This window comes from Bufo gargarizans, chromosome 1, assembly GCF_014858855.1.
Source record: "Bufo gargarizans isolate SCDJY-AF-19 chromosome 1, ASM1485885v1, whole genome shotgun sequence".
Lineage (NCBI taxonomy): Eukaryota > Metazoa > Chordata > Amphibia > Anura > Bufonidae > Bufo > Bufo gargarizans.
In genome coordinates this window covers 663,295,226-663,583,583 of record NC_058080.1, presented here as the reverse complement: position 1 = coordinate 663,583,583, position 288,358 = coordinate 663,295,226, and the positions used below count along the sequence as shown (strand labels likewise).

The 288,358-nt window shown below is 43.9% G+C and overlaps 1 protein-coding gene across 1 annotated transcript; it reads left to right on the top strand.

Annotated features, from left to right (window-relative positions):
* The first annotated feature begins 29,462 nt into the window (after nucleotides 1-29,462).
* ENC1 (ectodermal-neural cortex 1) lies at nucleotides 29,463-47,065 on the top strand. Its single transcript, XM_044276063.1, has 3 exons — nucleotides 29,463-29,662; nucleotides 38,672-40,468; nucleotides 44,212-47,065. The coding sequence occupies exon 2, from the start codon at nucleotides 38,674-38,676 to the stop codon at nucleotides 40,450-40,452; it is 1,779 nt and encodes a 592-aa protein (XP_044131998.1). The 5' UTR covers nucleotides 29,463-29,662; nucleotides 38,672-38,673; the 3' UTR covers nucleotides 40,453-40,468; nucleotides 44,212-47,065.
* The last annotated feature ends 241,293 nt before the right edge of the window (nucleotides 47,066-288,358 follow it).

Genomic DNA, 288,358 nt, shown 5'->3' with positions numbered 1-288,358 from the left:
GAAACATCAATTGCGGATTCTTCTAAATGTACCTCGAAATAATTTCCCCCAAAAGAATAACCTTTTCTCCTGGAAATAGAGAGCTAATATAAGCAAAAATCCCTCTTCGTGTCAGCTAATAAATCGAGGGTTCTAACTTTTCCTAAATCATACCCTCCTGCATGATAATTACATCGGGGCGAGGGGGGGATTGTATTTCAACTCTAAGAATAAAGGGCCATCTGCTTTCACTGTAAACCATAGACACCCAATCAATACACAGAAAAGGATATCGCTGTGAATAGTTATAGACAGCCGCCTTCTTCTCAGCCTAAAATACAAATAAATGGCCCAAAATCCACAACTATTTACAACCTGAAAAATAATTAAAATCAATGTAACACTAAATTAGGCCGGATATGCATTTTATATTCCATCTACCAATACGTGTAATTATAGCATTACCCAAACCCAACCTCGCCACCTCTGTCGCTTCACCACTGTGGAAAGAATGGTAAGAATATTGCTCATTTTCCAATCCCAAAAATAAAAGATACCTCTAAAAAAACTGTTATTGAACTGATATTTCGACACCGAATAGTCATCCTCATGGACCAAAAAGGAGCCAACTGGCATAATCCAAACAAATTTGACAACTATAAACAAAGGGCACACTGGAGAAGCCAAAAACAGGCCGATTTTCAACCATTTATCTTTATCCATGTGATCTGCCTTAGACTTCCTAATAACTAGAAAAAACGGGAATCAGTTCTTATATCAGAAAACAACTGAGACAAAGCTCACAAATTAGGCCTCATTCACACATACGTGGATCACGGTCCGTGAAAACCCATCCTGCCGCCCTGCACGAGCGCATGGCGTCATTGTTTGCTATGACGCTGTGCGCTTCGTACCACCGCTGCTGTACAGTAATACACTCGCATGATCTATATGAGTGTATTACTGTACAGCGGCGGCGGCAGGAAGCGGACGGCATCATAGCAACCAAGAACGCCATGCGCTCGTGCACTCAACAGGACGGCAGGACGGGTTTTCATGGACTATGGTCCACATATGTGTGAATGAGGCCTTAGTCGCAACAAGCGCACTAATACTCACAGCACGAAGGAACGCCCAAAAAAATAAAAATAAAGAAGAGAGATAAGGACTACATAGCCATCAGATGATGATTCAAAGTGAAAAAGAAAATAAGATGCTCCCAGCTAGCCTAAAACGTAACCCTTTATGACAAAAAACATGGACTTTTTTTTGTAAAGACCAATTGAAAATTATTATTTTTTATCTAAATGAGTAAATGAGTAAAGGGGAATCATAAAAAGTTGCCCCGAAAGTGTTCATGGCCTTTAAACCAGGCATAACTCCTTTGAGGGCTAGCTCAACAGAATGTAAGGCTCGGGCTACACAACGATATTGTTGCACCAATGTCGCGCGACAATTTTTGTAATGATAGTCTATGGCAGGCATCCTCAAACTGCGGCCCTCCAGCTGTTGCAAAACTACAACTCCCAGCATGCCTGAACAGTCTACAGGTATCAGCCTACAGCAGGGCATTGTTGTATAAATATATATATTTATAATGGTGTTCAGCCATTTTGTTTTTTGTCATTATGTTTGCTTCATGGATATGCACCTGTGATTTTGAAGGTTTTTAGTCTAAATTTTCTTGCAATATATTGGGGGTGGCACGCCTTTTAGACTGGACACGCCCATCTACCTGGGACTTCTGAGCAGAGTACTTTTGTAGCTGGTTCCTACACTGCCCTGAATATTGTAGACTTAAGTAAGTCCAAAGTGAGGCAGTATTTTTAGTGATAGGGACCCATCTGCGGAAGCCACCTTGACGCCTGGTAGATGGGCCCGACACGTATGTGCGCTAAGAGCTTCCATTACTCATTTATACTTATTTATAGTCGGTATTGTACCACTTTTATCTAGAATGACCCCCATTTCTTAGCTCTATTGTTTATATATATATATATATAATAGTGTGCAGCCATTTTGTTTATGTAATTATGCCCATGCAGTGCCAGATGAAAACACTGTGGGGACCGAAACATGGACACAGCGGAGGCATCGCAGAGGGCAGGAGCGGATAAGTATGAGTTTTCTGTTCACGGAGTGTCGCAAATGAGGTATAGGAGGAAACACCAAACTGACAACCAGGAGGGAAAGGGAAAGCCACTAGGCCTCAATGCTAGGGAAAAGAAAAGGTCACCTTCTAGCAACACTACTCCTGGCCCTGACTCCTAACCGTATGGGCACCCCTTGAAGGTAGAAATGCCTATAACCTGGAACCTGGAGACCCTAGAGAGCCCTTAGAATATTGTCAGGGCTGAGGCAACCTGTTCCTTCCCCGATGAAGGAACAGGCGTCTCCCTGAGGCCTAGTAACAACAAGCAAAGAAGGGAAAACAAAACACAAACAAACGCGACACTTAACTTCTGTAGTGATGGACGAGCAGGAACAGCAGAGATGACCTCACACCAGGTCTGCCAAACCCAAATCAAGCTATCTACCGCACAGTCAGAATGGTGGGGCAACACTAAATAGGGTAGCTTAATGAGTAGTAAGCTAGAAACAGGGGATGAGGTCACAAACAAACACTGAATAAAGAGTAATCAAAGAGGGTGTTAGATTCCTCAACGTTCCGCCAGTCTCCTTGATCTCCTGACAGAAGGGTCCATCATAGCTCCATCAAAGGGTTAGCAGTGCTTGCGAAATGGATATTTATACTACCCTCGGCGCTTGCGCACTGGGACGTAATTTTTCCCTACCCCCACACTGCTCAGGCACGGAGATCGGATGGATTTTTCAGGAGTTATCCGCGCTTGTGCAATGGGCCGTAATATTTCCCTACTTTGGGTCTCCGGGGCATGCGCAGTGTCCCGATGTGCTGCTGAACTCCGCAGTGAGATTTTCCCTAAACTGTCCTTTTGCGCATGCTCAGATTGTCAAAACTAAGGACCGCCTCCATTTGTAATTTCCGGTGCGACAGGAAGTTAGGAGTTAGGGAAATCTCATTAAGTAGAGTAATGTAACGTTACACCCAGCTAGTTTATAGCTCCTCCCACCAGCTAGTTATATAGACACTCCCCTATCACTGCCCCTAACAATGCCCAGCTAGTTTATAGCTCCTCCCACCAGCTAGTTAGATAGACACTCCCCTATCACTGCCGCTAACAACTCCCAGCTAGTTTATAGCTCTTCCCACCCAGCCAGCTAGTTACATAGACACTCCCCTATTACTACCCCGCCGATGGACACAACATCACAGGAAATAAGAAAGAACTGCATGGACATGGTCATGTGACCACAGTCAAGAATAAGAGCAATAAAGGTAAGGGCTCATGCACACGACCGTTGTTGTTTTGCGGTCCGTTTTTCACGGATCCGATATTCTGTATCTGAGGTTTTTTTTCCTCTCTGATTTAAGTCTTCTACTGTTCCGTTAATGCACAAAACATATCCATATGGGTTCTGTATTTGATCCTTTTTTGCGGATCGTATACGGAAACAGTAACTTATTAATCACCAAACACATTAGCAATATGGACTGGGCATAGCATTTCTACAGTATGGATATGCAAAATACGGATGACATACGGATGTGTTCTGTGTGCGTTCCATATTTTTTGCGGACCCATTGACTTGAATGGGGCCTCGGATCGTGATTTGCGGATAATAATAGGACATGCACTACTTTTTGTGGAACGGAAATATGGAAATACGGAAACAGAATGCACACGGAGTACCTTCCATTGTTTTTGCTGACCCATTGAAGTGAATGGTTCCGCATACGGTCCGCAAAAAAACCCTGGAGGGGAAGCGTAAAGAAAATATGTTCGTGTGCATGAGCCCTAAAAGAAATTATTGCAAAATTACAGCGACCTTCATAAATGATTATTTTAAATTATGTTCATGCATCCAGAGACCTCTTACATCTTCTTAACCTGTTTTATATCATGTGTATTGCTGTGGCTTATCTCAGTGACGTATCACTCCCTATAGAAATGTCTGTAGTATCTGTAAATGTGCTTTTCTCATTTGTAAACCTGCGTAATAAAGGAGCCTCTGTGCTCAGAAAACTTCCAAATAGAAGTTTTCTGTTGATTTTTATAACTTTTATCTTTTTTTATACAAACATAACATCACATAGCTATGAGTACAGTAGATTATATTGTGGAGATTGAGCTATTGAGTAAAATGTCCAGCAGAGGGCAGTGCTAGCTAACACTTTACTTACTTTTCATTTTCTACATATTACATTACTAGTAGATAGTCTGTCCCAGGACGGTGACTGCAATAGAAAATACATCCGCTTACGGGCAGAGTTCATGTTCCAGGACAATGATTGCAATTAGTCGCTTCACTCAAAACTTCGGATGTATTAGAATGTATGTTATTATCTCCATTCACTATACTTTAGGATCTTTCATCATGGAGTTAGCTGTGTTCCTCTCCAAGATAACGCACCCTCCTACAGATCATGCAGATCGGTGTCGGCAGAGGCTCACCTCTCTCATTGATCCGGCAGAGCATTGCATGAGCACTCCGCCAGATCATTAAAGGAGTTTTCCAGGATATTAATATTGATGACCTATATTGATCCTCAGGATAGTTCATCAATATAAGATTAGCGGGGGTCCGACACCCGGCACCCCCACCGATCAGCTAATTAAAGAGAAGGCCGCGCTCCATGCGAGCACAGGCTTCCCTTCATTGTTCACCTGCTCGCCGAGTAATTACAGCTCCTCCGTCCCATTCACTTCTATGGGATGGCTCCTTTCTATACACTTGAATACTACAGAGCACTCCCATAGAAGTGATGGGACGGCATCTTGTTTGTAATTACACTTTAATTACACTGCTCACCGCTGCGATGTCGACGGCAAGCAGGTAAATTGTTACGGACGTGGCGATACCAAATATGTCTATTTTTTATTTATTTTTTTACATTTTACACAATAAGAGCATTTTTCATAGAGCCATATTTTTTTTTTTTTCTGGCTATGATCTTGTGTGGGGTGAGGTGACGTTTTTTTTGCTACCATTTTGGAGAACATACGACTTTTTGATTGATTAACATTATGTTTTTTTTTTTTTTTTTCAAAACACTTTATTTTTTATTTTGCACTTTGTGGCCCCCATAAGGTCACACAAGACCTCTGGAGGACATTTAACTTTATATCTATTTTTTTTTTACTATTGATTTCTCATGTAACTGGGGCTGACATAGTAGCCTCAGTTACAGGGGAAATACACTCCCCAGAGAGGCTGTACAGCAGTATACTGCGCTGTACAGCCTCAGTGCAGGGCTGATCCTGGTCTATGGAAGTCCCAGCAGCTCCTGCACTCTCCCGACCCCGGCGGTCACATGACCACTGGGCCAGGACAGGATGCGGCATAGTGATCTCATTCAGCGCTGTGTATACAGCGATCTAGAAGGCAGGGACACCTAGGAACGGTCCCTGCCTTCTCTCTGTGGTACCCTGCTGTCACTCACGTCCGATCAGAGATAAACCGACCGCCCAAGGACGTTTATAGTCAATGGGTGGTCGGGAAGTGGTTAAGGAAGCAGTTTGGAGGGTAAATGCTTTAGCATGCCATGTGGTCATCCAACCACATGGTGGCAGAATCTCTGTTACAAACTGACACAGGTCAACACTACAGAATATCTATTAGATAGTTATATAGTTATTACTTACATACACACCAAGCTAACACAGCTGCCACCTCATGGTAGCAGACCCGCAGGCAATGTAAGCTAGGGAACAGTTTCTTTAGGGTTCTTGTTAGCCGCCTTCATTGTGAAACACCTTACATACCGCAGTTGCTATTGATTGTGGAGTTTAAACTGCAGGGAACGGAATAATCTCTTATCCCAGCAGTTGCATCAGGAACCCTGTTGTGTATAACAGCTCCGTTCCTGCCATCATCTCATAGGTACACTGGAGATACCCACAAGATCCCAGTGATGAACATATCCAAGGCTGTAATGATACTCGCCATCCATTGCTTGTTGTTAAAAGGTTAAGATGGATACCACTGTTTATTGCAAAATGCATGGCAGCCATGTAAGGAAGAATACAGTAAGTCAAGGAATTTACCACACTTATCATGCCCCACCTGTCATTGTGATAAATCTGGTGGGATTTGCACCATTTTTTGCTATCATGTTGATGCCTTGTACCACAGTATTCATTGATCTTTCCCATAACTGGTACCCGCCAAGTGCACCGGTTATGGCTGTATGGTGCCAATTTGTTTTTAGTTCCGTATTACCAAAAATTCCAGAACCACGTTCACCTATTTTCCAAGGGATCAGCTGTGACTCTCTTAAAACCTGTCCTGGCACCAGCCACCACCTGGCTATGCTCCATCATCATGTCCCTCATCCTTGTTGCATCGTGTATACTGCCTTTACATGTATTATGCTTCCATTTCACAAGTCTCTGCAGTCACCGTGTGCTAGGAAGATTATCTGCACTGCACCCCTAACTAGCTGTACACTGTGGACTTACAGATATCAGATTGCATCCCTGGGGACTCACTTACAATTGACAGAAAGATGGGCCAATGCAGGAAATACCAGCATCTCCAGGGACCTCTCCATCTATGTTGCTGTGCAGTTAATGAGACTCATTTAATCTGTCAAATTATAGTACAAATTAGATCTGAATGGAGCAGAGATATTTCTCAGACTGGGTAATTCAATTAATCCCATGCAGTTCACATATCAGGATCTCCGAATCACATTGAGCAAAAGATTCTCTTCCTTAGGCCTCATGCACATGACCATTCTGTATTTTGCGGTCCGCAAACCGCAATTTGCAGAACAGGCGGCCCATTGTAGACATGCCTATTCTTGTCCACAAAATGGACAAGAATAGGACATGCTATATTTTTTTTGCAGGGCCTCGGAACGGAGCAACGGAGAGCTGTCCGCATCTTTTGCGGCCCTATTGAAGTGAATGAGTCCGCACCCGAGCCGCAAAAACTGCGGCTCGGATGCGGACCCGAAAAACGGTCGTGTGTATGAGGCCTTAGGCCTCTTTCACACGACCGTTAGGCTTTTTCAGGGTTTTGCAATCTGTTTTTCACAGATCCGTTGTTCCGTTTGTTTACGTTGTGTTTCCGTTTCTGTTCTGTTTTTCTGTTCCGTTTTTCCGTATGGCATATACAGTATACAGTAATTACATAGAAAAAAATTGGGCTGGGCATAAAATTTTCAATAGCTGGTTCCTGCAAAAATGGAACGGATACGGAAGACATACGGATGCATTTCCGTATGTGTTCAGTTTTTTTATGCGGACCCATTGACTTGAATGGAGCCACGGAACGGGATTTGTGGGCAATAATATAACATGTTCTCTCTTTCAACGGAACGGAAAAATGGAAACGGAATGTATACAGAGTAGATTCCGTCTCTTTTGCAGAACCATTTAAATTAATGGTTCCGTATACGGAACGCAAAAAACGGCCCGTAAACGGAAAAAAAAAAACTGCCGTGTGAAAGAGGCCTTAAAGCGGCTCTGTCACCAGATCACCCCTAGGCACATAGCATGGTAGGGGTGATCCTGCAGTTTAAAATAATACGGTCCTCCTCACTGACGGCGCTACGGTTGTTGATAAAATTGTACTTCGCATAGCGGTGCTCATACTGAAAAAGCCAGCATCCTGGTGCTCAAAATCACATGCCAGCAAAGGAATAAAAGTACGATTTTATCAACATCAGTAGCTCCGACAGTGAGGAGGCCATGGCTATTCAGCATCCATTCCATTTTTAATGGCTAATTTAGATTTTTCTAAATATTTTATTCTATCTTTTCCTGGGACAACACTGAAGATCTGACACTTTGATACAATATAAAGTAGGCAGTGTACAGCTTGTACACTGTAAATTTGGTGTGCCCTCAAAATAACTCAACACGCAGCCATTAATGTCTAAATTGCTAGGTACAAAGGTGAGTACACTCCTAAGGCCCTTTCAGACGAGTGGGTGTCACGCTCCAGACTCGCAGTGCACCTGGCCTCCCAGCACTGCCGGGGTCGCATAGCATTATATTGATTTATGATGCTATGTATCCCTTAGGCCCCTTTCACATGGGCGTTGCGGGAAAATGTGCGGGTGCGTTGCGGGAACACCGCGCGAGTACAAAACATTGTAATGCGTTTTGCACTCGCATGACAAAAATCGCGTATGTTTGGTAGCCAAACCCGAACTTCTTCACAAAATTTCGAGCTTGGGATCAATGTTCTGTAGATTGTATTATTTTCCCTTATAACATGGTTATAAGGGAAAATAATAGCATTCTGAATACAGAATGCATAGTAAAATAGCGCTGGAGGGGTTAAAAAGAAATAAAAAAATATTTAACTCACCTTAGTCCACTTGTTCGCGCTGCCTGGCATCTCCTTCTGTCTTCATCTTAGCTTTGTGTAGCAACAGGACCTGTGGTGACGTCACTCCAGTCATCACATGATCCATCACCATGGTAAAAGATTATGTGATGGATCATGTGATGACTGTGACGTCACCAAAGGTCCTTGTTGCTACACAATGCTAAGATGAAGACAGAAGGAGATGCATGCTACGCGAGCAAGTGGACTAAGGTGAGTTAAATTTTTATTTATTTTTTTAACCCCTCCAGCGCTATTTTACTATGCATTCTGTATTCAGAATGCTATTATTTTCCCTTATAACCATGTTCTAAGGGAAAACAATACAATCTACAGAACATTGATCCTAAGCCTGAACTTCTGTGAAGAAGTTCAGTTTTGGGTACCAAACACGCGCGATTTTTCTCACGCGAGTGCAAAACGCATCACAATGTTTTGCACTCGCGCAGAAAAATCGCGGGTGTTCCCGCAACGCACCCGCACATTTTCCCGCAACGCCCGTGTGAAAGGGGCCTTAGAGTTTTGGAAACTATTGGATAAGACTGACATAATGCTGTCAGTGTTATCCAATACATTCCAGTACTGTAAGGGTTACACAGCATCATAAATGAATATAATGCTATGTGACTCTGGCAGTGCTGGGAGGCCAGGACGAGAGCTGCGCTGCGAGTCCGGAGCATGACACCCACTCATCCGAAAGCGGCTTAAGTAAAAATGGCCAAATTGTGTCCAATTATTTATTTTCCTTGCCATGTGACTCATTAGTGTTACAAGGTCTCAGGCGTGAATGGGGAGCAGTATGATAAATTTGGTCTTATCGCTCTCACACTCGTCACTGGAAGTTCAACATGGCACCTCATGGCTAAGAACTCTCTGAGGATCTGAAAATAAGAATTGTTGCTCTACAAAAAGATGTCCCAGGCTATAAGAAGATTTCTAACACCCTGAAACTGAGCTGCAGCATGGTGGCCAAGACCATACAGCGGTTTAACAAGACAGGTTCCACTCAGAACAGGCCTCACCAAGGTCGACCAAAGAAGTTGACTGCATGTGCTCAGCGTCATATCAAAATAGACGTATGAGTGCTGCCAGCATTGTTGCAGAGGTTACAGGGGTGGGGGGGTTAGCCTGTCAGTGCTCAGACCATAAGCCAAATTGGTCTACATGACTATCGTCCAAGAAGGAAGCCTCTTCAAGAGATGATGCACATAATAGTCCGCAGTTTTGTGAAGACAAGCAGACTAAGGACATGGATTACTGGAACCATGTCCTGTGGGCTGATGAGACCAAGATAAACTTATTTGGTTCAGATGGTCCCAAGCGTATGTGGTGGCAACCAGGTGAGGAGTACAAAGTGTCTTGCCTACAGTCAAGCATGGTGGTGGGAGTGTCATGGTTTGGGGCTACATAAGGGCTGCCGGCTGTGGAGAGCTACAGTTCATTGAGGGAACCATGAATGCCAGCATGTACTGTGACATACTGAAGCAGAGCATGATCCCCTCTGTCACTGTGCGGTTCACTATGACAGTTGTGGCCACGTAGGCTGGCTGCATTCTCTCTCGCGTACTGGCTGCAGGCTGACAACTGTGTATGCTGGTTGCTTGGGGCTGTGTGCTGGCTGCGGTTTTGTGTGTGAACTGTGGCCTGTGTTTGTGGCTTCTGTGTCTGTATCTCTGTGGTTCCTGTTACTGGTGCCGTGCAGGCTAGCTGCATGCACTTTGTGTAGTGGCTGTGGGTGTTCTCATAAATGCTGGTTCTATAATGTGTGCTGGCCTTATGTGTGAACAGGGTCTGAGTATTAAATATAATAAAAATATAACTCAGATACGTTGCCTAAGTCAATAGCGCTGCAGGTCCAAGTGTGAAGTGGGTCAAGTTCACATTAAGTAATCCATGCGTTTCTATGCTGGATCGCGCTGCTTTTTCCTCAATGAAAAATACTTTCTTCCAGCATAAAGCCTTTCACGTCCCTGGACATAGAAGAAAACACTAAACATCCACGTGTGGGCTCCTCTCATTCGACACACTCCTGTGGAATAGCAAGAGGACGCACCGATGGTGAAGTCTTGAGGACTCAGGTCTACTCAATGTGATTTAGTATACTCATAAACAGATTCTTGGTAAAAGCATATCACAATTAAGAAGACACTACTCGTCCTCCTACCCGACCTGGTTTCGCTTTCGCGCTTCATCAGGGACGGATGTCCAACCCCTTACGGGAATGTTTTAAATTAGGTAAAAGTGTCCCACCTTTTTTTTCCCCTTTTCCACCAATAAAAACTTGCACATGCATTAATATACAGCCAAGAAAAATAACACATACACAAAATGCCAATATACCATGAATTAAAAACATTAAATTAAAACAAAAGCTCCCATAATGGGGCTAATGAGGCATAAGGGCTGATAATGGGGGCTAATGAGGCATAAGGGCTGATAATGGGGGCTAATGAGCCATAAGGGCTGATAATGGGGGCTAATGAGGCATAAGGGCTATATATATATATATATATATATATATATATATACACACACATGCATACATACACGCCTATGGAGCGTAGCTAAGTTAAACATCCACTCCACCTCTTTTTTTATTAATATGCGCAATAGAGTCCCCACCTCGCCAATGTGCCTTCACTGATTCAATACCAGTGAAGGATGATCCTTTCGGGTTCTTCTGATGAACATTATTGAAATGTAAAGAGATGCTATGTATCTCTAAACCCTTCTTGATGTTTCTAATATGTCCCTGAACCCTAGTTTTTAACTTTCTTTCTTTTTTTTTTTTTTTTTATTATATAATTTTTTATTAAGAATATGCATATAAAGTACATGCCATTAAAATAACATAACTTGTACAAATTTCCTCAGATACGACAGATGTGCTTTGGGAGTGATACACTGCCTAATTTGATTACAGAATTGTGTTATACTACACATGAGGGACGACTCACATTCCCCGTGAACCAGAAGTCTGATCCGCATAGATACATTGATGCATTGATGTAAAGCCACTTATAAAGGGACCTGGTAACCTGGTAATTTTATAATGCTGAGACCAACCATAATTAGTCAAACTTCCTGAATTCGGCCCAGCTTTTCCATGTAGACCTGAATGCGGGAATCTTCCTATTCTCCCAGGCCGAGATCTCTTCAAATCTATAGATTTGATCTAATTTCTCCGTCCATTGGGTTATAGAAGGAATGTCTGACGATAGCCAGAATTTCGGGATAAGGAGGCGAGCTGCACTCAGCATGAGATAAAACAAACGGGAGGGGGTCCCGTTGCAGAGGGAGGGATAATATCCCAATAATGCCAGTAGGGGCGAGACCGAAATTTTCAGCATGCATATCTTATTAGCTAGACCGAATATCTCGCTCCACCACCTCTGTATTACTGGGCATGTCCACCAGATATGGCAAAAAGAGCCTCTTTGGACTCCGCATCTCCAGCATTGGTCTGACCCACTTAAGCTATACAAAGAGGTAATGTCCGGTGTCCTGTACCACCGGGTCAAGACTTTGTAGCCATTTTCCTGAGTTCGAACACATCTGGAGGATTTGTGGGGGAGGATTAGTAGCTCGTCTTGGGAGAATGATACCTCCAAATCCCTCTCCCAGTGACCCACAAAGGCTGGTTTGACCATATTCAACGGTGTGATCAATAGTTTGTATAATCTGGAGATCAATTTGGTGTGTCTCGAGTTGTCTATTAGTAAACTCTCAAACCAAGTTAATGGTCTCAATAAAGCTGCCAAAGGTATATTTTTCATGACAAAGGAGCGGAGGAAATTAAGCAAATGAGGGAAGGACCTACATTCAGGTAAGACCTGGAGGATCTCTTCGTTACTCATTATTGTGCCCTCCTCCCTATATAGGGAGAGAATTCGGATTGTGGAGTGTTTTACCGGTGAAGGCAAACAGTCCCTGAGAACGGGGGATGCATGCGCCATGACATCTTTTATTTGCAATAAAGGTGATGGGAGAGGGATTGCAAATTGTGATGCCTGCAGCCATTTCCATGCCGAAAGTGTCGATTTTACAATTGGGTTAGGAGGTCTATTCAGGGTAGGGAAATCAGGTATGCCCACTAAAAGACCGGAGAGACATGATCCCATGTCGTTCTGCTCCATGCAGACCCAAGACTTATATATAGGACCCGTCATCCACTCAACTGCTCTTGACAGCAATATCGCTTTTCCATAAACCTCAGGGTCAGGAAGACCTATCCCACCCCTAGCCTTTGGTCTGCAGAGAACAGAACGAGCGAGTCGAGCCCTCTTACCATCCCAGACAAATGAGTTGATTTCACGTTTAACTTTGGTATAGTAAGTTTTGGGAATCGGAACAGGCAAAACCTGTTGGAGGTAAGTAAGTCTGGGCAAGACCAATGATGTCACAATATTTTTCCTGCCAAACCATGAAAGAGAAGGGTTTTTCAGCAATACTAATTGGTCAGTAATTGATTTAAGTAAGGGGGTATAGTTCATGTGGAATAACGTGTCGGGGTTTGGGCCAATTTTAACTCCAAGATATGTTATATTGGGGGCGTCCCAGTTAAAGGGGGAGCTGGATCTCAATTGGTTCCTAACTGAGGTAGGTATGTTTATGCTTAAAACTTGGGACTTGCCCATATTGATTTTGAAATTGGAGTGAATTCCAAACTGTTCCAGAATTCTATATATCAGGGGAAGGGCTGTAGTCGGATTAGTAATTAAAATCAAGAGGTCATCCGCAAATGCCGCTACTTTGTGTTCCTGTTGGCCCATTCTTACTCCTTCGATCCCTGGTTCTCTCCTAATTGCCTGCAATAGCGTTTCCATAACTAATACAAAGATTAGTGGGGAAAGTGGGCATCCCTGTCTGGTGCCGTTCCGAATAATGAAGGGTGGGGATAGGGTATCATTTATGATGATAGAGGCAGATGCATGGGTGTATAATGAGAAAATGGCCTTGATATATGGGTCTGGAAATTTAAATGCTTGGAGAACCTCACCTATATATTCCCAACTGACCCTATCAAAAGCCTTTTCTGCGTCCGTGCTAAGGAGGACCAGAGGACGACCTGACCGTTTGGTGTAGTATATAGCGTTCAAAACTTTAGCCGTATTGTCTCTGCCCTCCCTACCACGGACGAACCCCACCTGATCTCCCTTGACCAGGGCCGGAAGAAGGCTGGACAGGCGAGAAGCTAGTATTTTAGCTAGGATTTTTAAATCGATATTTAACAGTGATATAGGGCGGTAACTAGCACAAAGAGAAGCATCTTTCCCTTCTTTTGGGATAATTGTGATATGCGCCCTAGTCATGTCTTGGGAAAGCGGTACACCAGACAGGGAGCTATTAAAAATTTTCAGGAGGTACGGACCCAGAGTGTTACGGAATGTGAGATAGTACAGAGCGGGATAGCCATCTGGGCCAGGGCTCTTACCATTTGGCAATTGTTTGATTGCGGCCAAGACTTCTTCTAATGAAATTGGGGCTTGGAGTGTTTGGGATTGACTCTCAGATAGAGTTGGCAGTGAAAGTAATTTCAGAAAGGCTAAGGCGGATTGTCCCGATGATGGGAATGGGGGACTATGGTCCTTACTTTCAGTTTCTTTTAGGTTATATAGGGAATAGTAAAATTTTTGAAACTGAGTAGCAATTTCTGGGGTAGAAAACACCTCACCTACATCTGGTGTTTTAATCCTGTGAATATAATTATGTGATTTCCTCTGTTTTATTCGTTGCATCATAAATTTTGATGCTTTATCCCCGTGTGCATAGTATTTAAACTGCGTGTGCAGGTAATATTTTGCAGAGGAAGTGTTAAGTAAGTTTTTTAATTTAGCTCTCGTTTCCGTGAGTTCGTCCAGATGGGCTTGGGTTAAGGTCTTTTTGTGCAGGGTTTCTAGGGTTTGAATCTGGGACAGTAAGGCATCCATTTGTTTCTTTCTCTGTCTTTTTAATCTTGCCCCCAAATTAATAAATTGCCCCCTCATATATGCCTTGTGGGTGTCCCACAAGATATGTGGGGAGGTTTCAGGAAGAGAATTGAGAGAGAAAAACTCCTCCAACAATGGTTGAACATATTTTAGGTTCTCCTCAGTCGTGATGAGCTGCTCATTTAGCCGCCATCTAAATGCGCGTGGTGCCAATGACGGGGCCACGAGACTCAAAAAGATAGGCGCATGATCGGATAGGAACATATTGCCAATGTGTGCTAGAGTACACAAACCAAGATGCTCCTTAGAGACCATTAGGTAATCTAAACGATGGTAAGAATGGTGGGGAGAAGAGAAGAACGTATAGTCACGGCCTGATGGGTTAAATAGGCGCCAGACGTCTAATAGAGCACATTGCTGAAGTTTGTTCTTAAGGTACCTGAGTGCTCTCAAGGAGATAGCAGACTTCTTAGAAGACGAGTCCAACATTGGCTCTATTGCTGTATTTAAGTCACCTCCGAACAGCACTATACCTTCCTTAAAAGATTCTAAAAGAGACAGAACCTCTATGATCCATGAAACCTGGTTGGTGTTAGGCGCATAAATATTGGCGAAGGTATAATGCTGGTTGGCAATAGTTCCCTTTAAAAGTATGTATCTACCTTCTGCGTCTTGAATGTGTGATAGATAGGAAAAGGGAAGGCCCCTCCGGAACCCAATGCTCATGCCTCTAGATGCGGCTGAATTAGATCCACAGTGGAACCAAAGAGGGAACAGGGACCTAGAAAGGTTGGGGTATTTATCAAATTTAAAGTGTGTTTCCTGTAGCATCAATACAGAGCAGTTCTCCCTCTTCATTTGTGAAAATATTTGGCAGCGTTTGGATGGGGCATGGAATCCTTTAACATTAAATGAAGCAACCTGTAAATCAGCCATTGTTCCAAATAATGTCAAATCCAAGTAAGCTCTGTGGAATCTCATGTGGGAGCAACATAAGGGTACTTAGCCTTTCACGGCGGAGCACCCGGGTTCCAGAAACGCCCCCCCTCTCTGTGGGAATGTATCTTCGGCAGTAGGAATAATCTGTCGTCATAATAGAAAAAACAACATGAACATAAAAACAATTGAAACATATAAATGTCATCAAATTGGAAGTTGGAACTGTTAAGCTCCAATTAAGAACTAGGGGGGGAAAGGTACACAACATATTGTGTCCATATGTACCGCCTTCTAATAGACTAGTTAGTTGGACCACTATTATAAGCAAAGTTCAGATGAGAGGATTAGGTGGTATGCTACATAGCCCTAAAACATATAAAATACTCAAGGTATAAAGCAACCCGTAAAATACTTAGCGAATACAGATCTGGTAGTCCATAGTGAGTGAGACGCCTGATCCAGAAGTGGGAGGGTAAACCTCAGTCTGCGTTAAGAGGAAGGCGTCTTGGTGTGGAGGAATTACGACCTCTTCTTGAGCGTTGATGCTTAGCCAGACGAGGAGTTTCCCACGGGACTGCTGCAGGGAGATTGGATGAGGAGATGTCTCCTTGAATAGTGTCCCAGTTCTCAACCTGGATGTGATCAATTTGCAGGATGTCAAAGGCTTTTTTCAGATCTTGAAAAGTGGAGATGGAGAATCTCTGACCATTGAAAACAAAGGACAGTCCAAACGGAAACAGCCATTTATACATCACTTTGTTGTCACGTAACCATTCAGTTAGTGGTTTTAGAGCTCTTCTCTTCTTTAAGGTAGTTTGGGCTAAGTCCTGGAAGATAGAGATAGGGCAATCATCGACACTAACTTGTGGGGCATTCCTTGCTTTGGTCAGGATCGCGTCCTTGACAGGATAGTGCAAAAATTTACAAATCACGTCCCTTGGTGGTTCTGTAGGTAAAGGCTTAGGGCGCAGCGCTCTGTGTGCTCTCTCTATGCTGATCTCATGAGAGGAATCTGGGCCCAGCAGCTGCATGCAGATATTCATCACTGCTTCCTGTATTTCTCCTGCTCCCACCGATTCAGGTATGCCTCTAAATCGCAAATTATTGCGTCTCCCTCTGTTCTCCTGATCTTCCAGGAGAGTGTATAAGGAGTTGAGGTGTCTTTGATGCAAGGACAGAGCGGAGGCAGTTTCTTTCTGGTGAGTGACGATCGCTATTTGTGCTTCTTCTAACACTTCAACCCTCCTCCCAATGTGCCTCATGTCTTCCTTTATAGAAGTGAGGTCCGACTTCAGAGGAACCAGGGCTTCACTTAGAGCTTCTTTCAAGAAAGATCTTGATATAGGCAGGGAGTCGGCCCCAGGGGAAGTCTCCCTTACCTTGTCAGAGGACGCTGCAGCTTTCACATTGCTCCCCGCCACTCTCGGCGTTCCGGGCGCCATCTTTGATTCTTTGGCAACATGTGCCTGTGCAGCTTTCTTCAAGAATTTGTCCATTTCCTCCGTCGGAATCCTTTCTTTACTGGTCCCCTGTGTGTCCACGGGTCTTTGGCCACCTATTTTGACCATTCTGGGTCCGAAAAGCTTAATTGAAAAGGCTGTGAAGGCTACACATACAGCAGAGCTGCACTTCAAGCTGCCATCTCGCTCCGGTGCAGGCTCCGCCCCCGTTTTTAACTTTCTTGTAGTCCTGCCCACGTATTGGAGGCCACACGGGCACTCCAATACATAGACAACTCCTGCGCTCTCACATGTGATATTACCTTTTATTTTAAACATCTTATCTTTCTTATTGGAACGCACTGAGGGTCTGAGTATGGATGCATGTCAGTTTGTTGCTGGTTGTAGGCCCTTGCTGCTGACCCAGGGGGTGTTTGCCATCTGCCCTTTTGTGTGTTCTCGCCTGCTAATGCATTGATGTTATTCCCTTGTCTGTTCTTCTGTTCCTGTTCCCTGTCTGGATCCACTCTGTTCCATGTATTGCCTAGCAGTGCCTATAACTGTGTCTGATAGATTGGCAGTGCTAAACTGCTTCTGATCCTGTCCTATGTCCAGCCTGGCAGTGCTAAACTGCTTCTGATCCTGTCCTGTGTCCAGCCTGGCAGTGCCTACTGCTTCTGATCCTGTCCTATGTCCAGCCTGGCAGTGCTAAACTGCTTCTGATCCTGTCCTGTGTCCAGTCTGACAGTGCTAAACTGCTTCTGATCCTGTCCTATGTCCAGTCTGGCAGTGCTAAACTGCTTCTGATCCTGTCCTGTGTCCAGTCTGACAGTGCTACTGCTTCTGATCCTGTCCTATGTCCAGCATGGCAGTGCTAAACTGCTTCTGATCCTGTGCTGGTTCCCATTCATCTTGTTGTCTGATCTATGTCCTGTGTTTGCTTGGGTTCCAGTCCTGTTGTCTGCGGTTTTCTTGCAGGTAGGGGCCAAGTGTACAACTGCCTTGCTAAAGAGACTGAAGGTAAAGGTGCTGGACTGGCCAAGCATGTCTCCAGACCTAAACCTTGAGCATCTGTGGGGCATCCTCAAATGGAAGGTGGAGGAGCGCAAGGTCTCTAACATCCACCAGCTCTGTGATGTCATCATGGAGGAGTGGAAGAGGATTCCAGTGGCAACCTATGAAGCTCTAGTGAACTCCATGCCTAAGAAAGCTAAGGCAGTGCTGGAAAATAATGGTGGTCAAACAAAATATTGACACTTTGGGCACAATTTGGCCATTTTCACCTTTGTTGCCAGCGGTTTAGACATTAATGGCTGTGTGTTGAGTTATTTTAATTACATTGTACCAAGATGAATGGGAGCCTGCACAGAAGCAGATGCCTGGACCCTAAGCGGAATGGAAACATGGCAGTCTCAGGCAGAGCTGCACACAGACTAGAGATCCTCCCTCCGGAGAACCCAGGGGCCCTTTAACGAAGGACGGACAAACACAGGAACAGAAGCAGTAACTGCAGAACAGACAAGGTAGTGTCCTTCCATTTGAGGATGCCCAATAGATGCTCAAGGTTTAGGTTTGGAGACAGTGCACACCAAATTTACACTGTTATACACGCTGTACACGGACTACTTTACATTGTATCAAAGTGTCATATCTTCACTGTTGTCCCATGAAAAGATATGATAAAATATTTTCAAAAATGTGAGGGGTGTACTCACTTTTGTGAGATATGTTATATGGAGACAGGTCCTCTTTAAAGGGCTTTATATATTGATGACCTATCCTCAGGATACAGTAGGTAATCAATATCAGATTGGCAGGGGTTATTCCTGCTCGCTGCTGCTATGTCTATGGCAAAGCAGCAGCGAGCAGGAAGAGAGGAGGGAGATGGCACTTGCACACTGCATGCACCTTCCCTTCATACAGCTGATCAGTGCGGGTATCGGACCCACGATCTGATCTTGATGACCTATCCTGAGGATAGGTCATCAATATTAAAATCCCGGAGGACCCCTTTAAGTCTCTAATTTGCTACTATAATCAATTATAAGAGTGGGGCCCCAAATCTTGTAATAATGTACTAACAACACAGTTACATTCTGTCGATTCCGGCCCTCCCTCACAGATTAACACAAGCCCCTCACACAGATCTGCACCCTCATGGCCCCAGAATAAGCTGCATGGCCCCTCCCCTCACAGCAATGAGTTCCCCTCACTCACGGCAACTTAGAGTGTTAAAAACCGGAAGCGTGGGCTTCCTGTACAGGCGCACTTTCCACCAGCGGAGATCAGGGAAAGCACCCTGTTCTAACGATGATATGCAGCCTGTAGACTAGGCTTCCAGGCTCATTGTTAGTATATCCCAGTTCAGGCCACTAGATGGCAGCACTGAACTGTGGTATGGTGATTTCTATACAGAATAAGGGTCCATTCACACATCCGTATGTGTTTTGCGGATCCTCAAAACACGGACACCGGCAATGTGTGGTCCGCATTTTGCGGACAGCACATCGCCGGCACTCTGACAGAAAATGCCTTGTCCACAATTGCGGACAAGAATAGAACATGTTCTATTTTTTTTGCAGAACGGAAGTGTGGATCCGGAAGTGCGGATCCGCAAATGCGGATGCGGACAGCACATTCCGGCCCCATTGAAAAGGAATGGGTCCGCACCTGTTCTGCTAAACTGGTGTGAACGAGCCCTAAGGCTTACACTGAGGCTGAGCTTGCAGCAGCGAGTGGGCCTATAGAGGTCCTGCGGAGGGGGGGGGGGGGGGAGGTGCTGCTAGGGTTGCCACCTTTCACAACAAAAAATACTGATCAAAATGAAAAAGATTGACATGGGTGTTATTTGATAATATTTTACGTTTTGTTCCACTTTTTTTAAAAATCAAACTTTTCACTGTTGGGGACACCCTGAGAATTACATTTTTATTTAGCCTCTATTTTTTAAATGCTTCTGTGGGGATTTGAACTACTGTAACTATATTATGGCTAAAAACCCTCATAGTAGTTTCCCACGCATTATGCATTCATATGTATCAGAAGTATCATTTTATATATATTTTTTTCAGTAAGTATGTATCAGCTTTCTGGTATAGAAAAGTTGCACATTTTACTGCAAAGTGCAATTTTTTCCCCAAATTTTCCCCAAAATTCGGAGTAGGACCCATTCCTGCCACTTCTGTTTGCTGGGAGAGAAAGTATTATGGGAGCAACTGCTGGATAAATAGAGTAATTCTAATTCTTTACCACTGCTTCACTTATTAGGTCACAGTAACATAATATTTTGGCGGCCTGAAGCCACACCACTAGGTGGCGCAACCTGCACATGAATCCATTTAGTTATCAGGAGGTGATAAATCTGTATTCAGTGAGCAGCCCCTAATGGCAGCTAATGGAGTGGATTACCTTGGTTAACGCTCATCCCTGATGGCACTGGAGCAGCAGTTTTGCAGATGTTCTGTACATTCCTCGTGCAAAGGAAAACGGAACTCTTTTTGGTGACTGTGAAGGGGATTGTGGAGTGATTAAAGGGGTTGTCTAGGTTTGTCCAGCATAGGTACGCCATGTTGTACGTCATGCATATTAAAAAAACTGACCAGTCTCAGCAATGGTTATTAAGGGTACGGCCACATGGCATGACCATGATGCAACCACCTTGCGACTGAGTACCACTCGACTGTATGAGCCATATTGGTATCAAGTTAAATAACTGGGGCCGCGTTATCAATTTGGTTGTCATTGTTAAAACTGTGCAGCCATTAACGATGAACACCAAATAATGTGGTCCTAATTAGTTAATTTGATCTAGTTGTGGCTCATATATTCATGCAGTACTCAGTTGCATGGCAGTTGCTTCAAACCGTGGCATGGGTGTGTCGTGTGGCCAGTGTCGGACTGGGGTGCCTAGGGACCATCAGTAAAATTTATTTTGGGGGACCACCATACTCATACATTCAAATATAATCATCTAACAAGTTTTTTTTATATGAACATAGGCTGGTTGAGGTGCTGTACATTGAATATATGTATGTAGTGCTGTAAGTCTACTGTGTTATGTGCCACTTGTGCAGATGGTGGGAGACTACGGGCCCACCTTGCTAAGGGGCCCACAGGGGCATTCATATGAGCCTGCGTGTGGCCATACCCTCAACAATTTTTTTGCCACCTGCATAAAAAACTGCCTAGTTATGGCATAATTGATGTCGTACTTTTATTCCGGCCGCCTCTCGGCATGGTTGCCGTGCTGACGCCGGAACTCTGGCCCGCCCGCATTATAGTCAATTGGGCTGGAGCGGTAGTCCAGGGGCACGCGTGCACTAGTGGCAGCACGGCTCCGACAGGCTGTTCACCCGCTGGAACAGCCTGCCAGAGTTCCTTGCCGCTAGTAAGAAACTAGCCTTAGAAACCTCAAATTCAAAAACCAGAGTGGAGAGAGAATACTCTACAAAGCGTTTCTCTCGCTCTGGAGTGCCTGGCCTGTGTTTGCATTATATGCACAGTCATTTATTTTGGTGAGGAGGAATGTAATGCTTCATTTACCTGGTGGTGGAGCTCCAGGAGTACTAACCACCCATCGAGTTTCACCAATGCAAGTCCACAGCAGACAACCTCTTTTGTGAAGGTGCTGGGGTCACATATTGCTGCCTAAGTTGGTAGATTTGACATTGAGGAGTCTGGAATACTTGGTGGCTACCCTTGAGGAACATGTTATCGCATTTTCCAGAAAGAAATCTAGAGAATCTTGACAACAAGTACACATCAAAGACATGTATTGACTGATAATTTTCTTTATTTAAGTTGGAAATGCCCTTCAACCACTGATGTTGGTGTTGGGACGTAGTCATCAGGTCTGTTGACTTCCATCCAATGTTTTTGCTAGTAGACTCTAGAACATTTTAGACATTTACCCCCCCAGTGTCTCCTTTTTAGACAAATAAAGTGGCAGGGGTATGTGGTTTGGAGCAGCTAGGTAAGTGTTATATACAGTATATGGGTGTTGAACTGCCAGAGAGTCGAGCCGACTTTTCTGATGTTAAGCAATAAATGGAATGCAGAAATCCAGGGCAGGCATTAGACATGGACTGGCATCTCTGCCAAGTAGTCATTTGGGTAAATAACAAACTGGGTAGACTGGGCTGCCAATTTGCTCTTATAATAAGTTTCTTTGTGCTGGACTCTGCCTTGTTCTCTATATTAACGTGATAAAGATGCCCATAAATTACATGTACGTAAGACAAGAATGTGTAGATATGCAGGTCTATGGAGCAATAGGCCCTTTCACAGCCGGGCTCCAGTCTTATGATAATCCGTTCATTATGCTTCTGTCATTTTATTGTTGATTGAACTTCTTACAAAAATGTGAAACATCCAGCATTAAATAATTGAGAGAATGCCACATAGCCCCAGGTAAATACCAATGGAGAGAGCTGTCAGTCAGGTCTGTTTGCTCTTCATAAATCTTTTCCGGTTACATAAGTTAAAGTTATCACAGTGTTCTCCGGCTATCTGCCTCCCGGCTCTGTTGTCACCGTGAACACATTGCTCAATCAGGCCTATAGGTGTGAATCTATTGACCTGCGCATTGACGTTAATGTCTTCTCCACTGGCATGACCTGAGTCCTACAGAAATGCATTGTTGGTTGCATGGCACGAGTGACATTTATAGCTATGAGATGCTGAAAGCTCTGAGAGTACACGGGGCTCTGGTATGCAGAACAGCATGCTTCCTTTTGTTATGTACGTTTTAATAGCACTCCAACTGTCCTTTCTGTTCCACCTGTCTTCCTACTGAACATGTGTTGGACATTGATCCCTTGTTGTCCACCTCCACTCCCCCCACTTCTCCAATAGGTAATGCTCCACAACTTCCCTAGCAGGACAACAGCACCCAACTTCATCAGTAGTCACAGCAGGACTTCCCACTACTTCAGTAGTCACAGCAGGACCTCCTACTACTTCAGTAGTCACAGCAGGACCTCTTACTACTTCAGTAGTCACAGCAGGACCTCCTACTACTTCAGTAATCACAGCAGCCCCTCCTGCTTCTCCAGTATTCACAACAGCACCCTCCTCTACTTCCCCATTAGCCACAGTTGCCTCTCCTGTTCCCCAGTGGTCACAGCAGTCTCTCTTGATTCTCCAGTAGTCACAGCAGGACCCCTCCACTTACTCATTAACCACAGTTGCATCCCTGATTCACAGTATTCCCAGCAACACCTCCCATTACTCCAGCAATCACAACAGGCCCCCTCTACTTCTCTATTAGCCACAGTTGCCTCCACGCATCCCCAGTAGTCCCAGCAACACCTCCCATTACTTCAGCCGATACACCAGGCCCCCTCTACTTCTCTATTAGCCACAGTTGTCTCCACTCATCCCCAGTAGTTCCAGCAGCTCCTCCTATTACTCCAGCAGTCACAACAGGCCCCTCTACTTCTCTATTAGCCACAGCTGTCTCCACGCATCCCCAGTAGTCCCAGCAACACCTCCCATTACTCCAGCAGTCACAACAGGCCCCCTCTACTTCTCCATTCGCCACAGTTGTCTCCACTCATCCCCAGTAGTTCCAGCAGCACCCCCCACTACTCCTGTGGTCACATTAGGCACTCTACACAGGAACCCCTTCTACTTTTCCAGTTCAGTGAACTTTTAACTTACAATATTACATGGGTTGTCCTAGACCTAAACCCATAAAAAATTAGCACCTGGACAGTTTTTAAAAACAGCAAAAATAAGCACTTACCCTCTGACAGTCCGGTAGTTACCCGGCTGTGGCTCTGGTTCTCGTTGCTTCTAGTGGCCACTGCTGGCCAATCACTGCACATGTCACCATTAAGGCCATTGATTGACTGGCAGCAGTCAGGGAAGTTTATATGGAACATCATTAGTAAAGGTCTGGCGGAGACTAGAAGTGGTGAGGACTGGAACCATGCTGCTGAAATGGTGGGACTGTCAGAAGATGAGTCCTTTTCATTTTAAAACCTCTCCAGGCCATGTTTCATTTTTATTGATTATAGATAACCCCTTTAATGTTAAAACTGGAGGGTCACTGTATTGGAGAAGTAGAAGGAGTTTGTTTGGCTAGTAAGAAAGAAGGAGAATGCTGGCTGTCCCCAGTGGAGCTCACAATCTTAGTTCCCAATTAGTATGTCTTTGCAGTGTAGGAGCAAACCCACACAAACACGGGGAGAACATACAAACTCTTTTCAGATGATGTCCTTGGTCGCATTCAAACCCAGAACCCCAGCGCTGCAAGGCACCAGTGCTGCCACTATGCTTCCCTAGCATACTATTGCAGCCTATGAAATAAACAATCAGACAATTGCATGTTAGTCTCCTAATAGGAAAACCAAGTACAGTAAAAAAAAAAAAGTATTTTCAAAGATAAAAAACTAAAATTATAAAAATTTCAAATCACCAAATTGTACATATAAAAATAAACATACTGTAATTGTGTCTGAACTATGCCAGAACACTAAACTACAGTGAAACAAACAAAATAGCAAAATATGTACCATATGATTACGTATTACACTTCACAGAATACCCCCAAATATGAAGCCAATCGTGGCTATTCCCAGAAGGGAACAAAGGGAGCTAAAACTTAAAGTTTAACAAATATAAATTTAAAAAGCTACGTTACACACAAGGAATGATACATGCAACAAAAACTGATAGACAGCGACCCGAGTGAGGCCAAAACCCCCGTCGGTCGCTGTCTATCAGTTTTTGTTGCATGTATAATTCCTTGTTTGTAACGTAGCTTTTTAAATTGATATTTGTTAAATGTTAAGTTTTAGCTCCATTTGTTCCCTTCTGGGAATAGTTACGATTGACTAAACTACAGTGCCCTTATTGGGACCCTCGGGATAATAACAAATCGCAAACACGGTCAGTTGACCACCCAATCCCTTCAGGGGTCCTCACTTACATTTAATTTAAAACGACATCTTTTATTATATTCATTTAAAACTACAAATCGAAAAAAATTGGTTTCTTTTTTTCAGTTTGTAGTTTCAAATAAATATAATAAAAGATGTTGTTTTAAATTAAATGTAAGTGAGGACCCCTAAAGGGATTGGGTGGTCAACTGACTGTGTTTGCGATGAACTATGCCAGAACATAAAAAATAAAAAAAATGGCAGATTTTTCAGTTTTTTTTTAAATCACCTGATCAAAAAATCATATCTCCCCCAAAATGGTACCAAGAAAATACAGCTTTCCCCCAATAAAGAATGCTCACTAAAATAGGATGCATGCAATGTAGTTATAACACACTCCTGCCACTAGAGGGAGCACTGCTGTTAATTTTGGACCTTGCCAGTTATTTTCCTACAAGGATGAGAGGTGGATATTCAAGCCTCTTTCATGCGAGTGATACGGATTGTGTCCGAATCTGTTCAGGGAAGAACTGTTTTACACGTAAGTTCAATCAGTTTTTTCTGCGATTACGTTCAGTGCGTGCATTTTATCTGTCCGGACTGTATCCAGATTGCATGCGTTTTTTCATGTGCACGAAGAAAAACTGAAGAATAAGGGCTCATGCACATGGCCGTTGCTCGGCTATTCCGTGCATTGGGGACCGCAATTTGTGATTCCCAATGCACGGGCAACATCCGCAGATGGATCCAGACCCTCAGATGGATCCAGACCCATTCAACTTGAATGGGTCCATGATCCGTCCGCAACTGCCAAAAAATAGAAACCCCACGGAAGCACTGGTGTAAAGCTGAACTGGCTTAGCTGCCCATAGCAACCAATCAGATTCCACCTTTTATTTTTCAGAGCTCCCTTGGAAAATGAAAGGTGGAATCTGATTGGTTGATAGGGGCATCTAAGGGTACTTTCACACTAGCGTTTTTCTTTTCCGGCGCTGAGTTCCGTCCTAGGAGCTCAAATCTGGAAAATAACTGATCAGTTTTATCCTAATGTATTCTGAATGGAGAGCAATCCGTTCAGGATGCATCCAGTACAGTCTTTTTTACTGATCAGGCTTTTCAGAAAACCGTAGCATGTTGTATTTTTACCTCCGGCCAAAAATCCGGCCGTGTGTTCCGTCAAACCGGATCCGGCTTTTGCATGTTAAACCCGAAAAATGTGCAAAAAAAGTTAAAGTCCATAAATGGCGGATCCGTTTTTTCCAATGCATTTTTTCATTGTGATCAGAATCCTGATCAGGATTCAAATGTAATCCGTTTTCACACGTTTTTACGGATCCGACGGGCAGTTCCAGCGACGGAATTGCCCGCCGGATTCAAACAACGCTAGTGTGAAAGTACCCTTAGCCAACTTTCCTATATACCAGTTTTAATAAATTCCCCCCACGATGTCCCGTTGAAGTGCATTGTATCCCAGCTGCGGTTGTTATATGACGGACATAAAATTGTGCATCTGAATGCAATTTCTCCAGACCCATTGCAGTTGTTTTACAGCATTGCAACAGCACCTAGGCATCCTAGGACCCATCATGGGACTTCTGGTCCACACAGCAGATGCTGTAGGATTCAGGAGAGTGTGGTCCTGAGTGTATAATTCTGCAATAAAGTGTCTAAAAGGGTGGTAGCCTGCACTACCCTTCAGCTCATGTAGTTTTCAAACGCAAGCAAAGAAGAAGAAAAAATCCCAGAGTGCTTCTTTAATAAACGAGACAAGCAGTGGTTCTCCAGCTGGAGAAGGACTACATATCCCAGAATGTCAAGTCACTGGCATGTTAGGACTTGTCATTCTATCATAGTCCTTTTTAGTCTGCAGTATTTGAGCAGCCACTAGATGGCGACAAACTGCTGTCATCATCCTTGTTGTCTATCACAAGCCGCCTAAACATCCCAGTATAGGACACAAAGGCTACATGTGTACAGTTTACATGTATATAGCTGTATATAGGAATACACGGGATATAACGCACCGCACCAGATTGCTTCTATGCCTAGATGTCAATATACATTTGCAAATTCATAAAATACATGTCTGCACGGCTTGCTATGGATTATTACTAGCTGTCCAGGAATGATCTGATATTATCTGCCAATAATATCAGGCTTATTACCACAATACTAAATAATGAAATGAGATGACTTATCCTTTACCCCCTGTCAGCGGGGAACAATTACCATGCAGGGGAATAACTCCCAGAAGGCTATAATTTGTGAATCAATAGAAGGTCATTTAAAGCTACGGCAGTAAATAGTCTTCATCAGGAAAATGTGCATTTCAATGAGGTGCTCCTTTCAGTCTTCTCGTCTAGACCCTCCGAATTTCTGAGGCTATTCTGCCTCTGGGAGATACTGTTCTCCATGCACTATACATAGGTCTATATCCATGACTAGGACATGAAGGGGACCACAGTCCGCAGCAGGCTACAGATCACGCCTGGGCATTTACATACGTGTGCTAGAATATTACAATTGTTCCATCAACAGTATTTATTATGTAGGCTTCTACTTTTATAAATAAATAAATATGTGTGTACATATTGTTACAATGTAATGTGTGGTTTTCTTTGTGCATGAGCCTTTTGATTGTAATGAACTGTGAACTATGTTATTATTGAAACATTGATGTAAATGGTTAATGATATTATACAATATACTGTGTGTGTGTATATATATATATATATATATATATATGTGTGTAAAGGATAGGACTCTGTGAAGCAAGCAGCATATATTCTAGCGTATCTTGCAGTATATATTACAGAACAATGCTGTGTGACACACTTAGGGCTCATGCTGCCCCCTGTTCCCATGTTGCGGACGGCAAATAGCAGTCTGCAATACAGGGGCACCAGCTGTGTGCCCGTCATTTGAATGGGTCCGCGATCTTCAAGATTCAGTCGGCACCCCCCCCCCCCAAAAAAAAAGTTCTATTTCTTTGCGTTGCAGAAGAACTGAAGCTCCCCATAGTGCTTCCGCGCTATGCCTCCACAACGCGCCATATCTTGCAGATTGTAGACCCGTTGAAGTGAATGCGTCCGCATCCTTGATACGGTGTGCACGCGGCCGGTGCCCGTATATTGCGGACCTGCTGTTTGGGGGCTGAGCCCTAATGTGCACATAACTGAGGCACCTTATTAACTGGCACACACTGGGGGTCATTTATCATTACCAGTTTTTGGTGTAAAGAAGTTGCACACCCTCATTGTACTACTTTCTAAACACATCGCATTGTACTACTTTCTAAACACCACCCTCATTGGCGGGGGGGGCGTGGAGCCATCAGCCCTGGCAAATTCACTATCATTTACGCCAGTAAACATGGCATACGGTACATGAAGACTGAAATCTCCTCTGGCCAGCGGTGGAGTAGATTTCATTCCAGACTAATGCCTCATTCACAGGATGAAATGATGGTCAGTGATTCATCTATTAAGATGTCCGTGAAGTATCGGTGCTTGTTCAGTGTGTCCGTTTTTTGCTCTTCGTGCGTCATCTGTGTTTCGCTGACATTGCACAGCTCAAAATTTAATTTTCATAGCATCTCCTCCTAATGGTCCGTGAAACATGGATGAAACACGGATGGCATGCGCATTGCGTCTGTGTTTTTCATGGACCCATAGACTACAATGGACGTGATGGATCCGTGAACACGGAAAAAATAAAGCATGGTTCTGTGCTAAAACACAGATGTATGAATGCACGGGTCCATTCACACGTCCGCAAAATGGGTCCGCATCCGTTCCGCAATTTTGCGGAACAGGTGCGGACCCATTCATTTTCAATGGGGCTGGAATGTGCTGTCCGCATTTGCGGATCCGCAATTGCGGAAAAGAAAAGTTCTTTTCTATAAGAGTGCCGGCGATGTGCGGTCCGCAAAATGCGGAACACACATTGCCGGTGTCTGTGTTTTGCGTATCCGCAAAACACATACGGACGTGTGAATGGACCCTAAAACGAATAGGTATGTGTGCTGTCCGTGGAGAACACTTACTGCACACGTCCGTGAATCAATAACGTGTGAATGAAGCATAATGGAGGATGCGCCTAATTTATGACAAGACCTGTGCCTTTTCCTAAGGGATCATGCACACAAACGTATTTTTCTTTCGTTCCGTTTTTTTACAGGTCTGTACACGGAACCATTCATTTCAATGGCACTTGAAAAAAATGGAAATGACTCAGTGTGCATTCCGTGTTTGTATGTCCTATTCTATTAAGGACAGGCATTGTTACAACGGATTCGCAAAAAAAAAAACAGCAGCAACACGGACGTCACCTGTTTTTTTTTTTGCGGATCTGTTTTTTGTGGACCGCAAAATACATACGGTCGTGTGCATAAGCCCTTACTGAGTTGCATCCTCTGGCAGTGCAAGAAATAGCAAAGACGGGCGTAAAACGCTGGTGTTTGATAAATGACCCCCACGGTGGTGCACTTATTGGGGAGCTGCATTCAGGCTCAGTAGGTGAGGGCGCCCTGGGTGATTGTGACATGTGAGGCCTTCACAGTCCTCACAGGGACCTGCAGACTGGGATAGTCCCAGGTTCTGCGCGTTACAATGGATGAGGTAAATTTAGGTGAAATTAGTAATTTTTATACTAATATGAGTGGTGACAGTCTCTGAATATGTTGGAGCACCAGCACATAGACATGTGTGAGGGGGTCTGACTGCCCAGCACACTGCTGGCAATGCCTTTGTCAGGAAGCCTTTGGGGTGTATTAGCATATCCCCAGCCCCTCCTGCAGAAGGTAGTCGCGCACTGTGGGAGTGCTCCTCCTGCCTCCCCTCCTCCCTCTCACACCTCGGTGTGAATGAAGCCAGGCTGCAGTCAGCTCCGGGGCTCAGACCGGCTGCTCCTCGCTTCCTGCTGTGGCCGTCCGTCCCCAGTCCATGTGTCGTCCAGGGACTGTCGCCCGTGAGGCCGGGACTGCTGGAAGACGCTTCATCACGTGGAGACGGGAGCACGTCCGAGCTGCTACATCAGGAATAGCAGTAAGCACACAGTGACATGAGCTGAGGTAAGTGTATGCTGGGGACATTGTGGAGGAACCCTGATGTCAGGACACATGGCAGGAAAAGCACATTTGGTCCTTGCAGTCTGTTCATACTACACCTATGTCATCGGAATATGTGGAAGGCTAATGGGCTATCGTGCTCAGTCAATGGTGTAGCAGTGCTGGGTCTGTATACCACAATGTGCTTGAAAGGAACAGGCAGATAGTAAAGTCAGCTCTGCTACATATAACCATGCCTAAATGGTGCTATTTATTAGATTTATTTTTTCAAGTCTCTGCTGGAAAAAATCCCCACGTCTGTTTTTTGGGATTGTTATGGTAACAGGGGTGCACTTTAAGATTGTCCTTTTTGCTGGGTTTCCAATCTGGGGAGGAGCGATATTTGAATGGGAAGCGCTGTGTGTCCTGCCTGAACGCTTGTGTTCCCATGCTCCGCTTTCTAGGACTATGTGTGTGCGCGATCCTAGACAGCATGGCCAGAGATCCGGGCGCCCTACGTTAACCCACCGCCCAGCATCCTTGTACCCCACTCATGTAAACCGCCATTGCTACGACTTTATTAGGTGGTAAAACTACGACTCCCAAGATGTACGCTTGCTTGGCTGTGCTCAGAACTCCATAGAAATGAATGGAAAATGCTGGGAGTTGTATTTTCACCACAGCTGGAGAGCCGGAGGTTAGCCATCACCGTGGTTCTGTTCTTAATAGATATGTCTTTATATGTTAGTACATTATGTAACAATGTATTTCTCCATGATTCTTGAGAAATGGCGCAACGTGGTCCCCCATGGCAACATACGTGGTACATACATAGAACAGACAGACGTGGGGGCTTTTGTATTGTGTTTGGCTGTATGACATCTATTGGACATGAATGGCTATCGGTAAATACTTGGCAGTGTGCGGACCTGTGCGCTTTAGGGCTCGGCATTCAATAATTTGGTAGACAGGGCTTTGGCTACACCTAATGCTCCTTACACGTGCTGCATATTCAGCTGTCATGTTCGCTTAGGCTAAACGCTTGTTCGCATTATGAGCCCAGGCTCCGAGGGCTACGTGTTGCAGAGGCACATTGGTGATCAATCCATTATGATGTCGTGCCATGTGCGCTGGAGAATGGCGCTTTGTTTGCACGAGGCATATTGATGTTTTATATGACAAGTCAAGAAAAACTGAATTGGCCCTGGTCTCTTGGCACTAAACGGTTCTAGTGGATGGTACTCAACTAGTAGTCATTGTATCGGATCACAGTTTGTATCCTTCAAAGACTCGTACTGTCATATACTGGGGGTATGGCCCTTTAAGGTGAAGGATCAAGTTCTTAGGTTATCAGCAGATGTAGCAGAGTTGAATTTGTTATCCAAATGACATCAAAATAACGGAATAGGTTGGAGGGGTTGTCTCACTTCAGGAAGTGGCCTTTATCATGTAGATAAAGTTAATACCAGGCACTTACTAATGTATTATTATCCATATTGCTTCCCTTGCTGGCTGGATTCATTTTTCCATCACATCATACACTTGTGGTCGTGCTTGCACACTATAGGAAAAAGCACAAGCCTCCCTGGTGGCCGGGGCTGTGTGATCGCACATAGGCTAGTGCTTTTTCCTATAGTGTGCAAGCACGACCACCGCTGCTGGATTGCAGGGCGGTCATAACCATGGAAACGAGCAGTGTATAATGTGATGGAAAAATGAATCCAGACAGCAAAGGAGACAATATGGACAATCACAATACATTAGTAAGTGCCTTGTATTAACTTTCTCTGCCCAAAGGGATTCTGTCACCTCATTTTACCCTATAGAGAAGCGGATATGCACGGCTAGATCGCCGCTAGCATGTCCGCAAAATTCCTGTCCCATATCTCTGAGTGGTTTTATTGAGTCTGATGTAAATCCGCCTGGTAAGGAGCCCAAGGGGCTGCACTAACCGTTCTGGAGCCCAGCCACGGTCCCCTGTGAAGGAGCCCAGCACCGCCTGTATCCACGAATCTCCTCCTTGCTCAGAAAGTCAGATCGCCATAATCTCGCAATGCGTGAGCTTGCACGTGCGCAGTGCCGGCATAGTGTTCCTTCCCTGTGCTGGCATCAGCCTCAGGGAAGGAACTGCGCATGCGCGAGCTCGTGCATCACGTGAGCAAGGAGGAGATTCCTGGTTACAGGCAGTGCTGGGCTCCAGAACGTTTAGTACAGCCCCTTGGGCTCCTTACCATGCTGATCTATCTATCTATCTATCTATCTATCCTCATTTTTTACACTCAATAAAAGGACACAGCTTTAAGGGACAAGTATATTGTGGACATGCTAGCGGCGATCTAGCCGTGCATGTCCGCATCTCTATAGGGTAAAAAAAAAAAAGTGACAGAATCCCTTTTAATAAATTCAATTTGCTGATGTGAGACAGCACCTTTTAACATACTTAGATTTATGATATCCTGATGAGTAGTAACAAATAGCAAACTCAGCTCTGCTGCATCGGACCAATTCTATCTTTTGTTCAGTCCATTCTCTAAAGCCATTAAAGGGGTTGTCTCACCTCGGACAATGGGGGCATATATCTAGAGATATGCCCCCATTGTCTGAGATGAGAAAAGCCCTTTAACAATGCTGTTTGTCATGTCGATGTGGGTGCTGGTGTCATGGGATTTGCAATGCAATTTTCCATTATTTTTCATGATTGGGTGTCAGTATGAAACCCAAACCTAGGTTCTGCTTGCTTTCTGATGGTAGGACTATGGGTTGGGTTGATGGACCTGTCTTCTCCCAGCGTTACCAACTACAGTATGTAACTACACGTAATAATACCGCTCTATAGGACAGTGTGTGTCTGGTTTATAATGAGACACTTTTGCGTCTTGTATTGTAACTTTTTGTAAAGACATTATATCAGCATACATTACATTACAAGCCTCGACCCTGTCAAGGAAAGCCTTTCATCAGAGATTAGAGGACACCTAGTCAGTCCATTTCTCTTTTTAACACCGAGGGGGTGACTGATTTGTGTACTTCACAGGTTTGATCGGTCTTGACAACCTTTCAAAGAGAGCCTTGAAGTCAGATACATGTACATTCCTTCCAGCCGGCAAGGACTATACATTCTGTCACATCTATTCCTTCAGTTTCCTGCAGATACTCTTTATATATTTTTTCCTTCTTGTAATGAGATCACCTTTACGCACCGTCATCCACTGTCGTCTCTTTCATGGACTCCGGTGGTAAATGACATGTTGGCAACACAATGGAAGCGCAAATTTCCGTGCTTTTCCTTTAGAATTGCCGTCTGGCTGTAAGTGCAATGGAATAAACGTGCAGCGTGGAGTCTTTATAAATGGTAGGCATTGCCTTTTGGTTCCTCTGCATTCCCCCTTTGTGTGTCTATCACCCCCTGGTTCAGACAGCTGTGTGTGGTGTCCGTTATTGGCGTAGAGTGAGTGACACATTGGATGAAGCACGGGTATTCCCACGTTACACATTTATGGCATATCCACAGGGTATGCTATAAATACATGATGGGGGTGTGGATCCTGCATCTGGGAGCCCCACCTAATCTGAAGAATGGGGGGGGGGAACCCAGTTCACTAATTCTCTCAACACTATTGACTTCTATGGGATTTTTGGAAGGGGCTAAACATCCGTTTATATACTGTAACCTGTAAAATGGGAATATTCCTTTAAATATAAGTCACATTGTTTCCCCCTTTCCTCACCATTATCACATTCTGTGTACTCTGAAGTCTTCATGATGGATACGGCAAGCTGCGGTATCAAGAGCTATAGCATACTATGAAGATCATGTGGTTTTTGACTACATTGTACAAGTATGTGCCTTCAAAGCATGTCTGTCAGTGAAGAATATAAGCAGGTTTAGTATCCTGAAGCTAAGGGTCTGGTTCGTGTCCTTTTAAAGGGATTGTCTCCCTTTAGAAAATGGCATTTATCATGTAGAGAAAGTTAGTACAAGACACTTCCTAATGTATTGTGATTATCCATATTGCTTCCTTTGCTGGCTGGATTCATTTTCCAGCACATTATAGACTGCTCGTTTCCAGGGGTTATGACCACCGTGAAATCCATCAGTGGTGGTCGTGCTTGCACACTATAGGAAAAAGAGCCGGCCCCTCTGGTGGCCAAGACTGTGGGAGCATGAATAGACATGCATGCGCAGCGGCTCCCGTCCCAGCTCTGCTGTAGTGGTGGTTGTAACCCCTAGAAACGAGCAATGTATAATGTGATGTAAAAATGAATCCACCCAGCAAAGGAAGCAATATGGACAATCACAATACATTAGTAAGTGCCTTGTATTAACTTCCTCTACATGATACCTGCCATTTGCTAAGTGAGACAACCCCTTTAACATCCCACTACCTTTAGCTACCAATATATCGGTGATCTCTGGTACTTGTCTAGTACTGCAACGAAGCAAGCAAGTTCTGAATAATCCACATTCAGGTCCAAATGGCCTGCTGAAGAGCCTAGACCTGTGATGGCTAACCTCCGGCACTACTGCTATGGTAAAACTACAACTCCCAAGATGTACACTTGCTTGGCTGTTCCTAGAACTCCATAGAAATGCATGAAGCATGCTGGGAGTCGTAGTTTCATCACAGCTGGAGTGCCAGAGGTTAGCCATCACTGGCCTAGACTCTAAATATTTGGCCTCAAAGATGGAGCAGAACACCACTCCATTTGGAGCTGACATTGGAGCCACTAGGATTCCTAGTGGCTCCAACGTCATAGGATCCACTTCTTAAATCATTCACAAATAACCTATTCGCTCTTACGGATGAGATATCCCCTGTGTGCAGTGATAGTAAATATTACAATGCTATTAAAAGTGATCGTGTTCTGTACAGATGGAGCATGGCCTTCAGAAGCATGTCCTCTAGTGGTCCTAATGGACCTTAAGAAGGTGATTTTTCTACAATGTTGTTTTAGTCTTCATTGAGACAAGCGATAAAACAGACCTCTATTCAGTAAGTAGAATGCAGGAAGTCCAGCTCCGAGGATGTTCAATTAGTTAGGGACAGTAAACGTCCAATCACAGAAGTATTTCCTGCCCAATGTTTGGTGCAGCTGTTGACCTGTCACATTTCGGCGCTTGGCCTTTCTCAACACAGTGGTCTCCAGTAATTTACGCTGAACAGGTCTGTGATCAATGCTGTCACATTTCAACACATGTCAATGTCTGGACTGCCTGTTCCTCCTATCCCATGCATCCGCGCTATCTGATATGTTTTCTGCTATCGTTGTGCTATTTGCATGCTGACATGTGTAATGTGAATGTCACCCATGGAGGTGTGAGGATGGGATAAGCAGCGTCTACCCTCTGGTGAACTCAGGTCTTCTATATATCTGAAAGATGCTGGGTAACAGGTTTTACAAGACAAGTAGAAAATGATTTGTTTAAGCGTGTCACCCATATACCAAGTTGGGGAAAGTACAAAACGTAACATATAAACAGCGGAAAAATCTCAAAATTGCAGAATTCACTACTATTTGTGTGTCAAAGTTCATTGTTAACTTACAGGAAAAAAACTTGCAGAACGCAGTTTGCTAAAATAAGATAACAGTTGTAGATGTTAAAAGGACACTAAAACTTAAAGCAGGCATCCTCAAACTGCGGCCCTCCAGCTGTTGCAAAACTACAACTCCCAGCATGCCTGAACAGCCTACAGGTATCAGCCTACAGCAGGGCATTGTGGGAGTTGTAGTTTTACAACAGCTGGAGGGCCACAGTTTGAGGATGCCTGCCTTAAAGGGTGTTCCCACTTTGAACAATCCCCTTTGTTAGAAAGGTCCGACCTCCTGAAGTGGAGTGGATGGAGGCTGAGCTGCACTAACCCAGCACAGCCACTATACTGTGCTTGCGGCTCCCTTCAAAGTGCTCGCCCCGGTGCATGCAGTTAACAGCTGATCGTTGGGAGTGCGGGGCATCAGACCCCACTGATCAGATATTGATGATCTATCCAGGGGCGTAGCTAGAAATGACTGGGCCCCATAGCAACATTTTTTTATGGGCCCCCCTCTCCCGGATCTCCCACCCCCACATACCTCTCAGACCCCCACCCCTTCCAGAGCTCCCACCCAAACACTCTTCCAGGACTTCCCACCCCAACATCCCCACACCCCTCCTAGACCTCCCACCCTAAATCTTCCACTGATAGTCCCCAGATATAATGGTCCAGACATCAAGTGTCCTGCTCCCCCTGCTGCCTATATAATGGTCCAGACATCCAGGTTCATGCTTCCCCCTACTCCCCATATATAATGGTCTAGACCTCCAGGATCCTGCTTCCCCCTACTCCAAATATATAATGGTCCAGACCTCCAGGGTCCTGCTCCTCCCTATATAATGGTCCAGACCTCCAGGGCCCTGCTTTCCCCCCCCTCCCTAAATATAATGGTCCAGACCTCCAGGGTCCTGCTCCCTCCTAAATAGAATGGTCCAGACCTCCAGTGTCCTGTTCCCCCCTATATAATGGTCCAGACCTCCAGGATCCTGCTCCCCCCTTCTCCTTAAATATAATGGTCCAGACCTCCAGGGTCCTGCTCCCCTCTTCTTAAATATAATGGTCCAGACCTCCAGGATCCTGCTTCCCCCTACTCTCAATATATAATGGTCCAGACCTCCAGGGTCCTGCTCCCCCCTCCTCCCTATATAATGGTCCAGACCTCCAGGGTCCTGCTCCCAACTAAATAGAATGGTCCATACCTCCAGTGTCCTGCTTCCCCCTCCTCCCTAAATATAATGGTCCAGACCTCCAGTGTCCTGTTTTCCCCTATATAATGGTCTAGACCTCCAGGATCCTGCTCCCCCTTCTCCTTAAATATAATGGTCCAGACCTCCAGGGTCCTGCTCCCCCTTCTTAAATATAATGGTCCAGACCTCCAGGATCCTGCTTCCCCCTACTCTCAATATATAATGGTCCAGACCTCCAGGGTCCTGCTCCCAACTAAATAGAATGGTCCATACCTCCAGTGTCCTGCTTCCCCCTCCTCCCTAAATATAATGGTTCAGACCTCCAGGGTCCTGCTCCCCCTAAATGGAATGGTCCAGACCTCCAGTGTCCTGTTTTCCCCTATATAATGGTCTAGACCTCCAGGATCCTGCTCCCCCTTCTCCTTAAATATAATGGTCCAGACCTCCAGGGTCCTGCTCCCCCCTTCTTAAATATAATGGTCCAGACCTCCAGGGTCCTGATTCCCCCCCCCCTTCTCCTTAAATATAATGGTCCAGACCTCCAGGGTCCTGCTCCCCCCTCCTACCCAGATATAATGGTCCAGACCTCGGGGATCCCACTCCCCCCTCCTCCCCAGATATAATGGTCCAGACCTCCAGTGTCCTTTTCCCCCCCTATAAAATGGTCCAGACCAGACCTCCAGGCTCCTGCTCCCCCCTTCTCCTTAAATGTACTGGTCCAGACCTCCAGGGTCCTGCTCCTCCCTTCTCCTTAAATGTACTGGTCCAGACCTCCAGGGGGGTGCTGCTTCCCCCTCCTCCCCAGATATAATGGTCCAGGACTCCACAGTAAGTTTTACCAGTCCCAGAGTCAGCCAGGCCTCACCTCACAGCCACTTGAACGTCTGCGCGCCCACACTCCAGCAGAGCTGCCATGCCCAGCAGCACGCAGCTTCGCTGTACTCTCCGCCTCCTCCACTTCCGGCCAGTTGGACTGCCGCCGAGACTGGGAGCGGGACCACTCCATCTCCTCATTGCAGGTAGGCCTCTCTGCCTCCGGCTGCGCCTTATTGCACCGCCCACAGCCTGCAGGCCCTGCAGATAGCACTTTCTCTGTCTGTCCCAGAGGGGCCTGCGACCCCTGTAGCTACGCCACATGAATTTAAAAAAAATAATAATCCTATGGCTGCTATGGTGATCCCTACGCCCATGGATCTATCCTATAGTAGGTCATCAGTATCAGATGCCTTTTAAAACGGGTTGCTGGGCTCCTGTCAGCAGATTTGTACCTATGAAACTGGCTGACCTGTTGCATGTGCGCTTGGCAGCTGAAAGCATCTGTGTTGGTTCAATGGTCATATGTGCCCCCCTTGCTGAGAAAGAAAAAGATTTTTTACTATATGCAAATGACCCTCTACGAGCAACTAGTGCATTGCCGTTACACCTAGAGACTCTGCTCTCTCTGCAACTGCCCTTTGATTTATAGGGACAGGCAGTGTAAACATCAACACACCTGGCCATGACTTCTAAAGTCCAAGTGCAGAGGGTGCGGCAATTGCAGAGAGGGCAGAGCTTCTGGGTGTAACGGCATGCCCTCATTGCTCCTAGAGGCTCATTTGCATATGTTAAAACATAGGGGACCAACAAAGAAGCCTTCAGCTGCCAAGCTCGCATGGAACAGGTCCACTAGTTTCATAGGAACAAATCTGCTGATAGATGCCCTTTAATTCTTTGTTGTGGCAAGTAATATTATTGAGGCTTGGATGCTAGTAATCCTTTGTGAATGGATGGGCTCTTGTACAAAGTGGCTGGAATCATACTAGGGTAAGGCCTCATGCACACGACCGTTGTGTGCACCCGTGGCCGTTGTGTCGTTTTCCGTTTTTTTTCGCAGACCCATTGACTTTCAATGGGTCCGTGGAAAAATCGGAAAATGCACCGTTTGGCAGCCGCATCCGTGATCCGTGTTTCCTGGCCGTGAAAAAAATATGACCTGTCCTATTTTTCTCACAGCCAACGGTTCACGGACCCATTCAAGTCAATGGGTCCGTGAAAAATCACGGATGCACACAAGATTGTCGTCCGTGATCCGTGTCCGTTTTTTCCTATCATTTCAATGGCAAACTTGACTTAGATTTTTTTATTCATTTTTCATGTCCGTGGTCACGGATCACGGACCTACGGACCCTGTTTTTGCAGACCTTAAAAAAAAACGGTCGTGTGCATGAGGCCTAAGGATGAGTATGAATTCAAGTAAGCAGAAAAATGAGGTTAGATGATTTGCAGTTTCATCTGAATAATTAATTATACATTGGTTGTTTTGTCTCTTACAGGAATGAAGAAAATGTCGGTCAGCATACATGAGAACCGCAAGTCCAGAGCCAGTACTGGCTCTATGAACATCTACCTGTTCCACAAGTCGTCTTATGCTGACAATGTGCTAACACATCTTAACCTATTAAGACAGCAGTGCCTCTTCACCGATGTCTTATTACTGGCGGGAAACCGGTCTTTTCCCTGCCATCGTGCTGTCCTTGCTGCTTGCAGTCGCTACTTTGAAGCAATGTTTAGTGGAGGTCTTAAAGAAAGCCAAGCCAATGAGGTGAACTTTCACAATGCAATCCACCCAGAAGTTTTAGAACTCCTTTTGGATTACGCATATTCTTCCAGAGTCATAATAAATGAAGAAAATGCTGAATCCCTTCTGGAAGCTGGAGATATGTTGGAGTTTGAGGACATTAGAGATGCATGCGCTGAGTTCTTAGAGAAGAACCTTCATCCAACCAACTGTCTAGGTATGCTTCTCCTGTCCGATGCTCATCAATGTACCAAACTGTACGAACTGTCTTGGAGAATGTGCCTTACCAACTTCCAAACCATCTGCAAAACGGAAGACTTTCTACAGTTACCCAAAGAGTTTGTTGTCAAATTGTTATCACATGAAGAACTGGAAACTGAAGATGAGAGGATGGTGTACGAGTCTGCAATGAACTGGATTAATTATGATCTAAATAAACGTCACTGTTACTTAAGTGAGCTGCTCCAGACTGTACGATTAGCCCTGTTACCAGCCATATATCTCATGGAGAATGTAGCTATGGAGGAACTGGTCATTAAGCAGAAAAAAAGCAAAGAACTTGTAGAAGAAGCAATTAGGTGTAAGTTAAAAATATTGCAAAATGATGGAGTGGTGACAAGTATGTGTGCGAAGCCTCGCAAAACCGGCCATGCTTTGTTTCTCCTGGGCGGACAGACTTTCATGTGTGATAAATTATACCTGGTTGACCAGAAGGCAAAAGAAATTATACCCAAAGCAGACATTCCAAGTCCGCGCAAAGAATTCAGTGCATGTGCAATTGGCTGCAAAGTATATATCACTGGTGGAAGGGGTTCAGAGAATGGGGTTTCAAAGGATGTGTGGGTCTATGACACACTTCATGAGGAGTGGTCAAAGGCTGCACCAATGCTGGTAGCACGGTTTGGCCATGGGTCTGCTGAACTAAAACATTGTTTGTATGTAGTGGGTGGGCACACAGCAGCAACTGGCTCACTCCCTGCATCTCCATCAGTGTCCTTAAAACAAGTGGAACAATATGACCCATCAACCAACAAGTGGACCATGGTAGCTCCTCTCCGAGAAGGTGCTAGCAATGCTGCTGTAGTTAGTGCGAAGCTTAAATTATTTGCCTTTGGTGGGACTAGTGTTAGTCACGATAAGTTGCCCAAGGTTCAATGTTATGATCCTTCTGAAAACAGATGGAGTGTACCAGCCACTTGTCCACAGCCATGGCGCTACACGGCTGCAGCTGTTCTCGGAACCCAGATCTTTATCATGGGAGGGGATACTGAATTCTCTGCGTGTTCAGCTTATAAATTCAACAGTGAAACCTATCAGTGGACTAAAGCTGGAGATGTGACAGCCAAGAGAATGAGCTGTCATGCAGTAGCATCTGGCAATAAACTGTTCGTAGTTGGAGGCTACTTTGGAATTCAGAGGTGCAAAACATTGGACTGTTATGACCCAACAATTGACGCTTGGAACAGCATAACTACAGTACCTTACTCCCTTATCCCCACGGCATTTGTGAGCACATGGAAACATCTGCCATCTTAAAGCACTGACTGGCATGGTAAGTTTCATGTGATAAGTTTGTGGGGCACATTATAGCAACTCTGAATATTTGGGAACATGGTGCAATATTTAGGGTCAATCTTCATGGTCACGATACTGTGCAAAAAACACAAACGTTTTTGAAAATACATGGTTAATAATTATAGTGTTAAAGAACCTGTAGACCACAACCCTCATCCAAAGGTTCCTCTGTTTAGCTGACCAATTAGCTCTTATTCTGGTGGACTCAACTTGGCTATGTATTACATGGTCGTCCATTGATTGGAATGGGCAACGTGCCATGCTACATTTCCCCTGAAGCTCCCACTGCGGGGAAATGCATGGCCAGCAGCAACTTTAGCATTTCATGAGCTGGAACAAGGGCTTAGTATCAACTGACTTTCCTTCTTGACCTTTTTAGAACCTAAAATAGGATGGGACAGTTTGCAACAGATCGGATTTACATGTGCTTGGAAAACTTAAAGGGAGCCTGTCATCAACTTTATGCTAACCTCACTGAGGGCAGCATAAAATAGTGACAGAAATGCTGATTTCATCGGTGTGTCAGTCATGAGCTAAAAGTAAATGGTTGCTGAGAACCAGCATCATAACCATTGCAGCCCAGGCCTTCAAAGGAGTCAAATCTACTTGAGAAGAGTCATGGTTATTCCTTATCTCCTGCTCTCACCCCTCTGCTGATGATTGGCAGTTCTCTCCTAGAGAGAAAGGGAGACAACTAGGTAGAAGCCTGTCAGTCATCAGCAGGTGGGTAGGAGAGCAGGAATTCATGAATAACCAGGACTCTTCTCAGGTGGTCGTGACTCTTTTCCAGGCCCAGTCTGCAATGATTGTGATGTTGGTTCTCGGCAACCACTTACTTTTAACTTATAAATGACAAACCACTGAAATCAACTCGCCTGTCTCTACTTTATTCTGCCGTTAGTATGGGCAGCATAAAGTTGATGACAGGTTCCATTTAAGTACAATCAGGATAGGTCATCAATATCAGGTTGTGGGGGTCTGACACCCAGAACCCCATGATCAGCTGTTTGTCAGCTGTGGCCCCAAAAACTGTACTGTGTTTGGAGTCGTCTGCTTCCACTCCACACAGCATACTTTTAGCACTGCAGGTGCCCAAAACAGCTGATTGGTGGGGTTGCTGGGTGTCAGACCCCCAAGATCTGATATTAATGACCTATCCTTAAGATAAGCCATCGGTATCTGTAGTCTGGACAACCCCTTTAATTACACATACATTCTATGGAAATGAAATATAGTTTGAGATGCAGCCAATTTGGTTAGGTACGTGAGAAGAGTAGGGTTTTAATAATTTTAAATATCCTGAGCTTTCCATGGACTTCATCCTGTTTGTGAATTCTGCAGCTATTAGTAGTAAAAGTCTTTGATATTTGGGTGGTTTGAGCATTGACAGACAAACATGTTCAAGGTCATATGGCGAGAGCTCCTGGCCTGGGCGTAGGACCTTGTTTGCCCTCCTCCCAGTATTGCTTTTACAGTACATACCGGTAACTCTTGAGAGGGAGCATGCTCTGTTATTTCAGCAAACCTCTTTATCACAAGGTATGCAAAGTGTTTCAGCCAGCCGCGCACATTTCCGACTTCTTGTAGGTGTGTAAATAAAATCATGCATTCCTCATTCTTTCCAAGCCATTACTCGGGTGAAGGTCTTCTCTTTCTGTTGTTCCTCTCTCTCTCTGCTGTTACGTGAAACTTTTCTTTTTTATCTTCTTAGTTGACCTCATGGGGCAGGTGTGGCTTCATGGTTACGTTTTTGAAGGCCAGCCGACCTGTAATCCCAGTTCTTTTAAGACTAAGTAACTGTATTAACCAGGGTCAGGGCAGGTAACCTCATTCCAATGTAATCCAGCTGGCTTTGTGCTGAATGAAGAAATGATTATAGCTTGCTTGCTGTTAACCTGGGATAAATTTACCATGCGTCAAGTAGATTAGAAAATAGACCTCATTTTCTATATGGAATAGACACTGCACATAGTTTAAAGGGGTTTTTCGAGTGTTTAATATTGATGACCAATCCTCAAAATTGGTATCTGATCTGCGTGGGTCCAACACCCAGCAACCTCACCGATCAGTTGTTTGGAGGAGTGTTATGGCCTCTTTGCAGCTTTCCAACCACAAAGCCGTCCATTGTATGGTGGCTGTGCTTAGTATTGCAGCCCAGCTCAATTCACTTGAATGGGACTTAGCTGCACCTAGGCCATGTGACTGAAGAACATGACATCGCTGGCCTAGGAAGAGACCGCAGTGCTCACCACAGCACTGCAGCCTCTTCAAACGGCTCATCAACATGGGTCCTAGAAGGTGGATCCCCATCTATTAGATACTTATGAACGATCCTGAGGATAAGTTATCAGTTTTAAAGACTTGAACAATCCCTTTAAGAGCTGTTTCACACGAGCGGATGTAGTGTGTGACATCCGCTGCGTGAATGACAGCCAAGACCCGATGCGGACAGCAGAAGCACGGAGCATTATTATGACTGATAATGCTCCGTGCCTCTCTGTGATCTCTTTACTACGAAATCACAGTGACAACTTTATCTCACTGTAATTTTGTAGTAAAGAGATCAGAGAGGCACGGAGCATTATCAGTCATGTTAATGCTCCGTGCTTCTGCAGTCCGCATCGGGTCTTGGCTGTCATTCACGCAGCGGATGTCACGCACGGCATCCGCTCGTGTGAAACAGCCCTAAGGGTTTTTAAGCATTTAACAAGTGATCACATTCTGCAAGGAGATATCCAAATTTGGTGAGGGGTCTGTGCATTGTGACCGCCACTATTCATGAGAACAAAGTAGGGCTGTATCCTGATGTTATTGGTGCCATGCAGTAAACAATTCAGGAGGCGCAATGCTCTAGAGTGCTGCAGCCCTTCTGTCTAGCACTCATTACAATGACAGCCTGTCCTAACGATATTCGGTCACTTGCATCAGAGGTAAATCCACTTGCAATCATAGTGGAGAGGACTTTATACCATGGACTCTTGGCGCAAATCCAGATTCTAGAGCATTAGATGTGGATTTTTACTGTGCATTATAGCTCATTCAGATGGCCATATGCTGTCCGCAAAAATGCAGATCTGCATCTTTACGGACAGCATATGGCCGTCTGAATGAGCCCTTATACTTTGGAGGTAACGCAGATTTCACCCCCTACACATTAAAATGGCATAATCCATAGTGAAAATATGCTTCATTTCTATAACATTATGAACAGGCTGAATAAAAAAAAAAATTGAAATGCTCGTTTTTCTACATGGATTTTTTTTTTTTCAAGATTCCTTTCACATGTATTGTACGATAAATTGCACACTTGTGTTGTGTGATTGTCTGTTAATGCAGCCAATCGATTTCCCTTATCCTATCTTCTCCTTTGAAGAATGCATTATTCACACAACACTCCTAGTAACCTATTATTTGACAAACCACTTCTCTAGCTTCACGTTTGTCTTCTCGGGAGATCTGTTTTTATGACTTGGGTTGTTTTAAGAATTGCCCCAAGCAAGACATTACACATTAATTAGCCCAGCGACTATAGCCGAACGCAATCCCCATGGTGCTAGGTGACTAATCTTATTTAGGGTTTAGTAATATGATTATCGTGTCATTTTGTGGCTATTATATGGGTGATGGATCATTTGACTCTGGTTTATTTTCTGTACATCTGCCTGTGTGACCAGACATGAGACTAATGGTCGTCCCCTGTCTCTCTCTTATCCACCACAGATGGACCTCAGCTGTGAAGATTCGAGGCCAGCTCTTAGAGGAACATGACAAAAGGACTTTTGAACTTAACAGAAGACGTTTGCCAATCCCCGCACTCTCCCTCCTGCAGCTGGTGATTCTGGCCGTCCAGCAGCAGCAGAAACGGTTAAGATTTTTCTGAACTGAAGATTTTTATTTTTTTGGTCTCGTTGTGCTTCAGATATCAGTATTAACTCGCTAAGATCAGAATCCAATGTATCACAAGGAAAATGTTTTAATGGCTTTGTATGTGGAACCCCTGGGAGCCTGTTTAATATGTCTGCAGTGCTTGAATCCATCTGGACAGTTCTCTCTATGGACGAGTTTATCATCTGATAGAAATGTCAGCACCAGCTGTGGGGGAAGCTGGAGGGTTCCAAGTAGCAAAGATGTCAGGTTGCATACAGTCCTAGCCGTGCATATCTTGACTTAAGACTACACAAGTGCGCCATGCCACGGGCATTTTCTAAATTCGCGGTTTAACGCATTCTCAAGATTAACAAAGCAGAAAACCACAACTGTAACCTAGCCAGAAGAAAAAAAAAAAACTGTGAACAAATATTGGATGTCTTATTACCCAGAATCCATTGCCATTTCATTTGCCTATTTATATATGACTTTGTCATTACATTCCCAGTTGTCTATTTATTGTGCTGTCTGCATGCTGATACAATGCTTGTAGTTGTATTGACATGTGAAGGGCCATGATTGTATGTTTGAAGACCACTCCCAACATTTCAGCACGGTGTATTTAGGTGCCTGCATGCAGCATTGCAAACTGTGTACTCTTCGGTGTTTGACCAGATCTTCATACTAAGAATGACGAAATGTGTTATCTGGTTTCAGGAGTAAAAAAAAAAAAATGATAGAATTGCACGTGTAGCAGGGCTGAATTTGCCATTTCTTTAGTTGCATTTTTGGCAGACTAAGCCTGGACAAGCCCTTTCCATATGGACTATTCTGATCTTTCAATGCCGTACACAGTTTCCTCAATCAAATTTTATGATCAATGGGGTGTAGAGAGTCCAGTTCCATGTGGTCAACTGATTATGAGCACATCTTTTTTTCAGTTGGACAACACATCTTGATATGAGTTGTACCTAATGACACCTCAGCTCTGCTATATTGGTAGCTAGCCGTAGCCGTCTCTGCTGCTATGTAAAAAAACCTGCAGACTTGTGACAGGCTGGTTAACTTACATAATGTGAAACCCTATGGTTATCATGAGCTATGGCTCTGAGGCAAGGATGCTGAATGGGTATTACAACCATCCATCTCCTCAGATTGCATGCGTTCTTCTGACTTGCATATTTTTGGTGCGATAGTGGGGCAATCTTCTTAAAGGAACAGAACTGGATCCCCTTTATGAGCCTTGAGCCAGTTTCACATGAGTCTAATCAGTCCGGAAAACGTGCACCATGTTGGGAGCTGTATTTCCTAGACTGAACATTGCTTCTCTGAAGCGGACTTGCAGCATCCTAATGATTATGATGCTGTGAATTTCTGTGTCACCGCAGGTCTACTAAACTGTAGTCACATAATGCAGTGACTACAGTACAGTGGACCTGCGGTGAGATGGGAATTCACAACATCATAAATCATTAGGATGCTGCAATATTCAGTCTGGGAAATACAGCTCCCACATGGAGTGTGTTTCCCAGACTGAATATGCTTGTGTGAAACTGGCCATAGTAAAGAGTGACTACCAAGCATTGGATCTGGGTCTGGCGGACTCGGTCTGTCCATGATCGCATGGTCACAAGTAATATTACATTTTCCATGTAGATGCAGTCTCAGGAGTCGGACGTACACTGATCAGCTGCTCTCCAATTAAAGGTGTCTGTGTGAACAATGCAATATTAACATAGTTTTCAACCACAAAGCCTACATTTACAGAGTCAATAATCTTCCATCAAGCCCAACACCTAGTCTGAGCCCAGATCAGATTTTCGGAATAAACCGTCTCTAATCGCCAATGTGATGTGAATGTTGTCAGTGTTGAAACTGGAGCTGGAGTGTCCGGTTCATGTAAAGGGTGAAGAATGCCTGGCTGGAGCTCTTCCTTGCAGCTATATAAATGTGACTGTTCACAGATATGTATCACAGCTGCTTCCCCTATATTTCCCTCCTTCTGAAGGCACAAACATTAGCAGCCTGCACGATGAAGGGCCCTTGGTAATGATTATTAAGTGACAAGTGAGTGGATTTCACAAAGATGTCCTACAAAAGCGGCACCTGAAATGCACACACTACACACTCTGTGTCCATGTCCTACTACTCCTGGTTCCAGTATATAGAGATGCTAAAAGTATCTCGTAAACTGGAGTTGCAATGTTGCAAAGGTAAAAATACAACTGTAATGGAATCGGCATAAAGGTCGAGGAAGACTAGGAAGGAGAGCACAGCCTCTTCAGATGAAGCTGTAACAAGACCTGTACTTTAATTACACACAGTGGTAAAATAAGAAGCAGTGGAGGTCACTTTCTCAGGCCATCCACCGGGCAGGTCGCACGTCGTCCTCTTCTTTGTATAAACTTGTTGGCACATAGTGTCTGTACAGTGTTATTCTGCGTTTACCGGGAAGCCACCAATGGTTCACCCTTGCTTTCTGGTAAATACTTTGTCGTCATTGTCGTCTTTTGTATAGCTGTTGATCGTCTGCTTGTCGGATCACTATTGACCTCCTGCAAATGTATTTATTTATTTATGGAAATTTCTTGGTTTTTGCCAAAGCCGTTCGTTTTGTACGTGTTTTCTCGTTCCGCTCTATACTTGTTGCATTTTCTTTTCAAGTGAATTTGTGGTAAGAAAATAATAAAATTGCACTGTTTCATTATTTGTGCCTTGTGTTTTCTTAGTGAATAAGATACAGCTTGTATGTCTCACTGCTGTATACTTTTGGATGGATTCTCTATTGTTGGGGATTTGAAGTGTAATGGATCCAATTTTACTTCAAAGCCCGTTCTCTTTATTATCATAACCCCTTCTTGGACGGCATGAACAGAAACACCATGGGACAAGATTAACATCTACGTCAGTCTTTAGCCCTATATTTGATCTTTTCGGTATTGGTGCTCAGGGTTCACTTTGAAAACATATGGATTCCTTGGGAAAAGCGTGGTGGGCTGGGAATAATATTGTAATGTAGTCTGGTACATAAAGTAAAGCTGATCTTTACTCAGATCTCCTGCGAGCCTTTTAACTGGAAAGAATCACTAAAGCTATAAATAAGGTTATAATTCTAGTTGGCCTCGAGACTGAACAAGGAACTGCAAACCCCCTCCCCCCCTCTACTACTACAGACTCAATGGGTTCTCAATTCAATGGAAAGTTAATTCCAAGGAGCAAAAAGCTTACTAAAAAAAAAAAAGAAAGATATTCCCAAATGTGTATAGGTGAGGACAAGTAGCAATCATGGGAGAACTTTTAAAGCTCTCATCACTGGTCCCATTCAAGATCACTGCAGTTATCCTTCTCCCATCCTGAAATAAGATGAGGTAATGCATACAGCACATCTATAATACAGCTATTGATTTGATTCTAATCTTATGGTGAGAACCGGTAAAAATTTTCAAATGCACCATTAGGGACTTTTTCGTGTTGCCTTGTCTGACCCTCTTCTGATATCTGGAATGAATAGTGGTGACACAGGGCTCTTCATTTTTAAGACCCAATGAGGCAGATTTACTAAAGCTGAATGATACATTTTAGACATCTACAGATGTCTAGTCCAGGAATGGCCAACCTGTGGCTCTCCAGCTGTTGTAAAACTACAACTCTCAGCATGCCCAGACTGTCTACAGCCGGGCACGATGGGAGTTTTGCAACAGCTGAAGAGCCACCGGTTGGCCATCCCTGGTCTAGTCTAAGTTTATACCAGCTATGAGATTCTTTCCTTTAGACAGAATTTGCACCAAAATGTGAAATTTTTGGTGCACATGGACAAACTGCATCTTCAGCCATGACCCATTTCTGAAGGCCCTGCCTTTTCCTTGATAAGCCACATCCCCTTGTTGGATGAGGCAAAAACGTGTGTAGAAAACATTAAATGTTTGCACCTATGAAACTGGCTGACCTGTTGAAAGGCAGCTGTGTTGTTCCCACGTTCATATGTGCCCACATAGCTGAGAGAATGTTTATTTTAATATATGCAAATGAACCTCCAGGAGCAACGAGGGCGTTGCCATTACACCTAGAAGCTCAGCTCTCTTTGAAACTGCTGCGCCCTCTGCACTTTGACTTTAGAAGTCAGGATCAGGTGTGATGATGTTTTGACTGCCTGGCCCTGTCAATCAAACTACAAAGGGCATGACTGTTGCAGAGAGAGCAGAGCCTCTAGGTGTAACGGCAACACCCCCGTTGCTCCTAGAGGTTCATTTGCATATATTAAAACATAATTTTTCTCAGCAATGCGGGCGCATATAACAGGTCAACCAGTTTCACAGACACAAATCTGCTGACAGATGCCTTTTAAGACGCACAAAAGTAAGGAGAGTTTCTGTTTACATGAGATGTTCACAAAGTCTGTTCTAATGGCGAGGATTTCTTCTCTTGACCCTGTGTTGATTTAAATCTTCATGTGCTTTCTAGCTAAAAGCCGGAGCCCTGGCTTCTGTCTACGGTATATACTTCAAGCCCTGGAACAACTACTTGACTCATTTACACAACTCCCATCTTTGGCAAGCGACTGCGGTTCAAGTGAAGAGAGGCTTTAATCATCAGTCTTGGATGGATGACTAACTTCTTAAGATCTGAAACTCTGGTCTTTGCATTGAATGCATGCTTAATACAGATTTTGAAACATTTCCATCATATTTTAGCGGGGTTATATTCAAGTTACCGTATTTAAATAACAGAATAAAAGAACCACAGATTCAGTTTAGCTGTAGTGAGACAGCGGTCTGATCCATTGCCTCTGTTAATTACAGTGAAGTCCGGGTGGGCCTCTCTGCTCCATGGGGAACATTCTAGGCTCCTGCTTCTCCTATTGATGTGGGAATTCGGGCTTGTTGCTTCACCGCTGCAGAGGGGAGCGAAGAAGAAAAAGTAACAAAAACGTCCCACACGCTGAAGTGATTCATAGCATGGTGCACACAAGACCTTGGCAGAAGACGTGGAGGTTCCCCCTTTTCTCTGCCCCAGTTGCTGTAAAAACAGTTAACAATAGGCAGCCTTCCTCTATACGTTTGATTGTATAGGCTCCATTCAGCCCGGCTGACACCTGTCTAAGTAGAGTAAGTGACTAGGGATGAAAAATTTCTCTAGGCATTGGATGTGTGTCTTGAGTAAAAAAAATAATCTATCAGGAACAAAGTTGTCAGCATTCAAATAAACTATTAGGTTAGGGCTATTATTGTAATATCATGATTTTGCCACAATTTGAGCAAGCTGATATATTGCCCTGTAACCCTAGTCTTAAAGGCTTTGTCTGGTTTCCAGAGGAAACTGGACAACTCGGGATCAACCTGTAATAAGAAATAGATGATTACTTATCTGACAGATCAAGCACTGCCACTTTCGTTCTCCCTGTAGGGCTTTGCTGGCTACAGAGGTGACATCACGATGATAACACTTGGCCTCTTTATTGCACTTCTGAGGCCAGTAATTGTATTACTTATGGTCCGTGGTAGCGGAATTCTTCGATAACCCGAACCTTGTATGCCGAACTTGAAAACAGAACTTCGCTCAACACTATCAATCACGTGTTATTGACGTGATGTCCCCACTAGGTTACATAGTTACATCAGGGCAATATAACTAATATCTTGTTAAAGTATGGTTCCAGTTAAAGGTACAGATGGGTGTTTCCCATTGGGGGCGTGTCCCTGCACAGTCTGACACCAGCAGCACTGATCGGACAGTCAGACACACCATCTATTAGTAACACCCAGATGAGCCTTTACTGTTGACTGCTGGCAATTTATTTGCAAACTTCAGCAGGAATAATAGAGGAATGGCACAACATAAAAGCGTTATAAGAATAGATGCTCAAGAATTGATATTACATGGGGAATGCAAATAGTTACTAAAATTGACATGTCAGGAGAAGTGACAGGTCCTCTTTAAGATCAAATTGTGTCAACCCATCTGCCAAAATAAGGAGAGCTCCTTCAGATGGGTCCCTACACTAACACTGTGCCTGTTTTCATTACTCGCTCCTGAGCCTAAGAGGAGGAATGAGGGTGATAGCATGAGTAGAGGAGCCTTGTAGGGCAATGGTTTCTTGTCAATTGAGGGTCCATTGGTCGTGTGGATTGTTTAGTGTTGTCCACTCCAAGGAGGCATGAGACTATGTAATTATCCCCCCTATCTTACCTCTCCTTCATATAGCAGGGACTTAGCTAGGGGTCAGGGGCAGTGGCGTAGCGTGGGGGGGGGTCAGGGATGCGGTTGCCCCGGGCGCCAAAAATTGCAGGGGGGCGCTGGGCAGCAGGCATTTCAATAAGGGCCATGGGAGCCTAGCTTTCTGCCAAAAAAGGGGCGTGGCCACAGGTGGGGGGGGGGGCGCAATACTTGACTTGCCCCGGGTGATGGCAACCCATGCTATGCCACTGGTCAGGGGTAGAAGTTGTTCCTGGGCTCTAGTGCTTGAGGGAACTAAAAGTCCACCCTACCAAAATAACAAATGATATAGATTTTGCATTGGGACACAGTAGCTTCAGGTTATGCCTCTGTAGGAACTAGGGGTTGTTGGGAGCCTCATGTGCTAGATGCTGGAATTAGGGTATGGGAAGCATCGATATGTTCTTGCCTAGATTGCTTAGATATGGGGCTAGTTCAGCAAGATTGCCCAAGGTGAAGGAAAGCCTTCTTATTCCTAGTCAGCCAAGTTCTGCATAGCACAGAAAAGCTGTTTCCAGGAAAATGCCTTAAACCAAGTCCTTCCTTACATCAGACACAAACTAGGGAACACACAGAAATTTGGGAAGAACAGGCAACTATTTAGTGCCTTGAAGAAGCATTCATATACCTTGAACTTTTCTACATTTTTCACGTTACACCCACACACTTAAATGCATTTTATTGGGATTTTATGTGATAGACCAACACTAAGTAGCAAGTATGTGTGAAGTGAAAAGAAAATGATACACGGTTTTAAAAATGTTTAATAAATAGAAATATGAAAAGTGTGCCGTGCATTTGTATTCAGCCCCCCTGAGTCAATACTTTGTAGGACCACTTTTCACCGCAATTACAGCTGCAAGTCTTTTGGGTTAGGTCTCTACCAGCTTTGCAATTTTTGCCTATTCTTCTTTGCAAAATAGCTCCTGCTCAGTCAAATTGGATGGAGAGCGTCTTTGAACAGCAATTTTCAAGTCTTGCCACAAAGATTCTAAATGGGATTTAGGTCTGGACTCTGACTGGGCCATTTAAACACCTGAATATGCTTTGATCTAAACCATTCCATTGTAGCTCTGACTGTAAATTTAGGGTTGATGTCCTACTGGAAGGTAAACATCCACCTCAGTCTCAAGTCTTTTGCTGCCTCTACTAGGTTTTTCTCCAGGATTGCCCTGTGTCCATCTTCCCATCAGCTCTGACCAGCTTCCCTTTACCTGCTGAAGAAAAGCATCCCCACAGCATGATGCCGCCAACCACCATGTTTGACAGTAGGGATGGTGTGCTCAGGGTAATGTGCAGTGTTAGCTTCTGCCACACATAGCATTTTGCATTTAGGCCAAAAGTTCAACTTTGGTCTTATCTGACCAGAGCACCTTCTTCCACATGTTTGCTGTGTCCCCTACATGGCTTGTGGCAAACTGCAAACAGAACTTCTTTTGTCTTGATTTAAAAAATTGCTTTTTTCTTGCCACTCTTCCATAAAGACTAGATTTGAGGAGTACATGACTAATAGTTGTCCTGTGAACAGATTCTCCCACCTGAGCTGTGGATCTCTGCAGCTCCTCCAGAGTGACCATGGGCCTCTTGGCTCCTTCTCTAATTAGTGCCCTCCTTGCTTGGGCTGTCAGTTTAGGTGACGGCTATGTCTTGGTAGGTTTGCAGTTGTGCCATACTCCATCTATTTTCGGATGATGGGTTGAACAGTGCACCGTGAGATGTTGAGAGCTTGGAATATTTTCTCCACAATTTTATCCCTGACCTGTCTGGTGTGTTCCTTGGTTTTCATGATGCTGTTTCATCACTAATGTTCTCTAACAAACCTCTGAGGCCTTCACAGAACAGTTGTAGTTATACTGAGAATAAGTTACACACAGGTGGACTCTATTTACGAATTAGGTGACTTCTAAAGGCAATTGATCACACTGGATTTTATTTAGGGGTATCAGAGTACAGGGGGCTGAATACAAATGAACGCCACACTTTTCAGATTTTTTTTTATTTTTATTTTTGGAAAACTATGTATCATTTTCTTTTTATCTCACACATACTTGCTACTTTGCATTGGTCTATCATAAAAAATCCCAATAAAATACATTTAGGTTTGTGTGTGTATAGTGAAAACAATACGGGAAAGTTCAAGCGGTATGAATACTTTTTCAAGGCACTGTATGTGTATTCTGCAGCATTTTACAAAGATTGTCACTATTTACACAGGATAGGAGAAGATAATGAGGCAGCACTCACCCAGCAGTAAATCCAACGATCCTTTATTTAATCTGGGATACAGGTAACACTTGCCTGTTAGGTCCCTAACAGGCAAGTGTTACCTGTATCCCAGATGAAATAAAGGATCGTTGGATTTACTGCTGGGTGAGTGCCGCCTCCTTATCTTCTCCTATCCTGTGGAAACTTTTGGCTATCAGCTTTTGTTAGGCGTTCCATCACCTGTTTGCAGCTTCACTTAATTGCGCTTGTGTCTCCGCATCTGTGTTACCCGTGCCACAGGGAATGACCAGGGGATTTAGGCTTTGCAGCCCAGCTTCTCCGCTATTCTCACCCCCAGCGGAGGCTCACAGTGTCATTTCCTTTTTTTCAATAGGACCAATTTCATAGAAAGCTAATGAACTACTGTAATATGTAAATACCAGATGCCCCGAAGGAAACTCACAAAAAACGTGGGAAGAACATACAAACTTCATGTTGCGTAGAATGAACTGTGTTAACACACATCGTATGAGATAAGCTGTGTTGTGATATTAGATAATAACTTGTCTTTTTAGAACATATTTTGTTAAATTAACTTAATTTTTGTCTTATGTGTGAATGAAAGTCTAAAAATGTTTTGCCTGTATCCATGTCCTTAGACTTCTAATTGGCTTTTGTTTCTTATTCAAACGTGCCCTGTTAGATCAAAATATACCCTTTTGTAGTGCAAGCCTGGCACTAATGTGTTCCTTTTTCAAATTTTATGAAGTTGTAAAATATTACAATAATGGATCTGCTTTTTTCCTGCCCATGAGCTATACCATTGGAGTTCTGCATTGTCAGACACAGCCCATTGACAGGAGTGGTACTGTTGGTAAGGCTACATTCACATATTCATTTTGACATTCTGGTAGTCTATTCCAGCAGAGGAACATACTACCGGAATTACTGTATCAGCGGTGCACACTAGAGATGAGCGAATTTCATATTTTCGTTCACGCTTCGTTTGGTGGTAAAAGCAGAATTGCGTTATGGATTCCGTTACCACGGACCATAACGCAATTCTATGAAGGAATACATAACGGAATGCCTTTAGAGGCATTCTGTTATTCATTCCGTCATAATCAAAGTCTATGGGATGCAAAACAGAACCGCCCCATTTCCGTTATGCAGGGGAGTCTTCTCCTGCATAACGGAAACGGGACGGATTCATTATGCAGGCCATAGACTTCTATTAACAGGAAATTCACTCATCTCTAGTGCACACAGTGGGATCCCATGGAACAGACAACCGGAATGCCTAAATGGAGATGTGAACATAACCTAAGGCCAAATGCACATGACCGTAGTTTCAGTCAACATACAATACGCATATTGAATACTTCTGTTCAGTTTTTACAAAAGAAAAAGAAGGAGAAGGACCTCCACTAGAAAGGATGACTAATAAATCGTTTGATGCATGTGTCTTTACAGAGGAAGATGTTCTAAGTTTGCTGTCTAAAGTGAAGACAAATAAATCACAGGGGCCTGATGAGATACACCCAAAATTATTAAAAGAGCTTAGTGGTGAGCTGGCAAAACCGTTAACAGATTTATTTAACCAATCATTAGTAACAGGAGTCATCCCGGAAGATTGGAAATTGGCAAATGTCGTGCCCATTCACAAGAAAGGTAGTAGGGAGGAATCGAGCAACTATAGACCAGTGAGTCTGACATCAATAGTAGGCAAATTAATGGAAACCCTATTAAAGGATAGGATTGTGGAACATCTAAAATCCCATGGATTGCAAGATGAAAAACAGCATGGGTTTACTTCAGGGAGATCATGTCAAACAAATATTATAGATTTTTTTGACTGGGTGACTAAAATAATAGACGGTGGAGGTGCAGTAGACATCGCATATCTAGATTTTAGTAAGGCTTTTGACACTGTCCCACATAGAAGACTTATCAATAAACTGCAGTCATTGAGCATGGACTCCCATATTGTTGAGTGGATTAGGCAGTGGCTGAGTGACAGGCAACAGAGGGTTGTAGTCAATGGAGAACATTCAAAACAAGGTCATGTTACCAGTGGGGTTCCACAGGGATCTGTACTGGGACCAATTTTGTTTAATATCTTCATAAGTGATATTGCAAAAGGCCTCGATGGTAAGGTTTGTCTTTTTGCTGATGACACAAAGATATGTAACAGGGTTGATGTTCCTGGAGGGAAACGCCAAATGGAAAAGGACTTAGGAAAACTAGAAGAATGGTCAGAACTCTGGCAACTGAAATTTAATGTGGATAAGTGCAAGATAATGCACCTGGGGCGTAAAAACCCAAGGGCAGAATATAGAATATTCGACACAGTCCTGACCTCAGTATCTGAGGAAAGGGATTTAGGAGTAATTATTTCAGAAGACTTAAAGGTGGGAAGACAATGTAATAAAGCAGCACGAAATGCAAGCAGAATGCTTGGATGTATAGGGAGAGGTATAAGCAGTAGAAAGAGTGAAGTGCTTATGCCGCTGTACAGAACACTGGTGAGACCTCACTTGGAGTATTGTGCGCAGTACTGGAGGCCATATCTCCAGAAGGATATAGATACTCTAGAGAGAGTTCAGAGAAGAGCTACTAAACTGGTCCATGGATTGCAGGATAAAACTTACCAGGAAAGGTTAAAAGACCTTAATATGTATAGCTTGGAAGAAAGAAGAGACCGAGGGGATATGATAGAAACTTTTAAATACATAAAGGGAATCAACTCGGTAAAGGAGGAGAGCATATTTAAAAGAAGAAAAACTACCACAAGAGGACACAGTTTTAAATTAGAGGGGCAAAGGTTTAAAAGTAATATAAGGAAGTATTACTTTACTGAGAGGGTAGTGGATGCATGGAATAGCCTTCCTGCAGAAGTGGTAGCTGCAAATACAGTGAAGGAGTTTAAGCATGCATGGGATAGGCATAAGGCCATCCTTCATATAAGATAGGGCCGGGGCTATTCATAGGATTCAGATATATTGGGCAGACTAGATGGGCCAAATGGTTCTTATCTGCCGACACATTCTATGTTTCTATGTTTCTATATTTTGTAGATGTGCTGTCCACATCCATATGTCCGTTTCGTGGACCTGCAAAAAAACGATGGACTATGTTCTATTCTTGTCTGTTTTGTGGACAAGAATAGGCATCTAAAGCATTTTGCGGGACCGGTGGAAGGGAAAATGCGAGATGCGCGCAGCTGGTATCCGTGTTTTGCGTATCTGCCATTTGCAACTACAAAAACTGATATGGTCGTGTGCCAGAGGCCTAACAGATGATGAAAGCATAGACAGCGCTACTCTTGTCCATGGGCTGTATCCAGAATTGGAACTAAGTCTGGATCAAGTGAATGGTGCTGAGCTGTAATATAAAAACACATCAGATGGACAGGAGAGGCTGTTTTTGTATCGTATAATCAAGTAAAACATCTCACTTACCGGTCAGAAAAAGTCTGTAAATTGTGATATAATTATGAGTGAAATGATTGTAAACGAATCAGATTTGCCCCAAATATTGCAAAAATTTGAGCTGGATTAAAAACCAAATTTTTGGAATTTTTATTTGGGTGAATTTTTGAAGGAGAGAGAGAGAAAGGGAGAGAAAACAAGCAAAAATATATATTTTTTTAAAAAATTTAGAGAAAAAATATAAGTCCTAGGAGAATTTTCAGGCCAATCTGAGCATTTGAATTTCTGCCGAATTGAACTCAAATTGAATTTGGAGTGATTTGTTCATCTCTCAATATAATTCTATCCTTGTACTGCTTTCTGGCACAGAGTGGATTGATCACCAGAGGAGGCAGACTAAGGCCTCGTCCACATTTAATGTGTCAGTGAAAAAACACAGAGAAAGGACCTACTTTGGTCTGTGATGTGGACCAAACATGCTGGTTGAAGTCTATGGGCCAGTGAAAATCTGTGTTGCATCCGTTTTTCACTGACTAAAGATGATCTGGAAATTAGTTTTTAGCTGAGCAGCGGCTGTAGAATACGGATGACGTATGGAGGGTAAAAAATGGACACATGGACAAAACACAGATTATTATTATTATTTATTAAAGCGCAATTCATTCCATAGCGCTGTACATATGATAAGGGGTGCACATACATAATACAGACCATTGCACTAAGCGTAAACAAACTGGTACAGAAGGAGAGAGGGCCCTGCCCGTGAGGGCTTACAATCTACATGTTCTTCACAAACATCTTCATGGATGAAACACAAACGGATTTTGTCACGGGTGTCAAACAGACACAGAAATGTGAATGAGGCCTTAGTGGATATAACCAATTATAATAAATAAATAAAAAAAACACAAAGTAAAACACATAACCCTTCTTAATATATTGCAGGTTGATGCTGGATGACAAGTATATGTAAAGTATCTTTCTACCTTCCTTCCGTGCCTTGGTTTTATGTTCCTAATCAGCGGTGTAACTAGAAATGACTGGACCCCACAGCAAATTTTTGAACGCTGCCCCCCCCCCAAACGGGAAAACTTCTACATAACCCTCTCCTGCCGTTCAACCCTAATTCCTGTGGATAGTCAAGAACGCTCTCTCAGTAGAGGCCTGACAGCCGCTCTGTTTCCTACAGTGTCTGTATATAATGGCATTGTATAATACAGTTGAGGGCGCCTTGACAATAAAATCTGTTAGTCCTCCTCCTGGGTGGCCCCTTCTGAGTTGGAGGCCCCTCTATAGCTACGCCCCTGTTCCTAAGGAAATAACGGTATTCACACTTGACTGAATGCTTCCTATTGTGAATATTTTGCTGGTGGTTAATAGGTAGAAAGGATTATTCGCTGCTCTTAACTTGTGGGTGTGATAATTTGCTGCCACGAACCATTACATTGGTACAAGAAACCCACATAATTGTCCTCGAGTCTCACGCTCGACAGTAAGCTTTATTGTGTATGTGTGTGTATGATGGGGGAGGAAATGCGATAATTTGTATGAATTATTCTGTTAGCTAATCTTATATAAATAAACTGTCTGCACCGTCTCTAATCTGCTGAGCTCCTTTCCGATCCTCGCTTGGTGCACACATGGCATATGCCGCTGCTTTAATCATTGATTGGATTTGAAAGTAAGAAAACAATGCTTGTCAATCTCTGGCACTGTGAAGCATGGCGGGATCGCAGTGCTCGCAGCTGTCTCCCTCCATCTACTTATTTGTGTGACATTACGTCTACAACTGCCATTTCTGTCAGTGCCACCAGATTGTTATAATCAGTGGTAAATGGGATCACAGAGATATTGGCATTTATGGTGCTATGCCAAAAAGCCCGACATACAGTATCCCAATAAATATGCTACGGAGATCAGTAACCATTTCTAGGAAATGCAGCACTTTGGAAGCGTGCTGGGTAGAAATTATAATGTCTGTATTCAACAGTGAAAAAGAACAGCCTTTAAAAAAAAACGTCAGTTTTTCATGGGCATTTTGCATCCGTGCTGTGTGTGCATCCATTTCCTGCATTCATTTTTCTATTTTTAACAGCCGTTAAATCAGTTAAAAATAACCATTAAAAACAGATGAATTTCATAGGCTATTTTTTTATATCAACTCAGATATATTATGTCTCCCTTACAGTTCCCTCAGTATATATAATGCCCCTCTGTAGTGAACTCTAGATATATAATGGCGCACTTTGTGGCCCTGTATCTATAATAGACCCCATAAGGCCTTCAGTATATAATTGTTGGCTGCATAGAGCCCCTTGTATAATGTCCCCCATTAATGCCCAATAATGCTCCTCACCCGTTAGTGCAAACAAATAAAAAAAAAAATAACATACTCCCCTCACCACAGGCATGCCGGGAACACTGGCTCCATAATGGAGGCACAAGGACCTGACTCTCCTAGCATGATCATGTGACGTCACCATGCTTGGAGAATCCAGTGCAGAACTCATGTACCCATTTTTAACGGCTGCTAGACGGACGCACACCTGTCTAAATGGTCGTTAAAAACGGGCCTGTTGATTTCAGCGGGGTCCATCTGGCTGTGAAAATGGTGAAAAATAGCACGTCCTATTTTTTTATGGCTTCTATTCATTAACGGTTAAAATAAATGGCCATGTGAATAGGCCCATAGACTTTGGTTCTGAAAATAGCAATGTGAGGTCATGTAAATGGACCCTTAAGAGCGGAGACAATTTTGGCCATGTTACTTGTGGGAATTTTTTTATTTTTTTGATGTCATGACATTTTTATTTTTTTTTGAACACGTGGGGGTAGAGTTGAGCGAACACCTGGATGTTCGGGTTCGAGAAGTTCGGCCGAACATCCCGGAAATGTTCGGGTTCGGGATCCGAACCCGATCCGAACTTCGTCCCGAACCCGAACCCCATTGAAGTCAATGGGGACCCGAACTTTTCGGCACTAAAAAGGCTGTAAAACAGCCCAGGAAAGAGCTAGAGGGCTGCAAAAGGCAGCAACATGTAGGTAAATCCCCTGCAAACAAATGTGGATAGGGAAATGAATTAAATTAAAAATTAAATAAATAAAAATTAACCAAAATCAATTGGAGAGAGGTTCCATAGCAGAGAATCTGGCTTCCCGTCACCCACCACTGGAACAGTCCATTCTCAGATATTTAGGCCCCGGCACCCAGGCAGAGGAGAGAGGTCCCGTAACAGAGAATCTGTCTTCATGTCAGCAGAGAATTAGTCTGCATGTCATAGCAGAGAATGAGGCTTCACGTCAGCCACCACTGCAACAGTCCATTGGCATATATTTAGGCCCAGCACCCAGGCAGAGGAGGGAGGTCCCGTAACAGAGAATCTGTCTTCATGTCAGCAGAGAATTAGTCTGCATGTCATAGCAGAGAATGAGGCTTCACGTCAGCCACCACTGCAACAGTCCATTGGCATATATTTAGGCCCAGCACACACACAGGCAGAGGAGAGAGGTCCCGTAACAGAGAATCTGGCTTCATGTCAGCAGAGAATCAGTCTGCATGTCATAGCAGAGAATGAGGCTTCACGTCAGCCACCACTGCAACAGTCCATTGGCATATATTTAGGCCCAGCACACACACAGGCAGAGGAGAGAGGTCCCGTAACAGAGGATCTGGCTTCATGTCAGCAGAGAATCAGTCTGCATGTCATAGCAGAGAATCAGGCTTCACGTCAGCCACCACTGCAACAGTCCATTGTCATAAATTTAGGCCCAGCACCCAGGCAGAGGAGAGAGGTCCCGTAACAGACAATCTGGCTTCATGTCAGCAGAGAATTAGTCTGCATGTCATAGCAGAGAATGAGGCTTCACGTCAGCCACCACTGCAACAGTCCATTGGCATATATTTAGGCCTAGCACACAGGCAGAGCAGAGAGGTCCCGTAACAGACAATCTGGCTTCATGACAGCAGAGAATCAGTCTGCATGTCATAGCAGAGAATGAGGCTTCACGTCACCCACCACTGCAACAGTCCATTGGCATATATTTAGGCCTAGCACACAGGCAGAGCAGAGAGGTCCCGTAACAGACAATCTGGCTTCATGACAGCAGAGAATCAGTCTGCATGTCATAGCAGAGAATGAGGCTTCACGTCACCCACCACTGCAACAGTCCATTGGCATATATTTAGGCCTAGCACACAGGCAGAGCAGAGAGGTCCCGTAACAGACGATCTGGCTTCATGTCAGCAGAGAATCAGTCTGCATGTCATAGCAGAGAATGAGGCTTCACGTCAGCCACCACTGCAACAGTCCATTGGCATATATTTAGGCCCAGCACCCAGGCAGAGGAGGGAGGTCCCGTAACAGAGAATCTGTCTTCATGTCAGCAGAGAATTAGTCTGCATGTCATAGCAGAGAATGAGGCTTCACGTCAGCCACCACTGCAACAGTCCATTGGCATATATTTAGGCCCAGCACACACACAGGCAGAGGAGAGAGGTCCCGTAACAGAGAATCTGTCTTCATGTCAGCAGAGAATTAGTCTGCATGTCATAGCAGAGAATCAGGCTTCACGTCACCCACCACTGCAACAGTCCATTGGCATATATTTAGGCCCAGCACCCAGGCAGAGGAGGGAGGTCCCGTAACAGAGAATCTGTCTTCATGTCAGCAGAGAATTAGTCTGCATGTCATAGCAGAGAATGAGGCTTCACGTCAGCCACCACTGCAACAGTCCATTGGCATATATTTAGGCCCAGCACACACACAGGCAGAGGAGAGAGGTCCCGTAACAGAGAATCTGTCTTCATGTCAGCAGAGAATTAGTCTGCATGTCATAGCAGAGAATCAGGCTTCACGTCAGCCACCACTGCAACAGTCCATTGTCATAAATTTAGGCCCAGCACCCAGGCAGAGGAGAGAGGTCCCGTAACAGACAATCTGGCTTCATGTCAGCAGAGAATTAGTCTGCATGTCATAGCAGAGAATCAGGCTTCATGTCAGCCACCACTGCAACAGTCCATTGGCATATATTTAGGCCTAGCACACAGGCAGAGGAGAGGTTCATTCAACTTTGGGTAGCATCGCAATATAATGGTAAAATGAAAATAAAAATAGGATTGAATGAGGAAGTGCCCTGGAGTCCAATAATATATGGTTATGGGGAGGTAGTTAATGTCTAATCTGGACAAGGGACGGACAGGTCCTGTGGGATCCATGCCTGGTTCATTTTTATGAACGTCAGCTTGTCCACATTGGCTGTAGACAGGCGGCTGCGTTTGTCTGTAATGACGCCCCCTGCCGTGCTGAATACACGTTCAGACAAAACGCTGGCTGCCGGGCAGGCCAGCACCTCCAAGGCATAAAAGGCTAGCTCTGGCCACGTGGACAATTTAGAGACCCAGAAGTTGAATGGGGCCGAACCATCAGTCAGTACGTGGAGGGGTGTGCACACGTACTGTTCCACCATGTTAGTGAAATGTTGCCTCCTGCTAACACGTTGCGTATCAGGTGGTGGTGCAGTTAGCTGTGGCGTGTTGACAAAAGTTTTCCACATCTCTGCCATGCTAACCCTGCCCTCAGAGGAGCTGGCCGTGACACAGCTGCCTTGGCGACCTCTTGCTCCTCCTCTGCCTTGGCCTTGGGCTTCCACTTGTTCCCCTGTGACATTTGGGAATGCTCTCAGTAGCGCGTCTACCAACGTGCGCTTGTACTCGCGCATCTTCCTATCACGCTCCAGTGCAGGAAGTAAGGTGGGCACATTGTCTTTGTAGCGTGGATCCAGCAGGGTGGCAACCCAGTAGTCCGCACAGGTTAAAATGTGGGCAACTCTGCTGTCGTTGCGCAGGCACTGCAGCATGTAGTCGCTCATGTGTGCCAGGCTGCCCAGGGATAAGGACAAGCTGTCCTCTGTGGGAGGCGTATCGTCATCGTCCTGCCTTTCCCCCCAGCCACGCACCAGTGATGGACCCGAGCTGCGTTGGGTGCCACCCCGCTGTGACCATGCTTCATCCTCATCCTCCTCCACCTCCTCCTCATCCTCGTCCTCCTCGTCCTCCAGTAGTGGGCCCTGGCTGGCCACATTTGTACCTGGCCTCTGCTGTTGCCAAAAACCTCCCTCTGAGTCACTTCGAAGAGACTGGCCTGAAAGTGCTAAAAATGACCCCTCTTCCTCCTCCTCCTCCTCCTGGGCCACCTCCTCTTCCATCATCGCCCTAAGTGTTTTCTCAAGGAGACATAGAAGTGGTATTGTAACGCTGATAACGGTGTCATCGCCACTGGCCATGTTGGTGGAGTACTCGAAACAGCGCAACAGGGCACACAGGTCTCGCATGGAGGCCCAGTCATTGGTGGTGAAGTGGTGCTGTTCTGTAGTGCGACTGACCCGTGCGTGCTGCAGCTGAAACTCCACTATGGCCTGCTGCTGCTCGCACAGTCTGTCCAGCATGTGCAAGGTGGAGTTCCACCTGGTGGGCACGTCGCATATGAGGCGGTGAGCGGGAAGGCCGAAGTTACGCTGTAGCGCAGACAGGCGAGCAGCAGCAGGATGTGAACGCCGGAAGCGCGAACAGACGGCCCGCACTTTATGCAGCAGCTCTGACATGTCGGGGTAGTTGTGAATGAACTTCTGCACCACCAAATTCAGCACATGCGCCAAGCAAGGGATGTGCGTCAAATTGGCTAGTCCCAGAGCTGCAACGAGATTTCGCCCATTATCACACACCACCAGGCAGTGGCGACTCTAGGAACAATATATAGGGGGGGCACAAAGATACCACAGTCAAAAATGGGGGGGCACAAACAAAATAAGTATATATCAATAAGATTACAAAATACGAGAGAATTGCGATATGCAGGGATACAGTTATAATAAAGCAATTTACTTACAAAAGAAGCTATTCAGTCGTCTGCAGTGCCGTCCTCTGCTTGCTTCCACGGATTCTTTCCCCTTCTTTCTGTCTCTCGTCAGTGCACAGGCGCACTGTTATGGTGGATCTGTGGAAGACACACTGTTATGGGGGCATCTGTGGATGACACATTATGCCTCTCATTAGCCCTCATTATGCCTCTCATATCAGCCCCCATATCAGCCCTTATGCCTCATTAGCCCCCATATCAGCCCTTATGCCTCATTAGCCCCCATATCAGCCCTTATGCCTCATTAGCCTCCATATCAGCCCTTATGCCTCATTAGCCCCCATTATGCCTCTTATTAGCCCCATTATGCCTCTTATTAGCCCCATATGCCTCCTATTAGCCCCCATATGCCTCCTATTAGCCCCATATGCCTCCTATTAGCCCCCATATGCCTCCAATTAGCCCCATATGCCTCCAATTAACCCCCATATGCCTCCTATTAGCCCCCATATGCCTCATATTAGCCCCCATATGCCTCCTATTAGCCCCCATATGCCTCCTATTAGCCCCCATATGCCTCATATTAGCCCCATATGCCTCATATTAGCCCCATATGCCTCCTATTAGCCCCCATATGCCTCCAATTAGCCCCATATGCCTCCAATTAGCCCCCATATGCCTCCAATTAGCCCCCATATGCCTCCAATTAGCCCCCATATGCCTCCAATTAGCCCCATTATGCCTCATATTAGCCCCCATATGCCTCATATTAGCCCCATATGCCTCCTATTAGCCCCATGTGCCTCCTATTAGCCCCATATGCCTCCTATTAGCCCCAAATATGCCTCCAATTAGCCCCCAATTATGCCTCCAATTAGCCCCCAAATATGCCTCCAATTAGCCCCCATATGCCTCCAAATGCCCCCATATGCCTCCAATTAGCCCCCAAATATGCCTCCAATTAGCCCCCATATGCCTCCAAATGCCCCCATATGCTTCCTATTAGCCCCCATATGCCTCCAATTAGCCCCCAAATATGCCTCCAAATGCCCCATATGCCTCCAATTAGCCCCCATAATGCCCCCAGCAGCCACATTTTCTATAAAATAAAAAATAAAAACACTTACCTCTCCTGCTCCTGGACGGACGCCGCCTGCCATTTTCTCCTCAGTCGACTGTGCTCTAAACTGGCGCGCACAGCGTGAGGTCACAGAGCGACCTTACGCTGTGCGCAGCCCTGCACAGCCGACAGCCGAGGACCAGGAAGTGGTGAGTACAGAGCGTTCACCACTTCCTGGTCCTTCGGTACTAATGAGCGCTTCCATAATGGAAGCGCTCATTAGTATTCACTCTGGGGAATCAGCGGGGGGGCACCCGGGGGGGCAAGGGACAACATAGGGGGGGCAATTGCCCCCCCTCGCCCCCCTCTAGCGACGCCACTACCACCAGGCCGGGCTTGAGGCTCACCGGCAGCAACCACTCGTCGGTCTGTTGTTCTATACCCCGCCACAACTCCTGTGCGGTGTGGGGCCTGTCCCCCAAACATATGAGTTTCAGAATGGCCTGCTGACGTTTACCCCGGGCTGTGCTGAAGTTGGTGGTGAAGGTGTGTGGCTGACTGGATGAGCAGGTGGAAGAAGAGGAGGAGGAAGCCGAGAAGGAGGAGGTGGCAACAGGAGGCAAAGAATGTTGCCCTGCGATCCTTGGCGGCGGAAGGACGTGCGCCAAACAGCTCTCCGCCTGGGGCCCAGCTGCCACTACATTTACCCAGTGTGCAGTTAGGGAGATATAGCGTCCCTGGCCGTGCTTACTGGTCCACGTATCTGTGGTTAGGTGGACCTTGCCACAGATGGCGTTGCGCAGTGCACACTTGATTTTATCGGATACTTGGTTGTGCAGGGAAGGCACGGCTCTCTTGGAGAAGTAGTGCCGGCTGGGAACAACATACTGTGGGACAGCAAGCGACATGAGCTGTTTGAAGCTGTCTGTGTCCACCAGCCTAAATGACAGCATTTCATAGGCCAGTAGTTTAGAAATGCTGGCATTCAGGGCCAGGGATCGAGGGTGGCTAGGTGGGAATTTACGCTTTCTATCAAATGTTTGTGAGATGGAGAGCTGAACGCTGGCGTGTGACATGGTTGAGACGCTTGGTGACGGAGGTGGTGGTGGTGGTGTTGGTGGTACATCCCCTGTTTGCTGGGCGGCAGGTGCCAACGTTCCTCCAGAGGCGGAGGAAGAGGCCGAGGCGGCAGCAGCAGAATAGGCCGAGGCGGCAGCAGCAGAAGAGGTAGCAGGGGGAGCCTGAGTGACTTCCTTGGTTTTAAGGTGTTTACTCCACTGCAGTTCATGCTTTGCATGCAGGTGCCTGGTCATGCAGGTTGTGCTCAGGTTCAGAACGTTAATGCCTCGCTTCAGGCTCTGATGGCACAGCGTGCAAACCACTCGGGTCTTGTCGTCAGCACATTGTTTGAAGAAGTGCCATGCCAGGGAACTCCTTGAAGCTGCCTTTGGGGTGCTCGGTCCCAGATGGCGGCGGTCAGTAGCAGGCGGAGTCTCTTGGCGGCGGGTGTTCTGCTTTTGCCCACTGCTCCCTCTTTTGCTACGCTGTTGGCTCGGTCTCACCACTGCCTCTTCCTCCGAACTGTGAAAGTCAGTGGCACGACCTTCATTCCATGTGGGGTCTAGGACCTCATCGTCCCCTGCATCGTCTTCCACCCAGTCTTGATCCCTGACCTCCTGTTCAGTCTGCACACTGCAGAAAGACGCAGCAGTTGGCACCTGTGTTTCGTCATCATCAGAGACATGCTGAGGTGGTATTCCCATGTCCTCATCATCAGGAAACATAAGTGGTTGTGCGTCAGTGCATTCTATGTCTTTCACCGCTGGGGAAGGGCTAGGTGGATGCCCTTGGGAAACCCTGCCAGCGGAGTCTTCAAACAGCATAAGAGACTGCTGCATAACTTGAGGCTGAGACAGTTTCCCTGGTATGCATGGGGGTGATGTGACAGACTGATGGGGTTGGTTTTCAGGCGCCATCTGTGCGCTTTCTGCAGAAGACTGGGTGGGAGATAATGTGAACGTGCTGGATCCACTGTCGGCCACCCAATTGACTAATGCCTGTACCTGCTCAGGCCTTACCATCCTTAGAACGGCATTGGGCCCCACCATATATCGCTGTAAATTCTGGCGGCTACTGGGACCTGAGGTAGTTGGTACACTAGGACGTGTGGATGTGGCAGAACGGCCACGTCCTCTCCCAGCACCAGAGGGTCCACTAACACCACCACGACCATGTCCACGTCCGCGTCCCTTACTAGATGTTTTTCTCATTGTTATGGTTCACCACAACAACAAATATATTATTTGGCCCAATGTATTGTATTCAAATTCAGCGGGATATAAATTTGAGGCCTAGTATTTAGGCGCTGGGTGACCGGTATGGATTTAGTGACAGAATTAGACTTGGAAATGCACAGAAGCGTGTGTGTGAAGTTATTCTGAATGACCCTATGTGCACCTTCAATATGATCTACCCTTTTAGGGATAGATTTCAAATAGCTCTGATATAGCAGAAACCACTAAATTATGAAATTGCTAAATTGGGAATTGTATTTCAACCCAGAACAAAAAATGTGCTTTGACGGACACTAAATAACTTTCCCAGCCACAACAGGACAGCGGTAACGAGAGATTTAGCGGGATATAAATTTGAGGCCTAGTATTTAGGCGCTGGGTGACAGGTATGGGTTTAGTGACAGAATTAGATTTGGAAATGCACAGTAGCGGGTGTGTGAAGTTATTCTGAATGACCCTATGTGCACCTTGAATATTATATACCCTTTTAGGGATAGATTTCAAATAGCTCTGATATAGCAGAAACCACTAAATTATGAAATTGCTAAATTGGGAATTGTATTTCAACCCAGAACAAGAAATGTGCTTGAACGGACACTAAATAACTCGCCCAGCTACAGCACTAGGGACAGATTTAGCTGGATATAAATTTGAGGCCTAGTATTTAGGCGCTGGGTGACCGGTATGGATTTAGTGACAGAATTATACTTGGAAATGCACAGAAGCGTGTGTGTGAAGTTATTCTGAATGACCCTATGTGCACCTTGAATATTATATACCCTTTTAGGGATAGATTTCAAATAGCTCTGATATAGCAGAAACCACTAAATTATGAAATTGCTAAATTGGGAATTGTATTTCAACCCAGAACAAGAAATGTGCTTGAACGGACACTAAATAACTCGCCCAGCTACAGCACTAAGGACAGATTTAGCGGGATATAAATTTGAGGCCTAGTATTTAGGCGCTGGGTGACAGGTATGGGTTTAGTGCCAGAATTAGACTTGGAAATACACAGTAGCGGGTGTGTGTGAAGTTATTCTGAATGACCCAATGTGCACCTTGAATATTATATACCCTTTTAGGGATAGATTTCAAATAGCTCTGATATAGCAGAAACCACTAAATTATGAAATTGCTAAATTGGGAATTGTATTTCAACCCAGAACAAGAAATGTGCTTGAACGGACACTAAATAACTCGCCCAGCTACAGCACTAAGGACAGATTTAGCGGGATATAAATTTGAGGCCTAGTATTTAGGCGCTGGGTGACAGGTATGGGTTTAGTGCCAGAATTAGACTTGGAAATACACAGTAGCGGGTGTGTGTGAAGTTATTCTGAATGACCCAATGTGCACCTTGAATATTATATACCCTTTTAGGGATAGATTTCAAATAGCTCTGATATAGCAGAAACCACTAAATTATGAAATTGCTAAATTGGGAATTGTATTTCAACCCAGAACAAGAAATGTGCTTGAACGGACACTAAATAACTCGCCCAGCTACAGCACTAAGGACAGATTTAGCGGGATATAAATTTGAGGCCTAGTATTTAGGCGCTGGGTGACAGGTATGGGTTTAGTGCCAGAATTAGACTTGGAAATACACAGTAGCGGGTGTGTGTGAAGTTATTCTGAATGACCCAATGTGCACCTTGAATATTATATACCCTTTTAGGGATAGATTTCAAATAGCTCTGATATAGCAGAAACCACTAAATTATGAAATTGCTAAATTGGGAATTGTATTTCAACCCAGAACAAGAAATGTGCTTGAACGGACACTAAATAACTCGCCCAGCTACAGCACTAAGGACAGATTTAGCGGGATATAAATTTGAGGCCTAGTATTTAGGCGCTGGGTGACAGGTATGGGTTTAGTGCCAGAATTAGACTTGGAAATACACAGTAGCGGGTGTGTGTGAAGTTATTCTGAATGACCCAATGTGCACCTTGAATATTATATACCCTTTTAGGGATAGATTTCAAATAGCTCTGATATAGCAGAAACCACTAAATTATGAAATTGCTAAATTGGGAATTGTATTTCAACCCAGAACAAGAAATGTGCTTGAACGGACACTAAATAACTCGCCCAGCTACAGCACTAAGGACAGATTTAGCGGGATATAAATTTGAGGCCTAGTATTTAGGCGCTGGGTGACAGGTATGGGTTTAGTGCCAGAATTAGACTTGGAAATACACAGTAGCGGGTGTGTGTGAAGTTATTCTGAATGACCCAATGTGCACCTTGAATATTATATACCCTTTTAGGGATAGATTTCAAATAGCTCTGATATAGCAGAAACCACTAAATTATGAAATTGCTAAATTGGGAATTGTATTTCAACCCAGAACAAGAAATGTGCTTGAACGGACACTAAATAACTCGCCCAGCTACAGCACTAGGGACAGATTTAGCTGGATATAAATTTGAGGCCTAGTATTTAGGCGCTGGGTGACCGGTATGGATTTAGTGACAGAATTAGACTTGGAAATGCACAGAAGCGTGTGTGTGAAGTTATTCTGAATGACCCTATGTGCACCTTGAATATTATATACCCTTTTAGGGATAGATTTCAAATAGCTCTGATATAGCAGAAACCACTAAATTATGAAATTGCTAAATTGGGAATTGTATTTCAACCCAGAACAAGAAATGTGCTTGAACGGACACTAAATAACTCGCCCAGCTACAGCACTAAGGACAGATTTAGCGGGATATAAATTTGAGGCCTAGTATTTAGGCGCTGGGTGACAGGTATGGGTTTAGTGCCAGAATTAGACTTGGAAATACACAGTAGCGGGTGTGTGTGAAGTTATTCTGAATGACCCAATGTGCACCTTGAATATTATATACCCTTTTAGGGATAGATTTCAAATAGCTCTGATATAGCAGAAACCACTAAATTATGAAATTGCTAAATTGGGAATTGTATTTCAACCCAGAACAAGAAATGTGCTTGAACGGACACTAAATAACTCGCCCAGCTACAGCACTAAGGACAGATTTAGCGGGATATAAATTTGAGGCCTAGTATTTAGGCGCTGGGTGACAGGTATGGGTTTAGTGCCAGAATTAGACTTGGAAATACACAGTAGCGGGTGTGTGTGAAGTTATTCTGAATGACCCAATGTGCACCTTGAATATTATATACCCTTTTAGGGATAGATTTCAAATAGCTCTGATATAGCAGAAACCACTAAATTATGAAATTGCTAAATTGGGAATTGTATTTCAACCCAGAACAAGAAATGTGCTTGAACGGACACTAAATAACTCGCCCAGCTACAGCACTAGGGACAGATTTAGCTGGATATAAATTTGAGGCCTAGTATTTAGGCGCTGCGTGACAGGTATGGGTTTAGTGACAGAATTAGACTTGGAAATACACAGTAGCGGGTGTGTGTGAAGTTATTCTGAATGACCCAATGTGCACCTTGAATATTATATACCCTTTTAGGGATAGATTTCAAATAGCTCTGATATAGCAGAAACCACTAAATTATGAAATTGCTAAATTGGGAATTGTATTTCAACCCAGAACAAGAAATGTGCTTGAACGGACACTAAATAACTCGCCCAGCTACAGCACTAGGGACAGATTTAGCTGGATATAAATTTGAGGCCTAGTATTTAGGCGCTGGGTGACCGGTATGGATTTAGTGACAGAATTAGACTGGGATATGGCCAAAAAATAAACAGACTATTGCTGGTTAAATGCACTTGGTGTGACAGCTTCACCCTGATGTAGGCTTTAGCCAAAAAACAACCACACCATTGAGGGTTAAATGCACTTGGTGACAGGCGCAGCTTGCCCCTGATTTAGTATATGGCCAAAAAATGAACAGACTATTGCTGGTTAAATGCACTTGGTGTGACAGCTTCACCCTGATGTAGGCTTTAGCCAAAAAACAACCACACCATTGAGGGTTAAATGCACTTGGTGACAGGCGCAGCTTGCCCCTGATTTTGTATATGGCCAAAAAATGAACAGACTATTGCTGGTTAAATGCACTTGGTGTGACAGCTTCACCCTGATGTAGGCTTTAGCCAAAAAACAACCACACCATTGAGGGTTAAATGCACTTGGTCGCAGCTTGTGCTGGCGCACCACAAGACACAAAATGGCCGCCGATCACCCCAGAAAAATGTGACTGACAAACGGTCTGTGCAGCCTAAAAACAGTGAGCAATTGAGGATCAGCAGCTCAATGATCCACAGCTGCAGATCGATCAGTTAATCAAGTCCTTTGGAGGAGTTAATCTGCCTAATCTCGCCCTACTGTCGCAGCCGCAACCTCTCCCTACGCTAATCAGAGCAGAGTGACGGGCGGCGCTATGTGACTCCAGCTTAAATAGAGGCTGGGTCACATGGTGCTCTGGCCAATCACAGCCATGCCAATAGTAGGCATGGCTGTGATGGCCTCTTGGGGCAAGTAGTATGACGCTTGTTGATTGGCTGCTTTGCAGCCTTTCAAAAAGCGCCAAGAAAGCGTCACAAAAGCGCGAAGAAAGCGACGAACACCGAACCCGAACCCGGACTTTTACGAAAATGTCCGGGTTCGGGTCCGTGTCACGGACACCCCAAAATTCGGTACGAACCCGAACTATACAGTTCGAGTTCGCTCATCCCTACGTGGGGGCCTTCTTTTTGCATGAGGCAATTATTTTGCATCATTTTGAGATATAAATAAATCAATGTTCAATTAATATGATTTTTTTAATGTCAGAATGCATAAAAAATAATCCCCCCTATTATATGTGATTTATTCATTTTTTTTTTTTTTTTCATTTGCATAAAAATGTACTTATATTCTTAAGCTTTTTGTTAATCCAAATTACTTGGGCTCTGATAAAGTAATATAAGCTCTTCCATTCACATTTCCAGCCTGCTCCGATCCAGCACTGCCGCTCCTTTCTCTCCCCAGGCAGAGCTGGATAGCTCCGACCAGAGGCGTATTGCTGTAGCTGCAGTGGAGACATTACGGTTACCACTGCAGCCAATCACTGGCAGCCATGTCCCAATGCCTCATGGTTATATTCACTTATTGCTGTTATTGCAATGTGTTGGCTTGTAGAAACTTTGTCGCTGCTATCTCCCTGTAGCCAGTCTTTAATGTAATCAGCCCCCTCCTTCTTCCTGTGCCTGGCCATTGTACAGTATGTTAATCTATAGTACTTTTTACAGTCCTGTGTGACCCTGGCAGAAAATAATCTTTTAACTTTTTGTGCATAATTTAAGGATTCTGCCTGGAAATATATCTGTTCTGGAGTCTTCATACATGCCTCATCAGTTGAAGCTGTCATATAGATATCAAGGTTAAGTAGTGGTCAAGGTTCGAATCTGACCAAGGATAACATCTACATGGAGTTTGTATGTTCTCCCGGTGTTTGCGTGGGTTTCCTCCGGGTTCTCCGGGTTTCCTCCCACACTCCAAAGACATGCTGATAGGGACCTTAGATTGTGAGCCCCACTGGGGACAGTTGGATGATAATGTCTGTAAAGCGCTGCGGAATAAGTGCATAAAATAAATAAATAAATAAATATAGACGTCTCATAGCCTAGCTATTGAGTCAGAACACTGGTCTTAGAGTTGTCTGGTCTGTTACAAAAAATCCAGACATGCTGGGTTTTGTGTTTCAAGTTGCCCTCTACTTTTATTCCATAGGCTTTAATGTAAGGGTACTTTCACACTAGCGTTATTCTTTTCCGGTATTGAAATCCGGTAAAGGGTCTTAATACTGGAAAAATTCAGTTTTGTCCCAATGCATTCTGAATGGAAAACAATCCGTTCAGTGTGCATCAGGATGTCTTCCGTTCGGTCCCTTGTATGGTATTTGACCGGCCAAAATCCCGGAACACTACCACATTTGCCGGATCCTGCATTAATTTCCATTGAAATATATTAATGCCGCATCCGGTACCAAGTGTTCTTGAAATGACCGCATCGCCGGATCCGGTTTTCCAGTCTGCACATGCTTTTTAGCTGTGAAAAAAATAAACACCGGATCCGTTATTCCGGATGATACCTGAAAGACAGATCCGGTATTTCAATGAATAAGTCTACCGGATCCCGATCCGGATCTTGATAAAAAAGATATCCGTTTGCATACGGAACTGCCTGCCGGATTCTTCTAACGCTATTGTGTAAATACCCTAAGTTGTGAATGACACATGTTGCTGTGTAGCCGTACCCTTATATATGTCACTAGCTACAGCCCAATCAAAACCATCTGAGTGTGTATATCTGTAAAGAATAAATCAAGGCAACTGGACGTACTGTAGATTTCTTGAAAACGTTTCACTCATGCTTCCAGCGAGCTTTCTCAATTCTGAGTGATTGTACAAAAATTCTGGGAATAAATATGTAACTGAATCCACATCTGGTAATTTTACCCAGCATTGGGTCAAAGGTGTTGATTCCATTATCCTAATTGGAGTTAGTAGGTGATAAAGACTTCCCAGAAAAAGGTGTCAAGACAGCATTGTATGTGGCAGACAATAGATTCTCCTCCAAGCTCTTCTCTCCTGCGACAGGGAGCTCCTGGCCATAAAACTCACCTTGGAGGAGTGGTGTTATCTATTGGAGGGAGCCCAGCATCCGGTAAAAAATGTTACCGACCAGAAGAATCTCACATACCTGCAGACAGCTCAGCGTCTGAACCCCCGCCAAGCCAGGTGTGCACTTTTCTTCTCCTGTTTTAACTTTGAGTTACACTTCCACCCGGCTGAGAAAAATATCAAGGCGAATGCTTGCTTGATATCAAGGCGAATTATAGCTTGCTGCTTGAATTATAGCTTGCTGTTTTTCCAAGACTGCTTTACCAAGAGCTGATCTACAAGAGCATTGGAGATATTCAGGAGACTAACAGTCTAACTCAGAGTTTTTCCACTGTAGCATTAGGCTTGTCAGTAAAAGCAAAACAAGGAAGAGACCACTGTGGTACTCAGCAGAAGTGGCCAAAATCATTAAAAACAAAAAGATAGCGTTTAGGAATTATATAAAAAACAAACAAACGAGGAAGACAGACAAATTTATAAGATTAGGCAGAGAGAGGCCAAACAAGTTATAAGAGCTTCTAAAGCACAGGCAGAAGAGAAATTAGCTCAGTCAGGGGAAAAAGGCGATAAGGCATTCTTCAGATACTTAAGTGAAAAAAGGAAACTAAAACAAGGAATTACCAAATTAAAAACAAAAGAAGGAAGGAATATGGAAGAAGATAAAGAAATAGCTGACTACCTCAATGAATACTTCTGTTCAGTTTTTACAAAGGAAAATGAAGCAGAAGGACCTCAGTTAGGAAAGAATAAAAATTAATCTTTTGATGCATGTGTCTTTACAGAGGAAGAGGTTCTAAGTCAACTGTCTAAAATTAATACAAATAAGTCACAGGGGCCTGATGGTATACACCCAAAGCTATTAAAAGAGCTCAGCAGTGAACTAGCAAAACCATTAACAGATTTATTTAACCAATCACTGGCAACAGGAGTCGTCCCAGAAGATTGGAAATGAGCAAATGTTGTGCCCATTCACAAGAAAGGTAGTAGGGAGGAATCGGGCAACTATAGGCCAGTAAGCCTGACATCAATAGTGGGGAAATTCATGGAAACCATACTTAAGGAGAGGATTGTGGAACATCTAAAATCCCATGGATTGAAAGATGAAAAACAGCATGGGTTTACTTCAGGGAGATCATGTCAAACTAATCTTATTGATTATTTTGATTGGGTGACTAAAATAATAGATGGAGGAGGTGCAGTAGACATCGCTTATCTAGACTTTAGTAAGGCTTTTGATACTGTCCCACATCGAAGGCTTATCAATAAAGTGCAGTCTTTGGGCTTGGACTCCCATATTGTTGAATGGATTAGGCAGTGGCTGAGGGACAGGCAACAGAGGGTTGTAGTCAATGGAGTATATTCAGACCAAGGTCTTGCTACCAGTGGGGTACCTCAGGGATCTGTTCTGGGACCCATATTGTTTAATATCTTTATCAGCGAAATTGCAGAAGGCCTCAATGGTAAGGTGTGTCTTTTTGCTGATGACACAAAGATTTGTAACAGGGTTGATGTTCCTGGAGGGATACACCAAATGGAAAAGGACTTAGGAAAACTAGAAGAATGGTCAAAAATCTGGCAACTAAAATGTAATGTTGATAAGTGCAAGATAATGCACCTGGGACGTAAAAACTCAAGAGCAGAATATTAAATCAGTGATGCAGTCCTAACCTCAGTATCTGAGGAAAGGGATTTAGGGATCATTATTTCAGAAGACTTAAAGGTAGGCAGACAATGTCACAGAGCAGCAGGAAATGCTAGCAGAATGCTTGGGTGTATAGGGAGAGGAATTACCAGTAGAAAGAGGGAGGTGCTCATGCCGCTCTACAGAGCACTAGTGAGACCTCATTTGGAGTATTGTGCTCAGTACTGGAGACCATATCTCCAGAAGGATATTGATACTTTGGAGAGAGTTCAGAGAAGAGCTACTAAACTGGTACATGGATTGCAGGATAAAACTTACCAGGAAAGATAAAAGGGCCTTAACATGTATAGCTTGGAAGAAAGACGAGACAGAGGAGATATGATAGAAACTTTTAAATACATAAAGGGAATCAACAAGGTAAAAGAGGAGAGAATATTTAAAAGAAGAAAAACTGCTACAAGAGGACATAGTTTTAAATTAGAGGGGCAAAGGTTTAAAAGTAATATCAGGAAGTATTACTTTACTGAGAGAGTAGTGGATGCATGGAATAGCCTTCCTGCAGAAGTGGTAGCTGCAAATACAGTGGAGTTTAAGCATGCATGGGATAGGCATAAGGCCATCCTTCATATAAGATAGGGCCAGGGGCTATCCATAGTATTTAGTATTTTGGGCAGACTAGATGGGCCAAATGGTTCTTATCTGCCGACACATTCTATGTTTCTATGTTTCTCTGTCCTGATCTTTTGATTTTTCTGACCAACAGGAGGAACCTCAATACATGATAGATCCTGCTCGCTTCATCACAGTGGCTCCCGTCCTGGTAAGAGACATTCCTCCCTGGAGAACATTCGTAACCACTGCCAAAAGAAAACGTATCCTGTCGTGGGGGCACAACTCCAAACTGGCTGGTCATCCTGGGATCCGCTAGACCACAGAACTAGTGTCTCGCCTCTACCGGTGACCCACATTGTCCAAAGACATACGTCACTATGTTTCTGCTTGCACTGTCTGTGCTCAAAATAAACTGTAACAGCATCCTCTGTGCTATGCTGTCCCCCTACTTACTGCTGCGGTTCCGGTCACCGTGCTCATCTGTGATCGTGGTCTGTGCTTCCCTGTCTCTGCTGCAGCTTTGGGTTCTGTCTGTGTGGTTAGTATTACCTTTGAAGATTCCGCTCCACAACTTCCATTCAACTTGAACACTGCTTGAACTCGGCTTTGCTTGTGGCAGTACGCATCACTCCCTGGGCGGGGCTGAGTTGTGTCAGTTGATCTCGTTAACCTATCCTGGCTCTCCTGCAGGTACTTTAGTAGCTCAGCCCTCTAGCCAAACGCCTCAGTGTCAAGGTTCTAATCTTGTGCTAAAGAACTAGCTTACCACTCGTGTGCCTGACTTCGTGCTTCATTCCTGGACTTCGTTTATCTCCTATCCCAGCCTGCTTGCATCGCCTCTCCTGTTACCGACCCAGATTGTCTGACCTTGCTCCTGTGCCGCCTGCCTTGACCCTTTGCTCGTCCTGACTTCGTCTCTGCATCATCCTCCAGTTCCTGTCTTGTTGCTCCTGGTCATGACCCTGTCTGGTTTACTTTGTCTGTTTAGTCGGTACCTTCGCAGGTACCTCGTGGTCTGCCTTGAATAGCTGTCACTGACTGGTTTACGCTCAAGTGTAGCCCCTGGCAACTACCGACAGTCAAGCCTATCCTCACCATATAATATCAAATATGCCTCGCTTCCCCGTTCTGATCCCCTGCAGTGTTTGGGCCCAGTATATTTAGTATGTTAATACTGAGCATCGGTACAGGGAGGAGTAGACGCCAGAGTTTCTCAGTCCTTGTGGCTGTACCCTTATGAGGAGATCAATGTAATTTGATTGCATTACACATTAGCAGTTTATAACATTACACTTACATATTTCTCACTTATGACACCTCATATAGCAGGGCAAGGAAAGTATGTACCCCCTTCAATTCAAAAAAAAAAAAAAAAAGATAGCGTCCCTAATACAACTAGGGGTAACTATTATACTGATAATATACTGTCTGACTTGCAAAACCTGTTTGGTTTATGTTTTAGAAGTTAAAGACAATTTTACAAAAATGCCTACAGCACTGAATGGCTACAGAAACGAACCTAGTGAGCGAGGGCAGACAGCAGTATATATCTACCAGCATCAGCTGCTGTATGGGGGTCGCTTATGGGTCCTTTATGAATTATCAGCTAGATGTCAGGATCCCTCTCTAGTTGTGCGAACTACACACAGTCAGGAAAAAACATAGTGCATCGTCTTTAAAGATGTTGTCCCATGAATTTTATTTTACAGTTTTCAAACCAGCACGTGGATCTGAATACTTTTGTTCTTTTTCTTATTTCTTTGTCCTGCTCACTGAGATGGCCGAACATGCTCAGTTTCATCCTTCAACTGCCTCCTGAGCAGTGATAGGGAGAACAACTAGAAAACCGAGCGTACAAATAGGGCTCAGCCAATTCCTCCCAAAATGCAAATACAAAAATACTGATCCCCTAGGGAACAGAGGGGGTTAAACTTAACATTTAATAATGATAATGTTAAAATGACCACACTGGCACATGGTAAGAACCAATGACCGCGCTGTGACATGGTAAGAACCAACAAGAACATTAAATAGACAGCCCAGATTGGGCCTAGATGAACATACACTGATTGGTGCTGGTATATATGTATAAAAAGGAATGCTCTCACCCATCAATGGCTGTGCAGGTTAATGGTCAGGTATCTTCCAAAATGATGAGTTTCAAGGAGACTGATATCCTTTGTATACTGAAGATGAAAAAGGACCCCACGGATGGTGGTACCAATCATGAACAATGCCAATGATAAACTTCAGCATAGCTAGGACACGGGAGAGTAAGTCCCTAATGCACCCTGTCCAGGGGAAAGGGACTAAGAATACCCTGCCTATTAATACGAAGTACTTGCCCCGCAAGGAGCGACCCCGCGATACCTTTCCTTGTTCCCGGGCAGTATCCCTTGTACACCATATTGAAGGTAAACTCCCGACGTGTCACGTTTCGTTCCACATGAACTCATAAGGGGAGATAGTAGCAAACACAACAAAGAGCTTGCTTAGAAAAAAGGGGGATAAACATAGATAATGAAATGGCAGTTGTAGGGACTTACACCAAAAATCAAGGTAATTCAGAATCCCTAGGGGAATGCCAGGCCAGTGGGACCCAGGCCACCCAAAAACCATTAGTCACCAATATGCCAGCACGCCAGTGGGTAGTGACAACTTGGGCAACATATGCCAGCACACCAGTGGGCAGCGGCAGATTAGGCAACTATGAGTTGCAGCCCAAAATGCAGAGTCAAAGTAGTAGGGCTGTCAGCTATGCTGGCATATTGGTGACCAGTGGTTTTTGGGTGGCCTGGGTCCCACTAGCCTGGCTTTCCCCTAGGGATTCTGAATTACCTTGATTTTTGGTGTAAGTCTCTACCACTGCCATTTCATTATCTATGTTTAGCCCACTTTTTTCTAAGCAAGCTCTTTGTTGTGTTTGCTACTATCATTGTACATCTCCCCTGATGAGTTCATGTGGAACGAAACGTGACACGTTGGGAGTTTACCTTCAATATGGTGTACTAGGGATACTGCCCGGGAACAGGGAAAGGTATCCAGACGGGGTCGCTCCTTGTGGGGCAGGTACTTCGTATAGATAGGCAGGGTATTCTTAGTCCCTTTCCCCTGGACAGGGTGCATTAGGGACTTACTCTCCCGTGTCCTAGCTATGCTGAAGTTTATCATTGGCATTGTTCATGATTGGTACCACCATCCGTGGGGTCCTTTTTCATCTTCAGTATACAAAGGATATCAGTCTCCTTGAAACTCATCATTTTGGAAGATACCTGACCATTAACCTGCACAGCCATTGATGGGTGAGAGCATTCCTTTTTATACATATATACCAGCACCAATCAGTGTATGTTCATCTAGGCCCAATCTGGGCTGTCTATTTAATGTTCTTGTTGGTTCTTACCATGTCACAGCGCGGTCATTTTAACAGTGATAGGGAGAGCATAAACACGCCCCTTAGCTCCAGCAGAACAGACACTCCCCTTGAGCTGTCAGCTTGATATAAATCTAGTAGAGCAATGAATGGGGAGATCTCTGGATCCATCTGAGGCAAAGGGCTGGTTCTATCTTTGTTAGAAAAAGATTATCAGGTACTATATGATGGTTTATTTAGATTTTTTACATTACTCATGGGATAACCCCTTTAAATTCTACGTATCAGGACATAATATATAAACAAAAAAAAAAAAAATGGTTCTTAGAAGGTTCCTGTGAATCAGAACCTTGTAGAACCATCTTTAGAAGCAAAACCCTGAAGTAATTGTATTCTGTATGACTTTATCAGTCTCTCACATTGTTTTGGCGGGACTTAGGCCCACTCTTCGTTACACCGTTGCTTCAGTTCATTGAGGTTTGTGGGCATTTGTTTATGGAAAGCTGTCTTAAGTTCCCACCACAGCATCTCAATTGGGCTTAGGTCTAGACTTTACTGGGCTATTACAACATTTTGATTCTTTTCTTTTTCAGCGATTCTGTTATAGATTTGCTGCTGTGCTTGAAATCATTGTCCGGTTCCATGACCCAGTTTTGGACAAACTTTAGCTGTTGGATAGACGGCCTCACATTTGACTCTAGAAAACTTTGGTTGGTATACATAGGAGTCCATGGTTGACTCAGTGTCTGCAAGGTGAGCAGGTCCTGTGGATGGGAAACAGGCTCAAATTAGTACCCCCCACTGCTGTGCTTAACAGTTGGTATGATGTGTTTGTGCTGATATGCTGTGTTTGCTTTTACCACATGTGTTGTTGTGCATTATGGCCAAACATCTGCACTTTGGTCTCGGCTGTCCAAAGAATATTGTTCCAGAAATCTTGGGGTTTGTTCAGATGCAACTATATTTTTTTTAAAAGTCACAAAATCCTGCAGTTTTCAAACTGGCCAGCAGAGATATTATATCAGCTAAATATAGCTCCAGATTGTTGTACATTTACTGTAATAATAGCTAGCGCCATAATAATGTTTAAGATTTTAACATAACCTGCAAAGACTTTTCTATATGTAGCTAATATTATTGACTAATAAATTATTGGTTTTGTATCTAATTAAAACAAAGGACTTCAAGTACAAAATGTGATGAAAATAAATTATTGTATGTTTTCATGTAGCAACATAATCTCCTGAGATGCTTTGTAGTAGTTGAATTAATACTAGAGATCAGCGAATCAAAGCTGACGAAGTGGAATTCGTTCCGGCTCAGCGGTGCAGTTATCTGTTCTAAAGCCCTTTTTTGTGTATATTAGTGGAAAAAGGAAAACTATATTTGCGGCTCAGTGGTGCAGTTATCTGTTCTAAAGCCCTTTTTTGCGTGTATTAGTAGAAAAAAGAAAAATATGTTTTCTGTTTAGCGGTGCAGTTATCTGTTTTAAAGCCCTTTTTTGCATGTATTAGTGGAAAAAATATCTTTGCCGCTCATCGGTGCAGTGATATATTGCAAATCCAAGTTTGCCATGTATTAGTGGCAAAATAAAAATATATTCACCGTTCAGCGTTGCACTTATCTGTTGAAGAGCCTTTTGTGTAAACGTTGAAAAAAAATAGGGCCTAATTGCCGTTCTACGATGCCGTGAAATATTCTAAAGCCCAGTTTGCCGTGTATTACTGGCGAAATAAAAATATATTTACCATTCAGCATTGCACTTATCTGTTGAAAAGTCTTTTGTGTTGTGTAAAAGTAGAAAAAAAAATTGTGCCTAATTGTCGTTCTGCGCTGCAGTGAAATATTCTAAAGCCCAGTTTGCCGTGTATTACTGGCAAAATAAAAGAATATTCGCCGTTCACCGTTGCACATATTCGTTGAAAAGCCTTTTGTGTAAAAGTAGAAAAAAAATAGGGACTAATTGCCGTTCTGCGGTGCAGTGATATATTCTAAAGCCCAGTTTGCCGTGTATTACTGGCAAAATAAAAGAATATTCGCCGTTCACCGTTGCACATATTCGTTGAAAAGCCTTTTGTGTAAAAGTAGAAAAAAAATAGGGACTAATTGCCGTTCTGCGGTGCAGTGATATATTCTAAAGCCCAGTTTGCCGTGTATTACTAGCGAAATAAAAATATATCTGTTGAAAAGCCTGTTGTGTTGTGTAAAAGTTTAAAACAACTAGGGCCTAATTGCCCTTGTGCGGTGCAGTGCTATACTCTAAAGCCCAGTTTGCAGTGTATTATTGGCAAAATAAAAATATATTCACCATCCAGCTTTGCACTTATTTGTTGAAAAGCCTGTTGTGTTTTGTAAAAGTTAAAAAGTTAGGGCCTAATTGCCCTTGTGCGGTGCAGTGCTATACTCTATATATATTCGCCATTCATCGTTGCACATATTCGTTGAAAAGCCTTTTGTGTAAAAGTATAAAACAATTATGACCTAATTGCCATTCTGTGGTGCAGTGATATATTCTAAAACCCTGTTTGCTGTGTATTAGTGGCGAAATAAAAAATATTTGATCTAACATTTGGTTATTTGATCTAACAGTATGTCAGGCAGAGAAGTGCCAGGCCCTGCACAGGGGAGTGGTAGAGGCCTAAATGTTTCTGGTGCAGGCAGAGGTCACAGAAGAGTAAGGGGCTGTGGCAGCAGGGGTCCAGAGGCCTGTGGCACCAGAGGCCTGAGCTCCCAGTGTCAGCTAGCGGTCGTGTCTTTACCAGCAACCCAGCGGTTCTTGAATGGTTGACTCGATCTTCAACTTCGTCCCAAGTGACATCAGACAGCCCCAGCCAAGAGTTAGTGGGTTTGTCAGACACAACCCTTAGTTGGCATGGTCCGGGAGCAGGCCCTGTGCCCTCACCTGTCCTCAACCTGCCTCTGTCCTTTTCTGTTCCCTCACCGCGAGAAGTATTATATGCTGTAGGCTCAGCTCCACTTTTGAGTAAAGAAGAGCTACAGTTGCAAGAAAAAGTATGTGAACCCTTTGGAATGATATGGATTTCTGCACAAATTGCTCATAAAATGTGATCTGATCTTCATCCAGTGGCGTAACTACCGGGGAAGCAGCTGCCCGGCGCCCCAGCAGTGTGTGTGACAGTTTATTTTCAAGTTAGTTAAATATCGTGTTCAGGGCCCCTTCACAGCAGCCGCTAGTGTGATCTAATCTTACTAGTCTGCTCAAGTCTCCTGGTCTGGGATTTGAACCCACAACCTCCAATCTATCAGTGAATCAGTGGCAAAGCATTTACCCTCACAGCCATAAAGGCTGCATTACAAAAGACTGGGGAAAAAATAAAATAAAAAAATACATCTATACACATGACAGCTGCCCAAACACACCTAGCACTGCTATATCTGTATATGACAGCTGTCCCAGAACACTCAGCTCTGCTATATCTCTATATATGACAGCTGCCCCAGGAAACCCAGCTCTACTACATCTATACACATGACAGCTGCCGAAACACAGCCAGCTCTGCTACATCTATACACATGACAGCTGCCCCAGCACACTCAGCTCTGCTATATCTCTATATATCTATCTACTGTATAGCAATACTTAGAGATATATAGATGTAGCAGGGCTGGTTGTGCTGGAGCAGCTATCATATATAGAGATATAGCAGAGCTGAGTGTGCTGGGGCAGCTGTCATATAGAGATATAGCAGTGCTGGGTGTGTTTTGGCAGCTGTCATATGCATAGATGTAGCAGAGCTGGGTTTGCTGGGGCAGCTATCATATATAGAGATATAGCAGAGCTGAGTGTGCTGGAACAGCTGTCATATAGAGATATATCTGAGATACTGCTATATCTGTATATGACAGCTGTCTCAGCACATTCAGCTCTGCTACATCTCTATATATGAGCAGCTGCCATGTGTATAGATGTACACTTAGCCAGCTATAACAGTAGAAGTCTCATATTTTTTCAGTCAGCATCAAGGCAGCTAGTATGGTCTAGTGGATAGCTGCTCTGCCTCTGAAGCAGAAGGTCGTGGGTTCGAATCCCAGCAGACTCTTCTGAAATACAAGCACTGAGTCCATATAAGGACATACAAGGCGGGACACAGGAAGAGGCTGCATCGCATCGCTGACATGGAGGTAAGTAGAAGTGTTTATTATTTTTTTTTTAATACCCGACTGTTACTGCCATGGGGGAGCGGGAGGCACCTGATACTGGCAGTGGCACCTGATACTGGCACATGGGGGGAGGGGGGTTGGCACCTGATACTGGCACCTGGGGGGGGAGGGGGGTTGGCACCTGATACTGGCATAGGGGGGGGGGGAGGGAGAGAGGCACCTGATACTGGCATGGGGGGGGGGAGGGAGAGAGGCACTTGATACTGGCACTTTTTTTGTGGTTGTGGGGGGGGGGAGATGGCACTATGATACTGGGACATAGGGGGGAGGCACCTGATCCTGGCACCTGGAGGGGAGAGGGGGGGGTTGGCACTTGATACTGGCACATGGGGGGGGGAGGCACCTGATACTGGCACATGGGGAGGGGGGAGGGAGAGAGGCACTTGATATTGGCACTTTTTAGTGGGGGGGGGGGGAGATGGCACTATGATACTGGGACATGGGGGGAGGAGAGAGGCACTTGATACTGGCATGTGGGGGGGGGGGGGTTGGCACTATGATACTGGCACATGGGGGGAGAGGCACTTAATACTGGCACTTTTTTGCGGGGGAGATGGCACTATGATACTGGCACATGGGGGGAAGAGAGAGGCACTTGATACTGGCACATGGGGGGTGGGAAGGAGAGAGGCACTTGATACTGGCACATGGGGGGAGATGGCACTATGATACTGGGACATGTGGGGGGGGGGAGAGGCACTTGATACTGGCACATTATTGGGGGGCATTATGGGGGACACTAGGCCGGCAGCCTATCAGAGGCCGGACACTGAGGGGCATCTACTGGGGCACTATATATGGGGCATTTTATACTGGTACATTTTGGGGGGCACTAGCAGGAAGGGGGGAGAGGAGCACTATGGGGGAATTTACTGGGGGCACTATATAGGGGTATTTTATACTGGCACATTATGGGGGCACTATGGGGACATTAGCTCAACTGGGGGCATTACAAGGGGGTATTTTTGCACTGTCACATTATAAGGAGAATTATTACTACTGGGGGGGGGGCATTATGGTGGGTTTTATTACTGCCCCATGGTATGACCCCCTAGTAGCAGCACCGGCCTCTCCCTGCTCTGCTATCCCTCTGCCCCTTCTCCAAATCCTTATTATAAAATCTTTCTCATTAGGATAAAACACAACATCAGCTCCGCCGAGCCCCCGGCCAAGTGTGGAAGTGGCGTCCGAGATCCCCAAGGGCAAAGTAACTGTAAGTGTTCATGTGGAGTATGTTTATGTTATGCACATATAGCCTACACTGTGCCCCACAATATACAGTATACCGCTACATTGTGCCCCACAATGTACAGTATACCTCTACACTGTGCCCCACAATATACAGTATACCTCTACACTGTGCCACACAATGTACAGTATACTGCTACACTGTGCCCCACAATATACAGTATACTGCTACTGTGCCACACAATATACAGTATACCTCTACACTGTGCCCCACAATATACAGTATACCTCTACACTGTGCCTCACAATATACAGTATACTGCTATTGTGCCACACAATATACAGTATACCTCTACACTGTGCCCCACAATATACAGTATACCTCTACACTGTGCCACACAATGTACAGTATACCTCTACACTGTGCCTCACAATATACAGTATACTGCTACTGTGCCACACAATATACCGCTACACTGTGCCACACAATATACAGTATACCGCTACACTGTGCCTCACAATATACCTCTACACTGTGCCACACAATATACAGTATACCGCTACACTGTGCCTCACAATATACCTCTACACTGTGCCACACAATATACAGTATACCGCTACACTGTGCCAAAGGAGTGGGGTTTACACAGGAGGAGGGAGGTGCGAAGCGCACTGAGGGGGGCCCTTACAAATATTTGCTGTGGGGCCCAGTCACTTCTAGTTACGCCCCTGTCTTCATCTAAGTCACAACAATAGACAATCACAGTCTGCTTAATCTGATAACACACAAAGAATTAAATGTTACCATGTTTTTATTGAACACACCATGTAAACATTCACAGTGCAAGTGGAAAAAGTATGTGAACCCCTATTCTAATGACACCTCCAAGAGCTAATTGGAGTGAGGTGTCAGCCAACTGTAGTCCAATCAATGAGAGGAGATTGGAGGTGTTGGTTACAGCTGCCCTGCCCTATAAAAAAACACACACCAGTTCTGGGTTTGCTTTTCACAAGAAGCATTGTCTGATGTGAATGATGCCTCACACAAAAGAGCTCTCAGAAGACCTACGATTAAGAATTGTTGACTTGCATATAGCTGGAAAGGGTTATAAAAGTATCTCCAAAAGCCTTGCTGTTCATCAGTCCACGCTAAGACAAATTGTCTATAAATGGAGAAAGTTCAGCACTGCTGCTATTCTCCCTAGGAGTGGCCGTCCTGTAAAGATGACTGCAAGAGCACAGAGCAAACTGCTCAATGTGGTGAAGAAGAATACTAGAGAGTCAGCTAAAGACTTACAAAAGCCTCTGGCATATGCTAACCTCCCTGTTAGCGAATCTACAATACGTAAAACACTAAACAAGAATGGATTTCATGGGAGGATACCACAGATGAAGCCACTGCTGTCCAAAAAAACCATTGCTGCACGTTTACAGTTTGCACAAGAGCACCTGCATGTTCCACAGCAGTACTGGCAAAATATTCTGTGGACAGATGAAACCAAAGTTGAGTTGTTTAGAAGATACAAACAACACTATGTGTGGAGAAAAAGAGGCACAGCACACCAACATCAAAACCTCATCCCAACTGTGAAGTATGGTGGGAGGGGGGGAATCATGGTTTGGGGCTGATTTGCTGCGTCAGGGTCTGGACGGATTGCTATCATTGAAGGAAAAATTAATCCCCAAGTTTATCAAGACATTTTGCAGGAGAACTTAAGGCCATCTGTCCACCAGCTGAAGCTCAACAGAAGATGGGTGTTGCAGCAGGACAACAACCCAAAGCATAGAAGTAAATCAACAACAGAATGGCATAAACAGAAGAAAATACACCTTCTGGAGTGGCCCAGTCAGAGTCCTGACCTCAACCTGATTGAGATGCTGTGGCATAACTTCAAGAAAGCGATTCACACCAGAGATCCCAAGAATATTGCTGAACTGAAACAAGAATGGAAACAGGAATGGTCAAGAACTACTCCTGACCGTTGTGCACGTCTGATCTGCAACTACAGGAAACGTTTGGTTGAAGTTATTGCTGCCAAAGGAGGTTCAATCAGTTATTAAATCCAAGGGTTCACATATGTTTTCCACCTGCACTGTGAATAATTGCATGGTGTGTTCAATAAAAACATGGTAACATTTAATTATTTGTGTGTTATTAGTTTAAGCAGACTGTGATTGTCTATTGTTGTGACTTAGATGAAGATCAGAGCAAATTTTTTGACCAATTTGTGCAGAAATCCATATCATTCCAAAGGGTTCACATACTTTTTCTTGCAACTGTACTAGAGGACAGTCAGCAGCTACTGCCCAGCCAAGATGTTAAGGAGACATCCACCGCATCCTCCGCAAGGCGGGCAAGTAGTGATGAGGAGAGTGGTGTGGGAGATGGTGTTGCGAGCCGTCAGGCTCCTGACTCAGAAACCGTTGTGGAGGACATCAGTAACGTGCAGACAGTACTCGATGATGATGATGTAGCTGATGGCACTTGAGAGCTGGGTGACGAAGGGGCTTCATCAGGAGAAGAGGGTGGCAGCTTGCCCGTGAGCCAGTGGCGGAAGCAGCAAGTCCCTAGCGTGGGCGGGAGGCAGCAGTGGGATGTCGGTAGCCAAATAAGCCCGGGGTTGACCACCCGCATCGTGGGAGCCTACCTGCCTGGGAAGTAGAGGTGCATGGGGCCCAAGGAGGCAGCGGCGGTAGCAGTCAGTCAGTGCGGACTGTTGGGGGTAAAATCACCTACTCGGCGGTGTGGAATATATATTTTTTAAGCCGCTGGAGGAGGTGAACGTGGCCATATGTAGAATCTGTGGTCAGAGGGTGAGACATGGCCAGGGTGCCAATGTTGGCACTACGGCCCTGCATCAACATATGCAGCGTCGCCATAAAGTGGTCTAGGAGAACCGTGTCTCCGATGTGGTCGTCCAGCCTGCCGCAGCAACCGCTGCATCACCCACTGGCACGCACCTGATTTCTGGCAGTCAAGGCTCCACTATCATCTGCCGGTCCTGATGCTCCTCCTCCTCGTTACGCATTCCGTCAGCAATCGATCACTGAAGCGATTGCCAAGAGACAACAGTATGCGTGCACTCATCCAATGGCACAGAAGTTGAACGTGATCCTGGCCAAGTTGCTGGTGCTGCAGTCCCTCCCTTTCCAAGTGGTGGACTCTGCACCTTTCAGAGAACTGATGGCTTGTGCCAAGCTGAGGTGGAGAGTCCCAAGCCATCATTTCTTTGCCATAAAGGCAGTACCAGCCCTGTACAAATATGTAGAACAGAAGGTGGGCTAGTCCTTGAGCCTGTCGCTGTCTGCCAAAGTGCACGGCAGCGCCGACGTGTGGAGCTGTAACTACGGTCAGGGACAGTACATGTCCTTTATGGCTCACTGGGTGAAAGTGGTTCCTGCACAGCCACACCAGCAACTTGGCGGCCAGGTGACGCCGTTTCCGTCTCCACGTTGCCACAAAATTGGTCCAGCAACAATGTCTGCCGCTGCCTACTCATCCTCCACCGTGTCCTCAGCCTCCACTGCAGGGACAATGCACAGTGCCCCTCCAGCATACCACATGTGCAGGGCACGGCGGTGTCACACTGTTCTGCACCTCGTTTGCCTGGGCGAACTGAGTCACACAGGGGAAGAATTGCTCCATGTCCTTCAGCAAGAAATCGAATACTGGGTTTCTCCGCAACAACGGAAAATCGGAACCATGGTGACCGACAACAGGAAGAACATTGTGTCGGCGCTGCATCAAGGAGGGCTGAGCCATGCGTCCTGCATGGCACACGTGTTCAATCTGGTTGTCAAGCGGTTCATGAAGTCTTCCAGCCAACTGCAAGACATCCTAAAAATGGCCAGGAAACTTTGCATGCACTTCAGACACTCGTACACTGCAAAGTACACCCTCCTTGAGCTGCAGCGGCAGAACGGCATCCCCCAACATAGGCTGATATGCAATGTTTTCCCCTGTTGGAATTCCACCCTCCATATGTTGGATCGACTGTACAAACAGAGGAAAGCCATCAACGATTTCCTGGCGACAGGAGTACTCTCCTGTGTAACTTCGATGTCAGCCAGTGGCAGCTCATGTGTGACACCTGCCGTTTGCTCAGGCCCTTTGAGGAGGCCACGTTATTTGTCAGTTGCCAGGACTACGGGATGAACAATGTCATGCCACTGCTTTATGTCCTGGAACAGATGCTGGTAAATCTGGCTTCTCAGGGGACTAGAGACGTAGCTCCTAGATCTCATGGCCATATGAGCCCTGTGGGGGCTGAACTAGAGGAGGAGGACATTGGAGCACAAGCAATGTGTAGCGAAATAGGTGGTTTTTCTACACAGGTCACAGGAGAGGAGGATCAGGAGCAGCCAGAGGAGCTACAGGGCGATGAGGAGAGGAGGCAGAGGACCCAGACACACAGTGGCAGTATACAGTGGAGATGGAGGCAGGGAGTCCCTCCAAGTCACTTGCGCAAATGGCCCACTGCATGCTCTCTTGCTTGGGTAGTGACAGCTGAATTGTCACCATTCGGTAAAGGGATGACTTCTGGCTCTCCACCTTGTTGGACCCTCACTACCGGTCCTAAATGGGGGCCTTTTTTACACCCGCTGAGAGGCAAGACAAACTGAACTACTATAGAGACATCCTATGTAGTCAGTTGGCCGCTGCCTATCTGCGCTATCGTCCATCCTCTCGCAGGTCTGACCGAGGGACCCTCTGCATTTATGTTCCACTGCCATGGCTGCTTGGGAGGGGTGGAGTGGCAGGAGCAGTACCAGCTCCATCAGCAGCAGCCTGAGTCTACAGTCGTTGATGAGCAGCTTTTGTCACCCGCATAGTGAAGAAACTACGCAGCTAGATGTAGAGCAGAACCTGAACCAGCAGGTGGTGGCATACTTGGAGTGCACCCTGCCAGTCGACATTGAAGATCTGCTGGACTACTGGGCAGCCAAACTGGATTTGTGGCCGCAACTGGCCGAGTTCGCCCTGGAAAAGCTGTCCTGTCCGACCAGTAGTATGGCATCCTGATGCTGCCTCCACACTATGTCACCTTGCCACTCTGTGGTCTTCTGATGCTGCCGCCACCTCCACACTCTGTCATTGTGCCACTCTGTGGCCTCCTGCTGCTGCCGCCACCTACAGACTCTTTGATTTGGCCACTCTGTGGTCTCCTCATGCTGCTTCCACCTCCCCGCTATGTCACCTTGCCACTCTGTGGCCTACTGATGCTGCGTCAGCTCCACACTATGTAACCTTGCCACTCTGTAGTCTCCTCATGCTGCTTTCACCTCACCACTATGTCATAGGGCCACTGTGGACTTCTTATGCTGTTCCCACCCTCTCTTCTTCATGACTGGGCCATTATTTAGTCTTTTTGGCTTGGCTGGCATCATCATTTATTTGACCCTTCCTCTGATCTGTCAGAAAGAAGGTAAAATGAGACGCACAACGGATCCTGTCAGTGTAGCAGCTGTAAGGCCTGTATGTTCCTATCAGAATTGGCTTGTCATTTGGTAGCCAAAAGCAGGAGTGGGTACAAAACACAGAAGACTTTCAAATATTCAGTTCACGTGTCATCTCTGTTTTGGATTCACTCCTGTTTTTTTGGCATTAGCAATACTGATGGATTACTGACCAAATCCTGATCGAGTGAAGGCGGATGCTCCACAGACAGGATCCGTTTTATGTGGGTTATTGTTCTGACGGATCAGAGGAAGGGCAAAATAATCAGTGACGTCAACACAAACTTACTGCTGACACTCTCTCCACTCTGTCGGGGGGCTCTACTTGTATAAGCGTTTAATAGAACAGGTTCTGTAGACATCTATGTAGAATCAGGTGATGACGGTGTAAATGGAGTGCACTTCTTCTTGGCGCTAACATCGACCTGTAAGGCTGAGTTCATACTTGAGTTACTTGGTCAGTTTTGGCCCCGTGACTGCCCAAATAAGTGAAGTTTGCAGTGATTCTAAGAGCGATGCCTGTCATCTGCATGTCATACGGACTCACAGTATTATTTCACTACCAAAGCAGACTCCCTATGTGTGTTACTGCAAGGCACAGTGTTCTACACCACTATAAAGGCTCTCTGCAGCCAGAAAATAGCAGTTTTTTTATGTAATTCGCTGCAAATAAATTCGTATCAAACCAAATTTTTTCCCCAAAAAATTAGGCAAAACGGCAAATCGAATTTTTGAAAAATTCGCTCATCTCTAATTAATACCACATTTCCTATTACTGGTCGATGTGTGAGACGAAAGGAAGGGAAATACATGTAGCAGATCCAGTACAAGGGGCTCTGTGAGATTAGAAACCAAATTAGAAAAATGTTTTTTCTTTTTGCCAGTGGCTATGGCAACTGTAATCTCTATCTGTGCGGAGATGAGGGCATGTCAGGGTGGAAGGGAGGCAAGCGTTTCACAGACCTGTTTGGTAATCCATTTTACCGTGAGATCTCTTGTAAATGAAAGGATTTCCTTTTTACGCTCTTGAATGGGAATAACAAAGATGTTTCTTCTTGTAAGGATAGGGATTAAATTTATTTTCTTCAAACAGAACTCATTATGACAAGGAGCCATATTTCTACAACCACAATATGTTAAAAGTGTGATAGGTCTGCTTTATATTTTTTTCCTTCCTGAATACAATTTCTTAAAAACCTATAATATTTTTGCGTTAAGCACTATCTTTATTTTTGGTTTATTTTCGTTCAATTACTGTAGATGCATATGTTGATTCATGAGTTGTTCATAGAACGATTTTATATAACATAATGGGGGCAGGACTATGCTTTATATATTGTACACTTATTGGCTACCCTTTGGTTCAAGAAAAAAAACATTAACTGGTGAAAGAACAGATCACTTACCTGATGCCCACCTCCTCATCTTTATAGTTGTAGATCCACCAATTCCCAGGATCCTCTTCTGCTATCCAAGATGGCCACACTGCTTCTCAGACTGCCTGGTGCACACTGTGCTATGGTAGCCTCAGATATTTCCTGTGCCCTAGGACTGGCCATTCAGGCTGAACAAATAGGAAGTGTCTTGGGCTGCGATGCATAGTGTGCATTAGGTAGGCGGAGTAGTGGTGCAACCATCTTGGATGGTGGAAGAGGAGCTCAAGAATTAGCAGATTTACCACTAAAAAGATGAAAAGGGGGTCACCAGATAAGTGTCCGTTCCCCAGTTAATATTTTTTTTTTTCTTGAACTGGAGAGTCACTTTAATGATAATTTATCCATTAGTTGCCCACGGGGTCTTCACATCCTCCAGTGTTTCCAGTCTAGGACACAGTTACGAGGCTCAACCACAACAGGGCCCATGAGCAAAAGGGTTTGTTACTCGAGGGTCAAAAAGTGCTAAATGAGCTATCAGTCCATAATGATCATATATATATTTAAAATCAAAGTTTTTTAAAATCTCTGGATAGCTATAAAACAGGCCCTTGGAATATTTTTCTCTGTTGGACCCAGTGTTCCTGAGTAAATTGGTTATCCATATTAAATCTCTACAATGTATCTGAAATCTTTAGGGCTCACTATAGTTTTTAATCAATATTGCTAAATCATTTATAACTGCATGACACAAAACATGACGGGTCCCCCTCTGTGAGGCAGAAAAGAAAAACACGATTGAAACCTTAGAGTTAAAGGGAACCTGTCATCAACTTTATGCTGACCTCACTGAGGGCAGCATAAAATAGGGACAGAAATGCTGATTTCAGCGATGTGTCAGTCATGAGCTAAAAGTAAGTGGTTGCTGAGAACCAGCATCATAATTATTGCAGCCCGAGCCTGGAAAAGAGTCAGATCTACCTGAGAAGAGTCCTGGTTATTCCTAATCTCCTGCTCTCTTGCCCATCTGCTGATGATTGGCAGTTCTCTCCTAGAGAGAAAGGGAGAAAACTAGGTAGAAGACTGTCAGCCATCAGCAGGTGGGCAGGAGAGCAGGAATTCATGAATAACCAGGACTCTTCTCAGGTGGCCGGGACTCTTTTCCAGGCCCAGTCTGCAATGATTGTGATGTTGGTTCTCGGCAACCACTTACTTTTAACTTATTACAAATGACTGAAATCCACTCACCTGTCTCTACGTTATGTTGCCGTTAGTATCGATAGCATAAAGTTAATGACAGGTTCCCTTTAAATAAGGTCCAGGAGAGAAGTGTTTTTAAGAAACTAAACGTGAGAACAAGAGGGCACAGTCTGAAATTAGTTAAAATTATGTTTCCAAAAGTGTAGTAAATGCGTGGAACTAACTTCCAACAGATGTGGTTGGGAATTGCCTGAATTAGTCATACAGTATATCTATACTAAGAGAAAATAAAAAGGAAATAATATAAGGACAGAGCTAGATGGACCAGGTGGTCTTTTTCCTCTTGTATGTTTTAAATGCTCTGGAGTACAAGGAGCATCAGTCATTAAATGTATGACCATAGCATTGTCATTACATGCTCCATGACCACTGCCATCTCACCATCCAGGGTGGACTCATGCACTGCATCATTCACTCTGCTGCTGCCCGGTCTCACTGTCCGTCCTCTGTCTTCCAGCGGGGGGCCAGCCACTAGAGTTCTGCGATTCCAACTGGTGACCGCAGCAGGGACCTAGTTGCTCTGCCTCTTCCTCAGCCCCTTAGTATCTGCGCGATTCCCAGCTCTTGTTACTCCAATCTTCACCAGCCAATGGCTGGACACCTGAGGGTACTTAGGGTGTATCCTAGGGAAAGGTGCCTGAGCAATAGGTTGTGTAGTTTGCTAGTTACCTGTGAAGGTGTGCTGTTCTTTTTGTCTGCCTGTGTACAGACTGTTTCCTGACTCTGATCTTCCGCTGACATGAACTTGGACTTCTTTTATGGATTTGTAGCCCCACCCCCCAGCAACCATAACCCATACATCCCATATATCAAAATGACTGTTATGTAAAGGGGACATCATAAAAAAATATTTTAGTTGTATGCACAAACATTATTTGCATAACTAAATGGAAAAAAGTTATAGTTTTCAAAGATGCATGTACTGAAAAAATAGAGAAAATGCACCTGGTCAGGAAGTGTGGGGTGGGGGTAAATGGCCTGGTCTTGAACTGGTTATAAGGAAACGTACCCGGAAATTAATTGTTAAACAAAGCATAATGCCTTGTAGTACTAGTTCAGATAAATGTAATGTTCCCTTGGCCTCCTCATACAGCTGATCAGCGAGTGTACCAGGACCTGCTGATCTCAATTTGATGACCTATCCTCAGGATAGGTAATCAATATGTAAATCCCAGAGAACCCCTGCATGCTGACAGTTGACATCACAGGCTATGCACATAGTGATCTGCCGAAGTGATAAACCAAGCTCTCTCAGTTCAAACATTCTGTTCCTCTCAGTTTGTGGCGATAACTTGTACGTCGACAAACAGGAGGCATCACAGAGTCATCCACATTGAGGTTTTATGTGCCTATAAAACTTTGCTTTCAATCTGTTACTTATGCCCCTCTGACGTCACAGACTGGAGCTAGGTGCTTGAAAATTTTATCATCTGCAGATCTTAACGACAACACCTGCTACTTCCTCGATTTGCGCAACCTTCTTGGTGTTACAATTTCAATGTTGAGGAGTCTATTGGACAAATTTAGTATTCTGGCACATTGACCTTTATAAATATAGAATTTACCGTATATATTTAGAGTCCTGCGCCAGATTTACACTAAAATTCCATCTGTCGACCAAAAATTTGTCTGTCTGACAGAATTTTGTCTGCTGGTCCAATAAATGTGTCCATGCACCAAAAAAAACTGTCTAGTCTAAGTTCACGTGACCTATAAGTTGGCATAGTTTTACTCCAAAAATGTGCCAAAATTTGGGTGCATTTTGGCACGTATAGACTCTTTTAGGCCATACCCCTTTCCAATGAAGTCATTCCCCCTTGTCGGGCAAGGCATAAAAAGTTAAGAAAAGTTTGTAAAACAGTTGGTAAATGTGATGAAAAGCATTGCACGTTAGTTTTTTTGGAACAAAATGCACCAAAAACTGGCCCGTTTTTTGTAGTAAATCTACCCCTGTGTGTGGTTTTCGAATCTAAGGTAAGCACCCGGCTAATCTAAAAGGGGTTGTCCACCTTCTATTAAGTAATGGCCTATCCTCAGGATAAGCCATCACTAGCTGGTCCAAAACCCGGCACCCCTATTGATCAGCTGTTTGACATTAGCACTGACGCCGGAAGCAGACAACCCTGTCTACTTTATAGAGAACTGAACTCATCACTGCACCACTGCTCCCACTGAAGTCAGTGGGAGCAGCTGATCAACTAGTGATGGTCTATGCTGAGGATAGGCCATTACTTAATAAAGGGTGGACCATCCCTTTAAGGATTATCACCCTGTGGCATTCACATCTCATGTTATGAAGCTGCTGCAAAGGCGAACTAAGGTTAACTAAGTTTGTTTCTTGTTTAGACCCACTTCAATTGGCATATAAACTAAAGGCTGGGAATGATGATGGGGTCATATATTTGTTGTGGAGGGTTTCTTTGTATCTTGAAGACAAGGGCAATGTTGTTAGGATTCCGTTTCTTTTTTTTTTTTCCAAGTGCTCTTAAAACTATTTAGTATACAATTCAGTATAGTGTGAAACTGGAGAAGCTAGAGGTGGTAGTGCTGATGAGGAAGTGGATCATTTAGCTAACAGACCTGTTTGTTCGATGGGCAACTTGCGTTTATGATACTTTGGAGCACTGGAGCAGGAAATGGTGCTGTTACCATTCTTATTTTCCTTGTATACTGCAGATTTTAAGTGCAATTCTGAATTATGTCATGTTCATAAGTTGGTCTAATGAAATTTAGAGTATAGGAAGGTAGGTAATGATTTCATGGATTGGTGTGCTGTTAATGATCTTGTCTTTAATGTGTCCAAAACTAAGGAGATGATAGTGAATTTTGATAGGAATAGAGACCGTGTTGCACCGGTAACGATTAGTTGACAAGTGGAAATTGTTGAGACCTAGAAGTACTTGATAAAAAGTTGGATTGGAAGGTGCATGTTGATAAAGTCTATAAAAAGGGAATGAGCAGATTATATCTTCTGCAGAAGTGTAGGCCATTCAATGTATGTGGAAATATATTGGAGATGTTTTATCAGACAGTGATAGCCAGTGCAGTATTTTTTAGCGAGTTGAAGAGGAGGAGGGGTGAGGGTTGATGAAGCTAATAGATTATATAAATGAATGAACAAGGCAGGTAAGATAGCTGGTAGCTAATTTGACTGTTTTGAAACTATTCTTGAGCAAATAATTTTAAAGAAGTTTAAGGCTACAATGAAGAATGAAAACCATCCATTATCCCCCTTACAATCAAGCGCCATACATGTACGGCACTTGGCCCTGGACTTTAATACGAAGTGCAATACATTTATGACACTGGATTAAAACTACTGCTCCTCGCAGGAGCAGGTCGGGTCCACCACTGTCAAGTAACAGCCAGGTACCCCAAGGAGAAATATTACCAATATTATGGTTCATTACTCAATAAGTGTTATTATGCAGTGAATATAGGAAGTGGCCCAGCCGCTTCCTCTATTGGACCCGGCGATCAGGGGTTGGCAGAAAAGAGCTGCATGGTCTTAGCAGATCCAAATTAGCTTTGCTTGTGTACAATGCCGAGACAGGGAGTTCCTTTGGATGCTCCTGTTACAGTGGAAAATGCAAAAAAAAAAAAAAGGGTCAGTATTCCTCAGAGGTCTTTTAATGACCTCATGGGGGATATATTATGTAAAAAAAAAAATTTTACAGGTAAAAAAATATATTATAAAATTCAAATAAAAAATACAAATACCCACCAAACTTGTTTTGTTTATTTTACAAATTTTATAGCACATACATATTCCGCAGCGCTTTATAGACATTATCATCACTTGCTGTCCCTGCTCGAGCTCACAATCAAAGTTTTCTATCAGTATCTCTTTGGAGTGTGGGAGAAAACCCACACAAACTTGAGGAGGAGACAAACTCAGTCTCAGACAAACCTAACTGACAGCCCACAACTGGTCGAAAGTCCCTCTAAGTGTTGGGGCCTATACCGGAAGGTTACTGTGGTGGGAAAATAATAAACTAGTGACAGATCAGCCCTAACAAAATTGAAACTAGGTGGAATAGACTAGCCAGGTCAGACCAGGAGAAACAGACATGGTAAAGTCAGAGGTCAATGACCAGAAATAATACCTGGGTCAATACCAGAATGTCACATCAGGGTCCAGATCATCAGGCAAAGGTTCAGTGTCTAAGTCCAAAATGGAGGTCAGGAGTCAAAGAGGAAATACCCAACAAAATAGAGCTAGTATGGCGATCCAGGGAATCAACCCAATCACAGGCAACTGTGGCTAGCAGTTGCCTGTATTAAATAGGCTGCACTACTGGTCACATGAAATGTCTGGTATCACGAGACTACTGCCTTTCGGAGGCCCAGCCTAGTAGCCATAGCAACAGTACGCTGGCAGCAATGCCTACGGAGAAGTGCACTTACCAGTAGTGTTGGGCGCGAATATTCGAATAGCGAATATTAATCGCGAATATCGGCACTTCGAGAATTTGTTAATATTTAGAATATAGTGATATATATTCGTATTTTCGAATATTCTAGATTCTTTTTCTATCTGAACCCGTGATCCCTCCCTGCTACTTGTTTGTGAGCCAATGAGAAGGCTGCCATGTCTTTGACTGAGCTTAGCAACATCCCTAGCAACCAATAGGAAAGTTGCCTACCCCTTACTATATAAGAACCTCCCCAGCAGCCATTTTCTACAGTTTTTTAAAGTTCTGAGATAGACAGCAGTGTCATTGCTGTGCTCTGTGCTTTCCACTCATTACATTAGGTAGATAGTTAGATAGCTTATATGTATAATACAGATAGTTAGTGGGAGATAGTCAGTGTAGGTTATATCCTGATATAGTGTAGCTGTTGCAGGGTGTTAGGTAGTGTGATAGGTTCTGCTGTCCATGCATACATGCTACAGACATAGTGCTGTGATGTCACAACAATACATAGTGCAGCAGTAATATATAGTCAGACCTGCTAAAATGTGAAGTTTCACATATTGCGCCAAAATATGCGCATCATTAATTGCAGATTAACGCAATCGCGAATATATTGGAGGACTCTATCTGCATATAAAGCCATTTTTAATGTTCTGCCGTGCCAACCATTTTCTCCAGTCTCAGGAAACTTCTAGCTGCTTGGAAAATGTAGCAAAAGTGACCCACGCCTGTATTGCGCCCGCTTTACGCGAATATTAAATTGCCGATTTTCGCAAACAAGAAAATAAAAGCGAATTTTGGATTTTGTGAATATATGACGATTATTCTACAAAATATTCGTGAAATATCGCGAATTCGAATATTGCCCCTGCTGCTCATCACTACTCACCAGCTTCGGTGACCTGGTAACACTTTGACTGGACCACATGACATTACAATGATTTATAATGCTGTGGGTCTCTGCTGGACATCATCTGCAATGATTTGTACTGACATAATGCTTGAGTATAACTCATTACATTGTGTTGTTTCATCCAGACCAGCAGTTATGTGGATACTTTCGCCATGCTTAATTTGCATTTCTCTGTTTTTAACATTGTGAATCACTATTCAGACTATGCGTTTTTTTCAGGAATTCGCATATTTTTTGTGTTTTTTATTAATGTCCCGTCCATCATCGAATTTTTCGAAGATTGCCACATTTTGTTATTCCTGATATAGGAGTCTGAATAGCATATATTTTATGTGCACCCACTTGGTTTTAAAGATGTTAAATTTGCACTAATGTTAATTTCAGTGGTTCCTATTGGCTGTGTTTTGGGCGTGCTGCAATCAGCTCCTTCCAGCTCTCACCTGGAGGTGGGAGAAGAGGTAGCGGCTAGCCTATATAAACATGGCCAGTTGGATATCTGATCGGTCACGACTAAGAACGTGTATGTTCGAAACGCGTAGACGTTCATTTGGAACACTGAGGTGATGCTGTCACTGTATGGATTTGTACTATATTGAATAAAGGAACCCACGATATTTTCTAACTTCAATGCTGGATCCATCGCTTTATTCTTACTATTTCACGGTCTTACCAAGGTTTCCGTGCATCCAGGAAGTTGATACAAGGGATAGAGAGAGCAGGTGAGCTGGACATTGTTTACAACAAGATTATAAATCATTACAGTTGAGGTCGGGCGGAGACACACAGCAGCATACACTGATGAGTTAGGCCCCTTTCACACGGGCGAGTATTCCGCGCGGATGCGATGCGTGAGTTGAACGCATTGCACCCGCACTGAATCCCGACCCATTCATTTCTATGGGGCTGTTCACATAAGCGGTGATTTTCACGCATCACTTGTGCGTTGCGTGAAAATCGCAGCATGCTCCTTTTTGTGCGTTTTTCACGTAACGCAGGCAACATAGAAATGAATGGGGTTGCGTGAAAATCGCAAGCATCCGCAAGCAAGTGCAGATGCGGTGCGATTTTCGCGCACGATTGCTAGGAGATGATCGGGATGGAGAACCGGTCATTATTATTTTCCCTTATAACATGGTTATAAGGGAAAATAATAGCATTCTGAATACAGAATGCATAGTAAAATAGCGCTGGAGGGGTTAAAAAAAAATAAAAAAATTTAACTCACCTTAGTCCACTTGCTCGCGTAGCCGACATCTCCTTCTGTCTTCATCTTAGCTTTGTGTAGCAACAGGACCTGTGGTGACGTCACTCCAGTCATCACATGATCTTTTACCAGGTGGACTAAGGTGAGTTACATTTTTTTGCTTATTTTTTTTTAACCCCTCCAGCGCTATTTGACTATGCATTCTGTATTCAGAATGCTATTATTTTCCCTTATAACCATGTTATAAGGGAAAATAATACAATCTACAGAACACCGATCCCAAGCCCGAACTTCTGTGAAGAAGTTCGGGTACCAAACATGCGCGATTTTTCTCACGCGAGTGCAAAACGCATTACAATATTTTGCACTCGCGCTGAAAAATCGCGTGTGTTCCCGCAACGCACCCGCACATTTTCCCGCAACGCCCGTCTGAAAGAGGCCTAAGGCTACTTTCACACCTGCGTTAGGTGTGGATCCGTCTGGTATCTGCACAGACAGATCCGCACCTATAATGCAAACGCTTGTATCCGTTCAGAACAAATCCGTTTGCATTATTCTTTTTTTTTTAAACGGATCCGTCCTGACTTACATTGAAAGTCAATGGGGGACGGATCCGTTTTCAATTGCACCATATTGTGTCAGTGAAAACGGATCCGTCCCCATTGACTTACATTGTAAGTCAGGACGGATCCGTTTGGCTCTGCATCGCCAGGCGGACACCAAAACGCTGCAAGTAGCGTTTTGGTGTCCGCATCCAGAGCGGAATGGAGGCTGAACGGAGCCAAACTGATGCATTCTGAACGGATCGTTATCCACTTAGAATGGATTGGGGCTGAACTGATCCGTATTGAACCGTTTGTGAGATCCCTGAAACGGATCTCACAAACGGAATTCAAAACGCCAGTGTGAAAGTAGCCTAAAAGAGTAACATTGTTTTGAACTTTTGACCTTCAGGCTCCATATCTCACCATCCATTACAGCGTCGAATGTGAGACTACCATCATTTTATAGACAGTCATCTTGGCTATTTCATACATGAACTGGACTTGCAACTATTTAGCATATGATTAGTCATACAGATTCTTGTCATGTAACTGCATTGTTAGGCCTCTTTCACACGGGCTTCATGTTTTTGGCCCGGATAAGATGCGGGTGCGTTGCGGGAAAATGTGCGATTTTTCAGCGCGAGTGCAAAACATTGTAATGCGTTTTGCATGCATGTGAGAAAAATGCATAGTAAAATAGCGCTGGTGGGGTTAAAAAATATAAAAAATAATTTAACTCACCTTAATCCACTTGCTCGCGCAGCCCGGCTTCTCTTCTGTCTTCATCTTTGCTGTGCACAGGAATAGGACCTTTGATGACGTCACTGCGCTCATCACATGGTCCATCATATGAACTTTTACCATAGTGATGGATCATGTGACGGACCATGTGATGAGCGCAGCGACGTCATCAAAGGTCCTATTCCTGTGCACAGCAAAGATGAAGACAGAAGAGAAGCCGGGCTGCGCGATCAAGTGAATTAAGGTGAGTTAAATTATTTTTATTTATTTTGTAACCCCTCCAGCGCTATTGTACTATGCATTCTGTAATTAGAATGCTATTATTTTCCCTTATAACCATGTTATAAGGTAAAATAATAATGATCGGGTCCCCATCCCGATCGTCTCCTAGCAACCGTGCGTGAAAATCGCACCGCATCCGCACTTGCTTGCGGATGCTTGCGATTTTCATGCAGCCCCATTCACTTCTATGGGGCCTGTGTTCCGTCGAAAACGCACAATATAGAGCATGCTGCGATTTTCAGGCAACGCACAAGTGATGCGTGAAAATCACCGCTCATGTGCACAGCCCCATAGAAATGAATGGGTCCGGATTTAGTGAGGGTGCAATGCGTTCACCTCACGCATCGCACCCGCGCAGAACTCTCGCCCATGTGAAAGGGGCCTTACTGTTTTGCTTGTCAGTGTAAATCATTATAAGCCCCTGCAGTCTGGTCAAAAAAGCAGATTTCACTACAGGAATTCACGCTCCCACGTGGAGCATGTTTCACACAGTGAACACGCTCGTCTGAAATTGTCCTTAAACTATTGGCAGTTTCTTAAATTTGTTGCAAGAAGTTCTAATACCAAAGCAGATAGTGGGCACTCCTGCCTTGTTCCTCTGGATATTACAACGGGATGAGACAACGTATCTACTTTTATCACTTGTGTAGTATATGCTCCATTGTGCCTAATAGTTGCGGTTTTACCTTCCCTTTATAATTTGCAGGTTCGTTGTACTGTGATACAACAGACTTTTTGATTGAAATGTTTGTAGACTCTCGAGATAAGAGCTTTTGACAGGTATGATTAAAATAGGTCAGGTACTTCCAGAATGTAAAATTCCATCCACATAAATATGTTTGTAAGTGTGCCGTCATTGCGGTCATGTAAAATGTTTAGAGAGAGAGAGAGCAAATGAATGTGACTTGGCATGTTCAAAGTAAACACATGGGATCCTCGACCTGATAAACTCATCTAATGATACTACAAAGGCTCTTTGAGGAATCAAGTTTTGGATGGTTAAAGGGAGTTGAGAGGAAACAGAACATCTGACTTGTGATCAAGGCCAGAGTCGTGGAATGGACATGTTAAAACTAATTCTGAATGAAAGGAGCAGAGGGATGACACAGCCTTACACATAAAACTGCATGCTGCTGTCAGCAAATCTTTTCATGCTGCCCGTCCTGATAATGCTGTGTTAATCGGTGTAGGGGTTGCGTTTACCTTTTAACTTTCTTTATATCAGTAAGTACCCTGATTTGTTTCATCATTGCTATGACCTTTCAGAATGTTAGCTCTTCTTCAACCTTTTCTTTCCAGTGAATCCTGTTCTTTCCAGTTTGTCAGAAGGACCACCCAAAAATAAGCTGTGGGTTTCACATTTGGTATCTCCAACAATCAGCTATAATTTTCAGGGAAACCTGGCAGTAAAGGCAGTATTATTACACTGGTCGATTGTCGGCCAGATCATCGGTAACGTGCATTTGTAGTAACACTTGTTAGCAATGATATGGCAGTGTAATACTGCCGTATGCCGCCGATTACCCGATGAACGAGAAAACACTAGTTCATCGGGCAATCCAGATTATTAAGCAGGCATAAAAATTATTGTTTGCCGGCGGCAGATGGTGCTGTCTAATCACGCTGTCTTGCGGGCAAACAATTAGTCAATATGGGGACGAGTGATGGCATAATGAGCGCTCCTCTCCATACTGTGGAGGAGATGGCTGCATGTAATATCATTAGACTCCTCTGCTGAGGAGCAGGCGATTGCTGGGCAGAAACGCTTCCCTCCTGACAATCGCCTGGATGATCTCTTAATGTAATACTGGCTTAATTTCCTCTTCGATGCCACTACAGATAAAATAAAGCATTACATGTTGACCACTAAAATCAACAGGCTGCCAAAGTAACAGGCTGTACAGAGGTGATGGATCCTCTTTGTAGTCACTCTCCACTTTTTATGGGCATGTGGGTGTGGAACGACTGTGCTAACCAACAGGTTTTACATATGGCTAGTCCTGTGGGCGGTATCTTGGCGGTCCCCTGTTTTTTTTGCCCTTTAACCTCTATACAAGGATTTGGCCTTTGCTCAAAAAGAGCCACCAAGCTGCTACCTATTCGAATAGTCCTGGTGTGGGTAACTGCTGACCCACTGAGGTCAGAAAGACTGGTGCCAAGCACAGAGGGATCAGGCAATACATGTAGTCAGGAAACTGGCAAAGTTCAGGGCAAGCAGAGTAGAGGTGAATCCGTGAATCAGTCCAGAGGTCAGGCCAGGTGGCTCAGGCTTAGTATGGTGAACAGGCATGGGTCAGGTGAGGTGGCAGCGAGTTAGGATGCTAATTTGTAGGGCCTAGCAAGCAAGTGAAAGAGAAAGCAGTGGAACAAACAGGCATATATAGAAGGGCTGATGAGCTCATTTGTCAAACAGCTGGACACAGATTTAAAATAGCAATTAACCCTTGCAGTACTGCAGGGAGAGGTTCAATGAACAGACACTAATACACACAGAGAGACCTAGACTTTCAGAAGTCTGTCTGTCGGCCATAGGAAAAAAACTAGATGAGTGATGCAGTGTCCATGCCCACCCCAGATAGAGAAATGGCAGCAGGCACAGTGCATCGCCATGACAACGCATTTTTTGGTAACCGTTTTTATTATTGTACTAATGGGTTTACCATGTGGCAGCTGAATATGCTTTCTATACTTGAGAGCTTTCAGTAGGATAACCTGTTATAAAAGGACTTACTGGTGCCTAAAAGCAACTACAGACTCTCCCTGCCTCCACAAAATAATAAAAGCATAAAAATCAGTGTGTTGTATCAATACAAATGAACATCAAAGTTTGCTTTAGTTGTTTTTTTCCAGCTGTGATAGTCCAAGGGAGTAGTCCCCGAAGGGTTACATACACAAGGATGGTATGTTCAGGCAGACATTTGTCTGTTTGACATAGATAAGATGGAGTCAAGCATGCAGGACATGGCCTCTCGATTGTTGATTAGACAGAAAATCAATCTGGAGCATTTTGCCTTTCCCAGGACTGAGCAAATGTAAGGAGAATCCTGCTGATAGTGACACTGTAGGATACAGGAAGTCAGCAGAGGAATGTCCATCTCTACACTTTATCTGTGATTTTCGTGTATCATTCCCCAGACATCCATATCTCAGGCATGAAAATGCTTATTTACGTCTATGCTATCAACCATGGAGTTTTAAATATTGATGCTCTGAAACGCGTAGAGTCATGTTTTGTTCCATTATCCTTCAAATATAGGCATAAATGAAATGATAAAAGCAATTTATCAAGGATTATCAGATAATGCAGCCCCATTAAGGCTTATGGACATAATGGGAGCGAGGGGTCCAATATTTGGGACTGACTTCCACAAACCAGAGTGAAGAGCTGCTCACAAAGAACAGTTTTTGCTCTGATGGAATCCTGCCCATTCATGACTATCATGTTTTGTATAAGTTAGCTCATTAATACTGCACATAATAGTTTGCCATTTTATATTTGTCAGTTAACTGTTAGATCAATGTAAAGTTTTAGGCAAATATGGAAAGATAAGATCATCCAGTTTAAATGCAGTTTTTGGTACCCTATTTTTTCTTTTTAGCCCAAACCATAGGTGGATCTTAAAGGGTTATTAGCACGTTATGGGCTCTTATTGGTAGTATTTAATAATGGGTTTACCAGGCTTACCATGTTTTTTTTTTTTTCATATACATGTATGCTCATGTAGTTACTTTATATGGACTCTCCTGACCCATTTTCATCATGTAAACAAATCACTTTGTTCTGTTTTTGTTACAGCCACCGCTGCTCCTATTACCTCTCCTGGAAGTCTGTCTACCGCTTCTGCTCTGGTACAACACGCAAGCAGCGGCCTGCTTTCTGGAAAGACTTTTCCACTGCTTCCCGCTCCCTCTGACTCTTAAAAGGCTAGTGCACGCTCCCTAATCTTCACCATCCAATGGCACCCAACCAGGGTGCCTGAGCAATTAGATTCTTTAGCTTTCTAAGTTCCTGGTAGCTGTGCTTTTTTTTTTTTTTGTTTTCTGCTCATGTACCGGCCTTTTCTTGTTTACTATACTGGCTAACCTGTGCCTGACTTTAATGTGGATCCTACACTGCCTGCCCACAGACACCACTCCAGGAGGTTGTGGTCTGGTAGTTTCCCTGCAGTGAAGTCCAGATCCCTGTATAGGGGATAAAGCATGAATACCAAGGCACTTCCAGAATAACACCCTTAGGATCAGCCCAAAGTCAAACTATTGGTTGAATCAGTGGTTCCACACGCACTGCCGTAACAGTTTCCATCCTGTATGTAGCACTTCCTGTTGCTGTATCCAACCAAAGCCACAATGCACTTCTACTTTCTTTGCCACATCTCCAGCACTGCCCTTAATAACCTCCAGCTTGTTTATAGCTCCTCCCACCCAGCTAGTTACATAGACACTGCCCTTAACAACACCCAGCTAGTTATAGCTCCTCCCACCCAGCTAAACACATAGACATTCCCCTATCACTGCCCCTAACAACACCCACCTAGTTTATAGCTCCTACCACCCAGCTAGTTACATAGACACCGCCCTATGACTGCCCTTAATGCAGTACGCAGCGCTGAATGGTTTGAGCGATGGTGAGGTCATAAGGGTTACTAACCGAGGGTGTTTCTGGTACTTACAGTTTTTCATATACCCTGGGCAGGCGTACAGCAGTGATGGAGAGGCTGGCACATGGATCCTCTGGGGCAGTCTCTGTTATAGGGATCAGGCCGGGTGGTAGGTGAGGTGCCCTGGGTGTTGCAGGTTTTTTTATGTGCCGGTGGCAAGATCCCTTTAAGTTCGTGACGCCAGTGCCGGTAACTTTGGCACACTGATTTATTGCAGTAATAATTGAGGAACACAATGTTGTAGTGAACCAAAACTTCCTTTTACTGAAACAGTTCAACTATTTACAGTCTTTGGTCAGTTCCACATGTAAACAGGTTGTAACAGGCAGGCTTTATATAAAACGGCAGGCAATGTCCTTGCAAGATACTCAGAGGGAATAACACTTACAGATCAGGCTGCACTTTTCCTCAGAATCCTGTCTGTCTTACTCCAAGGCCCGTATGCCCTTCAGCATTATATATGGCTTTATCCTTGAGTAGGGAAAACTTCATCTGTTATAAATCCGTGCTGTAGAATATCCTTCTGCCCTTCAGCTCTCTGTTTGGCTGCAATTACTTGGCTCTGCACTACACCTTTAAGGGAACTTGGTTTCTCAGGAGGCAAACCCTTCTCCTGGTGGCTAGCTAGGAGCCTGGGCTATCTAGCTGTATGTCAGAAGCTGCTCCTCAGCTCTCCTCTGGCTAAAGTGCTAGCTTAACTCCCTTGTAGACTCCCCTTCCCTGTCCTGAACCTGACAATATATACTAGGGGTTCCCTAGCTCCCTCTACTTCCTAGGAGGAGGAACTACCCCTAACAGGCCTAATACAGGAGAATAACAGGGAAAATCACATAAAACATCATATAAAATACAATGGCCCTGTTTTACAGGAGGTGGAGTACAACGTGGCCCAATTGACCCTTGTGTAGTGCCCACATTTACCTAGTGGGACACTACACTAACAACACCCAGCTAGTTATAGCTCCTCCCACCCATCTAGTTACATAGACACTCCCCTATCACTGCCCCTAACAGCACCCAGCTAGTTTATAGTTCCTCCCACCCAGCTAGTTACATAGACACTCCCCTATCATTTCCCCTAACAACACCCAGCTAGTTTATAGTTCCTCCCACCCAGCTAATTACATAGACACTCCCCTATCACTGACATGCCCATGGACATAACATCACAGGAAATAAGAGCTGCATGGACAAGGTCAGGTGACCACAGCCCAAAATGGGAGATATGAACAATAAAGTTAATAGAAATACATTACAAATGACAGCTACCTTCATAAAAGAATATTTTAAAGGATGTTGATTAAACCCCTTTAAGGCAGTACGTAGAGATTTCCTGACTTTCCACCAGGGCTCTGGCATGTTTTACGATGTCTCAGAATGTGGATGACTACACAGGGCACAGTTTTTCAGTCATCTTAAAATGCTTCCTGCGTTTGTCCCATATACACTGCTTGCGTGTCAGCCTATGATACAAGCTGTCTGGAATATGCACACAACGACTGTGTTTACGTGTTTGTCCTTCTCCCACTCTGCCTTCTGTACTGTTTCCTTTCTGCGTCCTACACAACATATGCTTGAATCATCATAGTATGGAAATAACTTGTAATCAGTCACTGATACATTTGGCTTTTAGCGTTTAAAAAGTTATGTCCTGGAGATAATCTCAAATCACAGCCGCAGTAGATGGAATGATCACTGACAATGCCCTAAATTTGGAAAAAAAAATCTACTTTATTATTGTTTTAATGACAAATATGTGCTTTTTAACATCAAGTTCAAAAATAAATATTTCTCTTAAAAATTCTATTCAGTGATTTTTCAATTATATCTGTTTCTAGGAAGGCAAGGTGCCAATCAATATGACTTTTATTCCCACTGCTCAATAGACCGCCAACTAACTTTACAAAAAGGTGTTTCCAGGTACCAAAACGTAAGACAGCCAATGCCATTTGCAACTAAAATGTAAAAATTGGGGAACAATTTCTGAAAAATGTTCCTCAACGTAAAATTGCAAAGACTGTATAAGCCTCTTGAAAGTAATATGGTTCTCTTTCTCTGGGAGTTATCTTTTTGCATACTGTTTCCCATGGAGCATTGGCAATAAGGCTCCACATGCTGCTGGTCTCCTTAAAGGGTAACTGTTGTGTTTTCATAAAAAAATCTATTTTAGCATATGTTACTGCTGCAGGATCATTATGCATAAAGCAATCTTTGATTTCTTCACATACCACTGTTTTCCTTGAGTTTTTGCCTTAGTTACAGCTGTTTAAACATTTACAATATGAGGACCTTCTCAAGATGGCTCCTTTGCAAGTTCTCTGAGGCCAAAACTGCTTTCCCTTACTTCACACACACACTTGCTGTAGCCAGCAGCTCCCTGCCAGCCAATCAGATTGGATTACTGAGAGACACGCCTCCTCACTCTGAAGCCTAATGCAGGCATGCACTGTGAAGGACCGCCCCTCTGTCTTCTTAGCCTTAGACAGGCAAGTCATAGCAAATGTCTTTTAAGGGAGCAGTGGAAAGGGACAGAGGACATCAGTGGTGGATTATAATTGGGGTGTTTGGGTCAGCAGCCCAGGGTGAGTAAGGGGCCCATTGCCGATTCACCATCCCTAACGCCCCATTTGTGACACAACATTCTGTATCTGTACTCTGCAGCAGCAGCGCTTCACTTACACGCTCTGCTGCAGTAACAGCTGGCTGGGTCCCGCGGCTCCGCCCCCGTCAGCAGTGGAAGGCGGAAAAGTGAGGACTCTGAGCGGGGCAGGGCACGTGACTCAGCCACTCAGCAGGCCGGTGGCGAAGTAGTTGCTCGCTTATCCCGGCTGCCAATGTGCCCGCCACATTAACAGATTAATGCCCGCCCCATCCCATGTGTGACCTAACTAATGCCCGCCCTTTTCTTCTCACTGGTCTTAGTGCCATAATCAAACCGCCAGCTTAGTCTGTGGGTGGCAAGTGTACTAGAAATCAGCAAGGAAGGAGGACTTTCGACCACAGTAGCCAAAGCTCCAGCAAATTTGAATGAATAATAATGGGCAGCACGGCAGGGCAGTGGGCACTCAATCAGAGCAGCCAGTGGCAGAGAGACTTACTGAGGCCATCAGCAGCCATTTTGGTCAGATTACAGCCACTCTGCTGCTTTGGCTCTAATCTGACTGAAATGGCTGCTGCTGGCCTCAGTCTCTCTGCCACTGCTGCTCTGCCTCTCTTTTCACAGGTGCCACTGCCCAGCACACCCAGTGTGTTTGACCATCAAAATGGTGGATTATTAATCGCACACCAAGTGTTACGGTAGTTAGAATATCAAAATGGTGGATTATTATTAATCCTTCTATTCACAGGTGTCCAGCCCAGCACATCAAGTTTTTGAACATCAAAATGGTGGATTATTAATTCCTGGATGATACGGGGATTAATAATCCACCATTTTGATGTTCAAAAACTCAGTGCGCTGTTATGGATTCCGTTACCAGCGGAATCCATAACTGAATTCTTAGATAACCCGAACCTTGTACGCCGAACTTGTAAACAGAAGTTTACAAAAAAAAAAAAACTGCAACACCCAGGGCACCTCACCTACCACCCGGCCTGATCCCTAGTAAATTTTTATTTTTTTATGTGAAGCATTATATACCCCTGTTTAATCATCCTCCCAATAGTTACACCTAATTAGCCTGATCATCACCCTTCCACCGTTTGACTTGTTGGCGAATTTGTCTTTAAAAACAGCAGACACCCGGCCAATTTGCCATTTTTTCATCTCTTCGTCTTCCTAAGGCCTCATGCACACGGCCGTGGCCGTATTGTGGCCTGCAAACAGCGGATCCGCAATATGCGGGCACGGGCCGTGTGCTCCCGGCATCACAGATGTGGACCCATTCACTTGCTGTGTGCATGAGGCCTAAAAACCATGAATAAAAATGTGATACACACTAAATGGACACGAAATTAGTATCAATAAAAAAATTACAGTTCACCCCACAAAAATTTAACTATAAAAAAAAGTTATGGGGGCCAGAATATAGTGAGGAAAAGAAGAAAATCATTTTATCCAAAGCTTTTATTTTTTTCCAGTATTAAAACAAAAAAAAACATACAAGCTTGGTGGCGCTATAATCAGACTGAACTGGAGTATGATGGTAACAGGTCAGTTTTACTGCATAGTGAACGCTGTACAAACAAACCCCATACAAGGTGGTGGTCTTGGACAGGGACATGTATAACCAACAAATGTTGGATATGTTATCTGATGCATCCACATACAGAAAACTTGTAAAGGACCCTTTAATAGGAGTTTAATAGTAAATATCTGACATTGATTCATAGGGGTCGTGATATGGGTGTTTTTGAGGACGTCGAATATAGGTATCTGTGCGTGGATACACCAGTGACACCAATAATGCATGCTCTGCCCAAGGTTCACAAGTATTTCCACCCTCCCCCCCTTGCGGCCAATAGTATCAGGAATGGGGTCCCTGACAGAATGCCTGGACAATTGGCTTGATAACATCTTACAGCCAATGGTCAGGCGTGTACCAGGGTTCCTAAGGGATACAGCAGATGTCTTAAGAGCCATGTATGATCTATAATAGCAGGCAGAATTCAAATGGGTCACGGCAGATGTAGCGGCGCTGTTTCCATCTATTCCCCACAGAGTCGCACTACGTTTTTTCATGGGGCCCAAGTTTGAGGAACAGCCCTGGGCCTTTGGGACACTTAATCCGCCCCTGGAGGACATTAATAAAAGCTGTTATTATAAGGTAATAACAGATCTTTTGAAATCATTGACAGACTAACTCAGGTATACATGCCTAGCTCTAATAAACTAGCAAAAAAAATAAAAAAGACAAGTTTAAAGAGAGTCAGTACCCCCCCCCCCCCCCAAGCTGTAAAACAGGCCAAAATGCAAAAAATGATAAGCATCACGTTGCATCCATGATGCTTGATCCCCTGCTGCCACTGTTTTGACATTTATAAATGATGGCTTGCCATAGTAACGTATTACCCATAATGGTGTCCCTGCCACATGCTGTAATGCGCTCATGTGATTTGCCTTTCCTATGGAACATGAAACGACAGAAGTAATAGGTGACCAGCATATAATTAGAGCCGTAGGTATACGAGAAAGTTTAAACCTATAAAACCTATTAAATGAGGCATTTTGTAAAGACAACCAGTATACATTTCCCCCTTTAGGCCATACAAAGGTCTATTAGACATAGATGGAAATCACTAAGTAAGGCTGGATTCACATCACCATTTCGTTTTCTGTTCTTCTGATCCGTCAAAGCAAAGCAGGAAAAAAAAAAGGATCCTGAATTTTAGGCATTCGTTATGTACATTTGGGCAAATATGTAAAGCTAAGATCATCCAGTTTTAATACAGTTTTTGGTACCATATTTTTTTTAGGCATTCGTAATGCACATTTTGCATCTGTTTTAACAATTTTCATCTGAGATCTGTTATTTTGCTGACTCCAGAAAAGCATTAATTAAAATTTAAAGGATATGGACACCTTTGTAAAAAAAATTAAAATGTTTTACACTAATTTATTTATTTTGTGGAGAAAATAATTTCTCCAATTGGTTCTATTTATCTATCTTTTTTAGTTTTTGTTGTGCTTTCTATGCACAGCAGGCTGCTCTCAACTGACTGATTTTCTGTAACTACTCCTGTGTGCACACAGGAGCGCGCACTGTCTCCCTCTCCCTCCTCCTTCTGCTGTATCAGAAGCTGCCAGATCCCACCCCTCTCTCAAGAAGCCACGCCACTCACAGACATCTCTCTCACTAAGAGTGGCTCCAGACTACATTGTGGTTACAGGACCTGTGGTGTCTGGGAGGAGTTAGGGGAACACAGGCTCCATGTAAGACTGTGCTGGTAGAAAATGCAGAGGTACTTTATGTATGGAAGGTGTGTATAAAGCAGGACTATGTCAGTGTAACCAGTCTGTTGTACAGTTTTCTGTGCTTAATATGCACAAAGTAGTTCTATCTGTGTAATGGACATGTAGCAGAGCTGTAAGTGCAATGTGTATATAGTAAACTATTTGTGTAATGGGCATGTGGTAGAGCTGTGTATGTAATATGTATATAGTAGCATCAGGTGGGCGCAGTGTATGGCAGCGTCAGGTGGGCGCAGTGTATGGCAGCGTCAGGTGGGCGCAGTGTATGGCAGCGTCAGGTGGGCGCAGTGTATGGCAGCGTCAGGTGGGCGCAGTGTATGGCAGCGTCAGGTGGGCGCAGTGTATGGCAGCGTCAGGTGGGCGCAGTGCATGGCAGCGTCAGGTGGGCGCAGTGTATGGCAGCATCAGGTGGGCGCAGTGTATGGCAGCGTCAGGTGGGCGCAGTGTATGGCAGCATCAGGTGGGCACAGTGTATGGCAGTGTCAGGTGGGCACAGTGTATGGCAGCGTCAGGTGGGCGCAGTGTATGGCAGCGTCAGGTGGGCGCAGTGTATGGCAGCGTCAGGTGGGTGCAGTGTATGGCAGCGTCAGGTGGGCGCAGTGTATGGCAGCGTCAGGTGGGCACAGTGTATGGCAGCGTCAGGTAGGCGCCGTGTATGGCAACGTCAGGTGGGTGCTGTGTATGGCAGCGTCAGGTGTGTGCTGTGTATGGCAGCGTCAGGTGAGCGCTGTTTATGTGTAACAGTCACGTACACACACATAGGGGGGAGGATAGTGACCACTGCGCTCCACCCTCACCCCTGGCCCTGCCTACTTGCCTCATGAGTCCTGATGACAGGGGACAACTGGACGGCAGTCCCTAACTTAGGATACGTGCGGGAAGGACAGACAAGACAAATAACGGATACTGAACGGACCGGGTCAAAACGCAGTACAGAGGGAAAAGCAAAGAAAGGTCAGGAGAAGCCGAGGTCATAAATACCAGGAGAGTCGAGAAGTACCAAAGGAGTCCGCAAAGAATAGTCAGGTGGAAGCCGAGGTCAATATACCAGGAAGGATGCGCAGTACAGGAGGAGCAGGCAAAGGATCGTCAAGGAACAGGATCAGGTAAGTACACAGGTATCCAACAACTGCCAGGAACCTAAATTAACAGGCAACCTGTGGCCAGCAGGCCGCCTGTATTTATAGAGGGGAGTGTGGGTCATGTGACGTGGCCAGCGTCTTAGGAATAGGTGCTTCAAAACTACATGAGAAAGTAGTTACTACAAATCTTTTACCAAATATGACCATTACAGACCACTCAGATCAGGTTCTCCATTACTTTTCCCAGATTACTATGGTACCTTTCATATTGAAGTCCATCGCAGATTTGCTCCAAAAAACACTTTTATACCATATGGTAATTAGGTTCTGAAGGTGCCCAAGGACGGCGTTTATGCGGCCGGTGCCCAGGCTTCTCTGCGCTTTCCTTACCAAACCCCTCCTCTTTCACCCCTCTGGCCCCCCTTGTTTAATCTGATTACCTCCTCCTCTCGATCGTCGCCAGACCGACCAGTCGAGCACCGAGTGATCAGCTCGGCGCTCAAGGCAGACCTAGGAGCAGGGAGCCTCCCAGCTAGCAAAGCCGCCCTGGGAACGAGGTCAAACACAGATCCTCGCTCCTGAAGCTAAGCAACAGGTCTGTGGCTGATGGGAGACCGAGTGCGCCTTCGGCACCCCATTACAGTTGGCAGCGTCAGGTGGGCACTGTGTCTGGCAGAAGTGGTCTTATGTTTAGTGTATGATGTTGGATAAATGTAAAATTGTCTACATTTATTTCTGCATGGGAGATTAGCAATGGTTTCCCTGCAGAAATATCAGCCTGATAACGTTATGTGGTCCAATGCATTATATATGTGAATTACCGCAAAATTCATACTCCTGCTCGACTAAAAATACTCCTCTAAATTGTTAAGAGGAGTATTTTTACTCTTCTGAAAAAAATGGTGCGACCTCTGCTGTAAGCTGTTACATACAGCTGACAACCTGCTTCAAACTGCAGACATAACCCCTTCCATACCATGGTCCTTAGGGACCGCTGTATGGAAGGGGCTAACCATCGGGCCGCTGCTCTGCAGTGGCAGCGGCCCGATGCTGTCCCCCTGACTTCCCCCCATGTAGGATGGCCATCCTCACCGCCATACAAGCAGTCACCCCCTCCCCTTCAGGATGGCACAGTGTACTGCAGTGTATTGTAGAGGCATCAGACCCACTGGATCTTCAAGAAGTCAAAAATATAATCAAAAGAGTCATATGTACCCCAGAATACCAATCAAACTGTCATCTTATCCTTCAAAAAATGAGATTCTACCTAAGACAATCGCCCATAAAAATAAAAAAGATATGGCTCTCAGACTATGGAGACACTAAAACATATTTTTTTGTTTCAAAAATGCTCTTATTGTGTAAAACCAAACTATATTAAAAAAAACTGACATTATAGGTATCACCGCGTCAGTAACAACCTGCTCTATAAAAATATGACATGCGCGAACGCCGTAAAAAAAATTTTTAACCGTGCCAAAAAAGACTTTTTTTATCACCTTACATTCACTTTCACAAAAAGTGGAATACCAAGCGATCAAAAAGTCATACAGTATGTGCTGCAAAATGGTACCAATCAAACCATCATCTCATCCCGGAAAAAATGAGATCCTACCTAAGACAATCGCCCAAAAAATAAAAAAAATATGGCTTTCAGAAAATGGAAAAACACGAAATAAAAAAAAAAGCTTTTATTGTGTAAATCCCAAATAAAAAAATAGACATATTAAGCATTGCCGCGTCGTTATGACTTGCTCTATAAAAATATCACATCATCTACTCTGGTGAACATTGCAAAAAACAAAAAAATAAAAACTGTGCCAGAACAGCCATTTTTGGGTTAACTTGCCTCACAAAAAGAGTAATATACATACACACACACACACACACACACACACACACACACATACACTATGCACAACTAGAACCTTTAGCAAAAGATTTCTATACTGTAGGAATAACCCTAATATATATAAACATATATATATATATATATATATATATAAAATGCAATGAATGGCAGCACCAACCTTTAGATTTGAAGATTGGGTGCAAGCTCCAATAGGAAAAGCGTCCCAGGATAATAAAAATAAAAAAATAGAGCAGCACTCTGGTATAGTGAAAAAAGAAAACTGTTTATTCACCCGGTGGTGACGCGACGTTTCGGCTCCAACATGAAGCTTTTCTCAAGCTTCATGTTGCTCTATTTTTTATTATTATTATTTTATATATAACAATGGTAGCACATCAGGCCAAATATAAATATGGAGCTGCAGGCCAATGGATCCAGCAAAAAATCCAGGACAATCTAAGAATTTAAAAAAATGGCAGCATTTTCACAAAAAATGAGTGGAAAGAAAATCACTTTATTTACCCATGTGGTCGCAACTAGAGATGAGTGAACTTGTGTTTCAAGTTTGACGTACAAGGTTTAGGTTCAGGTTATGTAAGAATTCCATTATGGATTCTGCTGCCATAACTAAGGGTCATAGTCATACGTCCACATAATGGTTCCGCATCCGTTCCGCAATTTTGTGGGGGGGGGTTGTGAACCCATTAATTTTCAATGGGGCCGCAAAAGATGCTGTCCGCATCCGCTCTTCTGCTCCATGGCAAAAAAAAATGCGCAAGAAAAATAGAGCAGCCACGGACAAGAATAGGCATTTCTGCTGGCCATGTGCAGTCCACAAAATGCAGAACACACATGGCCGGTGTCTGTGTTTTGCGGATACGCAATTTGCGGACCGCAAAACAGTTGCAGACGTATGAATGAACCCTTATGGTCCGTGGTAACGGAATCCATAACGGTATGATTACCTGAACTATGTACGCCGAACTTGAAAACAGAAGTTCACTTAACACGAGTCGCAACGTTTTAGCTCATAGCTTGACAAAAAGACTCTGTGAAGGAGCTGAAAACATTGCGACCACAGGGGTAAATAAAGTGCTTGACAGTGCTGTCATTTTTCTCATATAGATATATACAAAATGTAATAAATGGCAGCACCAACCTTAGAATATTGGAAATAGGGTGCAAGCTCCAATGGGAATAGCGTCCCAAGATAATATCAGTAAAAAGCAGAGCAGCACTCCAGTATGGTGAAAAAAAGAAAGCTGTTTATTCACCCAGTGGTGACGCGAAGTTTTGGCTCCAACATGAAGCCTTTCTCTTCATGTTGGAGCTGAAACTTCGCATCACCACTGGGTGAATAAACAGCTTTTTTTTCACCATACTGGAGTGCTGCTCTGCTTTTTACTGATATATATATATATATATCTATATGTATATATATTATAAAACTGGTGTAAAGTAGAAGTGGCTTAGTTGCCCATAGCAACCAATCAGATTGCATCTTTCATTTTTCACAGCTTCATTGGAAAATGAAAGGTGGAATCTGATTGGTTGCTATGGGCAACTAAGCCACTTCTACTTTACACCAGTTTTGATAAATCTCCCCAACTGTGTACTTCTATGTGTACATAGCATTGTGTGTCATCACACTATATTAATCTGTGTGGGACAAGTGACCGCTCCCTGTGCGGACTGCACACAATACTGTATTCAGAAGAGAGTGCATGTAGTTAGAGCTGTCAGTAATGAGATCAATATCCTGCTTATAACGCCATAGTTCTGACTGTAGATCGCTGCACTAGCTTTACCAGCATAAATATCTATTGTGTCTACAAATAATAGACTTTCTACAGAATGGAAAGTGAGAAATAGATCTGCTGATTACCGGCTGTAGCATACTGTAAGACTCACCATGTTGTGGATTGGAATGAAATCTTACTACCAAGTTACTTGCAAGTTCCAGCAGCCTATATGTAAGTGGCCGCTAGCTGTGCTATGTAACAGGATGTGGGGGTGGGGCAGCAGGGCTTGTGCTGGTGAATGTGAAATCCACAGGAACGCCCACAGAGCCTCACAGGAGATGACAGCAGTCAGCAAAAATCATATCAGAGCATTTCTGAGGGCATGTGAAGCAAAGATGATGCCAGTAAACAAACAAATGCTATTTTATTAAGTGCTGCATTACTGTAAGATATGGGTTATTGATTTTTAGTACACAAAGGTGGCCATAGCCTTGAAGTATTTACCCTATACTAAAAAAAATATGCCTAATTTGCATTTATTGGTCAAGCTCTTTCCCAGCATCCGCAGATGGAAATAAAAAATAGTAATAGGTGTTAGAATATGGTGATGCAAACAAACTTTTTTCAAAGTTTTTAATTTATTTTATTTTATAAGAATTAAAACTGACCCACGGAATAATGTGTCAATGTTACCACCTAGTGAATTCCATAAATATGAAACTTGTAAAACAGTAGCAGAATCCGCTATATCGCGGGATTTCAGATCGAGAGGAGGAGGTAATCAGATTAAACAAGGGGGGCCAGAGGGGTGAAAGAGGAGGAGTTTGGTAAGGAAAGCGCAGAGAAGCCTGGGCACCAGCCGCATGAACGCCGCCCCTGGGCACCTTCAGAACCTAATTACCATATGGTATAAAAGTGTTTTTTGGAGCAAATCTGCGATGGACTTCAATATGAAAGGTACCATAGTAATCTGGGAAAAGTAATGGAGAACCTGATCTGAGTGGTCTGTAATGGTCATATTTGGTAAAAGATTCCCGACGTGACCTCTCCTGACATGTCGTAGTAACTACTTTCTCATGTAGTTTTGAAGCACCTATTCCTAAGACTCTATGATGTGCTTTATTATTTTTCCTATTAAAAGTTATGAATGCATTACTAGCATTTTGCAATGAAGGTCCAGATGGGTGTTACCAGTCTGACACTGGCAGCACTGAATGGATAGTGTCAAACTGTGCAGGGACACCCCCCCAACTGATAACACCCAGATGGATCTTTATTGCAGACTGCTGGCAATTTATTCATAAGCTTCTAGTAGGAGTAATAGCACAACATAAAATGATATGAAAAGATACTCCAGAATTGTTATTTCATGGGGATGGGGAATGCCAGTAGGTACCTAGAGAGAAGAGGTGACAGGGTCTTTTAAAGGAATGATATTGGTGTGGTTTAGATTTAATATGTTGTAAACTACAGAATCGGGGGCACATGTTGTTCTGGTGGTTTCAATTCCGCATCATTCACATATGTGTCCATACAGCATACTGCTGTTATATTTCATTTGAAGAACTTCTATTCAGTACAGGTTATCTCACCTTAAAAAGGAACTGTCACCACAAAATGCAGTGCAATCTGGAGGCAGCAGGTTATAGAACAGGAGGAGCTGAGCAGATTGTATATAGTTTTGTAGGGAAAATTCAGTAAAGCTTATAATTTATATATTTTTTATATCTCTGTTTTTTTCCATTTAAGACCAACCCCTGTTAACAGCTGTCAGTCCCCAGGGGAGGTGTTATCAGTGATTACATACATTCTCTGTATGTGTGTATACGTAGATGTATATATAGATGTGTGTCAGTCACTGATAACACCTCCCTGTGTACTGAAAAAGCAGAGATATAAATTCAGAAATTACAAGTTTCACTGAGTCTTTTCCCATAAAACTATATATCACTCTGCTCAGCTCCTCCTGCTCTATAATATGCTGATTGCAGATTGTCTTGCGTTTTCATGGTGATAGGAGGTACTTTTAAAATGTGCTTACTTATGGAGCTCATTTACTTTTACCAATGAAAGATAATGAATTCATGATGCCTGCTGTGCCGCTCAGTCTCTTCTGCCTATGGGCACAGGACCGCTGCTGTGACTGCTTAATGATTAATCTAGTCCTGAAAAATACTGACATGAAAAGGAAAAAATAAATACTTATAATTACTATCCCCACAAGTCCATTTACCCTGAAACAAACACAGTGTGGAGGAAGCCGCTGGCAGGAAAGAGCAGACGTCTATGTATCACATACTGTATACCGTATATACAAGATTTAACTAAAGGATAAAGGGTTCGACCCGCGCTGGAAAGTGTAGTAATATAAAATAAAGTTTCCTGCAAAGATATATGTTCATCCACTTTCACGCCATTACAAAGAAAATCATAGAGGAAGGTTTGAAGGGTCAAAATTTGGGGCATTGGAACAGATTATACCAGATTCCAGAGGAGGGGACTTTATTAAATTGATGTCCGAAAATGAAACAAGATGGATCTATAGATTAAATACACTGGCGCCTGCAGGCCTCAATCATGAAATTGAACTGTTTGCGTTTACTGGCACCTAAACACTGGATATATAAAAAGTGAGAAGATCCCCCTTAATTCAAATGTATATAAATGGGACAATTGCAATCTAAATAGATAGTCTGACTTCTGAGAATAGCGGGGCAATCAGGAGTAGTAACCATGGAAACGGACGCCTACTTAACCATCAGCAGGCGGGACCTAAAACTAATCCTGAGAAAGAAACTCGATAGTTTCGAAACGCGTTGGTATTTTTGGTCCAAGCGGGTACCCGTACCTAGTGGGACGTCACACGGATGATTCCCTGCCTGGATTACTATTGCAGGCTTCCCTCGCGCATGAGCGTCACCGACCGGGACCATGCGCGCTGAGAGTTGAAGCTGAAGACTGACCTGACCTACCCTACAGCAAGACGTCGCTACTACCTTTGTGAGGAACATCAGAAATGACAAAAAGAGGCAAGTGATACATGGTAGCCTTATGTATATTGAAGATTGGTTATTATTATCACTAGCATCACTATAATTCTAGGGGGAACATATATCTTTGCAGCAACTTTATTTTATATTACTACACTTTCCAGCACGGGTCAAACCCTTTATCCTTTTTGATATTAATCTAACTTGGAGGTTATTTTGGCAATTAACCCTCCGTCGACCCAGCAGCGGCGCACTCCTACGGCAGCGCGGGTTCCAAAGCTGAATTTACTCTGCAAGATTTAAAAGCATGAAGCAATGAGAAATATTTTATTCTATAGAAAAATCACACTATGAGGCTACATGCACACGACCGTAAATTGCGGATCTGCAAAACACGGATGGCGTCTGTGTGTGTTCTGCAATTTGCGGAACGGCACGGACAGCCATTGATATAACGGCCTATTCTTGTTCGTTTTGCGGACAAGAATAGGACAGGTTATATTTTTTATGCGGACCAGGGAACGGAGCAACGGATGCGGACAGCACACGGGGTGCTGTCCGCATCTTTTGCGGCCCTATTGAAGTGAATGGGTCCGCATCCAAGCCGCAAAAACTGCCGCTCGGATGCGGACCAAAAATAACAACGGTAGTGTGCATGAGGCCTTAAAGAGGACCTGTCCCCTCTCCTGACATGTCTGTTTTGGTAACTACTTGCATTCCCCATGTAATAATGGTTCTGGAGCATCTTTTCACATCCGTATGGCCTTGGTGCCCATATTGCGGACCGCAAACAGTGGGTCCATAACATACGGGCTTCAGACGTGTGCACTCTGTATCACGGATGCACATCCATTGACTTGAATGGGTCCGCAATCCTCAAGATACGGAGCAGTGCGGAGGCACGGAGAGAAAGCACTATAAAGCGATTCCATGGGATTTCGATCCATGCCTCCGCACCGCAAAAAAATAGAGCATGTCCTATTTTTTGGGCTGTGCGGACTGTCGCTTGCGGATCGCGGACCCATTCAAGTCAATGGGTCCGCATCCACCAACAGCGTGCACACGGACAGTGCCCGTGCATTGTAGTCCGCTATTTGCAGTCCACAGCACGGGCAAAGGGGCACATGCGCCCTTGTGCATGAGCCCTAACTGTTTTACTCCGTTCCTCAGTTATTGCTGCTAGAACTTTATGAAGGAATCTGCAACTGGGTCTTACCAGTGGGGGGTGTCCCTGCACAGTCTGCCACTTGCAGCACTGATTGTACTGTGTCAGACTGGGCAGGTAGACCCCCTACACACACTGGTGACACCTGGTTGAATATTCATTAATAAACTTCTACTAGCAATAACTGAGGAACAGAACAACATACTGTTATATGCCAGATGCTCCAGAATTGTAATGGCATGGGGAATAAAGCCTACTTTTGCTGCAAGCTCATTTTCGCATATATTTTCAGAAGGAAAAGAATAAGATATTTTGTTCCTCTTATGATTTTTAGAAGTCTGCCTCTTAATATTTTGTGGTTTTGTATAAAGGGCTAACCATTTAATATTTAGATATTTTGCAAGTCACTAATACATTGTACTTCTATTCCTTAGCATTTTCAAGATCTTGTTTTGCTGCCAGTGAAAAGGAATATTCTTGTTAACATCCAGAGTCCAAGTCTGCTTTTAGCTCTGTATCTGAATTTATCTGAACAGCAAGCAGAGATCTTGAAAATGGTGAGTAATTGAAGCACAAAATGTACTTACATAGTTGCAGAACTTTATTTCAGCATACAGCGGGGCATTTGAAGAATGACAATTTATCATCTAATTCATGAGATAAGGCATAACTGATTAACGAAAGTGTAACTACTGGGACCCCAGTGATCCTGAAAATATGAGTCTCGTGTCCTCAGTTTCAATGGAGTAGCGATTGAGCATGCTCGCTGTCCTTCCATTCAAAGTCTATGGCAATTCAGGCCATAGCCAAGTAATGTGCCCAGCTAGCTTCGACCATAGACTTGCCATAGTCTGCCAGCGCTTGGGAGCTCCATTTTCATGATGTGTGTCAGACCCCACTAATCGGACACTTGTCCCCTATTCTGTGGATAAAAGATAAGTTGTCATTCTGGGACAACCCTTTAATGTATTAACACTTAAAGGCCTTAGGCACATCATAGTATTACATAAGGGCCCCTCCTTTACCTCTGTACCACTCCATTCTCATATAGTGGTGCACCTTGGCTGGCTCCATTCATTTCTATGGGAATTCCGGAGATAGCCAAGTGCTGTACTCGGCTATCTCCGGAACTCCCAAATAAATGAATGGAGTGGTCATGCACATATGGGACTAGCTGCTCTGTTCATTTCAGGGGGGCTGCAGGAGCTACAGGGCCCCCCCTTCTCATGATCGCTGGGAGTCCCAGCAGTAGAACCTCCAAAAATCGAATAGTTATCCCTTTTCTTGTAGATAAGGGATAGCTTCAAACAACCGGAATACCCCTTTAAATATCATTAAATAACAAGAACTGTTTGCAAGTACCCTGGTCTGGGATACTGTATATACACTCCACCAGGCAACCAAAACGAAAAAAAAAATTCAGGACATAAAAAAAAAAACATTCAAAAAAAATCTATGCAGTTTATTTTTAAAACAGGCTTTTTGTTACCATGCATTTATATATCCATATAAAATCCATATATAATCTTAAAGTGACAACCATATATACATATTTAGCACTTTAAGATTACAAACGCAGGTTTGGCATTAAAGAGTTTGTAATGAGTTGCACTTAGTCCTGGGATCCCCCAGAATGTAATCCACAACTTTTCAGGGCAATTGAAGCACTTTTCTATTGGGTCGAATTCATTCGGACCTGAATTATCACCTGACCGATTGGGCCAAATCCAATTCAAATGAAGACTGATGACCTTTGGATGACATCAGATCTGTTCCATAGATATAGCCCAGCTCAATAGCTTTCAGTGAGCGTGCGGTTAGCATGCATCCATTTTCAGCTACATGAAATGTAACAAGCTCCATTTAGGTCAAAGAAGATAGAATGACATCAGGACATTTCTCTATCCCACTTTGCAGAACAGATTTCTTTTCCAGATGTCAGGGTCTAAAAGTCAAGAAATTGCCTTAATCAGAAGATTGGCTGCTTAGAAGTTAGAACTTGGGGGAAAAAGTGATGAATTTGGCAGAGAAAATAAAATCTTGACTGGAGATAAAGGGAGAGGAAATTGAATAAGCATGTGAAAATGATTAAGGAGACAAAGAGATAGTAGCTCGCACATCTGCGATCATGCTGCTATCATATTGCAGCGTGCGCCCAGCATGCTCATGTGCATATAGCTCTTCTAGGTCGACCTAATACCAGTCAGACACTTTGCTGACTTTAATAAATGAGGGCCTTAGTCATGTAATCCAGACCTGATGACTGGCTGTGTCATGGGCTGGTGTTCTGGATTATGTACAAAGCGAGACACCTGTCAGATGGACAGCAAATCTGTCTCAGATGTGTTCTTGATGTGCAGCTTTTGTGTCTGAAGAATCCTCTTATAAACCAAGAAACTGATTATTATGGAATTATACCAAATGATAAAGCTCCCGGTCCCGTGTGAATTACCGAAGTCAGAACGGTGAGCTCATGGTCTTCAAAGGGTGCGAGCAAGAAGCTGAGCTCAGGTGTTGCTCACTGTACTTTGTCTTTCTCATCACAAAGTCATAACATCAATGGGACAAATATCAAAGGATGGACTTTGCATGTACATGATTTTGTCACTTCAATTGTGAAAATGACTGGAAAATTAAAGGGAACAGAACTACTGAAATGGTGAGAAGTGGAACCTAGATGACAACAATGATGAGCCTATAGGACACAGTAGTTAGACACGCTAAGCAACAATCTTTCCAAATCATTATCTTAAAAAATATATATATTATCTTACCAAGACGATAGAAAGGTGATTCCATGTGTGGGTGAACAATGTAGGATTGAAAAATGTATTTCTTTATTTTTTTATGATACTTTATGGGTAATACCCCAAATAGAGAGCGCCTTTAAGGTAACCTGCCATGTTGAACATGGTGTATGAGCTGCAAACAGCATGTTATAGAGCAGGAAGAGCTGAGCAGATGGATATATACAACCTCAAAGTTCAAATATTATATATCGTGTTGAGTGAATTGAGCTTCAGATGCTTCATCCTAAGTTACTTCATTCAAAACTTCGGAATAATACTGTACGGAGATTCGTCTCCGTACAGTATTAGAGTGTATGGGCTCTGATAAGCCGAGGTAAGTTATTTGCAAAGTCGTTCTTGACTTCGTTGAATAACTTCGGCAGTTGATTTTCAAATTGGAAAACCATTACTAGTACCTTATTCTAATACTGTACGGAGACGAATCTCCATACAGTATTATTCCTAAGTTTTGAATTAAGCAACTTCGGATCAAGCATCCGAAGCTCACTTCGCTCAACACTAGTTGTATACAGTGTAAATAGAAACAGACAGCAATGATCTGCTAATCTCATAGACTCAAATTTTATTCACAATACATCATAGAACACGGATCAGATGTTGAAAGTGAGACATTTTACCATTTCATAAAAAATCACAGCAATGCATCTCAAAAAGTTGTCTACCATTGTGTAGAATCCCCTTTTCTTTAAACAACAGTCTGTAAACGCCCGGGAAGTGAGGAGACCCATGACTGATGCAGTACCTCAGGGTCACTGCAAAGGGTTAACTAATATGTTATATTGTTCAGTAAAATGTTGTAATTTGTATTTGTGTACATAATGACACTGTATGGACTATTAAGGGTTAAACTTGGATTGCTGAGACTAGTCTTAGCCTCCACTTTCAGGTCACTGCACTAGTTTTGGGGGAAGGATTGCAGGGGAGGAGAGGTAGTCACTATGATGGTGGTAGTAGAGCTCTCAGTTCATGGTTGCAATCTTCACTCTTGCTTTCCCTGGGCTGTGCAGGGTGAATGGAGGGAGCATTCTTTCTTTCCTCAGGCCACTCCCTGACTTTCTTTGGCTTCTGTCTGGTGGTAGTTGGGGTGCCCTTGACGGTAGATAGTTGGCTGGGTACAAGGCAGGAGGGCAGATGTAGGGTCTGGTGGATGGTGGCAGCAATAACTAGGTCTGTTGGTTGCAATAAATAGTCTTTCTTTACCCTGGGTTCACACCTGAGCGTTTTACAGCGCGTTCAAACGCGCTGTAAAACGCTCAAGACATGAAATCCAATGCTTCCCTATGGGAAGGGTTCACACCTGGGCGTTTTACAGCGCGTTCAAACGCGCTGTAAAACGCCCGACGCTCAAACAAGTGCTTGAGCTTTTTTTTGGGCGTTTGTCGCGCGTTTTGGCCCATAGACTTCAATGGGAACGCGGAACGCTTGATTTTAGCGCGTTTTTGACACATAAAACGCGCGTTCGAACGCGCGTCTTGGATTTTGCAACATGCTGGAAAAGGCACAACACCAGGTGCAAAGCACAGTTTTGGAGAGGAGCCAGCATGGAGGAGTCTCTCTGTGACACCGAGAACCTCAGGCTGGTGCAAGCTAAACGCTGCCTGTATGATACGCAGGATGCCAACTACAAAAATAGGAGGAGCAGGCAGCAGGCCTGGGAGGATATTGCCAAAAGCATCTGGCCAGATTGGAGCAGTTTAACCAAGACAGTGAAACAGGGAAAAGGTATTTGCATGTGTGTTGTAAAGTGAAAGTAAACTCCTTGTGTGCAGTGGTGTACCAACTATATGTAATAGCCCTGGCCAGCTCTACCTGCAGCCCTCCAGCTGTTGTCAAACGCCACCTCCACAAATGCTGGCCTGTATTTTACTTGCTGGAGCCTGTGCAGGCATGCATGGAGTGGGATTTTTTAGCAACAGCTAGAGGGACGCAGCATCACCATCCCTGTTCTTGTATATGGGCACTCAGTGGCCTTAGTTTACAAAGAATAATGTGCACATTACATGTTGTAATAGTGTCCCCTCGCCCCTTTATTTTTTAGTACTGTCCTGGTTCACCCTCCCCCACATTCTGGTACAATGCAACGGGCCAGTATGATCAATTTGCAGTGGTCCACTGTCTTGTGCCAGACTGCGCTCTTTCTCAATCCGCAAATGTAGTGGCATTTTGAAATGTAGGCCTAAGTTTGGGTTGAGGGATTTGAATCCTAAGTTGTTATTGATATTGTGTACTTTTTAGAATGAGACTGTTTGTGGGCTCTGGGTGGCAAGGCATATGTTAGGTGTTTGGGTTTGTAACTTGCCAGTATTGGGCACCTTGATGGGATCCGTTATTTCACCCTCCTTGGCTTATATTCTACTGGCCGAGTATTGGCCACTTAAATGGGACACATGATTTCGCCCATATTTCTAAACCCTTGTTAATGGGCGACTATTGATGGCCACTATAGGGGCATCCTCAAGGGGCACTATATAGGTTAAAAAAAAACAAATGCACAAAAGATTGTTTCCAAATTTTTCATTTAGCCCTAGTCATAATCAAACAAATTAGAAAATCAAATAATATGTAAACACACTTTTCAGACCAAAAATATAAATGAACAGAAACTTAGATGGCTTCCAATTGCCATGGTAACGCCCCATGTGGGCTCACAAAATATGAGTTGAAGTGGTCCCGGACAGCTGCACCGTGCCGGGTCCCACGCACACCGCTCTGATTCCGACTCTCCAAAGAATGGCTGAGGGAATCTTCGAAATTAAAGCCATCCCGTAGACGTACAAAATTGTGCAGAGCACACGCTGCCTTCACGGCCGAGATAGCGGTCTCCAATTTGAAATAAATGGGCGAATGGAGAAAGCGCCATTTGTTCGCTAAAATCCCAAAGGCGCACTCCACCACCCTGCGTGCCCTTGTCAGCCAGTAATTAAATACACGCCTGGCAATGGAGAGTCCCCGGCTGGAGTACGGCCTCATCAGATGCTCCCCCAGCGCAAAGGCCTCGTCCCCCTCAAAAACGAAGGGCATAGCGGGAAAAGTGGTCCCAGGCAGTGTGGTGTTCCCCGGGAGGTCCAGCTCATTATTATTGAGCATTTGCCCAAAGGCCGAATGCCCGAAAACAGCGGAGTCTGAGCTGCTGCCGTAGGACCCCACATCAATGTATCGGAAGCAATAGTTTGCATCAGACACCGCAAAAAGAACAAAAGAAAAATATTTTTTATAATTAAAAAATTGACTCCCGCTCCTTATGGGCTTCTGAACGCGGATATGCTTCCCGTCTATTGCGCCGACACAGTTTGGGAAATTGCAGGATTCGAAAAACAGATCCGCAATTTGCAGCCAGTCCTCCTTCTGTGGTTGGGCCATCACAGCAGGATGAAGGACGTCCCAAATTGCCACGCAGGTTTCACGGATGATCATGCTGGCTGTGGACTTCCCAATGAGAAAGGCGAAGTGTAGACTGGCCAATGAGTGTCCGGTAGCTAAATACCTGAAACAAATGTAAGAAAATAAAGAGATATTAACGGATGCTTTTTTTTCCGTTTTTCATAGTCAACACTATAAAAGGCAAATGGAAAAGCCTGAAAGACGCCTTTATCCGCCATCGCCGCAAACAAAAGGAGCAGAGGAGCGGATCCTCCCCAGGCGGACGCTCCAGTTATGTGCATGCAGCACAAATGTCTTTTTTGATATCGTGCACCGAAATGCGGAGGTGAGTCAAGGGCATACACATTGAGGAGAGGATGTGGTATGACATTACATACATTCAATTTCATATGGGGAACATACTTACCTATATTTTCCACTTCACAGCACCGATAGTAGCTGGGAACCCAGCCAGGCGCAAGCTGATGAGGAAGAGGACGAGGGCACAATCGACAGTGAGCCGGGCCCATCTATGGGGCCAATGAGTCCTCCAGCCCCCCCCCCCACTCCGACTTTCGTCAGCCCCATGCAGACTGTCCAAGCCGTACCAGAGGCAACTCGGCAGACCAGACATAAAAGGAGGAGAACTGAGAGACAGGAGGACCGCCTAATCGGCTGCCTAGATGCCCTGGCACATCCTGTGCCCAAACTTAGCAGCGACGCATATTTTCTCCTGAGTCTAGAGGAGAAAATGCTGCATGTGCCGAGACATCTGATTACCAAAGTAAGGGAGGAGGTGACTAACACCATAGACAAGTATTGCCTCCCTTACGAGCTAGCAACGTCTAGCACTGCCCCACAGCAGCCACCACAGCAGCCACCACAGCATCCCCCACAGCATCCCCCACAGCATCCCCCACAGCATCCCCCACAGCAGCCACCACAGCAGCCACCACAGCAGCCACCACAATATGGCCACCAATATGGGGCACAATATTGCCCACAATATGCCCCACAATATGGCCCACTACATCCCCAACATGCACAACAACACCCTCACACATACCCAGCACACACATACACACAAAGTAACATACAACACCCTCTTGAGACATGGCAGACACAACACACATCATACCCATATCCCTCTTCAAGCACGGGCCCAAGCACCTCCACCATCACCACCACTGAAATGCCACCCGCCAATCAGTCTCGCGGAGCCAGAGAGACACGGCGGGATCCCGAGGCAGAGTTTTCTGGGCCGCAATATGAAACCCTTTGAGAAACGGAGAAGAGGGAAATTCTCCAGCTCAAGGGTTTGGGAGCCAAAAAGGGCACTTATCTTGAAAATTGTTGGTCATATTTATATGTTATTTTTACTACATTGCTCCTTTGTTTGTAAAACAGTTTAAACACATTTGATTTGGAAATGTATGATGTGAATACATTCACCAAAGTTAAAAAAATTTAAACAACTGTTTGGACTATTTTTGGAAAGTGAGGGGTAAAACATGGCCAAATGTGGATACATGATGCATGTATGGGATATCTATGCCACACGTTGACAACATACACATCACATACCCCCCGCACAAACACTCATACGTCACAAACAGCAAGAGAAACAGGGCGAAACTCAGATCATGGCACAACACACTGCAAATGGTTTAAATGGCCACAATAATAGGCTACTTACCGCAAAGTAATGACCAGTCTTTCCACTGGTGGGATGCAGTCCCGCATGAAGGTGTCCTGACGCTGCAAATGAGGAGACAACAGCACCAGGAGCTCGTCAAAGCTGGGAAACAATAAAATGTTCATGGTTAACAATACAAAAAGCACAAAACACTTAGCTTAACCATTGAAAAAACATTGCAACCACGTATACGTACTAACCTGTGGATGGACATCCTGGTGTAGTCAAAAAACTGGTCCTCATGGGCACGGAGGTTGGCATACAGTGCCCAGAACTGGCCCCTCTCCTGTCTATTTGCAATCACAGGATGGACCCAGAAACGTCGCCTGCTGTCCCGCCTTCTCCTCAAGCGTTCCAGGTGGATAGCTGCAACAAGTGCCGCAACACGTCGCCGTCTATAGCATTCCATGACTCCAAACCACACACTCTACCAACACACATGGAATTTCACACCTCCAATGCGCTAGGATTGGCCAAACTTCATATACACAGGGATATTTGCTGATTGGACAACACTGCAGTCAATCACAGAAACGCGCGTCAAACGCGCGTTTACTATTGCAAAAAACGCGCATAAAAACGCGCATAAAAACGCGCGTTAAACGCGCGTTAAAACGCGCGTCTCAGAAACGCTCAGGTGTGAACCCAGGGTTACTGAATTGATGACAGGTGTAGTAGTACATATAACAGCAATTGGTACAATGTAGTATATTACAGACCTTACTTTTCCCCAATGCCTGTGCATGTGCAGCGGCAATGATGATGGTAGTAGTCCCTGAGTCACAGAAACACTTTGCAATCTCTTCAAGGTTGCCACAGGTGTGCTATTCTGTACTTGGTAACTCCTTCTGTTCTCCACTGGCTGAGGGGTGCAGATCTTAGATCTGGGTGGTAAGTCTGTCTCAAAGTGTGGCAGATGCCGGAGCCAATTGACCTTTTCCACAGCAGTAAAGTCTGTAATGCCATAAAATATTGGCACCTTGCTATCTGAATCCAGTGCATGGCCTTGGTGTCTCTAGACCAGGGGTGCACAACCTGCGGCCCTTGATACCATTGTGTGCGGCCCCCAACCATCTGGTGACAGACATGTATGTCTATGTCTTGTGGCTGCTCACATGTATTTTTCATGTATTCTCCCATTAGAAGGGAATCCTGGAAGTGTAACCAGACATTTATAGTATATACCGTATGTACAATATGCCATAAATACAGTATTTCAGTTGGTAATATCCATTTAATCTTTATTTTCGGCCCTTGGGATTCCTTCAGTCTGACAATGTGGCCCCAACCAGAAAAGGTTGTGCTCTCTTTCCCTTACTGGTATTCTCTCAGTTAGGCCGCATACAGCTGGTCCGCAATACACGGGCACTGGCCGCGTGCACCCTGCATCACGGATGTGGACCCAGTCACTTGAATGGGTCCGCAATACGGGAGATGCAGTGCTGTCTGGAACGGAGGCACGGATCGGAAGCCCACGGAAGCACTACGGAGTGCTTCCGTGGTGTTTCTGTCCGTGCCTCCGCACCGCAAACAAATGGAACATGTTCTTTTGTTTTATGGTGCGGACGGATCATGGACCCATTCAAGTTGAAGTCTCGATTCGTTCCGGCTGCCGCACAACGGCCGTGTGCATGAGGCCTTAAATGACTGACCACTTTTCGGTCTCAGGAGTGGTGAGGCTTCTCTCTGGGCCTACTTTGCAGGAGCTTGCACATGTAGGTCTTACCTGTAGTTTCTCTCAGCTAACACTCCCTTACTAACCAGGGGGGGCAGACCACATCTACCATCCTGGTAACCTAACCAGGTCTGCCAGTTAGTTAACCATTTGTTGTCCATACATTGCCATTAGGTATGCATAAAAGGAAATAAGTGCTATAACAGTAAATCACAACATTTAACTTAACATTAAATTAACTCTTTTATCAATAATTAACCCTTTGAGGTGGGCCTCTGATGCACTACAGAATGTTATTCCATTCTTGTCTGATGTAGGATTCTAGCTGCTCACCAGTCCTGGGTCTTCTTTGCAAGATTTTTTATTTCATGATGTGCCAAATGTTTTCTATTGGTAAAAGATTTGGACTGCAGGAAGTTCAGCACTTGGGCTCTTCTTCTGTGAAGCCATGCTGTTGTTATGGATGCAGTATGTGTTTTAGCATTGTCTTAGGGCCCTATGCCCTCCAAGACATACGGTCCGTGGCCATATGTCCCAGAGCGGCATTGATCGTGGATGTCAGGCCACCTGCAGGGCTATTGTCCCGCACTCATATGATCTTATGAGTGCGGGACAATAGCCCCGCAGCCAGCCCTATGTGCACAGCATCATTGTAACCTATGATGCTGTGTACTCCCGTGCGCACGATCAATGCCGCTCCGGGACATCAGGTCCGCTCACGGACCGTATATTTCAGAGAGCATGCGGTCGTATGCAAGAGGCCTTATTGAAAGACGCAAGGCCTTCCCTGAAGGAGACATTATCTGGATGGGAGAATATGTTGTTCTACAACCTCTGTTCAGCATTGATAGAGGCTTTCCAGATGGATAAGCTGCCCACATCATAGGCACTAATACAACCCCATACCAACAGAGATACAGGCTTTTGAATTCTGTGCTGATAACCTGCTGGATGGTCCCTCTCCTCTTGAGCTCGCAGAACATGGGTCCTCAAAATATGGCATAAGGTAGGACATGTCCTATCTTTTGCGGAGCAGAGGCATGGATCTGAAGCTCACAGAAACACCTCGAAGCGCTTTCAGGTCCGTGTTTCTGCACCGCAAAAGCTAGGGTTTGTCCCGCAATACAGGATTCACATGGCCAGTGAAGGAGCACCGCAACCATATGAGCACTTACACAGAGAATGCTATCAATCACAGAAAACACCTACCTAATGTACAATAAAATCTGAAATAACAGAGATATATGTAAATGTGTAAATTACAAGCTTTACAGAATATTTTCTCAAAAAATATATATATCCAATCTGCTCTATAATATGCTGCCTATTTTGTGGTGACAGGTCCTCTTCAAATTCCTGCTCATTTTGGGCTTTAGAGTCAAAGAAGCAGATATATTTAGTGATTGAAAGCCTTCCCGTTAGCTGTCAATCACTGATAGGATCCTTGACTCCAAAGCGCAGATTTAACAGGAATGAAGTTAAAAGTTATACTGATTCTTTTCCCACAAAACTACATATCAATCTGCTCAGCTCCTCCTTTTCGATAGCATGCTCCCCGCTCCTGCTCGCGGGTATCCCATATGTCTTACTCTACTCAAGATGGTGCTAGACTGAGGGATACTTGGATTCTAAGGCTGAGTTCACATTAGCGTTTAGCCTTTCCATTCTTCTGCTTTGTTATAGGAGCAGAAGAATAGAAAGAACGGATTTGGCACATAACTGAGCCAAATGAAGCATACAGACTCCATAGACCAGTGGTGGCGAACATATGGCACGGGTGCCAGAGGTGGAACTCAGAGCCCTCTCTGTGGGCACCCGCTCCCTGGTATGGTGTACCAATATGCCTTAGACTTTTCCTGCCATTCATCAGCGCAGGGCGCACTATGAACAGCGCAGGCAGCGCACTGAATGTAGGCAGGCTATTACAGCTACATGATAAAGTACATGGAAGATATACTATATTGGCATTCAGATTAAAGTGCGTGTTGGCACTTTGAGATAAATAAGTGTGTTTTGGGTTGCAGTTTGGGCACTCGGTCTGTAAAAGGTTCACCATAACTGCCATAGACTATAATTGGGTCCGTTAGGTTTCCGCTCAGAGGAAGATTTTTGAAGCTGAGACAAACGTTGTGCATTTAGAACTGAACGTTTATGTGAACTCAGCCTTAGGGCTCATGCACACGAACGCGATTTATTTCCGTGCCCATTCCGTTTTTTTTGCTGCCCATATGCGGAACCATTTATTTCAATGGGTCTGCAAAAAAAAAACCTGTGTGCATTCTGTTTCCGTATGTCCGTATTTCCGTTCTACAAAAAATAGAACATGTCCTATTATTGTCCGCATCACGGACAAGGATAGAACTGTTCTATTAGGGGCCAGCTGTTCCATTCCGCAAAATACAGAATGCACATCCGTATTTTTTGAGGATCCGTTTTTTGTGGACCGCAAAATACATACTGTCGTGTGCATAAGCCCTTAGGCAGCTGTCTAGGGAAAGTTTTTGTTTTTTTACAAGGTTCTAGTGGATGCCAGTAAAATACAGAGATATTTAGATCTGGCATATAGATGTCAAAAGTACAGCTTTATAACACGTTGTGTGCATTTTATGACCTTAATTACTTAATCTCTTGACATGGTTACCAAATTTTTAATTTCTGAATTATGGGAAGTCTGCTTAATAGGGGTTCTCTTTGGATAAGGGCTCATGCACACAACAGAATTTTGCGTTCAGTATACTGGCCGTTCAATGGTTCAGCAAAAAAAAAAAAAAACTGAAGTATCGCCGTGTGCATTCCGTTTCAGTATTTCCGTATTTCTGTACCGTGAAAAGATAGAACCTGTCCTATTCTTGTCCGCAAATCACGATGCTTGGCTCCATTCAACTCAATGGGTCCGCAAAAGCACCGAGCACATACGGCAATGCATCCGTATGTCTTCCGTATCCGTTCCGTTTTTACTGAACCATCTATTGAAAATGTTATGCCCAGCACAATTTTTTCTTTGTAATTACTGTATACTGTATGTGGCATACGGAAAAACGGAACGGAAACAAAAAAAGTAAAAAAACGGACCTCAAAACACTGAAAAAGCCATGCGGTCGTGTGCATGAGCCCTAAAAGGATTCTCTGGCTCAGGCTTTTGGTCATGCTGCTGTATTGCATAGTGCACCACTATAAATGCAGGTCATGTGAAATGTTACCTTCGTTTTTCATTTCAGTATTATTAGGAGTTCTACTTAAAGGGGTTTTTTGCTTCAAAGAACACTAATGTGTGTGGGGAGCTGCCAACTCTCCCCCGACAGATAAATATTTTATCCTTTTGTTCTCCGGGAAGAGAAGCTGCAGCCAGAAGAGTCTGGCAGCGACTTTCTCCACTCTCCACATACAGCTAAACGTATATGGAGGAGCCAGGAGGGAGTTGGGGAGAGATAGCTGTCGGCCAAACAATCATTCAGGCTGACGGTTAATGATTGTGTATGGGCAGATTAAAGGGATTATCCATGTGATGATGATAAATTATCCTCTGGACTAATTATCATTATCACATCAGCGGGTGTCCGAGCCCCGACCGATGAGCTGCTTTAAGGAGTCGGCATGCTCACTGGAGCTCTGGTGTGCGCAGCGGACTCCCAGCACCTTACCAAGCACAGCACCTGTACATAGTATAACGGCTATGCTTGGTATTACAGCTCAGCCCCATTCACTTCTATAGGGCTGAGCTGCAACTAGGCCATGTGACTGATGTACAGTGATGTCACATAGCGTAGCGGCGCTCACAGAGTGGCCAACCTCTTCTAACAGCAGGGGTGCCGGGTGTCGGACACCCATTGATCTGACATTGATGATCTTGAGGATAGATCATGAATATAATTTACTGGATAACTCCTGATGACCCAGCAGGTTCTTTACACCTGAGGGTGGTACTGCAGGGGAATTGCCCCACAGTTTATAGCTGATCACTGCAAGAACCTTCTAACTAAAAAAGATTGAGGAAGGTGAACAGCCCCTTAAAGTTATGAAAATGTGGCCAAAGTGAAAAAAGAAAAAGAAAATGAAAGTGTGGTAAGTATAGCAAGCTGATGAAAAGAGAAAACATGGGGCAATATTACTAAAGGGTCCACTCACCACTGCCCTGAGTTATCACTGACTAACCAGACTCAGATAGATTTGTGGTCTGGGTCCATCTCTTTTTATTTTCAACACAGACTCTTTGTGAATGAACTGTCTGAAAGTGCCAAGTGCTTGAAACTAAGAAAAGATCAATTAGAGGAGCCCAGTGACAACCACCGAACAGATGTCTGACAGTTGATCAGCCCTCTAAATCCCATGCAAAGCCAGTCATAATAACCTGAAGTAGCCTATTTTAATCAAACTGTGTAATCCTTGAGCTCAGCCGCTTGGCTTGCCAGAGACTGACGCTCGGAAAGCGGTCCTGATCTTCCTCCCCCTTCACTACATGGTCTCATTTTTTAAAGTGCTGAGCGAGGGTATTGCCGGTCCTCTGTAAATAAGACACTCAGCAATAAATATCAGGGTTCTCCCTGTAGATTTTAGAGCGTGTTTTCTAGGTGAATTGACTGCAGTATTTCTCCAGGTTTGTAACTAGGCCTTTATGTTTCACGTGACGTTGCGTGACAACTTGAATCTTTTGTTTTATTTTTACCTTTTACATTCTAGAGGTAACTTAAGCTATTCTGTAGATAATGTGCTCCATTACATTTGTTATCTCCGTACAGCCACTTTTTATGTTCTGGATCAGTTTTGTTTGATTCACATGTGTTGTCCGTCATGTAGGATCCAAGATCTTCTCCAGAAATAAACATATATTTAAAACTGTGTCTATGGAGCTTATTGAAAAACTACTTACACGTAAAACGCAATGATTCTGAAGTACCCCAGAACAGGGTAATCGCTGTAATGTTATATTGTTAAGTGAAATATTCTGATTTATTGCATTTGTATACCTATTAGCACTGTATGGACAGTTAAGGGTTAACGACCTTGGCTCATCCCGATAGGCTGCCAGATGAACCTGGGTCTGACCCTTGGTTAGTTTATGTGATAGAGTCTAAGTCTTGCTGTGCTACAGTGAAGACCTACACGTGCAAGCTCCTCAGAGCCAGGTATTGAGCACATTGAGGGAACAATGTGCTCTTCCATAGATGGAGATATTTATTCCAGCTGAATCTTAAATCTGCACCACTCAGCATGGGAATTTTCAGAAACTTTAGAGAGAGAAAACTTTAGAGAGAAACAGAGAGAAGGATTACTACAGTCTCCGTTTTTTTTTTTTTGGGGGGGGGGGGGTTAAATGGTTAAAGAGGGCCTTTCACCAGAATTAAACTTCTAAAGTAACTATACAGGCATGTAGAGCGGCGCCCAGGGACCCCCCTGCACTTACTGTTATACCTGGCCGCCGCTCCGTTCTCTCGTAATTGCCTCCGGTATCTTTACAGTTAGTCTCCACCCAGGGGAACCTGCCGACGCCTCCTTCTCCCATGCTGCAGCGCTGGCCAATCGCAGCACTCAGCTCATAGCCTGAGAGGCTTTTTTCTCTCTCAGGCTATGAGCTGAGCGCTGTGATTGGCCAGCGCTACAGCATGGGAGAATGAGCCGACGGCAGGTTCCCCTGGGTGGAGCCTAAGTGTAAAGATACCGGAGGCAATAACAGGAGAACGGAGCGGCGCCCAGGTATAACAGTAAGTGCAGGGGGGTCCCTGGGCGCCGCTCTACATGCCTGTATAGTTACTTTAGAAGTTAATTCTGGTGAAAGGTCCTCTTTAAATATCTTTATTAGAATAAGACATATACAGTCAATTTTAATACTTAATTAAATACAGAGATAATATGGTTTATTTTCCCCATAACTACCTAGTCCCCCCCCCCCCACCCTTCCCTACCCTTGCAATGCATCTCAGATCCCTCTATCACTCTGATTAAAAAGCAGAAGAGAGGAAAAAGGACAAGCTGAGAGGGAAAAAACAAACAAGTAAAAAAAAGAAAAAAAAAGCCAAAAGGAATTAAAATTAAGGGCGGGAGGTCCTCCCAAAACCTCCTAACAGTCTCCGTTGTTGCTATAGGGAGGAATTATACTGTGATATACTTGGAACTGTTTCTTGTTATTGTCAGATGTACTACTACTCCTATTCTGCACTTTTTTTTCGGCCTATAAGATGCACTTTCCCCCCCAAAAGTGGGGGGAAAATGTCAGTGCTTCTTATGGGGCGAATATTAATGAGTGCTCCATGTGCTGACTCTGTACTCACTGCTTACCCTGCAGGCGCCACACTCTGTGCTGTGCCCTACGCACAGTGTGAGTATGTAGGCGCACTCTGTGATCTCACACTGCGAAGTTGGGTCACTGCACTCATGGCAGGAATAGCATTGGATCTCAGGAGCAGCAATGGCGTCCAGAACAAGAGAGGTGAGTTGATTTTTTTTTCCGGTCTGATTAACATTGGAGGACTGACCCTGAGGTCTGATTGGGGGTCTGAGATATGGTCTAATTAACATTTGGGGTCTGATCTGAGGTCGTTGGGAGTCTGATTAATATTGGGGATATGAGCTCATTAACATTGGGGGTCTGATCTGAGGTCTGATCGGGGGTCTGAGCTGAGGTCTAATTAACAATGGGGGTCTGATATGAGGTCTGTTTGGGGGTCTGATTAACATTGGGGCTTTGAGTTAACATTGGATGTCTGATCTGAGGTCTGCTACCTAAAACCTAGGTGCGTCTTATGGGCAGATGCATCTTTTAGGGAGAGAAAAATATGTTATTTATTGATACCAACCAGCCTGGTTACTGACTCCACCTTTTGCCAGCAACTGTACCTGCCCTCTTAACTTGCCCCCAGACGAACACTTAACATCAAGGGCACCCAAACTACCACCAGGCAGGAGACTTATTAGCAGGATGTGCCCTCCAGCCCCTTCATGGCCCCAGGGAGAGCCAGAGACACAACCATCACTCCCATCATCCATGCATATCTCAGCTGCACCAACCAGATTTTCATTGATCTAGTGTAAAACATATATCACCATGATCAACCTTATTACACCATGCAGATGTATTAACCCGGAGTGCCATTACCACTTCCGCACCCCGCTACAGTCTTTTATGGTCTAATATAATGTCAACTTCTATATTTATTGCAGGTCCTTCACAATGTGAAATTTCCTATTTTGAAACTATGTTCAAATGTAATGTACCTGGTTCACCAGAGATGTCAGCAAACATGGCATAGCTACACTTAGAGAGGAGGGAACCCTTATTTCTAGTCTAAACTACCTCTCTAAGGAGAGGAGGAGACTATTTAGTTAGAGTTAGTGGAGAGTCCCCCTGTCAAGGGAGGAAGCAGGTCCACGTCCCTGCTGGGCGTGTCCTGCATTAACCAGCTAGAGCACCTTTAGCTCTGCTGGATATGGAAGCCACAGCTTGAAGCCTCTAAAGCCAGGAGGAGAAAGTTTTCTCTGGACAAATCTAGAGTCAGACTACAGAGAGAGAAGTTGCAACCTAAAGCAGAAAGCAACGATTCCTTTAGAGCCTGTCAGCACAGGAGAGCCAGAGAGCAACATATGTAGCAGAGTTGAGTTTGTTTGCCTGCCAGAGTTAATGCTAAATGCTGCTGGCAAGGCACTTTAACAAAAACCCATTCCACTCAGGGCACCTAAAACACCATCTGGCGGGATTCCCTGGACAAACAGAGAGTGCCCCAAAGGAACTGGTGCTGTCCTTGCCATCACTGCACGCCGGCCCAGGGAGGTTCTGCTAATCGTAAGTAAATCATCTACTACCCGCATTGGCCCACCATGCCTCATGTGTTGCTCCTGCGGACTTGGTTGCTGCACAGACTACAATGAGACTTTTTTCTCTGCGAACTGTGCAAATGAGGTGCTCAGGGTACAGATGGCCTAGCCCCTCGAAGCACCGCTCCTGAAATCTTGCACATTCGCCAGCAGCAGTACCATCGGCATATGTGCATTTTAGAGCAGGGGTTACTGTAAGAGATCTTCCCTGCACTGAGATTTCCGGGTCAGGCATCAGAGAGGCAAGGATGTCTGATCCTGTCAATGTCACTGGGAGACAGGCGGAGGTGAAGTGGTGCTCTCAGGTGCTAAGCCATCTCCTTGGAGATCAGAGCACCATATTGGCATATAACTAAAAATAATAATTTCTCTTAGGCTACTTTCACACTTGCGGCAGTGTGATCCGGCGGGCAGTTCCGTCGTCGGAACTGGCCACCGGATCCGCCGATCTGCCGCTGACTGAAAGCATTTGTGAGACGGATCCGGATGCGGATCCGTCTCGCAAATGCATTGCAAGGACGGATCCGTCTCTCCGCTTGTCATGCGGACAGACGGATCCGTCTTGTACATTTTTTCACATTTTTGCCGATCTGCGCATGCCGGAACGACGGATCCGGCATTCCGGTAATCTGAATGCCGGATCCGGCGCTAATACATTCCTATGGGAAAAAATGCCGGATCCGGCGTTCAGGCATGTATTCAGTTTTTTTGGCCGGAGAGAAAACCGTAGCATGCTGCGGTTTTCTCTTTTGCCTGATCAGTCAAAACGACTGAACTGAAGACATCCTGATGCAAACTGAACGGATTACTCTCCATTCAGAATGCATGGGGATAAAACTGATCAGTTTTTTTCCGGTATAGATCCCCTGTGATGGAACTCTATGCCGGAAAAGAAAAACGCAAGTGTGAAAGTACCCTTAATCGGTAGTACTGATTGCAGAGAGAAATGGCTCATTTTAGCCACTAGGGTCAACACTACCAGGTGATATGCCTGGCATACTAGATGCTGTTTAAGAAACTTTACAATTAGTTTTCTTTAAAAGTTTTCTGCCTTATTATGTCTACAGCCCCTTGGCAGATCTATGGGTCTCTATGGTAATAGACAGAAAACAAATCCTGTTTAGTGTGAGTGTGCACTGATATTGCCTTCTATTTGTGCCCTACTTTTTTCTTCTCAGTAAGAAGTAGGGGTATTATTCTGCCCTCACTCAGTGTTCCTGCCTGGCCACCCTTTCTTTGCTCCTGGGCCACTGCTTCGTTCCTTGGTCTTCTGTCTCAGCTGCCGAGTTGCACACTTGTGGCTTCCAGCATCTTGAAGGGCTAGTAGCACTAAAAGCTCAGACATTCCCCAATCACCAACGGTCCTGGGTTTTATAAGGGACCCTGCTCCTCCAGCTTATGCTTAAGCATCAAGGACTATTAGGTTCCAGTGCTCTGCTCATGTGTTCTATAATTTGCTGCATCATCCTGATTTCAGGATAAGCGGTAAGTTAGAATTTTTTGTTTTTTTACACTATTTCAGGTTAAATCGATTCGCTGACACGAAGCACAAGGAAATTCGGCTTCAAAGCGAATCGAATTTTCGTGGGATTTGAGTCGCTCATCTCTAGAAGCAGTGTATAATGTGATGGAAAAATGAATCCTGCCAGCAAAGAAGGCAATATGGACAATCACAATACATTAGTAAGTCCCTTGTATTACCTTTCTCTACATGATAAATGCTATTTTCTGAAGTGAGACAACCCCTTTTAGTGACATGGTGATTCTCTGCAATGACGTCCAAGTTAAAGAGTGAATACTAGAGAAGAACCATTAGTGTTCTTACAAACATGTGTTTGGCTCTGGGGGGGTTTATCGGTAAAAAAACTGAAATCATTGCAAGCACCTTATTCAATCCACGTCTCTTGCAGTGTTTTTTTGTGGTGATTTTCCTGGCGTTTTCCATAATCCATGACGTGGATTTATAAAAACTGGTGTAAAGGAAAACTGGCTTAGTTGCACAAAGTAAACAATCAGATTCCACCTTTTATTTGTCAGAGCTCCTTTTAGAAAATGAAAGATGGAATCTGACTGGTTGCTATGGGCACTAAACCTTTACACCAGGTTGTTACCACTAGCATTTTCTTCATGCCGTTTTTTCCCTATAGAGAAGGTATTGTCAAAATGCCAGAAACATGTCTAAAAACATGCCAAGAGCTAGAACATGCTGCAGTCTGCTATAGAGCTTCAGCTAACATCTTCAGCAAAAAGCGCAAGTGCAAAAAAAATGCAGTAAAAATGCAAAACTGCAGAAAAACGCTACTACAAAACTATGTGTGACACAACCTAATCCAATGTGGGGGATTTATCAAAACCGATGTAAAAGAAAACCAGCTTAGTTCCCCATAGCAACCAATCAGATTCCACCTTTCATTTTCCAAAGGAAATCTGGAAAATTTAATGTGAAATCTGATTGGTTGCTGTGGGCAACTAAGCTGGTTTTCTTTTACATCGGTTTTGATAAATTTCCCCCAATGGGTCCACAGCCTCCCTAGTATGCCTGATTACTAGATGACTACACAGGGTTTGTTTGTAGTCTGTTACCATGGAGATGCATTGAAAACTTTGGAGAACAGTTCCCTTCCCATCAGCAGCAGCGATGATTTTGATCAAAATGTCCAGATTTTATAATCTTCCCATTGCTCTTATAAGGAAATTAGCATGAAATAAGCCACCTGTTGTTCCTCACCAGAGCTTCCATGGGAGGAGGATTTTGTATGGCCTGGAACAAGTACTCTGCCACGCCATATAACAACTGAATGTGCCGTCTCAGGCCATACTGGGAGCCACTGTAAAGAAATACCCTGCAGCAAGTAACAAGCATCCTTGTGGAGTGAGGAGTGGTCCTTCCTCAGGTTTCCACTTTGTCATACAGTTGTTATCTCTGTTCTTATCTCTGTTCAGGACAAGCACCAGGGAAAAGATAAGCCCCGTTTATCATGGGAGTTAAAACTGACCACTAACTGAACTGGTAATGCAGCTCTGGGCCATAATACAGGTCATAACTCAGGTTCGGTGCGGTATAGGTAAAGCAATGTACAGTATTCACACAATCACTAAGCTTAGATATACCTATATACATAATCTGTAAAATAGTCCTGAAAAATGAACATATCATAAAATGCCAGTTGTTACAAATATTAAAAATATTTCATTTTGGACAGGTTTGCAGACTTACTGGTTTTTGATATTACTGAGTTTATTTTTTATTTTTTATTTGCAACAATAAAAAATACAATTTTTGAACCCAGTACCTAAATTCTTGAGTCTCATATCATGTTGATAGGGCGCTGGGATTGCATTCAAGATACTGTGATTGTCTGAATTAAATTTCTATTTATATCTATTTATGTACTCTTATTTTATGATGTGGTATAAGAATCCATGTAATTGTGGGCTATCAATGCCAAATTCAGTAATACCATGGCTTACAAAGAGAAAGAGGAACAGCATAAAGTTCTCTGTACAGCAGTCCACTAAATATAGCAATTACAAAGAAGAGTGTCAACATTTTCATGCTGGTTTCACCACAATCTTCCTGAAAAACCTGACTGTGCAATATAGGGCGACCTGATATCCACATCATAGTAACGATGAGTTTAATAGTAGCATGCTCGGCTTTACTAAATACAGGTCTGTGAATATAAATGTCTTCTGCCGCGGCTCCAAAAACATCAATACTATTCTTCTCTTTGGGTGTTCCTGCTACTTCATCAATGATTGACAGCTAAAAATGAAATGTGTCGCCCCCCCCCCCCATACCTACTACCTACTTCTTAATCCAACCCCTCCTTATGGCCCTACCACTAAAGACAGATTTGGGTGGTCATTACATACGGCACTACAAAACATATACAGGTGAAACTCGAAAAATTCGAATATCGTGCAAAGTTCATTTATTTCAGTAATGCTACTTAAAGGGTGAAACTAACATATGAGAGACTCATCACATGCAAAGCGAGATATTTCAAACCGTTATCTGTTATAATTTGGATGATTATGGCTTACAGTTTATGAAAACCCCAAAGACACAATTTTGAGGTACCCTTTGCTCAGGGGGTATGAATTAATTAGCTGACTAGAGGGTGACACTTTCAGCCTAGAATATGGAACCTTTTTGCTAAATTCGAATTTTAGGCTGCATTATTGCAATTCCTTTTACGGTAATTTGCATTACTGAAATAAATGGACTTTTGCACGATATTCTAATTCTTTGAGTTTCACCTGTAGGGGAATGCAATACCAAATACTTCTATTATTCAGTGATGTCTCCTCTGATTTAGATGATCTCTTTCCTCATCTTCTCCATTTGGGCCAATAGTAATAAAGCCCGCTATAGTGCCCATATGTATCATGTCCTCCATATTATAATGCCCTCTGTAGTGCTTCCTGTACAATAATGCCCCTTATAGTGACACATGTATTATAATGCACCATCTAGTGCTCCACCATGGGGCCTTTGAGGCTAAATGGTGGTGATGGGAGCCATAGGCTCCTGTGCCCCAACTTAAGCTGCCAACTCCATAGAGGCATTGCAACTGCTGCCTGAGGTAACATGCTAATTTCGCCTCATGGCAGATGCGGCTCTCCCTCCAGCGTATTCAGGTATATATCAGTGGCCATCAGTCACTGGTGAGGCAGGCCGAAGGAGGTGGCATGGGTGATCACTGGGCTCACAAATACAAATTGTGTGGTTAAAGTAAGAAATTTCCCTGTTTGCCCCCAAAGTAGGTACAGCAGATCCAGCTGATATATCAGCTTAAAGAGGTGTTGCTATTTTCTAATATTTTTATTATAATGAATATATTTTTAGGATATACCATAACTCGTAGCTCATGCACACCATGAAAGAAAAAAACAACAGCAGCACAGTAAGAAAAAAGTAAATCAGGTGCATTCACTTACCCTCCCTGATCTTCTTCCTGCTGCGCTGTACTGTGACCTGACAGCGCACAGCGTCAGGTCAGTGTGCGTCTACGTGCACTACCTCCTGACACTGTACGTGTCAGGACACAGTGAGGTCCGGAAGAAGACCAGGGAAGGTTCTCACCTTCCTGTACCTCCCGCATGCTAATGACCACTTCCATAATGGAAGTGGTCAGTATCATTTTCAAAATATGTTCTGGCAGGGGGCCGTGGGCCACATGAAATGGTCCTGCAGGCCCCATATGGCTCCCCTCCCCTGTATAACACCAACAGATTATCTGACCAATATCTGTCCAATCAGAGCAATAGTTGGTGTGTATAACAAAATATCTGTGTGTGCAATTGGCTATCTGACCAATGATTGGTCAGAAAATCTGCCAGATAATCTGTTGGTGTAATATAGACCTTACTCTAGTTTAGTGGGTGTTTTGGAGTTGACAGATTCCCTTTAAAGCGGTTGTCCAGGTTCAGAGCTGAACCCAGATATATCCCCATCTTCAACCCTCCGGCCCCTATGATATGAGCATCGGAGCATTCCATGCTCCAATGCTCTCCTTTGCCCTGGGCTGAATTGCGCAGGGCAAAGGAATTTAATGGAGTTCTCTATAGTGTAAGCTAGGCAGAGGGTTCCGCCCAGCAGTGAGCCCAGTGACGTCACCGGTAGAGTTGAGCAGACACCTGGATGTTCGGGTTCGGCAGGTTCGGCCGAACTTAAAAAAAAAAGTTTGGGTTCGGGACCCGAACTTGACCCCGAACCCCATTGAAGTCAATGGGGACCCGAACTTTTGGGCACTAAAATGGCTCTAAAATAGTCCTGTAAAGGGCTAGAGGGCTGCAAAGGGCATCAAAATGTACTTAAGAGCATGGCAACTGTTCTGCAAACAAATGTGGATAGGGAAATTACTTAAAATAAAATAAAATACAGAAAAATTAAAAATAACAATCTGGATCTAGGAGTAGGAGGTTGAGGAGGCGGTGGATGTGGCGGTGTAGGTTGACGTGGCGGTGTAGGTGGAAGCTGGAGTGAAGGAGGAATAGGTAGCAAACACTGATTTGTGTTATTTTTTATTTATTTATTGGGTATCCCCCAAAATATTGGGACATATAACAAAATAAAACAAAGATTAAGTGCACTTGAGTACAAGAATGGATGGTTGAGGCTGGTATAAATGTCTATTCTGCACAAGGTACGGACAAGTCCTGTGGGATCCATGCCTGGCTCATTTTAATAAACGTAAGCTTGTCCACATTGGCTGCGGCCTGTGATAATGCTCTCTGCCATGATAAACACATGTTCACACTATACACTGGCTGCAGGGAGGGTCAGCACCTCCAAGGCTGACAAAGCTTTTCCACATTTTGGCCATGCTAACCCTGCCTTCTCAGGTGCTGGCGGTGCCCCAGCTGCGTTGGCGACCTCTTCCTGCTCCTTTGCCTTCGCCTTGTGCTTCCACTGTGCCCCAGCTGTCAGGTGGGAATGCCATAGCTTGTAGTCGCGTGCGCTTGTAGTCGCGCATCTTCCGATCAGTTACAGATGTTTTCAATAAATTTAGTTCCCTGTCAGCAATGCAGAGCAGGGGTTCATTCATGGCAAAAGGGGGTTCTTGTCAGCCAGCAATACAACAGAGGATTTTGAGAGATTTAGGCACCGTTCACCCAGGCACAGCAGGGGTTCATTCACGGCAAAAGGAGGTTCATGTCACCCAGCAATAAAACAGAGGATTTGGAGAGATTTAACCCCTGTCACCCAGGCACAGAAGGGGTTCATTCACGGCAAAAGGGGGTTCATGTCACCCAGCAATACAACAGAGGATTTTGAGAGATTTAGGCACCTGTCACCCAGGCACAGCAGGGGTTCATTCACGGCAAAAGGGGGTTCATGTCACCCAGCAATAAAACAGAGGATTTGGAGAGATTTAACCCCTGTCACCCAGGCACAGCAGGGGTTCATTCACGGCAAAAGGGGGTTCATGTCACCCAGCAGAAATATGCAGTGCGCATGCGCCGATTTTATGCCAGTAACTGGCACATGCACACTGCATATCTCTGTGCCTCTTCCCACTGTGGGCAGAACACTGCGCATACCCGGGACCGGCAGCTATGCGCGAACGGCCTATAGGGAAATATGATGTCACAGAGCCACAGGGCTGGCCGGAGTTTACTGAGGGGCAGAGTTAGGCGTGAATGAGGCAGGGGAACTTGGGCACTTTCAGCAAACTCTCCGCCCCTGGGCACTTGCAGTGGCTCATTAGCATATCAGAAAAACAAATTTTTGGGGCGATTTGGATGATCTGAAAAACAAAACAAAGGTAACATCTGTGTCATGTCTTTGTGTCCCACTGAACTATCTGATCGGTTTAAAACCGGTCAGGTTGGTGACAGACTCCCTTTAACCGCCAATATAAACCCTGATGTAGGGTATTGCACTCTATTTATTTTTTTAACTCTATATGACAGCCGTATTTGTGGCCTAAATGTGACACTCACTTATGCACATCTTATCCCAGATGTGCAGTATATCAGAGGGTTTTTTCACCCCAGTAACCCAAAGCTGTATTTCTGTCCTAAAATGTGACAGTCACTTATGCACGTGTAATCCCAGATGTGCAGTATATTAGAGGGTTTTTTCACCCCAGTATGCCAAAGCCGTATTTATGGCCTAAATGTGACAGTCACTTATGCACGTGTAATCCCAGATGTGCAGTATATCAGAGGCTTTTTTCACCCTAACCAAAAATCTGTATTTCTGTCCTAAATGTGACAGTCACTTATGCTTGTCTAATCCCAGATGTGCAGTAAATCAGAGGCTTTTTTCACCCCAGTATGCCAAAGCTGTATTTCTGGACTTGCAGACATGCAGATAGCCTGTGCTGGTGCACTATCGTTGCATAAAATGGCTGCCGATCATGTATTGATATTGACTAACTGAAGAAAAAAAAGTTTGTTTTCAGTAGTAGCTGGCTCAGGGCAGGCCTAAAAAAATTGTGCACTGCACCCACAAAACACTTTTTCTGTAGATCACTGAGTACATAAACCAGTTCTTGATAAGATTGCTCCCTAATCTCTCCCTCACAGCAGCTCAACTCTAGATCTCTCCCTCACAGCAGCTCAACTCTAGTGCGGGTTCGCTCAACTCTAGTCACCGGCACTGATGGGCAGGCTTTATTGCTGTCCTAGCATGTAAAACAGCCTAGAGCAGCGCTAAAGCCTGCCCATCAGAGTCGGTGATGTCACCAGGAACACTGTTGGACGTAAACCTCCACCTAGCAGTGTGCTGAGCTAAACAAACCATAGATATTATATCATAGGGGCTGGAGGGGTGAAGATGGGGATATGTCTGGGTTCAGCTTTGAACCCGGGCAACCCCATTAAGCTAGCCATTGATTATATGATACTTTTACTGTGGAGATGGCCCTCACAAATTTTTAAGCCCAGGAGCCTCCACCAATCTGGATCCAGTCCTGGCTGCTAAATTAAGAATATTTTCATGTCAGTTTCATGCACCATATACTAGATAGGACATGATCACCCATAAACTCTATTGTACCTGTATGTGTGATCCATTTCAGTGCAGTTCATTGCTTAATGGTTTATTTGTACAGATTAACAAGGAAAAATAGCTGTCACCCCCTATGGACTGATGTTGCTATAACAACATTTCTTCTGCATGCATGGCAAGGGTCACCAAAAAAATTAAAGAGCTTATTGCCTAGCAATGAAGTATAGGCTTCCAATTATAAGTTTGCTTTTCTGCATGCTTGACATGATCTGAAAGAGAACTTACCACATCTCCAAAGAATGGGCTAATTGAAAGTATACAGTGATCTGATAATACGAGGGTTGTGCTGGGAGGACCACATGATGTCTAATACTGATCCATTCAAATCCTTTGTCAATAAAAGGTGTTTTCCCAAATCTACATCTAAAGCTCACCTGACAATAGCCGAGGAAGGCTCTCCTTTGTCCCCTATGTTTATTGTAATCAAACAGCAGTGTAATTCATCTGGCTTTCATGACAACAGTTTAGCAATGTCAGGGGAAGCAGGCCATATCTCTGCATGGGGCTCACAAAAGCTCTGAACACTGTAGATCATTCTGGTAATCAGAGGATAATTGGAGTTGCATAGTCAGGTTAACTTCCATCCATGGAGTTTGGCCTTTGAAAAACATAAATAAGCAGGGAAACAAACAACTGGATGGTCCTTGGCACGTTCCTCCTTTGGGTCTCCACAACCGAATTCCTTGTTCCCTGAACAATTGCAGTCTGATTACCTCAGGAACTTTCCAGGGCTGTTTATTTGTACTACTCGTTCTCTTTGAAGGCCCATCTCTGGAACTTCTCACTTGCTAAACTCATCTTAAAGTTTTTCAGAACTAAATAAGATGTTCACTTCATGGACTCTTTTTTTCTGTGGCTCCCTACCCAATAAGTGGCAAGGATTTCTAGCACTACTGTAATATCTTACATCCGTCAGCACTAGTGATGAGCGGCAGGGACAATATTAGAATTTGCGATATTTCGGGAATACTTGGTAGAATATTCGTCATATATTCGCGAATTCACGATTATTTTCTTGATCGTGAAAAATCGTCAATGTAATATTTGCGTAATGCGTGCAAAATACAGGCGTGGGTCACTGTTGCTACATTTTTCAAGCTGCTAGAAATTTCCTGAGACTGGAGAAAATGGTTGGCATGGAAGAACATTACAATAGCTTTATATGCAATATATTCGCGATTGCGAAATCGGCACTGATGATGCGAATATTTTGGCGCAATACGTGCAACTTTACATTTTAACAGGTCTGACTACTTATTAGTGATTGGTGCACTAAGTAATGTGAACTTGTGACATTACAGCACTATGTATGTACAGTATGTATGTATGAACAGCAGAACCACTATATCATTATCTAACCTACACTGACTATCTCCCACTAACTATCTGTATTGTATGTATATAAGCTAACTAACTAACTAACTAATTAACTAACTATCTAATATAATGACACAGGAAAGCAGGGAGCACAGCAATGACACTGCTGTCTCTCTTAGATCTGAAAAATACTGCATACAAGGGCTGCTGGGGAGGTAGGCAACTTTACTATTGGTTGCTAGGGATGTAGCTAAGCTCAGACAAAGACATTGCAGCCTTCTCATTGGCCTACAAGCAAGAAGGGAGGTTACTGATGAAATAAAACTCTAGAATATTCGAAATTCCGAATATATATCACTATATTCTAAATATTCGCAAATTCTCGAAGTGCCGATATTCGTGATTAATATTTACTATTCCAATATTCGCACCCAACACTAGTCAGAACTGGGGTGGTTAAGTGCATCATAGGCCCGGGGCTGTTTACCCATCTTGGGACTCCTCCATTTGTCCCAACCATCCCCTCTCGTGTTTATTTTTTTCTGGTAAATTTTGGGGGCAATGTATCAAGTGATTGTAGAAGATAGGCAATAAATAAAATGAGCACTCACCACCTGGTATACTGTCAATAGTTTATCTCTACAAAATTTTGTTAAAATTATATTAGTAACATATATAACATTAAAACATAATTGCACAAATATTGGTAAATATATCTGATGGATATAACTGATGATTCTAGCTATTAGCCATCAGATATATTTACCAATATTTGTGCAATTATGTTTTAATGTTATATATGTTACTAATATAATTTTAACAAAATTTTGTAGAGATAAACTATTGACAGTATACCAGGTGGTGAGTGCTCATTTTATTTATTGCCTAATTTCAACCATTGTTCTGGGTGGACGGGTGAACCACCCATAAAATAGAGCACCATTATCATACATCAGATACGGGTGAGCCACGATATACATTCCTCCTGATTGTAGAAGATGGTTATCGTCAGTGCTGACACTAAACTGTACAATCAATGAGATTTACTATGACAATGGTGACAGTCCACATAGAACCACAATCCCTGGTGCAGGAGGGAGCACACAGAATAATACACTTTAATAGCTCACCGGTATTTAGTAGTCAGAGAACTTTTAATTTAATGAAATAAAGAGGTTTTATTATTACATGTAAATTTGGGGACTATCAGCCATAGGGCGGCCAGTTTTTGTTTAGAAGGACCTAATAACCTTCATTTATTTGGGTCAGATTTGTTGAATTGACGTCTACAGTGTAACACCGCCAGCCCCTCATAGTGTATAGTGCGCAACACTACGCACGCAGTATACAGTATAAAACCACACAGAATATAACACCCTACATTATGCAGTAGCCCACAGTATGCAATATATAGTATAACACCCCAGTGTATACAGCACCCCACAGTATACAGTATAGCACCCCAAAGTATACTTCACCCCAAAGTATACACCATCCCACAGTATAGCACTCCAAAGTATACAGCACCCCACAGTATGCAGTATAGCACCCCAGTGTATACAGCACCTCACAGTATACAACGCCCCACAGTATGCAGTATAGCACCCCACAGTATACAGTATAAAACCCCAATGTATACACAACTCCAGAGTATGCAGCACCCCACCCTACAGTATAGATCCCAGTGTATACAGCACCCCAAAGTATACAATGCCCCACAGTATGCAGTATAGCACCCCACAGTATACAGTATAGAACCCCAAAGTATACACCACCCCACAGTATGCAGCACCCCACCCTACAGTATAGAACCCAGTGTATACAGCACCCCAAAGTATGGAGTATTGCACGCAAGTGTATACAGCACCCCACAGTATACAGCACCCTACAGTATACTGCACCGCACAGTATAGCACCCCAAAGTATACCCCATCCCACAGTATACAGTACAGCACCCCAAAGTATACACCACCCCACAGTATGCAGCACCCCACTGTATATACCACCCTACAGTATAGCACCCCAAAGTATACAGCACCCCACGGTATGCAGCATCCCAAAGTATGCAGCACCCCACAGTATGCAGTATGGCACCTAAAAGTATATAGCACCCCACAGTTAACAGCACCCCACATTATTCAGAACCCACAGTATACAGAAGTCCACAGTATACAGTATAGCACCCCACAGTATGCAGTAGCTTACAGTATACAGTATAATAGCATAACAGTCCCTGTCACCTTTTCCTGATTTAATCTTCACAAAAAACCTCCATAATTACGTCAAACTTCCCCTACAGCACTACTGGTAGAGGGAAAGGATCTCTGATGAGGTCATCCCCATGTGACCAATAACATCGATATGTTACTGGTCACATGGCGATGATGTCATCAAAGGTCCTTTCTTCTAAAGGGCCCTTTACGTGGGCCGACAATTGAAAAGATCATCGCTAACTATCGTTAGCAATGATCTGGCGGTGTAAATGCACCACCAAATGTCTGATGAATGAGAAAAATGGTCGTTCATCGGGTAATTGGATCTTTTGTGCAGCACAAAAGATCATAGTTTCCCAGTAGCAGATGGTACTGTGTAAACACGATCTACTGCCGGGAAACAACGAGTCAGTGTGATAGCATTATTGATCGCTCCTCCTCATACTCTGGAGGAGATCGCTGCATGTAAACGTACTGGTCTCCTCCGCTACGTGTGCGCTCCGTGGCTGCATTGCGGACCGCATTTGCAGATCCGCCATACACGGGAGCCGTTCCGTAGGCATTCCGCATCACGGATGCGAACCCATTAACTTAAATGGGTCCGCAAATCCGGAGATGCGGAATGGTGCGGAACGGAAGCACGGAATGAAACCCTATGGAAGCACTATGGAGTGCTTCCGTGGGGTTTCATGCCGTACTTCCGTTCCGCAAAAAGATAGAACATGTCCTATTTTTTTGCGAAACAGGCGGATCACGGACCCATAAAAGTGAATAGTGCAAAGGAAAAAGGGGGTCAGTCAGCACATCCCAAAGCGCAGGAGCACATTGCTATGGCTGAGAACAAGACTGTTAAACTAGACATACAATGCAACAGCTCAGTGCAAACCAAATAAAGTACAAAATTGCGTCACAGTTGCAAATGCTATACTAATAAGTTAGAGATGCTTGGCAAATCATTTTGTACAAAATTATTTGAGCCCATCTGCCGCACGTCAAGGCCCCGGATTGGGGCCGGATGCGTTCAGAGTGTTCAGTGAAACTCGCACTATTTTGCAAGCAAGTTCAGTCAGTTTTGTCTGCGATTGCGTTTAGTTGTTCAGTTTTTTCCACGCGGGTGCAATGCGTTTTGATGCGTTTTTCACGCGCATGATAAAAAACTGAATGTTTACAAACATCTCTTAGCAACCATCAGTGAAAAACGCATCGCACCCGCACTTGCTTGCGGATGCAATGCGTTTTTCACGCAGCCCCATTCACTTCTATGGGGCCAGGGCTGCGTGAAAAGCGCAGAATATAGAACATGCTGCGATTTTCACGCAACGCAGAACTGATGCGTGAAAAACAATGCTCATGTACACAGACCGATTGAAATGAATGGGTCAGGATTCAGTGCGGGTGCAATGCGTTCACGTCACGCATTGCACCCGCGCGGAAAACTCGCTCGTGTGAAAGGGACCTAAGTGTCCCACGCCGTTTCTTCGCAAGCATTACGCGAAAAATACATTGCCAATTTTCACAATCAAGAATATAATCTCGAATTCTCGAATTCGCAAATATATGCCGAATATGCTACAAAATATTCGCAAAATATCGCATATTCGAATATTGCCCCTGCCGCTCATCACTAATTACCATCAGGACTCCTCCAGACTCAGGTTTGCATCTAATGTGAGGCTACCCTCCAGCACAGCCAGTTGCGCTTAGTTACTACTAGTTTGGTTGCACTAGCCACTAGCCAGTAGATGCCCCTTGATGCATTTTAGTAGCCACCACACCAACTACTTCCATGTATTGCCTGACGATCCACAACTGCAAACTCTGTGCATGCTAGTGCACATGCCAATGTGGCAGGCGCATCACTATGAAGTGCCTTTTGCGCGGTGGCATTAGAAGAATTTTGATATCTCTGACTTTTTAGTCTAACCAGACCGTCTATTACTCTGTAATTCCTCTAGCGCCGTTCTATGGAAACAGTAGGTTTAAAGAGCACACAAAATGCTTCAAATAAGTTCTTTATTAATTTCAACTTTTTTTCCATATAACACTGCAGCCTCCGCAGCAGATACTTCAATGGCAGTATGCATAAGATGGTGGTTCAACTGTTCAATGTTGTCATTCAACATAAAATAGTGGATATAGTTCTCTCTTGAGTATCTGTACTCTCACTTTAAGTTATTTAAGCACTTTATGATCTCTCTGAGAGGTATATCTGAGGTCTAACTGATAGTTCTACTTGCTGAATTTGGTTTCAATTTGCAATATGCAGTTAGCAGTAACTATTTGCAGATTGGTTGAGTATGATCTGGTATTGTTGTATGCAATTTAGATTGAAATATGGAATTTGGATTGTGAACTTTGTAGTTTGCAATTGTATGGTATTTGCAATTGGTGGAACTGTAAGTAAACACACATATAACTGGTTCAGTATACAGTTCTAATCACTATATTAACAGAAGGAACGTTATATAACTGTTTTAAATACCTATTTTGGCCTCTCTGCCTCCATAAAACACAGCTCTTAGTGGCGTGAATGTCTGTTCAGCTTCTCTCTCTGGTAAATAATAATTTCTAGCAGCTCCTGCTAGGGAATTTCCCACACAGGCTGTGTGTGAGGCTGGCTGTGATTGGCCAAGACTCCTGCTGTGTGTGAGGCTGGCTGTGATTGGTCTAGACTCCTGCCCAGCAACAACAGTTTAACTATATGATTTCTGTTGTTTCTTCTGTGTCATTGAGCTTACCTCACATCCATATAATAAATATTAAAGGCATATTATCTTTTCTGCTTTCTGTGAACACAATATATATATATAATAGTTATATGACATCCAAACATGAAGTCACAGCAAATAACTCTGCTTTTGTCTTTAACACACAAACATAGGAACTGTATTAAGGTTATTGGCAGGTCTAGCTGTATAAACACATAAGCTATGTTAGCAACCTAGGACAGGTCTTAGCTGGCCAGCTACAGCCAAACCTCCGAGGTGGCCAACAAAGTTTCAGTTTCAATTCTTGTTAGAAAAGGCAACTTAGCTAGTAATAATGGCATCAACCACAGCAGTAACTTCACACAAATCAACGCCGCCCCCATCATTGAACCCTTCAGATGCCGCGTTCAATGCTGATCGCGGCATTTGACAATCACTTTGAGGCCTTTTTAAAAACTAAAAAAATAAATTTTCTCCTCATCCATTTGTTCGCGGAGAGGCCATCACGGACATCTTTATTGTAGAAACTGCGCCAAATTTTGTGCAATCACACTGGGCGGACGTGGTGATGTAATCACTGCTGACGTCACCGCGCCCGGCCAGCGTGATGACATGGTGACACAACAAGATTTTCTGCGGTTTCTTCAATCAAGATGGCCATCAGCAATGTTCCCTCTATGCCTTTGCAGTTGCTGAGCAGAGCCGTTGGGTAACTGGGCGATATATTGTTGAAGGTGAGCAATCTGTTAATAAGGGTGCATTCCCATGTAGAAACCACAGGGTAAACATGCAACACCATGTGGCCATCTCTGACTTTTCTGTGCATATGCCATAAAAGTGTGATAGACACGAACTCTATCTCAAGAACAGGCAGGCCCATATCATTCATCATTTTCTGTGTCTGTTTTAGCACAGAAAATTGTCTAAATCTGCACCAGAAATAGAGCTGGCGTAGATTTAGAAGCGGCGTGGATCCGCTGAAGTTAAGGTCCAGCACAGGGCCTTAGTAAGACTGGCCTCTAAAACGCCGGTCTTAATAAATGACCCCACTATTAGTGTAGGTAACATAGAACAAGTTCCCTGCACAGGGGTGCACTACCAATGAGGCCAGGTCAGGCAGCACCAGATAGGTGCAAGAGGGGGGCAGCGGAAGGGCCATGAGCAATGAGCGCTTTCATTGTGACAAAGGGGTTAGGTTAAGAAATTGGCAATTCTCTGAGTGCAGGTAATATTGTAGATGTTCCCTGCAGTCCTATGTAGCACCACAGATAACTCCTCTTCTCCTGTCCTCCTCCTCTTCCAGCAGCAGCATGGCAAGAAGGCCAGGACGGTGCCAACTTGGAGAGCTCAGTATAGAACATTTTGATGACTGATCAGGCGTTCTGTATCTCAAACTCTCAGAAGGATCCTTTGATACTTTACACAGCACACAATGGCACCAAATTCTACTATTTAAAGGGACACTGCTATCATTTTTTATTTTTTTTTTGCATAGCACTGATGAAATAAATAAGAAAAACAGCCCCACATTCTAAAAAAAATATTTTCTATGAATATAGAGTTTAACGTTTATCTTGGCCACACCCTAACAGCATGTACTTTGACTTGTCCTTCAATTTTACTGTTAAACATATAAGCCCTCTAACGTGCAAATAAAAGTACTTCTCAAAAATTATTCTCATGTAATGTAGGAACCTGGAAAATATTAAACATGAACTTTTTGTGTGCTAATTTTTCCATTATTTTTTTAATTAAATTTGGATTTTTTTTTAGGTCAAAAACCCAAAGCAAGTTAGCAACCCACATTTTCCACTAACATAAAGTATGTGTCACAAAAAATGAAGTAAGAATTGCTTGGATATGTAGAAGGGTTTCAAAGTTATAACGACTTAAAGTGACATGTCAAATTTAAAAAAATGAGGCTTTGTCCTTATGGCATCCAAAAATTATCCTTTTTTGGTGGAAGATGCCTTCTCTGCCATTTGAATTGTAAAATAGCATCTGCCATTTTCTGCTAATTCATGCAGGACAAATCTCCCCCCCAGAAAAATCACATTTAAAAACCCAATTTTTCAGGAAATTTGTAACAAATCCAATTCATTTAGAGCAGGCATCCTCAAACTGCGGCCCTCCAGCTGTTGCAAAACTACAACTCCCAGCATGCACGAACAGCCTACAGGTATCAGCCTACAGCAGGGCATTGTGGGAGTTGCAGTTTTACAACAGCTTGAGGGCCACAGTTGGAGGATGCCTGATTTAGAGTTTCACAGCTGAGACATGAACCCGTCAGAGGGTACAATTAGTGTAGGTAGTACATGACCAACTCAAAATTCACAGACTAAAGTAGCCTTTAATATCTATCAATTAAAAAATAACCCAAAAATTATAAATCAATATGGTGAAAAAACATTAATCACTGGGACATTAAATTGAGTTGATGTTTTATCACTATACCATTGACTCATTTGACTTTTTTTGTGAATGGTGCCACATTTAGTGATATGTTTTATCTATTCATCATCTGATAAAGCACATTTTTCTACATTATTTTGTATATCATTTTTGATACTTATGGTAGGTTATCACCAACATAGTTTGAGGCTGTCTAATAACAGCTGGCCAATCATCCCCAATCAGGGCCATCCCAGGGCGTGCAGGAGGTTCCTGGTAAAGGGATCGCACCTATGGGGGCGGCTATTCCGTCTTGTAGACAGGGTCTACAGTTTAGGGTGAGATCTAGGGATAATATCCCATTTACTAATACACCCGTACCCATACCTACAAAACTGCCCTACGATTTTATGTTACAGTTTTTTTACCATATTGATTTATTATTTTGGGGTTATTTTTTAATTGATAGATATTAAAGGCTACGTTTTAAAGAGTAGTAGTCTGTGAATTACCAATTCATTTCGAATCAATTAGCTCATCTCTATTAAAGAGGTTGTCCGGGTTCAGAGCTGAACTTGGAGAAAAGCTCCCCTTTACTCATTTATCATGTCTGAGTGGAGTATCGGAGCATTTCTTGCTCAGATGCTTCCCCTTGCCCTGCGCTGCATAGCGCAGGACAAGGGCTGTTTGTTTACTGCTGGTGAAGTACCCGGCTTTTTCTCAGTATGCTAGGCGGAGGCTTCTGCCTAGCAGTGATGTCACCGACACTAATAGGCAGTCTTTATTGCTGCCCTAGCCTGTAAAACAGCCCTAAACACCGCCCATTTGTGCCGGTGACATCACCGGGCTCACTTCTAGGCGGAAGTCACCCATGTTAAGCCCCGTACGTCACTGATAGTAAAGAAAAAGACCTTGTTCTGCACGATGCAGCACAAGACAAAGGGGAGCATCGCAGCGAGAAATGCTCCAGTGCTCCACTCAGACATGGTAAATGAGTGAAGGGGAGCTTACGTGCGGGTTCAGCCCTGAACATGGAGAACCCCTTTAATTATAGTAACAATACCATTGGAGACCACATTTCTGTGCAAGTTCTCATGATCCATAAAAATTGGTTTGAGGTCAAGTTGGAATGCAACACCTTCCCCCAGAGGCTCTTGGGCAGCCAGAAATCTATCATCTGTAAAATATTCTAACATTCACCAACCAGACCATATAATGATTTCAGCCAGGTATCAGTATGACTGATGACAATCTCTTTGTCAGTCCAGGTTTAGAAACATAAGGAAGTTTAGACCGATACTTTCAGTCAGATGATGATTCAAACCTTTTTCAAAGAAATGTGACCAAACAAGACTCACCGAACACAGAGAAGATTGCATGGTTACAAGGTATGTTACTTGAGCACTAAAAATATTGTATCTGAGTCAGGGTTTGACTTCTTTCCATCAGTTTAGCCAGAGGCATAGCTATAGGGCTGCAGAGGTCACTGTTGCAAGTCCTTTTGGATCTATACAAACTACCGTATTTTCCGGCGTATAAGACGACTTTCTAACTCTAGAAATTCTTTTCAAAAGTCGGGGGTCGTCTTATACTCCGGGTATACTCAGATCCGATGGTATATTCTAACCCCCAGGCGTTCCCATGGTGACGGGGATGCTTGCCTGGGGGTTAGAATATACAGGGCCCCGCCGCTTACAGGAGTATACATTTATTAACTGTAATCCGTAACTTTAACTTTAAATCAGCGCTCATCTCTTTACTAGGGTACCTTACTCTCAGCTCCGGTAACAGGCAGTGCGGGCGGCGCTCACTCACTGACATCACGTGCCTGCTCATCCCACTAGGCGGCGCAAGCGCGTGACGTCAGTGAAGGAGCGCCGCCAGCACTGCCTGTTACCGGAGCTGAGAGTAAGGTACCCTAGTAAAGAGATGAGCGCTGATTTAAAGTTAAAGTTACGGATTACAGTTTATAAACGTATAGTCCTCTGAGCGTCGGGGAGGGGGATCTGTGGATGGCACTGTTTAGGGGGGGGGTCTGTGGATAGCACTGTTTAAGGGGGATCTGTGGATGACACTGTTTAGGGGGATCTGTGGATGGCACTGTTATGGGGAGGGGGATTTGTGGATGGCACTGTTAACGTGGGATTTGTGGATGGCACTGTTTAGGGGGGATCTGTGGATGGCTCTGTTATGGGGAGGGGGATCTGTGGATGGCACTGTCATGGGGGGGGGGTTTGAGGATGGCACTGTTATGGGGAGGGGGATCTGTGGATGACACTGACATGGGGTGGATCTGTGGTTGACACATATAGCATATAGCAGTGTCATCCACTGATCCCCCTCCCCATAACAGTGGCATTCACAGATCCCTCTACTCATAACAGTGCCATCCACAGATCCCAGTCAGTTCCCTGGACTGGAGAAGATCGTCTTAAAGACAGGGAGGGCTGGGCATTCAGGGGTAGTCTTATACGGCGAGTATAGCCCAAACCCTATATTTTAAAAGGAAAAGTTGGGGGTCGTTTTATACGCCGGAAAATACGGTAGCTATCCAAAAGGTTTAAATCGGAGACAAGACATAATCTATTACTATTGACTGCTGAGACTTGTTGTTCGATATAATCATGTTGCAATAACAGATTATGCAATTTGATTTGTATGCATCAGATGTGTGCATTTTAATGTCACGTGACTGTATTTATATGTGTTTTGAATGGAGGTTTGAGTTAATGCAAATTTAGGTCATGAATAAGGCCTACAGCTAGCCCAAAACATGTAGACTTGTTGCTGCGGTCCATCATGTCGTTTTGTGCATTTTATTAATTTTTTGCACATTAAATTGTTGAAGATTTTTATTGATATCTTGATCTGGTGCTGGATTTTTATATTTAGCTGCTCACATTGGATTGCTTCTACAAGTGTCCATGTACAGATGGAGGTGGACTAGTGAGGTGTAGTACCCCAGACCTGGGGGTATCTGCAAATGCTATTGTTAATCTTATGTGAGTACACCAAGAAGTACGGTATGGTTGGCAAGGACAGGGTTAACCACCCTGTTCCTCCCTTCTTGGTAGGAGTGGACTGGTCTTGCTTCCTTCTAGGAGGGGGGCGTTCTAGTTTAAACTCTGTGAAGGAAGACAGTTGTAACACCCCAGAGTTATGTTACTACACTCCTCTACCCCACTACTATCTTCTAAGAGCCTTTATACTGTCTTCAGATGTGATTCTGCTTATGTACTCCAGAAACGTGCACATAAAACTATGTTAAATGTAATGGTTCATGTAATTAGCCTGGTTACCAGCAACTCATTGGCAGGAACAAGTTACAGTTTAGTGTATCTAAGCTGGAATGGTTTATTCCAGCTCAGCTCCCCCTCTGTAGAGAGGTGGGCTGGTACCACATCCTGCAGTATGGGTGGAGAAGGAAGTTAGAGTGAGTGCCAGCCACCCCCTGCTAGGGGAAGGCTGTGTGATAGTGTTCAGGAGAACCCCTTCTTAGGGAAGACAGCAAGGACATAGTCTGGACTGAGACATGTCCATATATATATCAAGTCTGAGCACCTTCAGCTCTGCTGGATGAAGAGAGCAGAAACTACAGTCAAACTCCACAGTTCCAGGAAGAAAGCATCCCCTGAGAATCCATCTGTGAGATAAGTCCAGAGTCCTGGAGAAGCTTATTCCTCCTCAGCTAGTCTGTCCCCATGCAGCAGAGGTTACAGATAAGTGCAGAAGCTAGTCTTGCCACAGTTACAGGGCTATCAGATGTTTATCCTGCAAGCTCCACATTTAAAGCAGAAGTACTCATTCCTGCCAATCATTGCCAAAACCTGCTGGGACCAAGAGACCAAAGCTGTACACTATTTGGCTGCAAGTTATTTCAAGTAAAGCAACGTTTGAACTTCATCCAAAGGTCTGGACATCATTCAATTTGCAAAGTTCCTCTATTACTCCTACTATCACTACACTCAAATTTATTGCAAGTGAGACAGGAGTCCGGCCGTACCCAGGTAGGAGACACCGTGACACAATTACCACCAAACTACACAGACATTATAGGCCATTACACCCCTCTGGCATTCCTAATCTGGGACGTGCGTTATAACACCTTGGAAGGGCCCTGGCATAGTACCCTGTGCACGCTGCAATTGGCGTCACGACATATACAGAATATTATCCACCCGTACCTGGCCACTGCACAGTCAGCAGAGTGACCAACAAACTACAGCTTAATAGACCCTGCTGCAGGTGAGGGATTATGGTTCAGACACCCATCGTCTGTAATTCTCAGGCTAACTCAAAACCTGCATTAAATAAAGGGCACTTATAGCCAAAAGTGCAGAGGGCCACTGTGGGAGCCGGAGTGGAGGATGGGAGTGGTAGTGCAAATGGGAGTTGTAGGGGTCACAGTGTCCTACCTCAGGGCGTTGCTTTCTAGGGTCCGATGCAGTGAAAGTGATTAATTAAACTGTAGTATGGTGCAGTATAATGATGACACCGGATTTTGTATAACAGATCCACAGTGCTTTACTGAAGCCAGTCAGCAGGGGATCCGCATAAGCACATGAAATGTAGGCTTTACAGTCGACTCAAGTAATTCCCAAATGTTGAATATGGAGGCTAGCTTCTCTCTCTCTCATTCAGACTAAAGGGACACACTCTCTCTATCATCAAATGTATATGATATCCACAGTATCTAATACAGTCTATGAACAGATGTACCTTCCTGTCCTTTGGTAATGGTGGGCAGCTTGTAGCTTATAGTGTTCCCACCACATGCAGAGGAAGCTAAAGCCAGATTGGCGGTGATTACCTTCCGTGCCAAAGTCATCCGCCATCCCGATTTGTTGGCTAAACCTTCTATAGCTTTTCTCACTTCTACAGTAAGGGCTGGCAGTCCTGGCACATAAACTGCTTGTAGTCTGTAGGGTAATGGAATCTTCCTCCAGGATCTGCACTTTGCTGCTCTAAGATGTTCTCTCCCCAGCAAGCAGCCAAAGACTCCAGAATCTTCCTCTTAGAGAGAAATGGGGGAGCCAGCCCTGTTTAGGCACATAGGACCTCCCACTCCCTATACAACCATATGGGATTTGTAGTACATGCATATAATACATATAATACAGTGACATTAACACTTTCAGTGCTTTGCAGTGCATCCCAGGACACTGCACAAGTGCCAGCTTCCAGCTATTAGCCAGAAGTTTGAGGGAGACTCATCAGCAGGATAGCAGATCAGAGGTCCAATAAATTGTCACCATACCTCATCTGGGGATAGAAGCGAGTAAAGAGAGACTTTTAGGACCCTTGCAGACGAGCATGTCCGGATTAGGTGCGGATGTTTTGCGAATGCGTTCAGTGAAAAATGCGCAATTTCGCAGACAAAGTCATTCAGTTTTGTCTGCGATCACATTCAGATGTTCCGTTTTTATCGCGCAGGTGCAATGTTTTTGATGTGTTTTGCACGTGCGTGATAAAAAATGGAATGTATACAAACATCTCTTAGCAACCATCTGTGAAAAACACATTGCATTCGCACTTGCTTGGAGATGCGATGCGATCTTCACGCAGCTCTATTCACTTCTATGGGGCCAGACTATAGAACTGCGATTTTTAACGCAACGCACAAGTGATGCGTGAAAAACAACGCACATATACACAGTCCCATTGAAATGAATGGGTCCGGATTCTCTGCGGGTGCAATGCGTTTGCTTCATGCATTGCACCCGCGCGGAATACTCGCTCGTGTGAAAGAGGCCTTAGTCTTTTGCTCCAGGCTTGACTCTTTAATTTACCTTACCACTGCACCGATCCCCAGGGAGAAGCCGCCTGAGGGAGTACACTGTGACACAACACTTTATCAGGGCCACTACCATTGCCATCCTCTGCACCGGCTCCTCAGGGGCTCGCTGCATTTGCACAGATGTGGTAGGCTTTGTTCAAGCTGCACTTCTCGGTTTGGGATTGTCCAGTCCACATTAGGACAACCCTTGTTGAAATAACTTTTAGCATATGCCTACCTGATGGGCATCCACTGTTTGATATCCATATTAGTAAAGGTCCCTTTAGATGGGACAATACAGCAGGCGATTGTCAGGAATGAAGCATTCCTTCCTGGCAATCGCCTGCTTGTTGGCAGAGGGGACCATTGCTATTATATGCAGCGATCTCCTCCACAGTTTGGGGATCAGCGATCACTAATACCTTTGTTCGTCCACAAACTGATTCGTTGTTTGGCAGCAGCAAAGGCTGTTTACACAATAGGTTCTGCTGCTGGCAAACGACAACTTTTGTGTCGTTCATTTTATTTCCTGGTGAACGAACATTTTTGCTCATTCATTGGTAATTGGCGGCACTTTTACACTGACAGATAATCCCTCTATCCTATAAACGCTTGTTAACAATTATGTGGCAGATTCTCAGCTTGAGTAAAGGACCCTTTAGACTTTCCACAGAGTATTGGACAATCACAAGTACACAAATCAGCTCCTTATCAGGCTTCCTTGGAGAGAAAGAAATTCACCATTAAAAGCAGGAATGTGTGACCATTCCTTTTATAATGAGTCCTCCTCTGACTTATGAACAGGGGGTCTGTGTAAAGGGCAAGAGCAAACTGTCCTTGTTGGTCAAGGGTTATGTTTATCTTTGTGACCCCAGACCACATGATAGGCACATAAAAAAAAATATAATAATAATAAAAAGGAAGAGACCACTGTGGTACTCGGCAGAAGTGGCCCAAATCATTAAAAATAAAAAGCTAGCATTTTGTAATTATAAAAAAACCTAGAGCAATGAAGACAAGGAAATCTACAAGATTAGGCAGAAAGAGGCCAAGCAAGTTATAAGAACTTCTAAAGCGCAGGCAGAAGAAAAACTAGCTCAGTCTATGAAAAAAGGGGATAAGACATTCTTCAGATATATAAATGAAAAAAGGAAATTAAAACAAGGAATAACTAAATTAAAAATAAAGGACGGAAGGTATGTAGAAGAGAATAAAGGGCTAGCCGACTGCCTTAATGAATACTTCTGTTCAGTTTTTACAAAAGAAAAAGAAGGAGAAGGACCTCCACTAGAAAGGATGACTATTAAATCGTTTGATGCATGTGTCTTTACAGAGGAAGATGTTCTAAGTTTGCTGTCTAAAGTGAAGACAAATAAGTCACAGGGGCCTGATGAGATACACCCAAAATTATTAAAAGAGCTTAGTGGTGAGCTGGCAAAACCGTTAACAGATTTATTTAACCAATCATTAGTAACAGGAGTCGTCCCGGAAGATTGGAAATTGGCAAATGTCGTGCCCATTCACAAGAAAGGTAGTAGGGAGGAATCGAGCAACTATAGACCAGTGAGTCTGACATCAATAGTAGGCAAATTAATGGAAACCCTATTAAAGGATAGGATTGTGGAACATCTAAAATCCCATGGATTGCAAGATGAAAAACAGCATGGGTTTACTTCAGGGAGATCATGTCAAACAAATCTTATAGATTTTTTTGACTGGGTGACTAAAATAATAGACGGTGGAGGTGCAGTAGACATCGCATATCTAGATTTTAGTAAGGCTTTTGACACTGTCCCACATAGAAGACTTATCAATAAACTGCAGTCATTGAGCATGGACTCCCATATTGTTGAGTGGATTAGGCAGTGGCTGAGTGACAGACAACAGAGGGTTGTAGTCAATGGAGAACATTCAAAACAAGGTCATGTTACCAGTGGGATTCCACAGGGATCTGTACTGGGACCAATTTTGTTTAATATCTTCATAAGTGACATTGCAAAAGGCCTCGATGGTAAGGTTTGTCTTTTTGCTGATGACACAAAGATATGTAACAGGGTTGATGTTCCTGGAGGGAAACGCCAAATGGAAAAGGACTTAGGAAAACTAGAAGAATGGTCAGAACTCTGGCAACTGAAATTTAATGTGGATAAGTGCAAGATAATGCACCTGGGGCGTAAAAACCCAAGGGCAGAATATAGAATATTCGACACAGTCCTGACCTCAGTATCTGAGGAAAGGGATTTAGGAGTAATTATTTCAGAAGACTTAAAGGTGGGAAGACAATGTAATAAAGCAGCACGAAATGCAAGCAGAATGCTTGGATGTATAGGGAGAGGTATAAGCAGTAGAAAGAGTGAAGTGCTTATGCCGCTGTACAGATCACTAGTGAGACCTCACTTGGAGTATTGTGCGCAGTACTGGAGGCCATATCTCCAGAAGGATATAGATACTCTAGAGAGAGTTCAGAGAAGAGCTACTAAACTAGTACATGGATTGCAGGATAAAACTTACCAGGAAAGGTTAAAAGACCTTAATATGTATAGCTTGGAAGAAAGAAGAGACCGAGGGGATATGATAGAAACTTTTAAATACATAAAGGGAATCAACTCGGTAAAGGAGGAGAGCATATTTAAAAGAAGAAAAACTACCACAAGAGGACACAGTTTTAAATTAGAGGGGCAAAGGTTTAAAAGTAATATAAGGAAGTATTACTTTACTGAGAGGGTAGTGGATGCATGGAATAGCCTTCCTGCAGAAGTGGTAGCTGCAAATACAGTGAAGGAGTTTAAGCATGCATGGGATAGGCATAAGGCCATCCTTCATATAAGATAGGGCCGGGGCTATTCATAGGATTCAGATATATTGGGCAGACTAGATGGGCCAAATGGTTCTTATCTGCCGACACATTCTATGTTTCTATGTTTCTATGTTTCTAACTGATTTAAACAGATTTGTGAACAACATTTGAGAGTAATGGGTCTTTTGTGTATGTAGAAAATGTTTCAGATCGTTGAGTTCAGCTCATGCAAAATGGGAGCAAAACCAAAAGTGTTGCGTTGATATTTTTGTTAAGTGTATATATCTATAGGCAAGACGCCTGAACAGATGGACACCAAATTTGGCACATAGGTACATCAGGTGCCTGAGAAGGTTTTCGTGAAGGTCTCAGCTCTTTCCTACCATCGTGGGTGACGTTAAGGAGGCTTGTCCCAGTCACGGCCTGCTTTTGGCTACTCACCCCCCTACACCGTATGTTTTGATCCGTGCGACAGGGAGATGCAGAGGCAGATCAGGAGCAACCTGGGTGCCGTGGAGCAGGGGAGGTATTACCTATATGAGGGGCCCAGGCATTGGGCCCAGTGCATTATAGGGGGTGGATAACCCCTTTAAGGGGGTGGGGCGTTGTGGAGCTCATTGTTAAGGGGATGGGGTGCTGTTGAGCTTACTGTTTAAGAGGCAGAGTTCTATGGAGGTCACTGCTAAGGGGATGGGGTGCTGTGAAGTTAACTGTTAAAAGGGTAGGGTTCTGTGGAGGGTACTGTTAAGGGGGTGTGGTGCTATGGAGGTCACAGTTAAGGTGTCAGTGTGCTGTGGAGGTCACTGTTATGTAGGGCTGTTGTGGAGTTTACTGTTAAGAGGGAGGTCACTCTTAAAGGGATGAGGTGCTGTGAAGGTCACTGTTAAGGGGGCAGGCGCTGTACAGGTCACTCTTAAGGGGCGTGGTGCTGTGGAGATCACTGTTAAGGGGGGAGGGTGCTGTAAAGTTAACTGTTAAAAGGGCTCAGTACTTTGGAGGCTACTGTTAAGCAGGGCGGGGCACTGTGGAGGTCATATTATGGGGGCAATTAATAAAATAAAACAGTGTGTAACTGCTGTGGTATATAGGGCAACTAGCAATTTCACTGTAAAAAAAGAGGGAATGGATTGTCCTCCTGGGCACATATATACACACATTATAAATATATATATATATCATACGCACGTTACTAATTATAAGGAATGGAAGAGCCTAAAACTTGAAATGGAAACTACTACATAAAAAATGATTCTTTCTTTCTGATAAAAGTTATAAATTTGAGACACATTTATAAAGCTACTGTAATTAAGACCTCATGAACAAGACAAGGCTACAACCTGTACTGTGGCACACACAATTCCTAAGGTTCGAAATTACAGAGCCACAGGCATTTAATTTGCCACCGTCTGGTGCCTATTTACAGCACTGCATTCCTCTCTAGAAGCAATTCTCCTAGGAGAGAATACCTCTGTAATATGGAACAAAATGGAACATAGCACAATATATTTTCTAACATTATCCATAAAAACTTATTATCCCTCCATATACAATCAGTACACAATCAGGTACATTAAGAGTCCACAGATTTCTATGGGGGCCATAGTACAGATTTGTACAGTCGTGGCCTAGAGTTTTGAGAATTACATAAATATTAGAAATTGGAAAAGTTGCTGCTTAAGTTTTAATAATGGCAATTTGCATATACTCCAGAATGTTATGAAGAGTGATCAGATGAATTGCATAGTCCTTCTTTGCCATGAAAATTAACTTAATCCCCCAAAAACCTTTTCACTGCATTTTATTGCTGTCATTAAAGGACCTTGTTAACTCAGGTGAGAATGTTGACGAGCACAAGGCTGGAGATCATTATGTCAGGCTGATTGGGTTAAAATGGCAGACTTGACCTGTTAAAAGGAGGGTGATGCTTGAAATCATTGTTCTTCCATTGTTAACCATGGTGACCTGCAAAGAAACGCGTACAGCCATCATTGCGTTGCATAAAAATGGCTTCACAGGCAAGAATATTGTGGCTACTAAGATTGCACCTAAATCAACAATTTATAGGATCATCAAGAACTTCAAGGAAAGAGGTTCAATTCTTGTCAAGAAGGCTTCAGGGCGTCCAAGAAAGTCCAGCAAGCGCCAGGATCGTTTCCTAAAGAGGATTCAGCTGCGGGATCGGAGTGCCACCAGTGCAGAGCTTGCTCAGGAATAGCAGCAGGCAGGTGTGAGCGCATCTGCACGCACAGTGAGGCGAAGACTTTTTGAAGATGGCCTGGTGTCAAGAAGGGCAGCAAAGAAGCCACTTATCTCCAAAAAAAACATCAGGGACAGATTGATCTTCTGCAAAAAATATGGTGAATGGACTGCTGAGGACTGGGGCAAAGTCATATTCTCTGATGAAGCCTCTTTCCGATTGCTTCTTCCAACAATCAGACAACAGTTTGGTGAAGAACAATGCATTTTCCAGCACGATGGAGCACCGTGCCATAAGGCAAAAGTGATAACTAAGTGGCTCGGGGACCAAAACGTTGACATTTTGGGTCCATGGCCTGGAAACTCCCCAGATCTTAATCCCATTGAGAACTTGTGATCAATCCTCAAAAGGCGGGTGGACAAACAAAAACCCACTAATTCTGATAAACTCCAAGAAGTGATTATGAAAGAATGGGTTGCTATCAGTCAGGAATTGGCCCAGAAGTTAATTGAGAGCATGCCCAGTCGAATTGCAGAGGTCCTGAAAAAGAAGGGCCACTGCAAATACTGATTCTATGCATAAATGTAATGTAATTGTCGATAAAAGCCTTTGAAACGTATGAAGTGTGTGTAATTATATTTCACAACATCACAGAAACAACTGAAACAAAGATCTAAAAGCAGTTTAGCAGCAAACTTTGTGAAAACTAATATTTGTGTCATTCTCAAAACTTTTGGTCATGACTAGAGTTGAGCGGACACCTGGATGTTCGGGTTCGAGAAGTTCGGCCGAACTTCCCGAAAATGTTCGGGTTCGGGATCCGAACCCGATCCGAACTTCGTCCCGAACCCGAACCCTATTGAAGTCAATGGGGACCCAAACTTTTCGGCACTAAAAAGGCTGTAAAACAGCCCAGGAAAGGGCTAGAGGGCTGCAAAAGGCAGCAACATGTAGGTAAATCCCCTGCAAACAAATGTGGATAGGGAACTGAAATAAAATAAAAATTAAATAAATAAAAATTAACCAAAATCAATTAGAGAGAGGTCCCATAGCAGAGAATCTGGCTTCACGTCACCCACCACTGGAACAGTCCATTCTCAGATATTTAGTCCCAGGCACCCAGGCAGAGGAGAGAGGTCCCTTAACAGAGATTCTGGCTTCATGTCAGCAGAGAATCAGTCTGCATGTCATAGCAGAGAATCAGGCTTCACGTCAGCCACCACTGCAACAGTCCATTTTCATAAATTTAGGCCCAGCACCCAGGCAGAGGAGAGAGGTTCCGTAACACAGAATCTGGCTTCATGTCAGCAGAGAATCAGTCTTCATATCATAGCAGAGAATCAGGCTTCACGTCACCCACCACTGCATCAGTCCATTTTCATAAATTTAGGCCCAGCACCGAGGCAGAGGAGAGAGGTCCCGTAACAGACAATCTGGCTTCATGTCAGCAGAGAATCAGTCTTCATATCATAGCAGAGAATCAGGCTTCACGTCACCCACCAATGCAACAGTCCATTGTCAGATATTTAGGCCCAGCACCCAGGCAGAGGAGAGAGGTCCCGTAACAGACAATCTGTCTTCATGTCAGCAGAGAATCAGTCTTCATGTCATAGCAGAGAATCAGGCTTCACGTCACCCACCACTGTAACAGTCCATTTTCATAAATTTAGGCCCAGCACCCAGGCAGAGGAGAGAGGTCCCGTAACAGACAATCTGGCTTCATGTCATAGCAGAGAATCAGGCTTCACGTCAGCCACCAATGCAACAGTCCATTGTCAGATATTTAGGCCCCGGCACCCAAGCAGAGGAGAGAGGTCCCGTAACAGACAATCTGGCTTCATGTCAGCAGAGAATCAGTCTTCATGTCATAGCAGAGAATCAGGCTTCACGTCACCCACCACTGTAACAGTCCATTTTCATAAATTTAGGCCCAGCACCGAGGCAGAGGAGAGAGGTCCCGTAACAGACAATCTGGCTTCATGTCAGCAGAGAATCAGTCTTCATATCATAGCAGAGAATCAGGCTTCACGTCAGCCACCACTGCAACAGTCCATTTTCATAAATTTAGGCCAAGCACCCAGGCAGAGGAGAGAGGTTCCGTAACACAGAATCTGGCTTCATGTCAGCAGAGAATCAGTCTTCATATCATAGCAGAGAATCAGGCTTCACGTCACCCACCACTGCATCAGTCCATTTTCATAAATTTAGGCCCAGCACCCAGGCAGAAGAGAGAGGTCCCGTAACAGACAGTCTGGCTTCATGTCAGCAGAGAATCAGTCTTCATGTCATAGCAGAGAATCAGGCTTCACGTCACCCACCACTGTAACAGTCCATTTTCATAATTTAGGCCCAGCACCCAGGCAGAGGAGAGAGGTCCCGTAACAGACAATCTGGCTTCATGTCAGCAGAGAATCAGTCTTCATGTCATAGCAGAGAATCAGGCTTCACGTCATCCACCACTGTAACAGTCCATTTTCATAATTTAGGCCCAGCACCCAGGCAGAGGAGAGAGGTCCCGTAACAGACAATCTGGCTTCATGTCAGCAGAGAATCAGTCTTCATGTCATAGCAGAGAATCAGGCTTCACGTCACCCACCACTGTAACAGTCCATTTTCATAATTTAGGCCCAGCAGCCAGGCAGAGGAGAGAGGTCCCGTAACAGACAATCTGGCTTCATGTCAGCAGAGAATCAGTCTTCATATCATAGCAGAGAATCAGGCTTCACGTCAGCCACCACTGCAACAGTCCATTGTCAGATATTTAGGCCCAGCACCCAGGCAGAGGAGAGAGGTCCCGTAACAGAGAATCTGGCTTCATGTCAGCAGAGAATTAGTCTGCATGTCATAGCAGAGAATCAGGCTTCACGTCAGCCACCAGTGCAACAGTCCATTGGCATATATTTAGGCCCAGCACGCAGGCAGAGGAGAGAGGTCCCGTAACAGAGGATCTGGCTTCATGTCAGCAGAGAATTAGTCTGCATGTCATAGCAGAAAATCAGGCTTCACGTCAGCCACCAATGCAACAGTCCATTGTCAGATATTTAGGCCCAGCACCCAGGCAGAGGAGAGAGGTCCCGTAACAGACAATCTGTCTTCATGTCAGCAGAGAATCAGTCTTCATGTCATAGCAGAGAATCAGGCTTCACGTCACCCACCACTGTAACAGTCCATTTTCATAAATTTAGGCCCAGCACCCAGGCAGAGGAGAGGTTCATTCAACTTTGGGTAGCCTCGCAATATAATGGTAAAATGAAAATAAAAATAGGATTGAATGAGGAAGTGCCCTGGAGTACAATAATATATGGTTAAGGGGAGGTAGTTAATGTCTATTCTGGACAAGGGACGGACAGGTCCTTTGGGATCCATGCCTGGTTCATTTTTATGAACGTCAGCTTGTCCACATTGGCTGTAGACAGGCGGCTGCGTTTGTCTGTAATGACGCCCCCTGCCGTGCTGAATACACGTTCAGACAAAACGCTGGCCGCCGGGCAGGCCAGCACCTCCAAGGCATAAAAGGCTAGCTCTGGCCACGTGGACAATTTAGAGACCCAGAAGTTGAATGGGGCCGAACCATCAGTCAGTACGTGGAGGGGTGTGCACACGTACTGTTCCACCATGTTAGTGAAATGTTGCCTCCTGCTAACACGTTGCGTATCAGGTGGTGGTGCAGTTAGCTGTGGCGTGTTGACAAAACTTTTCCTCATCTCTGCCATGCTAACCCTGCCCTCAGAGGAGCTGGCCGTGACACAGCTGCCTTGGCGACCTCTTGCTCCTCCTCTGCCTTGGCCTTGGGCTTCCACTTGTTCCCCTGTGACATTTGGGAATGCTCTAAGTAGCGCGTCTACCAACGTGCGCTTGTACTCGCGCATCTTCCTATCACGCTCCAGTGCAGGAAGTAAGGTGGGCACATTGTCTTTGTAGCGTGGATCCAACAGGGTGGCAACCCAGTAGTCCGCACACGTTAAAATGTGGGCAACTCTGCTGTCGTTGCGCAGGCACTGCAGCATGTAGTCGCTCATGTGTGCCAGGCTGCCCAGGGGTAAGGACAAGCTGTCCTCTGTGGGAGGCGTATCGTCATTGTCCTGCCTTTCCCCCCAGCCACGCACCAGTGATGGGCCCGAGCTGCGTTGGGTGCCACCCTGCTGTGACCATGCTTCATCCTCATCCTCCTCCACCTCCTCCTCATCCTCGTCCTCCTCGTCCTCCAGTAGTGGGCCCTGGCTGGCCACATTTGTACCTGGCCTCTGCTGTTGCAAAAAACCTCCCTCTGAGTCACTTCGAAGAGACTGGCCTGAAAGTGCTATAAATGACCCCTCTTCCTCCTCCTCCTCCTGGGCCACCTCCTCTTCCATCATCGCCCTAAGTGTTTTCTCAAGGAGACATAGAAGTGGTATTGTAACGCTGAGAACGGCGTCATCACCGCTGGCCATGTTGGTGGAGTACTCGAAACAGCGCAACAGGGCACACAGGTCTCGCATGGAGGCCCAGTCATTGGTGGTGAAGTGGTGCTGTTCTGCAGTGCGACTGACCCGTGCGTGCTGCAGCTGAAACTCCACTATGGCCTGCTGCTGCTCGCACAGTCTGTCCAGCATGTGCAAGGTGGAGTTCCACCTGGTGGGCACTTCGCATATGAGGCGGTGAGCGGGAAGGCCGAAGTTACGCTGTAGCGCAGACAGGCGAGCAGCGGCAGGATGTGAACGCCGGAAGCGCGAACAGACGGCCCGCACTTTATGCAGCAGCTCTGACATGTCGGGGTAGTTGTGAATGAACTTCTGCACCACCAAATTCAGCACATGCGCCAGGCAAGGGATGTGCGTCAAACCGGCTAGTCCCAGAGCTGCAACGAGATTTCGCCCATTATCTCACACCACCAGGCCGGGCTTGAGGCTCACCGGCAGCAACCACTCGTCGGTCTGTTGTTCTATACCCCGCCACAACTCCTGTGCGGTGTGGGGCCTGTCCCCCAAACATATGAGTTTCAGAATGGCCTGCTGACGTTTACCCCGGGCTGTGCTGAAGTTGGTGGTGAAGGTGTGTGGCTGACTGGATGAGCAGGTGGAAGAAGAGGAGGAGGAAGCCGAGAAGGAGGAGGTGGCAACAGGAGGCAAAGAATGTTGCCCTGCGATCCTTGGCGGCGGAAGGACGTGCGCCAAACAGCTCTCCGCCTGGGGCCCAGCTGCCACTACATTTACCCAGTGTGCAGTTAGGGAGATATAGCGTCCCTGGCCGTGCTTACTGGTCCACGTATCTGTGGTTAGGTGGACCTTGCTACAGATGGTGTTGCGCAGTGCACACTTGATTTTATCGGATACTTGGTTGTGCAGGGAAGGCACGGCTCTCTTGGAGAAGTAGTGGCGGCTGGGAACAACATACTGTGGGACAGCAAGCGACATGAGCTGTTTGAAGCTGTCTGTGTCCACCAGCCTAAATGACAGCATTTCATAGGCCAGTAGTTTAGAAATGCTGGCATTCAGGGCCAGAGATCGAGGGTGGCTAGGTGGGAATTTATGCTTTCTCTCAAATGTTTTTGAGATGGAGAGCTGAACACTGCCGTGTGACATGGTTGAGACGCTTGGTGACGGAGGTGGTGGTGGTGTTAGTGGTACATCCCCTGTTTGCTGGGCGGCAGGTGCCAACGTTCCTCCAGAGGCGGAGGAAGAGGCCGAGGCGGCAGCAGCAGAAGAGGCCGAGGCGGCAGCAGCAGAAGAGGAAGCAGGGGGAGCCTGAGCGACTTCCTTGTTTTTAAGGTGTTTACTGCACTGCAGTTCATGCTTTGCATGCAGGTGCCTGGTCATGCAGGTTGTGCTAAGGTTCAGAACGTTAATGCCTCGCTTCAGGCTCTGATGGCACAGCGTGCAAACCACTCGGGTCTTGTCGTCAGCACATTGTTTGCAGAAGTGCCATGCCAGGGAGCTCCTTGAAGCTGCCTTTGGGGTGCTCGGTCCCAGATGGCGGCGGTCAGTAGCAGGCGGAGTCTCTTGGCGGCGGGTGTTCTGCTTTTGCCCACTGCTCCCTCTTTTGCTACGCTGTTGGCTCGGTCTCACCACTGCCTCTTCCTCCGAACTGTGAAAGTCAGTGGCACGACCTTCATTCCATGTGGGGTCTAGGACCTCATCGTCCCCTGCATCGTCTTCCACCCAGTCTTCCTCCCTGACCTCCTGTTCAGTCTGCACACTGCAGAAAGATGCAGCAGTTGGCACCTGTGTTTCGTCATCATCAGAGACATGCTGAGGTGGTATTTCCATGTCCTCATCATCAGGAAACATAAGTGGTTGTGCGTCAGTGCAGTCTATGTCTTCCACCGCTGGGGAAGGGCTAGGTGGATGCCCTTGGGAAACCCTGCCAGCAGAGTCTTCAAACAGCATAAGAGACTGCTGCATAACTTGAGGGTCAGACAGTTTCCCTGATATGCATGGGGGTGATGTGACAGACTGATGGGGTTGGTTTTCAGGCGCCATCTGTGCGCTTTCTGCAGAAGACTGGGTGGGAGATAATGTGAACGTGCTGGATCCACTGTCGGCCACCCAATTGACTAATGCCTGTACCTGCTCAGGCCTTACCATCCTTAGAACGGCATTGGGCCCCACCATATATCGCTGTAAATTCTGGCGGCTACTGGGACCTGAGGTAGTTGGTACACTAGGACGTGTGGATGTGGCAGAACGGCCACGTCCTCTCCCAGCACCAGAGGGTCCACTAACACCACCACGACCATGTCCACGTCCGCTTCCCTTACTAGATGTTTTCCTCATTGTTATGGTTCACCACAACAACAAAAATATTATTTGGCCCAATGTATTGTATTCAAATTCAGCTGGATATAAATTTGAGGCCTAGTATTTAGGCGCTGGGTGACCGGTATGGATTTAGTGACAGAATTAGACTTGGAAATGCACAGTAGCGTGTGTGTGAAGTTATTCTGAATGACCCTATGTGCACCTTGAATATTATATACCCTTTTAGGGATAGATTTCAAATAGCTCTAAAATAGCAGAAACCACTAAATTATGAAATTGCTAAATTGGGAATTGTATTTCAACCCTGAACAAAAAATGTGCTTTAACGGACACTAAATAACTTGCCCAGCCACAACAGGACAGCGGTAACGACAGATTTAGCGGGATATAAATTTGAGGCCTAGTATTTAGGCGCTGGGTGACCGGTATGGATTTACTGACAGAATTAGACTTGGAAATGCACAGTAGCGTGTGTGTGAAGTTATTCTGAATGACCCTATGTGCACCTTGAATATTATATACCCTTTTAGGGATAGATTTCAAATAGCTCTGATATAGCAGAAACCACTAAATTATGAAATTGCTAAATTGGGAATTGTATTTCAACCCTGAACAAAAAATGTGCTTTAACGGACACTAAATAACTTGCCCAGCCACAACAGTACAGCGGTAACGACAGATTTAGCGGGATATAAATTTGAGGCCTAGTATTTAGGCGCTGGGTGACCGGTATGGATTTACTAACAGAATTAGACTTGGAAATGCACAGTAGCGTGTGTGTGAAGTTATTCTGAATGACCCTATGTGCACCTTGAATATTATATACCCTTTTAGGGATAGATTTCAAATAGCTCTGATATAGCAGAAACCACTAAATTATGAAATTGCTAAATTGGGAATTGTATTTCAACCCAGAACAAAAAATGTGCTTTGACGGACACTAAATAACTTGCCCAGCCACAACAGTACAGCGGTAACGACAGATTTAGCGGATATAAATTTGAGGCCTAGTATTTAGGCGCTGGGTGACCGGTATGGATTTAGTGACAGAATTAGACTGGGATATGGCCAAAAAATAACCACACTATTGCTGGTTAAATGCACTTGGTGTGACAGCTTGACCAACCACACTACTGAGGGTTAAATGCACTTGGTGACGGGCGCAGCTTGCCCCTGATGTAGTATATGGCCATAAAATGAACAGACTATTGCTGGTTAAATGCACTTGGTGTGACAGCTTCACCCTGATGTAGGCTTTAGCCAAAAAACAACCACACCATTGAGGGTTAAATGCACTTGGTGACAGGCGCAGCTTGCCCCTGATGTAGTATATGGCCAAAAAATAAACAGACTATTGCTGGTTAAATGCACTTGGTGTGACAGCTTCACCCTGATGTAGGCTTTAGCCAAAAAACAACCACACCATTGAGGGTTAAATGCACTTGGTCGCAGCTTGGATGCACTTGGTCACAGCACCGCACAAGACACAAAATGGCCGCCGATCACCCCAGAAAAAAGTGACTGACAAACGGTCTGGGCAGCCTAAAAACAGTGAGCATTTGAATTTCAGCAGCTCAATGATGCACAGCTGCAGATCGATCGATTAATCAAGTCCTTTGGAGGAGTTAATCTGCCTAATCTCGCCCTACTGTCGCAGCCGCAACCTCTCCCTACGCTAATCAGAGCAGAGTGACGGGCGGCGCTATGTGACTCCAGCTTAAATAGAGGCTGGGTCACATGGTGCTCTGGCCAATCACAGCCATGCCAATAGTAGGCATGGCTGTGACGGCCTCTTGGGGCAAGTAGTATGACGCTTGTTGATTGGCTGCTTTGCAGCCTTTCAAAAAGCTCCAAGAAAGCGTCACGAAAGCGCCAAGAAAGCGACGAACACCGAACCCGAACCCGGACTTTTACGAAAATGTCCGGGTTCGGGTCCGTGTCACGGACACCCCAAAATTCGGTACGAACCCGAACTATACAGTTCGAGTTCGCTCATCCCTACTAAAGAGTTAATAAAGTTTGTAAAATCAGTTTTGAATACCTTGAGGAATGTAGTTTCTTAAATGGGGTCACTTTTATGAAGTTTCTACTCTAGGGGTGCATCAGGGGTTCTTCAAATGGAACATGGTGCCCCCAAAAAAGCCATCAAAATCTGCCTTCCAGAAACCATACGGCGTTCCTTTCCTTCTGCGCCATGCCGTTTGGACATACAGCAGTTTACGGCCACATATTGGGTGTTTCTGCTAACTGCAGAATCAGGGTAATAAATATTAAGTTTTGTTTGGCTGTTAACCCTTGCTTTGTTACTGGAAAATTTGCCAAAAAATAGCTGTTTTAGCACCGTTTTTATTTTATTTTTTTGACCGTGTTCATCTGAGGGGTTAGGTTATGGGGTATTTTTATAGAACAGATTCTTACGGATGCGGCGATACCTAATATGTCAACTTTTTTAAAATTTATTTAGGATTTACACTATATTATCCTTTTATAAAAAAAAAACATTTTAGTATCTCCATAGTCTAAGAGCCAGTTTTTTTTTTAGTTTTTAGCCGATTATCTTAGGTAGGGGCTCATTTTTTGCGGGATGAGAGTACAGTTTTATTGGCACTATTTTGGGGAACATATGACTTTTTGATCGCTTGCTATTACACTATTTGTGATGTAAGGTGACAAAAGAAAAACTTTTTTTGCACCGTTTTTTATTTAATTTTTTGACCGTGTTCATCTGAGGGGTTAGGTCATGGGGTATTTTTATAAAGCAGATTCCTACAGACGCGGCAATACCTAATATGTCAACTTTTTTTTATTTATTTTAGTTTTACAAAATAATATTTTAGAAAAAAAAATTGTTTTTGTTTTAGTGTCTCAAGTCTGAGAACCATATTTTTTTTTCCGATTGTCAGTGGCTAAATGGAATTAAAATTAGGGAAGGGGATTATAAATTTAGTTACTACATGCAAGTGTGGTACTCCCTGAAGCAACCGTCAATGCAGAGGCCCGGATGATCGGGGCACGTGTCACACTGAGTGGTGGTGTCCTTTCATATCCCCCTCCTGTCACACACTCTGCACCTTTTTGGGTCCGTCCCTTCTTTCCAGTATGGGGGACCACACCTGGAAAGTGTTGGCCAGGGACGATCGGGGAGCCTCCAGTTCCCAGGGTACTCTGGCCTGCTCTTTCCCGGTCAGAAAAGATCAGGGCCTTGAGGATTGCCTCATAGAACTAGAGGAATTTCCCTGTGTTGCCAGTGCTCCGGGACAGCACAGAAGAGTTGTACAAGGCAACCTGTACCAAGTAGACCGCAACCTTTTTGTACCATGCCCGGGTTTTGCGCATGGCATTATATGGCTTGAGGACTTGATCAGAGAGATCAACTCCTCCCATATACCGATTGTAGTCGACGATACAATCGGGCTTGAGGACCGTTGCCGCGGTACCTCACACAGGGACAGGGGTGATGCCGTTACCGTGAATTGTGCTTATATCTAACCAGCAACAGGTTTCCACTGGTAAGGGCATGGTTCTCACCCCTGGGGATAGGTACCTGGAGGTGGTGAGTAGGGAGGCCGCGTTGATTTTTCCGCATGGTCCCACAAGCGGACATGGATCTGGCGGTGAGGGAGTGGAACAAGGGGATACTAGTATAAAAGTTATCCACGTACAGGTGGTAACAATTATCCAGCAGTGGGTGCATAAGGTCCCACACAAGTTTCCCGCTAACACCCAGAGTGGGGAGACATTCTGGGGGTTCAATACGGGAGCTCGCCCCTCGTACACACGAAACTTGTAAGTGTACCCTGAGGTACTCTCACAAAGTTTGTACAGCTTCCCGCCATACCTCGCCTGCTTAGAGGGAACATACTGGCGGAAAATTAGTCTCCCCTTGAAAGCAATGAGAGACTCATCAACCGCGACCTCCCTTTCAGGTACATAGGCCTCCAAAAATTTGGCCTCAAAGTGATCGATGACCGGCCTGATTTTGTACAGGCGGTCATAGGCAGGATCACCTTGGGGGGGACATGTTGCATTATCTGCATAATGCAGGCATTACCGGATGGCCTCAAACCGGGTATGTGTCATGGTCGTACTGTAAAGTGGGGTCTGGTAGAAGACGTCCCCACTCCAGTAATGCCTGACAGTTTTTTTTTTTTACTAGGCCCATGTGCAGCACGAGGCCCCAAAACGTCCTCATCTCGGCTGCACTGACCGGAGTCCAGCCACCGGCCCTAGCCAAAAAGGAGCCCGGGTGTTGAGCAATGAACTGTTGGGCGTACAGGTTCGTTATCTCCACCATCAGATTCACAAAGTGGTCACTGAAAAAAAGACTAAAATAGTCATATTCAGTGAAGCCCACTGTGGGAATCTGGATTCCTGCTTGGCCAACAAAATCAGGAATCACAGGCTCAAAATGCTCTGGGGTACACCATGCAAGTTCAACGGTAGGGGGCTCTGGTGGACTTAACTGGTGGGCCGGAAAACTAGTATAAGCCCCAGAGCTTCTCGTACTAGTGTGGGCCACAGAGTCCCTTGCATGGCGGTCCCCTTGCTCCAATTGGTGGTGTCTCCGCCGCCTTGGGGGCTCATCATCATCGCTAGATGATGAGGAGGACGCGTATGCCTCCTCGGCCGAGAACATCCGACGGGCCATAGGGGAATGTGTGCGTGCGTGTGTGGAAATCTTTATTTAGTGTGCATGTGTGTGGGGGCACAGGTGTTCGCGTACTTATCCTTAAAACTAACAGAAAAAAAAAAAGGCCAAAAAAGGCCAAACAATTAATAAAATAATTCAAAATCCGGTGGGGTGTGCGATGCGCTAACAGTGACCGGATGCTAAGAGTGCCGGCCACAGTCAAAAACTGTTTGCGCCCAAAAAAATATGGGGGGGGGGCAGGGGGGGCAAGCTGCAGCACCCCTGGGGGGTCTAGGGTCACACAGCTGTGACCCCAGACACCCGATTAGGGTGATGCAAAAATGTTTCCCCACTAAACTTTCGCTGAATATCCCTGCCTAACCTAACCTGTCCCTAACCTTTCCCTAAATACCTTTTAGTGCCAGATGGCACTGTGGAGGGGGTTGCTGGGCACAGATGCAATGCCGCCTCCTCTCTCCTCACTCTTGGACACAGAAAGGAGGAGGAGAGCTGCATCAAGTTAAACGTCCCACCCGCCCCTGCATCCAATAAGAGCCAATCCTAAGAGGTGATGTCACCATCACCTCTCAGGATCGCAGGATTACCACACCACCGATCACCATCCTGTTCCGGGTTATCGGTTCACCAGAGACCCGAATAACCCAGAAACGCAGCAAACCGCAGGTCTGAATTGACCTGCGGTTTGCCACGATCGCTGATATGGGGGGGTCACAGGACCCCCCCCCCGCACATTGTCCCAGGGTGCCTGCTGATTGATTTCAGCAGGCACCCAGTTCCGATCACCGCGGCACAGGCAGTCCCTGTGATTCCACATTAGCCATTGGCACTATGGCTAATATGTATGCTGAGGCATTGTGCCTTTGTAAGAAAAGATATATAAAAATCAATTACACATTGAGGTATTGATATTGATTGACACATATCATTTTATATGCAACACAAGTCCATAATCCAGTCATGTGAAAATGCCCGCACTCTATTTCCGTGTTTATACTGTATGTATATATATATATATATATATATGTATATATATTCACACAGTAAAGGGAGTTGGCAACACCTAGCTGCCTTTAAAAGACAGCTGGATTTAGCAGAAAAGATCTCTGTATTGGGATCTGAGGCTTGTGCTGGGCTTGGAGGGCTGAGACCTGTGTGAGGGGAAACAGGCCGCCTAAAGACTGTTCATGGAATATGGATGGTACGTATATAATATGGCACTCATATTAGGCCTCCTGCACACGACCATATCTGTTTTGCCACAAATTGCGGATCCACTGTAAAAAAGCCTATACACCGTACTTGTTCACAAAATGGACAAAAAGAGGAAAGGTTCTATAATTCGCAGTCTAACCGCACGGATGACATCCATGTGCTGTCTGTTTTTTTGCAGACCCATAGAAATGAATGGGTCTGTGTGTGATCTGCAAAAATTGTGGATTGGACACGCACCAAAAAATAAGGCCTCATGCACGCGGCCGTTGTATGCACGCGGCAATTGTGGTCCCCAATGCATGGGCAACATCCGTGCAGCGAGTCGGACCCATTCAACTTGACTGGGTCTGTGGTCAGTCCGAACCGCAACAAAAATATGACATGTCATATTTTTTTGCAGTGCGGAACAACGGAAAGAAACACCACAGAAGCACTTCGTAGTGCTTCTGGTGTTCCGTCCCGTGACTCCGTTCCGCATCTTCGAAATTGCGGACCCATTCAAGTGAAAGGGTCCGCATCCGTGATGCGGGGTGCCCACGGTCGGTGGCCGTGGATCGCCGTTTGTAGGCCACAATGTGGCCACGGCCGCACAACGACCGTGTGCATGAGGTCTAAGTCTGTTGGGTTACATTGTACACCTCAATACATTCACTTTTATATAGAGTAACACAAATTCTTTCTGTTGGCTTCTTCTGTACCAAGCACAGAGCCTTAGGGTCTCCATGTGCCACGGATAAGGCTTCGTGAACAGGGCATGTGGGCTTATAGTTGACACCAAAAGGGTCGCATTAAGGTGAAATTGGGGGGAAAAATCTAGTGCAAGGGAAAATTATTGAGGCTCTGTGTTTAGGGGCACTTCTCACTTGTACTAGGTATGATAAATCTCCCCAATGGTATAGTAAACAAGCACGGTATATGTGCAGTAATATAAGTCGTGTGTCTACCTTATGGCTTCTTATTTGTCTTCTCTTCTGTTCAAGATATTGCCCATAGCTCATCTTGGATTCCCATCCCTAGTCTAGGACATAAGATGTCTCCAGTTGTCCATGAACATCATATAGAGCCCTTACATAGGAAATTTGAGCAGCTGAACTGTACTCAATGTAATGCTTTCCATAGGTCAATGCAGTTCTCTAGGGGAAGTAAAAATGTCAAAGTGTTTGAATAGTTATATCTGACTGACATTTTATCTGACCAGAAATCGCACTCACTACTACAATCACACCTGTTATCCTGATGATTGATGATGGACATGCCTTGTGGTAAATTTACATCACAGTTTAGAGTTGATTCTAACTATTGTTCTGGCCAAAAATGGATCTTTACTATAAATCTATGGAACGTAATATGAACAATTTTCTGGGTCTTAAAGGGGTTTTATATTTTCAGAATAGGTCATCAATATCAGATCAGCAGGGGTCCGACACCCCCACCGATCAGCTGTTTGAAGAGGAGGTGGCGCTCCTATGCTACTTCCTCTTCATTACACTTCGCATTGTCTCCTCTGGAGCAGCAGCATAGTGTAATCACAAGAACTCGTTCCATTCAAGGTCATCAATATCTGATCAGTGGGGGTCCTACTCCTTGCACCCCTGCCTATCAGCTGTTATAAGGGGCTATGGCAAGTGACATCACTGCCATCAGTCACATGACCTTTGTGCTCCTCTATGTAATTGAGCTGCAATACCGAGCACCGCCACTATACAATGTACGGTACTATGCTTTTTATACTATACAGTGCATTCACTGTTCTGTGTGGCTTAATATACCTTTAAGTGTCTGCTTGATGGGAGTCTAACCTCTGGGGCACCTGCCAATCACGAGAATGGGAGTCCAGTGATCGCCTCATTCAAGTGGAGCAGCAGTCCTGCCAATCCATACTACTGTAGTGCTTATACTTGGCTATCTGTACCAGTCCTATAGACCTGAATAAAAACAGCAGAAAACTTGCATGACCGATCCTACATTTGAGCTAGGGGAAGACCATTCGGATCATCACTGCCCCCAGCAGTTGGAGTCCCACCGACCAGAGACTTATTCCCTATCCTATGGATACGTTATAAGTGTTTGTAATAGGACAAGCCTTTTATAGGGAACCTGTCATCAACTTTATGCTGTCCACACTAACGCAAACTACAAATTGGCGTGGTATTAAAAAGCAGGAAGTGCTCAACCCCATATGTAGTGGTGCATCTATACCGGGGGGGGGGGGGGCAGATACTGCACTTGTGGTCCGTTGCTAATGGCAATCCCCAGCAAAAATGCATACAATGGAGGATGCCTGGCAGCGGACCACAAGTACCACAATGGACATCCTACACAAGATAGCAATTATGTGGATGTGATAAGCAGTCAAAATAACATAACAAAAACAAAGACAGGTACAAAGGCACTCTGCGGTCTTACTAACCCTCGTACTGGTGTAAAATTGAGAGATAGCCAACATATCCTGCTTGGAGGACATGTCTGAGCCCGAGCACCGCACCAAGGTTTCTCAAGTAGCTCGGGACCTAACGCTAAACCTACCTGGGCCGTATGGGCAATACCAGGAGCCAGTGGGCGAATTACAGGCGTGCAAGGTCCGACTCAAAGCAATCTCCCAGTAACCTCCAGCATGCAGCCATGCATACAATGGGAGGAGGCAGAGAGCTCTGAGCCCCACCCAAGACTGGCTGATATAGCCCGGGCCTCACATGTGCACCAGAATGCTGCCTGTGGATGGAAATAAAGGCACATTCAGACTAGGAGTTTCTACACCTCCAAAAATTCAAAATACAAACTATGTCCACACTAACGGCAGTAATAAAGTAGAGACAGGTGAGTGGATTTCAGCGGTCTGTCATTTATAAGTTAAAAATAAGTGGTTGCCGAGAACCAACATCACAATCATTGCAGACCAGGCCTGGAGAAGAGTCATGGCCACCTGAGAAGAGTCCTGGTTATTCATGAATTCCTGCTCTCCTGCCCACCTGCTGATGACTGACAGTCTTCTACCTAGTTGTCTCCCTTTCTCTCTAGGAGAGAACTGCCAATCCTCAGCAGATGGGCGAGAGATCAGGAGATTATAATAACCATGACTCTTCTCAGGTAGATGTGACTCTTTTCCAGGCCTGGTCTGTAATGATTATGATGCTGGTTCTCGGCAACCACTTACTTTTAGCTCATTAGTGACACATCACTGAAATCAGCATTTCTGTCCCTAATTTACACTGCCCTCAGTGAGGTCAGCATAAAGTTGATGACAGGTTCCTTTTACACGCAGTATTTATTCAGTATATATGTAATAAGGATCCTAAATACAATCATGTGCATTATGTTTTCATATAGTTCATGCTGAATTCTGTATTATAAGCAGAGGTGTAATCTGTACATGTTAGCATACTAGGACACAGGTGACATCCTGTCCTGTCTCCTCTGCACACGTGTACATTGTACCTGCCGCTGATGAGTGACAGCGCCTGTCATCGCACTATTGATGTAATCAGATACCTGAAGCCTCCTCAGTTACAAGGTGATCATAAGATCATCCCTTTCCATGAGCATTTGACGAGATGCTTCTGTATTAGGTGATTAGTATCTTGATAATAGCTTTGAAGGACAAGGAGGTATCTGTAGATGTAGGCTTCAGGCTTCTGTCCAATATTCCATGATAATGAAGACACATTGCGTCAAGCATTTCTGGTGAATTGCTTGCATTCCAGTATTACATTTTGCTGCACGCTGGTGGCATCCTTACTTTGGGCTCTCTAACCCCCACCACCCCCACCATTCACCAGGCTTTATCAGCAGGCTCCCCTGATTGAACTAAAACAATATAGAAGTGTTTTTCTCCAGCTCTTTTCCATGTAATACTAGAGACAAAGACCTTGCACTGATGATTTGATCATGGCGATGCCTCATTTACTGTGGCGACGCTTGAAAGGGTCTGAATGGCGGCACATTCTTGGCCAACTCCTGTTCATGTCAGAAAATCAGCTAATTACATACAGTACATACTAATTAAATGCATACAATGCAAGAATGGGGAGGGCAGGTAGCATTGCTCAGATGATTGCAGGGTATGGTTTGTTACTTTCTTTAATACAGGGACACAAAGAGATACGTGTGATACCTTTTGAGAAAGTTCTCTTTTTAGCATTTATATATAAAATAAAATTCTGTAGACACATGACCCCCTGAGGATTCCTCTTATGTCAAGTTGTCAGCTAGGGAAAGCTGATTAATAACATGAGGCAACCATTACCACTACCACAGGGGTTATCGCTCAGCTTTCATACTATATGACAAATCCTTCTAGGCATACGTTTACACATCCTGTGCTTCCATAGTCTGAATAATAATTCCTGTTGCTTAGGATTTCACAAAGTGGGCCGGTAACCCCTGTAGGAGCTGGTATGGGAGCCATTTTGAATGTCCTTTAGCTTTACCAGGAACAGAAATAATAGACATTTATGAACAGAATTTTACCAGTTTTGTAGCTGAGGTCTTATTTTTGCTGATAGTTTTTATGGTTCACACTTTGCTTTGTGGTTTACACCCTAAAAAGGGTAATACATCTTTCCAGAATACGTGTCATACCAATTTCTTATATGGTTTCTCACTGATGATATCTTAGATTTTCCATACACAGAAGAGGACATTTATTAAAAGAGTTTGTTCATCTGGGACATTTATGGCATATCTCTAGGAAATACCATAAATGTCAGATAGATGCGGGTCCCAACTCTGGAACCCACACAGCTGTACGTGAAATTTGTGCTATCCGCTCACTTCTATGGGAGTTTCAAAGATAGTCAAGAGAGAGTCAGAGACATCAATGCAAAGCATTAATGGATTAGGCAATATGCATAGTCAGGAGATGGGCCAAGGTCAGGTCAGGCAGTGTACTAACGTATACGAGAAACAGGCCCGAAGTCAGGGCAAGCAGCAATAGAGCAATATGGGTAACAGGCTAAGGTAAGGACAGGCACCTAGAAGTCAGGGTCAGTTGTCAGGCAGGAGTATGGTACATAGGTAGCCAGGCAGATTTACACTTTCGCTGGTATCTAGAGACTTAAAACCTAAAGCACAGTCTACCTGACAGTGTTTTTTCTTTTTTGCCTTCCTCTGGATCAACTTGCAGGATAACAGGCCGAACTGGATGGACAAATGTCTTTTTTCGGCCTTATGTACTATGTTACTGTCACCCTTCCACTGGGAAACGTGCCTTAAATACTCAGCTATAGGCTAGTTAAGGAATTGAATGTGTGCATGCTAGCCATTTAAGAGGCTGGGGGAAACCATGCGCACATGCCAAGGAACAGGCTGGGAGGCCTGCAATAGGATGCAGACTGCAGCCTGCTATATTCACTCATAGCACTGGCGGCCAGGACCACCGTGGGCTAAGGAGAAACACAGTGTGAAACAGAGCCGCCAGATGGGTGGAGAGGTGGGCAGGGTAAGTCGTGCAGTGTCATTGCCACTCACAGGATGATGATAATAATTAGATCAGGGGTGTCCTCCCATTAGGACCCTCAGTGATCTCGACAATAAGGACCCAGTACCCTGCAGGGCCCCTGAAATGAACGGAACGGCAATACAAGCATGCGTACTGCCATTCTATTCATTTCTTTGTGACTGCCAGAAATAGCTGAGTAGAACACATGCCTGACTTGTCACTCCAGTCATTTTAGGTAGCCCCTGAGGAGTACGAGGTCATCGTTCTTGTGATCAGTTGGGGTCCAACCAGTAGGACTCTCACCAATCTAATAGTGATCCCCTATCCTGTGGATAGGAAATAACTTATAATTACAGAATACCCTTTTAAGGGAGTAATTTGTTGTATCTGTTTATTAGAAATGAGAAAATCTATTCAAAAGTTATGGAATTTGACCTAAATTTTGTAATAATTCAAGTTACATCAAAGTCCAAATTTTCAGTAACTCGATTCGGGTAAATTTTAGGTTTTGAAGAAAGAAAGAGAAAATTAATGAAACAATAAAAAAACAAATAAGAGACAAGAGAGACCTCAGAGTGCCATACACAAATATTCAGACCAATTTGAGCACTTTCGATTGGGTAGAAACAATTCGGAACCAAGTTGAATCGGTCAAACGATTCGGATAAATTGAACCTAAAATGAATTTACAGAGATTCACTCATCTGTACTGTTTATATATCATGTGAGTCTTCAGGTCCCATTTCTCTATCTATGTTTTACATAGGGTGAGTTTACATCACCGTTATGGATTCCGTTATTGTTTTCCGTTATAACATGGTTATAAGCCTATAAGAGGCCTTCCGTTTTGATCCTTCATAATACAAATCCGTCCTGGTTTCCATTATGCAGGAGTCCAGTCCTGCATAACGGAAACCAGGACGGATCCGTTATGCTGCCCATAGACTTGTATTAGGATGGAATGCAAAACAGAAGCCTTTAAAAAGCATTCCGTTTTGCTTTCCATCATAATAGAAGTCTATGGGAAAGCATAACGGATCTGTCCTGGTTTCCGTTATGCAGAACGGAAAAAAAAGGACTTTGTCTTCCGTCTTGCATAACGGAAACAATACGGATCTGTTATGATTGCCCAAAGACTTCTATTATGATGGATCAAAATAGAATGCCTTTTAAAGGCTTCCGTTTTGACTTCCGTCTTATGGATTCCGTAATTTTCCATTATAACCATGTTATAACGGAACACAATAATGGAATCCGTAACGGTGATGTGAATGCACCCTTACAGCAAAGAAACTAATCACAATGAAGAATATGACACATGGACAATAAAATATTCCTGAACCCTTTCCTATAATAAACCACATCTGGAGTTCTGAATGTAAAGTCTGAACCAGGGGTGGGGATGGGGCAATACTCCATTACAATTCACATAAATCTTGCAGTGACACTAAACAAGGGACTTTATTGTCCCCTGGCTGTGACAAGACTAATGTGTGTTGTCCTGCTTTGAAGTGACCACCTCTGAGAGGGTATAAAAGCTCAGTTTAGGCTTCATGTCAGAAGGCCTTATCAGTGGCTATGTGCCAATTACAGGCAGCAATAGCACCACTGTGTTCTCTGCTATGTGCCGACACCTGTCCATAAAGAGACGTTGTCGAAACCACTAATGTCTTTCTCATGTGCGTCTGAATGGACTCCAGAGAATAACCACTTGCTAATTAAAAGAACAACCCAGCATTTAGAGCTGTGACCCCCTCCGATCTCTACCACCGCTGTACTCTAACGTGCACCTCCTAGGCCGCAGGCTACCACCGGCAGATGAAAGATTCTTACAAGTCACTGAAAAAATATTTACTTAAAAGGAATTTGATTTTTAGGGAAACTTAAAAGAAAGGCAAAGACTCTATGGGGAGCACCTGGCTATTATTAGCTGTATGTGCAGAACAAGCTTTGGTGGGCAAATGTGAACCACATGGAAAGATGGAAGCAGCATGTGTCCAACTGCAAGATTTATTCATTGAGTTTACTACATATCAAGTAGCTGCAATATAAAGGCATTTACATTGTAAGCAATAAAAAAATCACCTTTGTGAAAAAGTAGAGAGAGTGGGGGTGAGAACCGGGGGAGTGGCGAACTGGGCAACAGTAATGGCCTCCCATTTTCAAGGGCTGCATCCCCAGGAACAACATGAGAATAGAGCATGTAAACATTTAGGCTATGCTCATCTGCAGATGTGTAGGCTGGCCTGCCTCTATGAGCAGCGGGTTCTTAAACGTGCACAAAAACACTAGCTCTTTTAGGCCCTTTAAATAGAATACAGAAAGCAGCTAAAATCTGCTCCAAAGAAGCACCATGCCACTTTTAAAGCAATCCAAACTGGGTGAATAAACTCCACCATGTGCACATGGTGGCTTTTTTTCCATTAAAGTCAATGGGTAGCTGTTGTTGGCATTGTGATCCTGGATAACGCAGCGGAAAATGGCAGAATCGGAAGTGGATTTTTGCCATGTGAACGTGCCCTCACTATCCTAGCCCTCCACAGACTTTACCCTGAACACTTTCACTGCCCTAAACCACTATAGACTTTACCAATAGACCTTTCACAATTAATTGTATGTGGGCACTAAATGGCAGTGTTATTTAGGCAATGGATGGCAGTGTTGTGCTTAAAATGCATGGTGTTATATTGGCACTATCGGGTAGTATTATTTGGATACCATATTACTTAGGCATTTTAAGGCAGCATTATTAGGTCATTGAATGGCATTATTGTAAGGAACTATTTTTTGGCAATGGATGGAGGATTACAGCATGAGGATTACAGTAACAAGTGCAGATCTGTTATATGTACAGTATATTTTATCACTAAATGGCAAGCCGCAGTAGTGGTTCATTTTTTAACAGAAGCTATTTTTCCAATTGAAGTATAGGTTCTGTTTTCTCCATTGTCTAAGGCATGTCAAATACAGATCATATCAAATAACACTGACTTCCAGTTAGCTGTCAGCATAGGGATACATTTCCCTGCAGCCCCTGCTGATTCAGTGTCTGTACAGAAATTGCTGTACTGATTTGCATTTTGAAAGTAGCATTAGACCAAGTGCTTTAGAATACAGGGGATGAAGTAGGCCGTTGTAGCCATATATTTAGTGCCAAAGATCAGTTGTTATGAGATGATATCCTAGGAACTGGGATGGGTAAAGGAAAGGTAAAGATTTTCCTAATCTCACAGGACATGCTTAACAACCGAACATAGACTATATGGTAGGGTTGTCTACTTCATAGAAAGGCAATTAACCTTCCAGATTGTTGAAGGACACCCAAAGAGCCAAATTGCAGGCATTAACATTAGGCCTCATGTACATGACCAGATTTGGGATCCGCATCTAATCCGCTTTTTGGGGGGTTAGACATTCATCCTATTTATTTCTATGCGGTCCACAAAAAAAAGAAAAGACAGCACATCAATGTCATCCTTGTACTGTCTGCATCCGAGTGACCATTTGGCGAATTATATAACATGTCCTATTCTTGTCTGTTTTATGGACAGTGACACTGATGGGAGTGAGAAAACTGCGGGATGCACATGAGATGGTATCTGTATTGGACAATACAGATACGGTCCCAAGCTTGAGGTGCTAGAGATGAGCGAAAGGATTGTATGGAATCGGTTTGTCCGGTCAGCATGGCTTAAGCATTGCATAACCCCTACTGATTGGACAAATCGGTTCTAACAGCCCGGCTGATTGGAGAAATCAATTCTGTAGAATCATTTCCACAACCTGGCAGATTTTGTTGCAGAACATTTTACGTGACTGAAAAATCGCTTCCATTCACCTGAATAGGGCTTGCAAAAATCCATTGGCTTGCCATTCACATAATTAGGACTGATTTTCAGATGCAGAAACTTTTCAGCCACAAAATCTGCACATGTGAAGGTGCCCTTAGTGATGTCACAACCTCAACATGGTTGATCATTTGACAAAAATATAATTTAAAAAAAATTAAATCCAGTGAATCAGGCATGGCTAGGTGTACTGTGATACACATAACCTGGATTTCAGGATGGAAAAAGCAGTAGAGTATTTGTGACTGTAAGAAGATGAGTGCGGGGATAGAAGGAACTGCAGAGAAACCGAGGTCCAATTAATAAGAAATAGAACACCAGCTGGCTAGTTAGTGAGTCTCACGAGAGTGGGAGATTTATATTGCATTGTCACTAGGGAGACCCTATGTACCTCAAACTAAGGAAATATATAATATCTGATCATAACTTATTTATGGTGAAATATGTTTCACACATATCAAAAGTTCTGGAAATAAGAAAAGGTTCATTCATCATTTATGTACATAAGCTGAAGTACATTTACATTATATTATTTTGTATTAACATACACTACACAAAGTCTCATAGATTGTAAGCTATCGTGAGCAGGGCCCTCACTCCTCTTGTTCTAATTGCTGTCTGATCTTAATGTACATGAATCCCCTGAGGGTAAAGCACTGCGGAATATGTTGGCCCTATATAAATAAAGATTATAACAGGTGGAGGATATACACAGGATATAGCTTAGTTGTCACGGTCGGGACCAGTGAGCCCTGAACTCCTGCCTAGCATTGTCCCTACTTATTTGCACAATCCGTCCTAAACGGCGGCCCACAACTGGATGGCAGTCCCTTCCTAAAAAAGTGCAGGGTTCGAATTAAGGAAGGGAACGCAGGGAAACAAATAGCAAATGACTAGTGATAGAATGGGACAGAAATCAGATGACAAAACCCAGAAATGTACCAAGCCAAGGTCAATACCAGAAGAGTCCAAACCGATTCTAAACAGAACCAGAGAAGCAAAACCAGGGGTTGCCAGAGGTCAAAACCAGGAAAACTCATCAAGTCCAAGGGTCAAGCAGGAGGCAGAGTCAGGGTACAAATCTGAGGTCAGGTTATCCAGAGGTCAGCATAGTAGTAAGAGCGCTAGTGATCTATGAATAGAAACCAATCTCAGGAAACCTGTAGGAAGCAGGTTGCCTGTTTAAATAGGCTGCTCTTCCTGGTCACATGACACACCCGACATCACTGGTTGATCGGCGCTGCTCCACAGGGAGACCCGTCTGGTCTTCTGGCAACCAGAAACCGGCGGCGATGCATGTCTGCCAGCGGAGAAGGTTACATTAGTCTTTTATTAGTGATCACATTACATCTCTATAAATATTGAATGGAGAATACTTCACAAACTCTTGCAACCAGGGATATGTTACAATCCTGACGAACAGATGTCCTGTCCAAGAGGGCTGCTGTTATAGGGTTCTTCTGCCTAATGAGGCTATTCATGAAGATGGTTAGCTAAGAGGAGGTGAGGACTTTACGGTTTTCCGGTCTGCGCATGCGCCGGGACAAAGGAGGAGCTATTTTCCCATTTGATCTTTGAAAAAAATTAAATACCGGATCAGTTATTCCGGATGATACCAGATGAGACGGATCCGGTATATCACCGGATCCGTCTACGGGTCCATTCACATGTCCGTGGTGTATTGCGGATCTGCAATACAGCGGGCCGCACATGGCTGGCACTAAATAGAGAAGTCTTATTCTTGTCCGCAGCTGCAGACAAGAGTAGGACATGCTCTATTTTCTTGCGGAGCTGCAGACCGGAAGATCGCAGCCGCGCTCTGAAAATGCGGATGCAGAGAGCACATAGTGTGCTCTCTGCATTCATTCCGTCCCCATAGAGAATGAATAGGTTCGCACCCGTTCCGCACAATTGCCCGAATAAATGCGGACCACACTTGCGGACGTGCGAATAGAGCCTTACGGATCCAGAAAAAAATTATTTCCGTTGTCGGAACTGCCTGCAGGGTCTAAACAACACTAGTGTGAAAGTACCCTTACACTGCCAGATGATTGCTAACAAGCGTTTTTAGTAAGGAGAACTGTCTAAAATGTGACCCATTGTGTCCTTTGTCTACCCCACCCTCAGCTTTGCAAGTGTGGAGTAAGTTTCCATGGATTGCCATAGGCCCAGGTTTGCCATGTGCTGATGCCAGACCTGCAACCAAATAATCAAGGTTTAGTGGGGGAGATTAGTGGGAGAAGGTTCCTGCTACAGCGGGAGATATGGATCAGAGATCTGTTAAATGGACGATAGATTAAAATGAACGCATAACACATTTTGCACTTATTGAATTGTGGTACTGTACGAAGGAAAAGGAGAATATCATGGTAAGTTTAGGAGAACATTATGTGCATTCTTTTTTTTTGTTGCAAACCTCTTTATCGTCTTCGTCATCATCATCATGAGCAGAACCACTAGACACAATCATGTCCATAAATAGGATTACGGTTCCACTTATTAGTACATGGCATGTATAGTACTCAGTAGAATAATAGGAATCTATTGCAGAAGGCAGAGTATAAATTGCATCTAAATTGCAAATCTTTCCTGTTCCTTTTTTTCCCCACACAATAGTTGTGGCAGTGACATTATAATCATTTTCAGCCCTGGAGGAAACAGCAACAACTTTCGTTCTGATCTGTAAAATCAATTGCCCCCTCAACCCCTTGCCAACCTTCTGTCTATAGTTGCCATCTGCTCCAGCCCTTTGACTTCTGATTGTTCCATAGACAGGAGGGGAGTGAAGAGGCTGCCAGAAACCAGCGAGCCGTAGCTTTAGCTCAGCTGCACAGACCTTTACATTTTCCATTAGAAAATAAATTTAAAAAAAATAATAATTTTGGGGATAATTGCACACAATGGTGACTGAGGACGTTATCAGTACTGCTGATTATGTTAGTAACAGTCTTATTATCATTAGTATAAATGTTATAGTTTACTGACATCTCTGTAATTAATATTTGTAAACACATCTGATTCTGATGTCATAATACAGAGATGAGCGGTGCCACATAGACGCTGCTTATCTCTTCTTGCAGATCCCTTTTGCAGAAAATGTATTCTCCTGTATCAACCACTGACTGAATTATGGAAAAGAAGTTCCTAAGCAGCTGCGGTGCGCGTTAGGCCTCATGCACGTGGCCGTAATCATTTTTGCAGTCCACAAATTGCGGATCTGCAAAACATGGATACCAGCCATGTGTGTTTTGCATTTTCAGATTGGTACGTCCTGCCCTCTGTTAGAAATGTCCATTCCTTTTATGCTTAGTAAATGCCTATTCTTGTCTACAAAAAGGACAAGAATGGGACATGTTCTGTATTTTTTTTTGCAGATCCGTGGAATGGACATATGGATGTGGACAGTACACAGTGTGCTGTCTGTATCTTTTGTGGCCCCAAAAATCCAGATTGGATGCTGCCCGGAACTACATTTCATATCCCCCAGCTTCTATCTAACAGTGTCATACACATCTCAGTTATTGCAGATCTTCTTTTGAAAAGGATGAAGGAGTCTTATATCAACCAATGGTGAACATGCAACCTTCCTTACTCCTCTAAATTGGATTCTGCAATGGTTTATGCGCATATTATAAAGTAACTTACTCCTTACTGTAGATCAAGAGAATAATGAGCCTTTGGCTTTGTGCTTTTATCTATTGGAGGCTTCTAAGATTCTTAGCGTTTGGACATAATCCCAAAGTTTAATAGTAGAAATATAGTTAGGAAATATTAGGGTGTTCCTTAGTAAGGTATGATAATTATTAAATAAATTATATATATTTATATATATATATATATATATATATATATATATAAATAAGTGTATATCCAGTATGAAGCTATATATTATGTTATATTCAGTGATACACAGCCACAGAGCACATTGGGAAACCTGTGTAACCTGATGTAACTGCAACATCAGCAAGTTGGATCTACTTAAAGGTTACATGGTGGTTTGTCTATTTTAGGTCCTCTTCTAGGGGTCAACTAGCAGTTGCATGGTCTGCACATAAGAGAGATCTAAATAGGTTGGAATTCTTCATAGGTGTCATCACTATATAATATATAGCATAATAATGCTTGACCGCTGCACCATTCAAACTTTTTCTTCACTATGGTCATGCAGAATGGGGATCTCTATACCCCTGTTCTAGTGATTTTTTTTTTGGGGGGGGGTCTCAACAGTGTGGTTCCCTGCAATACGATATTTATCATCTATACTGTGGGTAGGTGATAAATGTAAATTGTAGGGAAAACCCCTTTAGGCTAGGGCGGCATGGAGGCATTTGTCACATGACTTCTTGTCGCAGAAAAGTCACTTAACATTTTTTACAATGATAGTCAATGGTGTCGCACTCGACAGTCGCAAAAAATTCATCCAAGTTGGATTTTTGTGCAGCTGTTGTGTCGCAGTCGCAGTATGTCACAGTACGACACCATAGACTATCCTTATCACTATAAGAAGTGTCGTACAACACATGTTTCAATATGGTTGTACCTTTTTTGTAGCACGACTTATTGCCGTGCTACCAGTGTCGCCGTGTAGTCCTAGCCTTAAAGAGGACCTGTCACCTTTCCTAACATTCCACATGGCTGGTACAGGGGGGAACTAACTCTCCTTAGGGAGAGAGCACCTTAATCAGTGTGAGGAGACTTATAGGCCATACATGCTCCTCTGGAATTCTGGGAGGGAAGGGCAATTACCCCGAAACAGCTGTCTGCAGATGAGATGCTGGCTTATTTAATATCGAAGTCATGTCTCAAGGCTTATTTTAAGAGCTGAACATTGACTTACATGATAGCTGCTTTACATCTGGTGGCATTAGATGCAGAGCTTGTTAAGAGCTCATTTGCATCCCTTCCCTCCCAGAATTCCAGAGGAGCATGTATGGCCTATAAGTCTCCTCACACTGATTAAGGTGCTCTTTCCCTAAGGAGAGTTAGTTCCCCCCTGACCCAGACACAGGCCTCTCACCCATTTAAGCCAGTACTCTCTGCTCTGCACTGATGAGGGCCAATAAACCCGAAACAGCTGTCTGCAGATGAGGTGCTGGCTTATTTAATATCCAAGTCATGTCTCAAGGCTTATTTTAAGAGATGAACATTGACTTATAGGATAGCTGCCTTACATCTGGTGGCATTAGCGGCAGAGCTTGTTAAGAGCTCATTTGCATCCCTTCTATCCATGGCTGGTAGAAATGATTGGATAATGTCAGTTTGAGCAGAAACACACACCCTTTGTTGCAGACTGCTGACAATTCATTAATAGACTTCTAGAAGGAATAATAGAGGAATGTCACAGCATAAAGTCATAAGAATAGATGCTCTAGAAATGCTATTACATGGGTAATGCAAACAGGCATATCAGGAGAGGGGACAGGGCATCTTTAAGTCTACATCTATGCCTCGGTTTCATTCTCCTGCCCATTTTGATTCGTTTGCTATGTCATGCAGTGTAACCACCCATTTCTGTAATATTTAACACATATTCTCTGCACCATGTACTGAATATGGACACCCGCTCCAATGTGCTTTACATGCTGCCTTTCTCTCCTTTTGTATAATAAAGAGATAGAAAAGGCTTGATACTTGGCAATCAGGTCACAAATCAAAATGTGTTATTACTTTCAGGAAGTGCCCATGCACACGACTGTATCCGCTCGCAATTCACAGATCCGCAAAATACGGATGCGGTCCGTGTTGCATCATTTTTTGCAGACTCGTTAACCTCAATGGGTCTGCAGTATGCATTTTGTGGACAAGTATAGGACATGTTCTATCTTTTTCTGAAACAGATATATGAATGTGGAAAGCACGCGGATCATAATATCTGTTCAGCAAAAAGATAGACTATGTCTGCAAAATGCGGCCCATGGAGCCATTGTAAATAATAGGTTTGCAAATAAAATGCAAACAGCACACAGACCGCATCCGTATTTTGCGGATCAACGCTCTGTGGATCACAAAACAGATATGGTCATGTGCTTGGGGCTTTATAATGAATAGTTAAAATTATATTTAGTTTTCAGAATTTCTACATTGTTTTCATATGCCTCCCACCTCTTTATTGTATGCTGATAACCAGTCTTTAGTTCATTGTTTACTTGCTGCAATAACTCCCTTCCATTACAGCAAAACCACCAGGTGTGTATACCCCAGCAGTCTACTGGCTTCTCGTCTATATAATGCCCTAGTCTTACGGTTAGCTCTGTGGAGAAGGAAAACAGTATTTTCTGGCACATTCTCTATGTATTTTTGGATGATTTCATAGCTTGAGTAAATATTCAGCCACAATGTTTGTGATGATTTTATAAAAGCCAAGTAATGATGCACTATTTACCAAAGATGTAGTAATATATTTATCGAAGGGTTAATAGATGTTGGAAGTACATTATCACAACTGTATGTATATATAAATATATATATAATATATATATACCGTATATATATATATATATATATATATATATATATATAGCAGGCAGCACACTCACATGAAAAAAGGTTGAAGTGTTTATTCACCCATGCTGGAAACGCGACATTTGGGATCTATATTAGATCCTTTCTCAAGCAACAAGTGTAGGTGATATCATCATTATATATATATACATTCATAAATATTGGGATATCGACACAATTCTAACATTTTTGGCTCTATACACCACCACAATGGATTTAAAATGAAACGTACAAGATGTGCTTTAACTGCAGACTGTCAGCTTTAATTTGAGGGAATTTACATTCAAATCAGGTGAACGGTGTAGGAATTACAACAGTTTGCATATGTGCCTCCCACTTGTTAAGGAACCAGAAGTAATGGGACAATTGGCTTCTCAGCTGTTCCATGGCCAGGTGTGTGCTATCCCCTCATTATCCCAATTACAATGAGCAGATAATAGGTCCAGAGTTCATTTCAAGTGTGCTATTTGCATTTGGAATCTGTTGCTGTCAACTCTCAAGATGAGATCCACAGAGCTGTCACTATCAGTGAAGCAAGCCATCGTTAGGCTGAAAAAACACAACAAACCCATCAGAGAGATAGCAAAATCATTAGACGTGGCCAAAACAAGTGTTTGGAACATTCTTAAAAAGAAGGAACGCACCGCTGAGCTCAGCAACACCAAAAGACCTGGAAGGCCACGGAAAACAACTGTGGTGGATGAACGAAGAATAAGTTCCCTGGTGAAGAAAACACCCTTCACAACAGTTGGCCAGATCAAGAACACTCTCCAGGAGGTAGGTGTATGTGTGTCAAAGTCAACAATCAAGAGAAGACTTCACCAGAGTGAATACAGAGGGTTCACCACAAGATGTAAACCATTGGTGAGCCTCAAAAACAGGAAGGCCAGATTAGAGTTTGCCAAATGACATCTAAAAATGCCTTTACAGTTCTGGAACAACATCCTATGGACAGATGAGATCAAGATCAACTTGTACCAGAGTGATGGGAAGAGAAGAGTATGGAGAAGGAAAGGAACTGCTTATGATCCTAAGCATACCACCTCCTCAGTGAAGCATGGTGGTAGTAGTGTCATGGCGTGGGCATGTATGGCTGCCAATGGACCTAGTTCTCTTGTATTTATTGATGATGTGACTGCTGACAAAAGCAGCAGGATGAATTCTGAAGTGTTTCGGGCAATAATATCTGCTCATATTCAGCCAAATGCTTCAGAACTCATTGGACGGCGCTTCACAGTGCAGATGGACAATGACCCAAAGCATACTGCAAAAGCAACCAAAGAGTTTTTAAGGGAAAGAAGTGGAATGTTATGTAATGGCCAAGTCAATCACCTGACCTGAATCCGATTGAGCATGCATTTCACTTGCTGAAGACAAGACTGAAGGGAAAATACCCCAAGAACAAGCAGGAACAAGCAGGAACAGTTGCAGTAGAGGCCTGGCAGAACATCACCAGGGATGAAAACCAGTGTCTGGTGATGTCTATGCGTTCCAGACTTCAGGCTGTAATTGACTGCAAAGGATTTGCAACCAAGTATTAAAAGTGAAAGTTTGATTTATGATTATTTTTATTCTGTCCCATTACTTTTGGTCCCTTAACAAGTGGGAGGCACATATGCAAGCTGTTGTAATTCCTACATTGTTCACCTGATTTGGATGTAAATGCCCTCAAATTAAAGCTGACAGTCTGCAGGTAAAGCACATCTTGATTGTTTCATTTCAAATCCACAATTTCATTTCAAATTTGTTTCATTCACAAATTGTGGTGTATAGAGCCAAAAATGTTAGAATGTCCCAATATTTATGGACCTGACTAATATATATATATATATATGAAAAAGGCAGCACTCCACGAAAATAAAATTAAAAACACTTTATTCACCTCAGTGGCAATGGCATTGCCACTGAGGTGAATAAAGTGTTTTTTTATTTTTTTTATTTTCTTGGAGTGCTGCCTTTTTCCTACCTGTTGTTGTGGGATTGGCTTTTCCCAGCGGACCGTGCACCCATTACCAGTTTGAGGCTGTGCTGCCCCTTTTTTTGCAGGTGCATCAAATAAGCAATTAATGCATGTAAACAAGAGAATACTTCAATAAAGTGCATACATAGTGCAATCAAATATATACAAACACATAGTGCTGGGTAAGTGACCATACATGATTATTCATACAGAACATTCATAATGTGTACCGTGAAAAATTCTGAGTAATAAATCCATAATTATGTAAATAAATTCCATCACATGTGCAATTCATCATCAAACGGAGAGGGAGGAGACTCACCAGGGAGCAACTAAAAGCTAAACACACCATGTTGGAGAAGGGCACTGCGCATGCCTGATGACATAGGACAGACGTCCCAAGGATACAGGAGGCCAACGGCACGTGAGGACGATCAGTGCGCCAGTCAGTCATGCGCACTCGTCATCCAGTGTATAGACTAATGAAGGTAAGGAAAAACCACAAACTCCAACTTGTTGGCATAACACACACTGTCACAATGCGTCCAGCCGCCATATTGGTTGTGGGCAAACTAAATGAAAAGATTTGTAGCAAACAAACCATGATTATTTTGTGTTGAAAAAACCATAAGGATAGAGTCTTATCAATAGTTAGCAGGGTTCTCCTGCATTATCAATCATATGAACACCAAATATGGTGCCCTAAGGGCATGTGGGAGCATAGGTGGTGGCCATCACAACGAACACCTCCTTGCTTCAGGGGGGCAACCGTTGGACATGTCTACTGGACAGCGGACAGCCCCACTATGTACGTGGGGTACATAGTGGGGCTGTCCAGTAGACATGTCCACTCACCTAAAGAATTATTAGGAACACCATACTAATACGGTGTTGGACCCCCTTTTGCCTTCAGATACAGGGTACCCAATAAAGGTGTAGAACCTGAAAAATGATGCTACAATAAAAATAATAATACAAATACAAAAAACTAAGTATGAAATAAACATAAGTACCTGTACATATCCTGTAGTCAAAAAACATGCGCAGCAGTGACTAAATAATGTAGACATATATAAAGTTGCCCCCTAGAGTCAGCCTCCTCTCTTACAACCACAGAGAAGACACTAAAAGAAAGAAGAAAACAAGAATACTTATATAAAGAAAAATAAAAAATTCACTTGTGAAACCATTTTACCATGGGATAACTATAGGCAAGATACAGCAGAAACAGGCAAGTGCTTAAAGTAACACATTCATTTTAAAATCTACGTTAAGACCCCGAGGTTTCAATGTGTCAAGTTTATATATCCACTGTAGTTCTTTACGTAATAGCAAAGTAGATCTGTCACCTCCACGTCTCAGGAGGGGGGGACATGATCTATGATACGGAAACGGAGTTGATGTTCCGTGTGTCTATACTCTGTAAAATGTTTGAATACCGGTAAGTCAAGTTTTTTCTTACCAATAGTGCACCTGTGTTGATTAAGGCCTCTTGCAAACAAATTTCTTTTTTTTGTTTACGTTCCATTTTTTTGCGTTCCGTATGCAGTCTGTATACGGAACCATTCATTTCAATGGGTCCACAAAAAAAACGGAATGTACTCCGTATGCATTCCGTTTTACGTATTTTAGTTTTTCCATTCCGTTCAAAGATAGAACATGTCCTATTGTTGTCCGCATAACGGACAAGGATAGCACTGTCCTATCAGGGGTCAGCTGTTCCATTCCGCAAAAAACAGAATGCACATGGACGTTATCTGTATTTTTTGCAGATCCGTTTTTTGCGGACCGCAAAATACTGAAAAAGCCATTAGGTCGCGTGCAAGAGGTTTTTAAATCAAGTGTCGTCTCACCCACGTACCATAGGCCACATGGGCAGGACAACAAATAAATAACATGGATCCGATAAACAACAACACACATATACGTAAATCACAAAATATTTTATTAATTCATCACAATAAAGACAAAAAAACGCAGACATGAAATAAATAAATAGCAGCAGTAATGTGGCGACACTGCAAGTCAGCGCCCCACCAAGGTTACAATATGGGTCTATCCCCCAAGCGCACGTCACTTACTAGCCTGAGCCAACCACATGGTTAAAGCGAGAACAATGTTCTCATACACAGGCCAGGTGGAAACGTGGGCTTAGAATAACAATACAGTTGTTACCATGCTAGCTGTAATGGAAATATAAAATGGATGCAGTGTGTGGAACATCCACCCCAACAACAGCACCATAGCATGCGAAATGCATCCAACATATAACACTGAACAGCCAGCATGGAAAGTACATATAATATCAAGTAAAGGGGAACCAACCTTGGGACCTTGGTGAGCGCACCCCTGACGCGCGTTTCGCTCAGCTTTTCGCTCAGCAAATTCTGTAATGTCCCTCAAACAGCTAAGGAGCATACCCCAATGACGGCTTCTAATGTTATTGATAATGACACTATTTTAATCAGATGAATTGCACATGTGATGGGATTTAATTACATAATTATGGATTTATTACTCAGCATTTTTCACGGTACACATTATGAATGCTCTGTATGAATAATCATGTATGGTCACTTACACAGAATTATGTCTTTATACAGTTATATATTTGATTGCACTATGTATGCACTTTATTGAAGTATTGTCTTGTTTACATGTATTAATTGCATATTTAATGCACCTGCACTTTATATACAATATATATATATATATGATGATATCACCTACACTTGTTGCTTGAGAAAGGATATTGTATAGATCCGAAACTTTGCGCTTCCAGCATGGGTGAATAAACACTTCAACCTTTCGTGTGAGTGTGCTGTCTGCTTTATATTTTTGGGCATTTTGGGTCAGGGTCGGACCCCATGGGCCTGCACCTCTTTTTTAAAATTTTTATTACATACTCTTTTATCTAGTGCTGCTGTTTTTGCTCTGAATATATATATATATATATATACACACACACACAGTGGATATAAAAAGTCTACACACCCCTGGTAAAATGTCAGATGTAAAAAAATTAGACCAACATAAATCATTTCAGAACTTTTTCCACCATTAATGTGGCATATAAACTGTACCACTCAATTGAAAAACAAACTGAAATCTTTTAGGTAGAGGGAAGAAAAAATATAAAAATAATATGGTTGCATAAGTGTGCACAAAACTCTCAAACTAATACTTTGTTGAAGCACCTTTTGATTTTATTACAGCACTCAGTCTTTGTGGGTATGAGTCTGGCACATTTTGACTTGGCAAGATTTGCCCACTCTTCTTTGCAAAAACACTCCAAATCTGTCAGATTGCGAGGGCATCCCCTGTGCACAGCCCTCTTCAGATCACCCCACAGATTTTCAATCAGATTCAGGTCTGGGCTCTGGCTGGGCCATTCCAAAACTTTAATCTTCTTCTGGTGAAGCCATTCCTTTGTTGATTTGGATGTATGCTTTGGGTCGTTGTCATGCTGAAAGATCAAGTTCCTCTTCATGTTCAGCTTTATAGCAGAGGCCTGAAGGTTTTGTGACATTGATTGGTATTTGGAACTGGTTATAATTCCCTCTAGCTTAACTAAGGCCCCAGTTCCAGCTTAAGAAAAACTGCCCCAAAGCATGATGCTGCCACCACCATGCTTCACTGTGGGTATGGTGTTCTTTTGGTGATGTGCAGTGTTGTTTTTGCGCCAAACATATCTTTTGGAATTATGGCCAAAAAGTTCAACCTTGGTTTCATCAGACCATAACACCTTTTCCCACATGCTTTTGGGAGACTTCAGATGTGTTTTTGCAAAATGTAGCCAGCTTGGATGTTTTTCTTCGTAAGAAAAGGCTTTCGTTTTGCCACTCTACCCCATAGCCCAGACATATGAAGAATACAGAGATTGTTGTCACATGTTGCCAGTACTTGCCAGATATTCCTGCAGCTCCTTTAATGTTGCTGTAGGCCTCTTGGTAGCCTCCCAGACCAGTTTTCTTCTCGTCTTTTCATAAATTTTGGAGGGACGTCTAGTTCTTGGTAATGTCACTGTTGTGCCATATTTCTACACTTGATAATGTCTTCACTGTGTTCCATGGTATATCTAATGCCTTGGGAATTCTTTTGTACCCTTCTCCTGACTGATACCTTTTAACAATGAGATCCCTCTGATGATTTGGAAGCTCTCTGTGGACCATGGCTTTTGCTGTGGGATGTGACTAAGAAAATTTCAGGAAAGACCAACTAGAGCAGCTGAACTTTATTTGGGGTTAATCAGAGGCACTTTAAATGATGGCAGGTGTATGCCGACTCCTATTTAACATGATTTTGAATGTGATTGCCTAATTCTGAACACAGCTACATCCCCAGTTATAAGAGGGTGTGCACACTTATACAACCACATTATTTTAGTTTTTTTTTGTTTTCGTCCCTCCACCTAGAAGATTTCAGCTTGTTTTTCAATTGAGTGGTACAGTTTATAGGTCACATTAAAGGTGGAAAAAGTTCTGAAATGATTTATCTTTGTCGCAATTTTTTTTTACAGCACAGAAACCTAACATTTAGGGGTGTGTATACTTTTTATATCCACTGTATATATAGGGATGAGCAAATTTCATATTTTAAAGTTCGTGTTGTGGTATATACTGAATGGCGTTATGGATTTCGTTGCCTTTAGGGGCATTCCGTTATTCATTCCGTCATAATATAAGTTTTTGGCCTGCATAATGGATCCGTCCAGTTTACGTTATGCTGGAGTCCTCTACATAAGGACTGACTAATGCTTTATTTAGGAACTGTCTTTTCTTAAAGGGTATTCAAGTTTCATGACACTGATGACTTCTCCTCTAGATAGTTCATAAATATCAGACCCATGTGGGTCTGACTCACAGCACACCGACCAATCCGCTGTTTGAAGGGGTGCCGGGAGTCAGAGCTCATAGCCAGTCCTTTTAGTAGCTTAGGGTGTGGGCTGGTTCCTCCCCTAGCTGTAAAGTGTTCTAGTCAGACTGAGGAAAGGCTTGAAGAGGGAGGAAGCAGACACCATATGCTCCTCTCCTCAGGTCAACTCACAGTTCTCTGCATGTTCTTGGAGAAAGGAGAAAGATCTAGAAGACAGAGAATCTGCATGGCCAAGTGAGGAATCAGCAAGGTAACCTGGTACTTCAGATCCAGACTTTGCTGCCATGGAGGGGTAACAAGTTAAGACACCTTACACATTTGCACATGATTTGACCAATAATAGTCAATTGAACCTGTACGCTGCCATGCGAATTGTGTGCATAATTGCAAGACTACAGTCGCCAGCCAGAGAGACTTTAGCAAGATAGTATTTCAGCGTTGTCAAGTGCCATAGATTGCTATCTGGTAAAGGAGTTGCACTATGTATAGATGAGACTGTGTTGCCTTCTTGTTGGATGTACTACAGCTCCCATTTTATAGAAAAGAGAGATGTTCATTCTGTTTAAAGCTAGCCTGGTTTACTGACTCCTACATTACCAGACACTGGCCATTGCATACTCTACACACCCTGCCTTGCACCCATGCAAACATAACATCAAGGGTACCCCAAACTATTATCAGGCAAGATCCTCAGTGGAATGGAGTGCCCCAAAGGAAGAAAGGGTGCACTGTCCTATCACACCAGTCCTAGGCAGCAATGATCTGCCACGCCCATTCTTCATTCCTCAAGTGCTTGCTGCAGAACCCCTAAAGCTGCTCTGCTGGCTGTCTACCTCTAGCGTGTCCAGAGTCTTGACCAGCAATGCACAGGAGTTTGGGAAGGAAATGTTCTAACTTTTTGTCCCAGAAACAAACATAACTAAAACATGCTGAACAAGACTGAGAATTGAAGAGGAGAGGACACCGCAAAGATTTCAATTTACTGGTAATTTCTATAATTTTAGGGGGTAATGTTCTTTAAAAGAACAAATACTCTGCATGCAGCGAGAATGTGCAATTTTCCTTTTGTCTCACAGTTTGCTTTTAATGGACTTTGAATGTATAAACCGTGAGCTCAGAGCCCTCAGGTGTTTAGGTCTTTGTTCTCTTACTGTTCTCCACCGAAATAGCTCCCTCTGACATTTCCAATCAATACTGCTCGCAGCTAGAGCCAAGCTGCACAGGACAGACAAGATATGAAATACACTCTGTGGCCCTCATTAAATCGGATTAACTTTAGTTTTTTTGTTTTCTGACCTTCTTAAGTCTATTGAAAGTCACAATAAAGAACAAAAATGTTTTTACATGAGCTGCGCCCAGTATTGCTGATCAATCTACAAGGACCTTGCAATAGTAAATATAAATGAAATTCTCATCGACATGCTCATTAACACTGGCCTAATTATATTTTTGCAGTTATGTTATTGTTTTTTTTCCCGCATACAGTCATGAACCCAGAGTCATGTAGTTGTAACCTGAGCCCTGAGAAAAGGTTACCTTGTCATTGGCAGATGGGCTCATTCAAATTTTGATAAAAAATGTGGCAAACAACTCAAATGTCTTTAATTTTTTTATGTACAGTTAGTAATAATGCTATATATATATATGTCGCAAAAATCCACAGCACTCCTTAAAAGTGAAAAATTTGCTATTTATTCACACATGTCATACAGCAACCTTTCTGTTCTCTCTCAGAACCTTTCTCAAGCCAAACTACTTGAGAGAACCGAAACGTTGCTGTATGACATGTGTGAATAAATAGCACATTTTTCACTTTTAAGGAGTGCCGTGGATTTTTGCGACTTGTCTCCCACCCAGAATCGAGGGGTTACAGCTTGCACCCACTTTACAGTAGGCAAAGGAGTGCTGCCCTACTTTTTATGTGTATGTATGTGTGTATATATATATATATATATATATATATATGCACATCATAGGAGATAGGCAGCACTCTCCGCAGGGAAGATAGAAATTGGGGGTGCCAACATATATAACCTTGACTAAGGAAGCATAAACTCTAAAATAAAATCTACTGCACTCCAAGGAGAGAAGAAGCCAATACACATGTGATCCGGATAATCAGCAACCTAAGGTGGGGGGCACCAGCCTCACTTCTGCTCTGTATGGCGCGCTTCATGTGCATGACATGCGCAGTGAAATCTTAGCAGCACATCGGCACGTGGCGGATTGCGGATTATCTGGATGACATGTGGATTGGCTTCTCTCCTCCTTGCGGTATTTTGCATAATTATGAATTATGACTAATCATGTTTTTACTCACAGTACTTTGCACTTTATATTGATTATAGACTTTATTAATGATGTCAAAAAGGATTCTTGACTATTTAATGCTGCACTGATCTCAGATTCATTGTATGTAAGAAAGATTGAAACGTTGTTCAGCTATGGTTGAATAAACAACACTGTTTGGATTTTGTTTTGGGGTGTATATATATATATATATATATATATATATATAAAAATGGAAGAAATAGGACTGCACTCCAAAATAGTGATAAAATCAGCAGTGGTTTATTCACCCATAATATGGCAAGTCTTGCGACGTTTCGGCTCACAAGAGCCTTCCTCAAGCATGGTAACAGTGAAAGTGAAAGCATTATAAAGGCATTTCAAAAGTGTCCAACCCATATGGGTGTGGTTACAATCTATTACAATTACGAACATCTGATACAAATCAATACAATAAAGTGCCTGTGCATAAAGTGACCAGTAAGGTGCAATTTATAACTTAGGGATGCCATCATATATCCAGCGTAACTCTCTTTTCTTCAAAAGTGTTAGGCGATCACCGCCTCTTCTAGGAAGCCGGACCTGGTCAATGATCCAGCATCTTAGATCCCGTTCGGAATGCCCGAGGATCTAAGATGCTGGATCATTGACCAGGTCCGGCTTCCTAGAAGAGGCGGTGATCGCCTAACACTTTTGAAGAAAAGAGAGTTACGCTGGATATATGATCTGGACAGTCTGCACCCTAGGGGTCTGAATGTTGAGTTCAGGTGAGAGCCTCTGGATTTGTGACTTGTTTTCAGTTCCATTGCATATTTGCGTTCTGTCCTCCTCATATTCGTATAGTGGTGCTCGATAACTGTGAAAGATCTATTTGTAATTTTAAAAAGATTTATTTTGAAACTAAAATATCTATTTCTCTTTGCCGTTTAGGTTTTTTTCACTTACACTGCATTGGATGTGGATCCTTGAACTTCGACCTCTTGGAGGCTATGCGACCTGAGGTGGACATCAGCGTTCTTGTACTCACGCATCACTACAGATGCACAACTGTATTTCAATTAGATACGACTGTTGATATAGTAAAGGGATTATCCCTGTATGACTGCTATATTGCCGTCAGTGAGGCTTGCGATTGCCGGCGGGGACCATTGCTATGTTCCCCCCTGGCACTCGCGGCTCCCTGGTCTGGTGTCCCGCTCATGTAGTTGGGGCTCCGGTCCAGGGACAGGCTGATGTAGGAGATCCCTACAGCAGTTACATACAAAATCACTCTGTTTAGATAACAGTTATGCATATAATATGCACGTAACTTCAGGGTATTTCCCTTAAGCAAAATGGCGCCCTTACGTCAACTACACAGAACGTATGCGCTCGATCCTTGCACTGTGACGCATCTGATGACGTCAGTGCGGTCATGCGCAATGAGGATTTTGAGACGCGCGATGAATGCCACGGTATATGCGGGCCCCATTGCCTCCTGAGGTCCGATTTCTGTGATCCACATTCATTATATAACCACTTTTGTAACTGTGATTTATAAACTTAAATAAAGTATTGTATACATTTTTAATTCACGTTGTAGGGATGGCATCCCTAAGTTATAAATTGCACCTTACTGGTCACTTTATGCACAGGCACTTTATTGTATTGATTTGTATCAGATGTTCGTAATTGTAATAGATTGTAACCACACCCATATGGGTTGGACACTTTTGAAATGCCTTTATAATGCTTTCACTTTCACTGTTACCATGCTTGAGGAAGGCTCTTGTGAGCCGAAACGTCGCAAGACTTGCCATATTATGGGTGAATAAACCACTGCTGATTTTATCACTATTTTGGAGTGCAGTCCTATTTCTTCCATTTTTATACCATTGGGGATTGCCGCTACCCTGCACAGGACCTTGCACCCACGTTCTGGTTGGTGCTCCCACTGGACTTTTCCGTCTATATATATATATATATATATATATATATTTATATTTGTGTAGGTCTATATATCTTTCTATCTATCTATCTGCAGGACCCCACGGTGAAGTGCTGTGAGGAGAAAGTGAGTAGTAGTGGCTCCGGCAATAATAGTTATAATAGTTGTATACATGAGTGACAGTGGCAATCCTCGAACTGATTCTCCCTAGGGCCAGGCAGTGATGCTTTCTTCCATTGGGGGACACTCTGATGTTGGGAATTAAGAAAATAAAATTACTGAAAATTCTTAAATATTTTTTAATTTTAAATATATTCCCAAACATCTTTCATTAGTTATAATGGCTCATTTTGTCTAGGGAGCAATCAGGGGTGTAGCTATAGGGGGTGCAGAGGTAGCAGTTGCTACCGGGCCCAAGAGCCTGATGGGTCCCAAAGACCCTTGCGTTGCATAAGAAGACACTGGTATTATAGAAAGTCCATGCTGGTCAAGTTACACCTCTGGCTAGAGGGAAGGGGTTAGGTGAAGACTTTAGCATGGGGGGGTGCCATTTCAATTTTTGCCTCAGGCAGCATGAAGGCAATATGCTTCCCTGCCCCTGGCCACAAAGCACTGATGGAAATGGGGCCCAAGCTGAACTTTTGCACCAGTGCCCATGAGCCTTTAGCTTCACTTCTGGGAGCAATCATTAAGGGCTCTTTCACACCTGCGTTATAGTCTTCCGGCATAGAGTTCCGTCGTCGGGGCTCTATGCCGGAAGAATACTGATCAGGATTATCCTAATGCATTCTGAATGGACAGTCCGTCCTTCAGGATGCATCAGGATGTCTTCCGTTCCGGAACGGAACGTTTTTTGGCCGCAGCAAATAGCGCAGCATGCTGCGCTTTTTGCTCCAGCCAAAAATCCGGAACACTTGCCGCAAGGCCGGATCCGGAATGAATGCCCATTGAAAGGCATTGATCCGGATCCGGCCTTAAGCTAAACGTCGTTTCGGCGCATTGCCGGATGCGACGTTTAGCTTTTTCTCAATGGTTACCATGGCTGCCGGGACGCTAAAGTCCTGGCAGCCATGGTAAACTGTAGTGGGGAGCGGGGAGCAGCATACTTACCATCCGTGCGGCTCCCGGGGCGCTCCAGAGTGACGTCAGGGCGCCCCAGGCGCATGGATGACGTGATCGCATGGATCACATGATCCATGCGCATGGGGCGCTCTGACGTCATTCTGGAGCGCCCCGGGAGCCGCACGGATGGTAAGTATGCTGCTCCCCCGCTCCCCACTACTACTATGGCAACCAGGACTTTAATAGCGTCCTGGGTGCCATAGTAACACTGAAAGCATTTTGAAGACGGATCCGTCTTCAAACGCTTTCAGTACACTTGCGTTTTTCCGGATCCGGCGTGTAATTCCAGCAAGTGGAGTACACGCCGGATCCGGACAACGCAAGTGTGAAAGAGGCCTAAGAGAAATAAAATGGCCACCGTCCTATTAGTACACACAAAACCTGTCACACAGCAGGACAAGTTAACTTACAACACTGAGGTAAAGAGCTGCCTCATCTTCCTCTCTGCTCTGCTTGTCAGTTATTACGATCCTGAATACAGCTGATAAGATCTCCTCCTGAATCTCAGTAGGAATGGAGTTCATGAGGAGAAATGACGTACAGAGAGGACGGTGGGGTGTGTTAATCAGTAGTAGCACTTGTATGCAGTCTCCATTACCACAGCCCCACATTACTGCAGTCTGTCCTTTCTGTGCTTCATGTCTCCTCATAGACTCCATTCCTACAGAGATTCAGCTGAAGATCTTATCATCTGTATTCAGGATCGTAATCCCTGACAAGCAGAGCAGAGAGGAGGATGAGGCAGCTCTTTACCTCAGTGTTGTGAGGTAACTTGTCCTGCTGAGTGATTAGGACAGGTTTTGTGTGTACTAATAGGGCGGCGGCCATTTTATTTCTTCTAATGATTTCTCCTCAGACAAAACGAGCCATTATAACTAATGAAAGGTATTTGGGAAAACATTTATATAATAAATCAATATTTTGGTATTAATTTTTTTTTTTTTCCAGTAGAACCCCTTTAACAACTAATGACCTGTCCTTAGGATAGATAATGAAAATCTGCTGGAGTCTGACACCCTGCACTCCTGCCGATCAGCTGTTTGGGAGCACTGGGGTTAGTAGTGGATGGATCTCTGTAGTTCTGGTGCATATTTACCGGAGCTACGTATTTCTGAACAGCTGATTGTCAAAGGTGTAGAATGCCAGGCTCCTGCCAATCTGTTATAGATGACTTATCCTAGATCATCAGTGGTTTCATTCTGGAGAACCTCTTTAAATCGCTCACATCTGTTACTTTCTGACCACCTAGCACATTTTCCACATCTAATTACAGTGATGGAAATTTAGTACTCATACCTGGGAAAACATTAATAGCCTGTTTTTCTATCAAATATTCTGGAAGTAAATAGAGAGCTCAGCCTGACATCCTGGTAATCGGTTATCCAGACTCTTTTTGCTCACTGTGAACCCAACCTATCAAGTGAATAAATTAAAGAAAACTGCAGATACCTAGCATGCTATGCTCAAGTATTTCAAGTATGTGGTAGTTTTACATAAGTGAAGTATTTCTGAGTGTCTTATGTAAAGAAAGCGCTCATGATGTTTCTAATTTTACATTTTTTTTTATCGGTGCTTAGAAATGTCCTGATAAGGGATGTTTTTCTTAAAAGTCTGACAGTAATACAGTTCCTGGTCTATATTTACACCTCATTTGCTCTTGTAACTACAGTAAGTCATTTTAAAGGGAATGTGTCATGAGAAAATGGGCTATTGATTAAATCACGTTACACATTTTATTTTTATTTTTTGTGATGATTCTGCAGAGATTGTTTTTCTACTGACAGAAAGACCTCACAATTTCTACAGTATTCAAGGAAGAGAGAGAAATAAATGGCAAGAAAGTCCAGAAATCTGCATGCCCGAGCATAGGAGTCAGACAGAAAGGTATTTGCTGATCAAAACTGCTAGAACTTACTGCAGTGAGGGGAATACTGCTAAGATACACACTTGAACAGGACCTGGTCAGGTGTATCTTAAACCCGTACACCTCAGTTGCGAATTACAGCTACCATCTGAAAAGTAATATTGCCAGCAATAGATTTTGCAGAGAGAGACTTTGGGAAGATAGAGAGGAAAGAGTACTATAATTCACATCCTTGTCCATACAAAACCATCTGGGTAGATTTTGGCACTGTGTTCTGAGACTGTTGAAAGTACTACTACTCTCATTCTGCACTTAAATAAAGGGAGGCATTATTGCCTACATCTGGCCTAGTTACTGACTTCTGCACCACATCCCAGGCCTTTGCACTTGTCTCCGGCCTTGCTGCAGAAACAACATAGCTTGCTGTGCTATACTGTTTGTGTTGCTTCTATTCACTGCTATTATAGAAGTTATGGAAACAGCAGAGTGCTATGCAATCTTACCCACGTTCGAACAGTGTTTTAAGTCTGGTATTGTACACAGAGTGTCCTGGGGAGATTTTATCACATATAATCAGTTGCTGTCGCCGTCTCGCCAGACGCGTTTCGGAAACCCATGTTCCTTCCTCAGTGACATAAAAACTTTTTATGCCACTGAGGAAGGAACACAGACTTTGTCATTTTGTTATCAGTGTTTTCAATTAGCCATTAAAAGGTATCACCAACCACTATGGAATCTCATTTTTTTTTAATCTTTCACATTTTTCCATCTATTCTTGCAATCTCTTTAAAACGTGTAACTCACTATTAGGGTGTTTCATTTTGTAATGGAAAAAAATAAAATATAAAATCTTTGCAGACTTACGACCCGAGTCCCAGTGATGTAAAAGATATATATATGTCAAATTTCATGAAGATTGGATAATATTTAGAGGTTGCACACTGTGATCAGTTTTGTAAAAGTAGGCAAAAATATGATTTTTCAATGTTAATTACTTTTATTGGGAGAACTAGAAATCACAAACTTAAAATAATATTAAAACTAGACACTAAGATTAATATGTAGCATGATAGGCAAAACATGTGTTATATTAATCAACTTTGAACTATGCAATCTTCTTTTGTTAGCTTGGTGACGACTTTTCTGTGATGCTCGACTACCCTCAACAAGAATTGTTTTTGTTGTTTGTCCCTGACTGATTCATTAAACTTTTTTATCAGAGCAATTCCTCTTTCTGCGGTATCATTGACCACCTTAAGAGCGTTCACATGGCTTCTTAGAGCGTTCACATGGCTTCGCAGTATTCTGTCACGTCGTGGATCCCAAACAATTCAAAGAACGTCTTTATTTTATTAGTAACGAAATGGCTCAGGTCTTTTCCTTCAAAAACTAGGTTTTTACCCTCTAATCGTTTCATTTCCTTTTTCTTTGCAGGTTTGGTTTCTAAATTTTTTGTCATATTTTCCTTAACAGCCTGAGTAATACGTTCGTCCAAAAAAGCCAATCCTACGTTTGTTTCTGACAGATACCAAAGGTGTCTCTTAGCAACTGTGAGAGCACTTTTTTTGACGTCTGCATCTGGGTAAGTGCTCAGAAGCTGTAGCATATCCAAATCATTCTTTGGAGCCCATTGACTTACAATTGCCTCGTGCAAAAAGCAAACATATATGAGGCTGACAAAATGTGCAACCCATTTAATTCCTTTCAATTCTCGTTGAGGAATATTCAACTGTTTAGTGAAGAGGACAATTTTAAGTGCATATATTGCCTTTGCCATCCACCTTGCTTGATGCAGAGCCCCTCGGATCCTGAAACTGAAGTCATTTTAGACCAACTTCTTAGGTACAGGAGTGAGAGTAGTAATAAAAGTGATCAATGTGTGCAACCCCTAAATAATATGCAATCTTCTTGAAATTTGGCATATATATATTTTACATCACTGATACTCTGGATGTAAGCAAAGTCATATGGAAATTACTTATTTGGAAAAATAAAACACCCTACTCACTATGGTTCGGCTTTTCATATTGGAGACCTGGACACTCTCTTGACCTGCATACCAAGAAGGTTAACTATTCTGATTTATTATCTAAGAGCAACCTTCATTTCTAAATTTAAGCATTTGCCTCCTAGTGAATGAAAGCAGAGACCTAAAAATTCCTTCATTGCCCTTCTTGTTTTCTCCTAATTCCTCACCTAATGTGTTAAAGTCAAACTGAATCACATATGTATTTATGGAAGACAGACCAATGAATGGAGACCTTCTACAGGTCTTCTCTCATCACATTAATAAAGAAGAGTTTAAGTCAATTCAATTGAGCACTGATACCATCAGCATTTTTTTTTTTGTAATGGTACATAGGCAGTGTACCATGTATTTATGCCAGGGTAGACATGTACTACAAGTTACTTTTTAGTTACGGTTTCAATGAAAATGATAATGTATAGTAAAAAATGTATCCAAATTGTGGTGCAGCTATCACTACCAGCCAACGGACATATTTATAATGTGGAAAAGGGTTTGAATTTGGGAATCATTTTTTTAAAGGTAGTGAAGTTAAAAATATATACTCACTGCCCTGAACACTCTCCTTTCCAGCGCCACAGTTCTGATACTTCCTGCTGCTGCAGTGATCATGTTTTGGCTGCAGCAATGATTTGCCCATATACTGTACATGACCACTCCAGCCAATCACTAGCCTCAGCTAGCATGAGGCCAGTGATTGGCTGCAACTTGTATACGAGCGTGTGGTATACGAGCATGTCACCGCTGCAGTCATGAAAAGCCTGGTCTTGATGACTGACATATAAGGTTGACTGTGAGTATGTTTTTTTTTTTTTTTTTTTTTTTATACCTTCACTGCTGTAAAATAACTTTTTAAGAAAATAGATTTATAAGGACAATCATAACTAACTATGAGAACTATATTATGGTTTAGCTAAATAAAAAAAATGTATTTCTTTGTATAATGAGTTATAAATGTTTCCAATATATTTTTGTATAAAGTTATCCTAGTTTTCAAGATCCCTGTTTGCTGGCATTCCATGGAATCTTTGTTTACTTCTAAGGCCTCATGCACACGACAGTTTTTTTTCACGGCCCGCAAAAACGGGGTCCGTGGGTCCGTGATCCGTGACCGTTTTTTCGTCCGTGGGTCTTCCTTGATTTTTGGAGGATCCACGGACATGAAAAAAAAGTCATTTTGGTGTCCGCCTGGCCGTGCGGAGCCAAACGGATCCGTCCTGAATTACAATGCAAGTCAATGGGGACGGATCCGTTTGATGTTGACACAATATGGTGCCATTTCAAACGGATCCGTCCCCATTGACTTTCAATGTAAAGTCTGGAGTTCTTTTATACCATCGGATTGGAGTTTTCTCCAATCCGATGGTATATTTTAACTTGAAGCGTCCCCATCACCATGGGAACGCCTCTATGTTAGAATATACTGTCGGATATGAGCTACTTCGTGAACCTCAGATCCGACAGTATATTCTAACACAGAGGCGTTCCCATGGTGATGGGGACGCTTCAGGTTAGAATACACTACAAACTTTGTACAAGACTGCCCCCTGCTGCCTGGCAGCACCCGATCTCTTACTGGGGGATATGATAGCACAATTAACCCCTTTAGGTGCGGCACCTAAAGGGGTTAATTGTACTATCATATTCCCCTGTAAGAGATCAGGGCTGCCAGGCAGCAGGGGGCAGCCCCCCCCCTCCCCAGTTTGAATATCGTTGGTGGCACAGTGTGCCCCCACCATCGCCCCCCCTCCCTCCCTCTATTGTATTAAATCGTTGGTGGCACAGTGTGCCAACCACCATCGGCCCCCCTCCCTCCCTCTATTGTATTAAATCGTTGGTGGCACAGTGTGCCAACCACCATCGCCCCCCCCCCTCCCTCTATAGCAGTAACATTGGTGGCAGTGTGCGGTCTCAACAGTAGAAGATTCATACTTACCTGCTTGCTGCTGCGATGTCTGTGTCCGGCCGGGAGCTCCTCCTACTGGTAAGTGAAAGGTCTGTGCGGCGCATTGCTAAAGAACTGTCACTTACCAGTAGGAGGAGCTCCCGGCCGTTCACAGACATCGCAGCAGCAAGCAGGTAAGTATGAATCTTCTACTGTTGAGACCGCACACTGCCACCAATGTTACTGCTATAGAGGGAGGGGGGGGGGGGCGATGGTGGTTGGCACACTGTGCCACCAACGATTTAATACAATAGAGGGAGGGAGGGGGGCCGATGGTGGTTGGCACACTGTGCCACCAACGATTTAATACAATAGAGGGAGGGGGGCCGATGGTGGTTGGCACACTGTGCCACCAACGATTTAATACAATAGAGGGAGGGAGGGGGGGGGCGATGGTGGGGGCACACTGTGCCACCAACGATATTCAAACTGGGGGGGGGGGGGTCTGCCCCCTGCTGCCTGGCAGCCCTGATCTCTTACAGGGGAATAGGATAGTACAATTAACCCCTTTAGGTGCCGCACCTGAAGGGGTTAATTGTGCTATCATATCCCCCTGTAAGATATCGGGTGCTGCCAGGCAGCAGGGGGCAGTCTTGTACAAAGTTTGCAGTGTATTCTAACTAGAAGCGTCCCCATCACCATGGGAACGCTTCTGTGTTAGAATATACTGTCGGAAATGAGTTTTCACGAAGTGAAAACTTAGATCAGAAAAAGCTTTTATGCAGACGGATCTTCGGATCCGTCTGTATGAAAGCAACCTACGGCCACGGATCACGGACACGGATGCCAATCTTGTGTGCATCCGTGTTCTTTCACGGACCCATTGACTTGAATGGGTCCGTGAACCGTTGTCCGTCAAAAAAAGAGGACAGGTCATATTTTTTTGACGGACAGGATACACGGATCACGGCCTCGGCTGCAAAACGGTGCATTTTCCGATTTTTCCACGGACCCATTGAAAGTCAATGGGTCCGCGAAAAAAAACGGAAAACGGCACAACGGCCACGGATGCACACAACGGTCGTGTGCATGAGGCCTAAGGGATAGAAATCTGTACAGGCCATGCACACAGGTGCATGGCTCGTTACAAGACAAAGCTCTATTAAATATGCAGTGCCCCAGAGGACCACTGCAAAGGGTAAATATTTACATTTGGGTTAATGTATTTTGTGTGTTAGTATTATTCCAAGTGATGAAAATGGTAGCACTATTTAGTTTGTTGTGTCCTACTGAGAAGGAGGAAGGCAGGAACTTGTCCCTCTGATGGAGGAGCTGAGATGTATAGCTCAAGCAGCTGGAGCATGAGGAGCTGCATGTTGCCTGTGCAGTGCGACTCCTACTGCAAAGAGCCTCCATCCTTGCATGCTGTAGTGCTGATGTCCCATGCCCGCCAATATCCCACTCCTTCTTGCAGACATAGATGCTGCGCTACTAATTCAGATGGCTGATAGTGATGGACGAACATCTGCGGCGGGTCCCATTAATTTTAATGGCAGGTGAACCTGAAAAACCTTCAGCACATATTTGCAGCCAAGAAATAATTACTAGAAGTGCACAAATAGTCCCACAACATGGACAGTGACATACCAGATGTATTATTCGAATTTGCGATCTCCATTCATAATTTTTTTCAATGCGAAATATCGGCAATATAATTTTCGCGCATGCGCAAATGCACTATACAGTACCGAAATGCACTATAAAGTATATTGGTATATAACACCCCGCTTCAATCCGTTTTTTTTGGCGACTGGTATATCACACCAGTAGAAATTATTTGTTCCAATAACGCTTGTCCCTCTATATACCTGCAGTATCGCAGCAGAACCGCGCACAACTGCCGCAAACAATACAAATGCACTATAATATACTTGCTAACATAGAAAGTATATTATAACATTGTACAAGGAAGGCAATCCATTAGAATATACATAAAGATAAAACGTAACCTTTAATAATTTTACTTTGAGGGTCCATTCACACGTCTGTAAGTGTTTTGCGGATCCGCAAAACACGGACACCGGCAATGTGCATTCCGCAATTTGTGGACCGCACATCACCGGCACTATAATAAAAAATGCCTAATCTTGTCTGCAATTGCGGACAAGAATAGGACATGTTCTATTTTTGGGCGGAAACGTAAGCACAGATGCGGAAGTGCGGATTCGCAAATGCAGATGCGGACAGCACATACCAGCCCCATTGAAAATGAATAGGTCTGCACCCGTTCTGCAAAATTGCGGAACGGATGCAGACCTATTTTTCGGGTGTGTGAATGGAAACGATATTCCTTAAAATGAAAATAAATTTAATTATTAAAGTTAAAGGGGTTCTGCACTTTGTTTTAACTGATGATCTATCCTCTGGATAGATCATCAGCATCTGATTGGCGGGGGTCCGACACCCAGGACCCCCGCCGATCAGCTGTTTGAGAAGGCAGCGGCGCCCCAGCAATGGCGCGGCCTTCTCACTGTTTACCGCTGGCCCAGTGACGTCACGACTAGTATCAACTAGCGTGGGCAGGGCTAAGCTCCATTTAAGTGAACAGAGCATGACTGCAGCGGACCCCCGCCGATCAGATGCTAATGATCTATCCAGAGGAAAGATCATCAGTTAAAACAAAGTGCAGAACCCCTTTAAGCAAAAAGCATAGATGCAATAACAAGTGCTCGGCGGCACTAAAACAAAGTGCAGAACCCCTTTAAGCAAAAAGCATAGATGCAATAACAAGTGCTCGGCGGCACTAAATCAGGTGCTCGGCGGCACTAAATCAGAAACCATATGACCTACCACAATCTGGGGGGTTCCAGTGCACATCCATGAATCCCGGAGGGAAAGCAAAAAATCATCTATCCCTGGGTTAGATGATGATGTGGTATTGAAGGACAGGGTGGGCAAAGAACTATCCCTGATATTGCCCTACAGGGGGTTGCTATTCTGGCCTTAATAGCCTAACCACAGACCACCCGCCCTGATAAGAGCGACCCCGTCCGGAACCTTACCCTATATAAAAATGGCCCTAGTAAGCCCCTAGCCCCTAGGCCCCTGACTTTCAGGTGATCACTATACAGATCTATGTGTTTTTGACTCATTATAACAGTATAAGTATATCGCACCCCTCTGTGTATCACACCTATCGATAGCACACCTATACTAGTGCTTAAAATGACTTTTGTGGCCCTATTAGCTAGCGTTTGATGTCCCTAACAGCCTGTCCCTGCTCCACACAGCAACCTCTCCATACACTGGCAAAACACTGAATGTAAAATGGCAGCCAGATCAGGTTTATTTATAAGGTAGGGGGTATGTCCATGTGCTGAAATGTCTCAATCGGCTGTCCTGTACCACCTGATGGATGTGTCATGGGTCAAAGTTCTTCATAATGTAAAAGAATATGGCGGGCGCAAATTTCTCCATATGTTCGCATGTTCTGCGAATCGCGAACCGCAAGGCCATCTCTAATAGCTGATGCTGCCTTGTTTCTTCTTCCACCTGGCCGGCAATGGTCCCAACCACAAGGCATCTTCTCCAGGCTCTGGCCTATGGTTCTCTGCTAGGCCTCCTTACCTGTCTGTTGCAGCTTGCACAAGCTCAATATCAGCCTCTTAAAGGGCCAGCGTGCCCGCACACAAATTCTTCCCCAGCCTATGACTGTCTGTCCCTGGGTATATAAGACACCTTTCCTAGTTTAGGTTCCTAGTTTCTAGATATCTAGAGAAGATGCGTTATTCTGTCTGATTGCTTGTGTACCATACTTCTGCCTGATAACCGACTCTCCGCTACCTGCCCTGACCTTAGCCTGTTTCTTGTATTGACCCATTGCAGCCTTCCCAGATCTTGGACTTGTTTCTCAGATGTTTGAACTCTGCCAGCCCCAATCTCGACCTGTATCTTGACTTTGAATATTGACTGCCCCCTCGGTGCTTCACACTGGTGTCTTTGACCCACCTGGGTCAGCTGCCAACTACAGCAGGACTTTTTTAAGAGGTAGTGACCTGGTGGCTCCCTGCAGTGGAGATCAGATCCCTGTATAAGGGTTAAGGGGTGAAAAGCAGGGGGCTGCCATGATAATGCCTTTAGAGATAACCCAAAGCAAAACTGGATAGTTGGTACAACAGGTTGACACCCACTGCCCATTACACACACTGAGGAAAAGATACATCCTCCAAGACAGAAAGAAGTAAAGAATATACAGACTGTTGAGGGCTTATTTGAAGGGCAGGTGCAAAGGACAGATAGTAAGTGCAGTCGCTTGTTTATGGCAGCAGGTCTTACTGCTACTGGAAAGGGTATATTGCTTTGGTGCCCACCACACTTTTACAGCAGATTGGCTACCTGTTGGAGGATCTGTACCAACTGTGGGAATTGTAGTACATATTATGCTTGGGTACTCCTTTTGGCGAATTGAAAAGTTGTTTGGAGTTAATAGAGAGACTCAGAGTCAGCCATCTTACAGTTTGCTATTCCATATTTAGCCTTGAAAAGATTGCACATGTACTCTGGAGAGACTGAACTGAATGCCACCAACGTCTTTGTTTATGAATCACCTAAACTATCTCAGTAAAGAACACTGTATTTGTTACCCTCATTTTACCCTCATCATTGCATTGTCTGCATCATAAGGGAGCCCTGCCATCCACCTCCAAACCTCACAACATCAAGGGCACTCAACCTAACACCAGGCAGAGACCCCAATACCAGTGTGGTACCCGAGGGAAGAAACGGTGCGCCCTAAATTCACTGCTGTATGGCCCCAGGGAGTGTGGACAGCCACCGTGAGCCAGTACAACTCCTATCTATGCCACCCCTATCACTCCAATCCTCCTCACAGCTCTCCCCTGAAAGCTGCAAGCTGCATATTATGTAACTGTATTGAAACATGTATTTGTGTCTATCACAAGGCCAAGACAGATTTTTATCCTCTGGAAGTAAGCAATGAAGGTTTCTGTTGGTTTTGGCAGCAAGAATATTGTAGTCTGTAGCCATTAAAAAGTGGAACCCGTCCAAAACCTGACAGATGTTATTGCATGCCAATAAGATCTCTAAAGTAGAGGTGGACATAGGCATATATAAAACCAATATTTAGGCCCATTGCTCCTGAGTAACGCCAAGCTTTGGAATTCATTAGCTCAGGAGCTTACATGCCATCTAACATACAGAAGGAAGCTTATTTTAAGTTGTTAGTGGGCCCCATTACTTACTGGGTTCCTATGCCCCTGACCTACAAGTAATGTTGAGATCTGCTATACCTGTCACAGGTCCATTACAAATGGAAGCCATGACTGCACTGTGAACTGAGGCTATCTTTGTTGAGATTAGTTATAAAGTCTAAAGACATTAGGTATTTTGTAACCCAAATATTCATGGAAAACTTTATTTTTAGAATGTTTGTCTGTTTTTTTTTTATTTTGACAGATATTGTCCTGTATCAGTAATTGCAGATATAAACATTCTTAATGGGAGAGGAAAGTAATCTCAGTTTACAACACTGCTGCAAGGTGATTCTCAGTAGAATAGTAGATGGATGAGTGGAATGACTGACAGAATGACAAAAGTCAGTACACCCCTCACATTTTTGTAAATATATTATCATATTTTTTTCATGGGACATCACTGAAGATATGACACTTTGATACAATGTAAAGTACTCAGTGTACAGCTTGTATAACAGTGTACATTTGGTGTGACCTCAAAATAACTGACACAGTCATTAATGTCTAAACAGCTGGCAATAAAAGTGATATATGTCATATCTTCAGTGTTAAAGGCAAATCCAGCCAGCGCTAGCTGCTAAAGGTCAGCGTTGCTGCGGGGAGGAGTGGAGCTCCACGAGAACAAAAGTGAAAGTAAATCCCGGCAACTGCTTGGATATGCTGAATCTTCTTCTTTTTATTTAATATATACAAAGAGGTAACAACAACGCGTTTCGGCACACTGCCTTTTTCAACAGGTACAATCCATATGTGTTACATTTAGATATATATAGACAAATCAATTACAGGTACAAGTGACGTCATCCACCCACTAATAGGCGGGTATTCACTACCCACCAATCAATCACCTCTTTATATCTTCAGTGTTGTCCCATGAAAAGATAAAATATTTACAAAAATGTGAGGGGTCTACTCTCTTTTGTGAGATACGGTACTGTATATAATATAATCCCTGACTAGACATACTACTGGGAAAACATAAGGAAGTGTGGTCCCCCTCACTTCTCCCTGGCCTAACTTCTGGTCTGCTGGAGAGAGTTAAGTTAGACTCTCTACTGTACTAAAAGACCAGGGAGGATGTTAAAGCTAGATAAGCAAGTAGAATACATGTAGTGACTTAAAAGTGATGTCCAGAAAACCCAAAAAATATTACAAATTGCTGCAAGCATAAGTTTGCTTGGGAATGTCATAAGGGACCACAGAGACCTATAACCAGGCAATGAAGATAATAAATAGCACAGGGGCTTCACAAGTTCTAACAAGCCTTTTAACAAACCTTTCAGAAAAGCAAAGCAAACACTTCTCCAGCCATAAAATATGATAGAGCCTTGTAAAGGGGTCTCCAGGGAGAATACATTACCACATACCCCTATTATCCAAACGTCTCTGCCATTCCTTTCCTTAGATGTAAATTTACAACCTGTAGTGGAATTAATTAATTGCACCATATGGACCGACTACAAATTCTACGTGACATGTTTTGTGATATTTGCAACACTGTTTTATGAATTTAATAAAGAAATCATTTGTTAATGCATTTGATTGTCGTGCCTTTCGTATCATGAAGTTTTTAGGTATAATAGAGATGAGAAAACCATACTTCTTGTCTAGCACCAGGAGAAATCACTTGCACAATTTATTTATGGAAATATTGAAATCCAACAAAGAAAATAATTCTTAACACAAGTCGTGGTCCACAAGCCTTTGACGTTCAGAAGCCCACCGACTCCTTAAATATAGCAGCGTTGAGAAATAGAGCCATTAGCGTTGTTGTTATGGTTATCGGCTCTATTTTTTGACAGTTCAATAGGAATCATATCTTTGAAATATGTATTTGCTTTTAAATGATTCAACTATATAAGGTTTTTACTGGGCATTTATGAGGCATATCTACTAAACGAGATAGATGAGGCGGTAAATCATAATGAGGTGGTTATTATGGGGGACTTCAACTACCAGAATATAGACTGGGAAACTGAAAGCTGTATATCTCATAAAGGAAACAGGTTCTTGGCAATAACCAAAGACAATTACCTTTCCCAACTGGTTCAGAACCTGACTAGAGGGATGGCCATACTGGACTTAGTATTAACCAACTGACCTGACAGAACAACAGATGTGCAGGTTGGGGGACACCTGGGAAATAGTGACCATAAAAGTAATAACCTTCCAATTATCCTTCAAACAAGCGTTTTTTACAGGGAGGAACAAAAATACCAAACTTCAAATAAGCTAAATTTAGCCAACTAAGAGAGGCCATAGGTGTAACTAACTGGCACAAAGTCCTCAAAAATAAAAAATACCGCCACAAAATGGGATATTTTTGAAAGCATCCTAAAATCTAATTGTGAGAGGCACATACCTTATAGGAATAAAGGGTTAAGAAACAAGAAGAAACTAATAAGGCTAAATAGAACTGTAAAGAAAGCAATAAATGACAAAAAGAAAGCATTTCAATCACTAAAACAGGAGCCAGAAAGCACTGAAAAACTATAAGGAAAAAAAATAGAATATGTAAAAAACAAATAAAAGCCGCCAAACTAGAGACTGAGAGATTAATTAACAAAGAGAGCAAAACTAACCCTAAAATGTTCTACAATTATATAAATGGTAAAAACTATAAATCTGAAGGTTTCGGCCCGCTACAGAGCAATGAGGGGGGAGTTGCAGAGAGCGACAAGGAGAAAGCAAAGCTATTAAATATTTTTTTCTCCACTGTATTCACTGAGGAAAATAAACTGCCAGATGAAATGCAGTATGTAAAAGTAAATTTCCCATTAAAAGTGCCCTGTCTGAACCAGGAAGAAGTACAACAGCGACTTAAAAAGATTAAAATAGACAAATCGCCAGGACCAGATGGCATACACCCCCCGACACCTGTCACTTCAGCCTGCCCGTCCGTCAAGACACCTGCATCCATCAAGACACCTGTCACTCCAGTTTGTCCATTCAATAAAGACACCTGTCACTCCAGCCTGTCCGTCCATCAAGACACCTGTGACTCCAGTTTGTCTGTTCAATAAAGACACCTGTCACTCCAGTCTGTCCGTCCATCAAGACACCTGTCACTAAAGTTTGTCTGTCCATCAAGACACATGTCAGTCCAGTCTGTCCATTAAATAAAGACACCTGTCACTCTAGCCTGTCCGCCCATCAAGACACCTGTCAGTCCAGTCTGCCCGTCCATCAAGAGACCTATGATTCCAGTTTGTATGTTCAATAAAGACACCTGTCACACTAGCCTGTCCGTCCATCAAGACACCAGTGACTCCAGTCTGTCCTTCAATCAAGACACCTGTCACTAAAGTTTGTCCATTAAATAAAGACAGCTGTCACTCCAGACTGTCCGTCCATCAAGACACCTGTCAGTCGTATGTTCGTTCAATAAAGACACCTGTCACTCCAGCCTGTCCGCCCATCAAGACACCTGTCAGTCCAGCCTGTCCGTTCAATAAAGACACCTATTACTCCAGCCTGTCAGCCCATCAAGACACCTGTCAGTCCAGTCTGTCCGTCCTTCAAGACACCTGTGACTCCAGTTTGTCCATTCAATAAAGACACCTGTCACACTAGCCTGTCTGTCCGTTAAGTCACCTGTCACACACTCGCAAGTTACATTAAAAAAATTCTAAAAATAACCGTCAATAGGTGTGCCATCCTCCTGCGTGTATATACGCATGTCCTGGCACCATTCTGTAAAATATAAGTCTCCTATGCCCCATGTGGATTTGTGCCACCTAATACTGTAAAATAATACATTAATTAACCCCTTTTCTGCCCCAGTAAGGATATTGGCACTACTCTGTGCCCCATACTAGACCCCTGGCTCATCGCCAGCCATCTGTGCTACCCGTGAAACCTGTCAATAATTTCCAAGTGACTCGGGGAGTTTTTATCCTATCCTAAAGGATATACAGTATTTTAGTCTGCTGTTAAAAAAAAAAAGATTAAAAAAAGACAAAAAAAATCTACGCTAGTTTACAGTTTAAAATGACTAAACGGCTTTTCACTGCCGAAGAGGCATATGCTCTGCTTTTTGAGGACACTGACTCCAACAGTGGAGATGAAGTGACATTTTTAGTTTCATCTTCCTCAGATGATTCATCTAATGATGAACCCCCTCGTAAGCGTCCTAGGGGTAGGGCGCATTTGCAGCTCCGTACAAGTGACTCTTCATGGATCCCTGCAGATAACTATGTCCCCCAGGTGCCTGAATTTACAGCTACTTCAGGCATCAATGTAGATACCACAGGTTTAGTGAAATTAATTTTTTCCAATTATTCTTCACTAATGACCTACGGATGGAGTAGAGTTAACACTCCTGTTTTCTGAGTTGTGTTATCTAATTTAAACAAACACCTTCAATTGCTTTTCAATGGCTTTTGTCTCAAGATAACGCAATGAGTTAGGAAATTTGAGTTAAGAGCTGGAGTGCTAACCCTGCTACATCTGTAATTAACTTGATGATGGAACAAACAAATATATATGCAGAGCAATTTATTGCCTCCCATCCAGACAGTTATCTCTCAAGGCCCAGCAAATGGACCCCTACTGACAGGACTGAAATGAAAAGGTTTTGGGGACTTCTCCTAAGCATGGGCTTTATAAAAAACAACAACAATAGGTTCGTATTGGAACAAAGATATTTTATATCACACCCCTCTTCAATGTCTCGCCATGCCCTGGGCCCATTCCGAAGCTCTTCTAAGAAGGTTAAATGTGGTACAACTTGTTTAAGTTTAAGCATTGAATCAAAGGAGGTGGCACATCACCTATGCAGAGCAGGGGTTTATTCACATCTTAAATTGTATAATGTCAACCCAAGAATGCAACAGAAAAATTGCAGAAATTAATTAACCTGTCTACTTGGTAGAGCAGGGGTCTATGACAGAAAACAATTGTTTATTGTCACCCGAAAATGTTAAATAAAAATTATTGAAATTTATTAAGCTGTTAACAAGGTAGAGGAGGGGTATATTACACCCATAAATTGGTGAATTTGACCATAAAATGTAACTGACAAATGTTGACAATTAAAATTTTTTTTTTTACTGGTCTACTAGGTATAGCAGTGGTACTATACACTCAAAAATTGGTTAATTTCACCCGAAAAAATGTAACTGACAATTATTATTTTTTTTTAAATGGCCTACTAGGTATATCAGTGGTACATCACACCCAAAAATTGTTGAATTTCAACTGAAAATGTAACTGACAAATGTTTTTTTTTTTTAACCGGCCTACTAGGTATAGCAGTGGCACTATACACCCAAAAATTGGTTAATTTTACCAGAAAATGGTAATGACAATTTTTTATTAGTTTTTTTAACCAGCCTACTAGGTATAGCAGTGGTACTATACACCCAAAAATTTGTGAATTTCACCAGAAAATGTAAATGAGAAAGTAGTGAAATGATATAAAATAAAACACGTAAAAAAAATAATCATTGATTTATGAGGTGGAGTTCCATATGGAGTAGGAGTTTGAGGAGGCGGTGGACGTAGCGGAGTAGGTGGAAGCGGCGGTGGAGGAGGACGAGATAGCCAACACAGGTTTTTGGTTTTAATTTAATTTAGTAAAATTAAGGTACACTCCAAAAGAGTGTGAAATATCCAAAATACAAACATGAGCAATTGCGCTGCAGTATAACAATGGCTGCTTAGTGCTGGTATACATGTCTATTCTGCACAAGGTACGAACATGTCCTGAGGGATCCATGCCTGGTTCATTTTAATGAACGTGAGCTTGTCCACATTGGCTGTGGACAAGCGACTGCGCTTGTCTGTGATGACACCCCCTGCCGTGCTAAACACACGTTCAGATAATACACTGGCTGCAGGGCAGGCCAGCACCTCCAAAGCGTAAAGGGAAAGCTCAGGCCATGTGCCCAATTTGGAGACCCAGAAGTTGAAGGGGGCAGACCCGTCATTCAGTACATGTATACTGCTCCACCATGTTGGTGAAATGCTGCCTCCTGCTAAGATGTTCCATATCAGCTGTTGGTGCTGGTTGTTGTGGCGTGCTGACAAAGCTTTTCCACATTTCGGCCATGCTAACCCTGCCTTCTGAGGTGCTAGCGGTGCCCCAGCTGTGTTGGTGACCTCTTCCTCGTCCTCTGCCTTCGCCTTGTGCTTCCACTGTGCCCCCGCTGTCAGGTGGGAATGCCACCAGCAGCGCATCTACCAGCGTGCGCTTGTACTCGCGCATCTTACGATCGCGCTCCATAGATGGAATTAAGGACGGTACGTTGTCCTTGTAATGGGGATCCAGCAGTGTGGCCACCCAGTAATCTGCACAAGTTAGAATGTGGGCAACTCGGCGGTCGTTGCAGAGACACTGCAGCATGTAATCGCTCATGTGTGCCAGGCTGCCCAGAGGCAACGAAAAGCTGTCCTCTGTGGTAGGTGTATCGTCTGTTTCCTCTGTATGCCCTCATTGACGCACCAGTGATGGCCATGAGCTAGTTTGGGTGCCACCCTGCTGTGAACATGGTTCCTCCTCCTCCATCTCCTCCTCCTCATCCTCCACCTCCTCATCCCCCAGAACTGTGCCCTGGCTGGACAATTGTGTACCTTGTAGCCACTTGGGAATGACTGGCCAGAAACCCTACGAAATTATCCCTCTTCCTCCTCCTCCTCCTGTGCCACATTCTCTTCTATCATCGACAGGAGCGTTTTTTCAAGGAGGCATAGAAGTGGGATAGTAACGCTGAGAACGGCGTTATCGGCACTGGCCATGTTGGTGGAGTAATCGAAACAGCGCAACAAGGAACACAGGTCACGCATGGAGGCCCAGTCATTGGTGGTAAAGTGGTGCTGTTCCGCCAAGCGACTCACCCGTGCGTGCTGCAGCTGAAACTCCACTATCGCCTGCAGCTCGCACAGTCTGGCCAGCATGTGCAAGGTAGAGTTCCACCTTGTGGGCACGTCGCATATAAGGCGGTGAGCGGGAAGACCGAAGTTACGCCGCAGCGCTGACAGGCAAGCAGCACAGACGGCCCGCACTTTATGCAGCAGCTCTGACATATCGGGGTAATTTTTAAGGAATCTCTGCACCACCAAATTCAGCACATGCGCCAGGCAAGGGATGTGCGTCAAACCGGCTGGTCCCAGAGCTGCTACGAGATTTCGCCCATTATGGCACACCACCAGGCCGGGCTTGAGGCTCACTGGCACAAACCACTCATCGGTCTGTTGTTCAAGGCCTGTCCACCGCTCCTGTGCGGTGTGGGGTTTGTCCCCCAAACAGATAAGTTTTAAAACTGCCTGCTGTCGTTTACCCCTAGCTGTGCTGAAGTTGGTGGTGAAGGTGTTACGCTGACCGGATGAGGAGCTGGTAGAGGATGAGGAAGCAGTAGGAGGAGGAAGCAAAAGAAGGCAAACTGAGGCGCCCTGCAATCCTCGATGCTGGAAGGACATGCGCCAAACTGCTATCTGCCTCAGGCCCAGCCGCCACTGCCTTTACCCAGTGTGCTGTTATGCAGATATAACGGCCCTGACCGTGCTTACTGGTCCACGTATCCGTAGTCAGGTGCACCTTGCCACAGATGGCGTTGCGCAGTGCACACTTGATTTTGTCCCCTACTTCGTTGTGAAGGGATGGCTCGTCTTGAAAAGTAGTGGCGGCTGGGCATGATGTACTGTGGGACAGCCACCGCCATAAGGCCTTTTAAACTATCCGTCTCCACCAGACGGAATGACAGCATTTCAAAGGCCAGTAATTTAGAAATGCTGGCATTCAGGGCTAGGGATCGCAGGTGGGTAGGGGGGCATATACAAACTAAAAAGAATGGCGTGGTATTAGCAGGAGATGCTCAAACCCACATGCAGTCGTGCATATATATATAGGGGAGCAAATCCTGCACTTGTGGCCCGTTGCTAATGGCAATCCCCAGCAAAAATGCATACAGTGGAGGATGCCCACAGCAAACCACAAGTACCACAATAGACATCCTACACAAGGTAGCAATTATGTGGATGTGTTAATAAATATAATAAAATAATAGCAAAGACAGGTGCACTCTGCGGTCTTACTAAACCCTCAAACATATTTTAAAATTGAGAGATTAGTCAACATGTCCTACGGTGTAGGACATGTCTAAGCCCGGGCACCACACCAAGGTTTCTCAAGTAGCCCGGGACCTAACACTCTCCTACCTGAGCCGTATGGGCAATACCAGGAGCCAGTGGGCAAATTACAGGAGCATGAGGCCGACTCACAAACAACTCACCAGTTACCTCCAGCATGTAACCATGCTTGCAATGGGAGGAGGGAGGAGTCTGCGAGTCCCACTCAAGACTGGCTGATATGGCCCAGGCCTCACAGGTACACCTAAATGTGGCCTGTATATGGAAAACAGGCACATTTAAATTGGAGTTTATACACTTCCAAGAATCTCTATATATACAAACTGAAAAGAATGGCGTGGTATTAGCATGAGATGCTCAAAACCACATGCAGTCGTGCATATATATATATAGGGGAGCAAATCCTGCACTTGTGGCCCGTTGCTAATGGCAATCCCGAGCAAAAATGCATACAGTGGAGGATGCCCGCAGCGAACCACAAGTACCACAATAGACATCCTACACCTGCTATTATTTTATTATATGGGTAGGGGGGTACTCTTCCTCTCCAGCGTTTGGGATATGGAGAGCTGAATGCTTCCGTGGGACATTGTGGAGATGCTTGGTGACCCAGGTGTTGGTGTTGCTGGCAGATCCTCTGTTTGCAGGGTGGCAGGTGGCACTATCACTCCAGAGGTGGATGAAGAGGCCGCGACTGCAGCAGAAGAGGAAGCAGGAGGAGCTAGAGACCTTTCTTGGTTTTTGAGGTGTCTACTCCACTGCAGCTCGTGCTTTGCACTTAAATGCCTAGTCATGCAGGTTGTGCTCAGGTTGAGAACATTTATGCCTCGCTTTAGGCTCTGATTGCACAGCGTGCAAACCACTCGTGTCTTGTCGTCAGCACACTGTCTGAAGAACTGCCACGCCAGGGAACTCCTTGGAGCTGGCTTTGGTGTGCTCGGTCCCTTGCTGCGGTGGGCAGTAGATGGCATTCTGTCTAGAGGACTGCCGCTCCGCTTTTGCACCCTGCTCCCTCTTCTGCCCCCCCCACGCGTCTTCTTCCGAACTACATAGGTCACTCGCATGACCTTGATTCCATGTGGGGTCGAGGACCTCATCGTCGTCCACATAATCTTCCACCTAGTCTTCACCCCTGCCTTCCTTGTCGGTCTGCACACTTTCGAAAACCCCAGCAGTTGGCACCTGTGTTTCGTCATCATCCGAGACATGCTGCAATGTTCCTCCCATGTACTCATCTTGAAAGATAAGTGGTTGGGCATCGGTGCACTCAATCTCTTCCACTTCTGGGGCAGGGCTAGGTGGATGGCCCTGGGAAACCCTGCTAACAGAGTCATCAAAAAGCAGAAGAGACTGCTACATGACTTGGAGCTCAGACTGCTTAGCTGATTTGCAAGGGGGTCAGGTGAAAGACTGATGGACATCGACTGCAGGTGCCAACTGTGGTATTTCAGCAGGAGACTGGGTGGGAGACAATGTGAAGGAACTGAATCCACTGTCAGCAACCCAATCTACTATTGCCTGTACTTGTTCAAGCCTCACCATTCGTAGAGCAGCATTAGGCCCGACCAAATACCGCTGCAGGTTTTGTCGCCTACTCGCACCTGAGGAAGGGGTTTTACTTGTGTGTGTAGCTGGCACAGATCGACCACGTCCTCTCCCTGCAACAGGAGCTCCACCAGCAGCACCACGACCTGGGCCACGTCGCTTATTTGACGCTCTCCTCATATTTTTCGAATTTAGGATCTTGCCCTAAATTGGTGTTTAATTAATAGTAGAATAGAATGACAGTATGTAAAGGGTGTATCTCACACGGTCTGAAAGAAGCTTTTCACACACTTGGAAAGGATATACAGGAGGTTGCATCAACTGTTTCATTCTCTGCAGTTTTGCCTGTGCATAACCTTCAGCATGACAGGAAGATGCGCATTAAGGGATTCAATGTATGGCTTGGTGAATGGTGTCGGAACCAAGGGTTTGGCTTTGTGTCTCATGTTAGCTCTTGTTGGAATGGAAAAGAACTGTACAAGAAAGATGGTTTGCATCTTTCTCTCAAAGGAACGAATGTCCTCGGTGAACAGTTCCAAGTATTTGCTAAGGAGCATTTAAACTAGGAAAGGGGGGCAAAAGAGTGATAATCCAGCAGTCCGACTGCCCCCCGGAGCAATGCCAGAAGATGCCAGTAGCACAAAGGTTAAGAAATGACAAGCTCAGATTCTTATCTACAAATGCTCGCAGTTTAGGGAATAAGATCAATGAACTTGAGGCTATAATGGCATCTGAGAATATAGATGTAGTGGCTGTTACTGAGACGTGGTTCAAGGGGAGTAATGACTGGGATATATCAATACCAGGGTTCTCGCTATACAGGAAAGACAGAGAAGGCAAGAAGGGGGAGGGGTGGCCCTGTATGTGAAAAACAGCATAAAATCTAATTTGATACAAGTTAGCAAGAACAATTTAGAGTCAGTTTGGGTTACCTTGCAGCTTGATAATCATAAGGTAACTCGTGTAGGTGTGATATATAGACCACCTAGCCAAGTCAAAGAATTAGATGATCTACTAGTGGAGGAAATAGCTAAAATGACATTGAAGGGGGAAGTTATCATTATGGGAGACTTCAATCTTCCTGATGTAAACTGGAAAACCAAAATAGCTAATTCTGCCAGGAGTACAGATATTCTAAATTCCCTACTGGGATTATCTCTACAACAAGTAGTTGAGGAGCCAACCCGGAAGGAGGCCATTTTAGATTTAGTATTCACAAATGGGAATTTGGTATATGATATTACTGTAGGGGAAAGCTTGGGATCTAGTGATCACCAGTCAGTGTGGTTTACTATAAGTAGTCACACCACACAAAAACAAAAGTTTTAGATTTTAGAAAAACGGACTTTTCTAAAATTAGATTAGTGGTATATGAGTCCCTATCAGATTGGAACAGTTTCATTGGAGTCCAGGAGAAATGGGACTACTTAAAAGAGGCACTATTGAAGGCAACAGAAAATTGCATTAGGCTTGTCAGTAAAAGCAAAAAAAAGGAAAAGACCACTGTGGTACTCAGCAGAAGTGGCCAAAATCATTAAAAACAAAAAGATAGCATTTAGGAATTATAAAAAAAAAAAAAAAACGAGGATGACAGGCTAATTTACAAGATTAGGCAGAAAGAGGCCAAACAAGTTATAAGAGCTTCTAAAGCACAGGCAGAAGAGAAATTAGCTCAGTCAGGGAAAAAAGGCGATAAGGCATTCTTCAGATACATAAATGAAAAAAGGAAACTAAAACAAGGAATTACCAAATTACAAACTAAAGAAGGAAGGTATATGGAAGAAGATAAAGAACTAGCTGACTGCCTCAATGAATACTTCTGTTCAGTCTTTACGAAGGAAAGTAAAGGAAAATGACCTCAGTTAGGAAAGAAGACTAATGAATCTTTTGATGCATGTGTCTTTACAGAGGAAGAGGTTCTAAGTCAGCTGTCTAAAATCAATACAAATAAGTCACAGGGGCCTGATGGGATACACCCAAAGCTATTAAAAGAGCTCAGCGGTGAACTAGCAAAACCATTAACAGATTTATTTAACCAATCACTGGCAACAGGAGTCGTCCCAGAAGATTGAAAACTAGCAAATGTTGTGCCGATTCACAAGAAAGGTAGTAGGGAGGAATCGGGCAACTATAGGCCAGTAAGCCTGACATCAATAGTGGGGAAATTAATGGAAACCATACTTAAGGAGAGGATTGTGGAACATCTAAAATCCCATGGATTAAAAGATGAAAAACAGCATGGGTTTACTTCAGGGAGATCATGTCAAACTAATCTTATTGATTTTTTTGATTGGGTGACTAAAACAATAGATGGCGGAGGTGCAGTAGACATCGCTTATCTAGACTTCAGTAAGGCTTTCGATACTGTCCCACACAGAAGGCTTATCAATAAATTGCAGTCTTTGGGCTTGGACTCCCATATTGTTGAATGGATTAGGCAGTGGCTGAGGGACAGGCAACAGAGGGTTGTAGTCAATGGAGTATATTCAGACCAAGGTCTTGTTACCAGTGGGGTACCTCAGGGATCTGTTCTGGGACCCATATTGTTTAATATCTTTATCAGCGAAATTGCAGAAGGCCTCGATGGTAAGGTGTGTCTTTTTGCTGATGACACAAAGATTTGTAACAGGGTTGATGTTACTGGAGGGATACACCAAATGGAAAAGGATTTAGGAAAACTAGAGGAATGGTCAAAGATCTGGCAACTAAAATTTAATGTGGATAAGTGCAAAATAATGCACCTGGGGCGTAAAAACCCAAGAGCAGAATATAAAATCAGTGATACAGTCCTAACCTCAGTATCTGAGGAAAGGGATTTAGGGGTCATTATTTCAGAAGACTTAAAGGTAGGCAGACAATGTCATAGAGCAGCAGGAAATGCTAGCAGAATGCTTGGGTGTATAGGGAGAGGCATTACTAGTAGAAAGAGGGAGGTGCTCATTCCGCTCTAAAGAGCACTAGTGAGACCTCATTTGGAGTATTGTGCTCAGTACTGGAGACCATATCTCCAGAAGGATATTGATACTTTGGAGAGAGTTCAGAGAAGAGCTACTAAACTGGTACATGGATTGCAGGATAAAACTTACCAGGAAAGATTAAAGGACCTTAACATGTATAGCTTGGAAGAAAGACGAGACAGAGGGGATATGATAGAAACTTTTAAATACATAAAGGGAATCAACAAGGTAAAAGAGGAGAGAATATTTAAAAGAAAAAAACTGCTACAAGAGGACATAGTTTTAAATTAGCGGGGCAAAGGTTTAAAAGTAATATCAGGAAGTATTACTTTACTGAGAGAGTAGTGGATGCATGGAATAGCCTTCCTGCAGAAGTGGTAGCTGCAAATACAGTGAAGGAGTTTAAGCATGCATGGGATAGGCATAAGGCCATCCTTTATATAAGATAGGGCCAGGGGCTATCCATAGTACTTAGTATATTGGGCAGACTAGATGGGCCAAATGGTTCTTATCTGCCGACACATTCTATGTTTATATGTTTCTATGAACTAGTGTAGGCCTAAAGTAAATATTTCTTTGCCCAAAATGGCTGTATTTCAAATGGCTGTATTTCAAATCCCTGATTCAAGCCCCTGTATGTAGAGGGGGTATCTCACACGGTCTGAACCAGTGTAGGCCTGAAGTAAATATTTATTTACCCAAAATGGCTGTATTTCAAATGCCTGATTCAAACCCCTGTATGTAGAGGGGGTATCTCACACAGTCTGAACCAGTGTAGGCCTGAAGTAAATATTTCTTTGCCCAAAATGGCTGTATTTCAAATCCCTGAATCAAGCCCCTGTATGTAGAGGGGGTATCTCACACGGTCTGAACCAGTGTAGGCCTGAAGTAAATATTTATTTTTACCCAGCATGGGTATATGTAAAAAGACACCACAAAACACATTGCCCAACTTCTCCTGAGTACGGCGATACCACAAGTGTGACACTTTTTTGCAGCCTATAAATAAATAAAAAAATAATAATAATTTTCCGCTATTCTAGGTACTTGCCATGCCCGTCACGGAATACCTTGGGGTGTCTTCTTTCCAAAATGGGGGTTACTTGTGGGGTATTTATACTGCCCTGTAATTTGGAATCCAAATGCGTAAAAAATGCCCTGTGAAATCCTAAAGGTGCTCTTTAGAATTTGGGCCCCTTTGCGCACCTAGGCTGCAAAAAAGTGTCACACATGTGGTATCGCTGTACTCAGAAGAAGTAGGGCAATGTGTTTTGGGGTGTATTTTTACATATACCCATGCTGGGTGAGAGAAATATCTCTGTAAAAGTCATTTTAGATAGATATTTCTCTCACCCAGCATGGGTATATGTAAAAAGACACCCCAAAACACATTGCCCAACTTCTTCTGAGTACGGCGATACCACATGTGTGACACTTTTTTGCAGCCTAGGTGCGCAAAGGGGCCCAAATTCCAATGAGTACCTTTTAGGAGGGCATTTTTAGACATTTGGATTCCAGACTTCTTCTCACGCTTTAGGGCCCCAGGACAGTATAAATACCCCACATGTGACCCCATTTTGGAAAGAAGACACCCCAAAGTATTCCGTGAGGGGCACGGCGAGTTCATAGAAGATTTTTTTTTTGGCACAAGTTAGCGGAAATTGATTTCCTTACTGCTAACTTGGGATAAAAAGTTCAATCTTTCATGGACTCAATATGCCCCTCAGCGAATACCTTAGGGTGTCTACTTTCTGAAATGGGGTCATTTGTGGGGTGTTTGTACTGCCCTGGCATTTGAGGGTCTCCGCAATCATTACATGTATGGCCAGCATTAGGAGTTTCTGCTATTCTCCTTATATTGAGCATACGGGTAATGAGATTTTTTTTTTCCAACATAGGAGCTCCGTCCAACATCCAAACCCACTCAGCTCGTATGCCCTGGCAAACCCGATTTCTCCATTCACATCAATCGATGTGGATGAATAAATCATTGCCGGAAGTTTTATTTATTTCTATTTATTTTTATTTTTATACAAAGTGTTTGCCAAAGCATATGAACACCGCCCCTCAGCTCATAAGCCTCGGCAAACGTATCTTTTTTACTGCAGAGGAGAAATCTCGTCTTGCAGCGCCGCATACAACGACTTTTGTGTTCTCTGACAGCAGCGCAATGCTTCTGTCAGAATGCTCATTCAGTGCTGCAGCTGCTTGATCGCTTGGTCGACCTAGAAGGTAAAAAAAAAGAAAAAACCGCCCGCAACACAATAAATTTATTAACATTAACTTTATATAACATTTGAACAAAACATTAACTTTTATAAACTTTATTGAACTTTTGAAACAGAACATTTTTTGCTTACCTGTGTTTTTTTTTTTTTTACCTTTAGAGGACAAACCTCTCCTTCCCCATGGGACAATGTGCAAAGCGCAAATCGCCCAGAGATGTGGCGAAGTACATTATGCACTTTGTCCCAGGTGAAAGGAGAGGTTTGTGGCAGCTCTGTGTGAAAGGGCCCTAAGACCCCTGTGTGCCTGTCCTTTGTCACGCAATCCCTATACTAATAGTGTACCTGTGTGTGGAACTTGTGGAAACACTCCCCTATGCATAGGGCAGGCTGGTCAGGACAGTCAGGACAAAAAAAGGTGGTGTCATGCCTTATTCCACCCCTGCTACAGACACAACATCTTTTTCTTAGGGAACGTTGAGTTGGGGTACCAGGATAGACACTGGGCAAGTGTCTGCCATGTAGCCGGCTCACTATATCAGGGACTTGGGGCACGGACCCTCCTGGATACAGTATTTCCGAAATGATCGCTTCCTGGAATTTTAGGAAGGATCCTGTTCTCCCAGCCTTACTGTAGAGAACAAAACTATTATATACAGCCAATTGAATGAAATATACAGACACCTTCTTATACCAGCATCTGGTGCGGCGGGAAACTAAATAGGGAGCCAACATCTGGTCATTGAAGTCCACCCCTCCCATGTGAAGGTTATAGTCGTGGACAGAGAGGGGTTTCACAATGACTCCAGTTGCCCTTTCAATTAGGACAGTCGTGTCTGCGTGAATGGTGGACAGAAGGTAAACGTCCCTCTTGTCCCTCCATTTCACCGCGAGCAGTTCTTGGTCACACAAGATAGCCCTCTCCCCCCGTGCAAGTCGGGTACTAACAAGCCGTTGGGGGAAGCCCCGGCGACTAGGTCGTGCGGTGCCACAGCATTGAATTCCGACTAGATGTAAGTGCCGAAAGAGGGCCACGCTTGATTAAAAATTGTCCACGTATAAGTGGTACACCTTGTGGAGTAAGGGTGACACCAAGTCCTAGACAATCTTGCCACTGCTCCCCAGGTAGTCAGGACATCCGACTGGCTCCAGTTTTGAGTCTTTTCCCTCAAAGACCCTAAAACGATATTTATAGCCTGTGGCCCTTTCACATAGCTTATACAGTTTGACCCCATACCGGGCGCGCTTGCTGGGGATGTACTGTTTGATGCCAAGGCACCTGGTAAAATGTACTAGGGACTCGTCTATGCAGATGTTTTGATTAGGGGTATACGCATCTACAAATCTGGATGACAAATGGTCTATGAGGGGCTGAATTTTGTGGAGCCGGTCATAAGCAGGGTGGCCTCTTGGATGACAGGTGTTATTGTCAGCGAAATGCATAAAGCACATGATGACCTGAAAACGTGCCCTGGACATTGCAGCAGAGAACATGGGCATGTAATGTATTGGGTCTTTAGACCAATATGACTGCGATACATTTTTTTTAGTTAGACCTATGCAGAGGATAAGGCCCAAAAAAAATTTAAACTCGGAAACTGTAACTGGTTTCCACCGGTAAGGCTGGGCATAGAAGCTTTCCGGATTGGCGGTAATAAACTGTGTGGCTTAGCGGTTGGTTTCTGCCACAACTAGGTCATAGAGATCCGCGGTGAAGAACAGCTAAAAAAACTGAAGGGCCGATCCTAAATGAGCCGTCTCCACGCAAACTCCAGACTGGGCGGTGAAAGGGGGCAATATGGATGCAGCGGAAGCAGGGGAGTGCCAATTAGGATTTGCCAGCACCTCTGGGAGACTAAGGGTTCTACGGGCCTGTGAACGCGGTGGCTGCGACGGGGGAGTTATTGCACGTGCCACCGTACCAGCTTGAACTGCCCTTCTGGTGCTTGCCACTTCACCAGGGAAAACGGCAGTGCTCGTAGAAGGTCCAGGATGTGCTGCGCTGCTGGTGTATGCCGCACCATAAACAAGATCAGCGCTAGCACCACTCTGCTGCAAATGAGGCTCATCATGCGGGGTATGCAGAACTCTGACATGGGATCGGGTACGTCTGACCGTAGCAGGGACCTCAACCTCGTCATCTTCGCTAGCGGTTAGAGTGCCACTGCTGTCTACAGGTTCATATTCTGAACCACTGGATTCAGCGGGTGAGGCGTCCCCATCGCTTTTATCCATCACGGCCAGAATCCTGTAGGCTTCTTCAGCGGAATACCCCTTGTTTGACATTTTGGGCTCACAAAATTTAGGGGGTATTCCTCTGAGACTACCCAGGAAAAAGAGCAAACCTACCTAGTAAAAAGGAGTGCTTGCGAAGTAAAGCTGCGATCGCTAATAAAGATCCAAAAAGCTCAAAAGTGATCTTTATAGCAGCGCAGCGATTTTACGGTGTTTTTGCAGTGATCAGAAAAAAAATAATTCTGTCACTGCGGTGGGGCGGACTGAACGCAAGTGTGGGCACAAGATCAGGCCTGATCGGGCGAACACTGCGTTTTTTGTAGAGCCTAAGGTGACCCTAATGTACTTATATAGATCTGATTGTGATCAGTCTTGATCACTTACAGATACTATATAGTACTAGTGCTGATTAGCGACAGCAATGACGCTAATCAGCGACTAATCAGTGACTGTGGTGCGGTGGGCTGGGTGCTAACTACCTAGCAAGTAGCTAACTACCTGGCGGTGATGAGGGACCCTTACAGGGAGTGATCAATGACAGGGGGGTGACAGGGCAGTGATCAGGGAGTCTAATATGGGTGATCAGGTGCTAAATAAGGGGTTAATAAGTGACAGGGTAATGTGTATGAGTGGTGATTGGTGCTACTTACAGAGCTGCCTGTGTCCTCTGGTGGTCTATCCAAGCAAAAGGGACCACCAGAGGAGCAGGTAGCAGGTATATCAGATGCTATTTTCAAAATAGCGTCTGACATACCTCTTTGATTGGTCATTTAAAAAATCCACAGCCTGGAAGCCAATGATCGCGGCCGGCAGGCTGCAGACGAACTTGTGAACTGCGCGATCCTGTGAACGCGGGCTCCTGTGAGCGCGTGTTCACGGGAAATCTCGGCTTACGCGATCACGCCTTTCGGCGTTAGCGAGACGGGAGGTGGTTAAACTTGAATTTAACACTTGCAGATCTGGAAAATACAGTTTTTTTTTTTTTAAAGTGTGTTTTTCAAAGCCCAGAAAATGATGGGTGTATTTCTAGCTTAAATTGCACACTGACTAATCCAGATGTTGTAGATTGCCCAAAAAGTGTTGTAGCTGTATATATTAAACTTGAATTTAACACTTGCAGATCAGGAAAATACATTTTTTTGGGCAAAAAAGTGTGTTTTTAAACCCCAGAAAATGATGGGTGTATTTCTACCTTAAATTGCACACTGACTGTAGTTTGCCCCAAAAAATGGTGAATGTTCGGGTTCGGGTCCGGGGTCCAAAAATCCTAAAGTTCGGTACAAACCCGAACTTTACAGTTACAGTATTCACCTCCATTTTCCATTAATTCTGGTGGAACACTTAAAGGGTTAACAACGTTTGTAAAATCTGTTTTGAATACCTTGAGAGGTGTAGTTTCTAAAATGGGGTCATTTTTGGGTAGTTTCTATTATATAAGCCTCACAAAGTGACTTCAGACATGAACTGGTCCTTAAAAAGTGGGTTTTGCAAATGTTCTAAAAAATTTAAAAATTAGCTTCTAAACTTCTAAGCCTTCTAACATCCCAAAAAAATAAAATAACATTTACAAAATGATGCAAACATAAAGTAGACATATGGTAAATGTAAAGTAATAACTAGTTTGTAAGTTACCACTGTCTGTCAGAGAACCAGAGAAATTCAAATTTAGAAAATTGCACATTTTTCAAAATTTTCTGTAAATTTTGGAATTTTTTATAAATAAAGGTGAAACATATTGACTCAAATTTACCACTAACATGAAGTACAATATGTCACGAGAAAACAATCTCAGAATCACTTATATAAGTAAAAGCGTTCCAGAGTTATTACCACGTAAAGTGAAACATGTCAGATTTGCAAAATGTGGCTTGGTCCTTATGGTGAAAACTAGCTTGGTCTTCAAGGGGTTAAAATGGGTGCAAAAACAGAGCCTGGAAACTATAGGCTGGTAAGTTTAACATCTGTTGTGGGTAAACTGTTTGAAGGTTTTCTAAGAGATGCTATCTTGGAGGATCTCAATGAAAAATAAGCAAATAACGCCATATCAGCACGGCTTCATGAGGGATCGGTTATGCCAAACTAATTTAATCAGTTTCTACGAGGAGGTAAGTTCTAGACTTGACAGCGGCAAATCAATAGATGTCGTATATCTGGACTTCTCCAAAGCATTTGACACTGTACCACATAAAAGGTTTGTATATAAAATCAGAATGCTCGGACTGGGAGAAAACGTCTGTAAGTGGGTAAGTAACTGGCTCAATGATAGAAAACAGAGGGTGGTTATTAATGGTACACACTCAGATTGGGTCACTGTCACTAGTCGAGTACCTCAGGGGTCAGTATTGGGCCCTATTCTCTTCAATATATTTATTAATGATATTGTAGAAGGCTTGCACAGTAAAATATCATTTTTTTGCAGATGACACTAAACTGTGTAAAGTAATTAATACTGATGAGGACAGTATACTGCTACAGAGGGATCTGAATAGATTGGAGGCTTGGGAAGATAAGTGGCAGATGAGGTTTAACACTGACAAATGTAAGGTTATGCACATGGGAAGGAATAATGCAAGTCACCCGTACATACTAAATGGTAAAACACTCGGTAACACTGACATGGAAAAGGACCTAGGAATTTTAATAAACAGCAAACTAAGCTGTAAAAAACAGTGTCAGGCAGCTGCTGCCAAGGCCAATAAGATAATGGGTTGCATCAAAAGGGGCATAGTTGCCCGTGATGAGAACATAGTGTTACCACTATACAAATCACTAGTCAGACCACACATGGAGTACTGTGTACAGTTCTGGGCTCCTGTAAACAAGGCAGACATAGCAGAGCTGGAGAGGGTCCAGAGGAGGGAAACTAAAGTAATAACTGGAATGGGGCAACTACAGTACCCTGAAAGATTATCAAAATTAGGGTTATTCACTTTAGAAAAAAGACGACTGAGAGGAGATCTAATCACTATGTATAAATATATCAGGGGTCAGTACAGAGATCTCTCCCATCATCTATTTATCCCCAGGACTGTGACAATGGGACATCCTCTGCGTCTGGAGGAAAGAAGGTTTGTACACAAACATAGAAGAGGATTCTTTACGGTAAGAGCAGTGAGACTATGGAACTCTCTGCCTGAGGAGGTGGTGATGGTGAGTACAATAAAGGAATTCAAGAGGGGCCTGGATGTATTTCTGGAGCGTAATAATATTACAGGCTATAGCTACTAGAGAGGGGTCTTTGATCCAGGGAGTTATTCTGATTAGAGTCGGGAAGGAATTTTTTCCCCCTTAAGTGTGGAAAATTGGTTTCTACCTCACAGGGTTTTGCCTTCCTCTGGATCAACTTGCAGGATAGCAGGCCGAACTGGATGGACAAATGTCTTTTTTCGGCCTTATGTACTATGTTACTATGTTACTGTATAATAATAGAGTTATCTATTGCAATATCAAGTTATCCCCTATCCATAGGATCTTAAGTAACTATTAGATTGGTGAAGGTACTTGGCCAGTGGATAAATTCATATAACTGGAATACTCCTTTAATGCTCCTTAAACAAGAAGTGGACCCTCTGAGAGCACATTTTTGTTTGGCTATCCAACTGCCTCCTGGTATTTTCAATGGAAGTTTGTGCTGTCATTAATGAGGCCCAGATTTATTTCCTCTCGGTTTTTCAGACCATGGCAAGGAAGGAGATGTCCTTTCCTGGTGTGGTCTCTGCTCAGACAGCTTGTGGATTAACCCCATTGAATTTGGGTAAAGCTGGTAGGGGATGTGCAATGGGCCAGGATACATGTTGTTAAAGTTCTGTATTTGTCGTGACGCCAATTGCAGCATGTACAGGGTACTACCCCAGGGCTCTTCCAAAGTGTTATAACGCACGTCCCAGATTAGGAATGCCAGAGTGGTGCAATGGCCTATAATGTCTCTGTAGAGTTGTGGTAATTGTGTTAGCGGTGTCTCCTACCTGGGTACGGCTGGACTCCTGGCTCACTTGCAATAAATTTGAGTGTAGTGATAGTAGGATTAATAGAGGAATTTTGCAGCAGAATTGATGTCCAGACCTTTAGATGAAGTTCAAACGTTTCTTTACTTGACATAACTTGTATCCAAGCAGTATACAGCTTTGGTCTCTTGTCCCAGCAGGTTTTAGCAATGATTGGCAGGAAATAAATGCTTCTGCTTTAAACTTGGAGCTTGCAGGATAAGTCGTCTGCTTGGTAGCTCTGTAATTGTGGCAGGGTTTAATCTTCTCCACTTTTCTGTAACTTCTGCTGTATGGGGACAGACTAGCTGAGGAGGAATGGCTTCTCCTAGGTCTCTGGACTTAACTCACAGATGATTTCTCAGGGCATGCTTTCTTCCTGGAACTCTGGAGGTTGTCTGTAGTTTTCTGCTTCTTCATCCAGCTGAGGCTGAAGGTGCCCAGTGTGGGAATATGATCAAGTCTCAGCAGAGACAAGATCCTTGCTGTCTTCCCTATGCAGGGGATCTCCTCGCACACACCCTACCCCTAGCAGAGGTTGGGCTACACTAACTCTAACTTTCTTCTCCACCCATGCTGCAGGATGTGGGAACAGCCCACTTCTCTCACAGAGGGGGAGCTAAGCTGGGATAATCCATTCCAGCCTAGATACACTAAACTGGGACTTGTACCTTGCCAAAGTGTTGCTGCCACCTACTGGTAACCAGGAAAATTACAGGAACAATTGTTTTTAACATGGTTTTAGATGCACATTTGTGAAGACATAATATAAATTATATCAGATGACAATATACAGGCTCTTATAAGATAGTAGCAGGGTAGAGGTGTGTAGTAACACAACTCTGGGGTGTTACAGATTCAAAACATTGAAACTGCAAAACCATGGCAAAAATGGTGCAGGCTTGTAACATAGTAACATAGTACATAAGGCCGAAAAAAGCCATTTGTCCATCCAGTTCGGCCTGTCATCCTGTAAGTTGATCCAGAGGAAGGCAAAAAAAACAACAACCTGTGAGGTAGAAGCCAATTATCCTCACTTTAGGTGAATAAAAAATTCCTTCCCGACTCCAATCAGGCAATCAGAATAACTCCCTGGATCAACGACCCCTCTCTAGAAGCTATAGCCTGTAATATTATTACATTCCAGAAATATATATTTCTCCATACCTATCAGTCATTTACTGGTTATCCTGTAGAAATGTAATACATGTCTGAAATGGCAAAACATCTTTAAAGGGGTTGTCCTTTAACACAGTCTTTAACCCAGCACCTGGATCTGAATAATTGTAATTACATGTGAGGAGACTTAAAGGCCACACATGCTCCTCATGAATTCTGGGAAGAAAGGGATGCAAATTAGCTCTTAACAAGCTCTGCCTCAAGGCCTATTTAAAGGGTCGAATATTGCCTTACATCTGGTGGAATTAGAGGCAGAGCTTGTTAAGAGCTCATTTGCATCCCTTTCATCTCATTAAAAATTTTGGACTGCCATTCAATAAAATATATCTGTATAGCGCCACCTGCTGTTTGTTTTTTCTTATTTCTTTGTCCGGCTCACTGGGAAGGCCGCACATGCTCAGTTTCATTTTTCAACTGCCTCCAGAGCTGCAATAGGGAGAGCATGGACACGCCCCCTGAGCTGTGATAGGGAGAGAGCTGTAACAGAAAAGACATTCCCCTAAATGCTACATTGACTTAAATGTAGCAGAGCAATGAATGGGGAGATCTCTGGATCCATGTGAGGTACAGGGTTAGTTCTAGCATTGTTAGAAAGAGATTGGCCTGTACTATATGATTTCTGGTTTTTATTTTTTACATTACTCATAGAATAACCCCTTTAAATGTAGGTGGTTTAAAGATTTCCCCTATCTATTTATCTATCTATTTATCTATCTATCTATCTATCTATCTATCTATCTATCTATCTATCTATCTATCTATCACTATATTGTGTTGTAGAAAGTGTGGGAAAGACTGGATATTTAGCTCCAAATTGCAGCAGAGCAGTTTGGTGTCAGATCACTGCTTTCTGTGCCCAGTGCACTAACCTTATGTGAACCTGTTCCTGCGCTCTTTGTGTGACTGTATATGTCACAGGGAAAATGCCAGGTTCCTGTCATTTTAAAGAAAGCTTTCTTTGTGCGCTCTATAAGTGTTCGCAAAATATACTCGCTGCTATGTGGCATGAACTCAGCATTTATATTGCCATCAGTCTGCAGGCAGGGAGGAATACCAAAGTCTATAACCATTAATATGTCAATGACAAAAAGTGCCTATGTTCAAAGATGCCTGAGAAATAAAAAGCAGCAGGTCACAAATCTGTATGATTCTGATCCCATAGGTAATATGTCATATTATTTTAACGCCATGTCGGTTTAACATTGTGCTAAGGCTTAGTGTCAACCTCTCTGGACCTTGGGCAGGGGTCTGGATGTCGGGCATTATTCATCCGGTGCTTCCAGGTTTATGCCAGACCTGATATTTGTATTGTTTTAAATTTTATCACGCACTTAAAGAGGACCTCTCACCGCTCCTGACATGCCTGTTTTAATAGCTTAATGCATTCCCCATGTAATAAAAATTCTGGAGCATCTATTCTTATGGCTCTATGTTGTGTCATTCCTTTATTATTTCTACTAGAAGTTATGAATACATTGCTAGCAGTCTGCATTAAGAGTACAGAGGGGTGACTGGTAACCAGTTTGGGGGGGTTTCTTGCACAGTCTGACAATGGCAGCACTGACTGGATAGTGTTAGACTTTGCAGGGTGTGGGGATTTGCTCTGGTAGACAGGACAAGCAGACGCAGTATAGAGGCAAAGACCAGTTTGTAACTCAAAAACGTCAGTATTTTATTCACACTTATGGCAACAAAACAGTACGACAGTCTATTTGCAGTTTTGGTGTTCGTTCCCAGCTATACAGTTCATACAGCAAAAACAGTCACCTTTTATCCTGGGTGTTAATCCACACCCGGTCAGCATAGCACAGGACAGAGCAGTCTTCTCGGATTCAGGCCTCCAGCCTGGAAGAAGGCTCAGATTCCACAGAGATTGTCAGAGCTCCAATGTCAGAGAGAGATCATCACCACCACCTGACACTGCTGGCTGCTTTTTATAGGCCTCTTAAAACCCGGCCTGGAACGTGGGGAGTAGCCACCCACCCAACACTTTGGCTTCTCCCAGTAAGAGCCGTCCCAGATCAGCTATTACAGCTATACTAAAAAGCAAGGTGTCAGACAGCAACTGCTGCTGACACGTGAAAACTGGCTCTTACTCCACCGAGGCCAGGAACCTTGGTGACACATACCTTCCGTCAATGACGGTCCCTTGCGCCTTCCTACAAGGGATACACCCCCAACTGGTTACCACCCCTCTGTACCCTTACTGCAGACTGCTAGCAATTCATTCATAACTTCTAGTTGAAATAATAAAGGAATGGCGCAACATAGAGACATAAGAATAGATGCTCCAGAATAGTTATTACATGGGGAATGCACGTAGCTATTAAAATAGGCATGTCAGGAGGGGTGAAAGGTCCTCTTTAAAGAGGTATTCCAGCTGATAACAGGGTAGCTGTTAAATGTTGGCTTGGTTGAGGTCCGACTATCAGGACTCCCAACAATCTCTATACTAGGATGCTCCAATCTGCCATCCCTCCCAACCAGTATGTCCCCAATGGCGTTGTATGAAGTAATGACCAAGCATGTGTGCTGCTGCGCCATATAACTATATGTAAGGTGTAGGTATTCAGGCTAAAATGCAAAAGAACACAATTTGACCACAACTTGGGAACACAATCAAAGCAGGTGTATTGCAAAGGTCTGTAGAAATAACTGAAAGACTAAAAGTAAAACAAATCTGATATTTCCCGTCTGTTAATACGTCTATTAGCGGATGTACTAAACCAAACTTCCTGTAGACATCTGGTTTATTTGGTTGACTTCTTCCTTCCTTACCTGCTTGGAAATCCTCTCCTTGTCTGTTCTCAGAGGGGAAGTCACAATCATTATCAGCTTATGTCAAACCCTGGTGGGTTGATTACCTATCCTGGTTTGTTGTTCAATGATAATTATAGGATATAACGCCTTTGGCACAGAAAATGAATTATTATCAATGTCATCGAAGATCTCACCTCAGCAACAACACAGTGCACATTTTAGAAAGCAAATTATTGTTATTTTTTAAATGAAAACTATGCCGTTCAATATCACAAATAGTGGCGCTCAGGACCTATTTATTAAAGTCCTCTGAGCACAGCTCACGTTGATTCTGCCCTTTAGAAGGGTTTCCTAAAAGGATTTAGATTCCACCCCCCCTTTTTTTTAGTGTATACCTAATAAAGTTGCAGTTTTTAGCGCCTCTGTTCTATTCCATGTTTTTTTTTTATACTTTATTAAAGCCATAAAAGTGCCAGAATACAAGGATATAGTCCAAAGTCATCTAATGTGTTTACTAGTTACATTTCTTCATAACCCGCTACCCATTTCACTACATTGCATGTCTGAAATCAGAATATTAAAAATCCATGTCTGTTGGCGAAGAAGAGATGGACTTCCTCCATCTGCATACATAATCCTAAGGGCTCATGCACACGACCATATGTATTTTACGGTCCGCAAAAAACGGATCCGCAAAAAATACAGATGGCATCCGTGTGCATGCCGTATTTTACGGAACGGAACAGCTGGCCCCTAATAAAACAGTACTATCCTTGTCCGTAATGCAGACAATAATAGGACATGTTCTATTTTTTTTGCTGAACAGAAATACGGACATACGGAAACGGAATGCGCATGGAGTAACTTCCATTTTTGTTTGCGGATCCATTGAAATTAATGGTTCCGCATAGGGTCCGCAAAAAAAAAAAACCCAACGGAATGGACACGGAAAGAAAATACGTTTGTGTGCATGAACCCTTAGAAGACAATGCATGAGTTCTTGTTTGACGTCTGACGTGTTAGGGTTCAGTGTTAAGACACAGTAAAATCTGTGACTGAAATCTGCAATTTGCAATTTAACTGATGCCTTATTCGCATAGTTAGTGTTTGGTCAGTGATTTTCATCATTGGTTTTGAGCCAAAACCAGGTGCGCCTCTAAACACAAAATGGGTGCAGATCTTTTCCATTTCCACTTCTGTTTTTGGCTCATAAACTGAAGTGTGAATAAGGCCTAAAGGTGCATTTACACACACCAAGCAGCAGCAGATCATTGGGAAGGAAGTGTTCCTTCCCGATAGTCGGCTGCTCGCTCAGTGGAAGTAAAGCGCTGCATTTACATGCAGCGATCACCTCCACCATATGGGGCTGAGGGATCCCTGTAATGGGACCCTAAGGGTAATGTTTTCCGCTGATTGCAAGTATTATACAATATCACACGTGCAGTGTGCTGGTAGCCCACTGCAAAAAGGGTTAAAATTTATTTTCTACATGATGTTTATTTCACAGGCTGCATAAGGGCTTAACCAGCCCACTTATTTACAGTTTCTAGGTGGGACTGTTCCACCCTCCCCATAGGGAGGAATAGACTGAAGAGTAGGAGCAGAATAGTGAGAGAACAGTGCTGGGTAGAATAACCAGCCAGCTTGTGCAACAGAGTCTTGAACCAGCCTCTGAGGGAGCAAATGAGGATACATTTTGGTTGCAAAACAGCTGGACATACTTTGTAGGCAGACTGCAGATTTGCAAAGGACTACACCCTGCAGTGGGAAATTTGTAGTGCCATATTTTGAGAAGAACACTACAGTGATATAGAGAAATATAAAGAGAAAGAGCCAAAAGAAAAGTATTGCACCCCTGTTAGCTGAATTAGACAGAGAAAGTACAGACTTCAGAAGAACCACCTAATAATCAAATTCAATCATATTTATTATAAACAAAAAAAACAGAAGGAAAAAAAAAGACAAAAAATAGGTACGTAGGTGGACCATCAAAAATGTATTAAAACAAACAAATGGGGGTAAAATAAGATGAAAATCATATTGGAGATGACTTGGCGACGATCACATGGTGAGAAATGTATTGGAAATGGAACTGGACTAGAATAATACAGCTGCGTTATTATATTTCCTGCCTTTTGGCAGCAGAGGATGAGTGCAGTACGGTGTAATTTGCGCAGGGCCTCTCCACGCGATAGGTGTCCTGGATAATAATATCAATAACAAAGTTACATTGTAACATAAACCTCACTGGTGTCTGAATGTAATCGCATTATCATTTGTATCGATGACATAATTAAAGACGTAAATTAGGCTTTATGCTAAGCATGCTAAACATATGGGAGCAGCAGACTCCTTCTTGGCATAACCTTGCATATGAACAATTCGAAAGTATATATTTTAAGTGTTATTTCCACCTTGAAATTCCTACTTGACATGTCACATGTCAGCTTCAAATATGTCAGAATAGAATGGCCTTTTTCAAGTGCAGTGTTTTATTATCAAAATTAACTTTTTAGCAGGGGCGGATTGGCCATAGACCTTACAGGGAAATTTCCCGGAGAGCCAATGCCCAGGATGCTGACTGAGCCCTCCTCATGGCCAGCCAGTGGATGTTCTTGGGGATCTATTTTGTGACAGACTGTGGTATTTGGCTCTGCTGGGGTGGTATAATGTGCTACAATATGGTATTACTGGCCCGCCTACTTGTGTTGGCCCTGCCTTCCATCAACTTGAACCCGACTAAAAAAAGGGGCCACTTTTAGTATTTTTTCCAGGGCCACTTTAAGTTCCCAGTCCGCCCCTGCTTTTCAGCATTTATGTTGTCTACAAACTGAAAGATGTGGGATACTTGAAGTATTATACATGTAGATTAGAAACAAGTGAATTGATTCTAGGGCCACGTTCACATGACCGGTAAATGTTCACCGCATCAGGCATTGCCAGGTCCTACTGATCAATGCCAGATCACTATTGACCTTAATAAGATCCGGCTGTGATCTGGCCACATTCCAGCATAAATGCCAGATTTTGGCCAGGCAAAAATCATTGCATGCAGCGGTTTGTGGTCCGACTGACAGCTGGCATTTGTGCTGGTCGGTCAGCCAGATCTTCTTGCCACAGATACGAATGCGGCCTAACACCTGGGGGGTGAGGGGTTGGCAGCTGTCCTTATAGGTGAAGACGTTTAGCCTGGACCTGACAATTTCCCGCCTTTACTGCTGCTTCAATTAACAATGCAAAAGCACAGGCTCTGCTTCGGCTTCAGGACAGTACTTGTGCTTGTAAAGTTGTTGCTTCAAAGACGAAGCAGAGCCTGTGCTCTTGCATTGCTAATTAGAGCAGTGGTGCAGGCAGAAAATTGTCAGAGCTGAGCTAAATGTCCGACACTGTCAATCTATAGGCAGGTGGGCACTTCTTTACTTGCAGGGACAGCCCCACCACAGGTTAAGAAGCTCTGCTTACGAGATGAATTGATTTGGTAGAATAGAATTGTTTATCTTCATCATCTCATTCTAAGTCAATTTTACCGTAGCCCTTTGGAAAATCCCCTTTAATACACTGTTTCTAGAGATATTGAACTCCGTGGCAAACTCAAGTTGATCATACACATTAGATGTATGTGAGCCAAACCCATCAATTTTAGTGTTATTGGTAACCATGTAATGTGTATATGGACCACCTTACTCTTACCAAGCGACAGATGTCAGAGATTTCAACATGCTGGATCCCTATATTCAATAAGCCACCCATCAGAGGTACAAACCGGATTCCAAAAAAGTTGGGACACTATACAAATCGTGAATAAAAACTGAATGCAATGATGTGGAGGTGCCAACTTCTAATATTTTATTCAGAATAGAACATAAATCACAGAACAAACGTTTGAACTAAGAAAATGTACCATTTTAAGGGAAAAATATGTTGAATCAGAATTTCATGTCAACAAATCCCAAAAAAGTTGGGACAAGGCCATTTTCACCACTGTGTGGCATCTCCCCTTCTTCTTACAACGCTCAACAGACGTCTGGGGACCGAGGAGACCAGTTTCTCAAGTTTAGAAATAGGAATTCTCTCCCATTCTTGTCTAATACAGGCCTCTAACTGTTCAATCGTCTTGGGCCTTCTTTGTTGCACCTTCCTCTTTATGATGCGCCAAATGTTCTCTATAGGTGAAAGATCTGGACTGCAGACTGGCCATTTCAGTACCCGGATCCTTCTCCTACGCAGCCATGATGTTGTGATTGATGCTGAATGTGGTCTGGCATTATCTTGTTGAAAAATGCAGGGTCTTCCCTGAAAGAGATGACGTCTGGATGGGAGCATAAGTTGTTCTAGAACCTGAATATATTTTTCTGCATTAATGGTGCCTTTCCAGACATGCAAGCTGCCCATGCCACACGCACTCATGCAACCCCATACCATCAGAGATGCAGGCTTCTGAACTGAGCGTTGATAACAACTTGGGTTGTCCTCTTTGGTCCGGATGACATGGCGTCCCAGATTTCTAAAAAGAACTTCGAATCGTGACTCGTCTGACCACAGAACAGTCTTCCATTTTGCCACACTCCATTTTTAGGCTACTTTCACACCTGCGTTCGATCGGATCCGTTCTGAACGGATCCGCTCATATTAATGCAGACGGTGGCTCCGTTCAGAACGGATCCGTCTGCATTATAACTTAGAAAAATGTTCTAAGTGTGAAAGTAGCCTGAGCGGATCCGTTCAGACTTTACATTGAAAGTCAATGGGGGACGGATCCGCTTGAAGATTGAGCCATATGGTGTCATCTTCAAGCGGATCCGTCCCCATTGACTTACATTGTAAGTCGGAACGGATCCGCTCGCCTCCGCACGGCCAGGCGGACACCCGAACGCTGCTTGCAGCGTTCAGGTGTCCGCTCACTGAGCGGAGCGGAGGCTGAGCGCTGGCAGGCGGATGCATTCTCAGTGGATCCGCCTCCACTGAGAATGCATTAGGGCCAGACGGCTGCGTTCAGGGCCGCTTGTGAGCCCCTTCAAACGGAGCTCACGAGCGGACACCTGAACGCAGGTGTGAAAGTAGCCTAAATGATCCCTGGCCCAGTGAAAACGCCTGAGCTTGTGGATCTTGCTTAGAAATGACTTCTACTTTGCACTGTAGAGTTTCAGCTGGCAACGGCGGATGGCACGGTGGATTGTGTTCACTGACAATGGTTTCTGGAAGTATTCCTGAGCCCATTCGGTGATTTCCTTTACAGTAGCATTCCTGTTTGTGGTGCAGTGTCGTTTAAGGGCCCGGAGATCACGGGCATCCAGTATGGTTTTACGGCCTTGACCCTTACGCACAGAGATTGTTCCAGATTCTCTGAATCTTCGGATGATGTCATGTACAGTTGATGATGATAGATGCAAAGTCTTTGCAATTTTTCGCTGGGTAACACCTTTCTGATATTGCTCCACTATCTTTCTGCGCAACATTGTGGGAATTGGTGATCCTCTACCCACCTTGGCTTCTGAGAGACACTCTGAGAAGCTCTTTTTATACCTAATCATGTTGCCAATTGACCTAATTAGTGTTAATTGGTCTTCCAGCTCTTCGTTATGCTCAAATTTACTTTTTCCAGCCTCTTATTGCTACTTGTCCCAACTTTTTGGGGATTTGTTGACACCGTGAAAATTTAAATCAACGTATTTTTCCTTTAAAATTATACATTTACTCGGATTAAACGTTTGATCTGTCATCTACGTTCTATTACAAATAAAATATTGACATTTGCCATCTCCACATCATTGCATTCAGTTTTTATTCACAATTTGTTTAGTGTCCCAACTTTTTTGGAATCCGGTTTGTATATGGAAGCAGCTTCTCACCCTCTCCCATTGACAACACATGCATGTTGGGCCAAACTGAGCAATGCGAGCTTGCATGCAACTGAGCATGCATTTATATGGAGGGATATGAAGAGAGATAGCTGTCGAACATGAGTTAACTCAAGTGTATAGCTGCCATTTTTCACTCAAATTAGTACTTGTCCCCAGCAGTTCTTAATATCTAAATTCAGTACCTCAGGTGTCTATCACAGTAAGCTTTTGGAGAAAGGGACAAAGTTGGGGTACCCAATGGAAACTCAAGTAAGTACTTTTATAAGACATAGCAGAGAACATATCTAAGCTTTTGCAGAGGTTGATATGGTTGATTTCATATCCATGATCCATTGGAGCAAGGTAAGTCAAAGTGTTAATTATTTTCATGTGTGTAGCATTTAATTACTTGAGTAGTGAACCCCAATGAGAATTTTTTGCTTTCATCACTGTCCTGTAGCTCCCTAATACACTTAATACACAAAATGAGAAAAGAACACTGTCACGGATGTAGTAAGGGGGAGAACATCAAAAGACAACAAGAAGGAAGGGAAAAGACACTAGGCCTCACCGCTAGGGAAGGAAAAGGGTCACCACCTATAAAACCCTGTTTCTGGCCCTAACTCCTATCCATATGGGCAACTCTTGATGGTAGAGATGCCCATACAGAGGAACATAGAAAACCCTGGTGGCCCTTGGATGCCCTAATGGCAATGACAGGGCAGAGACTACCCGTTCCTTCCCTGGTGAAGGAACCAGCGTCTCGCTGAGTCCTAGTAAGCAACAAAGGTGGGGGGAATACAAAATACAACAAACGGAACACTTAACTTCTAAAGGCTGACAGATGATGGATGAACAGGACTTCAACTAGAACCACACTCCAGCTCTTCCAAAAACCAAATGATGGGTAAAGTCAGACTAAATAGGGGGAGGTAAAGGTCACATGATCCACACCTGAACAGGAGGTGTGGACATACAAGCAACACACAGACAAAGTGAAACCAAAACCAAAAGAGGCTGTCAGATCACTAATGTGCAGATAATCTTTCAGACCTTCTAAAACCTGTCACCGGTGTGACAGTACCCCCCCCCCCCCCCCTTCTACGGGTGACCTCCGGGCACCCAGGACTCACCTTATCAGGATGATCTCTATGGAATGCTTTCACCAGACGACTTGCCTTAACATCAGTCGCTGGAACCAACATCCTCTCCTCTGGTTCGTATACTCTCCAATGAATGAGATACTCGGGAGTCCACAATCCTGCTGATCTGAAATTCTAAATTGCCGTCCACCATGTCAGGAGCGGGAGGCAAGGAGGATGGCTCAACAGGTTCAACACATTTCTTTAACAACGATTTATAAAAAAAAGTTATGGATTTTCAATGACTGAGGAATTTCAAGATGGAACGCTACAGGGTTAACAATGGCAGTGATCTTATATGGACCAATAAATCTTGGTCCCAACTTCCAAGAAGGTACCTTCAGTTTAATGTTTTAATCACCCACTCTCAGGTCCAAACCACTCATATGTTTCCTGTCAGCCGCACGCTTATACCTGTTGCCCATCTTTTCCAGGTTATTTTGGATTTTCCACCAAATAGAAGACAAAGAAGAAGAAAATCGTTCCTCCTCAGGAATGCCAGAATTATGAGCACCAGAAAATGTACCAAACTGTGCATGGAACCCCAAAAAACTTCGACTTATCAGTGGATTCCTGTCTACGGTTTTTATAGCAAACTCAGCTAACGACAAAAATGAAGACCACTCCTCCTGATTCTCTGAAACAAAACATCTCAAGTAAGTCTCCAGATTCTGATTAGTGTGCTCCGTCTGTCCGTTTGACAGCGGATGAAAAGCCGAAGAAAAGGACAATTGTACACCCAGACGAGTACAGAACGCTCTCCAGAATCTGGAAACAAACTGAGTCCCTCTATCGGACACCACATCAGAGGGAATGGCATGTAGTTTAACGATGTTGTCAACAAACACCTGCGCAAGAGTTTTAGCATTGGGTAGTCTAGGTAATGCAATAAAGTGTGCCATTTTACTAAAACGATCGACAACCACTAGAATCACGGTCTTTCCCGAAGAATTCGGTAAATCTGTGATAAAATCCATGGACAAATGGGTCCAAGGTCTGGATGGGATGGGCAATGGAAGCAGAGATCCGGAAGGCCGAGTATGTGTCAACTTAGCCTGTGCATAGGTACCACAGGCTGACACATAGTCCACAACCCCAGCCACCAGAATCTGCGAGAGATGAGATCGACAGTTGATATACTCCCAGGGTGCCCAGCAAGCACCGTACAGTGATGTTCCTCGAACACCTTGTGACGTAATTCAGAGGGAACAAACAACTTCCCCTGAGGACAAGAGTCCGGAGCATCCTCCTGTGCCTCCAACACCCTGGCCTCGAGAGCAGGATAAAAAGCGGATATAACTCACCCCCATCCCCAGGAAAGCTATGCGGCAAAGTATCCGCCTTTAAGTTCTTAACCCCAGGGCAGTAAGTGACGATGAAGTTAAATCTGGTGAAAAACAATGACCATCTGGCCTGCCTTGGGTTCAGTCGCTTAGCCGACTCCAAGTAGGCCAGATTCTTGTGATCCGTAATTACCGTAATAGGATGAATTGCTCCTTCCAATTAATGTCACCATTCCTCGAATGCCAACTTAATGACCAGCAATTCCCTATTCCCCACATCATAATTCTTTTCAGCAGTCAAGAGTTTTTTAGAGAAAAATGCACAAGGGCGCAATTTACTGGGTGAAGGACCCTGCGACAATATTGTTCCTACCCCTACCTCAGACGCGTCAACCTAAACAATAAATGGCTGAGACACTTCCGGTTGCACCAGAATAGGGGCCGAAGCAAAACATTTTTTCACAGCAGAAAAGGCCTGTAATGCCGCATCAGACCAGATAGAAATATAAGCACCCTTCCTAGTCATGTCTGTTAAAGGTTTAACCACCGATGAATAGTTCAAGATAAATTTACAGTAGTAGTTGGTAAACCCCAAAAACCGCATAAGCGCTTTCAGATTTTCGGGTCGATCCCAGTCCAACGCGGCACGGACCTTCTTGGGATCCATACAAAAACCTGAGGATGAGAGCAGGTTACCCAGAAATTGCACTTCCTGTACAGCAAATACACACTTTTCCATCTTAGCATACAACTTATTCTCTCTTAGGATCTGTAACACCTGTCTCACATGATCCTGATGAGTCTCCATATTAGGCAAACAAATTAGTATGTCATCAAGGTATACAACAACAAACCTCCCCACCAGATTATGAAAGATGTCATTGACAAAGTGTTGAAAAACCGCAGGAGCATTGGTTAACCCAAAGGGCATGACCAGGTTTTCAAAATGACCCTCAGGGGTATTAAATGCGGTCTTCCACTCATCCCCCTTCTTGTGTCAGGAAGCAGGGGGTGTTACCCCTACTCGGGGACGTGGGCACGGCGCAGGGCACGGGTTCCCCTTCAGCTCGGTATAACACTTGGTGCCCGAGGTGCGGGTGTGCGGCGGGTGCGCATGCGCAGTACGCAGGCTGCTTGCGCATTCCCGGGAGCATAGCGTTCCTGCATTATCCGGCTGTCAGGTGTGAGCCTTGCTGGGGGAGGTTCCTAGTACACACCTTCCATCTTCCTCCCCTGCTATTGGTTCCCAAGGAGGGAGGCCTCCTGGTTGCCTTGGGGACCAGGGGGTGGTTCCTACCTTCCCTGGCTATAAAGACCTGGCCTTAGCTCTGGCTCATTGCCGAGTTATTCCACCTTATGGTGAACACCTATCCTCCCTACGGATCCTCCTATTTGCCTTTTGTTTCTTTGTATCCTTCCCAGTTACTGACCCTTGGACTGTCTTCCGCCTTGAATCTTCACTGCCTGCCTCGACCCGGATTGGACATTGACTACCTCTCTTGGATTATCCCTAAACATGTACCGCGTTTCTGGGCTGTCAGCTGCTTACTGCCAATGGGTTCCTCACCCCACTACTGGCTCCCTGGGACGTTTGACACCTTGATCCTTACCAGATTACATGCCCCCCTCAGATCTAATTTAGAGAACACCTTGGCACCGACAATCTGACTAAACAAATCCGGAATCAAAGGAAGGGGGTAAGGATCACGGACGGTAAAACAATTGAGCCCACAAGTCCAGACATGGTCTCAGGGTACCATCATTATTTACAAAGAAAAATCCAGCAGCCACTGGGGACTTGGATGGTCTAATATGTCCCTTTGCCAAACTCTTGGTGATATACTCTCGCATAGCTTTTCTTTCGCTATGCCCTGCTGTAGGCTGATACCTGTAGACTGTTCGGGCATGATGGGAGTTGTAGTTTTGTTACAGCTGGAGGGCCGCAGTTAGAGGATGCCTGCTCTAATGCATTAGTAGTCAACCCGTGAATGCGTACAAACTGTTCATCAATCAAGTTAACTCCTGCCCCACTGTTGATAAATGCTTTGATTTTCACCGTTTTGGACTCTAGCGCCAACTCAGCAGACAGGAGAAAACGGGTACTACCAGTAAAAGACAAAAGTAGGTTTTTTTGCTCCCCACCCACACTACCAATAGTAATTTGGAGATTAAACTTTTTTTCTTTTTGTTTACACCTTAATGCTGCAAGTACGGACAAATATTCACAAAATGTCCCTTATTGCCACAACAAAAGCAGACTCCTTTCACATGACCCAAGCTTTTGCCAGTAGTTCCAGGAGTAGCTCCTCCTAACTGCATAGGCTCATCACAAGGCACAACCACCCGTGTCTCTCCACCAAAAGTGTCAAAGGAAGCAGTAACCTTATTGGACAGTACGTCCTGGAGGTGAGGACCCCTAGATCTCTCCCTCAGGCGTCTATCAAGACGTACAGCAAGGGACATAGCTGCTTCCAATGACTCAGGATTTTCATGAAAAGCCAATGCGTCCTGCAGTCTCTCAGAGAGACCCTGGCAGAATTGGCTACGGAGAGCAGAATCGTTCCACTCTGTATCCGTAACCCATCTCCTAAATTCAGAGCAATAGGTCTCCGCAGAACGTTCTCCCTGCCGCAAACCCCATAACTTGGTCTCGGCCTGAGAGATCCGATCCGGGTCATCATAGATAAGACCCAAGGCTCTAAAGAATTCATCTACCGACCGGAGGGACGGTGATCCGGTCAGCAGAGAAAAAGCCTAAGATTGGGTGTCCTCTTTAAGCAATTAAATAATCATACCCACAAGTTGACACTCATCACCAGAAGAGTATGGACGCAGCCTAAAGTATAATTTACATGACTCCCTGATCCGAATGAAATTGTCACTACCCCCGGAAAACCTGTCCAGGAGAGCTACCTTCGGTTCAGGGCAGGCCTGGAACCCACCACTGTAACCAGCAGCCTGTGGACTCTGAATCTGCAAAACCATCGCACGGAGGTCTGCTACCTCCAAAGTCAGATTCTGCAGCTGTTCGACAAGTGCAGTCATAGCATCCATAGTTGCACAGATCAGAACAAAAAATGGCAGTATTGGCTCTGGATAATGTGACGGATGTAGTAGTGGAGAACACCAAAAGACAACAAATAGAAAGGGAAAAGACACTAGGCCTCACTGCTAGGGAAGGAAAAGGGTCACCACCTATAAAACCCTGTTCCTGGCCCTAACTCCTATCCGTATAGGCACCTCTCAATGGTAGAGATGCCCATACACAGGAACCTAGAAAACCCTGGTGGCCCTCGGATGCCCTAATGGTAATGACAGGGCAGAGACTACCCGCTCCTTCCCTGATGAAGGAACCAGTGTCTCGCTGAGGCCTAGTAAGCAACAAAGGGGGGATGAATACAAAATACAACAAACGGAATACTTAACTTCTGACTCTGATGGATGATGATGGATGATGGATGAACAAGACTTTAACTAGAACCACACTCCAGCTTTTCCAAAAACCAAATTAAGCTATCCAGAGCAAGGAGTGATGGGTAAAGTCAGAATAAATAGGGGGAGGTAAAGGTCACATGATCCACACCTGAACATACAAGCAAGACACAGACAAAGTGAAACCAAAATCAAAAGAGGCTGTCAGATCACTAATGTGCAGATAATCTTTCAGACCTTCTAAAACCTGTCACCGGTGTGACAAACACTTAGAAACTTAATGCAATTAAGCGGAGACTGACCAAGTATATACTGCTAGTGGTGCTTAGTCAGTGATCACACAACCAAGGTGGTGCACCTTTATTTTGGGTTCTGCAGCAGGGCATATGCTGAGGCAAGATCACATTAATACTGGGTGGCATCTCCCTCAGTCATACAGATAACGGATATCCTCCTGTAGTATTGCAGTACGCCAGACCTGGAGGTATCTGCAATTGTTGTTTCATTGTGTATTGTAATGTTATGTATATTTTTTTTATTGTTTTGGCTGTGTGTAGTAGTAGTAGTAGTAGTAGTAGTAGTAGTAGAGGTATGGTTGGCCGGAACAGGGATAACCACCCTGTTCCTCCCCTCTTGGTAGGAGTGGGCAGGACCTGCTCTCTGCCAGAAGGTGTAATTCCTGTCCAGAAAGTGAGAGGAAGGTCATGCTAGAGCTCCTACTCCTGGGAATGACAGATCATTTTCATGTAAGACCAACACTCCAGAGAGACCAGTAAAATTCAGCTGCAAGAAAGTACCTGATAGACAAGAAAGCATATTAATCTGCAAAATATAGCTGCACCTATACCAACACTAGGCCAGATAAAGCTCAAGTCTGAACCTTACAGAGGACTCCTATACCCACAAGTGCCAAAACATAGTCACCATACCTCCTCATCTGGTGCCAGAAACTACACTTTGAATTTGCTGCTATTGGAGTTATATTTTGCACTTAGTAAAAAGAGACTGTTATACATTTACTTCTGGCCTGAAACAACATTTTCACTCCACTGATCTTCAGGGAGCAACAGTCTTAGGGAGCGCATCGTGACATAACACCTTATCAGAGCCACTACCATTCCCATCCTCTGCACTGGCTCATCAGGGGCTCGCTGCAGTATGTAATTCCAAGCTCTTTCAGCTTGGACCCATAGTTCAGGGTGTTTGTAGGCTGCTGTGCCTGGGAGAACTGTCTCCACAACCAGTCCCAGACATTATCAAGAGATGTGGTGATCAAGCTGGCCAGGGGAGCTGTTTAATACCCTGAAGAGTTCATTATGTAGTGCAGCCAGTGTGTGCATGGACACTATCTTGTAGGAAAACCTGAGTCAAAAATGGCAGTAGGACTGATTCGACAATATCCTAAGACATACCAAAAGCTGGTCAATGTTTCCTATGCAAATACCAGATGGGAATAGCCATAGTAGCTAATGGCGCCTCACACCATGACACCCTATGGAGGGTCGTGGGTTCTCTCCAGCCCTCATGCAAACTCTGATCCTGCTATTATTGGTACCAAGCCAGAACCTGCTTTCGTCTCTAAAGTTTGCCATTGATGACCAGGTAATAATGGCTTAGCCAAAGGGGTGGGCATTAACTAGCTTTTTGTCCAACTGCAGACAGGGCACAGCAAGTAAAGTGAACTCTATACTTTCTCTCCAAAACAAAGAGAACAAGCACATTGAGTTCAAAGAGATGTTAAAATATTTTAGATCCCGCAGTGATTAGATAACTATGTCATCTTTGCATTACTGAATTCTTTTTACACTAGATCTCCACTAAGAGGGAAATGTTTACATATTCCCAGGACATCAATTCTTTTGGAACGTATTACAACTATTCTGTCTAATGGCCAATGAATATATTGGATGAAAATAACAACTGCCTGAGTTCATGGCCTCTGCAGCTGGGTGAATGTGTATTATGCAAGTGTCTGACATGCAGTCTCCAATATATGTCACTCTGCTGCTTTTGATAGCGATCCATTCCACGCAAGCCCCCAAAAACGGGGTCCTTGGCAATTTCCAAGTCTGCCATCTTCTAAAACCAACTTTATACATTCCTAATGTAGATTAAAGTCTACTATCCAATTGGCTTACTAAGTAGTCCTCCAAAATGCCAAACAGAGGGGCTGACAATAAAATACTTGCCGTGTGGAGTCACAGCAAGAATCTCTGTGGGTGCTACTGATCCGCTGAGAAGGTCCCAGCCTTTGACTCTTATATTTGTTTCCTTAGTTAGATCTTTGAGCTGTTTACTATACCCATATATTCTTCTACAACACCTTTTGCAATGCTCATACTCCCTTACATTGACCAATACAATGACCTTATAGCTGAAAAACCTTAAAGAGGTTGTCTAGATTTTTGGACTTTTCTTTTACTTTTTAAAAACTTTTTAAACGATATACTATTGTATGTAGTATATACTGTACAATCCTGACCAGGTGTACCTGTTGAAAATAAATTATACTCATCTGCTTCCCGCTGCTCTGGTATAGCTCCCTGGGTTCCCTTTTCCCTTCAGGGGTCTTCTGGTTCCCATCCTGTGGCCTTCTGAATGGATAGGGTCACATGTGCTGCGCCAGCCAATGACTAGGCTCAGTGTTGTTCCATCCTCAAGCAGCATCCTCAAGCAGCACGTGAATGTTGGGTCATGTGCTGCTTGGGAACATGCCACTGCTGAGGCTAGTCATTGGATGAAGTGACGCATGTACAGATACCAAAGATTACTAAAATAGACGAGTCATGAGATGTAAGAGTCTTAAAATATTGCGCTTTCATAAAATATTGAAAACTGTACCAAAACCATGATAAATAGCTCAGATTTATGGACTTGTTTTTGTGGTTTTGGTGCAAATTTCTTGCAAATTTTCTGCACATAGTGGTTTGTGTCTCCAAAATGGACTCAAGAATATACGGGTGTAAAATCAGGGGTCGGTTTGTGTGAATATTACCAGGTTTATAGCTAAGTATATAGGTAAATTCATTCTGATATAACAATATATAAAACACAATTAGTGTGGAGATAAAATGGTTTGGGGGCAATTGGGTAATCAAGAAAATAGCAAAATATTACTCATTCTATCTCCAGTAATTCCTTTTAATTCCTTCTGATGGATTTCATATCATGTAAAAGAAAGCTATGTTTAAAACATATATTTCATATGGAGTTTTAAAAGTAACCTTGATAGCAATAATCAAGATTACTTCCCAGTAAAGGTTTTGTTCATCCTCTGAAGGTCTTTTGGCCGCCTTTCATCCCCTTGTGGCCAGACCTGCAGAGGGAAGCTTACTTACCTGAATTCTGCGTCTGGGTCCTCGCTCTTTTGCTTCCCCTCTGTCACTGCAGTGTTCGTGTCCCCTGCTGTCAAAATCTGGTAAGTGTGCTTCCCTTCGCACATCTAGCCAAGAGAAGATCAGCAACCCCTTTAAGGGAAACATATGTTTTAAACACAGCTGCGTTTTGCATGATAACTTCCACAAACCTATATGTGATATTTCTCTTGCTTCAAAATCAGCCTAAAGACCATGGAAGATGAACAATCCCTTTAAAATAAATGACAATTTTCATTTTGATGTCTAGTGAATGTCCTACTGTACAAGTTAAGTAATAAATTCAGAATAAACGGCAGCTGATCCCAGTGATCAAATATGATTGCTAGGGATGTTCACATCTACGGTTATGCATTTTCCTTGCAGCAGCCACTAAGGCCTCTTTCACACGGGCGTTGTGTGTGAGGGTCGGATAGGATGCGGGTGCGTCGCGGGAAAATGCGAGATTTTTCAGCGCAAGTGCAAAGCGTTTTAATGCCTTTTTCACGCACGTGAGAAAAATCGGCATGTTTGGTACCCAGACCCAAAACTGGACTTCTTCACAGAAGTTCAGGTTTGGGATCGGTGTTGTGTAAATTTTATTATTTTCGCCTATAACATGGTTATAAGGGAAAATAATAGCATTCTTAATACAGAATGCTAAGTAAATTAGAGATGGAGGGGTTAAAAAATAAAAAATAAAAATTTAACTCACCTCATCCACTTGTTCGCAAAGCCCGACTCGTCTTCATTCTTCTTCTTCTTCGAGGACCTGGGAGAAAAGTACCTTTGGTGACGTCCCTGCGCTCATCACATGGTCCATCGCATGGTCAATCACATGGTACATCACCGTGGTGATGGACCATGTGATGAGTGCAGTGACGTCACCAAAGGTCCTTTTCCTCCCAGGTCATCAAAGAAGAAGAAAGAAGTTGAGCCGGGCTGCGCGAACAAGTGGATGAGGTAAGTTTAATTATTATTTTTTATTTTTTAACCCCTCCATCTCTAATTTACTTAGCATTCTGTATTAAGAATACTATTATTTTGCCTTATAACCATGTTATAAGGGAAAATAATAAAGATCGGGTCCCCATCCCGATCGTCTCCTAGCAACCATGCGTGAAAATCACACCGCATCCGCACTTGCTTGCGGGTGCTTGCGATTTTCACGCAGCCCCATTCCCTTCTATGGGCCCTGCGTTGCGTGAAAAACACACAATATAGAGCTTGCTGCGATTTTCACGCAACCCAGAAGTGATGCTTGAAAATCACCGCTTATGTGCAAAGCCCCATAGAAATGAATGGGTCTGGATTCAGTGCGGGTGCAATGCGTTCACTTCACGCATTGCACCTGGGCGGAAAACTCGCTCGTCTGGGAGGGGCCTAACTGAGAAATGTTGCATTATGTACCAGCCATTCAAATGAATGAGCACCACTGTCCATTTATCCATATTCCCAGGGCATAGGGCATATGGATAAGGTTTTTTTTGTGAGACAACTCATATAAATGAGAAGCAACACTTTTAAACATAGTACTGAAAAAATATAAAATGTTTGGAGAACTAGAGTCAGTTATTTTGATCAGATATTGTGAGTCAAAACCAGGTATGATTCAAAAACAGAAGGCTCCATTTACACGTCCGTAATGATGGACCCATTCATTCTGTATGGGGACGGAATGAATGCGGACAGCACACAGTGTGCTGTCCGCATCCGCATTTCCGGAGCGCGCCGCCGATCTTCCGGTCCGTGGCTCCGGAAAAAAATAGAACCTGTCCTATTCTTGTCCGCAATTGCGGACAAGAATAGGCATTTCTATGGGGGTGCCGGCTGGGTGTATTGCGGATCCGCAATGCACTACGGACAGGGGAATGGACCCGAATAGGCGCAAATCAAATCATTACACCTGATCTCTGTGTAGCCTTCACTACTGGTTTTGGCTCACAATAACTGATGGATATAATGGACCAAATAACAGAAATGTGAACTCAGCCTTTTATTCTGTTATTTGTTTTATCTGTCTATCTATTATCTATCTATCTTTTCAGCTTCACTGAGGGATCAGGTTACAGCTGCTGCCAATAAACGTCCATTGAGGGAGAATGAGGTAGAGAAGGGAACAGGAAACTAACTGCTATAATATCAACCATACATAGCACACAGAGAACAGGAGATCCTGCTCCCCCATCTCTATCTCACACACACAGAAGCAGCATGACGGACATTATACAGCAGTAATGAGCAGTGTAGTTGTGATTCCAGCACGTCTCTGTTTTGTCTCTCTGCCTCAGTTTTCCTGTAGCAACACTGTTTTCCCCACCCCTAACCTATCCATAGACTTCTATGAGCAGCAGCTTTAACCTGATCCTTTGGCTAAAAATTTCCTCTGTGCTTCTCTTAAGATAGATTATAGCAGTGAACTGAGAGCGCAGGAGACAGATCAGGGGAGGACTGGCAGCCTTAGTCCTGGGGGGCAAATCTAGTCAAGTGGCCCATTTTTAGCCCCGCCCATCATTAAAAGCCCCTCCTACATATAATAGGCCACTCCCAACACACACTGTACAGCTGACATTTTATAGTTGCGGCCTGTCTCTACACATCATACGGAGAGGGGAGGCCGTCCTGGCTGCACTGCCTGCTTATATAACAAGCTACAGCCAGGAAGCTCCTCCGCTCTCCTCCCTACCCTGATCCTGCTCAAGGCCTGTGGTTCCCCCCACCATCTGCCACCCGCCGTGGCCTGCTGCCCCCTTTCGTCATCCTCACCCAGTTCTGAATCCTCCTTCTGCAAATGGCAGGAGGAGGAGCCGGAGCATCTCCTCTCCTACATAGCACCACATACCTCTTACATCCAGTGATGTCACCTTTGTTGTAGACGTTCTCTTTCCTCATCTTCTCCATTCAGACCAGACCGCCATGATGATTTTTCTGCCATCTCCCTTCTCTGCAGAGATTGAGAAACAGACATTAGTTTCCTGCCACCCCCAATACTATACTGCAGAAACAGTCCCCCTGGAAATACAAACTACCACACAGATAGTGCCCCCAATACTGTACCCGCTATGCCCCCAATACTATACTGCAGAAACAGTCCGCCTGGAAATACTACTACCACACAGATAGTGCCCCCTTAAACAATTATTGGCACACAGCGCTCTAAAAAATAACTGTGCCCAGACACTAATAGTATAAAGATAATGTCCCCCAAAAATAATTGTGCTAAGCTGATACTATGCCAGGGTGCCCCCAAAGTAACAATGCTCCCCAAAATCCCACCAATAGAAATAATTCTCTGCCAGAGCACACTTAGTAGTAATAATGCCCCTATAGTGCCCTAGTAATCATGTTCTTCATAGCCCCTAGTAGTAGTAAAGCTCCCCATAATACCCCCTAGTAGTACTAATTTTCCCTATAATATGACAGTACATGAAATACCCCCGCTTAGTGCCCGCAGTTGAGCTAATGTCCCCATAATGTATGCCAGTATAAAATACCTCTATATAGTGCCCCAGTAAATGCCCTCATACTGCTCCTCTCCCCCTTCCCCATAGTGTCCCCATAATATGCCAGTAAAAAAATGCCCCTTAGTGCCCCCAGCAGATGCCCCTATAGTGCTCCTCTCCCCCACAATGTACCAGTAAAAAAATGCCCCTTCTTAGTGCCACCATATGCCCCAATAGTGCTCCACTCCCCCATAGTGCCGCTCTCCCCTATAGTGCCTTCCATAATGTGCCAGTAAAAAATGCCCCCTTAGTGCCACCAAATGCCATAGTGCCCCCCATAATGTTCCAATACAAAAGGCCCCTTTAGAGCCCCCACTTCCCCATAGTGCCCCCAAATAATGCCCCTATAGTAGCACCAGATGCCCCATAGTGCTGCTCTCCCCTATCGTGCCCCCCAGAATGTGCCAATAATAAAAAAAAAAGCCCCTTTAGAGCCCCCAGTTACCCCCATAGTGCTCCTCTCCCCATGGTGCCCCCCCATAATGTGCCAGTAAGAAATGCCCCCATAGTGCCAGCTCCCCCAATAGTGCCAGCTCCCCCTACAGTGCCCCCCATAGTGCCAGCTCCCCCTACAGTGCCCCCCATAGTGCCAGCTCCCCCTACAGTGCCCCCATAGTGCCAGCTCCCCCTATAGTGCGCCCCATAGTGCCAGCTCCCCCTATAGTCCCCCCCATAGTGCCAGCTCCCCCTATAGTACCCCCCCATAGTGCCAGCTCCCCCTATAGTACCCCCCCATAGTGCCAGCTCCTCCTATAGGCCCCCCATAGTGCCAGCTCCCCCTATAAGCCCTCCCCCCATAGTGCCAGCTCCCCCTATAGGCCCCCCCATAGTGCCAGCTCCCCCTACAGTGCCCCCCATAGTGCCAGCTCCCCCTATAGTGCACCCCATAGTGCCAGCTCCCCCTATAGTCCCCCCCATAGTGCCAGCTCCCCCTATAGTACCCCCCCATAGTGCCAGCTCCCCCTATAGTACCCCCCCCATAGTGCCAGCTCCTCCTATAGGGCCCCCATAGTGCCAGCTCCCCCTATAGGCCCCCCCATAGTGCCAGCTCCCCCTACAGTGCCCCCCATAGTGCCAGCTCCACCTATAGTGCGCCCCATAGTGCCAGCTCCCCTTATAGTGCCCCCCATAGTGCCAGCTCCCCCTATAGTGCGCCCCATAGTGCCAGCTCCCCTTATAGTGCACCCCATACTGCCAGATCTCCCCCCCCCATAGTGCCAGATCTCCCCCCCCCATAGTGCCAGATCTCCCCCCCCATAGTGACAATTCCCCCCCCCCCCTCCCCCCCCATAGTGACAGATCTCCGCAAAGAAGAAAAAATATTAAAAAAATACTTACCTCCATCAGCAGCGTGTGCTGCCGGCTCAGGCGTCGCGATGATAATGACGTCATCGCGCTTCCTGAGCCGGCCTCTGATAGGCTGCAGGCATTAGTGCCTGCGGCCTATCAGAAGAACAGGGGAGGGACACGCCTCTCCCTCCCCTGCCCCACAGCACACAGCGGCCGCAATTACATCCAGGGCCGCGCCACCTGTGGTGATCGGCGGTGCGGCCCTGAAGAATAAAAAAAAATTATTATTTTTTTTAGACGGGCGGCCCAGCGGCCGTTTATTTAGGGAGGCCTGGGGGGCAATTGTCTCCCTGCCCCCCGGCCCAGTCCGCCCCTGAGACAGATGGAATGAACAGGAGATCTGTTAAGTGGAGAAAGAGACATTTTTTATAATAAAATATATTTTTTTAAAAGTTTCTTACTTTTACTTGTACAATTCATGTATTGAAAATTGTTTATAAGTGGAGGTACACTTTTAGCATCATAAGATGAATTAATAATTAGATACTCCCAGAAATTTTTATTGTAAATCAGTGGAAAAGGCATTAGGTTATTTGTTTACAGCAGATTTTTCATGTGTTACTAGTACATTGATTCAATGACAAAGTCTCTTCTCAGCATGATTAATTTCCGGCCCCCTACTGTCTTCTATCCGGTGACTTGTGTTTGTAGTCACAAGGAAAAAAAACCACAGGATTGTAAGATCATAGCTGCTGATGGGAATCACAGTGCAGCTTGTTTCATTCCCAGATGTTATCCTCCCTCAACATTATTTCCTTGAAGCACCAAAAAAATATAGCTTTTTTTTTAAAAAGCATTACTACGTATAGCAGTTTTTCTCAGTGGTGTCAGGTAACTATAACATAAGCTAAACAAAAATCACAGAGAAAAGAGAAAAACAAAGATAAAAAAACATCCTGCACGATATGATATATAAATATGAGGATGTCCATGGCTACATTTATGAATAAAATCACAGAAAACAGATAATGCTCTAACACAACAGTTGCAAGCATCATATATGGACTAAGCCCTCATTCTGATATGAAAAAATCCAAGAATATCAGCCAATATATTTTGATCAAAACACATCTGTGCCCGCCTACACCTGCCAAGGTGGTCTCAGTTAGGTAGGTCCTACGCTAAACCTACCTATTCCGTTAGGCATCTACATTCAGGAGAGCAGAAGCTGCGCCTATAGCATAGGCACAGGTAGGTTTAGAGTAGGATCTGCCTGACTGAGACCACCTTGGTGCTAGTAGGCGGGCACAGATGTGTTTTGATAAAAATGTATTGGCTGAGAGTCTCGGATTTTATCATATCAGAATGAGGGCTTAGTACATATATGATGCTTGCATCTGTTGTGTTAGTGCATTATTATCTGTTTTCTGTGATTTTTTTTTAAACTATAACATAAGCGCTGAGAACTGTAGAATTAGCAGTTTAGTTGTAGGTTAATGTTTACTGGCTTGTCACATATTGTATAGTTATATTGACAATTGTATGCTAGTGATATCAATCAGGGTGGACACAGAGAGTGGAGTGCAGGAACAGAATATAGGCATCTTACTTTTAAAAGGGTCCCCCTATGGCCTTCCTACAACTCACCACTAATTGTGATCCCTGAAATTCATTTGCTCCATTTAATTAATTACAAGCAATGAAATAAACAATAGAAAGCTGCTTTTTAGGTGATTGCACACCCCTTTACCTATTAGCTACCGTTGAACCTAAGGCCCCTTTCACACGAGCGAGTTTCCCGCGCGGGTGCAATGCGTGACATGAACGCATAGCACCTGCACTGAATCCTGACCCATTCATTTCAATGGGGCTGTTCAGATAAGCGGTGATTTTCAGGCATCACTTGTGCATTGGGTGAAAATTGCAGTATATTCTATTTTCTGCGTTTTTCACGCAACGCAGGCCCCATAGAAATGAATGGGGATGCGTGAAAATCGCAAGCATCCGCAAGCAAGTGCGGATGCAATGCGATTTTCACACATGGTTGCTAGGAGATGATGTTAGTAAATTGATAAAAGTCAATTTTCTGTATTATTTTCCCTTATAACATGGTATAAAGGAAAATAATAGCATTCTTAATACAGAATGCTTGCTAAAATGTTGCTTGAGGGGTTAAAAAAAACAACTAAAAACTCACCTCATCCTCTTGTTCGCGCATCCGCCATGTCTTCTTTCTTCTTCTTTCAAAAGGACCTTTGATGACGTAATCGTACTTACCACGTGGTGAGCGCGGTGACATCAGCGCAGGTCCTGCTGAATGAAGATAGAAGGATCTTCTGACCCCAAGAAGTATCATCCAAGTACGACAATCCAACATTTACCGTATTTTTCGCCCTATAAGACGCACTGGCCCATAAGACGTTTTTTGAGGAGGAAAATAAGAAAAAAAAAAAAATTTTGAACCAATAGGTGTGCTTTTGGTGGGTTTTGAACGAATTGTGGTCTGTGGATGGCACTGTTATGGGGGATCTGTGGATGGTGCACTGTTATGGGGGATCTGTTGCTGACGCACTGTTATGGGGGATCTGTGGCTGATGCACTGTTATGGGGGATCTGTGGGTGACGCACTGTTATGGGGGATCTGTGGGTGACGCACTGTTATGGGGGATCTGTGGGTGACGCACTGTTATGGGGGATCTGTGGGTGACACTTATGGGGGATCTGTGGGTGACACTTATGGGGGATCTGTGGTTGACACTTATGGGGGATCTGTGGTTGACACTTATGGGGGATCTGTGGGTGGCTCTTATTGGGCTCTCTGGATGGCACTGTTATGGGGATCTGTGTATGACAGTTATGGGGGGGGGATCTGTGGATGACACATATATAGCATCTTATGCTATGTGTCATCCACAGATCCCCTCCATAAGTGTCCCTGTAGTGAATGACCCTCAATACACGGGGTGGGGTGTCGCATCTGCTTTTATAATGACAGCAGGGCCCGTGCAGTGACTGTATTCTACTACACGGGCCCCGCTCACTGTATAATCGTATCTCTAATAGTTAATTGTTATGTATATAATCGCATAATCAGCGCTGTGTATTACGGTACTTACAACTACAAGCGCTCAGTAGCAGAGAGGAGGGAGGAGGCAGGCCGGGAGGACAGGCACTGGCAGCGTGAGTCATACGTCATGCGCCCACGCCGCCTGCTTCATTCATAAAGTGGGCGGCGCAGGTGCATGACGTATGACTCACGCTACCAGCGCCCATCCTCCCGGCCTGCCTCCTCCCTCCTCTCTGCTATCTACCGAGCGGCGAGCGCTTGTAGTTGTAAGTAATACACAGCGCTGATTATGCGATTATATACATAACAATTAACTATTAGAGATACGATTATACAGTGAGAGGGGCCCGTGTAGTAGAATACAGTCACTGCATGGGCCCCGCTGTCATTATAAAAGCAGATGCCGGCCCCCAGCCCCTCCTCCCTCACAGCTGATACACTCGCCGCGCGGCATCACGGTGGGTGTATCATTGAAAACTCGGCAAAATCAGCAGCATTCGCCCCATAAGACGCACTGCTATTTTCCCCCCACTTTTGGGGGGGAAAAAGTGTGTCTTATAGGGCAAACAATACAGTATATAAAAATATGTGTAGAAAATGGTCAGCACTGTTTTCACATTGAAAATAGATGTTTCTTTTTTTTATAACTATATGTTACAAACAAACATTTCAGTTCATCTTTCTTTAGGGTGCAGGTTGTTACAGATGCAGCGATATCAAATATGTATAGATACATATACATGTATATTGGATTTTGGGAAGAGGTTAAATCCACATTTGCCTTTGGAGCCAAAAAAACTGCACCAAAAACTGCCACTAAAATTGCATGTGTGATTCCAGTCTATGACTAATACTTTGAGAATAGGACTTTTGCTTATCCCCAACCCATAACCATATCGCCATACCCACCATAGCCATCAGGCTTCTGCTGTTTAACACAGCAGTGAATTGAGGCTTGTGTTTATGGTTGGCAATAACACCGATCACAGACATTTACCCCCTTTAGATGGCAAGGTCAATTGTGACCTGGGCATCTGAGAGACTTTTCCCCTGGATTGCTATGCTCCTAGGACCCAAACCTCTTTCTCATGCTGAGATCACTAAAGTATTTTGTTCACTGTAGTAGCTTAAAGCCTTAGGAAGGATCTGAGTCTACCACAGCAATAATTCCTATGGAGCCCTGTCTGTGGCAGGGCTCCCTAAGAACATTATCAGGCTCCCATAGAATGCAATGGTAATTTATTGCAGTCCATGGGAGCAGTAATTTAAAGTCCCTAAGGACAAAAACTGCATAAAAAAATAAAATATTAAAATAACCCCCCTTTCATCATATTAAAAATAGAAAAAATGAAAAAACAAAGCTCATTAGCATTGCCGCATCCTAAAATGCCCAAACTATTAAAATAAAATAAAAACATTTATTCCATACAGTGAATGCTGTAACTACTAAAAAAAAAATCAATACAGTTGATTTGCCATTTTTTGTGACTTCACTCCCCCCCAAAAAAAAATTAATAAAAAGTGATCATAAAATAATACACGCCAAAATGGTATCAATAAAAACTACAGACCACCTTGCAAAAAATTAGCCCACACACAGCTCCATCAACATCATTTTCTAAATTTATATTTTTTTAATATATTAAAACACAATAAAAACTATATAAATGGTGCCTGGCTGTAATTTTAGTGACCCGGAAAATGAAGGTAACAGGTCAGTTTTCCGCATAGGGAATGCTGCAAAAACTAAACCCATAAAACTGTGGCAGAATTCCATTTTTTCCAATTCCATTTGGAATGGTTTTTTTTTCAGCTTCATATTACATTATACTCAGTAATAAATGGTACCATTATAAAGTATAACTTGTCCCGCAAAAAACAAGCCCTCATATGGCTATGTGAATGGAAAAATAGAAAAGTTATAGTCCTGAGAGTAAAAAGCAAAAACTCAAAAATGAAAAATGACAAGATCTTATAGAGTTCAGTTATATTTTTTGTCCTTTTTGATGCCTGTAAAAGTATGAATTATTGTAGATGAGATGAAAATCAATGCATATTAAATAATTAAAACTTTGCTGAACAGGCACCTATTTCTTCAGCTTCTCAGTTCAACAAATAGTTTATGAGGATTGCAAATCATCAGGCAACAAAACAGGATCAGGTTGTTAAATGCCCCATTACTATTCAGAATATCAATACTTCAAGGATGATGGAGTGAAGGAATCAGCAGTAAAGCACTCCCTGTCCACTTCATAGAAGTGTTTGAAGTGATGCATAATCTTGGGTTACTGTGGGAGTCATATTGGTTTCATTGCCAGAACTTTGTCTCTGTTCATTACTCATTCAGAAGGTCAGCTAAGATTAATCTCACTTGGCCAATTTCTGTTAAAATGAGGGCGGCCCATAAATACATAAATTACACTGCACTGTGACAGGAATCATCACAGCAAGTAATAATCACTAATAGTAACCCCGAAGGAAGTGTTATTATTGCAAATCTGTTTCAGTGAAACAATGTGGAAAACATCAAATATGAAATATTCAGTACTTTATACATGAAAATGAAATATACAGTACCTCACATGCATATGCAATGCGTCCCAGAAGGAAGCAGGGTAGAGGAACAGAGCAGCAATGCTGGGTGTAGTGGTTGCTCATAATAGTGGTCCTCACTCCAGCGCTCCCTGGGCCAAGCAGTGATGGGATGGGTGCTTCCATTTCTTCCCCTGAGGGAACACCTTTTGATTTGAGGGTCCTCCTCCAGTTGTCTCTGATTAAGCTATAGAGCAGGGGGCTTAGGCCTGTTTCACATTGGTGGTAAACAGATCCGGCAGGCTGTTCTTGCTGGGAACAGCCTTCCAGATCCGTGAATACTGGAGAGATACTGTGCACTGCTGAGATACCGTCCGGCCCCATTCACTATAAGGGGACCAGGGCAGATTTGTCCACTACCCGGCAAAAATTCTGAGATGCGGCCGGACAAAAAACTGCAGCATGCAACGGTAATTATCAAGATATGCCCCCTCCACAGTAGATATGCCCGGATGTGCCCCCTCAGAGTAGTAATGCCGAAATGTACTCCTTCACAGTAAGTGAAAAAAAAAAACAGTAAATACTGACCTGGTTCCTCCGATGCTCACACCTCTGACATGCTGCTGTGTAGGATGAGTCGAGGCTGATTCCTCCATTCCTCCTACACAGCCAGCAGCGCAATGTGTAACAGCATATCATGTTGCTGCTGACAGCGCCGGCAGCTGAGAGGAATGATGAAGCGGGGAATGGATGGCTCCCTGCTTCACCACTGCAATCAGCTGAGAGCAGGACATACCTCAGCTGTTCCGGGACCGCGGGACAGCCACTGAAATCCAGGACTGTCCCGTCGGATCCAGGACAGTTGGTAGGTATGTATATGAGTACCTGATTCTCACAGTGTTTGTCACCCTTGAGAGCTCATTACCCAGCCAGCGGCAGAAAAGAGGGCTTGGGAATTTCCCTGTGGGGTCTATGTCCAGTCTGCCCCTTGTCCCTACCCTGCGGAAGATTTCCTGAACAAAATCTGCAATATAACTTCACATATGTAGTACCCCAGAGTGGCACTACCATTCCCACTCCCTGCTACTGTCTCTAATAGACTAACATTAATGTCATCTGTGTATTTATTCCAGGTCCTCCTATACTGTGCATTCATAATGTTGCTATGAAACTGTTATGTTCATGTAATGTGCCTGGTTCACCAGCAGGTGGCAGGGAATATGGCAGAGTAATCTTTAGATAGAATGGAACTTACCATTCTATTCTACACGTTTTGGGCAAAAGTGGGCTAGTCCTGCTTCCTACCCAAAAAAAAAATCAGACTTCATCTTGCACAAAATATCTATGGCCAAGAACAGAGCAGCTCAACTCTTTCATACAGTCGAAACACTCTGCAATCCTACATGCCTAAAACCCCCAGCCACATTCTCCAGGGAAAGATGTGAAGAATTCTCTGCCTTCTTCGCGAACAAAGTGTCTACCATCCGGGCCAGCATTATACCAGCAACATCAATTGACCCTTGGTCCTCGCATGTGCCTATTGCCTTACGACCATGGGAAGGCTTTGACACTCTGAACAAAGAATATTTTGGTGTTCTCATCCAAAGTATTCGTCCTACTACCTGTGACCTGGATCCTGGCCCAACTGGTCCCTTAATGCAGTGCCCAGAACTGATCAGACCAGCACTACACAAAATAACCCAGTGCTCCTTGCAAAGGGGACTATTCCCAGAGGAACTAAAGAAAGCAATCATAAAACCCCTCTTGAAGAAAGCATCATTGGATCCTGATTCTGTGGCCAACTACAGACCTGTGGCAAACTTACAATTCCTATCAAAAGTTATAGAGAAGGCAGTCGCCAAACAGCTAGAAGCCAGACTTACAGATAACATATTTGATACCTTTCAGTCAGGATTCAGGAAAAGGCACATCACTGAAACGGCACTAGTCTGAGTAATGAACGATCTACTTACAGCAAGAGACAAAGGGGAGTGCTCAATTCTGATTCTTCTTGACTTGTCTGCAGCTTTCGATACCGTGGATCATGAAATATTAATCCAGCGATTGAAGAATTACTGTGGCCTAGGGGGTGCTGTTCTCAGCTGGTTTCAATCCATCCTATCTGACAGGTCACAGCAAGTGTGCCTGGGCACCCTCTACTCTAATCCTGTACCACTTACTTATGGAGTCCCACAGGGGTCGGTGTTATCGCCGTTACTCTTTGCAGTCTACATGCTTCCAGTGGGCAAAATTGTCCAGAACTATGGTCTAGGTTACCGATGTTACGCAGACGACACACAACTGCATCTGTCCTTCAAGCCTTGCATTCAAGACCCATCAGCATCCATCAATGCCTGTCTAGTGAAATTACAAAACTGGATGAACACCAGCTGGCTGAGGCTGAACTTGGACAAAACAGAGGTGTTGGTAGTAGGCGGTCCTCACATGGTGGATAAAGTCCAAAAGTCCTCACATTTCAAACTAGCAATTGGGGGAGATACCGTGCAATATAAAGACTCTATGCAAAACCTGGGGGTGATCCTGGATGGAAAGCTAACACTCAGACAGCAGGCATCAGCGGTCGTAAAATCCTTTTTCTTCCATCTGAGAAATATAGCGAGAACTAAACACCTTATCCCAGCAGAAGACCTGCCTACACTAATTCATGCATTTGTATCCTCCCGTCTGGACTACTGTAATGCCCTATTCATCGGATCCCCGGATAAAGTTCTGCTCCCATTACAACTAGTACAGAATGCAGCAGCCAGACTCCTAGCCAATGCCCCACTTGGCTCACACATCTCCCCAGTACTGCAAACTCTTCACTGGTTGTCAGTAAAATGGAGAATTAATTTTAAGATCTGCCTGATGACATTCAAGGCACTAAACCACAGGGGACCCAAGTACATAGCGGACCTATTGGAACTTTATGCCCCTACACGGGCCCTCTGCTCCGCCAATAAGATGAATTTGGTTATTCCCAGGATCCACTTAAAATCCTTTTGTGCACGGGCATTTTCCTATGCAGCCCCTACTCTGTGGAACTCACTCCCACAATCAGTGCGAGAGGCCCCTTCTGTGGACAGCTTTAAGATAAGGCTAAAAACCCACCTCTTTTCCAGAGCCTTTAAGATTGGAGTATGCAGGGTCACAGCGCTTTGAGTCCCCAGGGAGAAAAGCGCTATAAAAATATCATGCAATCAAAGAAGATAGGGGCACATCCAAAGATAAAAAGGGAGAGTGCCGGCCCTCGGTATATAAAGCACAATGTAACAAGGAAGAAAAAGAATACCGAAATAGGAGCCGCACATCTACAAAATTACAAATTTATTGAGGCAACAGACACAACATAAAAAAGATTTTAAAATCGTTGTATACAACAGGTCTGGGCCATGTAAGCCGTGTATCGGCGCCGATACACGGCTTACATGGCCCAGACCTGTTGTATACAACGATTTTAAAAATCTTTTTTATGTTGTGTCTGTTGCCTCAATAAATTTGTAATTTTGTAGATGTGCGGCTCCTATTTCCGCTATAAAAATATCATCATCATTATTATTATTATTACCAAGAGAGGGGCTGCAGGAAGTTTTAGTTCAGTTGTTCTAGTCTAGTGTTTCAAGCAGACGTGCCAAGATAGAGAAGTGAAGGGATTGCCCCCCTCCGGCAGCAGACGTCTCCCCAGGGAAGCAGCTCATAGCACCCTGACTCCTTACAGATTAAGAGACAAATTAACACAAGGGGTCAAAAGCCAGAGGCACCCCACTCCAAAGGTACTAGAACTTCTACAGAGGCCAGTAATCAGACCGAAGCTAGAGATTAGCCCAGCAGAAGTGTAAAGCAGAATATTCAAGTTTACTTGCCAGTTTATCCTAAAACCTGCTGGAACCAAGAGAAAGATGGAATATTGTCTGGATGCAAGTTTATTCAAGTAAAGATGTTGAACTTTCACAAAGTCTGGACTCGATTCGACCAGGTAGGAGCGCCGTGACACACACACAGAAACTATAAGGCCGCACTACGCCACTTGGCATTCTTGTAAACCTGGGACACGATCGGCCCTGGGGGCGGTCCATTGCACATACAGTATTTGATTTTAAATCTGCAGCATGTCAGTTTATGTTGCAGATTTCTGCTGAGTATTTTACCCTTTGCAACCCTCATCAGCATTCCCATGGCAAATTCCGCAAAAAGAAAAAAAGTCATACCATTATGTGAGGATTTTGCTTCTGTGGCAGATTTGAAGTGAATTTTCAGCTGCAGAAAATCCATAGCGTTTTGGTTTCGTGTAGATATACCCTTATATTGACTTTTTCCTGTTGTAAGATTTTCTACTAAGTAAAAGACATTAAATTACTTCAAACTCTGCATTGGGCCATTCCTCTGTTATTACTCCTGGAATATATAACAACTGAGAACTGGGAGTTACTATTCCTTTTGTCAATGGAGTATATCCTTACATTGTGTGACAATATCATCAATAATTGGGTAATGTCAAGACTTAATAGTGAACTATCTGAAGAAGTAAGTTTTGTAGAGGCGCTTCCCATCCTGTTCTGTAAAGAGAGTAACTTCACTGCAGTCCTCGTCTGAGTAAATCACTGGAAAGGCCATGCATACTTAGCCCTAAGTTCGAGCTTAAGTTAAAAAAGAATACAGATCCCGACAGGAATGCTGACAAGTTACAGAGGAGGGGGCTCACAAGTGCAAGATCAAAGTGAACAACTCTTCTATAGTATGGTCCAATAGGCTGCTGGCTAACATGGTGCGCAGTATGCTACCATATGACTTGCACTTTAGTTATGTGCACTTGTGTGGCAGGCGCAGCACTATGAAGTGCCTTTTGCGCTGTGGCAATAGAAGAATTTTGGTATCTCTGACTTTTAGTCTAACCAGACTGTCTATTACTCTGTAATTCCTCTAGCACTGTTCTATGGAAGCAGTAGGTTTAAAGAGCACACCAAATGCTTGAAATAACTTCTTTATTAACTTCAACTTTTCTTCATATATAACACTGCCGCCTCCGCAGCAGATAGTCCATGTACATAACACATGTTTCATAAAGATTCATAAAATGGCGGCATGCACAAGATGGTGGTTCAACTGTTCAATCTTATCATTCAACATAAAATGGTGGATATAATTCTCTCTTGAGTATCTGTACTCTCAGTATAAGTTATTTAAGCACTTTATGATCTCTCTGAGAGGTATATCTGAGGTCTAACTAATAGTTCACTTGCTGAATTTGGTCACAATTTGCAGTATGCAGTTAGCAGTAACTATTTGCAGATTGGTTGAGTATGATCTGGTATGGTTGTATGTAATTTGGATTGCAATATGGTATTTGAATTTGGATTGTGAACTTTGTAGTTTGCAATTGTATGGCTCAGTAGTTCGTATGTATGGTGGAACTGTAAGTAAACACACATCTAACTAGTTCAGTATACAGTTCTAATAGAACATCATATAACTGTTTTAAATATCTATTTTGGCCTCTCTGCTTCCATAAAACACAGCTCTTAGTGGAGTGTGTGTCTGTTCAGCTCCTCTCTCTGGTAAATAATGATTCTAGCAGCTCCTGCTAGTGGAATTTCCCACACAAGCTGTGTATGAGGCTGCCTGTGATTGGTCTAGACTCCTGCTGTGTGTGAGGCTGGCTGTGATTGTTATAGACTTCTGCCCAGCAACAACAATTTAACTCTATGCTTTCTGTTGTTTCTGCTGTGTCATTGAGCTTACCTTACATCCATATAATGAATCTTAAAGGCATATTATCTTTTCTGCTTCTGTGAACACAATATATAACAGTTATATGACATCCAAACATGAAGTCACTGTAAATAACTCTGCTTTTGTCTTTAACACACAAACATACAAACTGTATTAAGGTTATTGGCAGGTTTAGCTGTATAAACATATAAGCTATATTAGCAACCTAGGGCAGGTCTTAGCTGGCCAGCTACAACTTGTCATAATAAGCAGCCACCCTTATCTTGAATGGTTGGCATGTACATGGCTGTTGAACATCCACCCCTTCACCTATATCCAATAACACTGTGACTTCCTGTTGGGAACTGTTTTTTAACTTGCCTTTGAACTCTGTAGTAGTTTTATTTTAGTGCAAAGACCTTTCCACTGATGGGAACTGAATTTATCTTATCTTTGGGGTGTCCTCGTGTACAGTGTGCGGTAGGCATTATTGTATTTTAGTGAACATGTTATAGGGACATGCCTGTTACATTGAATGACGGATGTGGACCACATTGACTATAATATGGTCTGTCTGTTTTCCATCATGGGGCCCAGGATTTTATCAGATAAAATAGCGCAGCATGCCGAACTATTGTCTAACATTTTTAGCTGAATCTGCAGTTAAATGGGTTGGCCACCTTTTGGGGTGTTTTTGCAAGCTCCTCCACTCCTGGGCAGAACTGCAAAGGGAAGCATACTTAGTTGCTCCCCACCACTAGGTTCTGGGTCTTTTGATCCCCAGCCTCGCAGAGGTCCCCTGCTGTCTACATCCACTTTGAAGCTTCTGCAGCCAGTGACTGGCTGCAGCTGTGACCTACTCCCTTTGCGTCAGGTCAGTTGGTAAGGTGATGCAAGGGGGCAGGTCACTTCTGAGGCCATTCATTGGCTGCAGCGGTGTCAAAGGTAATGTTAACATGTTCTGCCCAGGAGGCATTGACAGAGGTTCCCCCCCAGAAGTGGCCAACCAATTTAAAAATCTCTATAATGACCCCAGAATGCCCAGGCCCCTCCTCTAGGGCAGTGATGGCTAACCATGGCACTCCAGCTGTGGTGAAACTACGACTCCCAGCATGCTCCATTTATTTCTACAGAGTTCTGAGAGCAGCCAAGCAAGGGGGACATCTTGGGAGTTGTAGTTTTACCACAGCTGGAGTGCCAAGGTTATCCATCACTGCTCTAGGGTATACTTACTTACCTCCCTGTGGATTCCTGCACAGCCGCAGCTGCATCTCCCTGTTGCAAGGATCAAAAAATCTGGCGATGGGGCGGGGGGATTGGACATTGCAGCCAATAGCAGGGAGCATTATTCATTAACCCTTTCCCTGGCACATTTGGAGAGAATTAACCCTTTCCTGGATATCTTCATTGCATCTTTTATAGCCCTGCAAATAATCCTTCCATCCCATTCCCTAAATTAACCATTAACCATTTCCCTGCCTAATTTTCCTGCAATAAAAAGTATATTAACCCTTTGCCTACTTTACCATTCAAGCCCTGCATTATATAAACCCTTTCCTTGCCTAAATAACCATTGCCCTGCAATAAGCCCTTCAACATTGACTGTGTATACAGCATACAGTGTTTAGAGTCTCCGTCTTAGTACGCACACATGTCAGGATGCAAGGAAACAGTAGGTTAATAGGAAGGTGGAGTCAAGCGCCCCCTATTAACCTTTTACATTTGGCGAGCCAGCCAGGAGTTATTAATATTAAAGGGGTTCTCTGGGAATTAAGAAAATGAAAATACGTCAATATTACTTTATTGTAAATATATTCCCAAAGACCTTTCATTAGTTATAATAGCTCGTTTTGTCTACGTAGCAATGATTAGGAGAAATAAAATGGCCGCCGTCCTATTAGTGCACACAAAGCCTGTCCTAATCACACAGCAGGACAAGTTACTTCACAACACTGAGCTAAATAGCTGCCTCATCGTCATCTCCTACTTGTCAGGGATTATGATCCTGAATACAGATGACAGGATCTCCAGCTGAATCTCTGTAGTAAAGGATTTCATGAGGAGACATGAAGTACAGAGAGAATGGACAGGACAGACTGTGGTAATGTGGCGCTGTGGTAATGAGTGCATACAAAAGCTGCTACTCCACATCTGCTCATGAACTCCATTCCTACAGAGATTCAGCTGATGACCATATTAAACTGTATTCAAGATGATAGCTCCTGACAAGCAGAGTAGAGAGGAGGATGAGGCAGCTCTTTACCTCACTGTTTTGAAGTACCTTGTCCTGCTGTATGACCTATCTAATCATTTATATATTGATGATAATGTCACATTTCTCCTGTCAGCTCTGCAGCTGCTCCCTCATTCTCCTCCACACTGACAGGGAGGAGGGCTGCTTTAACTGCTCATATCTCTGGTTTGGTACCAGCTAGAGATATGGGTATGACAGTCCAAGGTTTCAGACAATACCAGAATGACAGCAATATGTTCAGTACAGGGGAAGATATCACTAATAGAAATCGTGATTCTGTGAATGAAGCTGAAAGTGAAAGTAAAAGCAGGTTTTACCCTCGATTATTCCCGACTCTATTTCTAACAGTGATTTCTCCTCTGTTGCTTGGACTTAAGCTGTCATTCTGGTCTTGTATGAAAGCCTGGAATGTCAAACAAGACCAGTTGAATGTTTCTAGCTATTACCATTCAGGAGAAAGCAGCATCTAAATCAGCCCCCTCCCTCCACGTTCTGCCTAAGCCCAGGCACTCAGGGCTGTGCTCCTCCTCCCAGTGCTCCCCTGTCTCTTGTTTATAATACAGAGGAACCGGCTGCACAGAAGAGCCTGCAGAATAGGAAAGTAGCACATATTTGTGGGAGTTATCAGATAAAACTGAAAATTATTAAATGTTAAAGCACAAAAGCATTTATACAGCATGGTGTACTATACCATTAAGGTATAAAAAAAAATTAAACAGCAGTTACACTTTAATAATTAAAATTCAATATTGATATTAATAATATTAACCCTTTTACAAAGGGGTGCACGTAGCCTTTCTGCTGACTGAGGCAAAAACCAAAATGGCACCCCTCCTTCCCCAATGTCAATTTCCTAACCCCTTCCTTTCAGCCAATGGCCCTTCAGCTGCCCCTCTCTTGCTGCTACCTGGTCGCCTCACCTGGGCTCATTGGTGGTGCACCCCTGCTTTTACAACATCCGTGTTCAGTCCATGGTTTTCACAGACCCATAGACATCTACAGGCCCATTTGGTCTGCAAAAAGGACCAAAGTAGTTCATGTCTCCATTGTTTTTTCACAAATATGTGTGAATAAACACCCTAAAATCAATGATTGCATGTGCTGTCGATGGAGAACATGGACATCACACATCGTTGATTCCCTGGCATTTGAATAAGTACACAAATTGTAGTTTGGTTATATTGTAAGAATGTGGACTGGACTGGTCAGTTTAGACATGGCAAGGCTGGTTTCACACAGTTTTTGCTTGTGTTCTGCCATATTTTTAGGTTATTGGTGGAGTTTTTGGTACATTTTGGTACACCACATCCAGATGTTGGCTGTGGTAGAACATCTCAGGGACTTCTAAGGCTCTTTTCACCCTGTGTTCAGTGCGCGTGGTTCAGAGGCATATGCCATATGTGTCCACAAACTTCTATGGGTCCAACAGATGACAAAGGAGAAAGGCTGGTGTAGTTACTCACTGTGTCACTGCTGAAGGGTTAAAGACCATGTCCTGATGTTTTGTCCTATTTGAGTGCATATTTTTCTTCTATTGTTTGTGTGTACCCAAGGGTTGATTTACAGGGTTACCTCTCACGCCCAAGAGATAGTATCCAGGAAAGAGCGGGCCCTAAACCTGGGCTTGGCTCTTTCCTGTGACTAGTTAGTAAGTCTAGCGCTGGTAGCTGAGGTGTGAGCAGCTAAAACATAGTCCTGTGGCAGCTATAGTTAGAATCTGGGGATCCTGACGGGATATCAAGCAATATTCCCCAGAGTCAGTTAAAGTCAGCATCACTAAGGTTGAGCAGCCAAGAAAATAAGGTTTGTGCGTAAAAGCAGACTTTGGAGGTAATACACGTTTATGGCTCTGCAGCCTTTGGCTGGATTATAATGGCCTCTGGCTCCCCTTCAAATTAGTGGGACAGATTGTATCTTTGTCTTAAGGTCTAAATTCTGCTTTGGGCATTGTAGACATTTATTTTTGTGAGAATTGCGCACCTTAGCTGAATTGGGAAGTTAAATGTTGCTTGCTTTAAAAGTGCTATTGGAAACACTGTTTGCAATGGTTTAAGAACTGTGTCTCCACTTCATAGGGTTGATTGTGCAAAACTGGTTCTTCAGTAAAGACTTGTTATTTGTTGAACTACACCAGCCACCTCATTCCCTCTCTACCGTTTCTCGCCCTGCACCTCAATAATATCAACATTAAGGGCACTGCACCTTCCAACAGGTAGAAGACACCTACCAAGGTGTACCCCGGAAAAACAGCTGCGCCCCTTCTTTAGTGTGCATGGCCCAAGGGAGCCCCACAGCAGAACATCTTCCAACTTAACACCACCATCCTACTTACACTACTACCCCTCCTGTTCTCTCCCCTCACACCTCCTATCCAGTCTGCTGCGCTGGTAGTCAATAATATCCATGTTTTTCACTATATAGAAGGCACAGCCCGCTCATCTCCTATAGAGTCAGGTTCTACAAAAGAAATATGCCGCATGGCATACATTATTTTTCAAAATGAGGAACTATGGGTGACATATGCAGCAGTATATCAGGAGTATATGTCATCGAAAAAATTGAATATCATCAAAAAATTTATTTATTTCAGTAATTCAATTTAAAAAGTGAAACTATTTTTCAGAGAGACTGACTTTTGGATTTTCATTAGCTGTAAGCCATAATCATCAACATTAAAAGAAATAATGCTTGAAATAGATCACTCTGTGTGTAATGAATCTATAGAATGTATGAGTTTCACTTTTTGAATTGAATTACTGAAATAAATTTGAGATGATGTTCTAATTTATTGAGATGCCCCTGTATTTTTTGATGTATGTCGGATGTCTCAAGTGTGATGTTAATAGAGACTTTATGTCCTATTAATGGGGAACTTATTAAAATATAATAATCATAGCAATTACATCCTTTCCATTTTATAGCTGCTAGTGAACCTGCCAAAAATATGCAATAAAAAGAAATTTCCACTGCATACAATAAAATAAAAGGACTCTGCTGTGTACAATAAGTTGATGGTTAATACCATGCTTTTTATGTATATACATACAGGTCATGGGTTGAGAATGAATCAGCATGCTGTTAGTAACCCTCTGTGCTCCAATCTACAATGCCATTTCAGAACAAGGATGTTGGCTCCGTGAATGTAGTTATTAAAGCACCAGGAGAGTAAATGCAAATGGCAACTAAGCTACAAATCAAGACAAAACAATGGTGTCCTACTTCTGAAACTGGAGCTGGTTAAGTCAGCCATAATGGCCATAAGTAATCTGTGACCTTAGGCATCCCATGCTCTACACATAAGTTTCATGCTGACAACTTAATGATGTATAATTAGGGTTACCAACCCCATGGTATACCGCTAAACACACATATTTCATTCAGGCTAAGGCCGGGGCTCAGTTGTGATAAAATGACACACAGACTAGGTAGGGGAATACTTCATTTCACAGACTCATCTTTAAAGGAGGATTTTATTACCTATTATGCTGCTCTATTAAACCCCCCTAAAACAGCATATCCAGCCATAAAAAGGATGCAGTCTTGTGTTTTATTTATATTTTTTGGGGGATCATTATTGTGCATGTGCTAAATCATAGTTCAGTTTTTCAGTGCACATAGGGAAATGTACACAATACAACTATACCTTAAGCCCCATGGGGCATGATGGGGGCATCCTAAACATTATTGGAACTAGATTAAATGGGTTGTTCACCACCTCATGGCCTTTTTGACAGCCCCCACAGGGTGAGCGACCTATGGTGGTGATCATGCTTACCTGATGCCTGCTGTTGGGTTCGGGCTATGTTGCTGCTCCGCAATTTCTGCAGGTCCGGGGTCTCTCCGCTCTAGCATCTGGTTTGACGCTGGATTACGTAACTGCTGCAGCCAACAGCGATGATGTGTCACCCATGCATCGTCTCGCTGACAATCACAATGTCTCCACTCCTGTTCTATAATGTGCTGCCTGCAGTTTAGACACATTATTTCATGTGACCGGTTCCCCTTATTACAGAAATAAAGCTTAAGCAGAAGTCACGTGTAACCTGAGTTGGGACATTTCAGCCATCTTGGCTGTTTTCAGTATACAACATTATTTCCTACTCACATAAGGATAAGGGTCATTTCATAGCTATCAGCTAAATATCCTAAAATTAGCCCCTTGATATGCCCTTAATATATAACTTTTATTTCCATTATTTTTTATACCTTAAAATAATCTAAATATAAGTTATGCATTATGGGCACATCAAGGGGCCAATTTAGGGTGTTTAGCTGATAGCTAATGGAACTGAACAGCATACAAGATATACTACAGATCCCAGAGCTGCCCATATGGTGCTATTTCTCCCATGCAGTCACCGTCTTTTCCATATACATACCATTAGTTCCTGTGGCGTAGCGTGGGTTGCCAGCACCTGGGGCAAGCCCAAAATTGCGCCCCATGCATGACTGCCAGTGGCACTGGGTCCCTAGTGTTTATTGATGATAGTGACACAGGACAGAAGCAGCCGGATGAATTCTGGGGTTTTCAGAGACATACTGTGTTCTCAAATCCAGCCAAACTGATTGGTCGGCATTTCATAATACAGATGGACAATGACCCAAAACATAAAACCAAAGCAACCCAGGAGTTTATTAAAGCAAAGAAGTGGAATATTCTTGAATGGCCGAGTCAGTCACCTGATCTGAACCCAATAGAGCATTTCCCTTGTTAAAGACTAAACTTCAGACCGAAAGGCCACAAACAACAACTAAAAACCGCTGCAGTAAAGGCCTGGCCGAGCATTAAAAAGGAGGAAACACAGCGTCTGGTGATGTCCCTGAGTTCAAGACTTCAGGCAGTCATCGCCAACAAAGGGTTTTCAACCAAGTATTAGAAATCAACATTTTATTTACAATTATTGAATTTGTCCAATTACTTTTGAGCCCCTAAAATGAAAGGATTGAGTTAAAAAAATGCTTTAGTTTCTCACATTTTTATGCAATCATTTTGTTCAACGCACTGAATTAAAGCTAAAAGTCTGAACTTCAACTGCACCTGGATTGTTTTGCTCAAAATCCATTGTGGTGATGTACAGAACAAAGATTACAAAAGTGTTGTCTCTGTCCAAATATATATGGACCTAACTGTATGGGGAATCTAGACATATGCATGAGATCAGAAAGACTAAAATGCAGTATAAAGGGATTTTACATAAATCACATCATTGTACCTAAAATGTAAAGTTTACCTTGCAACTGATACTCTGTTACCTTGTGCAGCAGCAATCCCCATTCACTTATTTGAGACCTTATTTTCACATCTAAGTATTTTATTTTAATTTTGATGAAATATTCTCAGAGCTTCCTCACACATATCGAGGTACGTCACTGCATCTTATCTTATCTCGTAGATTTATCTATATGACTACTATTTAAAACAGGAAAAAAGGAGCACATTGGAAAGAATAAAAAACTCACTTTAAAATCAAGCCTTCTGCCAATTTACAGGAAATGCCTATTTTCAAAATGTCTGTGTTAAATCCTTAAGTATTGCTTGGTTGAGGCTTTACATGTAGCATGAGCTTGAGGCAACATGATGTGCAGTGTCCCAGTGGAAGTGTTAGTGGTTGTCTCGCTTCAGCAAATGGCATTTATCATGTAGAGAAAGTCAATACAAGGCACTTACTAATGTATTGTGATGGTTCATATTATCTCCTTTGCTGGCTGGATTCATTTTTCCACACACTAGAGGAAAATGCACCGGCATCTCTGGAGGTTGGGACCGTGAGAGCATGCATAGGCATGCATTTCCATTCCAGCCACCTTGTATCTATGCTGCAGCGGTGGTGATAACCAATGGAAACGAGCATTGTACAATGCAATGGAAAAATTCACATTACATTTGTAAGTGCCTTGAGTTAACTTGATGCATGATAAATGCATTTCCTAAGTGAGAAAATCCCTTTTAATTTACCTGTATTTTGTGCATTGTATGACCCAAAGGCTGCATATATAGAGTCAGAGTTTCTCAGTTACTAGTGAGGGCTGGAACCACCCTTTCCTCTGGTGGGAAGGAAGATTTAAGTCTAGTGTAAACTATGGATGTGTAACCAGCAAGGGAGCAGAGCTGTACAGGGAAACCTCTCACCCTGTGGATTAAAAGCAGCAAAGTGACAGCATACGTGCCAGCCCCTCGAGGAAAGACCTACTGAAGAGGAAAGTGCAGAGCACCCGGCAGAGAAGATAAATGCATTGTATTGAGGCTACCATTGCCTGCTGTCCCCAGTGGAGCTCACAATCTAAGTTCCCTATCAATATGTCTTTGGAGTGTGGGAGGAAACCGAAGTACCCACACAAACACGGGGAGAACATACAAACTCTATTCAGATATTGTCCTTAGGGCTTATTCAGATGACCGTATATTTGTGTCCACATTCGTTCCACAATTTTGCAGATCGGATGCAGACCCATTCATTTCAATAGGGCCACAAAAGATGCAGACAGCACACTTCCATGGCCCCGCAAAAAGATAGAACATGTCCTATTCTTGTCCGCAATTGCAGACTATAATAGGCATTTCTGTCATAGGGCTGGCCATTCCGTTCTTCAAAATACAGAACGCACAAGACCAGTATTCGTGTTTTGTGGATCCGCAATTTGCGGGCCACTAAATAGATACGGTCACCTGAATGAGCCCTAAATTTAAACCTAGGTCCTCAGCTATGAAGAGCACAGCACTGCTGCTAACTTTTCCTTCCTGGAGATAGTTGTTGGGCAGGGGCAGGCCCAACCCCTCCTTCTTTTTTGTCAAGTCAGTATGTAGTCAAGGTGAGCTAAGCCAAAGCAAGCAGCTGAATCAACTTAGTAGCAGGAAACAGACAGCTCAGGGAGTTAAAAGGGTTTTCCCAGATTTTTATACTGAAGACCTATCCTCTGGACAGGTCATTAGTATCTGCTCGGTGGTGGTCAGACATGCGGGACCCCCACCAATCAGCTGTTTTGAGAAGGCACCGACGCTCCTGTGAGCACTGCTGCATTCTCGAGGTTCTACAAGCACAGCGCCGGACACTGTCTAGCAGCTGTGCTTGGTATCACGCTCAGCTCCATTCACTTCACCTTTCTTCCCTGGGGGAACACTCTAGTATCGGGGCTCCTGCCTTGTGATAGTTGGGTGCCCCTTAATGGTGAATGGTTTGGCGGGCTGCAGGGCAGGAGTATGGATGGGGAGGTTCGGCAGATGTATGGTAGAGACAATAACCAGGCCCATTGGTTTCAATAAAAAAGTCTCTCTTTACTGAAGTGTAAATGGGAATAGTAGTACATCTAGCAGTAAAAAGGCACAGTTCCAAAGCATATCACAGTGCAATTAATTTCCAATTGCAACACATGGACAGCAACAATGATGGAAATTGTAGTAGTCTCTCTCTCTCTCTCTAAAGTCTCTCTCTCTCTCTCTCTCTAAAGTCATTTTGCAGTCTCTCAGCATAACAGCAGGCAAGCATTGAGGTTCTCGTTAGGTGTGTCTGGAGTTCCTGGACAGAGTGGGACATATCTAAGATATGGATGACAGTCTGTCTCAAAGTGTGGTAGTGTGCTTTAGCAATTTAAGTCTTTCCTCCATAAATGAGCATAATACCTTGCTCTCTGAATCCAATGCATGGCCTTCTGGGTTCTAGACCTTCTAATTTCCTTCTACCTGTAGTAGAGTTGCTGTAGGTCTTCACTGTAGCTCAGCTAGACACACTCTACACTGACTTGCTAACCAAGGGGCTGACCTGGTCTGTGACTCTGGCAAATCCAACACATTTTGCTAACATGTTAACAATTAGATTGCCCATACAGTGCCATTAGGTACATACACAACATAGTAAATCATAACTTTTAACTTAATAACATTGCAATAGTTAACCCTTTGCAGTATTCTTTGTGGGGTACTGCAGATTGTTGGCAGGGTGCAAGGCAGGAGAGCAAGATGACAAACAGAGGCTGGCAGATGATGGTGGAGACAAACACCAGGCTTGCTGGTTACAATAAATAAAAGTCTCTTGTTACTGACTAGATGATAGGAGTTGCAGTACATATAGGAGCAATAGACACAGTTCTGAGGTATACTACAGAGTAAGCTTTTCCCATAGCCATGCATAGACTTTAGCAATGATGGTATTAGTCCACTTTGAGTTTATCTCTAGGTACTGTGGGGACTCGCTCTGGTAGACAGGATTAGCGGACGCAGTATAGAGGCAACAAGTTCTTTGGATCAAACACTTCAGTGTTTTGTTCACACTTTAGGCAAGTGACAAAACAAGCAGTCATAAACAAGCAAAAAGTCACCTTGCGGTGTTGGTGGTAATTCACACCATGAGGCAATTCTGCCTCAAAGAGTCCTTGCTGATAGCTGCACCAACCTGTTTTCACGCCAAACAGGTAGCAAGCCTACATCCAGACACAAGGCTCACAGATCCCAACACAGAGACCTGGCTTCTGAGTCCAGCTGCCTATTTAATAACAGCCAGGTGCTGCCAAAACCTGGACCGACATTTAAAATCTGGTCCGGTATTTGACCTCACTTGGCTGTAAATCAGCCCAGCAGCACATGCTGGGAGGAAAATACCTGTTTTCCCAGACCAAACCTCTCACTGTGTCACAGTACACATTGCAATCTTCCCAAATAATCACAGGTGTGCGATTCCTATATGCAGTAACACTTTCTGCAATTCCCAGTCTGCAGTGTGAAAATCTTAGATCAGATGGCCAGTCCATCTCAAAAGTGTGGTGGGTGCCATAGGCAAATATAACCCTTTCTGCAAGCAATAAAGTTTATTTCCATAAACGTGTGGTACCTTACTGTCTGAATCCAGTGCGGCCTTAAAATGTTTAACTTATGAATGTCTGTTCTCTCTCTATCAGGGGTAGTCTCTCAGTTCAGTAACTTTTCTGGCAGATTTTTATCTCAAGGATAAAGGTTCCCTGGTCCAGGCCTAGTCTTTTCCAGCTTACAAAAGCAGGGAACAAAGAAGTGCACCCCCTCTTGACTGTGCACTGCCCACTGGAGCAACACCACAGCCACCATGAGAAACACTGTCTTCTCACAAGAACTACCACTCCGATCCTCTCTGCCTTGTACCTCCCATGCAAGCTGCTGTATTGTCGGCTGGAATTCCATACGTATGGCATGATCAATCAAATTAGGTTTATCATTTGCCATTGTGCTGAAGGACCAGGTAGTTATTTTTTTTAAAGGTGTCTCCCAGGTCAGCCAGGTTAGTCTGGCATGTTGCTGGTGGGATCGTTTGTATGATCGATCCCAAGGATGACTGACCAGCCACAATACAGCTGATTAACTTTTCATGTGTATGGCCGGCTTTAAAAACTCTGCATTTCAAATCAATGTTTCTCTTTTTTTGCCCCTGAAAATGTGTGAATACAATGACAACCAGGTATTACTATTGCTATTTTCAATGCGCATTTCCCTACATACTCTAAAACTGATAGGACAGTGTGTGGGTCACAAGGGGTTTCCACCTTGTGAAAATATTAGAAAAAAAAAAAAACCACTGCTTGCTTATGCTTTCCCCAGCATTCCAGTGCAGAAGCTCCGGTGTGTCCTCCTGTTCAAGTCACCACTGCAGCCATTCAGTGGCCACATCAATCAAGTGCTGTATTACTGGCATCACCACTCAGCAAAGGGAACCACAATGCCAATAATATGGCACGGGACTGCTGTGGTCACATGCTGGCCTCCTGTAAGCAATGAGCAGGAGGACTACTGGAGCTTCTGCACTGGATCATGGTGGAAAAGAAGAGGTGGGTAGTGTATCTTTGGTCTCTTGTTTTCTAACATTGGCACTTGTTTTTATTAGTTTCTCACAAGGTGGAGACCCCCTTTAACAAAGGCAGGAACAACACCTAGTTGTTCATATATTTCAGGAGGAATAATAGAGAAACAAGACAATGTAGGGTTCTGAAAAAGAAGCTGCAGCATATGGGAATTGGAACGCATTTTTACTAAAAAGGCGTATTAGGAGCAGACAGTTTCTCTTTAAAGGGCTTCTGTCACCCGACTAAAGTCATTATATTTTTTTGGGCTACTTATAATCCCTATACTGCGATATGTCAATCTATAATGCTATTACTCATCTTGGTTCAGTAGTTAATTAAAAAAACGGACTTTTATAATATGTAAATTACCTCTCTACCAGCAAGTAGGGCAGCTACTTGCTGGTAGCAGCCGCATCCTCCTTTCATAAAGACGCCCCCTCATGTTGATTGACAGGGCCAGAGAGAGCGCTCTCGTCCTCTGCTGGCCCTGTCTGCATTCAAAATCTGGCGCCTGCGCTGTACCTGTCTTTGGTCGGCGCAGGCGCACTGAGAGGAGGACGCTCGCTCGGCCGCTCCATCCTCAATGCGCCTGCACGGATGATGTCACATCTACACCCGGCGCAGGCGCACTGAGGAAGGAGCGGCCAAGCGTACTTCCTCCTCTCAGTGCGCCTGCGCCGACTGAAGACAGGTACGGCGCAGGCGCCAGATTTTGAATGCATACAGGGCCAGCAGAAGACGAGAGCGTTCGCTGGCCCTGTCAATAAACATGAGGAGGGGGCGTCTTTATGAAAGGAGGATGCGGCTGCTACCAGCAAGTAGCTGCCCTACTTGCTGGTAGACAGGTAATTTACATATTGTAAAAGTCTGTTTTTTTAATTAACTACTGAACCAAGATGAGTAATAGCATTATAGATTGATATATCGCAGTATAGGGATTATAAGAAGCCCCCCCCCCAAAAAAAAAGACTTTAGTGGGGTGACAGAAGCCCTTCAAGTATTAGCGTAATCTTTCATTTTATGATGAAGATGCTGAAACAAAGTTGCTTTGCATTGGTTTCCTATTGAAAGCTAAGGGTACTTTCACACTTGCGGCAGAGGATTCCAACAGTCAGTTCTGTCGCCGGAACTGCCTGCCTGATCCGGCAATCCAGACGCAAACGGATGGCATTTGTCAGATGGATCCGGATTCGGATCTGTTTGACAAATGCATTGAAATACCGGATCCGTCTCTCCGGTGTAATCCGGAAAAACGGATCTGGTATTTTTTATTTTTTTTTACATGCGCAGACTGGAAATCCGGACCCCTTTTCCTGGGAACACTTGGGGCCGGATCCGGCATTAATGCATTTCAATGGAAATTAAAGCCGGATCTGGCATTCCGGCAAGTGTTCAGGATTTTTGGCCGGAGAGAAAACTGCAGCATGCTGCGGTATTTTCTCTGGCCAAAAAACGTAAGAGGGACTGAACTGATGCGTCCTGAATGGAACGCTCTCCATTCAGAATGCATTAGGATAAAACTAATCAGTTCCGGTATAGAGCCCCTAGGATGGAACTCAATACCGGAAAAGAAAAACGCTAGTGTGAAAGTGCCCTAAGTGCATTGTGTTATTCACAAGTGTACTGACTGATATGAGAGGAAATGTTTTCCTATTTATAAAAGCTTACAAGCGATATGTCTGTGTCATGGCAGGGTCAGTTCAGGCAGCTATACGACATATCATTCACTATAGTTTGTTTTATTAATGGACTTTGATAGCATATTTGTTTTAGGATTAATGTATGACCATTACAATTCCCTCTATTAATCGGGGGTAAGGAAAAAAGCAATTACAGAAAAATTTGACCAAAGGTCATTATTCATCTCTGCAGTGTGATATAAATAAAGGGAATGGTAAATGCGCCAACTGTTTTACTTTTTTGTCTGAAATTGTATGCCCCCGGGTCAGTGACCTTTACTTCTTTATGATCCCTGAGCTGTGCTGAGTAGAGCCAAGATGAAGCCAGGGCACCGCTACGGCCTCCAGGAAATACACAGGTCAGTGCCCTTTTACTTCTGACCATTTAACTTACTCTAGTGGGCCATGAAAAACGAAATCCCATTTCTTTCAGACTCCTGGGAAGCTGGACTCCAAGCTCTACATGAATGTCATTTTCTCTGGCAGTCTTGTTCCCATACCATCAGCCACAAGAGAAGAGTCAGATGAGGTCACTGCACCACATGCCTCACGGGCGACGTAACGCTGGACTATGGGAGAAGGAACGCCGGACACACAACCATATCAGCGAAGAAGCAAATGTGATAACTTCCTGGGATTTTCTAATTGAGAACACAAAACGTGCATTAAGTCCATCACATGAGAAATAAGAAAGGGTACATAGCGGACTTACCCAAAAAAACATATCTATCTATCTATCCTCCTACAACCGATTCAGGTGAGATAAGGATTGGACTGATGTATTTCAACATGCCCAATCCTGTCTATCTATCCATGTATCTATATAGGAAAAGACGAACCGCAGCACTTCCAATTTGTGAAAAATGTGTGTCCTTTATTCACCCAAGCAGCGACGTTTCAGTCTTCTTACTGGGACTATTCTCAAGCAGCTTGACAATAGTCTCAGTAAGAGGACTGCAATGTCGCTGCTTGGGTGAATAAGGGACACACATTTTTCACCAACTGGAAGTGCTGCGGTTTGTCTTTTCCTATTTGTCGCTGATATTGGTATGCATCTGACTGCTGGCACTCCGTTTACTACTTTACTACTGATGGTGCTGCTATGATTTTCTATCTATCTATCTATCTATCTATCTATCTATCTATCTATCATGTATGTATTTATCTGCCGACCATCAAATTAGTATGAAGGTCTACCAACTCTCCCCCGACAGCAGATTCAGGTGATATAAGGATTGGGCTGATGGATGCTCAATCCTATTGTTATTGTGGAGATAAACTGCTGTCAGAGATGTCTGATGACTGCTTAAAGGGGTTGCCTCATCTCAGACAATGGGGGCATATCTCTAGGATATGCCCCTATTGTCTTATAGGTATCAGTCCCACCGCTGGGACCCGCACCTATATAAAAAAACAGAGCCTCACAAGGTGGTGGCTGGAGGACTCCAATCCAGCCACCACCAAGCGCTCTCCCCATAGAAGTGAATGGGAGTGCACCGCGCATGACCGGCTACCGCTCCCATTTACTTCTATGGGCCTGACGGAAATTGCCGAGCCAGTGCTCGGCTATTTTCAGCGGCCCCATAGAAATTGGTCTCCATTCTCAATGTAGGTGCAGGTCCCAGTGGTGGGACTCATAACTATCAGACAATGGGGACATATCCTAGTGATATGCCCCTGTTGTCTGGGATGAGAGACAACCCCTTTCAGTCCCCTGTCTGTATGTAGAACACATACACACACTCAGCCAAGTGAGCACATGCAAGCCATGCATGTACATGGGTGGGGGTTGAGTGAGACAGCTGCCAGCTGAAAGAACATACAGTCAGGTCCATAAATATTGGGACATCAACACAGTTCTAACATTTTTGGCTCTATACACCACCACAATGGATTTGAAATGAAACAAACAAGATGTGCTTTAAAATAAATAGATAGGTAGGACTGGCACTCTGTATGCGTGGTATAATATGGATAAAAATAGTAATACAATAACAGTGATCACTCAATTTAATTCACCAAAAAACTAAAAACATGTTAAAAATACATAC

Bases quoted from the DNA above. Each gene is read 5' to 3' on its own strand.
- ENC1 (XM_044276063.1), top strand. From the start codon at position 38,674: ATGAAGAAAATGTCGGTCAGCATACATGAGAACCGCAAGTCCAGAGCC.